We start from the raw sequence: 285217 nt of genomic DNA, 5'->3' as shown, positions 1-285217 counted from the left end.
AATTAAGGGTAGTCATTTCTTCTCTTTAAAATTCATTCACACGGATTATTTCCATAGATTTGTGGGAGTAAAGTAGAAGCCATCTAATTCAAACCCTGGCCTCCATTCCAGACAGTTTTCTTTACGTGTCCTAAGACCCACATTGCTAGCACTAGGGTAAACATCCTTTACGTATATGCTTGTGCATGTACACACACTCGGGCGCACACACACCACTTCCCAAATAATTAGAAATCTCTTCATCGTGGTTCCTAGTACTCCTATTACCCTAAAAAGTTCCTGGCAAGAGTGGGGAGGGCGCACATTTTGATCCCAAAGGTTTTGATAACTGCTTTGGCTCCCCAAACAGCTAATCTCATTTTCAGTAAGACGTAGTCAGCAGTAGGCTAGAATGAAGTTGAAACGCAGCACTACCTACCTCATCTTGCCTGTGCAGCTGCTCCACCTTATTTCCTGCTATTATCATCCCGCAGTGCCTCTCCCCAGCAAAAAAGAAAATAGGACAAAGGGGGAAAACTGGATGGGCTATTAGGATTTTTATTATGTTTCGATTGTTTATATATACTTAAAGACAAAGCTAATTTGTCCTATTCTTAAAAGTCAGTAGTGAAAGAGGTTTTATAACTTCAGTACCTTGCATTCTCTTTCTTGATAAGCCATTTCAGTTCTTAGCCTTACAGGAAAAAAAACTGTTTTTAAGCATACTTATTTTTCATTGGTTGGTCACACAAGCATTATTACCACCAGATGCCACCGTATTATTAGCTTGAAAAAAGAGAGAATCTCTTCTGTAGATAATATTTGCAATTTGAACTGGGAATTACTCATTAGTGTTAACTCAGATTTATGACAAAAGTAAGGTTAAAAATTAAACCTTGATGAATATTTACCCCTTTACCTTAGTGGAGGTGAAATTGTTTGAATATAGATTTTTCATTTTTCACACTTCTTTCTTCAAGCTGCATAATTTGTTTTTCAAGCCTTGTTTTTCCCACACCACCTCCCCAAACAAGAAATTTTATTTTTATTATTTCCTGATGCTGGAATTTCCTCCTCCCCACTCATGAAATGTGAAGACTCAAATAAAATCCAGTAATCTAATAAGGCATGTGCACTGCTGGATATAGTAAGAGGATTATTTCATAATTCTTAGAAGTTATGATCTGGTTAGGATGTTCCAGTATAGTGTTAGCATATTTAATAATGTTTACTTGTTAATTTTAATGTATATCCAGATGGATGTCGTCGTTTTACATTTGCACCCATTGTTTGTCATTTTGTTTAAGGTTGTTTCTTTTCTTTTTTCGTCCCCCTGTCCCCATGGTTTTTTATTCCTGTCCTGTTATGATCTTTGGCCTGTGTTGAAAAATTCTGTTTCCTTCCACCAAGCTCTGTGCATGGCACAACACATACAGTTTGTACTCTCTCACAGCTCTGCGAAGGAGGATGATCTGCAGTTAATAATCAACTGTTTGGGCATTCTTGGCATCCAAGGAAGGTTTTATTTATGAGGAATGACCTGGAAGGACCTGTTGTCAATTACTCTGCCTTTATGTTACATTTTCCTTTATTAACGTAGGCTGTTGAGAATTGACTTATTTTATTTTATTTATTTATTTATTTATTTATTTATTTTTGCGGTACGCGGACCTCTCACTGATGTGGCCCCTTCCGTTGTGGAGCACAGGCTCCGGACGCGCAGGCTCAGCGGCCATGGCTCACGGGCTCAGCCACTCCGCGGCATGTGGGATCTTCCCGGACCGGGGCACAAACCCGTGTCCCCTGCATCGGCAGGCGGACTCTCAACCACTGCGCCACCAGGGAAGCCCTGACTTATTTTATAAGAGAAACCAGACAGGAACGGAAGAGCCACAGTCAGACAGTTATTTTAAAAATAAATGTTTAATATGATAACATTTGGGATAGAGTGTAAAGGGCACTTTTAAAAAAAAACTGTATTTTAGTTCTAAAGACAAAAGAGTTTAATCTCTTAAAACAAGGAGAAAGACTTTTGAGGGACTGTGATTGATTGCATGCCAAATGTAGCATTAGATTGTTGTATGAATACATAAATTTTTATTTTCTTGATTTCTGTGGTGCAGACTGCTATAGCCATGCAAGTGAAGTGTCTTTATGCCCACAGCCTGGAAAATATATGGTGAAATGACTTTAAGAAAACAAAAATAACGAAGAACAGGCTTGAGGAAATTGTAGAAGCAAGTCCAAATTTTTGAAGTCCGTTTTTAATTATTTGTGTTCTTACTAGACAAATTTAGTTTTATTTATGGCAATTAGAACTTTAATGTCATAACTTAGTAATAGAAAAGAATAAAGGTAGGTTGACAGGGTATCAATCCACATTTTAGGATGAGGCTAAATTGTACCAAATTGTTGCATACTTTCATATTTAGGCTACTTTTATTGAAAAGGTTTACCCAGTATTTTAAAACATATGAAATGGCATAAAATATTCACAGTTTACCAGGTACTCATCTCTTGGTGACATGTATGTAAGCAATACTAAAACCAGATATTTGCTAAAAATTAAAAAATTTGAAAATTATATTAACATGTATGGAGCTCTGCAGTTATTGTAGCCATACCACTTTAGAACAAGTAGGTAATAATAATGCCAGCCCCAAGGCCCTTTGGAGCTTGGGCTGGCTGACCTGATCAAAATGTTTTTGCTTACTCTTCCTTTACCCCTAGGCTGTTAAGATTTGAAGTATTGCTAGGAATAAGGTATCTGTTCATAAATTGAGTAGGAGTCTGACTAAGTCATGTGTGGAGGCCCATGGGAAGACGTGTATTTTTAGAAAAGCAAGGCTCTGGGTAAGTGTAACTTTCCTCTCATAGTTTATCATGCACAGTTGGTATGGAAAGGAATGGCTGGAGGTTTGCAGAATACACTGAGCAACAAGAAGAGAAGTAGGCATATCCACTTTATGATATAACTGTGCCAGGCAAGAAAGATGAAAAGTAATTTTTTTGTGTGTAGAATACCTTAGCTTTTCTGAACTCTATTACATTAGGAATATGTTTCTATGGAAAATGGTTACCCAAAGGATTGAGTTGAATATCCTCTGTGAAAATGATTTTTAAATTTAATCTTTTGTGGATAGAGTGACCATACATCTTGGTTTCCCTGGGAGAGTCCTGGTTTATGTCTACCAGGTAGTTAGTAATAGCACCCCTTTCACTCTCGAAAATGTCCCAATTTGGGCCATAAATTACATGCTCACCCTGATTATAGAGGGTCGTGGAACTTTTCATCACTCCATAGCAACACAGTTTTCTTTTATAGAGCTCTTCTGATTGTCCTCTCGGCTAGGATTTTTCTTTTGGCCTCTCTGAACCCCCATTCCCACGTGGACAGTTTAGAATGCCTTTTTCTTTTCCTTTTAGTTTGTGGTGAGGGAGGGGATAGATACAGATTTAATTTTTTATTATGAAAAATTCCAAATACAACAAAATAGAGGGAATGTAGAAAAATGGACTCCCTTTGGATTTTACTGAAACCATTCCATTTGGTCAAGATAAGGTTCATACGTTGTACTTAGTTGATTAGTTTGTGTCTTTCTAATTTATAGCTTCTCTCTTCTCTTTTTCTCATGTAATACACTGACTAATGAAATTTATCATTGTGTTGAGTTCTTACTCTTGGATTTTGGAAAGTGTGTCTCTATGGTGTCATTTAACATATTCTCCTATTAGATGACCCCCCCCATATTTTATGTAAATTAGTGATTAGATCCATTTCAAGTATACTTTATAAAAGTAGTGGATACTTCCCTTAAGACTTACATAATGTCTGCTTGTCTTTGTGATGTTAGGCAGCTGTTGAAGGCCCCAGAGGGTTTCTGTTTTTGTAGTTTCTATTGAGATTTACCATATTAGAAATTAAAACTGAGAATATTTTTTAAATATTTATTAACTAATTTTAGAATAGCAATAATAAATCCTGCTGACATAAGTTATGAAAAATAACTTTCCAGTTTTTTTAATGGCATTAACATTTTTGTAAGTCTCTTTAGTGATAAAAGGTAACTGCTTTCTTATAATTACTTCTGCGTTTAATTTGTTGTGATAAGTTGTTTTGGTTAAAGACTGAAGAAAATCTGGCCTAACACAGATGTGTAGTTAAAAAGGGAAAGCCTTCACTTATTCCCCGAAAGAATCTCAAGACCTTCAGGAGTTCTCAGACCACACTTTGAGAAGAACAGGCTTAGATCCTTATTTCCTTTATGATTGTGGAATGGTGATATTCTATCACTACTTCATTTATTTTCTGTAATACTCCCCCTCATTAATTATATGGTACCCTAAGATACAGTTTGAATACAAAAAGCAAGATCAGTACTTGGTTTTTTTTTCCCCCTTCTTACTAATTTTCAAAATAATGGGTTGGTAACTTAGCAACGTCTAGAGGTGAGCAATAAAGTGTTATTATTATTGTATACTTAAGGTTGTAAACCTGTTTGATATGTTTCAGTCCCTTGGAGTTACTAGTTTTGACATTCAAATTGTCCCACATTTGGCTGTTGGCTTCTAAGTCCTTTTTATTTATTCTCAGTCGTTTCCTGGCTTGTTTTGATTGATTCCTTGCTTTCTAGTATGACAAGATGTTCTAGGATCATTTTGTATATTTCCCGCCCCAAACCTGGAATTACTCATTTCTGCAAAACTGATTTCTTTTAGTGGGAAATGGTACTTAGAGACCATGGTCTGGGTGTTAGGAGTGTAGTGCTCTTGGGTTGGACCTTGTTTCTAGACCTTTTCAGTGAACAGAACTAAAAAATGGTTTCTCTCCTTTCCTCTTTTTCTCTTTCCTTTTTTTTTTTTTTTTTAAATATCAGTTGTTGGGGGGCTTCCCTGACGGCGCAGTGGTTGAGAATCTGCCTGCCAATGCAGGGGACACGGGTTTGAGCCCTGGTCTGGGAGGATCCCACATGCCGCGGAGCAACTAGGCCCGTGAGCCACAACTACTGAGCCTGCGCGTCCGGAGCCTGTGCTCCACAACAAGAGAGGCCGCGATAGTGAGAGGCCCGCGCACCGCGATGAAGAGTGGCCCCCACTTGCCGCAACTACAGAAAGCCCTCGCACAGAAACGAAGACCCAACACAGCCAAAAAGATAAATAAATAAGTAAATAAATAAATTTTTTTTTAAAGTTAAAAAAAAATCAGTTGTTGGTATTTGATAACTTCTATTTTGAATTTAGTGCTTCATGATATTTTCATAAGCCTAATCTTTTCCCCATGCCCCAAATCCCAGTTTCCACAAATAACCAATGTAATTACTTGGCTTCGTCCCACGATACCCACACAACAGTTTTAGAGTGGCAGAACAGTATGATTACTGGAAAGTGAGTTTGTTTTGTTTGTTTGTCTTTGCCCTGAGCATATATCCATCCAAGGATATACAGTCAAATTACAGTGGTTTAAAATCACTTGGAATAGTTCTTCTTTATGTGGTTATGCCACCAACTTGATAGGCAGTGGGGTTAATTTGTTTTATTTCACTTTCAGACTTTTCAAGGATTACTTTTTTTATAATTATATAAAATATGGTTACTAAGTGAAATTTACAAATCTGAGTATAGTCAGAAGTCTAACTTCTAGGTTTATTCCATTCTGTTATCTTCCTGTCCTTATATGTAAGACTTACGAATACAGATTCATATGAATACTATTTAAAGTGATATTTTGTCGTGGTACTTCTGTTGTGACACAAAAACATATAAGTTAGTTTATTTACTAAACCTTATCTGCTTCTAGATTTTTCAGTAACTGATAACTTTTAGGCCATGGAAAAGGACGTAGACTTTTCTGTTCTTCTAGGGTCCAGAATTTCTTTAATTAATATAAACAGTTCAAGATAAGAACCTTCCTTTCTCTAGTAAAAATTCTCTCTCTTGAGTTGTTAGGTCATTTTCCATTTGTCCCTGATGATTTCAGATACTTGACCTTGACTACCACTTGGGACACTGGTAGTACTTGTAGTACAAAGGTCATCAATTAATGTTTTTTGAATGATTCACCCTTAGACCTGAGATTTAGATATTATCTTAGAAAGGGTGTCATCTAATTTTTAGCTTTGTCATTTAAAAGTCAAATTACTTGATTTTATAAGTTTTAAATTAAAAATCAAATCGTTGAAAATCTTAAACCTGTTAAATATTAAATCTGTCTTATCTTTTCTAGTTATAATACCTAAAAAGAAAGAAGTTACAACATCATTTCAGCAATTTTATGTCACATTCTAATATATTTATTTTGTATGCTAAAAATTATTAAATCAAGATATGAAATGGTGAAGTGATAGTGGTTAAAGGTGTGAGGGTTCTGAAATTGGATAGACCTTGGTTCAGGTTCTAGTTTGGGGGTTTCCTTGCTCTGGCCTTGGACAAGTTTCTCAGCTTGGTGAGTGTAAGTCTTTGGCTACATAGGGATAGTGCCTTTCTCATGAAGTTGTTGTGGGCATTACATGAGCTGATGCATACAAAGTGATTGAGGACACAGTGGCTTTTAGAAAGAATGCATTCTCTAGATGTTAGCTTTTATTTTGGAAGTTGTTATTGTTATGAGTATTTGATCAATTCTCTAAACTCTGTCTGCATTTTAGGATAAGTAATGCTTACATGCTGTAAATATAGCATCTGATTTTCACAACTTCACTTGGTTACATGAAAAGAACCAACTGTTAACAAAGTAATAATTGGTGTCTGGCTAAAATTTGAGGCTTCTGACTTTACAAATGTACCAGTGCTTGCTATATAAATATAATTACATTAAAAATCTTAATAGAGAAGGGAGTTTTTGGTGCGGTTTTTTTTTTTGGTTTTGGCTACATTGGGTCTTCGTTGCTGTGCGCAGGCTTTCTCTGGTTGTGGTGAGCGAGGGCTACTCTTTGTTGCAGTGCACGGCTTTTTGTTGTGGTGGCTTCTCTTGATGCGGAGCACGGGCTCTAGGCGCATGGGCTTCAGTAGTTGCAGCACACCAGCTCAGTAGTTGTGGCTCATGGGCTTAGTTGCTCCGCAGCATGAGGGATCTTCCCGGACCAGGGATCAAACCCTTGTCCCCTGCATTGGCAGGCGGATTCTCAACCACTGTGCCACCAGGGAAGTCCAGAGAAGGGAGCTTTAAGGAAACAAAACTTCTTTTCAGGATCCAAGGTCCTTTTCAGACATCATTAGAAGCGGCTCTTGGGCACCATGTATATTGACCAGAGTGAAAGGAATTTTTTAACTCTGGAATTCTAAGATATATCAGCCTTATAAGTGCCTTCAGGTAAAGCTATGTAAGTCCAGGTTGCTCATCAGGTCCGGTGTTTTTGTTTTTTGTTTTGTTTTTAAGCTTTATTGAGGTATAATTGACAAGCAAAATTGTGATATATTTATAGCATACAACATGATTGTTTGATATACACATATGTTGTGAAAGGGTTCCAGCAATTAAGTTAATTAACATTCATCCATCACATGTTCATCTTTTTGTGTGTGTGAGGGAACCTATAAATTCTAATCTCTCACCACGTTTCACTTTTCCAATATGTGTTACATATTAGATCCTCAGAACTTATACACCCTTTTCACTGAAAGTTTATACCCTTTACTAACCTCTTCCCATTTCTCTTACACTCCAACTCCTGGCAACCACCATTCTACAGTCTGTTTCTATGAGTTTTTGCTTTGTTTGTTTGTTTTTTACCAATTCCTGTATAAGTGGTGATACCATGCAACATATGTCTTTCTCTGTCTGACTTCTCTTAGCATAACACCCCCCAGGTTCATCCATATTGTCACAAATGGCAGGATTCCCTTCTTTTTTATGAATAATGTTCTATTGTAGGTAGGTAAACAGCTAGATAGATAGGTAGATATCACATTTTCTTAATCCATTCATCCTTCAGCAGACACTTAGGTTGTTTACATAACTTAGCTATTGTAAATAATGCTGTAGTGAACATGGGAGTACAGATAGCTGTTCAAGATAGTGATTTTGTTTCCTTTGGATATATACCCAGAAGTGAGATTGCTAGATCAAATGGCAGTTCTACTTTTAATTTCTTGAAGACCTCCAGACTGTTTCCCATAGTGGCTGCACCGATTTACATTCCCACCAACAGTGCACAAGGGTTCCCTTTCTTCCACATCTTCATCAGTATTTGTTATCTCTTGTCTTTTTGGTAATAGTCATCCTAACAGGTGTGAGGTGATATCTTATTGTGGTTTTGATTTGCATTTCCCTGATGATTGGTGGTGTTGACTTTTTCGAGGATCTGTTGGGCATTTTTATGTCTTCTTTGGGAAAATACCTATTCAGGTCCTTCGCCCATTTTTTAATTGGGTTTTCTTTGTTGTTCTTTTCCTCTTTTGGCTATTGAGTGGTATGTGTTCCTTAAATGTTTTTGACGTTAACCCTTTATCAGCTCTGTGGTTTGCAAATAGTTTCTCCCATTCCATATTATGTTTTCTTTTCGTTGATGGTTTCTTTTGCTCTGCAGAAACTTTTACTTTGTTGTAGTCTCACTTGTTTATTTTTGCTTTTGTTGTCCTGGCATTTGGTGTTAAATCAAAAAAAAATCATTGGCAGTAAAGAAGATGTGATACATATATACAATGGAATGTTACTCAGCCATAAAAAGGAACAAAATACCATTTGCAGTGATGCGGATGGACCTAGAGATTGTCATACAGAGTGAAGCAAGTCAGAAAGAGAAAGACAAATATCATATAATATCGCTTATATGTGGAATCTAGAAAAATAATTCAGATGAACTTACTTGCAAAGCATTAGTAGAGTCACAGAAGTAGAAAACAAACTATGGTTACAAAGGGGGGAGGGGTGGTATGAATTGGGAGTTTGGGATTGATATATATACATTACTATATATAAAATAGATGACTAATGAGAATCTACTGTATAGCACAGGGAACTCTACTCAGTGCTCTCTGGTGACCTAAACGGGAAAGAAATCTTAAAAAAAGAGTGGTTATGTGTATATGTATAACTGATTCACTTTGTTGTACAACAGAAACCAACACAACATTGTACAGCAACTGTACTCTAATAAAAATTAATTTTTAAGAAAATAATTAGCGGGAGTTCCCTGGTGGTGCAGTGGTTAAGAATCCGCCTGCCAGCGCAGGGGACACGGGTTTGAGCCCTGGTCCGGGAGGATGCCACATGCCACAGAGCAACTAAGCCCGTGCGCCACAACTACTGAGCCTGCACTCTTAGCCCGCGAACCACAACTACTGAGCCTGTGTGCCACAACTACTGAAGCCCGCACGCCTAGAGCCCTGCTCCACAACAAGAGAAGCCACTGCAATAAGAAGCCCGTGCACCGCAATGAAGAGTAGCCTCTGCTTGCCACAACTAGGGAAAGCCTGCACGCAGCAACAAAGATCCAGTGTAGCCCTAAGTAAATAAATAAATTTATTAAAAAAAAAATAATTGGCAAGATCAATGTCAAGGACCTTATCCCCTATGTTTTCTTCTAGGAGTTACTTGGTTTCAGGTCTCACATTCATGTCTTTTTAATAGATTTCAAGTTGATTTTTCTGTGTGATATAAGATAGGCATCCAGTTGCATTCTTTTGCATGTGGTTGTTCAGTTTTCCTGGCACCATTTATGGTAAAGAGAGATTATCCTTTCCCCACTGTGTATTCTTTTTTTATATATATGAATGAAATTTTAATTAATTATATTTTAATTATACGCAAATAAAGCCACTTTTAGTTTCTTGTACAACCTCCGTAGTTTACGGAAAATGTCAGAGGAAACACTAAAATGCCATTGTATAAATTTACATTTTAAAATTCAATTCAGATTTACAGCAAACTGATTTATATAAAGAGTTAAACTTTTTAAGAAAAATTACTCCATCAGAATTATCAGCTGTAGAAGTACTGTGATTTATATTTTGAAATAATTTATCAGAAATATATCCCACCCCATCCCTTTCCCCTTTGATAAGCATAAGTTTGTTTTCTATGTCTGTTTCTGTTTTGTAAATGAGTTCTTTTGTGTTATTTTTTAGATTCCACATATAAGTGATCCCATACAATTTTGTCTTTGTGTGGCTTCACTTAGTATGATAATCTCTAGGTCCATCCTTTTTCTGCAAAGGGCAGTATTTCATTCTCTTTTTATGGCTGAGTAATACTTCATTGTGTGTATGTACCACATCTTCTTTATCCATTTTTCTGTTTATGGACACTTAGGTTGCTTACAGTGCTGTCACGGCCTGTAAAATACTCTTAACAGCTCTAGTAACAGAAAGATGCTTCTCAAAATTAAAGAATATCCAAAGAAGTCCTGATTCATAGCTTTTGCTGAATTTCTCCCCATTGTATATTCTTGACACCTTCGTTGAAAATTAGTTTACGATATATGCATGGGTTTTTTTCTGGGCTCTTCAGCCTGTTCCATTGATGTATGTGTCTGTTTTTATGAAAAAACCATACTGAATTTTTGTAATATAGTTTGAAATCAAGAAATATGCTTCAGATTTGTTTTTCCTTCTCAAGATTGCTTTAGCTATTCAGCGAAAAATGCCGTTGGAATTTTGATAGGGATTGCATTGAATCTGTAGATCACTTCGGATAGTATGGACATAGCACTATTCTTCCAGTTGATGAGCTCGAACTGTCCATTCATTTGTGTCTTTGATTTGTTTCATCAGTGTTTTACAGTTTTCAGTGCACAGATCTTTCACTTGGTTGAATTTATTCCTAATTATTTTATTCTTTTTGATGTTGTAAATAGGATTGTTTTCTTAATTTCTCATTCCTGTAGTTTGTTGCTAGTGATTTTTTTATATATTGATTTTATATCCTGTCACTTTGCTGAATTTGTTTTTTGTTGTTGTTGTTTTGGGGTTTTGTTGCTGTGTTGGGTCTTCGTTGCTGCGCATGGGCTTTCTGTAGTTGTGGCGAGCAGGGGCTACTCTTCATTGCTGCGCATGGGTTTCTAACTGCAGTGGCTTCTCTCATTGCAGAGTACGGGCTGTAGACTCATGGGCTTCAGTGGTTGCAGCGTGTGGGCTTCAGTAGTTGTGGCACACGTGCTTAATTGCTCCACAGCATGTGGGATCTTCCTGGACCAGGGATCGAACCCGTGTCCGCTGCAGTGGCAAGCGGATTCTTAAGCACTGCGCCACCAGGGAATTCCTTGAATTTGTTTATCCTAAACATTTTGGGGGGAATATTTAGGGTTTGCTAGATATAATACCATGACATCTGCAAGCAGAGATGATTTTACTTCTGATTTGGATGCCTTTTCTTTTTTTCCTTTTTCTTGTCTAATTGCTCTGGTTAGTACTTCCACTACTGTTTTGAATAATAGTGGTAAGAGTGGAAATGTTTGTCTTGTTCCTGATCTTAAAAGCTTTCAAGTTTTCACCTTTGAGTATGATGTTAGCTGTGGGATGTCAGCTGTGAGTTGTCATATATGGTCTTTATTACGTTGAGGTACACTCCATCTGTACCCAATTCATTGAGAGTTTTTATCATGAAAGGATGTTGGAATTTGTAAAATGCTTTTTCTGCATCTGTTGAGATGATCATATGGTTTTTAATGTGTATAACATTGATTGATTTGGGTAGTTGAACCATCCTTGCATCCCAAGAATAAAACCCATTTGATCATGGTATATGATCCTTTTAATGTACTGTTGAATTAAGTTTGCTAATATTTTGTTGAGGATTTTTCATGTATGTTCATCAGGGTTATTGACCTGTAGTTTTCTTTTCTTGTAGTATTAATATCTGGCTTTGATATCAGGGTAAAATGAGTTTTGAAGTGTTCCCTAATTTTTTTGGAAGATTTTTGTTTGTTTGTTTTAGTACTTTGGGTTTAGAGTGAGATTGAGGAGTGCTAAAGTGAATTCAAATTGTATAACAATACTTTAGATATAGGAATGGGAGTTCTAGGAAAGGACAAAATGGTGGTTTAAGTTATCTTCCCCCCCAAAAGGGGAGGGGGCATAAATTGGGAGATTGGGATTGACATACACACTCTACTACGTATAAAATAGATAATTAATAAGGACCTAATGTATGTAGCACAGGGAACTCTACTCAGTACTCTGTAATAACCTATATGGGAAAAGAATCTAAAAAAGTGGATATATGTAAATATATGTATAACTGATTCACTTTGCTGTACAGCAGAGATTAATACAACATTGTAAATCAACTATATTCCAATAAAAATTTTTAAAGTAAAGTTCCCTCCAAAACAAAACAGGAACTAAAATGCACACTTTTTCTTTTTTTAAAGAATCTCTTTTAGAGATACATGCTGAAATATTTATGGATGAAATGATATGTTCCTGGTGTTTGCTTTAGAATGGAGGAGAGGTAAAAGATGGAACAAGATTGACTGTGAGTTGGTAATTGTTGAAAGATGATACATAAATGGAGTTTCTTCTAAAAGTTTACTTTTATTACTTGCTTGAAATGTTTCACAGTAAAAAATTTTAAAGGATAAAATAAAGGTGTCTATCAAATTGGCTGTTGTGAGTCTTGTTAAAGCAGATAGTAACATACTCAGATGTTTGTCTTTCCCCATTGGTGCTACTTGCTTTCTGAGCCCAGTTCCTTTTGTGACTGTCACATGATACTTCCAATCAGTGGACAAACAGAGTGGCTACGCAGATATGATTTTGTAATAAAAGGAAACTAATATTTTTTAGAAGTCTGTATAAAATTCTGGAGAGCCTTCCTGAGAGGAATTGGACAGGATTGAGGAAGCAAGTGGGTAAATTAACAGTATGTTCAGTATGTATTAGATTTCATTTTATGAGCTGGTTGAATTTCTGAAAAAGTATTTGACTAAGTGCAGATTATTCTGTGACTGTTAGCAAGTCTTAACGTTAGACTTGGCAAGTTATTAACAAAACTCAAACTCTAGGTTCTTTTCTTCCACTAAATACTATTGCCTTGGAAGCAGGAAAGTGGTTCCTATTTGCCTTTTGACCTCTATTTACTTCTCTAATATTGTAACCCTGCATACCAAAAGTAGGTGCCTGCAGTGTGCTAAGTATCTTGCTAAGTTCTCTTAATGTTATGTTACTTAATTCTCAAAGTAGTGCTATAGGAGTGGTTTACAGATGAACAAACTGAATCAGAGTGATCGCACAACTAGTAATAAAGTGAGTCAACCCTGTATGATTCCAGGATCTTTTCATTATACTGTATTACTTAGGTTATTTAAAGAAGACTCCACCAACATAATCCGCACTTTCCTCTCCTCCTGACTTTGGGTGTTGCCATCCGTCTGTAGTTTTTCCCCTTTTTCCTCTAGGATTCTTTGCCTCGAATTGGATAGGGGTCCTGGATCTGGATAAAGAGAGGAAATTGATGAGGTTTTATTGGACTTTGTCCCCTACTAGACATATTGTAAATTCTGACTTCCAGGGTACTTACCATTCAGTCAGTTACCGGCTTCCATTATCCCAGACTGCCTGCATTTCAGGAATGGCTGTAGATCAGAGGCCTAGGAATCCCTAGAATTTTTCCCTGAGTTTTGCCTCTACATTTTTCTGAGGTAATGTTTCATAGTCTTCTTAAGATTATCACAGAAATCTGTGTTTACTCTTCAAAAAGGTTAAGAACTATAGGCATCCTAGGATTTGATTCCTAAGAGAGGAGTTTGACTCAGTTGATTTCTTCTTCAGCCTGAAAAGGTGCCCCCCTTTGACCTATTGGGCCAAGCAGCAAACCACCACAGAGCCCACCCGTGAACGTACTTGTTTTCTTATAAAGAAATAATCTGTGAATTCTTGTATTTTTGAAAATTTAAATAATTTTGCTTCTAGAAATCAAAACCTACTTGTATCAAATTGGCATAGATGCACACTCAGTTGTGCTTGATAAATCAATTTTTTCCCAAAGAAAATACCTTTTAAAAAGGACGTAAAGGACTTCCCTGATGGCGCAGTGGTTAAGAATCTGCCTGCCAATGCAGGGGACACAGGTTCAGTCCCCGGTCCAGGAAGATCCCACATGCCAGGGAGCAGCTAAGCCCATGAGCCACAACTACTGAGCTTGCACACCTAGGGCTGGTGCTCCACAACTAGAGAAAGCCCGCACACAGCAACGAAGACCCAGCGCAGCCAAAAATTAAAAATTAAAAAAAAGGAAGTAAAAAAGGGAGGCATTAATAATAGGTCTAGAAGTCTGGTAAGACTTCTAAAAGGAATTTGAATTTTTGTAGAATAAGGAATGGTGTCAAGTGGCTCCCAAACATTTATCTTTAAAACTGTTTTTGGCTTGTAAATTAGGATTTTGTTTGAACTGTAATAGACTGATAGCCAAATAAACATTCGTCGTAGGTCCCCCTCAAAGAAAATTTTAGGCCAATATTGTTTCCTTTGAACAGTTCACTAATGCAGAGTTGGTAGGAATTTAATGAGTATGTATGCTCAAATAATAGCTAAAAGGTGTTAAGTTAGAAATCTGCTAGAAAAACTGTAACAAGGTAGTTATACCCCAGATTTTTTTTTTTTTTTTTTTTTTTTTTTTTTTGCGGTACGCGGGCCTCTCACCGCCGCGGCCTCTCCCGCTGCGGAGCACAGGCTCCGGACGCGCAGGCTCAGCGGCCATGGTTCATGGGCCATGGCTCACGGGCCCAGCCGCTCCGCGGCATGCGGGATCCTCCCGGACCGGGGCACGAACCCGCGTCCCCGGCATCGGCAGGCGGACCCTCAACCACTGCGCCACCAGGGAAGCCCCCCCAGATAAATTTTTGAATATAAATACTAAGTCAAATGGAGAGCGTGCGTTGTGGGTTTCCTTCTTGCTTTCATGTACAGATGGGGGAAGAGTTGGAATTTAAAACATGAAACACAAACTTGAGTCTTAGTGGATTCTTAAGAAATCCTAAGTTCATTGAAGAGCCATGGGTCATGTAATTTTTTTCAGAATTCAGGGTTGAATGTAAAGACATCTTTGCTTTAACAGGGGGCTTTATGGTGGTTTGGCCTAAGAGGTCAAAGGAAGTCTCCTTCTTAGGGATTTTGTTTGTTTCCCTTTTTTTTTGTCAGTTTTAGTAAGTATCATCTGATACATTTATCAGAGTATAAATTGTTTAGTCCCATCGTGGCTAAATGTTAATAGATAATGGTCCTTAAGGACATAAATGAAAGGCTCTTGTGCAGAAATATTGTCAGTTCTCCGTTATTATTATTATTATTATTATTATCATTTGCGGTACGCGGGCCTCTCACTGTTGTGGCCTCTCCCGTTGCGGAGCGCAGGCTCAGCGGCCATGGCTCACGGGCCTAGCTGCTCCACGGCATGTGGGATCTTCCTGGACCGGGGTATGAACCCATATCCCGAACCCATGTCCCCTGCATCAGCAGGTGGACTCTCAACCACTGCACCACCAGGGAAGCCCGTAATTATTATTCTTGGGCACTGGTGCTTCGTGGGCCAGGAGTCTCAATTGCAAAGGATCTAATGTGTTGACAAATTCATGGGGGTTTTTTTGTTGTGGTTTTTTTTTTTTTTTTTTTTACTGTATTTTCCTAGTCGGCAGATAAACTTTTTTGCACTTTTTTTGAGGCTAAAAATCTGAGATCAAGGTGTCAGCAGGGGTGGTTTCTCCTGAGGCCTCTCTCCTTGGCTTGCAGATGGTCGGTCTCTTGCCTCTTCGTATGGTCCTTCCTCTGTGTGTGCATGTCCCTGGTGTGTTTTGTGTGTCCAGATTTTCTCTTATAAGGACACCGGTTATATTGGATTAGGGTCCACCCTAATGGCCTTATTTTTTAATTTTTTTTTTGAGGTTTAATTGACATTAGTTTCAGGTGTACAACATAATGATTTCATAATGATTTGTATACATTGTGAAATGATCACCATAATAAGTCTAGCTAACACCCCTCACCTTAGTTACAATTTTTTTTCTTGTGATGAGAACTTTTAAGATCTACTCTCTTAGCAACTTTCAAATGTGTGATATAGTATTAACTAGTCACCATGCTACAGATTATACCCCCATGACTTATTTATTTTACAACCGGAAGTTTCTACCTTTGACCCCCTATAGCCATTTCTTCCACCCCAAAAAATTTTTGCAGTTTTAAAAAACATCCTTATACCCAAAAAGATTGGGAACCACTGCTCTAAAGTTATTAGTGGTGGTCTACAAGAGATTTGTCAAAATCTAAGGCATAGGCTTTTTTTTTTTTTTAAGTCTTAGTTTTTATATATTGGTTACCAGGCACTGGAAAAGGAAATACCATATTCAAAAACAGTAATGTTGAGCATTTAGAAATATTTTACTTAGGAAAAAATAAGTTTGTAAATAGAAAATGTTTTAACAAAAAAAGAAAAATAGAAGCTAAATCCTAAGATGCTTTATGTTTTACTCCACTTTGTTCAGTGCTAGAATTCTGGGCTTTGCTTAGGGTCAAACTCTGACAGGACAGGAAAAGTAACAGAGGTGATTGAAAGAGGCAATAAAATAACTGGGATTTTTTTTTTTTTTTTTTTTTTTTTTTTTTTGCTGTACGCGGGCCTCTCACTGTTGTGGCCTCTCCCGTAGCGGAGCACAGGCTCCAGGCGTGCAGGCCCAGCAGCCATGGTTCACGGGCCCAGCCACTCTGAGGCATGTGGGATCCTCCCGGACCGGGGCGCAAACCCATGTCCCCTGCATCGGCAGGCGGACTCTCAACCACTGCGCCACCGGGGAGCCCTAACTGGGAAATTTTAACGTAGTATACGGTTGTGATTATATTTTGTATGAGAATTTGGAGCAACTTTACTGTACCAGTTGTATTCATTAAAAAGTACTGTTTTGTCCATGTCCTGGGGCTAGTTTATTGTTAAGTATTAATTAATGAATGAGAATTTTGGCCCAAATACAGCTGAAGTGTTTACTGAAACTAGATTATCAGGGTTTTTATTTTTATTGGCCACACCACGCAGCTTGTGGGATCTAAGTTCGCCAACCAGGGATTGAACCCAAGCCCTAGGCAGTGAAAGCGCAGAGCCCTAACCACTGAACGGCCAGGGAATTCTCTGTATCAAGGTTTTTAAATTATTCTCATATTAAGATCTCCAGAGAATAATTTTACAATCCATAAGTTAAATATGTTTGATGTTTTTCATGATGAGAACTCTTACAAGTTTCTGCGTCTCATAACAAATTACTAGCTAGTTGGTCCAGAGATGTTCATCCTCTTGGACTTCTAGGGAAATGATGTACTTACCATTTCAAAGATTTCATTTTACCCAGTAAGTTACTATATGAGTAAATGTAGGCTAGTTTTTGGCTTAGGCAAAACAATGTACATCAGTGTTTCTTTGAGTTGATCGTTGTCTTACATCACTGTTACTTTTTAAATTACAAATTATCCTGAGTTTAATTTGATTGTTATCAGTATAGCTTATGGAGGGTAGTTTGGTAATAGAATGTGTTGGTATATATTTGCGTTGGCATTGATTTGGGCCTATTTTCCACTAACTGGATATTAAGATATCTCTGCTTTGTAGTTTATATAGGTATCAGCTATATATATTCCCAAATGTTTCTGTTCTGCGACACTCACCATTATTAGTGAGCTATTTTTTGACTGGAAAGTATGCTTCCATTGAGTATGTGAGCTTTTTTAACCCTAAGTTAGTCATCAGTCTAAGGTTCTAGTACTATTAAGAAACTGCTCATTAAAAAGAACAGCTGGCTGGCACCTCAGATATGATCCATTGCTAGTGTGATGTTACAGTCCTTCTCTTTTTTTTTTTTTTGACTCAAAACCAATTTTTTTTCTTTTCTAACATCTTTATTGGAGTATAATTGCTTTACAATGGTGTGTTAGTTTCTGCTTTATAACAAAGTGAATCAGCTGTACATATACATATATCCCCATATCTCTTCCCTCTTGCATCTCCTTCCCTCCCACCCTCCCTATCCCACCCTCCCTATCCCACCCCTCTAGGTGGTCACAAACAGTCCTTCTCTTTAATGCTTTGGTTTATCACACTTAACTGCTTCCAGGTGTTTCTTCTGTGTTTTATCTATTTTTACTTATTGACACATAGCATATACAAATAAGAATGCTATGTCAGAGATGTGGGTCGTGTGTATGCTTGTACTTAACTCTGCTATAAGGAAAAATTTGCATTCCCAAGAACACAAGAAATTTTGTTATCAGCAAACTCAGATCAAAAAATAATTGCTTACTGGGACTTCCCTGGCAGTCCAGTGGTTAAGACTTTGCCTTCCAATGCAGGGGGTGCGGGTTTGACCCCTGGTGGGGGAGCTAAGATCTGACATGCCTCAGGGCCAGAAAACCAAAACAGAAGCATTATTGTAACAAACTCACTAAAGACTTTTAAAATGGTCCATATCAGGGCTTCCCTGGGGGCTCAGTGGTTAAGGATCCGCCTGCCAATGCAGGGGACATGGGTTTGAGCCCTGGTCTGGAAAGATCTCACATGCCGCGGAGCAACTAGGGCCCGTGCGCCATAACTACTGAGCCTGCATGTCTGGAGCTTGTGCTCCGCAACAAGAGAGGCCGCGGCAGTGAGAGGCCCACGCACCGCGATGAAGAGTGGCCCCTGCTTGCCGCAACGCATAGAAATGAAGACCCGACAGAGACAAAAATAAATAAATAAATAAAATTTAAAAATAATAATAATAATTGCTTACTGGGACTTCCCTGGCACTCCAATGGTTAAGACTTTGCCTTCCACTGCAGGGGGTGTGTGTTTGATCCTGGTGGGGGTGCTAAGATCCCACGTGCCTCAGGGCCAGAAAACCAAAACAGAAGCAGTATTGTAACAAAGTCAATAAAGACTTTAAAAATGGTCCGTATCAGTGCTTCCCTGAGGGCTCAGTGGTTAAGAATCCACCTGCCAATGCAGGGGACATGGGTTCAATCCATGGTCCAGGAAGATCCCACATGCCGCGGAGCAACTAAGCCTGTGCGCCACAACTACTGAGCCTGCGCTCTAGAGCCCACGAGCCACAACTACTGAAGCCCGCGCGCCTAGAGCCTGTGCTCCGCAACAAGACGAGAAGCCACCGCAATGAGAAGCCCGCCCACCACAACGAAGAGTAGCCCCCGCTCGCCACTAGAGAAAGCCCGCACACAGCCATACATACATACATACACATAAATAAATCTATTAAAAATGGTCCATATCAAATTTAAAAATCCAAAAAAAGTGGCTTATAGTATTTGTTTTTTGTTTTGCGGGGGGATTGGCTACATGGCTTGCGGGATCCTAGTTCCCCAACCAGGGATCAAATCTGTGTCTCCTGCAGTGGAAGAGCGGAGTCCTAACCACTGGACCACCAGGGAATTCCCAGTAATTTTTTTTTCTTAAAAAAAAATGATTGACATTTTTAATAGTTATGTGTGTATAATTGTAAAGCCTAAACATTACTCAGCAAATCAATTGATGAATTACATTACGTTTTTATCCATTTTCACTTTTGCCTTGGAATGATGGTCTTTCTTTCCCTATCACTGCCACCTGTCATTATAAGCCAGCCACTCTCACCATATTTATAATAAACAAGGGATAACTTTATTCAGCAAATGTAATATGTACAACTGATAATTCTGGGATTTGCTTTAAAATAATCATTTAGAAGAGGAAAGATTATAGATAAAATAAGATTGGCTATGAGTTGGTTGTTGATTAAAACTCGGTAGTCTGTGAGTTCATTACAGGGTTTTCTCTGGTTTTGTATTTGTTTGAAATTTTTATAATAATAATAAAGGTTTTTTAAGATGCAGAAAAATAGCATATCAGACAAGATAAGTAGTGTGAACAAAATGTTGAAGGAAAAGAAACAGATGAATAGCTAATTAACAAAGGTGGTCTTCCATTCAGGCAAAGGGAGTTTGAACTAACCCAGTAGGTATTAGGTAGCCATTGTCAGTTTCTAATAGTAGAATGATAATGATCATAGTTATTTAGCGTCATGGGAGAATGAAGAGTAGATTGAAGGGTTGAGAACTCAGTGAGAGCAGTTCACTGCAACCTTGAAATCATAAGGAGGTGAGTAGTGTTGGTGAATGGATGGATAAAAGACAATCTGTGAAATAATTCAGAGGAGAAAGAATAGCTCTGCATCTAGGCTGTCAGTCAGGTGCTAGTGCCAGCACAGTGGAAAGGTGAGGTTTTTTGCCTCATTGGCCCAGGACTTAGATTTGAACCATGTCCGGTGTCATAGTGGAGTATATACCAAATGATTTGTAACTACGTTACAAATTTAGTCAATATTTTCGCACTCTGTCTTTTAGTAAGTCAATATTGACAAGCTTCTTGTAGTTTCAAACTTTTTTCTCTTTCTGAGGGTAATTAAAAATGGAAGGTATATATACTACTGAGGCAGAACTGTTAGAACAGAGTTTTGATAGCTTATTTGAAACTGAAGAGCTCAAATCAACAGATGCCAGCTAGATGGCTAGCATTTGTTTTTTCATTACTGGGAAAAGAAATTTAGAGCTTGGCACTGCCTTCTATTAAATGAATTTAAAGTTGTCATGGGACAACCATAAGAAAATACTTCCGTTGTGTAATGGTGCCTTATCTAGGTTTTACTTTGAAGATCCCATCCCAAGTTTAGTGAAAAAGCAACTGAGATCTCCTACTTAGTATAAAAGAATTTTAGAGGACATCCAGTCAGTAGTCTTAAAAGTGTATCACAGAATTGTTGAGAATTTGCAATTAACTTTTTTTTTTAAATTATTTTATTTTTGGCTGCGTTCGGTCTTTGTTGCTGTATGTAGGCTCTCCCCAGTCACAGCAAGCGGTGGCCACTCTTCGTTGCGGTGCGCAGGCTTCTCACTGTCGTGGCCTCTCCCGTTGCGGAGCACGGGCTCCAGGCACACAGGCCTCAGCAGTTGGGGCACATGGGCTCAGCAGTTGGGGCTTGCGGGCTCCAGAGTTCAGGCTCAGTAGTTGTGGCATACTGGCTCAGTTGCTCCGCAGCATGTGGGATCCTCTCGGGCCAGGGCTCAAGCCCGCGTCCCCCGCATTAGCAGGCAGACCCTCAACCACTGCACCACCAGGGAAGCCCCTGCAATTAACTTTTATTTTAGGGTTTCCTTGTAGGCTGTAGAGAGTCTTCTAAGGAAGAAACTCTATGAGGAATGTTAGAATTGAAATTATTTTGAACCTTACGGGAAAATGTAGCCTTCCCACTATGTTTGTAGGACTGTAAAATGGCCTTAACTTTCTGGAGGGTGGTTTGGCATCACTAATAAATGTGCTCATGCCCTTCTAGCAGTTCCACTTCTAAGAATGTGTCCTAAGGAATTGTTTATACAAATGTATAAAGAAAGGCATATGTACATGCCCATTCAGTGCAGCATTGTGTATATTATGGAAAATTAGCAACAATCTAAACATTCTCCTGCAGAAAATGGATTTAAATTATAGTAGATCCATAGGATAGAATACGGTGCTGTCTTTTTTTTGTTTGGCTGCATTGGGTCGTCGTTGCGGTGCATGGGCTTCTCATTGCGGTGGCTTGTTTTGCGGAGCACGGGCTCTAGGCGCATGGGCTTCAGTAGTTGTGGTGTGTGGGCTCAGTAGTTGTGGCTCACGGGCTCTAGAGCGCAGGCTCAGTAGTTGTGGCACACGGGCTTAGTTGCTCCATGGCAGGTGGGATCTTCCCAGATCAGGGCTTGAACCCCTGTCCCCTGCACTGGCAGGTGGATTCTTAACCACTACATCACCAGGGAAGCCCCAGTGCTGTCATTTAAGAGGAAGAAATAAATTTTGTACATGCGCATATAGAAAGATGTCCAAAACTTACTACTAAATGAGCAAAGCTGATTAAAGAAAAGTAGGGTTTTCACTTTCATCTTTGGGGAACTTTGGGAAGTGGAATTATGTGAGAATTTCACTTCTACTTTTTATGCATTTGTAATGTTTGTATATTTTTATAAGCATTTATTATTTCTCAATAAGTAATAAAGATACAGCTATTGGTTAGGAGAGGATCCCCGTTGTGCATATCAGAATTATTAAGCTTCAAATTCCTTTACTGCTAGATACTTAGACACCTGGTCTGTCAAATAATCACAGAACACGTATAGTCAGGTTCTGTTTGTCTGTGTTTTGAAGGTTCTTGCTGCCCATTGTTCTTTATTCTTCTTCATTCTTAATAGAATTTTTCATGAGACCAATCAGTGAAAAGTTTTGTCTAAACAGTTTAAGAGATTTATAAAAGAATCTGTTTCTATACCCCTCTGTGTCACTGCTAAAAGATGGAGTGGTTTGGGGTTTTCTTTCTTTCGGGGTAGGGTGTTATTTTCACTTCAGGATGACTCATTAGTTGTAGAGACACACTTTAGGATTTTCTTTTCCCTTCATGGTTGTGAAGATGCAATACTTTGGCACACAGGCAAACCGGAAGAGTTTTTGCAAAGTGCCTACCCTCTTCTACTTGGATAAGAGAAACTTTATTATTTTGGGGGGGGCGGGGGCTGCATGCGGGCTTTCTCTAGTTGCAGCGAGCGGGGACTACTCTTCATTGTGGTGCATGGGCTTCTCATTGTGGCTTCTCTTGTTGCGGAGCAAGGGCTCTAGGTGCGTGGGCTTCAGTAGTTGTGGCTTGCAGGCTCTAGAGCACAGGCTCAGTAGTTGTGGTGCACGGGCTTAGTTGCTCTGCGGCATGTGGGATCGAACCTGTGTTCCCTGCATTGGCAGGCGGATTCTTAACCACTGTGCCACCAGGGAAGTCCCAAGAGAAACATTTTAAAATAAAACTTAACATCGTTTTTATACGTAGTAGAGTTACATAAGTAGTTATTCACTTCATGACTGTTGAATGAACGAATGAAGAAAACCCTGACAAATCTAGGTAATATAAATCCCAAGAGAGCCAGGAATGTTAATCTGGACTTGTTTGTCTAACGTAGTACCAACAATAATTGGTGCTTAATTTTTAAAAAATTCCTTTTAAGGGGCTTCCCTGGTGGTGCAGTGGTTGAGAGTCCGCCTGCCGATGCAGGGGACACGGGTTCATGCCCCGGTCCGGGAAGATCCCACATGCCGCAGAGCGGCTAGGCCCGTGAGCCATGGCCGCTGAGCCTGCACGTCCGGAGCCTGTGCTCTGCAACGGGAGAGGCCACAGCAGTGAGAGGCCCGCGTACCGCAAAAAAAAAAAAAAAAAAAAAAAAAAAATTCTTTTAGGGAATTCCCTGGTGGACTGTTGGTTAGGACTCTGCGCTCTCACTGTGGAGGGCCCAGGTTCAATCCCTGGTTGGGGAACTAAGATCCCACAAGCTGCTCAGCAGCCAAAAAAATATTTTTTTTTCTTTTAATTCAAATGTTGCTATCTAAAGTTAGTAGTAATTACTTTAATAAATAGAACCTATACATTAAAATCCTAATTTTCTTCTTAGCTACACTACTGTGTGTGTGACTTCTTATAAATTAATACTTTTATAGCTCTGTTTCTTCATCTATAGAATAATGAATTAGACTCTGAACTTAAAACTCTAAATTTTTTATCAACTGGAGAAATTTTGCCTATACTACTGAAAATATAAAGATATCAATTCCTTATAAATATGTATATCTGACTTTGTCTGGAGTAAGTAAACATGGTTACCATTCAGGGTTTGAAAATGAAAAAAGTATGGATTTCGAGGAGGCAGACACAGAGGTAGGAGAGGTTCTTTTCCGATCTAGTATGGAACATGGCTCTAAAGCATGATCAGAGGCTTCAAACACAGTAGGACAAAACCTTTAGAAAGTCTTTAGAATATAGCTCTTTAAAGAGGTAAATCGAAGTTCATTGAGGGTATCATCTTTATTTGACACTTAGAAACCTAAAATTTTCCTAATTGATTATTGTTAAGGGCAGAAAGTCTGTGCATCCTTGGTTAGTTTAGCAGTAAATATCTGTTTATCATTGTTAAATGAGTTGTAAATAAAATATTTCTTTTTCTTCAGTGTCATCTTAAAATAATTTAAGATTGTAGTATTTAGTTTCGTTATTTACAGAGCGTACTCTTATCCTGTTACTCACCCCCCTGCCTTCCAAGCACAGTGAAGTATGTCTTCGCCTCTATAATATTGCCATTATTGAAGTTTTTCATGGGGAAAGAAATTCTTACTATGGACTGAAATAGGATTTTTTTTTAATTGGGTTTTAATTACCTCCTACTCTAGTAAGTTTAGAGTCTTTGTAGACATCAGTTTATTGTGCCAAGCCCAGTAGCCCCTAGAGGGAGTATAAATTTAGGCAAAGGAGCCAAGGGATAAACAGGTGTTGAAGGAGAAGAGGTGGGAGGAAAGGATAACTTTATCTTGGCTCTAAATTACTAAATAATGATGTTTCTTTAGTCTCTCTTAATTGTTTATCCCAACACGTTTGTCTTTTCTTCTCTTCAGCCCTGAATTTCTAGATCCTTTGCCTGTATTAACTTGCTTCTGATCGTAAGCCTAACTTATAACGTACACTACCCCAAGTACATGAACTTTTCCCCAGATCTCTGAGCTCTTTCTCTTTTCTTAGAGTACATCTCTTATTTTCCAGTAATTCTTATTTATTTCTTCTAATGCTTATTACTTCTCTCTCCTAGACTTTTTTTTTTTTGCATGTTTCCTACATATCCTTTTCTCAACAATTTACTTTAGCAAAATTGAAATATACACTGTTAGAGATGAGTGAAAATAATTTTTAGTCACATTCAGATTATTAGTAGCACCTCCTCTTTGTTTACATATATTTTAAAGTTCCAGAGAGCCAGTTAAATTATTATTTGCTACAAACACTAGTCTGTGTGCACCTATGTCAGCAGTACAGGTATTTTTCTTTCTACTGTACACTGAGAAAATTGAGACTTTTGAGACATTGCATGAATTGCCCGAGTCAGTGTCACGATTCACAGAAATTTAGAGCAGGAGGAAACCCAGTGAAGATTTTACTTTGAGGAACTTAAGTCTCATCTATAAAAAGTGTTTTCAGAGATCACCAGACTAATTAAGTTGTAGGCTAGAACTCAAATTTCCTAACGCCTAATACAGTACTTTTTCCTAACATACTTTTTCTCCTCCCAAGATAAAAAGCTTTATGTTAACAGTACAACCGCAGTGTTTTTCCTCAATATCTCAGTTTGGGTTGGAAATGGAAGATAAGCATATAATGTAGCTGCCACATTAGTTCACAAACAAGTTGGTTGTGTAGTTAAATGTACATATATATTTACTGCTTTCTTAAGTGTTATGTGATTTAAAAATTGAGGGTATAAACATACAAAAAAGTCTTCTAATATTCTCTGTCTTCCCTTTTTACCGTTTAGTCATTCAAAAGTAGGAAATTTAAGTATAGAAGTATTTAAGAATAATCTCAATTTATATGTATAACAAAATTTTGAATAATCAGTAGATTCAGAAGTTGAATCTTAAAATTAGTGGTTATTTTCTTTTAACCCTTATTGAAAATTTTTCTGACTTTTTTTTCTTCTTGACTGTGTTGAATTTATTCATTTATTGGCCTATTAAAAATTTTTACTGCTTCAGAGTTATTCTGTGTATCTGTTGATTTTTATTATTTTAATAGTTTAAATATCGGGATAGTAGATTGGGCTGAACACATTGATTTCAGAATACATTTTAGAAGCTTGTGTTTTTACTGAATCCCAGTTTAAGAGTTATTGCTTTCAAAAAGAAGAAATTTGGTTAATTGTCGCATCTGGCTAGTTGGAGTTAGAGAAATGAGGTTTCTTGTATATACAGTCTTTTATTTAGTATGCAAGGTGGGGAAAAATCCTAATTATTTCATAACAATACTGTGTGAACAACCTGATACCAAAGCTCTGAAAAAGAAACCAGGTCTAGGAGATGAGGAATCTAGGGAGGATTTTTTCTTTTTTTTTTTTAATATTTATTTATTTATTTGGTTGCGCCAGGTCTTAGTTGCAGCATGTGGGCTCCTTAGTTGCCTCATGCGTGTGGTTTCTAGTTCCCTGACCAGGGATCAAACCCGGGCTCCCTGCATTGGGAGCGCAGAGTCTTAACCACTGCGCCACCAGGGAAGTCCCCTTGGGAGGATTTTTAAGTTGAGGATGTTTTAGATTCTAAAGTAGTAAGTTGTGGCTAATAGGATGAAAGTAATCATTAACCCTCTTAAAAGATCTGAAGTAATATTACTGCCCTTGAGAAAAGTGAGCATTGCAAACTGATATTACTCAGCCTACCTTTTTTTGTGTCAGCCTAAGCAAGAAGAGATTTTTCTCTTTTTCTGTAGTACCTGCCTATTTTTAACATATTGAGTTTCACATAATTTCAAAAATGTCTATAAAATATACCTTTCTGGCCATGAATTAGTGAGTGTGCATATTTGTCTTTACTTTGAAATCTCATAATTGGGCCCTAGGTTGCAGAGTGATTTTAAAACTTAGGGAAGCCACTACATTTTTTTTTATAAGAATGGGAGAAAAGTGTAAAATTTCAATGTAAATTACCTTGCTGTTAGCATGAGAATTCATAAAGATAAAAATAATCTCAGTGTTTTCTTTCAAATGTAATGATAGAGGATAGATATTATAAAGCCAAAGGAACTAAAAAGGGACATTTTGAGAAAATGGCGTGTTTGTATATATCTAAATATATATTCACTAACATGTTTTGTCAGAGATCAAAACTGAGGAAGAAATTTGACTTTCTGGTGGTTTGTGGAGAGGGTTGATCAGAGATTGCTTCTTGGCTAAGTTGCTGTCTGCATAGGCTGTTAACAATTGTTTCTCTGGCAGCAGATCTTGTTCATCAGGATTGCATCATTTCTGGGAGAATGGCCAAGGTCCACAGCCACAGTACAAAGACTGTCTGAAGCATATGAGGCCTGTTCTTTTTCTGAAGCGGCACTCCTCTTCCTGCCAGTCCTCTTCACAGGATTACTGAAGCAGACTTGTTCTGAATTTCTTTCATCGGATTGGCTGTTTATTGGACTCTTGTCTCCCAGCTGCTTCCGGCTCACCTGGCTGATGCAATTTCTTTTTCTGAAATCTCTGTTGGAGTTGTTCTTAAAACACTTTTTGTCTGTTTTCTCTGAGAGTGACCTGACAGATCACATGGGTCTTGTGCTTTCAGCAAGTCATATAGAGAAGAGACTGTCAGAATGGCAGATACAGAGACTATTGACCATTTCTGAATTCAATTAAAAAGACTGGGGTAATTATGAACTATTTCTGGCACGTTCTTAAAAGCCTTTTCCTTAGAAACTATATGTAAATGGTGACTTCTCAAAAGAGTACTCAGTACTGGGAGTCAAGCTGGTTCTGCTTCTGAGTCCAAGAACTTAACTACAGTTCCTGGGGGGTCTGATGGATTGTAGTTAAACTGAAATGAAATTGAAATTCCGAAGCATTCATTTTCCCCCTACTGTATACTCATGTACTTATTTCTCTTTTTATTCCTGTCCTTTTTTCTTTCTCATTTGTTGTTGCTAAAGGAGTCTGTATCTTCCTTGGTGTAATTTTTTTCTTCCTTCCAATTACTGTTACTTTCATACCTTTTATTTTTACAGTTCTGAGTATGCTCTTTTAAAATTGTTTCTAAATAGTTTATTTTCCAATTTTTAATAAAAAGTTAGAAATCCATAAGATATCAACATAAAGAACATTTACTCTCTACTGCTTGGTAACTGGAATCTCACACACAGCTCTTTTCACATATATGATATCACATTTCAGATGTTGAAACTCCTTTTTGGCTAATGTTAAATTTGACTTTCCCCCCACCCCCAAGTCCTATGTCATCACCTATTATCCTTTTCTTTTTGGAGTGTAGAAAGCTAATTAAAGCTCTGTTTTCTACATGCTTTCCATTGTGTAGTTGACCACAAATGGCTTCCCTCTTGTCACTCTTTCTATAGTACGACAAGAGGGTAGGGGGAAGAAAGGACTAATATGAACTCTAATAGATCATGGTAGGTTCCTGTCTGACTGGAGAATAAATTTGACATTTGATTAAAGAAAAGCCTCCGAATTTAAGAATGGGTCAGAGGAAGAGAAAAGCACCTCCTAGGAAAGATAAAAAGAAGGAATCCTTTGGGAAATGGGAGAGAATTCTGATTTGAAGGAAAGAAAAGGATTACCCAGAGACAATATATATCACTTCTTAACTCAAATAGACAATTGCCTTTTCTACCCTTTATTTAGGTTCTGGCTTTACAGGAAAATAAGATAACAAGGTTAAAGGACAAAGATACCATACTAAATGGAACAATTACCATTAAAATATTATTTCTGTAGAATTCTATTCCATGTGTCCATCTATGTTATTTCTTTCTATACTAATTTGCTTCTCAACTTTTTCTAGGTCTTCAGAACTACTGGCAGATAATTTTGGGGGACTTCATATTCAGAGGTCTATAAAAAGGTGACTGAGCCAAGTAATTTCTTTTAATTTGTTTTAATTTTTGTACTTCAATGAATGCTAAAAACTATAATTTTGATATGAGTGATTATAATTTATTCAGCAAATAGTCTCAAATACCCTCTACGTGCCAGGTGCTGTTGTAGGCTGTGGAACTACAACAGAGGATAAAACACAAAAATCCTTGTCCTCATTGAGTTTTTACTTTGGTAGGAAGAGAGAGAGACAAATTAACAAGTAAAAGATACTTTGAAACTGTTCCACCTAGAGATTTTAATTCTTATCAGTTCTTTCTAGGACATATCTCCAACTATGTGATAAATTAGTAACTGCTGTAACTACTAAGTTTGGTAAACTATAGTAGAAGCCTATTGTCTTGACTTATAAAACCAGGGTAATTATAGTAAAATACTGCATACAGATGATCTGTTAGAAGTTCTTCAGTTAACATTTTAATAGCTACATTTTGCATGTTATTTAGGAAAGGAACTAGTCTTGGGGTTATATGAGAAATTAGGTTTTGTTATCTTTTTTTTTTTTAATTAAAAACACCCAATATTATAAGAGTATTATTTGGAACAGGATAACCAAGCTAATCCAAAATGCCTTCATCAGAAGAGTGGAAGGGGTCATGTAAAATTACACAAAAGGAAAATGGAAGAATTCATGAAAGTAATTAACTACTTAATCTTTATCTTAAAGTTATTTTTCAACTATCCAAATTAGCTGGGTTGGGATTTCACTAAGGAATGTATTAACCACTTATTCATTTATTAAGGAGATATTATCTGAAGTGATTTTTCCATCTTTTCCTTTTAATATATCTTTTTTTGACTCAGAAAAATAGCCACTGTCAGCTTATTTTTGTAAGTTTTCTTTTATCTAGACACCTATATTTTTTTATAACATATAACAGTAATGGCTATGACAGAGGATTTTTTAATGGTGTTGAGTAATTGGCAGGGAGGGGTTCTTTACTGAAATATAACACATGATTCAGATTCCTGTATTGGTCAGCGTAGTAGTATGCTCATTATTAGACTCTGTTCTGGTTATTTAGCCAAGTAGCCTCTGGGCTTTGTGTGTGTGTGTGTGTGTGAGAATTATGCAGTGATACCAAATAGAGAAAGAGTTGTAACCAACAGTCCCCAATGTTTAAAAATGCCCTTTTGGGCTTATTTGATAAGAATTCTCTCTTCTGTTACTTGTAGATTTTATTTCAATTTCCCAGAGGATTAGAGAATGTACTGCTCTCCTCTGTTTGGTTATATTGTTAGGGAAAGGAAACATTTATGTGTAAAATAGGCCCAAAGGCAGAAAGTTGTATTAGTCACTTTTGTTTTATGAGCTGTAAGGAAGCAATAGGTAGGAAGATTTGCCCTTTTCATTTCAGTCTCAAGTCCAACATGTCACCTCAAGTTGAGTGGGAACGGGTATATTGCCACACCCGGATTTGGAGAGCCCTAGGTCCATTAGTGAGATCCAGCTCTTTCAAAGTGTAGGTGCCAGGGAGGACTGCTTAGTTTATAGCTGTTCTAGCATTGTAAAATAATGATACAGAAGAGTATTATCTTTACGTGTTCTTAAAAATCTTGTCCTGATTCACTGTTCACTATTGGTTTTCTTTTCCATGTTAATTTGCTTCATATTTCAAAATAAGAGTCAAGCATCTGAGGTCATCTACCATTTTAAAATTTGCATTGATCCCCTGTATTGACTCAATTAATATGGTATACTTGTCATTTGATTTAATTTTTTTAGTATAAATAACCATTTTCTACTGTCTTATTTGTCTTATCATGAATCAGTATATCATTCATGACTTCTTTTTGTAGTTTTTTTGCAAAAATCTTTATTAACCTGGGCCTTAACAGTCACATTGACTTTCTTTCCTCCCACATAAAATGCTTTGTGTTCCATTCTTTTAATGGTTTTTTTTTTTTTACAGAACTATAAAATCACTAATGTAAAATCAAAGTACACTTTTTCCCTTTGCACCATACCTCCAAATCTCTTAATCTACTTTTGTTTCTTTACACTACCAAGTTTGTTTCTTTCTGTTCCCAAACTCCACTGGCTGTGGTCACCAACTCAAGGTATCCTCACTGCTTTTCCATGCAAAATTTTCTAATTTTTATCATGAAACTGTACACTTTGTGGTTTGTTTTTATTCATACCTAGCAGTAGATATTATCTCACAGATATCGTTACTAATTACATCTTCTCCCAAAATTATAGTTATTAAAAAGGTTTAAAAGAAGGAAAAGAGTATTCCATGACAAAAGAAGGCAATAACAAACAGCTATTCAGTCAAATATAAACAAATTGATTTCTTTTATCATCATATTTAATTTGGAAGGAATAACATTAAACTATAACTTTAAACTAGTAAATTCTTTTAACTATTCTCTGTCTTGTTAGTTAGGTCCTAGGGTGTCAGAAATTTTTGTTTGATAAGCAGTTGTGGAATGGGAGAAATGTGCTCATTGGTGAGCAGACTGTTACTTTCCCTTTATCTGAAAAGAAAAAAATAGAAATGAAAAGTGAGCATAACTTTTGCTACCTCACTTTGTGGAACATTAATGTAGAACATAGTAAACACAAGACAGTGTTGATCCCTTGTATTTGTTTTATATTTATCCCTTAAAGCTTTGTTCAAAAAATAGAAAGATATTCAGTAGTATTTGTAATAAATTCAAAGAACTGTCTGGTTACTAGATGTTTTCGTTTTCTGTTCTAGGATTCCTCATGTCCATAACATGTTGGTTGAGGCTCTGCAGCTCACCCCCACTCTCAGAGTGGCCAGTCTCTGATAATTGGACCCCGTGATTTCCACTCTCTGCTGTGTTGGACGTCATGAGCATTGCAATCCCTCTGGGAGTCACCACACCAGATACATCCTACTCAGATATGGCTGCTGGATCAGAGTAAGTGCTGCTTCCTAGGTAGCAGATACATTACCAGTTTGTGTGGAGACATTTCTTGTGGGCATCTAATAATAAATACCTGGTATTTTCTAAACCCAAGCCTAGCCCATTGTAAATGACATTAGACCTTTCCCTTTCCCCATAGAAACTGGAGGAAAAAAAGAATTAGAAGTGGGAGGAAAAGAATTTGGTGGGGCGGGATTTCTGAGTAAATAATTAATAGAATTAAAAATTTAAGGTAGTGATTATGTTTTCATTTGTTTTGATGGGTGAGGAAGATTGAAATAAGTAAGTGTCACTACCTGCTTCTGTAGAGTTAATGATTACCTGATGAATGAAGGATAAGGAGGAGTTCTCTCCAACTGATTTTCCTTGAAGGCCTCTTCCTATGTACTTCTCATTGTTCTAGAGTAAAGGGGCTGCAGCTATATGGGCAGGTTACTTAGACATTCTGATATTTGGGATAGAAAATGTGGAAATTAGTATCATCTGTTTTTATAATATTCATTGCCTAGAAAGAGGACCTTCAAAATCAGTGGTACCAAACTTTTTTTTCAGCTAAGAGCAGCTTTAGGAATTCAGAATTTGTCGAAAAGTCCAATCCCTAAAATAGACTCCCAATTCTTGAAGAATTTAAATGCCAAATGGCAATGAAGGTAGGCCTTCATTATAAAACTTTATATTCACAGTTTAAAAATTTTTAGCCTTTTGTATCCCTTCTCTTTTAAGTTGTCCAAGATTCCCCCTGCTCACAGATTCCCCCTCTTGTCCTTTTACCTCCCTTGTACCCAATCTTCCTTGCTTACAGAAAGGAAGTGGAAGCCCCCTACCTTTCAAGACGAAGTGGCACTACACCAGGATGTGAAAGTCCAGCGAAAGAGACCCAAGGGGCCTAGGGGGCAGCACACCCCCAGAAGCCAAGTCTATTCCAGGCAGTACCAGGGATTAGGGTCTGGGCTGGAAAAATCCTGGTGTTTTGAATATGTTCAGGTCCAGTTCAGACTCTTGATCCCACAGCCACTTCTTGAGTGAGGTGGGTGTTGCTCTAATTCCCCTGTTTCTCTTGCCATTCTCACAGTCCCTGGGGATTCCTTCCCCTTCAGCAAAGTAAAGAAACTGTACCAGAACTCTGGGTTCAACTGCATCCCTGATAATAGTGGTTTTCTTCCTTAAGCCTGAGAATATTAGTAAAGAGCATGTATGTTTCTTCACAAAGCCACCTAGGATAATTTAACTGTTTCATGACTTCCTTAAAGAGGAAGACTTAAAATGAAGCTACCCTAAGAAGCAGTGTATTATATTCTGGGGTCGTGTAGAATTGAAAGCAGTTTCTGGCCTTATTCCCATATAAAAAGGAAGATGGAGGGTCGGGGGGTAGGGAAGGGTGGATTGTGTTATTTCCAGGGCCTTTTTTCCTGTTTTGTTTTGTTTTTGTTTTTGTTTTTTTGCATGCCACAGAGATTTAGTTATGCCAGTAGCCGAGACTACCAATTTTACAACTATTTCCCAAATAGAGTACTTAAAAATCTTCCTGCATTAATAGGTAATTGTATAGTGTTAATGAATTTGTATAAAGTCAAACAGTAGCCTCCTATATGGATTGACTGACAGACTGTATATGTAAACAACATTAACATTTGTCAGAAATTTCAACGAAAAGATTACTCAACGAGTTTGGGGTTAGTAGCTAAGGAAAGACCTAAAGCTATTATTCTTAAAATAGGGATTTTTCCCAGAGTACAGAGCTGACTGCCCATAAATGTTGCTAGGGAATCCAGAAGTAATTGCAGAATCAAAAAATACTTCTGGCCTAAAAATTTGACTGCAGTGTTTCTATTTCCTGAAACATTTTCATCCATAATCTCCAGACAGATTTCTGATACTGTGGTCTTAGCTAATTACACAGTTTTTCGTTTAGTATTCCTATAAAGCAAGAGAATGTCAACAATCAGCTTATATACCGCTCTGTTAAATTATTGATGATATTTGTTAATGCTTCACTATGCATATGTCACTGTCATGCATATTCCACTGTTCTGGGCACTCTAAGAATAAACCTGGTATTAAGGACAACATCCTCAACTAAATAAAAGATCTAGACCTTACCTTATGGGATTTTAAATCTGATGGCAATGGTATGCATTATGTTTTGCTTTTGTTTTTTTTTTTGTATATTTGTAGGAAAACCTCTAGATGTAACAGTAGAAGCAAAGACTTTTCTGAATTTACAATCGTGCCATAAATGAATTAAAGACATTTTCTAAGAGGTAGTGTTATAACAGCAGGTTGCATATTATACTTGGAACACAGTTGATGGAGTATATCTTTTGTAAGCATGGCTTCTGTGTATGTGCCTAGCGGTCATAGAAGTTCAAACATAGGGGAAGAAAGGCTATAATTACATTTGCATAAAATAATTCGCCAATAAAGAGATACAATCCTAACACTCCAAAATTTTTATCGATATTTTAAAATATAGATAAGAGCTGATATATGTTTCTGTATGTCAGGGAGTATCCTAGGAAATCCTGTAGTTACCTGTCAGCATGTAACTATGTATTTAATCAATAACCAGTATGGAAATTGCAAAGTTTCCTCATCAAAAGATGTGAGCTTAAATTTTAGTATTTGGCATGCATAGCAATATATTAAATGCTATGCTTGACTACAAAGTATTGTGCAGTGGGATGGCCTTTTAACCTACACAATATACATTTTATTTTTATTCCCTAGACTTGCACATGAAGTGCATATGTTCATATTTACCCAGTTTGGAGATGGGTAAGATACAACCGGCATAGCTCCATCTCCATGGCCATCTTTTGTTTCATGCCACTTTCCTTTTTCCCGTCCAAAAAAAACAAATTCCATTTCTAATAAACAGCTATCATGTTTCACCCCATGTGTTCAGTGGTACAAAATCTCTTGCATAAAATATGTACAGCTCTTTGAAATACTTGTTTATCTAGTAAATTAACAATGTTGTGTAAAGTTATTACTTTCTCTTAACCTGTCCATCATAGAAACTACATTCTACCTTCATTTTATTAATGCTTGTTTGCCTTTGGTTTATTTAAGAAACCCCACCTGTTTCCTAATACTCAGAGCTGATTGCCTCTCAGTGAGCCACGTTCAGATCATCTATTTCTCGAGAATACTGACCTGCATTCTTGATGTATTCCCCTACCCCCGCCCAGTTCCCATCTTGCAGACACTCTTAAGTAATAAAATGCATGCACTTCACTAACAGAGAATACTTTCCTGTGTCTAAAGTTCTTCTTCACCTAGAAATTACCTTTGCTGTTATTTATAAGATCCCTTCTTACAGTTTTGGAGCATATAACTGGGTGAGTTGGATACATATCTCAGAATTTTCTTTTATCCCTCACTTCTCAGCTAACATTGCATCACATTGAACTGCACACTTGATTCCTGCCAAGTCCTATATTATGTGTATTTCCAAGCAGGAAAAATGTACATTCCTTGAAGCAAACAATATTCATTATTTGATTCCCTAAAAGACCCTTTGATCCACCACTAAGGCTGAGTGATGTGTGTCTTTGGAGTTTCTGATTTGTGAACCTCAGTACTGGTTAATTTAAATGACGGATAACCCATTATTCAGTTCTGCAAATCATACAATTGTATTCATTAATTATCTTTCAAAATTCTCCAAAACCTAACCAGGTACCTAAGTAATCAGAGTTAAAGTTCTTTTTGCCCAAAAACGTGAATTTTGTCCTTAGCCACCTATGCCTTTTTGTTATCAAGTAAGGGCTTACATTAAATTTCTGAATTTCAACAGATTTATTTTATTTTAATAAATTGTGCTTGAACAGTTTACTTGCCACTCAGTGAGCGTGCAAAAAAAATATTCAACCAAGCTTCTCACTAAGCCTGGTTACTTAAGATCTTATGTAATTTTCTTTAAAAGAAGAAAGTTATCCTGGTCTCCAAACCAATTAGGCATAGTGGAAAGAGCACAGACTTTGGAGTCAGACATTGTTTCAAATCCTGGCTCTGTCAGTGGGTAACCTTGGTGAAGTCATATAATCTCACCATCTCAACTTCATGTTCTGTAAAGATGGGGTGCTGTTTATTATGTTTAGTAGTGGCAGAGTAAATGAATTAATACATATAAAGCACCTTGCAAATAATGGGCAATTCAAAATAGTAGCCAATACTATTGTTGTTATTTGTCGTTAGACTAAACTTCTGAGTACAGTTTTGAATAGTTTGAAGTTCTATGGTATTATCATGCAGCTATTAAATAATTGTGTCCTTGATATGCTTGCATGTCATTGGTAGATGAGAAATTATTACTCTAATATTTGGAAGGTGTTTGGGGGTTCATCAAGATGAGAGGTATGATAAATATAAGATGCCATTGTTTTTACCTGTACTTTCTTCAGGGTATCCTGTCTTGGTAGTGAATGGAAGAGGGCCTGGTCCCTGGGGCAGTGCAGAAGGCACTTTCATCATCTCACTCACTGCAAATGTCATGTGAGGTTTCATGGAAGTATTAAGAGATCCAATTAAGAAGAATAGTTCTGAGTCTAAACCAGCCCAGAGTGGCTTCTCTAGGGGAAACTCCCTGCTCAGCTGGTACGTTTGTGTTTGTCATTAGGGACACCTTGTATCCCAGGTGCCTGCTTTGAGACATCTGCCTGTACTGGCTTCATGTTACACACAAATCCACATTTAATGACACTCCTACTGTTATAGGCTTAGTTATGTTAATCAGATTGTTTCACTGAGTTCTTTCTCTTATTCTAGTGGCTGGTGGTTGTGGAAAGAGGAGGGGTTAGAATGGGAAGTTAAGTCTTAGTTTAAGGGAAGATTAGGTGTTATGCTATCATGCGTTGCTTTTCGCCTTTGTGCAGCCCTGAATCTGTGGAGGCTAGTCCAGCAGTTAATGAGAAGAGCGTGTATTCCACTCATAATTATGGGACCACTCAGAGACATGGGTGTCGAGGACTGCCTTATGCTGTGAGTATGCATTTGTTTCTCTCCAGAGCAGTGATCTTCCTGGAGTGTAATCCATTCTTATACATTGTGACTTTCTTGAAATGTTTATATGCAGCATGACGAAGTTGCCCCTTTTGCACTTCCCTGCCTCCAGCGGACGTCTAGCCCTGCATCATTGTTCTTGTTTTTATGTCCCAGTTGACCTTGGCATTTTGTTTTATCACTTTCCTGGTTGAAGCCAAAAAACGAAGGGTACTACTTTCTTCTTTCTTTCCATATGTACCATACTTTAGGGGAGAGAGGGGCCAGTGTTTGGACACTGTTGATTTAAAAAATCTTATTTTCAGGATCATAATTACGGAGCCCCTCCTCCTCCGACACCTCCTGCTTCTCCCCCTGTCCAGACGATCATCCCCCGTTCTGACCTGAATGGCCTGCCGTCGCCCGTAGAGGAACGCTGTGGAGACAGCCCAAACTCTGAAGGAGAGACTGTTCCTACCTGGTGTCCTTGTGGTCTTTCTCAGGATGGCTTTCTTCTCAACTGTGACAAGTGCAGGTAAGATCGTGTTCCATCTAAATCCAGCCCTGGGTTGCTGGGATTAGGGTTTCTTATTAGTAGGGAAAAGCTCAAAGTATTCTTTCTTGTGTTTGTTAATGTAGATGATTCCTTAGTGCTCCTTGGCTCGAATTCTCTGCACTAGGTGAGAATTGCTGACAACAAGGAATGAGAGATTGATGTTAAAGCTATTGAATTTGATATGAAATTTAATGTCCTGGAAACATTTGGTAGGTGGGAGGAAGGGGGTAGTATATGCAGAGATACTTCTCCCATGTGTGTGATGATGCACTGCATGCTGTTGGAAGGACTACTTTAAGTTTATTTTCCCTCTTTAGGGGAATGAGCAGGGGGAAGGTTATTAGACTTCATCGGCGGAAGCAGGACAACATATCAGGTGAGCCAAAGATGGGTTAGGACCATATTTTGACATATACTATTTTGTGGTTTTAATATTCATCCCAAGAACCTTGTAAGTTCCCATGGTCCCCAGCTCTTTTCATGGACAGTGATTGAAGTCCTCTCAAGACCATTGTAATTCTATTGTTGTGAATTAATTGTATCCAGAGTCAACAATTTTAGCCCTATAGTAATCAAAATATTCCTTGTGAGCACGCACATGCGTGTGCGCACATGCGCGCGTGCACACACACATCCTTTTCTATGTTACATATACATTGAGGCAGTGGAGCTTGGGGACTGAATTCAAGGGTAGAAATACATGATATAGAACAGGGTTTGTATGCTTAATGCCAGTGATACAGAAAGAACCTTGTTTCTATATGGAATGTAGGTATATGTTCTACAGATAATAGAGTTAATAGTAGAAGTAATAACTTACTGGGTATGGGCTAGATCTAAAGGAATAAGCTGCTTTTAATGTATTTATGAGGCTTTTTGTACAACGTGAACTATGAAATAACCTTTTTTCAGGTGGGGATAGCAGTGCAACAGAAAGCTGGGATGAGGAGCTTTCTCCTTCCACTGTGTTGTATACAGCAACACAGCACACACCTACAAGCATCACCTTAACTGTTAGAAGAACCAAACCCAAGAAGCGGAAAAAGAGTCCAGAAAAGGGTCGTGCAGCACCAAAGACGAAGAAAATCAAGGTATGAAGGGTAAAACTATCTCAAATAGAAATGTGTCTGAAATAGCCCAAATTTTGGATGAAGAATGCACCAGAATTCTTTTAAGAAGTTTGATCCAGATGTTTGAAGGGCCACTTTTGCTCTGCTTGCACAGATCAGCTAATTTGTATTATGAACATGTAGATCAACCTCTCTTATGCCATTCCATATCATCACAACTGGCACAGAGTTTCTTTTGCTCCAGCCCCCATCCCAGGTATGAAATCCCAGCCCCACCTGGCACAAGCCCATGTGTGCTGCAGCCTCCAGTCTAAGCTTCCACTGTCCTTAGAGTATCTCCCACCTCCTCAACCCCAAAACCCAGTCTGAAATTCTTGTCCTGGTACATGCCCACTTCATGTTGTTGGTTGATTGTTTTTCCCTTGTTACAAAAAATTCAGGCAACATCTCTTGAATGGTCTAGGCTTCCTCAGTGTTGTGGTCACTTTCCTGTATTCTCAACTGAAAAGTCTCCAGAAGAAATCTCTTCTGTTTTGTGTTCTTTCTTCCCCATCACGGCAACTTTGTTGCTCCTAGGTGACTTGCCCACCCCTTGTTAAGGGGATTGGTCTTTGTTTCCTTCTTAATTTCAAAACTGGTAAATCTGCAGCCTTACTTAACATTTTTATTTACTTTTTCTTTTAGTGTCAGGGGTGCATATAGGATTTAAGTGATGCATGTTCTTCCCTGTTTATTACCTAATTCCGCAATGGAAAGTATTGGAATTAGCCTCAGAGTTCACTGGCCATGTGCTACCCCTATTCTTGATAATAGTGTGGGGAATTCCATTGTATTTGTTACCTAGGGTAGAGGGGACAGACTAGAACACTAGTTCTTGCCTTAGTTTTAGTCTCAGATAGGTATAACTGTCATTCTTGGTACCAAGTTTTGTTTTGTTCTACTTGTTTTCCTCTTTGGGATAGGCATTTCGAGAGGGATCCCGGAAGTCCTTGCGGATGAAGGTAAGGGGTATTCTTCCCTGATGCTGTGTTTTACTTCACTGTGATCTTGCATTTTGGTCAGCTTCTTTCCTGACACTGATGGTCTGGGAATCTTGGACCCTGCTTTTCGTTAGTTTGTAATTGTTGCCATTCAGTTTTCATAGAGCCTTTCTCCAAAGTAGATTTTCTTGGCCATTTTCTGAAATATTTTCCGTTTCTGTAATTAGCCTTCATTTATTGGTTTTTCATTAGCTGCTTCTCTCGGGGTGGGGGTAAGTGACATTTTGCCAAACAAAATGAGGCTGATGTTTTCCATCATTGTGATTGGCCTCCACCTCAGGAGTAAGGATTTTCTGGTGATAGAGGATCTCTTGTGCACCCGCCCTAGCACCATGTAGGCTTTAATCACCAGTTGGAAGGATAAATTTCATCAGTAGGAAGGTAGTAGTTTTGATAAGAATTATTCTCACTGGAATTACTTACTTTTGAGCTGTCTTCTTCTGGCATATCTGTTTGGTACAGAAGACTCGGGTGATGCTAGTGTGCTTCTTTTCTTCAATTATCAAATAAAAGAGCTTATGAGGCATGATTTCGGGTAGTGGTTGGAGAATAGAGAAATTATGTACAATGGTTTAAAGGGACTTTCAGTTACTAGGTGATAAGGAAAGAGTTTGCCCAAAGGAGATTTGAATATACTGTCTGGTATCTTCCTTTACCTATGTGTGTATATAGAAGGACAGCATACCTCCCAAACCATTACTTAATGGCTTCAAAGCATTTAATTAGAATTAAGGTTGAGTTTAATTCCATAAGTATACTTATGCCTAAATGTGTAACTGATATAAAAGCAGGATCTTTCCTGATGACCGTTCTGTGGTAAACATTAAACTTTGTTAGTGAGCATAAGCTTTCTTAGGATTTATGCGCGCGCGCGCACACACACACACACACACACACACACACACATACATACACATATGGAACACCAATATGACTCATGTTAAAAAGATCTCAGGTAGCACTTTATATAAAATTAGAAGGCCTCACCTTGCATATAGCCATAAACAGATTTGTACATATCTGTAAAAGAGATGGGAGAGGACTTAAGAGCCCAAGACCATCAGAACCCTGGGATGTCTTGGAACACAATTACTGTTTCTTTGTTAGATCTATCTCCTGCAAGGAGACAATTGCTTAGAAGGGGACCTTCAGTAGATTTAAGGGGCAGACGTAGCCCCTGATCCCAGATGTTAAGCCCTTTTCTCTTTTATCAGCTAACTAGTGTAACTTGCTTCCAGAGGTTTGAAACCTTTTGAAAGCAGTTGACTGGCTCTCCCAGAAAACTACATGTAAACCCCAAATATTGCTTGCAGTTTTGAGATGTTGACAGATAGCCCCATAAGCATGTTAAAATTTAGATAACTAAAAAGTACTGGGGCTTCCCTGGTGGCGCAGTGGTTAGGAATCCGCCTGCCAATTCAGGGGACACAGGTTTGAGCCCTGATTCAGGAAGATTCCACATGCTGCAGAGCAGCTAGGCCCGTGCGCCACAGCTAATGAGCCTGCGCTCTAGAGCCCACGCACCTAGAGCCGGTGCTCCAAGACGAGAGAGGCCACCGCAATGAGAGGCCCGCACACGGCAATGAAGAGTAGCCCCCCCCCCCAAAAAAATAGTACTAGTTGGTTTATTTTGATTCTCATATCAGAATTCTAAATTGAGTTATAAATTCTGTACTCAGAATTAATTGTTAGTAAGAACTACACCAAGCATCTGAGTGGGAACAGTACCGTAAGAATGAGAAGAACCTATCATTTGGCTTTTTAACCCCAAAGTTGAATTTCCCTACTGGAGACTGCTCTAAACCAGTGTTTCTCAACCTTGACACTGTTGACATTTGAACCAAATAATCTTTTGTAGGGATCAGGGCTGTCTTTCGCATTACAGTCAGCCATGTACCGGCATCCCTAGCATTTACCTACTGGGTGCCAATAACACACACACCCAGGTGTATTAATCAGAAATGACTTCAGGTATTACTAAATGTCTCCTTGGTGGCAAAATCCCCTCTGGTTGAGAACCACTGCTCTAAACCCACTGAGATGGGGTCTCCAGTACCTGGAAGAATGGGATAGCAGAGTAGACAGTTATATTAGTGAACAATAGCTAAAACTATGGCAAGGGCTTCCAGTATACATTGTTTAACAAGTCATAAGTTCAGTGATCACTACTGGGTGCTTAAACCTGGGAATACTATTTGGGCACCCCTAATCCCCAGTCTTATAAACACCCTTAAGCCTCAGCTTTTGTACTTTTCTGTTGCTCAGCTGCTACTGACACCTCAAGCTGGTGATAGTCTGTTCTCGGTGTGTTAGCCTTAGGTGTTTGTTAGATCCCTTTGTTTATTGTTCATTCTTTTGGACTCTAGTGACAAATGTGGAAAACAGTGGTATTAACTTTTACTTTGATTTCCCTGTTCCTTGGGGGAAGGATGGTAGACAATAGTCAATCAAAACTTGTGACACAGAAGTGAAAGAAATTGTTATAATGGGTATAAATGTTTTCTCTGTCATTCGTGGAAACTATATTTAATTTTTTCATACCTGTTTTTGCAAGTTTAGAGTCGACATGGATTTGTAGGTAGCTTTGGTACTATAGTGTCTTTTCCTTCTAGTTGTCACTAGTGTGACATCATCACACGTTTGTTTTGTTTTCTGACGACACCTTAAGTCCTGAACACCATGGAGGAGAACATGTATCAGAGTTCAGCTGTGTCTCTATAGCACAAGCACATATAAAACTGTTTAGGATGATGTTGGTGAGATGTAATAATCTTTCCTCAGTACTGTACTGTCATAGAGGGCAGCGGTTTTCCGAAAGAGGTATCTCTCAGCATTTCCTACACTGCCCCTACCCCCACGCCCCTCCACCCACCTCACCTCTTCAGAGGGTGGCTGTTTTAAAATGTCAAAAGTAGAGTGCTAGAAAGATATACTCCAAATGATAGCTTTTTCTATGGGAGGCAAGAGTATGAGTTACTTATTTGTTTATTTGGTTCACATGTATTTTTAGAATGAACATGTATTAATTGTATATTAAAAATAATAAGTTGCACAAAAACATTCTCCTGGATGCTAGTAAAACTACCAATTTGAGATGGCACACTGTTGTTTGATAAGTATTGAAATTTAAGCAATATGGATACTTTGAGGTGTCTGTATTGTTCATTTTTATGAAGATTTTCTTATGAACTTGATGTCATTCTTCTGATAAGTTTGATTTTTATGACTTAAAAATGGTCATAAAATGACAGTGATGGAATGGAATTGCAATCCAGATTAATTTCTCTCTTTATAAATGAGGAAGCTGAACCTCACAGCTCATTGGTAGTGAAACCATGATAGAAGCCAGATCCTGACTCCCAGGCCATTACTCTTATGCCACACCAACTGCCAAGTGAAAACTAATCTCTGGATATTCAGCCTGCCCCACCCCACCCACCCACCCCTGCCCTTTTATGGACTCTCCTAACCTACTTGACCTTTGTTCTCTACAGAATTCTCCTTCTGAAGCACAGAATTTAGATGAGAATACAACTGAGGGATGGGAAAATCGGATAAGACTATGGACTGATCAGTATGAAGAAGCCTTCACTAATCAGTACAGTGCAGATGTACAGAACGCCCTTGAACAACATCTACATTCTAGCAAAGAATTTGTGGGCAAACCTGCTATTTTAGACACTATTAATAAGACTGAATTGGCCTGTAATAATACAGTTATTGGTTCCCAAATGCAGGTAAGGATCAAAGGGTTAAAGACTCCCTAAGTAGCTGGGGTTTTTTTTGTTTTTGTTTTTTTTTTGAGGTACGCGGGCCTCTCACTGCTGTGGCCTCTCCCGTTGCGGAGCACAGGCTCTGGACGCACAGGCTCAGTGGCCATGGCTCACGGACCCAGCCGCTCCGCGGCATGTGGGATCCTCCCGGACCGGGGCACGAACCCTTGTCCCCTGCATCGGCAGGCGGACTCTCAACCACTGCGCCACCAGAGAAGCCCTGTAGTTGAGATTTTAAGAACCCAGGAGAAGGACATATTTTGGAATTACTGTTTCTTTCAAATGGCCTTAGAATAACAAATTAGCCAGCTATTGAGCATCTTTAACTAAAAGCAAGTTACAGTAACTGGAAACTGTTCGGAGACATGTTTTTAAACTACGTATCTTTATTAATTAAAAATAGATAAATTAGGATAGGAAATTTTATACAGCCGCAGTAGGAATTATTAAGATTAATAGAAACCTAAGCTCTTAAATTACACATAGAGCCACTAAAATTTTAATCATATATTTTTCTTAGATTTTTTTTTTCTTGTCTTTGAGGATTGGGGGGGTGGCAGGTTCACTAGATGGAGCCTGTTTCCTAGAAATAATAAGGTTTTATCATATTTTAAAATGTCTGATCATTGAGCTAAGTAACATATACAAATAAAACCTAAAAATATTGGTGCCTTTTCCTCAATTAAGAAATATTTTAAATGTCTGCTAAGCTGCTGTTGATATTATCTAATGTTAATACTCTGATTTTATTCAGCTACAGTTGGGAAGAGTCACTCGTGTTCAGAAGCACCGGAAGATCCTGAGGGCTGCAAGAGATTTGGCTTTGGACACTCTTATAATAGAGTATCGAGGCAAAGTCATGTTACGGCAGCAATTTGAGGTCAATGGACATTTCTTCAAAAAGTAAGAGCATCATTCATTGAATAGTAAGGGCTAAAGTGGGCCTGGCTGAGCATACGGCTGTAAAAACCATCCTGGTTGATGGGATGCTCTTGGGGGAAAAGATTACAGCTCAGATAAGCTCATGCCTCTCTGCTATTTGTAGAGAAGTGCAAATAAACCTGCAAATTGTTTAACGTATAAAGTGGTGATGACTCCTTTCCAAGCGAAGCATTCCTTGCTTTGTGCTTATTCTTTAATCAGAAGCAGACAAGCATGTGATGTTTTCCAAGTGTAGGCGTTCCAAAGGACTACTGCTTCTTCTGTCAGCATATGCTTCATATTTGAAATCATGGGGTGGCCTTTTTATTTGTATTGAGAATTACAGGAATTTTAATTATATCCCTAGACCATACCCCTTTGTGCTCTTCTACTCAAAATTCAATGGTGTAGAGATGTGTGTGGATGCACGTACTTTCGGTAATGATGCTCGGTTCATCAGAAGATCATGTACACCAAATGCAGAGGTAAGATTTCTGTAGCAATTTCTCTTTGAGTGGAAGCACCAAAAGGACAAGTCAACTGAAGAAGCAGTCTGAAAACTTCACCCAGATTAAGGTCTGTAGATAATGGTTGTGATCTTTCGTTGTAAGAGGTGAAAGACAAAAGTAATGATGCATTTATTCTCACAGGATGGGGGCAAGGAATGGATTTTCTTTAGAGAAGGCAGAAATGGGAAAAAGCATGTTAGCATTTGCTAAAGAGAAAGAGGTAGACTGGATAAGAAGTCAATGAGGTTATATTAAAGAATTGCCATATAAAAGATTTTATCATTGGGCCAAAACGAAAGTGTGTGTTTGCAGTTTTTTAGATTTTAGCTAATAGGATTATGAGAGAGATTCTAGACATTTCTAAAGTCCAATATTTGGTGCATAATGAGTGCAACCACATCAAATGCAGCAAGAAAATCCACAGAGCTTTTCTTATAGACTTAAGGAATTTTAATTTTCTGGTGCAACTGAAAACAGCTTTAAGATATAGAGCAGGGGCTTTCTGGTGGCACAGTGGTTAAGAATCCGCCTGCCAATGCAGGGGATACGGGTTCAAGCCCTGGTCTGGAAATATCCCACGTGTCGCGGAGCAACTAAGCCCGTGTGCCACAACTACTGAGCCTGTGCTCTAGAGCCCACAAGCTACAATTACTGAGCCCTTGTGCCACAACTACTGAAGCCTGCGTGCCTAGAGCCCGCGCTCTGCAACAAGAGAAGTCACTGCAGTGAAAGGCCCACGCACCGCAACAAAGAGTAGCCCCCACTTGCCACAACTAGAGAAAGCCCGCGCACAGAAACGAGGACCTAAGGCAGCCAAAAATAAATATAAATAAATAGATTTATTTTTTAAAAAATGTAGAGCAGACGCTGATTGCTAACATCTCAAGATTTCATTTACCTCAAGAGATATCATAAATTTTTAATTACTATATGATAGTTTCAAATGAAATGATGGAGTTAAATGACAGACTACCATAACTCTAAGTGAGGAGATACCAGTTTGGTAAAATGTTTTTTCCCTCTTATGGAGAGTTCCTGGTCTTTTTGATAAATCATAACCATAAGTGTTGTTCACACAGGTGCGACACATGATTGCAGATGGGATGATTCACCTCTGTATCTATGCTGTGTCTGCCATCACCAAGGATGCTGAGGTCACCATAGCATTTGACTATGAGTACAGTAACTGGTAAGATTTCCACAACCTTTCCTAACATGAATTGCTTGTCTTACAGATTAAGCTATTCTGTTCAGTCTGCTTTTGTGCCTTGCCATTTGCTTCCTTTTTTTTTTTTTTTTTAAACCTAATCTTTCCATGAGTAATGCATTTTCTGCCTAGAAATTGTGGAGGGAAAGACAGACTGAGGGTGTTTTTTTAAGAGACACAGCTACATAGTGTGATACTGCTTACCAGTCTTCTAACCAAGGGTGTTTTGGCCTATGCCTCTATGTAGCAAACATAACAAAAAGTGTATGTATGAAACACTCGTAGAAATTGCAGTAGCATCTATTGTTATGCACACAGCACTTGTACCAGGGATCATATAGAATGAGAATTTAAAGCTTTGCTCCATCCACTCAAGCCATGTAATGTAGCTGTATATGGCAATGCAGAAAAACAGATGGCAAGTCATAGGTGATTATGTGATGGGTTTTGTAAAATGGATGCTTTTCTCCCTTGGTCCGTTAAGGCAAATGGGTTATGTGACAATTGATGCAAGAAGAAAAGGTATTAATAATAAGTAGGGAATCAGTATATAAAAGTGAGGACAGGGCCTCCCTGGTGGCGCAGTGGTTGAGAGTCCGCCTGCCGATGCAGGGGATACGGGTTCGTGCCCCGGTCTGGGAGGATCCCATATGCCGCGGAGCGGCTGGGCCCGTGAGCCATGGCTGCTGAGCCTGCGCATCCGGAGCCTGTGCTCCGCAACGGGAGAGGCCACAACAGTGAGAGGCCCGCATACCACAAAAAAAAAAAAAAAAAAAAAAAAAAAAAAAAAAAAAAAAAAAAAAGTGAGGACATGGTGAAGGTAGACACGATAAGTATGGCCACTGCAGAGTCTGTCACTGATTCACTAAATAGCGTAGACAGTTGGGAGAATTGAATTTAGTGGGGACTTCCTTTCCACTGACCATATATAGGGGAAGTGTTGCGGTTATATAGAGAAACACAGAATATTGAAAGTAGTTATAGGACTTTCTTAATGACTATTTACCTTGTTCAAAGATGAAACTAGAGGAAATTACTATACTAATATTTCAAGAGAATGAATGGATAATATAACTGATATTCAAGGGTACTGAAACAGGCACTTTTGGTTGTTTCTTTGGAGCAGTAATTATAAAGTGGACTGTGCATGTCACAAGGGGAACCGGAATTGCCCTATACAGAAAAGGAATCCCAGTGCTGCAGAACCGCCACTTCCACCTCCTCCAAGCCTACCCACCATCGGAGCAGAGACAAGACGTAGAAAAGCACGACGGAAAGAGCTAGAGATGGAGCAGCAGAATGAGGCTCCAGAAGAGGATAACAACCAGCAGCCAGAGCAAATTCCTGAGAAAGTAATTGTATCCAGTGACCATGAGGTAATCTCCCCTGGTCAGAGGATGTTGCTTTGGTGTTGATCCTCTTCAGATGAAGAGGATCCCAGGTTGCCACATGTTGTTTTGTGTAGGGAATCTATATTAACACTTAATAACCTTCATATCAAGGTGGGTGTGCTTTCATTCATTATCTTTTCATTATTTTTTACAATGTCAGGAACATCCGTTCAGGTACTTATCAGGTTTCAGTCCAGTGAATGAGATTTATCATCTGTGTTTACCATGTAACCCCACTAGAAATTGTTTCTAGAGAGTTCTAAGCTACCAGCAAAAAAACAGGGATTGATTTTTCTTAGAGCTTAAGAATACAGCTGAATATTTCCTCTGTCTTAAAGGGAATAGACAATCCAGAAGAAAAAGCAGAAGAAGAGAAAGAAGAGATTACAGATGACCAGGAAAACCCAGCTCATAGCAAGAGGGTGAGTACCTTCTAACGTCATTTTGTTCCTGCTGACGCACGTTACCTATAGCACGTAAACCCCTTATATCATCTCATTTCTTCAATAAGTTACTATGCCATGACCTCTAGGTCACAGTGTGGGCTTTTTCTATAAAGTAGATTTTATTATGATTTTTTACACAGGCACACACACGTAGTTCTCTAGTGACTATTATCAGATGGTGGTTTTAAGAGGTTTCTTACTAACTGTCTGATTTCCAAAAAACTGTCTTAATGGAAGAAAATATCCTTAGGCTACTTACTCTAACTTAGGAATTTCCTAAGTTTGTGTGAATTTTGACATTTAAAAAACAAACAAAACCTTCAGTCATATGGATTCAAAAATTCTGCTTTATGGCTGAAATCAGTCATGTTTATTTCTGTCCCTGAGAAGCTGTTTAAGAAAATCTGCTTGACTTTTTTTTTTTTTGAACTCTGAAAATGTAGAGAAAAATTGGTTTTGATAGCTATTTTTCTTTTGTATTAAAAAGTTTCAAAATAGCTGACCCTTTTTGAAAAGCTTGGGTTTGACCTTGCCTTTCTTTACCACTCTTTGCAACATTTAAATGAAACATTTTTAGTTTTTATCTTATGTTCTCAAAGATATATATATTATCTTATTAGTATTTTCTATAAATGTCTATCAATTTCTGTTAATAATACTTCTGAAAAGCTGTTCCCTTCTCCTGGTTGAGGCTTCCTTCTATGCTAATGTTATTTCTTTCTAGACCCGGGAAGATAGGAAGGTTGAAGCCATCATGCATGCTTTTGAAAGCTTAGAGAAAAGAAAGAAGCGGCGGGATCAGACCTTGGAACAGAGCAACTCTGACGTAGAGATTACTACCACCACCTCAGAGACTCCTGTGGGAGAGGAGACAAAAACTGAAGCCCATGAATCTGAAGTTAGCAACCCTGCTTCAAACATTGCCATCCCAAGCAACCCACAAAGTGTTGGAGTGAACACCCGGAGGTCTTCCCAAGCAGGGGTAAGATGAAAAGACTCCAGGTCTTAGTCTTTCTTTTGCTAATATCAGTTACCTATCTTTTGGAATGGTTAGTATCAGCATTTTCAGCTTTGCCTTATTTTGCAATAAATAAGGCTATTTTCAGTCAGCTGATTTGTGGGATTCAAGGAGACAGAATTTGAATGACTAGATACTCTCAGACTAGAATGGGACTTTCTACAATTTCTGCCAGATATTGTTGGTGGTGAGTTCTTAAAAATCATGTGGTTTCTCTTTGGCTCTCTGTGTAGCACTGTCATGTACCTGACCTTTCATAGGATTCTCAGAATTAATTCTTCGCTCCTTTTCCTACCTTAGCCATGGATTCTAAGCCTTAAGCTAAGTATCTGGGGAAGGAGACAAAGGAAGAATTACCTTCCCTGCTAAGAACCTAAAATTAGGTGGCTACTTTCAGCTGACTTTAGACCTATTTTATAAATACTTACTAGAAAAATAAATAACTGAGACATCTTCCTGTAGCCTTTTTAGCTGATTTAAATGTATAAATTTTATAAGGATTACATTTGAAATTAATGTTTTTAAACGCTCACTTTTTTCACCAGTAAACATTCAGAATGCTTAAAGTGAATAGGAAACTGGATAGAATGTTTGCTGATAAGAACTTTCTGGTAAGCAGTTAACTTTGCTGTTGTTATAGGATGTTGCTGCCGAAAAACCAGTCCCCAAACCACCTCCAGCAAAGCCTTCTAGGCCCCGACCGAAGAGTCGAATTTCTCGGTACCGGACCAGTTCAGCCCAAAGACTAAAGCGTCAGAAGCAGGCCATTGCACAGCAGGCAGAGTTATCACAAGCTGCCTTGGAAGAGGGGGGAAATAACAGCTCAGTAACTCCTACTGAAGCTGGAAATGTAGACTGTTCAGGAGAAAACAGGCAATTAACAGGGTCTGACCCAACTGTGGTGTCAGTTACTGGATCCCATGTCAACCGTGCTGCATCTAAATACCCCAAAACCAAAAAGGTAAGTTACAAGTACATCTTCATTAAGTGTAGTCTGCCAAAAGCTGTGGCTTAATAAAGTGAAAGGACCTGTAATCCCCAGGGGGAAAAAAAAAATAATAATCTAAGAATTATTAGATTGAAAGTTTTAGATAAAATGCTTAGACACATAGGGCTGAGGTCATCCTGCTACCTCATTTTTGTTCCCATAATTTTTAGGCAGTTTAAATTGCAGAGCTGAAATCATTCCTTCCATAGTGCTCACGGAGAGGGTGAAAGAAGATACCCTTGTGCTCTGAATGTGCGATTCATACTCTCTGCAGCCGCTATATCTACCTCTGTTTAGTTTCTAGATGAGGTTTGTGTTTGTGAGCTACACTGCTTCCTCTGGCTTTTGCATCTGCAGCATCAACTGATGGTCTCTTTTTTAACTTAGTATCTAGTTACAGAGTGGTTGAATGACAAAGCAGAGAAGCAAGAGTGCCCTGTTGAGTGCCCTTTACGTATCACCACGGACCCAACTGTACTGGCAACGACCCTGAACATGTTACCCGGTCTTATCCATTCCCCGTTAATTTGCACCACCCCCAAACACTACATTCGCTTTGGCTCACCCTTTATCCCTGAGAGGCGTCGAAGGCCGCTTCTGCCTGATGGCATGTTCAGCTCCTGTAAAAAGGTATGTCTGTGTTTACGCGGTTTTTTCTTTTAAGCTAGGATTCCAGTACTGGTGACATATCTAACACGTTCTCTAGATAGCCACACTCTGCCCGTATGAGTTTATAATGAGTTAGTTGTTCAGCCACAAATACTGACGCATCAAGAGTCAGTGAGACTAAGGTGGGATGTATACTAGATTTTTGGTGCTCAGTTTGTGAGTATTCACTGTTGTCTTTTCTGAGAGCCCTTGAGGTTACTGAGTTGAGAGCACATAGCAGTTGGTGACTGGGTAGGGAGGGGTGTTCTGTGTGTGCTCTTGTGATACTGGTCAACATGTCCATTTGTGATTATTGTGTGAGATTGGGCCCCAGGTACTCTAGAGCACTGTTGCACAAGTTGAAGAATGATTGAATTGTGTTTTGGATTAATTCAATCACTGTTACCATTTGACTGAGAGTAGAGGAAAAGTCCTGTATACAATTGGCATAATTCCTGTTCCTTGATCAAATGACAAGTTGGTCTGTTTATTCCCTAGTGATTATGGAACCCACTATAAAATTTTCTCTCTCTCTCTCTCTCTCTCTCTGCCTCTCTCTCGCTCTTCTCTACTTATATATTGTTTTTGGATCTAGTGACAGTAGTATTTGACGGTTGTTTGTTTTTGGAATGCTCTTTCTTAATTCCCAGAAGCCCTGCACATTTTCCAAAGGTGTCTCTCAATAGATCACTCCCTCAGACCTATAATGTCATTTTCGTGTTTCTAGAAGTATAGGACACCCTTTCATTTGGTCTTCCTTTGAGGTAGAGTCTGTTCCCTGGAACACCCTTTTCTCTTATCCTCAGATCTGGATTCAGGCTGCCTTCCTCAGTGTCTGCCATTGCCCTCCTCCACTGGCATCACGTACATGAGGATGCTGCATATAGATTATTTGATGTGATGAAGTCTCCAACTCCAGGCAGGTCTTCCCTGACTCCTCCAAACTTAAAGCTTTTCTCTTTTCCCAAAGAGCAGATACTATTTCTTGGGGGGAGGGGGCATAAAAGATGAGCCAAAGTGGTTGGGATATGGAGGGGAGGAGGGCAACAGGGATCTGCACACAAAGGAAGGGTACTACCACTGAATGAGCAGCATACACTGAAGAAAGTCTTCCTAATCTTACCTAAGTGTTTGAGTCACTTACTGGTTCATTTAGGGGAAATTACCAAGTAGAACAACTCCTAAAGAGAAATTTGACCATGAGATCTTTGCCAGAAGTGTTTGTGGATGATGGACTAACATAACTTTCAGGTGTCAGAAATGAAAACAGTGACAACTTTCTTAAGAAGAAAATAAGACTAGAAATTTGCCTAAGTGATAAAGGAAAGTTGGGTCTCTGGGGGTCTTTTATTATACCAAGTTACTTATCCTGGATCTTAGAAATTATCTGAGAAGGAAAAAAAAGTATTTGCCATTTAATGACCATTATGATTAACCTAATTCTGTAATAATTGGAGAAGGGCATTAACTGTGGTATGGCATGCAAAACTAATCTTCCTGTTACATTTAGCTCAGTCCCTCATTAAGAGTAACAGCTCAGAATCTTTAACTACATTTTCAGAGTAGTATTGAACAATTAGAGAAGCTGTAAATATGGTCTTTAGTTTGGAGGAACAAGTCAAGAGATGGCTTAATATATATCTGAAATAAACTTTTTCCTTTTGTTGTGTCTTTGGCTAGACACAGTACTAGATTTCCTAGGATGTTAACTACTGAAGCATCTTACCAAGTCAGATAATAGAATTTCTTATTTTGGTCCTTTAAGAAGGGTGAACAATTATTAATACAGAGTAATGGTGAAGTCTGAATTGTAAATAGTAGGACTAGCCTCTTAAAATACCGCCTTGATCATTGTGATGCTGGGTTATAATCCTTCTATTCCCATCTTGCTTTTTTCCAAGTAGCAGAGTTCTGTGAAAATCGAAAATGTGTAGAAATATGACTTCAAATCTGATAGAAAATCCATTTCTTAGAGCTCTTTTTACCTGGTTATGGTTTAGGACTTACATCTGTATCTCATCTTTGTGTCTCCATTGGCAACAGTTAGAAATCCCACTTAACTCATGTCCGTGTTATATTCTCCACATGTATCTGACCATCCTTAGTCTTGTTTTATACAGGCTCTGCTCAGGCACTTTTTTTTTTTTTTTTCATAGTTACATCATGTATTTTTTTTTTTTTTATTAGGCAGGCACTTTTATCTATTTGTGTCATATTGGTCTTTCGGAAGAGTTCAGGCTATGTATGCTGACTTATATATCAAATTATCTTACTTAAATTGGGTCTTTTAAAATTAAGTTTTAATCACAGATTTAATAGTTGCTGTTAATGTATCAAGATTATATTACACAACAAGACTGTAACTTTTTATGGGACAAAATTAATGAAATTGGGCCTTATATAGAAATTGAACTCAGCTTTATCCTAGATGGGGAAGGAGAAGATTTTTTAGATTGGTTAGAAAGTATTCATATAGTACAGGACCTAAGAAGATTTCCATGATAAAACAATATTGTAATAAATTTCTGAAAATCCCTCAGAGAAGAATATAATTTAAACAGATAGATGAGGACAACTGTCGTCCTCCATGGGATTAGTTAGAACAGTGTACATTCTTAATAGGCTTACTCTTTCATATCTGATTAAAGGAGGTAAAAGCTTCATAAGTTTAAAACAGTATAAAGCTGCATGTGTATATTTGCACCCAGATTCTTAGAGTATTTGGCAGAATGTTTTATGATGTCTCTGTAGTTTCTAAATTAAATCGATTAACAGTTCTTAACTAGCATGTTATGGCATGTCTTTTGTTGGATTTTACTTCACTTGTTATTTTAGAATGGAAGCATTTATGACTGGCTAAGAAGCCTTTCGGTAGTATCCCTCCTTGCTCTCTCTAAATCTCTAAACTTACCTTGTAGGCATAATATGTGTGGGCATTTGGTCTCCCATTCAGACTGAAAATGAAACACTGTGTTTTGCATTGATATTTCATGATGTGCACTGGAGGGTTGTTAATCTGTATATCTCTGTACATAGCACTGAAATTCAGTTGAACTAGTCCTCACTGAACATGTGTGCCCAGTACTGTGCTACAAGCTTTCTTCACACACACTGTCTCACCATTCATGATAACCCTGTGAGGCTGGGATTATTGCTTCAATTTACAGATCCAGAAGCTTTGGCTCAGAAACATTCAGTAACTTGCCCAGAGTTAGGCGTCTAGTAAGAGACACAGCCAAGTTTCAATCCAGGTCTTTGGACCCTAAAACCCAAATTAATTCCTTTCTCTTTCCCCATCGTAATGAGACTCTTTAAGACATTTCTGTTGCCCATCTCTGAGCTTCCTAAAAATCTCTTCAACACAGACTTTCAGGGAAGGGAGAAATGTTCTTTTGACCTTAATAACTGTAGCTAGAACTTGGGGAGAGGGGTTGTCTAAAGTTAATTTATTATCTATAGGGGTGATTGGAATTTGTTAGATACAAATAGCTGTTCATGTTCCTTCTTTACAGGCCCTGAAATATTGTATAGACATACATATAGGGCCAGGGAGGAATGGGTTTGATCATGTTGCTGTGTTCGACCTTAAGCTAACCAAAGCAGCTTCTTATTCCTTAGAATGCCCTTGTCCTGGTTTTACTTTCCCTTTTTGTAGTCATCAGATCCAGAGCATAAGTTCTTTTATGGGTGCATCTATTTGACACTGGAAATATAAGAAATTGACTTCTCTAGGAAGAAAGCACAGTGACCCCAAATGAGTCCTGTCATCTGCTCTGATGAAAAACTTGTATGTACTAAGGTATCTATAACAAAGGATTTTCACTCTTTTTGGCCTCCTGGCCTTATTTTCCCCATCTGTACAATGAATGTGTTAGACAAGGTAACTTCTGAGGTCTCTTCTATGTAAGGAGCTATGGTTCTGACAGTTTTCATCTTTATATCAATATTCTGTATGTAGGAGAGTTAGTTCTTTCTTGGTCTTGTTTTGGCTTTCAGAGGCCTGATCAAATCCTAAAATGCTGATGTGATTCAATAGATGTTGAGCTGTCTTTCTTAGATACTTACTCACTCTTTACCTCCTCATATTCATAATTTTATTCTGCTTTCATTTGGCAGACCACATGGTCTGGTTTCCTCACATTATTTCCTAAGTTTCTAAGAGGGTAAATCTATTAGAATTTCTCTCGTTGGTAAAGAGAATATTTACTTACCTGTAATATTGGTTCTCTAAAGGCGTAAAGTTATAATCACCTTTGCTCTTCCTATTCGGGATAGGGTCTGGCTCAGAAATTGATGTTTATCAAAATTCGATCTGTCTTATGTCAGGGCAGGAGAGCCACAGAGTAGTGAGCAACCTACAACTGTGTATCTTAAGAGAACACAATTACAGGTAAAAAATTTTCTCTCTTCCACTGGATGCATAATCTTATTATGCTAATCTCAGCAGGCTTACTTTCTGACCAAAATCTGTTTCCATCATTTTCGATTCCATTATTCACTACAAAAATGACTGATTAGAGAGCTCTTTTTTACTTTTTTGCCTTTTTGATTTCTGCAGAAGGTCATTTATTCTGGAGATGATTTGTATTATTCATGCATAATTTAACCAAACTACTTAACAAGGAGGGAAAACTCAGAGGATATTCTGAGAGTAGTAGACTTTCTGGAAGCATTTCGGTACTTGTAGTGAAGAGCTGTTTATCCTCATCCAAAGTTTTCCTGTGAATCTTTTCTATTCTTCAGATACGCCCAACACAGGGCAGACAACGCTTAAGAGATCTTTTATCTTCCTTCTGTGCACTTATTTTATGTGCTAGTTTCGTCCTGTGTGATCGGAGTCTCTCTTAAATAAATGCTAAGACTTCTTCCTTATCTTTTCCCATTTATCCCATTCTAAGCAATATGAAAAGTTAAATAGTAATCTTTTTTTTTTAATTGGTTTGGGCTTTTTTATGGGACTTCATTATGTGTAATCTAGGTTTTCTCAATTATGCCCCATAAAAGGAATTGATGGGGCACTATCCTAAAATGCTGAAACACAAGACAAAAACTACTTGACTGTGGACCCGAATGAATGCATTGTATTGCATCTCTCACCAGTTGATACGTAATGACCTGGTTAATGCATTTAAAATAGGTGACCTAAATAGTTTTAAATGATTATTGATAATTCCCTGGTTCTTTTCCCATTATAGCGCTGGATAAAGCAAGCCTTGGAAGAAGGGATGACCCAGACATCATCTGTACCCCAAGAGACTAGAACTCAGCACCTATACCAAAGTAATGAGAATAGTAATTCTTCTAGTATCTGCAAAGACAATGCAGGTATGTATGGCAGACCTTTCTGAATACATGAGCAATGATTATTTTGGATCTACATAAAAAATTTCACTGAGTACTTTAAAAAGTCTGATACAAAAAAAAGAAATAGCATTGTTCTCTAAATAGTTACTTTACATCTGTCTTTACAGAGGAAGAGAGAGATCTCAAGTCAGGGATCAGTATTCCCAGGACGACAAAGAAGGAACTAGACAGTGTACAGATAACAGCAGAAATGGTTTAAAAAAAGGTTAGATACATTTAAAGTAGTAAGTTTAGGAAATCTATATCCATATTTATAAGAGGGGAAGTAAGCAAGAAAGATGCGGGGCACTATTCAGGAAAGAATCAAAATCATAGGTGATTGAGTTGGGTGGGACTTGGTTGAAGGGGGCAGGGTATGAGTGAAGTAAATGAGAAATTATTATGAATTGGTTGTTTTCAAACTGGAGGATCATGTAAAATCATCTGGCCCACTGGTTTTCCAGTGACTCTTGCAGGGGTTTTAATTGAATTGCAGTTGAAAGCACTGGTGTATGGACTTGATACCAACTTAACTTATTTTGGGATAGTCTTATTACCGAAGTTTCTCTTGGCCAGTATTACTTTAATTGAAAAGTTCTGTGTGATTCTTCTTAGTTTATTTATCTCTAAATCAATTTTGTGAATATTATGTAGTCAAAACAAAATACCAAAATAAATAAGATGCTAAAAGTCACATAGTAGTATTTCAGATTTTCATAAAAACCACTTCTTTGTTTCTATTCATTGTCTGAGTAAATATGAACTTGAATTAAATAAAGAGATTTGTACTAGTAATATCTGCTTTATATTAAAACTTTGTGTAATACTGTATGGGGGAAAAATAGGCTACTAAAAATAGATTTTTTAAAAATTATTGACTTTGTTTTTCTATCCCTAGATTGGATAATACCTTGTAAGTTATCGCGTGTGTAACCTCAGGATAATAAGATCCCAGTGTAGAACATCTGGAAGATAAATGATACCATGTATTTAAAATATATTATTCTCTTCACCAAAGATTAGGGAGATTTACTCAAACCAGGTTAACATAAAGAAATGCTGGTAACAGATTTCCGTCAATATTATCAATTTATTGGCAGCTTTTACAGTACGGTGAGAGTATAACTGAACTGAAATCTTCTATCTAGTATACACACATATGTATGTGTATGGTCTGTGTGTGTGTGTGTGTGTGTGTGTGTGTGTGTGTGTGTCTATGTCTATGTATTTGAGGTTGGGAAAGGGAGGCTGTATTAGCAATTCATGTCCTGACTGGCAAAGACTCATAGGGAAAGTGCCTTTGTTATTATGTGCCCTGGTTGGAATGGAATTAGGACTGTTAGTCACCAACCTTTATTGAACTTCTCTCGTCTCTAGCAGTGAGAAACATTCAAAGGACACACCTTGCCCTTCAGGAACAACGTAAACAGGAAAATATTTAATTACAACCAAGCAGGGCTTCCCTGGTGGCGCAGTGGTTGAGAGTCAGCCTGCCGATGCAGGGGACACGAGTTCATGCCCCAGTCCAGGAAGATCCCACATGCCGTGGGGCTTCTAGGCCCGTGAGCCATGGCCGCTGAGCCTGGGCGTCTGGAGCCTGTGCTCCGCAATGGGAAAGGCCACAACAGTGAGAGGCCCGTGTACTGCCAAAAAAAAAAAAACAAGCAGTATTCACATGAGTGACTTGGTATGTTGCTACAAGTTAGTGTAAATCCTGAGGAATTCTTTTTATTTGTTGCTTTGGTTTCTGTTTTTTGCCTCTCAAAAAGATCAAGAAAATATTAATCAAAAAAGGGATACAAATTGGTGTAGTAGAAAGAATCCAATAGACCTGAGTTTGAAGACCATCTCTACCCTTTACTAACTATATGATGTTGGGCAAGTTATAAAGTTACCTCTGAGCCTCATCTGTGAAACGGGTATAGTAATATCTGCTTTGTAGAGCTAATATGAGATTAAATTAAGGTACATAAATTACCATATCAGACCCTTAATAGGAATTATTATTGTCATTATCTACAGATTTCTTGTCGAGCATTTATGGAACATTTACAGAAATTAGTCATATACTAGGATATATTAAAGATTCTAAGTTCCTAGAAGCTAAAGTTGTATGGAAATAAATGGTATTACTCTTCAGGCAGGGCAGGACATAATGTTCATTATTTGTAAATGATGTGGATATCTATCTAGGAGAGCCTAAACAATCATTTGAAAAAATTAACAGGAGTTCAATAAAACTGCTGGATATGCAAAAATTAATACCATTTATGTACCAAGAAAATGAAGAAAAAAATTTTCATTGCCGAACTTAACAAAACTGAGAAACTGCCTAGGAATAATGGTAGGGACATGTAAAACAAATCATTACTGAGAAATATTTTTTTAAGTCTTGAGGAAATGAAGGGAACTCCCATACTGATTAATGGAAAGAAGAAATACAATGAGTCAGTTTCTTTCCTGGCTTCAGATAGTTTCCATCAAACTAGTTTGTTTGGGGGTTTGATTAAATGATCTTGGAAGTTTGTCATAAAAAGTAAACATGAAAATAAGAAAAAATTGAAAAAGTAATGACAAAGAAGTACTTTACCTAGAAGTGTAAAACTAACTTCTAATATGAGTCTAGAAGCTGGTAATTAAATTAGTACAGGTGCAATAATGGATGTATATATGGAACAGAATAGCCAGAAGCAGGCCTTATGTAAGTGAAAGATTTGGTAAATTATTCTGGAATTTTTACTTGCATGGGGGATGGGAAAGACTTAGATCTTTGCCAAAGTAAATTCTATGTGCATTCAGTGTTTTGGGGTTTTGGGGTGTTTTTTTTTTTTTTTTTTTTTTTTTGGCGGTACGCAGGCTTCTCACTGTTGTGGCCTCTCCCGTTGCGGAGCACAGGCTCCGGATGCGCAGGCTCAGCGGCCATGGCTCACAGGCCTAGCCGCTCCGCGGCATGTGGGATCTTCCCGGACCGGGGCACGAGCCCGTGTCCCTTGCATCGGCAGGCGGACTCTCAACCACCGCGCCACCAGGGAAGCCCCCATGTTTTTTAATTAAAGTTAAATAAACAATGTTTCTATGTCCTTAGTTCTCTGAATTAATAGAGGACAAAAATATTGGGATAAAGGATTTGCAATAAAAATGACAGGGAAGTAATATCCCTACTAGCAATTTGGTAAGATTTATCATGCATTTTATTTTATTTTATTTTTTATTTTATTTTTTTGGCTGCGTTGGGTCTTTGTTGCTGCGCACAGGCTTTTCTCTAGTTGCGGCAAGCGGGAGCTACTCTTCTTTGCAGTGCACGGTTTCTCATTGCAGTGGCTTCTCGTTGCAGAGCACAGGCTCTGGGCATGCGGGCTCAGTAGTTGTGGCTCACGGGCTCTAGAGCGCAGGCTCAGTAGTTGTGGCGCACAGGTTTAGTTGCTCCGCGGCATGTGGGATCTCCCCAGACCAGGGCTCAAACCTGTGTCCCCTGCATTGGCAGGTGGATTCTTAACCACTGCACCACCAGGGAAGTCCCTGTCATGCTTTTTAAAAATTCATTCCTTAACCTAGTAGTTGTTGTTCTAGGTATTTGTTCTGTAGAAATAGGTGTGGACCAAAATTTTTATACAAAGTGTTAGTCATGGAATTATTAATAATTGCAAACACATGCAGGATAAAAACAACCTGGGTTTCAACAAATAAAGAAATGTTAGAGTTTGTGGTTTATCTTCTATTACACATACTTTTGGTGGAATACTATACAGTAGCATTAAAATTCTTACTCAATTTATTTTATCAAATTAACCTCCAAAAAACAGCACAGTACTACTTTTGAATTACATTTCACTGATCTGAATCTTGAATCTGTAAGAATATTAAAAGAATAGTATATTATGGCGAAATAAAACTTTTCTGTGGAATGTAAAGGTGGTTCAGTATTTGAAATTTTATTCATATAGTTTATTAGCCAGCCAAATGGAGAAGGGGGAGTGATAGCACAGTAAATGTGAATTTAATTATAAATCTAATAAAATAACATACTGAATGATTTTTTATTTTACATCTCTCTGAAAACAATTGCCAGTTACGTTTCATGGTGAAAACTAGTTAAACTTTTAAATTGGTTATCAACTTATCCCAGTATTACCATTCTTATTTAACAACATCTAGAATTGTTATCCAAACTGATTACCAAAAAGAAAATCTATGAGATAAAGAGGATGTATTTGTTGCCATTGTATACAAATAATATGCTGCTCTGCCTGGAAAAGCCAAGAGAATTAACTGAAAAACTGGTAGAGATCAATAGGGTACCTGGGTACAGAAATATGTAAACATTTTCTTACATGTTAGCAATAACATTTAGGTAATACACAGGGAGAAATACATCCAGTTCACAGTGGTAACAGAAAATAGTGAACACTGGAGAATAAACCTAATTAGAAATGTGGCAGATCTATAATGAAGAGGAATATAAGGAATTCCTTGGCAGTCCAGTGGTTAGAACTCCATGCTCTCACAGCTGAGGGCCTGGGTTCAATACCTAGTCAGGGAACTAAGATCCCACAAGCTGCGCAGCACAGCCAAAATAATAATAATAATGAGGAGGAGGAATATAAATGAAGGCATGAGTAGCTAAAAGATCGTGCCACAGTGCTCAGTTAGAATTCTCTACAAATTACTCATGAATTTAATACAACCCCAATCAGCCTTGGGGAGGGGGTAGTATCAGCATAGTGTTTGTTAGTTTGTTTTGTTTTAAAGTGGTTTGTTTGTTTTTTGATGTGGACCATTTTTAAAGTCTTTATTCAATTTGTTACAATATTGTTTCTGCTCTATGGTTTTTTTTTTGGCCATGAGGCATGTAGGATCCCAGCTCCCTGACCAGGGATCGAACCCGCACCCTCTGCATTGGAAGGCAAAGTCCCAACCACTGGACTGCCAGGGAAGTCCCAGTATCAGCATAGTTGACAAATGATTTCTACAGTTCATTGACATGAACAAGTATGTTAGAATAGGCAAAATATTTTGGAGAGCTAGAGTAGAATAACTGGAATTGCCCAAACAATTTTACTAAAAAGTGTACAGAATAACATTCAGAACTAAACCCAGTATCTAGTCGGATAAATGTCGTATTTCAAATCAATAGAGAAATATGATTATTCTATAATTACAAAAGAATTTGGAAGAATATGCTAGCCATTTGGCATGTGAAAAGGATAGAACATACTAGTACCGAATCTACTATATGTTCTGAGTTGAATTCAAAAACTAAATATGGAGATAAAGGGAAAATAGGTCAGTATTTTTATAGTCTTGGGGTGGGGTGACAAAAACATGACATCAGAGGCAGAAAATAAAGGAAATGGTTGATACATTTGACTAAATAAAAATATAGAACATTGTATAGCCAAAGACTATTAATAAAATTAAAATATAACTGTAACATTTTTGTCATTGTAATGGAAGGATTTTTACTATGTATTTCTGATTGAAAATAGTAGGTTATTGTCCAGTGTGATTTAGACAGGGTGAGTAAGGACATGTCAGGAAAGAGTTCTTGATGAAAATACACCAGCATATTAACAATGAATTAATTTGTGGATATGATTTCAAGTTATGTATGTGTTTCAGTATGTGGGTGTTTGTTTAGATAACCTTGGGAATTATTTGAGTAAAGGTAAAAAACCATAAAAGATAGATTTAGCCACATGAAATTTGATAGCTGTGTATGGCAAAAAGAAGAAAAATGAAACTTGAAAAAAACAATTTTGTAAATATAGTGCTATTCGTAGAAAAAAGTAGGCAGATTACCACTGGCCCATAAACCTCATAAGGGCAGGTGTCAGGTCTCTTGTTGAATATATCACAATAAGTACTCAGTAAATATATTTTAAATGAATGACCTTTAAGTTGATTTTGGGGGCGGGAGAGTTCATCTGAACTTTATAACTTCTGTAATCAACTTTATCACTTACATAATTGCCTTTAGTAGTTACAGCATTGGACCTAGCAGTATAGCAGTCTTTTGAAAGATTCACTGTTTAAGACTCTCAAAATATATAAACCTGTAAGTCATGAATCACATGTTTGTTTGTTTATACCTAGGCACTTTTCAAAAGGAGAAAAGAAAAATGAGTATCTGGAACAGAAGGAAAATAGAAATATACTTCTAATCTAGGAAAATTTTTATATATATGAAAGGAAAAATATGTATCTCCAGTGTTTTTTGCTTTTATTTCTTGTCTCTGTTTCAACCTCTGCTGCCCTAGTTCAAGCCTCATAACTCTTTCTGTTTACTCCATTAACTCCAAATAGTTTCCCAGTGTCCATTCTCATCCTAACCATTGCTACCAGGAGAATCTTTCTCAAGCACAGCTCCGATTACTGTCCGAAAACTTTTCCTCAAAGACTTGGGGTAAATGTCACTCCTTCCACCAAGCCTTGGGGGTATAATTTAATCTAATGATTAAGAATGTAGATGGGAACCAGGTGACCTAGTCTTTCTCTCTTTATACATCAAATTCCTTATCTGTAAAGTGGGGATAATAATAGTACTGGGTTTATAGAGTTACTCAAATTACATCTGATAATTCACATAAAGCACGTAGTATAGTGCCTGGTGTGTAATAAGCACTTAAGCTTTTTTTTTTTTTACTAACACATAGCAGTATGATCACCTCTGTTGAGGTTCTTAAACTTACATTACAAGTTTTATATATGTCTTCTTTTTCTTACACATTTGTAAACCCATTTAAAATAGAATACATGATAACCATTTTCCCCCACTTACCTAGTTCAGTGGTTTCCATATTGTAGGTATTAAGTAAATGAATAGCTTTGAACTGTAAACGAATAAAAATAGATTTTTCCTTTGAGAAAGTGAGATAGGTGCATTGGCCTGAGTGGTCAGTAAAATTTATAGCATATTAACTTCCTTTCTAAGTGGAACTAAGAAGTGTACAGTAGAAAGTAGGATATTCCAATCAGAAAAAGAGTACCACCCTAGTTTTTGAAAATGATTGGGAGAAGTTTCTGTAGAAATGATTTCACACTTTGAAGCACTCTAAAACTAGGGGCTCAACAAGGATCAAGTAATCATGTGTAACTCTTCCCTACTAAAGCAGAATATTACATAAAGAGCTGCTAAAGGATGGCAAAAATATATAAAAGCTTGAAACTGAGCTGGTGACGTGGCAATTCAGTAGAGGGTGATTTTAGCAAAGAGACACAGATTTGAGATTTTCAGAAATTCAGTGTGAAAAAACTAAATTTATATTTTCCACTACGAGAGATGAAATTAGCTCCAGGGATTAGTTATCAGAAGGGTCAAATTCATCTGGTGATTTTCTGGGAGGTAGAGAGTTCTGAGAATTACTTTAAGTGTGACAATTAAAAAGTCTTTGGGCTTTTGGTTTGATTGCAGGAGATAACAATGGGATGAGGCAAAAGTGGAGTTACCAGCCATTGTGGGCTAGAGATTAATAATGGCTTCACTGTGAAGCAGCCCTTTAGGATGTAATTTCAGACCTCTCATCCAAGCTTTGTATTTCACAGACTTGTTGAGCCCATTAAAGAAATGGAAATCTCGCTATCTGATGGAGCAGAATGTTACCAAGTTACTGCGGCCTCTTTCTCCAGTCACACCACCCCCTCCCAATCCAGGCTCAAAGAGCCCCCAGCTGACCACACCTGGCCCATCTCACCCAGAAGAGGAGTGTCGAAATGGATACAGCCTCATGTTCTCACCAGTCACGTCTCTTACTACTGCTAGTCGCTGCAATACTCCTCTGCAATTTGAGGTGATTTGGGTTTGGTTGTTGGGAGTGCTGAATATGAAAATCATTATTTGCACCTCCTCATTTCAAATACATCACTCCAAATGTTTCTTTACCATGTTCTTCGCCCATCCTAGCAAGAGAATGGGAAACCTCAGGGTCATTGTGACCTATTACCTGGTAGCCTCTCATCTTGGCAGTCCCCATACTTCCCAGAATAGGAATAGTGCTCCCACAGGTGACACTCATCTTATCTTTTGCATGCAATTCATCAACCTCCATTACTTTAGGTGATAATCATGCTAGATCTTTATCTTTACTGTGTACCTTGGTTCAAATAGGCCTCTAGCTGCTTAGTGACCATTAATGACACCTGCCTGAGAGCTCAGGTTATACTGATTGGTTGTGCCTCCATTTCTAGGCCTTTAAATAAGTGAAGTGTCTTTGTTATTTTGCATTCTCGTGTGCCTAAGTAAACAGAGATTTAGAAAGCACTGAGGTATGGTTTATGGCAATTTAGGGGTTTTTTTCATGCCCAGGTTACTTTCCCTTCTCGTCATGTGTTAGGAATGAGAAGTAGAAAGAGCCTAGCAACATGCATTTATAAGAACCAGATTTATTACACTCGCTCTCTGGTCAGCTGTTTCAAAAAGTTACTTCTGAATTGCTTTAGTATTCAAGTTTGAGTGACGGCAGCTTTACTGAATAGAATCCGTGTGCGTGCGTTAAAAAAAAAAAAACTCATCTATCGCATGTTGCTTTGGTTTATAATTAAATTAAACAGACACTATCTATTCCTTCTCAGAAAAATTTGTTCTGATGACTAAACACTCAGCTCTGACCCTACCTTGCACTTTTCCAGATGTGTTCTTTGATAAAGGTGAATGTTCTAATCAGTGCCATCCTACCTATTCAGTTTTTATGAGAGCATGGAGATTAAAAACACCTGAACCTTTAAATGGCTAGGCTAACTCAGAAAGAGGAAACTTAGCAACCTTGAAAGTAAGAGGCAGCTGTATTCTGTACCTAAACTCAACCATATGAACTTTTGGAGCAAACCTTTTTGAGAAGGCGAACAGAACCTTCTGGTTACATTTGATTTCTAGGGAAGTTACCCTTTACCAAATTCCCTGTGGCATTCTTTTTAGTCAGATAGCAAAACAGCTGATATGAGCCTTACTAACTTTACTTGGATCTAATTGCAGTTGATTTTTCATTTAGCAGCCAAAGTTTGATGGTAAAATTTCGTGAGAGGACGTTCTCACTGGGAAGCAGTAGATTCTAGGAGTAGAATTTCATACTTTATTATAATTAACGCTTTATTATAATTAAATGTGAAATTAGAAGGTGGGTTGCCATCTAGAACAGCCGGGTTTAGCACTTGGTGTATTTCCTATCCCTTGCAGCGTTTTGGATAACTGTGAAATTCTATGCAAATGTAAGGTGGTTTTATTTTCTGTTTTTTTAAATCAGAGATCATTTTAGTGATGCATAGTCTAAGCATAATGTTAGAATACCAGGAGGGAAAGAAAATATAATACATCAAGTAGCCGATCCTTTCAAAAAGTTCAGTGCATGTTTTCACTGTTTTAGTCTCATGATTTAACTAAGAAAATTTGGCCTTTTTCATCAATTCAAAAAACAGATTTCATCATCCCGACCATCTTTATCACCATTCTAACTGCTATACTCTTTCCTATATTCTAGTATGGGGAGGTGGAGAGCCTTATTTCCATCCAAGACTATGACACACAGAAATAGCAGAAAGTAAAGATCAGCTTGGTTGGGGGAAGAATATTTTTGAAAGGAGGAAAGTGAGAAATGCTAAGGGAATGAGTTGAAAAGACATGTAGTAGAAGAGAAACAAGATCATGAGGAAAGGGAAGCATCAAAAAAAAAAGAGTGAAAGCAACATTGGGAGGGCAAGTTTAATGAACCCCTCCTTTCCAGCAGAATAACCCTTCCCTTGTCTTCCTGCCTGGAGAGCCATACCCCACTATCCATCTCACACATACTACCACCCCACCAAATAAAGCGAACACCAGTACCCCTGCTCTGCTGAAGCAGCCACCCAGGCCACAGCTGTCCAGAGCCTGTGATATTAGAGGCCCTCCCCTACCTTGCCCCTGAATCCTTGTCATAGCTACCACTGTCATTCTCTGCTTTTTACCCTTCATACCTTCCCATCTGAACTTAACTGCCCAGTTCCTGTTTCATACGGGAGTGCTGCCTCACGCAAAAGCTGCCCTAACGGTAGCCCTGTTTAGGACCCTGTTTACACTGGAAGTGTACACATCTGCCTTCTTTTTTTCTTTTCTTTTTTCCCTCTATTCCTCAAAGTACAGTGGATTTTAATATCAGAGAAGAACCTTAGTGGGGGTGGTCAGATCCAGTTGGATTATGTTAAGAACCATCTAGCCTATGAGCTAGAGAATCCATCAATCATAACTGCTGCAACTGTCATTCAAGAGGAACTGGCCATTTCCCTAGCCCTTTCAGCCCCCAACATGCTAAGCAGTTTCCCTGGGTAATGGTGGCAGGCCTGAGTCACACAGGAGAATTGAGGAAATGTGACATTCAGAAGAGGGTGTGGGGTGAAGAGAAAAGGTGCCCCTAAGCAGGAGGAATGAGTAGTAGGGTGCCCCTCAATAACAAGTACTGTAGGAAATCTCATCTAACATAGAAAGACATTTACTGTAATAGTGTAAAATCTTACCAATTTAACTCTTGGTATCTGCTTGAGATGTTTACTTACAGCATGATACATAACCAGTTTATCCTTAAATGCTTTCAAAGACGCCAGGAAGCATTTTAACAAGTCATTCTGTCCATCGAGATGAATTCTGCATTTGAACATTTCCCTTGTGCCTTCTTACCCTTCTCCCTGCCCCACCCCCACCCCCCAAAATTTGTGGCTAACCATCTATGCTTGCTTTTTTTTGCTTTATTTTTTGTTTGTTTTGTTTTGCTTCTTTGAGTAGATGAATAACAAGATGCTTTTCCCTCCTCTAGAACATATCCTCCCCTGAGAGTTCCCCTGCGAATAGGCCCGAGTCCCTGTCACCCGAGGTAGTTATCACACCATCTCAATCACACTTGGAGGCTGAGAGTGAGTGTGCATGAGTGTGCTCCTGCCTGTGTGGGGAGGGCTGGGGGATCTGAGTGAATGGGGTGATGGGCTGGAGGGTGGCCGATTGGTCACTGTAAGTTGAATGAATCTTCCCATGTGTGCCTGTGGTTACTCAGAACTCTCAATGTAGATGGAGGAAAATGAAGTAGTTGTGTGAGTGAGTGTGTGTGTGTGTGTGTGTGTGTGAGTGTGAGATGGGTTTGTTTTTGTTGTTTTTGGGGGGGTGGGGGGAAGGGTATGGCTGAAGAGTTTTCTTAAAGAATAGAATCTAGAAATCAAGTTTAAAGGAGCTGAAGATGTGGTGGGAACCTTGTTAAAGAAAGTCTAACAGTGTGTTTGTTAAACACGGAAGGTTATATCAACAGTTGGTAGGAGCTGTTTTTTGATCTTTATTATCTTGGGCTGATAAAGGAGCAGCTTATATTGGAAAAGTTAGGCATTGATTTATGCCTTATTCCCGGGTTAATCTGACAGCTGTTTAACTGGATGTTTTGAGCTTTGGTTGATAGATTAAGCAGCTTCTTTAGAAAGGGAGAGTCATGCCTCTCAGCTTAAGCCAGCCCGTGGCTTCTGTTACTCAGGGCTCCATTCTGCAGTGGTTGGGAAATGGTTGCTGTACAAATGGTACCTCTTAGAATATCAAATCCTACTGCTATGGAGATGTTAAATTCAGATTTTAGTGCTAGAGTTTCTTAACTGTTAAAAGATTTGGACAAACGTAGTAATGATTAACTCCATGAATCCACATGGAGCCTTTTTCCTCTTAAAGAGAAAGTTACAGTCTCTCATAACCTTTCAGAAATTAACTAAACTGTTAACCCCACACCCTTCCAGTAAAAAGTTAGTGCTAAACTCAGTGACAGGTGACCAAATTCTGAATCAGTAGGATTTTATAGATCAATGTGAAACTGAAGAAGATTGTATTCTAGTGTACTAGAGATCTTCTGGGTGCTTTTTACTCTATTTTGTAAGGAATGTAAAGCTCTCCCTCAGTTGCTAAAGATTCTAAGATAGCATAATTTGGAGGCTGACATGGTGTGTCATCTGGGTTTCTGGTACTATTCTTTCTAGAGAGTTAGCTATAGCTGACATAGTGGCAGAAAATCTTGATGTTAGGAGGTAATGATGACCAGGTAGATGGGTTTATTTTTGATACATTTCAGCATTTCAGATGCTCTGCAGTGATGAGCATTAGTGGCCTCGTGGTATGTTAACATACGTTAGAGGATGCAAAAAGAAGAATTGAGTGGCCAGAAAGTTTTATGAGAAATACATACTTAATAGTGAAAGTGAGTGAAGAACTGGTTGGTTGATGTCGTTAACTAATACCATTCTTCTTCCCTGAACCAGTAACTTCAATACTTGAATTTTCGTCTACTTTCTACTTTCTTTCACCTTTTTCCCTCCTCCCACCTTCCATCAATATTAGTTTAGAAATGAATAACACCAGAAGCCAGTTATCTTAAGACACTATTCTCACCTCTGTGGCTCCATGGGGCTCAGGTAAATCCCTAATTATACTGCCAGTCCCTGAATGTAGTGCAAGGTGACTCAGCAAACCTGATGAAAGGCTAAGCAGGCAAAATAGTCACATTTGGCCAGTTATCTAATTCTGACTTTCCCAGTATTCTCCTCCAGAAAGACTTTAAAACAATTTGGGGAAGGCCAGGATTCTTTGGTAATCTGGCATGTATACACTGGTATTACATGGGACTTTTACAGATGTTAATGGCTTTCTCTCTTCTACTTTCGTCCCTCTTACCTATTCTTATTCACCTGTGCCCCCTCACTTCCCTTCTTTTCTGCCCTTTGACTTTTTCCTTTCTCCTCTACCCCATGTCTCCGTTGATTTTTATTCTTTCAGCTTTGTCACCGAAAAGACCTGGACTTGACAAAAGTAGGCTACCTTGACTCCAACACTAACAGCTGTGCTGACAGACCTTCCCTGATCAGCTCGGGTCATTCTGACCTGGCTCCTCATCCCTCTGTCGGACCCACCTCTGAGACTGGCTTGACAAGCAGGAGTGGAGATGGACATCAGACCCTTGTGAGAAACTCAGACCAGACATTTCGGACAGAGTTTAACTTGATGTATGCCTACTCCCCATTGAACGCTATGCCTCGAGCAGATGGATTGTATCGAGGGTCTCCCCTAGTAGGGGATAGGAAGCCTTTACATTTGGATGGGGGCTATTGTTCCCCTGCAGAAGGGTTTCCCAGCAGATATGAGCATGGTTTTATGAAAGACCTCTCTCGTGGATCCATGTCACCTGGTGGCGAAAGGGCTTGTGAAGGAGTCCCATCTGCCCCCCAGAACCCCCCACAGAGGAAAAAGGTAAGTGTTTCACATTTTATAGGCCGTTTTGAAGAACTTTAACTGAATAAGTCAACAGATATTTACTGAATTACCACTGTGTTTTCAGCACTGTGCTCAGTGTGAGGAAAATGAAGATAAGTAAGACGGTCTCTTGGCATGTGTAGTGAAAGACTGTTTTAATATAATTTGATGAGTGTTGTAAATGTTAAGCAAATTCAAATGCCTACCATGTATGTGCCATACACGTGGCTAGGCAATTCAAAGGATAAAGCAGTGAAAAAGAATAATGCTACTTACATGTTTTATATATTACTTCTCATGTTCTAGGCACTGTTAAGCTCTTCTTATGCATTTAATCTCACAATAATCCTGTAAGATGGGTAATTTCCCATTTTGTAGATGATGAAACTAAGGCAAGTTGAGTAACTTGCCCGTGGTCACACAGCTAGTATATGGAAGAGCCAGGACACTACCCAGGTCTGTCTGATTCCAGATTGCATGCTCTTATTGCCACCATGCTATATTGCCTCCTAGGTTCCGCCCTAATGGAGCTTATAGCAAGTCAGACTGAGATTAGCAGATAATTGTATTAATGATGAGAAAGGAGTTGTTCAGATGTGATGAGAACAACTTAACAGGAAACCTGATCAAGTCGGATATGTGGAGAGTACTTGAGAACAAAGAAGAGGTTCATAGCCAAGTTTGAGGGGTGGTAGAGTGCAAGGTGACAGTTCACTGATTTGGCTGATCTCAAAACAGGAAGTAGGAATCAATCAGCCAACAAATTGAGGGGGTGAAGGTCTTACAGAAGAGAGAGCAGAACAAGTAACTGTGACACTCCATTGAGTGGGCAGCAGGGATGTGATGTGGTTGTAGTTGAATGTTGCTATGGTGGCAGGTGAATAGTGGGGATAGTCAGGAGGAGAATACAGAGGTGGGCAGAGCCAGGTCGCAGAGATCTGGTTTGGGGCTTGACTTGTAGGCGATGCCTGATCTATAAATTACAAAGCCAGAAGTGTGCTTTTTTATGTCAGTGGTTTTCAACTAGGGGCATTTGGAAATGCATAGGAGTATTTCGAGTTGTCACAGCAACTTCATTTACTGGTCAGAGCTAGAGGTGTTTAATGTTGTGTGTGTGTGACAGTCTCACATAATTGCAAAATGTCTGTGGTACTCTTGTTCAAATGTAGCCTAGTGGCTTTTTGTCTTTGCATTACAGTGAAATACATTACCAGAATTTATTATTAACCCCTTTCCATGATTGTGTATAGAAAATGAATACACAAAATTGTCTTACTTTGTGTTTTTGTTATATTTTACATTTGAACAGAAAAATGAGAGCCCTAAGTGGATAAAAGAAGGAGGAAACACTGGCAGATAATTTGTAATAAAATAGCATTGCGGGGAAAATTCCCTGGCGGTCCGGTGGTTAGGACACCGTGCTTTCACTACGGATCGAACCCTGGTCAGGGAACTAAGATCCCACATGCTGCGAGGTGCAGCCCAAAAAAAAAAAAAAAATAGCACCGGGTTTAGAATACTGTTGCATCAACAGCACTGACTAGCAGGAACAAAAGTGGAAACAGTCTTTGGGTTTCTGGTTTCATTTATTATGTGCAAAAGTGAAATCATGATCTGTTATTTCAGAAATATTGTTGAGCACCTGCTGTCAACCAAGTTCTGCACTGTATGTTAAAGATAAAAAGCCAAATAAACTTGGTCTTTGCCCTTGTAGAACATGACAGTTTACAAGCATATAAGACATTGTAATAGGTTGACAGGCAGTGTAAGCACAGTGTGCTGTAACAGCAGAGAGGAGGTGTACTTGGCAGGGCAGGGAAGAGGGGCTTGTTGCGGCAGTCAGGAAAGAATAAGGCAGAGGAATGGCAGATTGAGGAGAAGCTTCCAAGTACAGGCTTTCTAGAGCTGGCTTGCTAAAGTATAAACAGGAAATCTTTTCCTTTCTCCTTTTACACTAGTTTCTCTATGTGTAAAACAGTAACAGTAATAAATCCCTGGGTATATCTTGAAAAATGGAGCACACTTAAAAACACTGAAGCATTGGCTTTTTCTTTTTTTGTGTGTGTGTGTGTATGTGTTTTTTGTTTTGTTTTTTTTTGTTTGTTTGTTTGTTTTTTTGCGGTACGCGGGCCTCTCACTGCTGTGGCCTCTCCCGTTGCGGAGCACAGGCTCCGGACGCGCAGGCTCAGCGGCCATGGCTCACGGGCCCAGCTGCTCCGCGGCATGTGGGATCTTCCCAGACCGGGGCACGAACCCGTGTCCCGTGCATCGGCAGGCAGACTCTCAACCACTGCGCCACCAGGGAAGCCCTTTGTTTTGTTTTGTTTTGTTTTTAAACAACTAACTCTAGGGATTTCTGGGGAGCGAGGAAGAGCTATCAGAATAGGAGACTTTTTCAAACTACACAGACTCCCAGCTCTTCACCTTCCCTTTTCTAGGTGCTACCATTGTTACAAATAGCTATGATAGCACACTTTTGTTGAAGGGAACTGTAATCTCACAGGTTTTTCTGAAGGCAGAATAAAGGTTGAGGTCTACTGGTGAATACCATTTTTCAAAAATGCCATCTCCTAGTGTATTCTCTTTTCCTTACCAGTTTCTGACTGATTTAAATAAGTAGCTGTGCTCAGGTCTCTCTCACACTTGGAAAAAGTCACCTGTTGGTGCCTGCTTTGTTTGCATGGCTTGCTAACAGTTTACTAGGGTTCCATCTTCTTTCCCCATTGCTAGTGATCCACTAATGATGTCTAGCTAGGGTCCTGTTTCTTTTTTCCTTCCTAGGTATCCCTGCTGGAGTACCGCAAACGGAAACAAGAAGCCAAGGAAAATTCTGCTGGTGGGGGAGGTGACTCTACACAGAGCAAAAGCAAGTCTGCAGGAGCTGGGCAAGGCAGCAGTAACTCACTTTCTGACACTGGTGCCCATGGTGTGCAGGGATCCTCAGCCCGAACCCCATCTTCCCCTCACAAAAAGTTCTCCCCATCTCATTCCTCTATGTCTCATTTGGAGGCGGTAAGCCCATCAGATTCCAGAGGCACTTCATCTCACTGCAGACCTCAAGAGAGTATCAGCAGTAGGTGGTAAGTTTATGTTTGATGCTTTAATGATTAAATTCAGGAGGGAAGTAAACGTCTAGGCTCTTTACCTAAGATGTATGGAAACGCTTATCTGAGAAAGCCAGCCAACAGTGCTGTCTACCCTATTCAGCTGATTTAATAGTATCAGCCACAATCCACCAGCCCTACCGAAGCAAAGAATTGCCACCGAGCCTGCAAAACAACATGTTGGATGGCATATAGCTGTGGACACAGTGGAGTTATTTTTTTCGCTGGGCACTAACACTGCCTCTTCTATTTTCTCATTTCGTGTGAAAGGTAAGTCAGGATTTGAGCTCAGTTCCCCTTAAATTAACAACAGATATCTCAGTTCCACACAGCTAGCATATACAGAGAGATGTGACACGTTCTGAAAGGATTTGTCTGGTTTAGGGGACACTGCAAATAAATAATACTGAAGTCAGGTACTGAGTATCAAATGAGTGAAATAAAGAATGAGGCATTTTAGGGATCTTGAGCTGAAGAAATGAGGTCTGAGAAAGGAGAGACATGGCTCAAGGGAGTAATGTTCATTCATCTGTGAAACATTAAACTGCTACCACGTGCCAGTCACATGAGTTCACAGAACAGAAAGTTAGCATTTCAAGATGGAGGTTAAAAGAAGTAGACAGCTTCAAATCCCCCTTTTCCTTAATTGCTTTTTTCTTTAAAAGTGTTTATTCTGAAGTGCCTGACATAGTTTGAGGCAGAGAAAATACCTTGTTTTAAATTGGTCCTGAAGAAAATAATGTTTAGAGGGTGTTCTAAGAGAATACGTTGTACAGTTTTTTGTCAGAGCTTTGTTTGTTCCAGATTCTTATCTCTGAAGTCCTGTGGCATAAACCTACACACCCTATTGCCTTCACAGGATGGTTCCCACATCAGTAGAACGACTCCGAGAAGGAGGGAGCATCCCCAAGGTCCTCCGAAGCAGTGTGAGGGTGGCCCAAAAAGGAGAGCCTTCTCCCACGTGGGAGAGTAACATCACAGAAAAAGACTCAGGTGAGCCTATGGCCTTCTGCCAACCAGGTACAGGGACACGAGCCAGGCTCTACACAATGCACACCAAATGCTGGGCTGAGGTGAGTCCATTTCTTATGCAGTTGGGCTCCCCTGTATGCAGAGTTCCAGCTCAGTCTTGCTTTCACTCTTTTGGGCTACAGCATTCTTAAGATCTAGCATTGCTTGCTCTTTGTCTGCTCTTTTTTCCCAGAGGATACCTTTATGTAACTCATCTCTCCAAAGCCCTGGGAATCACCTTGATGAAGGATGAAGAGAAAAAAAGGAGACAGAAATCAGATCAGGCATTTAAAACACCCCATAATTAACCACTCCTTTTGCCCCCCTGGCATGCTGCACTCACCTGATTTGTCAGAAGGAGAGTGGCATGGGTTGGTGCTGGCATTGGTGACTTGAATGAACAATGGATCTCTCACACTTATTCTAAGAAAATAAGTTGATTTTGTATTACCTTCCAGACCCTGCAGATGGTGAAGGCCCAGAGACACTGAGCTCAGCACTCTCTAAAGGAGCAGCCGTTTACAGCCCTTCCAGATACAGCTACCAGGTGAGACAAGAAGGTGCTCTGGGCATAAGAATGTGTTCTGGGTTCCAAATGTTTTGTGATCCTGGCCATCCTTTGCAGTTGAGATGCCGTCTTTGCATATAGTTTCAGCAGCTTTGGAAATAAGTCATCACCTGCTCACCTTCAGGTAATAAATCATGCCAGAAAAATTAAGTGACCAGAGACAGCTATTTTACTGTCCTTGGTATCCTAAAAAGAACAAATGTTTAAGAAGATGAAGAAGAAGTAGGATATTTTAAATATTCACAAGCCTAAATGGCTTAAATAGGGACTTTTTCACCTCCTTATGCTTTTCCTCCCAACTCTTTCTAGCTCCTGCAGTGTGATAGTCCACGGACAGAATCACAAAGCCTCCTTCAACAGAGTTCCTCCCCCTTTAGAGGACATCCCACCCAGTCTCCGGGATACAGTTATCGAACTACTGCACTGAGACCTGGGAACCCCCCTTCTCATGGTTCTTCAGAATCCTCCCTCTCTTCCACGTCCTATTCCAGCCCTGCCCACCCTGTGTCCACAGACTCGTTGGCCCCATTTACGGGGACACCAGGGTATTATAGCAGCCAGCCACATTCTGGAAACAGCACCGGCAGCAGTCTTCCAAGGAGGAGCTGCCCTTCTAGTGCTGCTAGCCCTACCCCGCAGGGCCCCTCAGACTCGCCGACCTCAGACTCGGTTTCCCAGTCCAGCACAGGAACTCTGAGTTCCACCTCCTTTCCTCAGAACTCTAGGTCGTCATTGCCATCAGACTTCCGGACTATCAGTCTGCCCAGTGCTGGGCAGTCAGCTGCCTACCAGGCCTCCAGGGTATCTGCGGTTTCCAATTCACAGCACTACCCACATCGAGGGAGTGGGGGTGTGCACCAGTACCGGCTCCAGCCACTGCAGGGGTCAGGGGTCAAGACTCAGACAGGACTTTCCTAGGGCTTCTGGATTTGGGCAAACAGAACTTGAATGAGCCCATAGCTGCTTCCTTCCAGCTGCCTCTGGAACCTAGGCCGAGCATATTGCTGGGGGAGGGGGTACAAGGTGCCAGAGGATTGGGTCTGGTCAACAAGAAACAAGACTTGTGGTCGTGACTGGCTCTGGCCTTGGAGAAAGATGTAAATCTTGTCTGAAGCAGAGACTATAAAGAAGTTTCTCCCTGCTGTTAAGGGTACATTGTTGACAAGCAAATGGTGTTTCGGTTAGTAATGGTTCTAAGTGCAATGAGTTGTGTTGAAGCCTCCGTCTCCCATCCTTGCCTGTATCCTGTAGTCACTTGTGCAGTGAGGACATCTTTTTAAATCAAAAAAAAAGTTTTCAAAGGAAAAAACGGTGAAAAGAGCCAATCTCAAAGCCCCAAGCCATCTGAGTAGTGTTAGGGTTTTATGCACTTAAGAAAAAAGGTAGGTATATAAGAAAACCATTCCAAAAGCAGTTATCTGGCCAAGATGTGTCCACCCAAGAATATTCCTTACCTTTGTCTTAGAAACACCAAGAAAGAGGCAGGGATAGTGAAGCTTGGAGTGTGCTCTGACTGAGGGGTGCCTGGATCTCTGAGGAAGTGCTCATGGTCAACTCTTGATTATTCAGGAGCAGATTGTCCTAGTAGATTGTCTGAGCCCCCAGCTGGTACCATCCCACTCCCCTTCCCCAAGCTATTTCACAGCTCAGTAATCTATGAAGTAAGTAGGCAAAAGAGATATAACTGAGATGGGCCAATTGCATTGCTACTTATCAGCTTTTGGCAATAAATTTGATTAGGAAGGGTCCCAGGCGGTTTGGGAATTCTTTGAATTTTATTTTTTCTACTCCCAATTAATCAGGAGTTGATGATCCCCTGAGTAGGACTGCCTCCATGATTGGGGAGCGTGCACTCGTGACTGCAGGGTAAGAGTGGAAAGATACATTTGTGGAATGGCACCGACAGGACTGTGATTGTGTGTGGCATGTCCCACGTTTCTTTGGGAGACGCTTATTTGAGAGTGGCCCAGGTGAGAGTGTTCTAAAGCCACCCACATACCTAATAACACTGTTCTGGATGAGAGATGAGAGCAGACTGGCTTCTCCCCATCAGTGCATTGTGCCTGTTGTACACCCCTGCAGGAGCCCTGGAGCCAGCCAGGTGGGGTACACAATCTTTTTAAATTCCATACGGTTGCCAGCTTATTTCTTTCACTTGTTTACTGTAATATCCGGCGTGTTTTTATTTATCTAATTTTGTATTCAGTTATAACCATGGTAGGGGTAGCAGATATCTGACAGGTGTAATCCCTGGTGCTGCAGTGGACCTTACTTCTTTCTTTTGGACAAGATAATACTGTGAGTCTCCCTCCTTCCTTCCCTCCAGTTTGTTTTCTCCTTTTTCCCCTCAGCCTCTTACATCCCCTTTCTTTCTACCCTCTCCTACAACTATCATATGCACAGTCTTCTCTCTTTGTGTGTGACTGTTACAAAATTTCACTTTTTCAAAATTGAAATCAGGTGTTTGCTCAAATGAGGGGAGATTTTTTTTAATGCTGAGACTTCAGCAGAATACTTTTCGTTTCCCCCACAAACCCATCAGTCTGGGAGAGCGTTGGGAGTGGAAATCATGTTGCCTGGGATGCTGGTTTCTTTGTATATTATATAAAACGTATGTAAATGTCTCTCCATTTGGGCTGGGGTTTGCATTCTCCCCTTGGCTGTTAACCGAGGGGAGAGGCCAGCGGGCAGGCGGCCCTCACCCTGCCTGGCACGTGCAGAGACCCCAGCCACTCTGTGTGGGCAGGGTGCTGTCAAGACCAGACCTCTGGGGGGGGGTGGGGGCGGGGGGTGGGGGGGACTCTTGGAAGGGAAGAAGTATCACTTCTTTCTCAAGTGGAGTGTTTACACCTTGCTGTAACATTTGAACTTTCACAAGAGATGTAATAATTTTGATAATAAAATTCTTAACCATAATAATCATAAGTTGAGAACTTCTTTGTCCAGTTCTGTGACCTTGGCTTGCCTGGTTTTCCTAACGCTGTCCTTACTTGAAGAGAGCAAAGATGGACCCACATTCAGGAGACTGTGCTCTTGGTGTTGTTTTGTCCATAATGGGGTCAGGAATACAGACTGATCTTCCTTCACCATTTTATGATTAAGATCAGGCTATAATGCTTTACTAAACAGCTACTGAGTGCTAGGCTATATGTAAGGTGCTGGGACTATGAAGATAAGACAGCCTCCTTCTCTATTACTAGGTACGTTACTTTCGATGTGATATAAATATTAGAAGCTGAACTGTATTAAAGAAATAAGCAAGTGCACCTTGTATACAACTTCACAGTTAACCAGGCTCTTCCATTTATGTCATTGGTTGTCTCATTCATCCTTAGAATGTGTTAAGGTAGGTATATTATTCCCATTCTATAAGTTTTTATTAGTTTCAGAGGATATAATGTGTCCAAGATTTCTCTCTTCTAAATGGCAGGCTCCAACTGACAGTCTTGGAAATTTTGCAGTTTACCCAGGAAACAAAAAGAGATAGCTAGAGATGCTTTGAAACTGACTAGAAATCACTTAACTAGCAGGAAAAGTATATCATTACCAGTTCTTGCCTTAAAAAGCAGTCTGGGCTTTTTAGCCTTCAGGCATCATTTTGATGGTGCATGGTTCTCTGTTTACTGAAGGTCACCCTGAAGAAAAAAATGCACTATTGTCCAAATGGAGTAGGCCATTTACTTTGAAACTGCACTGATTATCAATTCATCAGCACAGCCTTCATAACCTGCTATGAGGCTCAGAGACAGAAAGGTTCTTGTGCTGAAGATGAATAAAGGAAACAGCTTGGAGAAAAAGCATAGGTACTGAAGGAGATGGTGTTCCCCTATAACTTTTCCCTGCTCCTACACTCAAAACTTACTCTGAGATACAAAACCTTGGGCAACTTTATAGGAAAATTACACATCCCCCAGAGCCTCAAAACACCAATAGCCACAAGACCTTCATGGTATCACGTTCTGTTCCAGAGGAAGCAATGGTGTGTCTGATGGGTCTCAGAACTCCAAACGAGCACTCACTTGGAAGTTCAGCGAGCCAATTTGAGAACAACAGTCAAACTAGAAGGGATTTGCAGTGCGTGCAAAGGTGCTTGGGTAAGTCTGAAGGGGCTGGAGCAGTCTGGGCCCAAGATAGTTCTAAACAGCAAAGCTCCCAGGACAGCTCCACACTGAAAAGAAACTCCTGATAGAATCCAAATTGAGCAGGAGAGGTGGAGGATCACATTAAAGTATTTTGAGTGAGTGAAACTAGGGTTGTCCATAAAAGTGTTAAATAACTTACCTTGTTCTTTAACTCCCGAGAGAAACAGTTGGTCATAGATTGTTCTGCTGGGGCTTCCCTGGTGGCGCAGTGGTTAAGAATCCACCTGCCAGCGCAGGGGACATGGGTTCAAGCTCTGGTCCGGGAAGATCCCACATGCCACAGAGCAACTAAGCTCGTGTGCCGTAACTACTGAGCCTGTGCTCCAGAGCCCAGGAGCCATAACTACTGAGCCCACATGCCACAACTACTGAAGCCTGCTCGCCTAGAGCCCATGTTCCACAACAAGAAAAGCCACCGCAATGAGAAGCCTATGCACCACAACGAAGAGTAGCCCCCGCTCGCTGCAGCTAGAGAAAGCCCGCACACAGCAACGAAGACCCAACACAGCCAAAAATAATATAAATAAATAAATTTGTGAAAAAATAAATTGTTCTGCTGAATGTCAACTGCTATTGTTTGCACAGTCCATATTTTAATATTTTACACACAAAAATGTGCGGTAAAACCTTGCAACTAGAAAAAAATCATGCCTCCCTTTATTTACCCATAAAAACGGGTAACAGAAAGTACAATAGTCAAATTCCAAACAGTTACAAGAAAGGAGCAGAGTAATATCCCCACAGATAAAAGCATGCCAATGAAATAGGACAGGAAAAGGAAATAACAGGCATATGGATTGGGAAAACAAATGACTGTTCACAGAAGAGGACATAATTGTCTTACAGGAAATCCAAAAGAATTGACCCTCCCCCAAAATAAAAAGATGCAACTAATAAGCAGTTATAGCAAGGGTGCAAGGTATAAGGTTAATGATACAAATGTCAGTTGCTTCCTTATGTACAAACAACTGGAATTTGAAAGTTTAAACAATAACATTTACATTAGAACCGAAAAAATGAAATAGGTATAAATCTAACAAAATATCTAAAAGACCTATATGGGTAAAACTACAGAATTCTTGATGAAAGAAATCAAAGAACTAAATAAACAGATACTCCATGGCCATGAATGGGAAGACTCAATGTCAGGATGTCTGATCTCAACTTGACCTTTAGATTCGTAATCCCAATCAAAATTCCAGCAGATAGGGCCTCCCTGGTGGTGCAGTGGTTAAGAACCTGCCTGCCAATGCAGGGGACACAGGTTTGAGCCCTGGTCCGGGAATATCCCACATGCTGCAGAGCAACTAAGCCCGTGTGCCACAACTACTGAGCCTGCGCTCTAGAGCCCTGCAACTACTGAAGCCCGCACACCTAGAGCCCGTGTTCTGCAACAAGAGAAGCCACCGCAGTGAGAAGCCTGTCCACCACAACTAGAGAAAGCCCGCACAGCAACAAAGACCCAACACAGCCAAAAATAAAAAAAAAAAATCCCAGCAGGTGGTTTTGTGGATATCAACAAAATTATTCTAAAGTTTATAGGCAGAGGAAAAAGACCCAGAATAGGCAACACAGTGTTAAAAGGGAGGAATGAAGTCAGCCGGCCTTTGAGACTTACTATAAAGCTATAGTAATCAAAATAGCATGGTATTGGAATAAGAATAGACAAATAGGTTGATAGAGCACCCGGAAACAAACCCACACAATTACAGTCAACTGATACTTGACAAACAAGCAAGGGCAATACAGTGGGGAAAAGATAGTCTTCAATAAATGGGGCTGGAACAATTGGACATCCACGTGCAAAAAATGTATCTAGACACAGACCTTAAACACTCTTCACAGGACTTCCCTGGTGGTGCAGTGGTTAAGAATCTGCCTGCCAATGCAGGGGACACAGGTTCAAGCCCTGGTCCGGGAAGATCCCACATGCCATGGAGAAAGTAAGCCCGTGTGCCACAACTACTGATCCTGCGTTCTAGAGCCCAACAGCCACAACTACTGAGCCTGCATGCCACAATTACTGAAGCCCCCACACTGCAACAAACAGTAGCCCCCACTTGACGCAACTAGAGGAAGCCTGCATTCAGCAGCGAAGACCCAATGCAGCCAAATAAACAATTTTTTTTTAAATGAATCAGCCTGCCAGTGCAGAGGACATGGATTCGAGTTCTGGTCTGGGAAGATCCCACATGCCACGGAGCAACTAAGCTGGTGTGCCACAACTACTGAGCCTGCGCTCTGGAGACCGCGGACCACAACTACGGAAGCCCACACACCTAGAGCCCGTGCTTCAAACAAGAGAAGCCACCACAATGAGAAGCCCGCGCACCACAACAAAGAGTAGCCCCTGCTCACCGCAACTAGAGAAAGCCTGCGTGCAGCAATGAAGACACAATGCAGCCAAAAATAAATTAAATAAATTAAAAAATAATACTGTATTTGCAAGTTGCTAAAGGAGTAGATCTTAGAAGTTCTCATCACAAGAAAACAATTTTTGTAACAGCGTGATGATGGATGTTGATTAGACATTGTGGTGATCGTTTCACAACGTGTATATGTTTTATACAGGAAACTAATGTTATATGTCAGTTATATCTCAATTTTTTTTAAAGTGAGACTTGAGGGACTTCCCTGGTGGCGCAGTGGTTAAGAATCCACCTGCCAGTGCAGGGGACACGAGCTCAAGCCCTGCTCCGGGAAGATCCCACATGCCGCGGAGCACCTAAGCCCGTGTGCCACAGCTACTGAAGCCCACGCGCCTAGAGCCTGTGCTCCACAACTAGAGAAGCCACCGCAATGAGAAAGAAGCCTGCGCACCACAACAAAGAGTAGCCCTCGCTCACTGCAACTAGAGAAAGCCCGCACGCAGCAACAAAGACTCAACGCAGCCAAAAATAAATAAGTAAATTTTTTTTTAAAAAAGTCTTTTTTTAAGTGGCAAATATCGAAGACGGGCAAAAAAAGACAACATGTGTCAGTAGGTGTTTCCAAAGAGCAAAAAAAAGCAAGAGAACAGAATACCAAAAGTTATAATTCGAGAAAACTTTTCCTGAAATATTTCAAACTACAGACTGAAAGAACGTAATGCATACCTTGTAAATTCAACCAAGAATTCAAACCCAATATCAAGACATTCTAAAACTGTTGGAGTTTAAAGAAAAGAAAAAAAATCTTGGATATCTAGGCCTAAAAAGTTATTTATAATGGAAGGAAAATTAAGCTCTGTCAGGTTTTGTTTTTTGTTTTGTTTTGTTTTATGGCTGCATTGGGTCTTCGTTGCTGTGCACGGGCTTTCTCTAGTTGCAGGGAGCGGGGGCTACTCTTTGTTGCGGTGCACGGGCTTCTCATTGGAGTGGCTTCTCTTGTTGCGGAGCACGGGCTTTAGGCACGTGGGCTCAGTAGTTGTGGCGCATGGGCTCTAGAGCGCAGGCTCAGTAGTTGTGGTGCACGGGCTTAGTTGCTCTGCGGCATGTGGGATCTTCCCAGACCAGGGATCAAACTCGTGTCCCCTGCATTGGCAGACGGATTCTTAACCACTGTGCCACCAGGGAAGTCCCTCTGTCAGGTTTTTTGACAGCCACACTTTATGGCAAAAGAGAATGGAATAATATATTTAAGATACTCAAAGAGACTGAAACAAAAGTTTCTTACCAACTATGTAGTAGCAGCAAACTGTCATCCTCATGCCAGAACCTGGGGAACTTTATTCCTGTTAATTCTTTCTTAGGAATATGTTAGAAACTGAGCTGATTTGGATGACCAAACTGTCTTAAGAAACAGCAACAGAGGGCTTCCCTGGTGGTGCAGTGGTTGGGGGTCCGCCTGCCGATGCAGGGGACATGGGTTCGGGCCCCGGTCCGGGGAGATCCCACATGCGGCGAAGCGGCTGGGCCCGTAAGCCATGGCCGCTGAGCCTGCGCGGCCGGAGCCTGTGCTCCACAACGGGAGAGGCCACAACAGTGAGAGGCCCGCATACTGCAAAAAAAAAAAAAAAAAAAGAAACAGCAACAGGAAGTCTGGTGGTGAGTTAATTATATGCAGTTAGCTACGTGTAGAACTAAGAATGAATGAGGAATATAAGATGAGACTGGTCAGCCAGTGTCAGCTGGTTCATGTGACCTAGGCAATGTAAATACCGTGCAACTACAAAGAAATAAGCAGAAAATAATATGGTTTTAGTTATATTTGTGGTATTATATATGAGGGCTTTAATGTGAGAGAAAGCAAATGAATCCAATGTCCTTGAGAACCAACTAAGAGTCCACATGCCGCAACTGAGTCTGCATGCTGCAACTAAAGATCCCACGTGCCACAACTAAGACCCCGGCGCAGCCAAATAAATAAATATTTTTAAAAAAAAGACACACTGATTTAAAGAGGCTTCTGCTAACCAACAACAACATTTTAAGCATTAATTATGATAAATGTAACGGAATCAAGTATGTTTAAATCCATGAGTTCATAATGGTACCAAAACATAGTAATTGTTCATCTTGGGAGGATGTTAGGGAACCAACTCTATTTTTGAAAACTAGAAAATAAAGGGAAATACTCCAGCATTATTCTTGCCTTTCCTATACAAGTTGTACCACTAGCTGGCTAGATCGAAAATGAGGATGTTTCCCTTTATAGAAGCTTTCCCACAAATAAGAGAATGATAGATTTGGAGCATCACTATTGTTCAACCCGTAATTACACAAAAGCAATTTGATACTATGTATCTCTTGATAAAAAAACAACAACAACTATGAAACAGTCATTAAAATGTTCAAACATACACTTGAATGTGAATAAGCATCTAGATCCAATTTGCTGGAAATACAGAGAATAGAGGGAACTTGTTCAGCTAAACCACAAGAATGGAGCCAGCAAAATCCCAGCTGTGGAACACTACCTAACAAATGGTCCAGTTTCTTCAACAAATTGCAAGGAGGGATGAAAAGAAACAAAGTGGGTAAAGACATATCCAAAGAATAGTCAAAACTAAACTATTTTGTTTAAAGATGCTCACTTGGATGAAAAAAATGATAGAAGTTGGAAAGTGATTACAATAAAAATCCAGGCAGTGGTTACTCTTAGGAGGGAAGGAAGCAGGGTAGTGTTTGGGGGGCACTGGAAAGGCTTCTGGGCGGTCAGCAAGATTTTCTTTGGTTATGGTGAGAAGGTTACGTTTAATAGGTCATCTGCCTGTACATTTGTCTTATGCTGCAATATGTCTAACAAAACAAAGAACAAAACCTTACATAGCCACAATAAACAGGCAAACAGCCCTGCTACTAAGTGGCCTAATGTCATTTGAGCCCAGGGCCTCTGTCTGACTTATCTGTGTATTTCTAGAGCTTGGCAGTACCTGAGCAGAACAGGTATTTGACACATATTTTGTTGAATGACTAAATGAATCTGAAGCAGCCTCCAACCCACTGAGGTTGAATTTCGGCCCCTAAATGAGCTTTCCAGCACCTCCAGATCTGTGTGGGTGCCAGCAGATGGTGTCACCAGTCCTTCTGCTCTGCCTCGGTGGACTTGAAAGGGTTTTCAAGCTAGAGCTCTGTTGGAAACTTGGAGTCTGGTGAGTTCTACCAATTTCACGCTCCTTAGTCACCTCCCAAAATGACAGTTCTCCATGTCATCTGGCTTCCCAGCGCTCTCTACTTTTACAAAGTACCGTCCTTCTCTCCCAACTTTTCTACAGTGCTCTTTTCTTTGATGGACAAACCCCTACCTCTTCCATATTGTCTGTTGGCCTTGACTGAATATGGTTCTCTCCTTAGGACGCCACCTCCTTTGCAGCCTCTGACGTGGAGGCTGCTCCTTCTCTCACATCCTGTTGCGTGGAGGCTCTCCCTAAATGTTTCCAGACAAAATATATCTTGTCCCTCAGATTAAAAATCCCTGCTTCTTCTATTCACAATAGCCCGGAGCTGGAAACAACCTAAGTGTCCATCATCGGATGAATGGATAAAGAAGATGTGGCACATATATACAATGGAATATTACTCAGCCATAAAAAGAAACGAAACTGAGCTATTTGTAATGAGGTGGATAGACCTAGAGTCTGTCATACAGAGCGAAGTAAGTCAGAAAGAGAAAGACAAATACCGTATGCTAACACATATATATGGAATTTAAAAAAAAAAAAAAATGTCACGAAGAACCTAGGGGTAAAACGGGAATAAAGACACAGACCTACTTGAGAATGGACTTGAGGATATGGGGAAGGGGAAGGGTAAGCTGTGACAAAGGGAAAGAGAGGCATGGACATATATACACTACCAAACGTAAGGTAGATAGATAGTGGGAAGCAGCCGCAGAGCACAGGGAGATCAGCTCGGTGCTTTGTGACCGCCTGGAGGGGTGGGATGGGGAGGGTGGGAGGGAGGGAGATGCATGAGGGAGGGGTTGTGGGAACAGATGTATATGTATGACTGATTCACTTTGTTATAAAGCAGAAACTAATAAAAAAAAAAAAAAATCCCTGCTTCCTCTGCTGCTCACGCATTGGTTACTGCACCTTCAGCCCTCTTCCTGCTGTCATCTTAACCGTCCAACCTCTCTGATTCTTTGATTTTGGGGGCAACTTGGCTTGTCTTCTGCACCCCAGTTTCTGCCATTACCCTCACCATTTGGGTGGACATCCTAACCAGGTTGCCTCACATCTCAAAGTCTTTTATAAGAATTACTCAGAATATTCAGGTCAAATACCCAACTTTCTAATTAGCTACAATCTCCTAACCTTCCAGCTTTTTCACATAAACTTTAGCACCTTGATTTCTCCATTTCCTCCGTCAGTTTGCCCCATTGCAGGCTCTCCTTTTTCCATACCCAGCCTAGATCTGTTGGTGGCTCTCTGACTCGGCTTACCTTGCACCTACCTTTCAGTCTATAGTCTACCTTCTGTGCCTGCCCTCCCATCTGTTGGTGTCACCACAAATTCATAGTCACCCATCAGTCCTTTTCTTGATCCTTTTGTATCCTTGGACAGCCCCTTTAGCAACTGTTCCCAACTTTCATAATTCTTCTCAAACCCCTTGCTCATTCCCTTCTCTTTCAGTAGACAGTGTTGCCTCCTGCTTCACTGAAGAATTGGATGCCATCAGGCAAGAGCTCCCTAAACCTTGTACTTTACCCCAAAAAAGAGGCTTCCTCGCCTCTTCCATTAGTCATCCTCTCTTTATCTTTAAACTCTTAACGGCCATGACCTACAGACATTCAGAACTCTTCCATGTTTAAAGAAAAAGAGATTCCATAGCCTCCTCTAGGTTACATGCTGATCTTTGTCCACTGCTTGTTCACTGTACTTAATATTTCCTGAAAGAGTTCCAGTCACTTATTTCCCCTTCTTAGACACGCTTCTCCAGAAGGTGGTCCGCAGTCACCTCCCATTCTCTTCCTGAACAGACCTCATTTTGGCTCTAACCTCACTCCTCTGAACATGGTTTTACCAAATCCAGCAGTAGCTTCCTTGTTCCCAAATCTAGTAGACACATTTTTAAGTCCCTAATTCTGGATCTCTCTGCTCCATCTGACCAGTTGATCTTCCCCTTGAATTCTAAATCCTTGGTTTCGCTAACACCACATTCTCATGGTTCTCGTCATAGCTCTGACTCTCCTTCTGGACATCCATTCCTCTGACCTTTATATGTTGTTGTTCTCCAGCATTTTGCAGCCCCATGCTCTTTTCACACTACACAGTCACCCTGAACAAGCTCATCTGTACTTCATATGTCACCCATTAGCTGCATGTGTTTGTGTTTCTGGCCCAAATCTTTCCCTTGTGCACCCAAATCTACGTAAGTCAACTGACTACTGGACAGTCCACCAGGATGTCCCACATGCATGTCTCAAATTGAACGGATTATCTTGCTCCCCTGCTATCCTGGCAAAGTTTTCTTTTCCCCCCATGCAGAAAATTTAACTCTCCTCTTTGATGCCACTGTATCCCTTATCCCCACAGTCAGTCAGTTACTAAGTGTAATTTCTATTTCCTAAATATTGAATTCCTTACCTCTCTCAAAACCACTGCCACCACCTTGCTTCAGGCCAGACTTCTTTCCTTTTTCTTAAAATTGTGTCCATCTAACTCAACCCCCTAACACTACAACCAGAGTGATCTTTCTGAAATGTATATCTAATTGTGTCCTTTCCCTGCTTAAAATCCTTCCCCATTGCTCTTAGGTCTGAACTGCTGTACATAGCCTCAGAGCTTAGTCATCATCTGGCCTTTGCTGATCTCTCCAGATTAATCTCTGACCCTCCCTACCTCACACTTTACAATTCAGCGTTACTAAATTGCTCTTATTTCTTCACAGGTTCATTTCGGTTTCTCATCTCGGCCTTTTTCCCCAAGCTGCGCTGTCTTTCATGAATGGCTCTCCTCGCCCCTGCCTGCCTGCTTACCTCCTGTTCATCCTACAGTTAAAATTGTCCATCCCCTGCTCTACCCACCCCACCTAAAGTCATGCAAGGTATCCCTACCTGCGGTACCCACAGTACCCTGCACCAGGCAGATTTCGTCTCCCCAATCAGACCCTTAAGACAGAGACTCTGATTTTGTTAAGTTCTTAGCAGATACTATGTGCTCAAAATGTGTTGAATGAAGATTCAATTCCCAAGTGCAAAAATTATAATCAACGTAGCTGCCACATGGGGCATGTTACTATGTGCAAGACACTGCGAAGCAATTCACACGCATTCCCTCATTTGTTCCTTACTTTAGAGAGAAGTGAAAGGACTTGCCCAAGGCCACACAGGCAGAAGTAGAGCCTTGTTTTCAAGCCCATGCAATCAGGAGCTGGCAGAGACTGCCAGCTATTCTCTCCTTCCTCCTTGGAAACAACAACAATTTTGTTAACAGATTACATTTCAGTTAGGTGTGCAGTGTGACTCAGTCCTATGGGATCTCCAGAAGTCTCTTTAAAGTGAAATGTGGATCAAAGTGACGAGTCCAAGCAGCCACTTCAGGCCATGAGGTGTCCTTGAGGATGAAAGCCAGGATTGAAAGTGGTGCTGGGTCCCATGTCAGTCATGGTCTGGCTACCTCCACATAAGGTCTGTTAATACGCAGCCACGGCTGGTACAAAGGGTCAGGTTGAATCTCGCCCCTCTTAATCCCCTGGGGGCCAACTCAGAGACGGAGAAGCTAGCATGGGTGATATAAAGTGTTTCTTTATTTGAATGTCATTCCACCTGCACTGAAGCTCAAACCCAGCAGCAGCAGAAGGGGTCAGGACCGAAATCAATGTTACCAAGTTGGACAATGAACAGTGAGGACACGTTCAGACGGAACTTACTAATGGGGTGTAGATAACACCAAGCTATCCTAATGACACACAGCATAGGCCCTCTGCTGATCAGAGCTCAGGGAAGGACTGTGGCTCCCTTGTTCCCTTCTCAGGAAACTCCAGTCCCACCCGAAGGCTAGCCCTGAGCCAGGCAGGGGCCTGTGGAAGTTTCTCGTTTTGGGAAGGTACCAGCTTCTCCAGAGGGAGGGTTTCCCTTTCTCAGTTCACACTGGAAGCTGGAGAAGGGTGACTCCCCTGTGCCCAAGTAGGAACTTCAAAGGGCGGCCAAAGAATTCTTCCCTACAGCTTTGTCTAAAAGCTCTCAACTTCTTGGCTATAGCAGGCCTGAAAAAGATCTTGATCCTACCCATGGTGTTTTCCTCCATGGGTACTGGTCCCCAGAGAGGAAAGTTCACACCTCCCAAGACCCGGAAGGACTTGAACAAGCAGTGCTCTGAACCCCCACGAGGTTGGAGCTGCCTTGGCCTCTCCTGAGATAGTCCCACACCAGGCAAAGGAGACCAGATGGTGCCAGAGCCCTCTGGTCCAGGCACAGCTGGGGGAGGAGTGCCTCAGTGGGCTGCTCAAAGCTCAGCGTCTTTCAGGGACCAAGAGATCGATCTGGGAACGGACCATCTCTGCTTCAGCCTCCTCCCGAAGGCTTAAGCCAAGTTGCCAGACGTGGGTGAGAGCAAACTACAGACATCCTTGCTGTGGTGGCTTCCTGGCCCCAGAGAGCCATCTGGGCCCCGGCTTAGCGACATTTCAGCCTCACCTGGGGTCTCTGGTTGAAACGTTTCCTGCTCTGCTCCCACCTCTGCTAAAGCTTCAGGGACAGGGCTTTGCTTTGGTACCCACTCCAGCCTCTTTCCCTTCCCTAAGGCACCCTGGTGTTCCTTCAGCCCCACCAACACTCCCCTCCCAACCCCAAGCTCCTGGGTGCGTCTCCCACTGCCCCACAGCAGCTGGCTGGGTGGATGGTAACAGGGAATCACTGTCCAACCACCCCAAGGGGAACCACCCTCCCTTTCTCTACCACTAACCCACTCCAGTGGCGCTAACCTGCTCAGCAATCACCTAGATGGTTCCCTTGATGTGGTGCCTCTACCCCAATGGGGTGGGACATGGCTGCCTGGGCCCCGCCTCTGCCTCTGAGGAGGTAGGTCCTAACCTTCCCACCAGCAGCCCACAGGGGTCTGTGGCCCCCGTGGGTGGTAGGCTCTCCCCTCGCACAGTGGGCACGCAGCAGCTACTCCCCATTCCTCCGAGTCCTGTCCCCTCTATCCTCCTCTCCTTCCCCTTCCTTTCTCCAACAGCTCACCTCTCCCTTTGCCTCCTTCCCATCCCTGTTTCTTCCTCGTCTCTGGCCATCTCCCCTCCCACCTCCAAGTTCTCTATCCATCACGCCTCCCTCTCTGGTCACTTTCTCCACTTCTGTACCCTCTAAATCCACCCCATCCCCCATCGCTCGGTCTCCCTCCCTCCTTCTCTCCCTGTCTCTGCACCTCCTTCTTCTCTTTCTCCCATCTCTGTCTTCTCCCCATTTCTTTCTCTTTTTTTATGGCCACACCACGCGGCACGTGGTATCTTAGTTCCCCGACCAGGGACAGAACCCACACCCCCTGCGTTGGAAGCGTGGAGTCTTAACCACTGGCCCGCCAGGGAAGTCCCCTTCCTCCCATTCCTAATCCCTTGCTCCTGGTCCCTCCCCACGATGCCCTCCAGCACTGGGCTCTGGTTTGGATCTTGGAGGGACTCACTTCTGCCCCCAACTCCACACCTTCACGAGGCTCCCCTCACCCCCCGCTCAGCACGGGACCCCGGTGGGAGGAGGGGAGAGGGGAGCACAGTGCAGGCACCAGAGCACAAGGGGCAGGAGTCTGCCCAGGAGGAGGGAGTAGAGAGGGTGGGGGTCAGGACTTGGTAGGTTCCAGGTTTCAGGAGCCCTCCCCGGCCCCAGCATGTGACTCCAGTTAGGGTCCAGACGGGGGACTCAGGCAGAGGATTTCTAGGGTCTGTCTTGGGAACTCTGTCAGGTCCAGGTCCTATGGAAATGAACACAAGGCTGCAAATACATGGCACTCGCTGCTTTCCTCCCTCCTTGGGCTGAGGCCGACATGACAGGGAGACCACACGCTTCCCCACTGAGCCTGCAGGGGCCTCATGCCCCCCCTCCACAATAGGCCAGGCAGCCAGTACCTGGAGACAGAAGTAGGCACACGAGATGAAGCCAACGGGCCGCCAAAATGGGGGCTGGAAGGGGCCATCCACACCCCAAGCCAGATGGCTCTACCACCAGGTCCCCAAGGCAGTGAGGGGAGATCAGAAACACCTGCAGTCTCCTTCCTGTGCTCCCTGCAGGAGGGGAGGAGATGTCCCCACGGTGGGAGGAGAGGGGGAGAGAAGACTTCATCTGCCCCACACACACCTACGCGCGCACACACACACACACACACACACACACACACACACTCATGCCTCGGCTCCAAGCGTGCCCACCGGGTTGCAGACCCTGGGCAAACCGCAAGGCGAGAGGTGGGCAGGGAGGAGGAAGAGGTGGGGAGAGGGTTACGAGGGCTGGGGATGGGGACGGGGTACCCTGTTCAGAGGTGACCTGCAAGTTCAAGTTATGCAGAAAAGTATCAAAGAGGCAAGACAGTCTCTGCCCTTTGGCAGAAGGGGGCGGGGGGACAGCACGAGAAGGGGCAGAGGGGCGACGCGTCCCCTAACTCCCTCCTCAGGGCGCCTCTCCCCAACCCTGACGACAGGGCCAAGAGGTCTGCTGTACAAAACAGGCCGGGGTCAAGGGTCCAGTCACTGGTGAGCTATCGAGCAGGGAGGAGGCCAGGCCAGCCCCAAAGCTACTTCCAGCCCCAGCTGCAGAGGCCAAGCGCCATCAAGACAGGAGTCCAAGCGCTGCCTCCAGAGCCTGCCTGTCTGGCTCAGAGTCCACGTGGACAGGGCCCCAGTCAGCATCTGACCAGAAGGCCCTGTGCTTTCTCCCTCGGTGCAGCTCAGACTCCTTTGGGAGAGCTGGGACCAGGCTGCAGCAGGAGCAGAGAGGCCCCAGGGAGGCCGGTGGGGCCTGGAGCTCTGTGATGAGATGATGGAACCACCATCGGCCAAAAAAAAAGATAGGAAAGAGTCCAGTCTGCTGCCCTGGAGCAGTGTCTTGGATAAGTTTCTGCAGGAGGCGGGAACCAGAGGCGGCGAGGATAGAGCCAGGCAGCAGCCCTCCAGACTGAGGGAGCCTGGTGGGGGAACCACGGCGTCTCCTTCCCCTGAAGACTCTGCATGGCCCTGGCCAGGCTGGAGGGGAAGAGGAGGCCAGGGACTGGGGGCTGTCTCCCTTAGGTCAGTTGAGGGAGGTGCAGACCCAGACCCTCCCAGGCTCTGCAGGGCCTCTCCCCTCCCTCAGGCTGCATCCCAGCCCCAGCCTCTCTTCAAAGCCCGGAGCTCGCAGGCAGGTAGCAGGTGAGGTCAGTCCAAGATGGGGGTCTTCCCTCAGAGCGTGAATGGAGGGATGAGAGGGCAGGAGACAGGACAAGCTGAGGGCAGGTCAACTCCTGGGCTGTGATCCCGGCCTTCAGGGTCCCTGTGAGTGAGCGACGGGACAGGGGAGGACTCCCCATCCAGAGACATCACCCCCTGGCCGCAACACAGAGCTTACTGTAGAGCCCACAAAATCTAAGAGAGAGAGAGAGAATTGGAGAAAGTCAGAGGCCACCCAGCACTGGGGCTCCGTCAGCCACTCCTCAGGGCAAAGCTGGGCAGAGGGGTGAGCTGCCCAGGTTCTGAAATGCAGCCAACCCTGACTAGCTGGAAGGCCTTGAGCCAGCCATTCGACCTCTCTGAGCCCCAATTTCCTCATCTGTAAAATGAACATAATAGCCTACTTCTTCACAGAGTGATTCTGAGGGGTTAAAAAGATGTAAATAATGCCAGCCGAGGGCTTTGCACAGTGTTTGGCACATAGTAAATAGTGGAAATGACACCAAAGTATAGCTTACTTTTCTTCCAGAGGTCTTTGGCTCAGAACTGAATGCTGAGGCTCACTCACCTTGAGCTCCCAGTGAGGGAAGGAAATCCCCAGATGCTGAAGGAAGGCAAACTGGGGCTCCCTTATGTCACTTTTAACACTGAGCTGTTAGGGCGCTTTGGGGAGGAAGGAGAGGACGCTGAGCGGGCCAACCTCACACCAGTCACAACCCCAAACCTCTTCGGAAAGGCCACGTGGCTGTCTTAGTCTTGCACTTCTGGAAGCTGCCACCAGAGGGCAGGCTCCGACCTCACACCAAGACCATAGAAACCACCGGGTGCCAGTGTCTCCAGGGACAGGAGCCTCAGAGAAGGACAGCAGCCCAGGAGGGCCCTGAAAAGGGGACTGGCAGCAGGGAAGAGCCTGGCCTTTGGACTTGGACCTCAAATCCTGGCTCCACCACTTAGGTAAGCTTGGGCAAGTTACTGGACCTCTCCAGACCTCGGCTTTCTCATTTATAAAATGGTGGTCATAATGCCGGCCTGATGGGGAGCTGTGAGGAGTGACAGCTTTCACTGAGCATTCACCACTGCCCCGTTATAGGCACCATCTTTCTTCCTTGCAGGACAGCCCTGTTAGGTGGTTCCATTCTCACCACCCTCGTTTTTTGGGTTTTTTTTCCCTTCATTTTCCTTTCAGTTTTATTGAGATATAATTGACATACAGTACTACAGAAGTTGGAGGTGTAGAGCAGAATGACTTGACTTACATTTTGTGAAAGTATTAGCAAACAATGTTTTTCTAATTTAATAAACACTTTATATAGCAGTTGGTAACCTCCATTTAAAACATGTTAAATTTACCAAACATAACATTACCTGAAATGGGCTGTGAAACCCTCAATATTATTTGGTGCTCTGAAACTTTTTACATAAACCACAGTTGGGGGAGTGCTGATTCATGAGACAAATTCTGCTCTTTTCTTCTTTCTCTTACTCCACTGTCACCACCAACACATGTTAGACTGGAGGCTGAGCCCTCCCTGTCATGGGGAGGCAGAGGAGGAGGCCTCATGGTAAACATGGACTGGGACAAGGGTTGGCAATAGATGCCTCTAAGATGTGAAACATCTGACTTGGATTAGGAGGCTTCTCAGGAGGATGAAATGAAAGGGTTGTTCTGAAGCTGGAGCACCTCTCCCCATCCCTTGTCCCATCTTATGATGACAGTTCTGAGGGGTTGGTCTGGAATGTGCATAGATGGTGGGGACTGGGGGACAGTGCAGGCCTGGACTGGGCTCAGGTGGGGTGAGTCAGGTAGAGTCTGGGTGTCAGTGCTTAGCACTGGGTCAGGTGTCCTTCCAGTCATCCGGTGTGCCTGTTTGTATCCAAGTCCAGTTGTACTTGGAAGAGGATGGAGACTATGGACCACCCCATAGATCAGGTCTCTGAGTATCCTCGGGGGATAAAAAGGACCTCAGTCTTACTTTTTTTTTTCCACCACCCTCATTTTAGGTAGTGCAGGAAACTGAGGCTCAAAGAGGTCAATTCATTTCTTAGCTCAACCTGCTTCCAACACAGACAACCTGCCTTCACAGTCCAAGGGTATTCACACCACAATACTAGAGTAACTCCTGCCAAAGGAGATAATAACCCTCACTGTCATTATCCCCATTTTACAGATAAGAGGCTCCAAGAGATGAATGTAATTAAAGGAAAGTGATGAACATACACCCAGCGCACGCTAAGAGCTCAAGGAAGGGTGAGACGACGAAATCCGATTTCCCATGGCAGAAAACGGGCACCCAGACAGACAGGGTGTCTCCCCTTTCTCTAGGGGCAGCATGGGCCCCTGGGTCAGAGGACTGACCTTCCTTTAGAGAGCAATCTGGAATTATCATTGCAATTGTGAGTGTGCAATTCCACTTCTGGAAAGACACCAAGAAAACAGAAGGCAAGGACAAAGATGGTCATTGTAGCATTGCCAGTAATAGTAAAAACCTGGGAACCTCCCTAACAGCCCCTACAAGGAGAACAGTTAAGAAACTATAATTCCTTCATCTTATGTAATGCTAGGCATTGGATAAAAACGACAAGATGGCTCTCCACAGAATGATAAAGATCTTTAAGATGTGCTCTAGAGTTGAGCGCAAAAAGCAATCTGAGGATTTGTTTTGGACAGATGCCTCTCCTATATTAGCAGATAACACTACCATATATTTCACAAAGGGACATACGTAGATACACAGGTAAGCATCTGGTAACAGTGGTTATCCCTGAGACTCTGGCCTTAGGTGTCAGCTTTTTCTTTATTGTATATTGTTACCTGATACATATGAAAGTTTATGTGTACTATACTAGGTATAAAGCATACTGCACCAAACATCTGTGGGCTCACCATGCAAGTACTTAACTCGCCAATAGTTTGTACACAGCCACCTGTCCCCCACCTCATGTCCTTGCTTCCCTGCTTCCATCCCAGCTACAGAGAACCACCATGATACCTTTTGTATTGATCATTTCTTTGCTTTTTTAAAAAACACGCAATATTACCATATATATATATATATATATATATATATATATATATATATATATATATATATAAACTCTATTTAGCATAGTGTTACTTAGTTTGTTAACTCAAAAAAATTATGTCATCTTCTGGAATTTTGGTTTTTCCCCTCTCAATATTATGTTTCCAGGATGTATCCATTCATTCCATTACATAGAACACGTTCATTCATTTCCACAGTTGTAAACAATTCTGTGATGTGAATGTATCACCATATATTTATCCATCCTCCTGTCAATGGCCATTTAGGTGGTTTTTACTGTTTGCTATTTTGAAACTGCGGCCAAGAGCATTCATGTACATTTCTCCTGGGTTTATACTCATGGGAGGGTTTGCTGGGTCAGGCGTGCAAATGCTCAGATTTGAGGGATAACCTCCAACTGTCTCCCCGGCAGTCGGCCTCTCTGTTAAGATTTCCACCTTGTGCTTCACTTGACTTTGAAGGTGCCCCGCCTGGCGGGGCCGGCCTCGCCCACCTCCGCACCCCGCGACCGCCAGCGGCCCACCCGGAAGTGCGCGCCTGCTCACCTTTGTTCTCCTGCTTGAGCTCCTCCTGCAGCAGGTCCGTTTGCCGGTTGCCCAGCACGAAGGCAAGGAAGGAGAGGATGAGGGCGTTGAGGATGCCGATGATGGCCAGGATGTACGCCCAGCGCACCGAACAGTCCCCCAGGGAGTACTTCCCGGTCTTGGCCCCACACATGTCCCGGATCGTCTCGGCGTCCCAGCCGTCGGGGAAGATCATGCAGCCCAGCACAAGGCACAGAGCTGAGGGGGCGCCAGGCCGAGCCCACCGCCAGGGTCAGGAAGGAAGAGAGAAGGGGAAGATTACTTCCCAGAGCCTGAGGACCACCAGGAGGCCCCCTGAGGCTGGGCCCCGCTCCCCCGCATCGCCCATCAACCCAAGAGCTTGTGAACCACCTCCTGTGGATCCAGAAACTCTAAACCCTGGGAGGGCCTCATGCCTTGGGGAGCAGAAGCTTTCCAAAGCACAATGCCATCGCCTGCCCCCATCAAATCAACTCCTCCTCCGGTAAGCCCTTCTGGAAATAGGAGAAAATAGCAAACCAGGGTCACCTCCCTCAGCTCCCTTTAGCATCTTGGCCACGCTTACCCTCTCCCATCCTCACCATTCTTTATTTTTTATTTTTGTCATTTACTCAACAACTTTTTATTGAGAGCCATTTTCTGGGCTCAGTAGGCCACCTCCAGCTGTGACCTTCCCCTCCTGGCAGTGAGTTTGTGACTATGTCCACTGGCTTTATGTTGCCCTTTTTAGTGCCCGACAGTCCACCAGCGACTGGGTTACTGTGTCTGAGACCTGAGGTCACCACAAGGCTCAGGTTGGGGCAGAGGGGCCCTTGACCCCCCACCAGGCCCACAGGTGCTTAACCTGGGTTTTAGATGACGGTGATGACAAAGTGGGAGTGGCAGTCAGTTCTGCCCACTGTCTAGGAGGCGCATCTCGTTGCCAGGGTGGGGAGAGGGACACCTGGCTTTGCCATCTCTTTCCCTCATCTACCATACAAGGAAGTGCTCCCCACGGCACAGGCTCTTCCCTGCCTCGAGTTCTGCCTCCTCTGGCCTCACCCCGACCTTCTAACAGGACAGTCCTTCTGCACTTCCCTAGGGTGCACTCCTTATACGGACACAGGGCGCCCCTGACAGCACTGTGATCTTACACACACACACACACACACACACACACACACACACACACACACGTTGGAGCAGGCCTTCCTCCCCTCTCCAACGCGCTCGCCTTCTCCAAGACAATTCTTAGCTCGAGTGAAAGACACCTCTAATAAATGGCTGGGGAAAAGAGCTTGTGGCAAAGGGAATGGCAAGTGCAAAAAAGCCCTGAGGCAAGAATGAGCTTGGTGACTTAAAGAATTCAACAAGTTTGAAGATGCCCTTTAGATACCCAAATGGAGAAGGAAACTCAGGGAGAAATCAGGGCTGGGGATATAAATGTGGGAGCTGTGGCATGTAAATCCCTGGGAATGGACGTTATGGAAACTGAAGAGAAGGCCCAGGACGGAGCCCAGGGGCGCTCTAGCAATTATGGGGTGGGAAGAGAGGAGGAGCCTACGGAGAGGGCTTGAGCCAGCCACCTTCCCATATTTCCCTAACACTTTTCAGGACCCTCCAGGACCCTGGAGAGGGGAGGAGGGTCAAATGCCAGGGATGGAGGAGTGGGAGACGAGGCGCCTAAGTCCTTCACATCTGCAGGGTCCTTTGAGGAGGACGGGGAGCTGCACTCCCACCTCCCCGTCCTCGGCCCTGAATCTCCAGCTTGAGGCAGGGGTGAGGAAAGAGCCTGGGAGGGGCAAAACCCACCCAGTCCCTCCTTCTCCTCTCCCCAGTACAGTGTTTCCTCTCCTGCCCAGAGCATCCCCGTCGCCATGGAAACCGCGGCAGTATCTTGCAGGTGGTCCTCCTCCCTCTGCAAGCTCAGCGTTCAAAGAGGTTTTCTCCAGGGGCTCTGCGCCTGCACGTTCGCTCTGTCTCGCTGCCTCATCACTTACGTGTCTCTCTAGTCGTGTGTCTCCATTCCTTTCTCTTCTCCACCCTTTTCATCTGTTTTTGCCTCTCTCTCCACACCCCTCCCCCTCTCTCTCCAGCTGGTCTATGCGGTGCTTAATCCTCAGTCTTGACCCTCCCTCTTCCCTTTTCTCCTTAGATCTCAGCATCTGACGTTCACTTAACACCCCTCCTCTTCTCCCTGCCTCTTCTTGCTTCTCTTCCTTCCCTTTATCTATGCCCTCGTCCTTTCCTCTCGCTGCCTCTCCCTTCATGTATTCCACAAATAAATTCTGAGTGTCTTCTATGTGTCAGGCATTATGCAGGGTGCTGGGGACACTGCCAGCCATGGTTTCTCGTCCTCAGGAGCGGAGGTGTGTGGAGACGAATCAAATCAAATCAACACACAAATAGAATATTTATACATGTCAGGGAGCGACTGGAAGGAGACCCAGGATGACAGGGCACTCAGAGAAGGCGTGCGGGGGGGGAACCTCTCTCTCCATCTCTCACTCACTCTCTCTGCCTCCTTTACTCTGCAGTGTTTTAGGTGGTGGCTATGGGGCCCCAGAGGCTGCTCTGGGAACGACAAACACCCAGAAGTAAAGCAAGTGGAGAAAAGCCAATCAGACAGGTTTCCTGAGACCTGGGGCAGGAGAGGAAGAGACTTCTAGGGACAGCATAGACCAGGTAGGTGATCAAGAGGCTCAACGATCAGGAGGTGGAATAACTAGAGACAAGGCAGCCTTCAGCATCCTCATGTGCTGGATGAGGAAATCACGGCTGAGGTCTCTGGAGTCCAAGTTCAAGTCTCTTGGAAATAATGAGCTGGCTGAAGAGCCACCTGCTATAAGGCATAGACACAGGTGCAGGGTGCAGGGTGGGGTAAGTGGGGTGTATTGTGGGATGTACAGCATCACCCCTGGCCTCTACCCACCACCCACAGTCATAGTGGTTAAAAAAAAAAAGAGTCTTAAGACACTGTCAAATGTCCCCTTGGGGGCAAAGATGTCCCTGGTTGAGAACCGCTGGTCTAGGGGAAGGGGCCCTCGGATGGGGCACCGATATCCAATCACCCTAGAGTCGGCTGACTTCCCAAGCAGCCAGGTGGTGTTGGATAAATTTAAGATTAATAATATTACTGTTATTAATAATATGATAACGATAACAAATAGTATTGAGTGCTTAACTATGTGCCAGGGTGTGAAGCTCCTAACATGCATGATCTCATTTAATCCTATAACGAATCTGAGGCTCAGAGGAACTAAGTAGCATCGTATCCATGTCACACAGCTAGGAAGTGGCGGGCTCCGTATTCAAACCCAGACAGGTCTTTATTTAATGTTTCTCTCTGAATAGACTCACTTTTTCTTTGGCCGTGCCACGCGGCTTGTGGGATCTTAGTTCCCCAACCAACCAGGGACTAAACCCAGGCCCTCAGCAGTAAAAGCTCGGAGTTCCAACCACTGGACCGCCAGGGAATTCCATAGACCCACTTTTTAACTGAGAGGCATTTACTTTAAAAGTAAGCTTTATATCACTATGAAAGAAAAGGAAACCAGGATCACTTACCATAGATAGAAGGCAACTATAAACATAAGTATAGTACAAACAAAACATTGTTCTTAGGTTCTAGCTGGATACTTTTACCTGCCAAATGATCTGAGACACCTCAGAGCGCCTTAAAAAGGAAGGAAATTCTGATACATGCTACAACGTGGAGGAATCCTGAGGACATTATGCTAAATTATATGAGCCAGTCACAAAAGGTCAGATACTGTATGATTCCACTTACAGGAGGAACCAAGGGCAGTCAGATTCCTAGAGGCGGAAAGTAGAATACTGGTTGTCAGGGACTGGGGGCGGGGCACGGGGAGTTAGTGTTTAACGGGGACAGAGTTCTGCATGTGAAAAGAGTTGTGAGGACAGATGGTGAGGGTGGCTGCACAACAGTGTGAATGTTCTTAATGGCACAGAACTGGACATCTAAGAATGGGTAAAATGGTAAATTTTATGTTATGTGTATTTTACCAAAAAAAAAAAAAAAGAGAGAGAGAAAGAGGAAGGAAGGGAGCGAGGGAGGAAAGGGAACACAGAAAATGACACGACGTATTCTTCTCATGGATGTGTATGTAAATGCACACAAAAAGATCAGGAAAGATAGAAATTACGTTTATAACAATGGTGGCCTCTGGGCAGGGAGCGGGTGGGGACTTTAGCCTGTTTGTAATGCTTCAGCTCTTCACGGAGTGAATGTATTCATGTATTACTCATAAAATTTTAAAAACATAATTTAAAATATTGGTTTTTCAAAGAATCCACATATATACATATGTAAGCTTGCATGTCCATAAACATTTCTGGAAGAATACAGAAGCAACTTAATGATGGGAACCTCTGAAACACTGCCTGGGGTGGAGGAGGAAAGGAGGGAGACGCTTTTTATTCTCTGCCCTCCTGCACTGTTGGAAAGTGTTTAACGTTTGCATATATTACTTTTATGATAAAAATGATAATATTATGTCCAGTCCTTTGCCACCTATGTCTGGCCATGAAATCTTCTTACACTTTTAAAATATAATTAAGCAACTAAAGGAAAGTTAAAAGGAAAAACAATACTTGAGTTTGGGTAATGAACCTAGGATGAGACTAAAAAAGTGATGAAGTTAAGAGAAAATATACAATATACGTGGGTGTTTGTTTCCTTTAAAGCTTGTGGTGTAAATGTGCCTTTATGTAAAGCTTTTTAATTATGCATTTTATGCTTAGCTATTTTAATAGAGTTTTATTAAACCATTTATGACACCATTACACTATCCTCAAGGGACATACACTGAGCCGATCACTCCTAAAGGGAGGGCTTTGTTTATGCTCAGCTGTCCCCTCCATGCCTAATGCACCCCAGCTGCTACCCATTACTAGGGGGTCAGATTGGATGTCCCCCAGGGCTTTCTGTCCCTGAGCAGACTCCAAAGAGGCTTGATATGGACTGAACTGTGTCCCCATAAAAGTCATATTTTGAAGCCGTAAACCAATGTAAGAGTATTTGTGGAAGGGGCCTCGGAGAGGTAATTAGCGTTAGATGAGGTCATGAGAGTGGGGACCCATGATGGGATTAGTGCCCTTACAAGAAGAGATACCAGAGAGCTTGCTCTCTCCCTGCACCTACCACCTGAGGACACAGCAAGAAGGTGGCCGTCTGCAAGCCAAGAAGAGGACCCTCACCAGAACCAGACCATGCTGGTCTGGAATTCTAGGTCTTGGAATTCGAGTTTCCTGAACTATGAGAAAATAAATGTAAGCCACCCAGTCTATGGTATTTTTTTTTTTTTTTTTTTTTTGCGGTACGCGGGCCTCTCACTGCTGTGGCCTCTCCCGCTGCGGAGCACAGGCTCCGGACGCGCAGGCTCAGCGGCCATGGCTCACGGGCCCAGCCGCTCCGCAGCATGTGGGATCTCCCCGGACCGGGGCACGAACCCGTGTCCCCTGCATCGGCAGGCGGACTCTCAACCACTGCGCCACCAGGGAAGCCCCTATGGTATTTTGTTATGGCAGCTATATGCAATAACTTGGATGCCTCTTAGAGTCATAACATTGGGGAAAACTGTGATTCCATTTATATAACATTCACATTGATAACCCTGGTTACTTCTAAGGAGGGGATTGAGGAGCCAAGGACAGGACAGGACGGAGACCTTGCACTGCTAACCTGCTACACCTTTTGAATTCAGGACCACGTGAATAACTTACCTACTGAAATCTTAAGGTAGGTGGGAGCTGACCACTAATAAGTGACTATTGCCAGAGATTTTGTCACTCACTTGGAATGAAATAATTGAAGCAACAAAGAATTGCAATGCACAAGCCAAATGGAACTCACAGAAATAATGAATTAATCACAAAAAAAAACATAAAACTGAACATCTCTAGACCCCTTTTGACTGAGCTTGCCAATTTCTAGGAATTTATTCTAAGAAAATGCTCAAGGATCTGCTCTAAGATTTAGCTATGAGGATGTCTATCACATCTTTATTTGCAAGAAAGAGAAGAAGGAAGAGAGGAGGAAAAGAAGGGAGGAGGAGAGGGAGAAATAAAGGAAGGGAGGAAAGAAAGAAGCAACTAATTATCCAACAACACAGGAATATTCTTTCATACCATGGAATACTACTCCCCTATTAAACTATACTGAGGAAGATTTAATGATACAGAAAATACTTATGATATGTTAGGTTTCAAAAGGATGTGAAAAATAACGTGCAATATAATTTCATTTTGGGAAAAAATACTTACATAGTTATAGCAAATAGTTATATAAAATTTACCACATCAGGAACTATGCTAAGTATTTTACACACATTACTTCATTTAATCCCCACAACACTCTGTGGAGTAGGTACTATTATTATCTTCTGTTTACAGTTGAGGACACAGAGGCACAGAGAGGTCATCCAAGTTATCCAAGGTCACACAGCTGGTAAGTTACAGAACCAGGATTTGAACCCAGACAGTCTGGCTCCAGAGTCTGCTCATAACCAGTACTCTATACTGTTATGACTGCAGACCAACAGTTAAGTTGACTGTTTCTGGGAGAGTGAGATTATGTGTGTAATCTTGGTCATCTATATTCTCCAATTTTTGTACAAAAAACACGATAATTTTACAAAGCTGTAAAAGTCCTAGAAAAGGTGAGATATACAGAGAAGCAGTATAGCACAGAATGCACGGATGGCTGCTCGTATCCTTTGTCTTCTATGAGTCCCTTCCTCACATTTAGGAAGGTTTTTCTACAAAGAACCAGGCTGATTTGGGGGCTGAGAGAAGCCCGGAGAAGGACCTGTGTCGGCACCACGACCACAGCTTTCCAAGGGAGCGCCTCCCCAGGCCTGGTGCACTGGGGGGCTGTAGGGAGACACCCCACACACACACACCCTAAGAAGGAGGTTGTCCTCACGTCCCTCGCACCAGCTCTGTCCTGCCCCCCAGGGCAGAGGCTTATCGTACAAGGGAGACCAGACCTCTCCTAACAGTCAACCCTGCCCACTGGATTTGAAGATCCAGGCCCAATCTTAGTGCCTCCATCAGCTGGGGAGCTCGGAGGGGACGGGACTCTCGTGCCTGGGCTCCCTACATCCCATCCAGCACCCAGATTATGGGGACACCCTGACTCCTCCATTTCCCTCACCCCCAATCCAGTCCACTTGCAAGGCCGACTGTCTTGACCTCCAAAAAATATCTCGGACTGACCTCTTTTCTCCATCTCCACTGCCACCATCTGTCCAAGCTGCCATGATCTCCCTCCTGGAAGACCGCAGTGGCCTCCTAACTAGTTTCTCTGCTCTCATCCTTGCCCCATCATCTGTTCTCCACTCAGCATCCAGAGTGAGCTGTCGAAAGCAGATGGTGCCATTCCCCTGCTCAACACCCTTCAAAAGCTTCCCACTACGCTCAGGATAAACCCTGATGCCTGGTCCTGGCCTGTGTGACCCACAGGCTCACCCCACTTTCCCCCACGCCATCCGGCGTCTCGATCCGTACACTCCAGCCACCCTGGGCCTGCCTTCTAACCCTAACCCTAACAACATTTCTAGTTCAGCCCCCCTGGAGGGCTTGGCACTGACTGTTCCCTCTCCCTGGGACACTTCCTCCAAGCCATTCAGTCCCCGGCTCGTGGTTCCTGATCTTGAGGAAACTACTGTTTAGTAGGGGGACTGTTAGGAACACAAATAATTGTATCTGTTGTCACAGATGCTGCTATGGAGAGATGGGACACCCATCACTTTGTGTGGTAATTATTTGGAAACAGTATTTACTTCACCACCCCTGGGCCGAGCCTGCATGGAGCCCACACACAGCCTCTTGACAACCTTTGAATCCGCTGCATCCCCCACTACCCCGGCTCGGCTCTGCCACACTCATCTCCAGGGCTCGGTCAGAAACCTCCCGCCGCTCTCCCCGCATCCTGCCTCACTCCTCCAGTCTGGCCCAGGCCGATCCAGGTGGCTCCATCCCTTCCCCGTCCCTCTGGCTCCTCCAGGCAGCCGTCCTTTCTCAAGGCTGTTCTTCTCAGTTTCTCTGTTGCTAATCTGAGCAGCTGCTCTGGCGCCTCTCTCCAAGCCGCCTTTTCTGGCTCCTCCTCGACCTGCATCTTAAAGGTTGGTGTTTCGAGGCTGTCTCCTCTTTTCCCTCTACATGCTCTCCCCGGGCAATTTCACCCACACTCAGACTGACATCTAACATCTCCAGCTGAGACCTCTTTCCTCGGTTCGAGGCCAGAATAGCCAACAGCTGGTCAGAGCCCTCCTCCTGTGGGTCTCATAGGGACCACAAATTCAGCATTTCCCAGACTGAGCGGATCTCCCTGCTGTGTCTTTTAGGAATGTCATTCCAAGACCAAATTGTTCAACGAGAGGACCCTGGGTCACGTGCAAGGCCTGCCTGTCCTCACCCCGCCCCCCCACACACACACCTACTGGGCTCCTAAATAGGTCTCCAGTTTTCTCCTCCTCCCGTCCCCCGGCCTCAGCCCCTCTCACCTGGACCACTGCCACTGCTTTCCCCCCAGGCTCCTGGTCTCCCATCAGGCCTCCATCAGTCCCTTCCCTGCAGCAACTGCCCAAGGCATCTTTCTTTTTTTTTTTTTTTAATTTATTTATTTTTGGCTGTGTTGGGTCTTGATTGCTGCTCGCAAGCTTTCTCTATTTGCCGTGAGCGGGAGCTACTCTTCGTTGTGGTGCGCGGGCTTCTCATTGTGGTGGCTTCTCTTGTTGCAGAGTACGGGCTCTAGGCATGCGGGCTTCAGTAGTTGTGGTGCGTGGCTTCAGTAGTTGCAGCTCGCAGGCTCTAGAGCACAGGCTCAGTAGTTGTGGCGCACGGGCTTAGTTGCTCCGTGGCATGTGGGATCTTCCCGGACCAGGGCTCGAACCCGTGTCCCCTGCATTGGCAGGCGGATTCTTAACCACTGTGCCGCCAGGGAATTCCCCAAGTCATCTTTCTAAACCCACATCTGGCCCTGGTCATTCCCATGCCTACAAGTAATTGCCTATAACCTAAGAATAAGACCCCAAACTTCAAGGCCCAACTTTCAGAGCTCCCCTGCTTTTCCAGGTGTATTTCCCAGTTCTCCCCACTTTTCAACCTTTCCTCCCTGGTTGTAGCACAGACCATGGAATGTTGGAACCAAAGGGTTATGACGAAAGTCACACGACAGCTAATAACAATTGCTATTTGGCAAATTGGGTTTCCTTTCTGCCAGGGTGTGTACACACATTCTCAATCAATCCTTTAACAGCCCCAAGAACTAGTTACTATTATAGTCCCCATTTTCTAGAGGAGGAAACTTAGAGTCAGAAATTGTATAACCTTCCAAAGGACACTTAGTTGGTAATGCCACACTCAGGATTCAAATTCAGGTTGGCTGACTGCTGAATATGCTGCCTCCAAAGGAGCGGGTGGTGGAGCCAGGACTTAAATCAGAGCTTATCATTCAGGGACTTCCCTGGCGGTCCAGGGGTTAAGACTCCACGCTCCCGATGCAGGGAGCACAGGTTCGATCCCTAGTCAGGGAACTAAGATCCCATATGCCGCACTGCACGGCCAAAAAAAAAGAAAAGAGCTCATCATTCACTCACTCAATAGACACTTATTAAGCACCTACTATGTTCCAACCCAGATTCCTGATCCAGGGCTCTCCTTTATGCCATTAAACGGCTTTGGGATAAAAGGTTGATAATGATGAATAACATGAAATGGAATGAAAAGAATAAGAGGCTGTCAGAATAAGAACAGTTCAGCCCTCATCCTCTTGACACCTCCAGCCCATCCTCCCTACCAACAACCAGATCTATGATTCCCTCCCTGCTCAAAACACTCCAAGGCCGTTCTAGGAGCCATACTACACTCAGGAGCCATATAGGAGGGAACTGATGATTTGCTTATGTTGAGAAAAAACAAATTTCACCATGGGGAAAACATCCATAGACAAACTCAAAAGATAAACTGGGAGACAATATTTGTAACATATCACAAAGAGCTAACTTTTTTAATTTATAAAGAGTTTTTACAAATCAAAGAGGGAAAATACCATTAGCTTGGTAGAAAAATATTTCTGAACTGACAGTTTACAGAAAATATACAGGTACACCTTGGAGATATTGCGGGTGCAGTTCCAGACCACCACAATAAAGCAAATATCACAATAAAGCGAGTCACGCAGATTTTTTTTGGTTTCCCAGGGCATATAAAAGTTATGTTTACACTATACTGTAGCCTATTAAGTGTGCAATAGCATTATGTCTAAAACAATATACAAACTTAAAATACTTTATAGCTAAAAAAATGCCAAAACAATTACAAAGATCACTGATCACAGATCACCCATAACAAATATAACAATGAAACAGTATGAAATATTGTGAGAATTACCAAAATGTCACACAGAGACACAAAGTGTAGCAAATGCTATTTGGAAAAATGGCACCGATAGACTTGCTCAACACAGGGTTGCCTCAAACCTTCAATTTGTTTAAAAAAAAAAAAAAGCAATATCTGTGAGGTTATTCACTAAAGTGAATTGCAATAAAATGAGGTCGGCCTGTATATATAAAAGATGCTCAACCTCATTCATAAAAGAAAGACAAATTACTACCATAAGAGAGTACTTTTTCCCATCAGTTTGGCAAAAATAAAATATTTGATAACACAGTTGGCAAGAATGCGGGGAAACAGGTACCCTCATACATTGTTGCTGGAAGTGTAACTTTGCGTAACTTCCACGGAGGGGACTATGACTGGATCTGTCAAAATTGTAAACGTAAAGACCATTTAATCCAGCAATTCCACTCTAGGTCTTTATTTTATCCTTATACTTACATATGTATCAAATTATATACAACGTCATCCACTGAAATACTGTGATAGCAAGATATTGTAAATAACTTAAATATTGATTGCATAAAAGATGACACATCCACACAAAAGTATATTATGCAGCTCTTAAGAAAAAAGCAGCTCTCTGTACACTGATCTGGAACAATCTCCAAGATGTGTTGTTGAATTTAAAAAGCAAGACAAACCAAGTGTTTAGTATGCTACCATTTGTGATGGTTTATAAATATGTCCACAACTTTTTAAATATACTTCCTTTCAAGAGGAGGAGCTGAATTCTCCTCCCCTTGAATGTGGGCTGGATTTAGTAACTCACTTCTAACAATAGAGTGTGGCAGAAGTGGTCTGTGATATCTGAGATTAGAACATAAAAGGCATTTGCTACGACAAAGGAGGCAAGAATGTACAATGGAGAAAAGACAGTCTCTTCAGCAAGCAGTGCTTGGAAAGCTGGACCACTGCATGTAAGTTAGTGACATTAGAACACTCCCTCACAGCATACACAAAAATAAACTCAAAATGGCTTAAAGACCTATATATAAGACACGACACCATGAAAATCTTAGAAGAGAACATAGGCAAAAGGTTCTCTGACATAAATCATAGCAATATTTTCTTAGATCAGTCTCCCAAGGCAAAAGAAACCATCAATAGGGCTTCCCTGGTGGCGCAGTGGTTGAGAGTCTGCCTGCCAATGCAGGGGACACGGGTTCGTGCCCCAGTCCGGGAGGATCCCACATGCCACGGAGCGGCTAGGCCTGTGAGCCATGGCCGCTGATCCTGCGTGTCCGGAGCCTGTGCTCCGCAACAGGAGAGGCCACAACAGTGAGAGACCCGCATACGGCAAAAAAAAAAGAAACCATTAACAGAATGAAAAGACAACCTACAGAATGGGAGAAAATATTTGCAAACCATGTAACTGACAAGGGGTTAATATACAAAATATATACACAGCTCATACAACTCAATAGCAAAGGAACCAAATAATCCAATTTTAAAATGGGTGGAACACCTAAATAGACATTTCTCTGAAAAAAGACATGCAGATGGCCAATAGGCACGTGAAAAGACGCTCAACATCACTAATTATTAGAGAAATGCAAATCAAAACTACAATGAGGTACCACCTCACACTGGTCAGAACGGCCATCATTAAAAAGTCCAGAAATAACAAATGCCGGAGAGGGTGTGGAGAAAAGGGAACCCTCCTACACTGTTGGTGGGAATGTAAATTGTTGCGGCCACTACGGAGAACAGTACAGAGGTTCCTTAAAAAAGAAAAAATAGAGGGCTTCCCTGGTGGCGCAGTGGTTGAGAGTACGCCTGCCGATACAGGGGACACGGGTTCGTGCCCCAATCCACGAAGATCCCACATGCCGCGGAGTGGCTGGGCCCGTGAGCCATGGCCGCTGAGCTTGCAAGTCCGGAGCCTGTGCTCCGCAACGGGAGAGGCCACAACAGTGAGAGGCCCGCGTACCGCAAAAAAAAAAAGAAAAAATAGAGCCACTGTATGATCCAGCAATTCCACTCCTGGGCATGTATCCAGAAAAGATGAAAAAGATGTGGTATATATATACAATGGAAAACTACTCAACCATAAAAAAGAATGAAATATTGCCATTTGCAGCAACATGGATGGACCTAGAGAATATCATACAAAGTGAAGGAAGTCAGACAAAGAAAGACAAATATTATATGATATCACTTACATGTGGAATCTAAACATAATACAAATGCATCTATATACAAAACAGAAACAGACTCACAACTAGAAAACCAATTTATGGTTCCCAAAGGGGAAAGGGAGGGGGAGAGAGTGGTAAATTAGGAGTCTGGGATTAACAGATACAAACTACTACAATACATAAAATAGATAAGCAACAAGCATTTACTGTATAACACAGGAAACTATATTCAATATCCTGTAATAACCTATAATTGAAAATAATCTGAGAAATATATATATATATAACTCAATCATTTTGTTGTACATGTGAAACTAACACAATATTGTAAATCAACTATGCTTCAATTAAAAAAGAAAAAAGGCAGTGGGATGGCCAAAACAGTCATGAAAAAGAACAAAGTTGGAGGACTCACACTTCCTGATTTGAAAACTCACTACAAAGCAACAGTAATCAAGACAGACTGTTACTGGCATAAGGATAGACATACAGATCAGTGGAACAGAAGTGAGAGTTCAGAAATTAACCCATGGTCAATTGATTTTTGGCAAGGGTGCCAAGACCATTCAGTTGAGAAGGAACACTGTTTTCAATAAACGGTGCGGGGACAACTGGAGAGCCACATTCAAAAGAATGAAGTTGAACCCTTACTTTACACCATATACAAAAATTAACTCAAATGGATGAGAGCCCTAAGTGTAAAAACTAAAACTATAAAACGCTTAGAAGAAAACAGAGGTAAATTTTGTAATCTTGAGTTTGGCAATGGATTCTTAGAAATGACATCAAAAGCACAAGCAACAACAACAACAACAAAAAGAAGAAAACAGAGGTAAATTTTGTAATCTTGAGTTTGGCAATGGATTCTTAGAAATGACAAAAGCATAAGCAACAACAACAACAAGATAAACTGGACTTTGTATAAATTTAAAACTTTTGTGCTTCAAAGAACACCATCAAGAAAGTGAAAAGACAGCCATAGAATGGAAGAAAATATTTGCAAATCATATATCTGATAAGGGACTTATAACAAGAGTATAAAGAACTCTTACAACTCAATAGTAAAAAGAAAAATAATCCAATCTTTAAATGGGCAAAGGGGAAGGGAATGAGGGGAGGAAAGAAATAGGTGAGAGAGATTAAAAGGTACAAACTTCCAGTTGCAAAATAAATGAGTCATGGTTATGAAATGTACAGGGTAGGGAGTATAGTCAATAAATATATGTTTATATGGTAACATACAGTAACTAGACATCATGGTGATCATTTTGAAATATATAGAAATATCAAATCACTATGTTGTATGATAGGAACTAACAGTGTTGTAGGTCAATTATACTTCAAAAAAAAAAAAGAAACATAGAAAGAGAGAACAGACTTGTGGTTACCAGAGGTGGGGGTGGGGGGAGAGGCAACTGGATGAAGGCGGTCAAAAGGTACAAACTTCGTTATAAGGTAAATAAGTGCTAGGGCTGTCATGTACAGCATCAAAAATATAATTACCACCGCCGTATGTTATATATGAAAGCTGTTAAGAGAGTAAATCCTGAGAGTTCTCATCACACACAAAAATTTTCTATTTCTTTAATTTTGTATCGATATAAGACGATGGATGTTCACTAAGCCAAATCATGCTGTACACCTGAAACTTATACAGTGCTGCATGTCAACTGTACCTCAATAAAACTGGAAGAAAAACATGGGCAAAGGATCTGAACAGGTGTTTCTCCAAAGAAGGTATATAAATGGCCAACAAGCGCATGAAAAGATGCTTAACACCACTAATCATTAGGGGGATGGAAATCAAAACCAGGAGTTACCAGTTCACACCCAGTAGGATGGCTGTAATCCAAAAGTCAGATAATAACATAAGTGTGGATGAGGATATGACTAAGCACCTTCACACACTGCTGCTGGGAAAGTAAAATGGTACTGCCCCTTTGGAATACAATCTGGCAGTTCTTCAAAATGTTAGAGTTGCCACCTGAGCCAACAATTAGACTCTCAGGAATATATCCAAGGGAAATGAAAACATGTGTCCACACAAAAACTTATACACAAGTGTTCATAGCAACATTATTCATAATAGCCAAAAAGTGGAGACAATCCAAGTGGCCATCAGCTGATGACTGGATAAACAAAATGCAGTATATCCATACAATGGAATATTATTCAGCTGTAAAAAGGAATGAAGTATTGACCCATGCTGCAACATGAATGAACCTTGAAAACATTATGCTAAGTGAAAGATGCCAATCACAAAGACCACATATTATATGATTCCATTTATACAAAATGTCCAGAACAGGCTTAATAGTGGCTGCTTAGAGGACAGAGAAGATGGGCATGGTAGGCTTAAGGGGAGAGAGCTAAAGGATAGATATAAGGTGTCTTGAGGTCATGTAAATATCTTAAAATTGATTGTGGTAATGGTTACACAACTCTTTAAATATACTAAAACCCACTGAATTGTACACTTTATATGTGTGAATTGTGTGGCATATGATTTAAATCTCAATAAAGCTATTACCAAAGAAGGGGGGGTGGGCATCATACCTTCTTATTTCTCTCTCTCAGAGCACTCATTCTGAGGTCTCCTCCAGCCGACCCCAGCTAAGGTCTTGGGTGCAACTTCAGGAGACACCTCAAGCCAGAACTACCCATCTAAGCACTCCCAAATTCCTGTGACTCACAGAAACAAATGCTTGTTGCTTTCAGCCACTAAGTTTTGGGGTAATCTGCTATGCAGCAATAGATAACTAATATACCATTTATTTTTTTAAAATATAGTTTGAATTTGCTTGTATATTTATGGGATTTCTTGGAAAGGATACTCAAGAAATGGTAAAAGTGGTTGCCTCTGGGAGGAGACTTCTGGGAGGATCACTGAGAAATGAGAGCAGGGAGGAGACTTACATCTGATTAAACACCATTTTATCTTTTGAATTTTGTTTCACGTTCATGTATTAACTTTTCCGAAAAGTAAATGAAAGTCTGGAAAATTTTTTAAAGATTAAAAAAAAAAAGTCAACAACTATCTGCTGCTTATAGATAAAGTCTAAACTCCTGACCGTGGCTTAGAAGGCATCCGCAATCCAGCCCCTGTCCACCCTCCCAGTCTCAGCTCTCATCTCCCCTTGTGCTAATTGTTTGTGGTGCCCAAAACACACCAGGCTATTTCCCTCCTCCACACCTTCAATCATACTGTCTCTTCTGCCTGGTTCCCCTTCTCATCCTTTTTAAGACTCAGCTCAAATGCTGTTACTTTTTGGAAGACTTCTCTGGCTGTCCTTAATGTGTCAGAAGTGTGTGCCCCCAAGATACCCTTGCATGATTCAATCATTTCATGTGTCATGCCACAGTGTGATGATCCAACTTCTTTCCTGCCTCTCCCATTAGACTATGAGCTTCCTGGGAGCGAGGACTCTTACTCAGGATTCCCTGAGCCTAGCATAGCCTGACACACAGAGGAGGCTGTCAGTAAAGGACTGATGTGAGAAAGAAAGGAAGGGAATAGGGAGAGAAGGAGCAAAGCAAAAAATGAAAGAAGGGAGGGAGGGAAGGAAGGTGGAAGGCAGGAAAGAAGGAAGGAAGGGAGAATTGGGGGAGCAAGAAAATGAGGGAGGGAAGAGTGGGAGGAAAGAAATTCCCCCAATGTGCTCAGCAGTCTCATCACATACAACAAAGACTCACTGGATGAAAAAAAATCCCAAACCAAATCTGAAACATAAGCCAAGGAAGTGGGGAGGGATGCGGATGCACATTCTAAGCTGTAGTGACACTGCTGCTCCTACCTCAGAGACCCCTTATGATTTAGGACACACATCTGGGAGGCTGGAAGATGCTCACCTCTGGCGCACCAACCAGCCCCTGCTGCCACCTCTACCATCAGTCTCCCCAGCTTCCACTATATCTCACATGTGCTGTTTGCCACAGTGATTCTAGCACTGGGCAGTGCCTGACACATAGTAGGCTCTTGACCCTGAATAAATGTGGTCAGAATCACCTCCCCTCTGTGGATAGAGGAGTCTCACTTTGTGAGCATGGATTTGTCTCTTCTCTCTGGGACTCAGTTTTTTTATCTGTACAACAAGGGAGTTGAGCCAGCTGATTGGTAAGACGCTTCCCAGCTGACAGTCTATGACTTCTTAAGGCCTTTGATCATCTCAGCAAGTCCAAAGTCTTTCACTTGAATAGCAAGGACCCCTCACAAGCTGCTCTTCACTCAGACCATGTCACAAGAATAACAGTGACCATTTACTGATTGTTCACTGTATACCAGGAACCACACTCAGCATTTCAGCCCCATGGTTTCATTTCTTTCTTTCCCTCACCTCTGAAGTAGGTACAATAATCACCTCCATTTTACAGATAAGGGAACTGAGGCTCAGAGAGGAAACCCACTTATCCAAGGGACACAGCTGGGAAGTGGCAAAGCGGGAATTCTAAGTCCTCCACCACTTCCCCACACTGCCCCCTCGGACCCTCGACCAGGCTTCCAGTCTGAGTCTCTACTCCAGCCAGCAACCTCCCCTTGGCTAACCTCACTCAGCCCACAGGTAAACACTGAGTACATACACCCGACAGTTGTAACTTGTAATCTGTGTATTCACGTCCTGTGTTCCAGTTCAGGGGTAAAAACAGGTTCTAGATCCATTTAGACTCATGTGAAGTTTCAGCTCCTCCTTTCACTAGATGTGTGACCTTTGGACAAGTCATTTTAACAGATCAACAGTAAATGACATAACGAATGTGAAAGTATCTAGCACCCCGAAAATGGGAAAGACCAGGTAAAGAGTAGCAGAGATATCCTGAGAAGCCTTGAAAAACTGACCCCTGGGACTTCCCTGGCGGCGCAGTGGTTAAGAATCCTCCTGCCAATGCAGGGGACACGGGTCTGAGCCCTGGTCTGGGAGGATCCCACATGCTGCAGAGCAACTAAGCCTGTGCGCCACAACTGCTGAGCCCGCATGCCACAACTACTGACGCCTACATGCGTAGAGCCCGTGCTCTGCAACAAGAGAAGCCACTGCAATGAGAAGCCCGTGCACCGCAACGAAGAGTAGCCCCCGCTCGCCACGACTAGCGGAAGCCCACACACAGCAACAAAGGCCAAACACAGCCAAAAATAAATAAATTAATTTTTTTAAAAAAGAAAAGCTGACCCCTAACTCCACAAAGAGCCACCTGAGTCTCCCAGCCTCTCTACTTAGCATTCGACTCTTCTGGCAAATTCATCCTGTCTCTATTCCCATCCTGAATGTTCCTTTATAAATCCTTGGGCTTTCTAGTTAGACAGACTGAGTTACAATTCTGGCTCCCCCACTTAACCCCTGTATGACCTCGGACAAATGACTCTTTCCTTTCAGAGGCTCAGTGTTCTCATCTATGAAATATTCATAGTGGTACCTACCCCATAGGATTGTTGTGAGGATTCAATGACAGTATGCATGTAAATGTTTAGCATATGGTCAAGCATATAGTAAAGGCTCAGAAAATGTTAACTATTTTTTCCTGATTATTAACAGTGGTAGTAGCTTCGAACTGCCTGCTGATTAAATCCAAATTTTTTGACCCAGTACTCAGAGCCTTGCACACTGTAGCCCCATCATTCCTTCCTGGTCTCTTTCACTGCTGCTCCCCTAAGTGGATGCCACACTCAAGCCAGATGTGGCTTTCTCGCCTCTGTGTCTCTCCGTCCATGATCTTCCACTCCATTCAGAATGCTCTCTCACAACTCACACCTGTCCACACCCAGCCCCACTCAAGCTTCACCTCCCAACTAAGACAGTATCCTCCTCAATTGCCCTGGGCTTCCACAGCACCTAAAGCTGAGCACATATTAGTGCTCAGACTGTCCAGGATGAGGCCTCTGTCTGCACTTGTCTAACCCATAGTAGCCCTCTTCCAGTGGTCACACCTGATTTCCCTTTGTGGGAATTTATCTTTCTCCCCTATCAGTTCATTAGTCCCAGGAATGGGTATGTGGCCGAGACCTTAGACAAAGTCACACTGATTAATTAAGAGGTAGGCACTTGACCAAAGCTAGACAATCAGAATCAGCCCTGGAACTTTTGCTGGAACCATTGAATAAAAGCTCTTTTTTTTCCCACAGGCATCGCTAAGCTGAAGCAATGTAAATTCAGAGCTGCTGGTAGCCTTACTTATAACCTTCAAGAGAGAAGTGAACTCAAAAGTAAGCCAACACAGAGGATCCAGGAAATGGAGACTGATTGATTTTTTTTTAATATTTATTTATTTGGCTGCACTGGCACTCGAGATATTCGTTGCTACATGCAAACTCTTAGTTGCAGCATGTGGGATCTAGTTCCCGAGCAGGGATCAAACCCAGGCCCCCTGCATAGGGTGTGCGGAGTCTTAGCCACTGGGAAGTCCCAAGAGATTGACTTTTTTTGGAGTATAATTGCTTTACAATGTTGTGTTAGTTTCTGCTGTATAACAAAGTGAATCAGCTATACGTATACAAATATTCCCATGTCCCCTCCCTCTTGCTTCTCTCTCCCACCCTCCCTATCCCACCCCTCTAGGTGGTCACACAGCACCGAGCTGATCTCCCTGTGCGATGCAGCTGCTTCCCACTAGCTATCTATTTTACATTTGGTAGTGTATACATGTCAATGCTACTGAGAGACTCATTTTTAATGATGTTATTTGAGCATCTGGATCCATCCGTGTGTGAAGCCAGTACTCTTGACTTTTAATGTATGTGAGCCAAAAACACTACCCTCTTTACCTTATTTTAATTTACTTAAGTCAGCTTGAGTTGGGTTTCTGTCACTTTTCACTGAAAGACTGCTGACCAATATAGTGATTCAGCTAGATGGTAAGCTTCCTGAGAGCAGGGATTGCCCACATGCTGCATGGCATGGCCAAAAAAACAGTTTGAGTAAATGTTCACTTGAACAAGAACCATACAACAGGCATTCTCTTTTTTTTTTTTTTTTCTGTCTGCACTGCATGGCATGCGGGATCTTAGCTCCCCAACCAGGGATCAAACCTGTGCCCCCTGCAGTGGAAGCACAGAGTCTTAACCACTGGACCACCAGGGAAGTCCCTCTAATTCTTATCTGATACAAACAAGGCCCTCTGCTTCTCTGCTGAGGATGACTGATTTCTCACTTTCTGAGTGGAATGATCTTGGTGAAAGAGTTATTCTAGGAACCCCACAGCCCTGAAAGAGATACTTTAAATCCACTAATCTGACTGATTAGTCCCTCACTGTACAGATGAGAAAACTGAGATTTAAGCTAAAAAGTGGTTGCTTAACACTAATGGTGAGTCACCGGCAGAATTAACTAAGACAACCCTCCCCCGCCAGCACAATCCCATGACTTGTAGTCTAGTGCTCTGGCCTCTGCCCCTTTTTTAAAAAATAAATTTATTTATTTTTATTTATTTATTTTTGGCTGCATTGGGTCTTTGTTGCTGCACTTGGGCTTTCTCTAGTTGCGGTGAGTAGGGGCTACTCTTCATTGCGGTGCGCAGGCTTCTTATTGAAGTGGCTTCTCTTGTTTTGAAGCACGGGCTCCAGGCATGCAGGCTTCAGTAGTTGTGGCACGTGGGCTCAGTAGTTGTGGCGCACGGGTTTAGTTGCTCCGCAGCATGTGGGATCTTCCCTGACCAGGGCTCAAACCCGTGTCCCCTGAATTGGCAGGCAGATTCTTAACCACTGCGCCACCAGGGAAGCCCCTGACCTCTTCCCTTTATTAAGCAAAGTAAGTCAGTCACTTACCCAGAGCTCAGAAATCTCTAAGTAAAATACAGTGAACTGCTCAACTCTGATAACTCCCCTCAGGGGTGGGGCGAAACACAAGGGAAAGAGCACTGGACCAGGAGTCATGACTAGTTTACTCTATTACTGGCTGTGTGACTTTGGGTAAGACCTTTATGTCTCTAGGCTCAGTTTCCTCTCTCTATAATGGGGGTGGAGGAAGGCAGGGTTTGAAGAAGCTGATTCCTAAGATCCCTGAAATTCTATATTTACATGGGGGTTGTTGGATAGTTCATCAAATCCCCAAGATTAAACCCACATGGATTACAGAGAATTGGATGGATTACAGAGAACGGGAAGGCCAAGAGGTCAGTAACCCATCTGCAGACTACAAATTAAGGTTCAGGATATGGGAGTTCCAGCTGAGCATATATTCTTTCCAGCTCACCTTTTAAGAGTAGAATGGAAATCACCTTCTGGGTACTGATAAATATGGAGATACGTCCCACATCCTACAATTCTCCTTTCTCACTTTCTCCAAAATCTTAAAAGACCTCCATCTAAGTCAATTGGAGCAAGCCCACTAGAATGTCCACACTGAATAAATGCTGCCTTCTACAAGGTAGTCCTTTTGGGAGTTTGAACAATTTTTCCAACACGCCAGAAATTCCTCCCAGCATTTGTAACAGTCCTCTTGGGGAAGCAAACCAGCCTCATGATTTTGACTTCACACCTTGGCTTTCATCTCAAGTGACAATTCTCAATTTGACCACCCATTGTATTTTCTCTTTTTTAAATTTTTTAAATTAATTTATTTATTTGGTTGTGCTGAGTCTTAGTTGCAGCAGGGGGGCTCCTTAGTTGTGGCTGGTGTGCTCCTTAGTTGTGGCATGTGAACTCTTAGTTGCAGCACGCATGTGGGATCTAGTTCCCTGACCAGGGATTGAACCTGGGTCCCCTGCATCAGGAGCGCAGAGTCTTAATCACTGTGCCACCAGGGAACTCCCATCAATTGTGTTTTCTACACTTGGTCATTTCCAAAAATCATAGTCCTCCTTTAAAAAATGGAGGTTTGGGACTTCCCTGGTGGCGCAGTGGTTAAGAATCTGCCTGCCAATGCGGGGGACACGGGTTCGATCCCTGGTCCGGGAAGATCCCACATGCCGCGGAGCAACTAAGCCTGTGCGCCACAACTACTGAGCCTGCACTCTAGAGCCCGCCAGCCACAACTACTGAGCCCGTGTGCCACAACTACTGAAGCCCACGCACCTGGAGCCCGTGCTCCACAACAAGAGAAACCACCGCAATGAGAAGCCCGTGCACCGCAATGAAGAGTAACCCCCGCGCACCGCAACTAGAGAAAGCTCGTGCGCAGCAACGAAGACCCAATGTAGCCAAAAATAAATAAATTACTTAATTTAAAAAAAAATAGAGGTTTCCCCTCAAGGACGATACACCCCACAATCCAAAGACAATTTCCTACAATGTTTTGAGGAGTGGAACCATCAGCAAGTGACAGAACAGCTTCTTCAGGAGGTCTCTTTTGAACGGGCTGACACTTGTTGAATATCCTGAGGTGCTTATTTTTAAAAACCATCTCTGCTGCATGATCATCACACTTTCCCTTCTCTTTCTCAACTCTGGAAGGCTCTAAACATTTTCCTTCACCAGCCTTCATTGGCCCTCCTCCTCCATCCCTGCCATCCCCTGGCCCAACTGTCCTCAGCCCAGCTCTCCTCCCTGCCTGCAATTAGGCAAATGCCCAAGTTGCTGAATCTTCAAAATCTGTCTTCGATTGAAAGGTAGGCAGTGATGGGGGGACTCTCATGGATCCTGGAAAACTGTCTCAGCAGTTCTTACTCCCAAAAGGCCCTTCTCTGGTTTTTAGGGCAAGGTGTCTGTCTTAGCCAAACATTTCAGAGGGTCCCAGAGACTCATTCCCACTAGGCATATGGCACCAGAACCCTTCCTGCCTTGGTGGGGGAGGGAGGCTGGAGACCTGCTCTCCAGAGGCCCATGTTGCCAGGTGTTGTCAACCACCTACACTTCAAACATTGGACAGACACTATAGACAGCCTTCTCTTACCACCACCCTCCATCTATTCCCAACTTTATAGTTTATAAATTACTCTTTCATGAGTTCTTGGACTCTTCTCCACTGTTTTACAGATGAGGAAACTGAGCCTCAGAGAAGTAAAGTGAAACATCGAAAATGATAACGTTAGCAAGTTAAAGGTCACTGTCAGATCTCGATTCCCCATCTCTTTTTTTTGTTTGTTTTTAATTTTTTAGGTCGCCCCGTGTGGCATGAGGGATCTTAGTTCCCCTACCAGGGATCAAACCCGTGCCCCCTGCATTGGGAGCACAGAATCTTAACCACTGGACCAGCAGGGAAGTCCCTCATGCTTTTTTCAATGCAACAGAAGTTGCTCACACCTAGAGTAAGTCCTCATTCAGATAGTTATTTCCCTTAAGAACCAAGGGTCTCTTTCTCAGAGACCCTCAGAAACTCAGACATAATGCTCACCCATCAATAAACGCAATCTGCCCACATCCAAGCACACAGACCTACAGACCCAGTTCTAAGGCTATGCCCTCTGCCCCAAGGTGTCTCTCTCATAGAATCCCCTCCCCAGTGGCTGCTTAGAGTCAGCGAAGGAGGTGTGTCTTTAGACAGAGGAGCAGAATCTGTCTCTGACTCCTCCAAGAAGGGGTCCTGGAAGAAGAAGCCCCTTCCTCAGCGTCTGTTCTAGGAGTCCCACCCCCGCCCCTCCCCTACCTGCCAAGAGCTGCATCCAGGCGCAGATCTTGTAGACCGTGGCCGTGTTGCAGAAGAAGAAAAGAGCAAAGCAGGTGATGCAGCCGAGGATCAGCACCATGGAGAGCAGCACGAAGAAGGCGGCCGCCTTGAAGGCGCCGGACGGGATAGTGCTGAAGTCGGTGAACGAGCCGCGGCAGGTGAGCTCGCGGCCCGCCAGCCCGCTGCCCACACAGTAGTGGAAGAGGCCGAAGTAACCAGGCTTGGGGGTGCTCACGCTGTCGCCCACCCAGTAGGGCTGGATGAAGACCACCACGTTGATGATGGCGAAGCAGATGGTGAAGATGGCCCATAGCACACCGATGGCCCGCGAGTTCCGCATGTAGTGCTCGTGGTAGAGCTTGGAGGCCTCCTGCGAGGGCAGCATGGTGCCCGGGGGCGGGGCCGGCGGCGGCTTGCGGGGGCCGCCGGCCCGGGACCGACAGCCGGGCTGCCGGGCGGGAGCTGGGGACGCACGCGAGAAGCGACCCTGAGCCAAGGAACCCGCGAGGGCGGGGCCTGAGGCGGAGCTGAGGGGACCCGGGGGCTGGTATGGAGGAGCTAGGAGCGGGTCATGAGAGTATCGGGAAGGTGTCAGGGTAGGGGGAGACTGGCAAAGATCTCCAATTCGGGGACATGGGAAGAGGCCATGTGAAAGTTGGGGGGCTGGGATGAGGGAGCTGGAATGAGCACAGGAGAGCTGGAGGCGGAGCGCTAGAAAGTGGTTACGGTGGCGTTGGGGAGGGGGCTTGGGGGCTGGTACCGGCGAAGTAAGAGGGGACCGTGGGGAGATGGAATGGAGGCTGGAGACCGGCAGCGGAGAATTAGCAGCGGGGTTTTACATGGAGCTCGGAAGGGAATCTGGGGGCTGGTGTTCGGGGTAAAAGGAGGTCCGGTATTGGGTGTCTAGAAAGGGGCTGTGGAGAGGGGGGTGGGCGCTTCTACGAGGGGCTAAGAAGGGGATGTAAGGGGCTAGTGCCAGGGGACTGGGAGGGTGATATGGGGGCTGGGACAGGGAGGGCGAAGTGCAGGAACCAGGATGAGGCTAGAGGGACATCGGGGGCCGGAGCCGCAGGGTCTGAACAGGGGGCGGGGGGGTTGGGAGGGTCCATCAGAAGACAGGGCTGGGGGGAGCCTAGGTTTGGCGGGCCAGGGCTACAGGGAGAGAGGTTTTCCAGGCCAAGGGGACGAGGGACAGGCGCCGGCAGGCAGCCCGAGCCGCGAGGGGCGGGCAGTGGGCAGGGGCTGTCCCCGGGTCGCGGGGGAGCGGCCGGGCCCGGGTAGGGCCAGGGGTGGGGGGTGGGGGGTGGGGGGCGGCTGCCGCGCGCCCAGGCCGGACGTGCGCGGAGGCTGCGGCCGCGGGAAAGGGGTGCGGGGAGACCAACCTGGGCCCGGTCCGGAGCAGTGGGTCCGGGACTGGCACGGCCTAGGCGCCGCGGCTCGGCGCTCCGAGCGGCGGCTTCCCGGGCCCAGGCGGCGGCCTCGGCGCGGCCTCCATCTTGCTCGGGCTCTCCCCGGGGCGCGCTCCCGCGCGGAGGCGCGAGCTCTCGGGCACCGGCGCGGCCCGACGGAGGCGCGTTCCTGCCGCCGGCGTGCGGGGCGGAGCGGAACAGGAAAGGGAGCTCGGTGTCTGCCAGTCCCGGAGAGGGGTCGGCACGGTCCCTGGGGTCCCCCAGCCGGAACAGTAAGCCCCCGCCACAGTAAGGCCTTCTAATTTGGGGGACCCCCTCCTTCCGGCCGGAGCTGTGCGATTGTGGGTCCACGTAAAGCCCATGGGAACGGGGGAGGGGCAGAACAGGGTGTTAGTTCACAGCGTTTGAACTGATTCCTTGCTCCCAAATTACCTCAGGTACAGCCTACCACAGTGCCTGTCGAGTGGCACCGTTACGCTTCCAGTCCTTTGGGTCTTGGAGGCGTTGAAGGTTCCCAGAGTCTCCTAGGAAATTGCCAGCACCTCTGGGAGAGGGAATCTCCTAAACTGTTAGCGGCCCACGCCCGCGGTGGGGATTCGTTGGCCGCCAGTGTGTGGAGCTGGGCCTGGAGAGTGGGACACGGGGTGAGTATGGGGAACAGGAGAAAAGGAGGCTGGGAACGTGTTGGTTTCTCTCCCTACACTCTCCCAGTGCCTGGCATGAAGCGGACACATCAGGAGGGTGTGTTAAAGAACAGAGCATACCAGTCCAGGCAGTTTGCGGTTAGGCCCGAGAATACGAGGGGACACTCCAAGGGAGCCAGTGCAGGTCATTTCTTCCCTGCAGTGAAATACCTTTTGGCTTAGGATCTGCCAAGATGATCTGGGTTGTCATCCAGAAAACTCTGACTACTACTTAACTGTCTCCGTGACCTTGCACTTGCTCTCTGAACCTCTGTTTCCCCATCTGTAAAGTGGGCAGATTAAGCCCCACTTCACAGGTGTTGAGAGGTGGTGAAAATAATCTCTTAGTAGGTTCCAAATACTGGACCATACACAGGGATCAGTCTGGTGAAATTTAGCTCTATCTGAAAAAAAAAAACCACATAATTATCATCATGTGAGTTTGCCACCTGTCTTTTTTCCCAGGGTAGAGAGACTGTTTTCTTGTTTTGTTTTGTTTTGTTTCTGAGATGATGTACTTCCTGTCTTCCTGGTATAAAAAATTCCATTTTTTTTTTTTTTTTTTTTTTTTTTTGCGGTACGCGGGCCTCTCACTGTTGTGGCCTCTCCCGTTGCGGAGCACAGGCTCCGGATGCGCAAGCTCAGCGGCCATGGCTCACGGGCCCAGCTCTGCAGCATATGGGATCCTCCCGGACCGGGGCACGAACCCGTATCCCCTGCATCGGCAGGCGGACTCTCAACCACTGCGCCACCAGGGAGGCCCAAAAATTCCATTTTTTAAAGAAATAGTGATGATAGTTAATGACAGTTTGTCCCTCCCCACCGCCAGTGGCTTTATTTGGCAAAATAAAAAACAGGCAGTGTTATTTCCTTCCCAAATTAAAAAAAAAAAATGCAGTCCCCCACAATTTGGGGACCACAGACCCATGTGAAGTCATCTCACCTGAGACAGTATGTTCAAGCAATTTGGTTTCCCCTTCCACTGGTTCCTTGAAGAGGCACCCAGGCTGTCTCCTGAGAACCCTAAGATCCCAGAAGCATGAGCTGGAAGGGGCTGTGAAGAGAGTCTCATTCTACACCTTCTCCCACTTGACAGGTGGAGAACAGAGGCCAAAGAGGGGGATTGACTTGTACAAAGAGGTGAGTCCATCTTGCCAATTCAAGTGATCAACCTGATTCATTAATTTTTTTCATCCACCCAATAAATATGTGATAGGCTCCTGCAGTGTGCCAGCACAGCACTATGCTAGGCCCTGGGAGAAGATGGTGGGTAAAACAGACGTGGTCCCTGCCCTCCTGGAGCTCACAGCTTCATAGGGAGACAGAAGGTGCTGGGAAGACGGGGGAGGGAAGTCATCCTCAAAGGGCATCTCAAAGTCTCCTTCTGTGGGTGCTCCTGATGTGGGTACTGTTCTGAATATGTTACCGGAGCCAGAAGTTCCATCTTTTCTCCTTATTCTGCCATGAATTATTGTCTTTTTTCCTATCCTGCTGAGCCAAGCTAGGCACTCCAGGAAAAAAATCACAGAAGTCCACTTACTACTCTCTCTTCAGGGAAGAACTGAGAGTTCTTGCTAGGATGGGCCCCCAGCTCCTCACTGGTTGCTCTGTTCTAGCTCTGCAGAGCAATGACACCCTGGAGAGAGCTGCCTGCCACCCACACCACTTCTGACATCAGTACTTTGTCTTTAAAGCAACTCCTTTCCCCCTCACTCAGGCCCTGGATTTGGTGAGACTCACCCTCCTCTCCAGAGCGGGGCAAATGATCAGTCCTGGACAATGAACATATTCCATTATTCTAGACACAATGATTGGCTCTGGGTGGGCCCATAAGCCAATCCAAATAGTTAAGAATGATATCCAGGTCATTTGTTGCAGTTTACGAGAAAGAGATTGTTCCCCTTTTACTGAGTTTGTTGAGCCGGGGCTTCAGCTTCAACCACAGGGGGGCATCTTTGACACCCCAAGCAGAGAGATTGTCTAAGAATAAAGTGAACACAAAGAGAAGCTGAGAAATGGAGAGAGACAGTCCTGGTGACATAATTTGAGCACCTGGATCCATCCATGCCTGAAGACCTGCTTCTGGATTGTTCTGTTAGGTAAACTAATGAATTCAGTTTTTGCTGAAGCCAGTTTGCATTGGGTTTTTGTCACTTCCAGTCAAAATAGTCCCAAATAATTTACCTACATCTCCCCCAACCCGGGCTGGTGTACTGGATTATTTATATTGTAGAAAAGTGCCTGAAAGGGTGAGGTGCATCTCTGCCACTGTATGACCTAGGACGATGATGCTACTCCTCACAGCCTCATTTTCTTCATTTATAAAATAGAGAAAAACATCCTTCCTTCCTACAGATGTTATGAGGATCAAGAGAGAGAATGCATGGAAAAGAGCTTTGTAAACTGAAAATGGCTTTATAAATGTAAGTGATTGTCATTAAATTTTAATAAGTGGCTTGCCCAAGGAGTAGAAATTACAGTGGTATTGGAAAGGCACTCGCAGAGCTATAAGTAGCTGGGACAGGACGTCTCGTTTTCAAGACTAACCTTGGAGCAGTTACAGAAAGGAGGTCTGAGAACTCTCCACAGGAAGAACAGAACAGAACAGTTGTGAGCTCAAGTTGGGGACTATAGACCATAAGGCAAAGATGATCCTGGACCTGGTTGAGAGAAGCCCCCAGGGCACTTCCAGCCAATATCCTAGCAGAGAAAGGTTTGTGACTTGTCAGATACCCTTATGCCTAAAGTAAGTGTTCAGTTACACTGAACGGTTATTAAGCTCTTACAGCATTCTAGGTCCCCTGATCTTTGCTTTAGTTATATTATCTCATTTAATCTCCACAATAACCCTAAGAGGTAGTGTTATGGGCTGAATTGTATCCCTCTCCCCCACCCCCAAATTCATATGTTCAAGTCCTAACTCCCAATACCTCAAAATGTGACTATTTGGAGATAGGGCCTTTAAAGAGGTGATTAAGGTAAAGTGAGGTGATATGGGTGGGCCCTAATCCAGTATCACTGGTGTCCTTTTAAGAGGAGATTAGGACAGAGACTAGATGATGACCATGGGGAACATAGCAAGAAAGGAGCCACCTTCTGAGCGGCCTCAGAAGAAATCAAACTTGCTAACACCTTGATCTTGGACTTTTAGCCTCCAGAACTGTGAGAAAATAAATATCTGTTGTTTAAGCCATGCAGCTTGTAGTATTTTATAATGGTAGCCCTAGCAAATTAATACAGATGTGTACTGTTTTATACATGAGGACAATGAGGTATGCCCATTTTACAAACGAGGACACAGAAGTTAATTTACTTCCCCAGGGACTTCCCTGGCAGTCCAGTGGTTAAGATTCTGCACTTTCACTGCAGGGGGCACAGATTTGATCCCTGGTTGGGGAAGTAAGATCCTGCGTGCCGCGAGGCGTGGCCAAAAAGAAAAAAAATTACTTCCCCAAAATCACACCTCTAGCAAGTGAAACAGCTGGTATTTATCCCTAGGTAGAGCCCACATTTCTTAACTACCATGCCGTATAGATTTCTCTGTAGAGTGGATTCAATTCTTCTCAACCACCCGGGTTTCCTTTTTATTTCCGTATCATGTGGTTACTGGCATCAGACCATCTGGGTTCAAGTCTCAGCTCTTCATTCCTTGGATTATAAGCTGTAAGGATGCTACATGTTCACCATCCCATGGCAAAGACCAAGAGAATAGGCCAACATATCCTCAGAGAGATGAAGAGTTTCTTTTTTTTTTTTTTAATGGCTGCGTTGGGTCTACGTTGCTGTGTGCGGGCTTTCTCTAGTTGTGGCTAGCGGGGACTATTCTTCGTTGTGGTGTGCCGGCTTCTCATCGCAGTGGCTTCTCTTGTTGCTGAGTATGGGCTGTAAGTGTGCAGGCTTCAGTAGTTGTGTCACTAGGGCTCAGCAGTTGTGGCTCGTGGGCTCTAGAGCGCAGGCACAGTAGTTGTGGCACACGGGCTTATTTGCTCCATGGCATGTGGGATCTGCCTGGACCAGGGCTTGAACCTGTGTCCCCTGCATTGGCAGACGGATTCTTAACCACTGCACCATCAGGGAATTCCGAAGAGGTTCTTAATACTTTTAAGAGCCTGTGGCAAAAGTTATGCCTGTCTTTCTATGGTTTTCTTAAATCCCCCTCTTTTCTTTACAATGGTTTGAATTAGTTTTCTGTCTCCTGTCCCTGAAAGAGTCCTAAGGAAGGCCATTTCTTCCTCTTTCCTCCCTCAAACTCACACATTAAATCTTGCTCTTGGACTTGATAATCAAGTCATTCATTCCTTCAACCACTCAGCTAGTAAGTGTCAGTGACATCTACTTGACAGGTACTTTGCTAGGCAGTGGGGACACAAAGATGAGGAAGACCCGGTCCCTGCCCTGGAGGAACTCACTGTCTAGTGCAGGAACAAGGAAACAGATGGAGTAGAATTAGAATGACAGAGGTTCACTCAGAGATTTTCAGAGCCATGTGAATGGGCTCGCTGGAGCTGTGATATTGAATGAGTCATTCAACTTTTGGAATCTCAGTTGTTTCATCTATAAAGAGGACATCATTAAAAAGTATGCATTCTTTCATGGGTGATGAAATAATGGGCTCTATGCTTGAAACAAACTTTGCGTGTGAAGAATTATTCATTCAATAACAAGATGCCTTCATAGCTGTACCACGTCTCACCTGGGAAGTATCTGTTTTATTCAGAACTCTTGGGTTGCAAATGACAGAGACCCAATAAAAACTGGCATAAGCAGGAATAGGTTCCAGTAGGATCCAGCAGCTCATGTGGTAGGGTTGGGAGTCAACATCTACCCATGGACCCTGCTTTCCCATCCGTGGTTGGCTCCATGCCCAGGCAAGATCTTCCCAAGCCATGGCAAGATGGGTTTGCTAGCTTTGTGGTCAGAGAATGTGGTCTGTGTGACACTCATACTTTGGAGTCTGTGGAATATCCCTTTGAGGCCTAGTACATGGTTCATTTTCATAAATGTGCTTTTAAAGAATATGCTCTCCCTGTTAATGGAAGGAAGTTCTTCCTATGTCTGTTAGCTCAAGTCTGTTAATTGCATTGTTCACATTTTGTAGATCATTACTCTTTTCTTTTCTTTCTGTCTGCTTGATCCATGCATATCTGAGAAGTGTGTGAAAATCTCTCATTATTGGACTTCCCTGGTGGTGCAGTGATTAAGAATCTGCCTGCCAATGCAGGGGACACGGGTTCGAGCCCTGGTCCAGGAAGATCCCACATGCCGCGGAGCAACTCAGCCCGTGTGCCACAACTACTGAGCCTGCACTCTAGAGCCTGCGAGCCACAACTACTGAAGCCTGCATGCCTAGAGCCTGTGCTCCACAACAAGAGAAGCCACTGCAATGAGAAGCCCGCGCACTGCAACAAAGAGTAGCCCCCGCTCACTGCAACTAGAGAAAGCCCACGCACAGCAACAGAGACCCAGTGCAGCCAATAAATAAATAAATAAATTTATATATTAAAAAAAAAAAGAAAGTTTAAATAAAAAAAAAATCTCCCATTATGATTGACTATGAAAGAAGATGAGAGAATTTTATGGAATGATGGTAATGTTCTGTATCTTGCCTGGAGTTTAGGTTACACAGATATATGCAGTTGTCAAAACACAGCAAATATACACTTAAGATTTGTGTATTTCATTGTATATAAAATTCATTGCAAAAGAAAAAATTGCAATCAGATATTCAACCTTATTTAATGAAGTCTTTAAGGGAAAAGGAACTGAATTTACTTTGAAATGCATACAAAATAAGATGGCTTAATAAATGAATAGAAAGATGGAGAGATTGATAGACCTGTGAGAAAGCAAATACAGAGTAAAATTGTTATTGGTAGAATTAGACAGTAAGTATTTGGATGTATGCTCTAAGATTCTCCCATCTTGTGGTACATTGGAAATTTTTCATTAAAAAATGTTGGGGAGTTGGGGCTTCCCTGGTGGCGCAGTGGTTGAGAGTCCGCCTGCTGATGCAGGGGACATGGGTTCGTGCCCCAGTCCAGGAAGATCCCACATGCCGCAGAGTGGCTGGGCCCGTGAGCCATGGCCGCTGAGCCTACGCGTCCGGAGTCTGTGCTCCGCAACGGGAGAGGCCACAACAGTGAGAGGTCCACGTACCACAAAAAAAAAAAAAAAAAAAAAAAAAAAATGTTGGGGAGGAAAATCTCCCATTATGATTGCTGATTTACCAGTTTCTCCTTGTGAGTCTATTGATTTTTTGCTACATGTACTGAGACGAAGTTATTATTATAGATGCATACTAGCATTCTTTTGACTAGTATTTTCCTGAAATATAGTCTTTTATCTTTAGTCTTTCTGTCATTATGTTTTTGGAGTGTCTTTTGTAAAAATCAAAAAGCTTCATAAAAAGAAATCCAATATTAAAGTCTCTGTCTTATAATAGGTAAACATTGATCTGTTTACATTTATTGTGATTATTGATCAATGTGAACTTATTTCTACCATCTAATTTTGTGTTTTACATTTACTATGCTTTCTCTATGCATCTTTTTTCTCCTTCCAAGCCTTCTATTTTTTTTTTTTTTTTTTTGTGGTACGCGGGCCTCTCACTGTTGTGGCCTCTCCCGTTGCGGAGCACAGGCTCCGGACGCACAGGCTCAGCAGCCATGGCTCACGGGCCCAGCCGCTCCGCGGCATATGGGATCCTCCCAGACCGGGGCACGAACCCGTATCCCCTGCATCGGCAGGCGGACTCTCAACCACTGCGCCACCAGGGAGGCCCCAAGCCTTCTATTTTAATGGTTTAGTTTTCTTTATTCTTGGTTTTGCTTCTCTTAGTTTGGAAGATCTGTAATTCATACTTTGTGAGACATTTCCCATGAGAATCCTCTTTGTTTTCAATACCAGAACATCACACAAGTTTCTTATCTCTCAACGCAATATTTTCTGGCCAATACTTAGATAAGAAAATTTTATATTTACATCCCTAAAACTCAGCACAATGTTTTAAACAGAAATCAGTGTAGGAAATAGCTCAAGCGATATTCCAGCCACTATTGGTAGAATATCAGAATGAAGTGTTCTTTGTAAATTGTGCCTCCACATCAACAAAATGGGTGTGCTTCTGAGATGTTGGTGCTAAGGGAAGTATCATGGTATCGGGCTGTTATACACAAGGCTCTCGTTTGCTAACAGCAGCATCATTTGTTTGGTGGTTAGGAAGCAGTGGTTTCTGGTTTTGTTTTTTTTTTTTTTTTTTTTTTTTTTTTTTTTTCGGTACGCGGGCCTCTCACTGCTGTGGCCTCTCCCGTTGCGGAGCACAGGCTCCTGACGCGCAGGCTCAGCGGCCATGGCTCACGGGCCCAGCCGCTCCGCGGCATGTGGGATCTTCCCAGACCGGGGCACGAACCCGTGTCCCCTCCATCGGCAGGCGGACTCGCAACCACTGCGCCACCAGGGAAGCCCTGGTTTTGTTTTTTGTGTGTAGTAAAATATACATAACAAAACTTACTCTTTTAACCATTTTTAAGTGTACATTCAGTGGCATCAAGTACAATCACAATGTGCAACCATCACCACTTCCATTTCCAGAAATTTTTCATCATCTCAAATAAACTCTGTACCTATTAAACAATAACTCTCTATTTCTTCTGTGTCCCCCAGCCCCTGGTAACCTCTGTTCTACTTTCTGTCTATGAATTGGCCTATTCTAGGTACCTTACCCAAGTAGAATCATACAATATTTGTCCTTTTGTGTCTGGCTTATTTTCCTCAGCATAATGTTTCCCAGGTTCATCCATGTTGTAGCATGTATCAAAATTGTATTCTTTTTTAAAGTTACTATTTCATTTTATGTATATAATATATTTTGTCTATCCATTTATCTGTTGATGGACATTTGTGTTGTTTCTACCTTTTGACTATTGGCAATAACACTGCTATGAACGTTGGTGTACAAATAACCATTTGAGTCCCTGCTTTCAATTCTTTTGGCTATAAACCTAGAACTGAAATTGCTAGATCATATGGTAATCCTATGTTTAACTTCTTGAGAAACCACCAAACTGTTTTCCACAGCAGCTGCACGATTTTACATTCCCACCAGCAGTGCCAAGCGTTCTAATTTCTCCACATCCTTGCCAACACTTGTTACTTTCTGTTTTGTTTTAATTGTCATCTTACTTGCTATGAAGTAGTATTTCATTGTGGTTTTAATTTGCATTTCCCTAATGATTAGGGATGTTAAACATCTTTTCATGGACTTGTTGATGTTCATACATCTTCTTTGGAAAATGTCTATTCACAGCCTTTCTTCATTTTTGGATTGGGTTGCTTGTTTGTTGTTGAGTTGTAGGAGTTCTTTATATTCTCAGAATATTAATTCTTATCAGATATATGATTTGTAAATATTTTCTCCCATTCAGTGGGTTGTCTTTTCACTCTCTTGTTAATGTCCTTTGATGCACAAATATTGCAAATTTTGATGAAGTCAGATTTGTCAATTTTTTCTTTTGTTGCCTGTGCTTTTGTGTCATATCCAAGAAATTATTGCCAAATACAATGGCGTAAAGCTTTTCCCCTGTGTTTTTTTCTAACAGTTTTATAGTTTTAGCTCTTATGTTTAGGTCTTTAATCTATTTGAGTTAATTTTTGTACATGGTATAAGGTAAGGGTCCAACTTCAATCTCTTGCATGTGGCTATCCAGTTGCCCCAGTACCATTTATTGAAAAGACTGTCTTTTCCCCCATTGAATGGTTTTGGCATCCTTGTTGAAAATCAACTGACCATATATGTGCGGCTTTATTTCTAGGCTTTCTAGTCTATAGTCTGTTCTGTTGGTCGGTATGTCTATCTTTATGTTGGTACTACACTGTTTGAAGGAAGCAGTGGTTTTAATCATATTAAATCTTTTGTTTTTTTCACTTTTTTCTTCCATTTTAATGAACACTTTACAAAGTACAAAATATACTTTCTTTTTGGGGGGGAACATTAGGTACTTTTTTTTTCTCTGTCATACAGTACATGAATCTCAAGGGTTTTGTGTTTCTTCAAGAAAGAAAAAGGGGCTTCCTTGGTGGCGCAGCGGTTGAGAGTCCGCCTGCCGATGCAGGGGACGCGGGTTCGTGCCCCGGTCTGGGAAGATCCCACGTGCCGCGGAGCGGCTGGGCCCGTGAGCCATGGCCTCTGAGCCTGTGCATCCGGAGCCTGTGCTCCGCAACGGGAGAGGCCACAACAGTGAGAGGCCCGTGTACCCCCACCCCACCCCCCAAAAAAAGAAAGAAAGGAAGTGTGAGGGCCTGTGGTACAGGGCTGCCTAGTTCTCCCCTCGCCCAGACCTTGGGACAGGTGTAAGTGCCACTGCTACTGCTGGTTAATCATATTAAATCTTAATACAGTAGACTGTTGTTGCTTGTGTACAGGTGTTTCACTGTATTTTATTTATGTTTTAGGAAATTGGGGTTTGGTGTTGACACATCATGCATTATAATTTTTCCCATTTAACATAATGGGAAGTACGCTTCCTTCTGGTCTGTGTTTTCACACAGAACATCTGATTTCTAACACAGATTACTGATGTTAAGCAAGAGATGCCTGTATTTTATTTCTACCCTTTATTGGTTACCCCTACTTTTTTTTTTTTTTTTTTTTTTTTTTTTGCTGTACGCGGGCCTCTCACTGCTGTGGCCTCTCCCGTTGCGGAGCACAGGCTCCGGACACGCAGGCTCAGTGGCCATGGCCCACGGGCCCAACCGCTCCGCGACATGTGGGATCTTCCCGGACCGGGACACGAACCCGTGTCCCCTGCATCGGCAGGCGGACTCTCAACCACTGCACCACCAGGGAAGCCCTACCCCTACATTTTAAAACAGAGATACCTAACATAATATTTAAAGTAAATTGAGATTTCTATACTCCTCCTATGCAAAAATGGATCTTAGAACATTTTAACTTAGAATCATATTCTTCCATCTTTGTTGTTGTTGTTACCTATATATTTTTAGTTCCATCTTCTAGTTATAGCTCCCCAAAGTATAACTTTTGAAAATCAGTTTTATTGAGGTATAATTTTTTTTAATTTTAATTTTATTTTTATTTATTTTTATTTTTTGGCCATGCCGTGTGGCATGTGGAATCTTAGCTCCCCGACCAGGGATCAAACCGTATGCCCCCTGTAGTGGAAGGGTGGAGTCTTAACCACTGGACCACCAGGGAAGTCTCAGAGGTATAATTTATTTTATTTTATTTACTTATTTTTTTGCTGTTCAGAAAACACTTTATTGATTAATAGACAAAAAACAGGCAATTTTAGTGGCACACACAGCAACAGATCACTAATAGGGAAAGTCAGTACGACATCTTCCTTGTATATCTACCAGGTAAAAGCCACCATGCTACAACTTAAGGGCTCTGAACTTCAGGTCTCCAATGACCTTGGTTTTGAATCTCACATCTAAGACTTGAGGAGAGCCATGGATCCCTGTACATCTCTATTTTCTGAGGATAAAATGTCAATCACAGTGCCTGCTGTGTGATCGTGAACATTATTGGGCATTTTAGGGATAAATTTCACAGTGTAAGGAGTGACCCAGTTCCTGCTTTTATGAGAGAGACAGACAGACAGACAGAGGATTGTTGGGAGAAACAAGTTTAAAACAAGTTCAGTAAATGACATACAAAAGGTGTTCTGGTGAGGAAGTAGGGATCAGCATTTTGGGGTACCTAGGCAGTGCCAGATGCTTTAAGAGAATATGTGACAGAGGGAGAGGTCACAACTGGTTGAGAGGGAAGAGTAAACCCAGGAAGGCTTCCTAGAGCAGGGAGCATTTGAAATGAGCCTTGAAGGATTAACAGGATTTCAGTAGCCTGGTGGCCCAACATAGATCTTTTGTTTTGTTTTGTTTTTTTGTTTTGTTTTTGTTTTTTGTTTTTGCGGTACGCGGGCCTCTCACTGTTGTGGCCTCTCCCGTTGCGGAGCACAGGCTCCGGATGTGCAGGCTCAGTGGCCATGGCTCACAGGCCTAGCTGCTCCACGGCATGTGGGATCTTCCCGGAACGGGGCACAAACCCGCGTCCCCTGCACTGGCAGGCAGACTCTCAACCACTGTGCCACCAGGGAAGCCCCAACATAGATCTTTTAAAGTATAGGCTCATCCAGAAAGAATTGCCAGAGGATTAAAACTCATGCTGAGTTCAATCAAAAATCACCACTGGAGTGTGAAAGGAACTTTCCTAATTAAGCAATTCTAGAACATTCCCAACTCTTGACTGCATGAGCAGTCGTGGGGAACCGTCATATCCGGGCTTGCTGGTAAGATGCCTCTCCACAGACAGTGACCGGGGTGGCCTGGAAAAGGGCATAGTGGTCTGACATGGAGCAACGTACCTTGGTGTGCTGTACCCCACAGTGGGTGGGTATCAGCGAACACCACCCAGGAGACTCGAGTATCCCGGAGCTGCAGCGCTTTAGAACAGACTGAAGATGTTTACAGTGAAGGGTAAAGAATGTGCCATCTAGTTTAGTTTCGTTGCAGCTCATAGATGGAAACTGGATAGACTGGGCGGCTGTCCATCCCCTGGGGGTCTGGATGTCTCACTCCATGTGATACGGGCCAGGGTTCTTGGCCTTCCTCAATCAATAGAAATTGATCAGAGGCCAGACAAGAAATTCAGGCAAGGCCAGAGGTATAATTTAGATACAATAAAATTCATTCACTTCAGTATTGACAGACACATAGAGTTGTGTGTGACCACTGCCACAATTATAATACAGAACAGTTCCATCACTCCCCAAAATTCCCTACTTTCCCTCTGATGTAGGCTCCTCACCCCACCCTGAACCCTGGACAGCCACTTGTTCTCTTTTTTTTTCTTGTTTTTCTTTTTAATTTTTATTTTATATTGGTCTATAGTTGATTTACAATGTTGTGTTAGTTTCAGGTGCACAGCAAAGTGATTCAATTATATATATATATATATATATATTCTTTTTCAAATTATTTTCCCATTTAGGTTACTACAGAATATTAAGTAGGGTTCCCTGTGCTATACAGTAGGTTCTTGTTGGTTATCTATTTTAAATATAATAGTGTGTATATATCAATCCCAAACTCCCACCACTTGTTTGTTTTCTTTCCCTGTGGGTTTTGCCTTTTCAACAATGTCACATAAATGGAATCATGCAGTATGTACCGTTTTCAGTCTAACTTCTTTAAGTTGGCATAATGCATTTGCAATTCAACCATGTTGTTGGGTGTATCAGTAGTTGGTTTCTTTTAGTTGCTACGTAGGGATCCATTGTATAGATGAACTGTAGTTTATCTATCTGTTCACCAGTTGAGGGCCATTTGGATTGTTTCCACATTTTGAAAATTATAAATAAGGCTACTCTAAACATTCATGTATAGGTTTTTGTCTGAATATAAGTTGTCACTTCTCTAAGGTAAATACCTAGGAGTGAGATTGCTGAGTCATATGGTAAGTATATATTTAACTTTATAAGAAAAGGACAGTTTTCTAGAGTGGTTGTACCACATTGCCTTCCCACCAGCAATGTATAAGTGTTCAAGTTGTTCCTCACCTGCACTGGAACTTGGTACTTTTTTTTAAAATTTGAGCCATTTGAGTGGCTTTTAATTTACATTTCCCTAATGACTAATGATGTTGGGCATCTTCTCATGTTCTTATTTGCTTAACTAGTGAAGTGTCTGTTCAAATCTTTTGCCCATTTTCTGTTGGGCTGTTGGTTATCTCATTATAAAGTTTTGAGAGTTCTTTATATATTATGGATACAAATCCTTTGTTAGATATGTGTTTTGTGAATATTTTCTCCTAATTTGTAGCTTATCTTTTCATTCTCTTAACAGTATCTTTTGAAGAGCAAAAGTTCTTAATTTTGATTAAGGCCAATTTATCATTTTTTATTTTATGGATTATATTTTTTATATAATATCTAAGAAATTTGTGCTTGATCTAGGTAATAAAAATTTTCCTCTAAGTTTCCTTTCAGAAGTTGTATAGTTTTAATCTTTACATATAAGTCTATCATCCATTTTGAGTTAATTTTTCTTTATGATGAGAGGTTAGGGTGAGGTTCATCTTTTGCATCTGTACATCCAATTGTTCTGGCACTACTTGTTGAAAAGACTGTCTTTTCTCCTTTGAATAACCTTTGCACCTTTGTCAGAAATCAACTGAATCACATTGAGATACCTCTTCACAACGACTAGGGTAGCTAAAGTTAAAAAGACAGAAAATAACAAGTGTTGATGAGGATGGAGAAATTGGAACCCTCATACATGGATGGTAGGAGTACAAACTGGAGGGAATTCCCTGCCAGTATGGTGGTTAGGACTCTGCAGTTCCACTGCAGGGGGCACGGGTTCCATCTTTAGTTGGGGAACTAAGATTCCGCAAGCCGTGCAGCGTGGCCAAAGAAAAAAGAATACAAAATGGAAAGAAATTTGGAAGTTTCTCAAAATGTTAAACACAGTATTATCATATGACCCAGCAATTACACTCCTCACAAAGGAGAACAGTGACTAGGTTACGACCTCAAATCTGAGACATAGGAAGGCTATAAGAAGCAGAGGTGAATGCTCCTAGGAAACTCCCAAAGACTAGCAGATGCCATAGAAACACATTCCCACATTTGTTCTAACCTGACCATCTGGAGTTTACATACCGTAAACATACATAGTTTAGCTTAATTTTGGGGCAAGTGAGTGCTCTCCATGTGTTCCAAGCTCAAGATTTTCCTAAGAGAAATGAAAGCATATGTACACACAGAAACTTGTGCATAGGGATTTCCCTGATGGTCCAGTGGCTAAGACTCTGCACTCCCAATGCAGGGGGCCGGGGTTCGATCCCTGGTCAGGAAACTAGATCCCACATTCGTGCCGCAACTAAGAGTTTGCATTCCACAGCTAAGGAGCTCGCGTGCTGCAACTAAGGAGCGGGCAAGCCACAACTAAGGAGCCCGCAAGCCGCAACTAAGGAGCTCGCCTGCTGCAACTAAGATTCGGTGCAACCAAATAAATAAATTAAAATTTTTTTTAAAAAAAGAAAGAATGGATAAATTCCTAGAAACATATAACCTGCCAAGACTGAATGATGAAGAAATAGAAAATCTGAACAGACCGATAGTAAGGAGATTGAATAAGTATTCAAAAATGTCCCAACAAAGAAAAACCCAGGACCAGGTGCCTTTATGGGTAAATTCTACCAAACACTTAAGGAAGAGTCAATGCCCATCCTTTTCAAACTCTTCCAAAAAATTGAAAGGGAGGGAGTACTACCAAACTCATTGTATGAGGACAGCATTACTCTGATACCAAAGCTAGATCAGGATACTCCAAGAAAAGAAAATTACAAACCAATATCCCTGATGAATACAGACGCAAATATTCTCAACAAAATACTAGCAAACTGAATTCAACAGTTCATTAGAAGGATCATACATCATGATCAAGTGGTATTTATCTCTGGGATGCAAGGATGGCTCAACATATGCAAACCAATAAATATAATACACCATATTAATGGAATGAAAGATAAAAACCATATAAGCATCTCAATACATGCAGAAAAAACATTTGACAAAATTCAACATCCTTTCATGATGAAATCTCTCAACAGAGTTGGTATAGAAGGAACATACCTCAACATAATAAACGCCATATATGACAAATTTATAGCTAACATAATACTCAATGATGAATGGTTGTAGCAAAGATTAAGGATTCTCAACTTAACTTTGTGACACAACAATGACAGCAAGGAACCGAGAACTTTCCATCTTTCCTCTCTGCAGTCCATCTGTAATATTCTTTATTATGGTCACAAGATGGCAGCAGCAGACATGGCCATGCCCAGAGTAAAGGAAGGGGGCTTTTCCTCTCATGCATGCCTCTCTTTCTATTAGGGAGGAGAATCTTCCCCAGAATCCCTTTGCAAACTTTCCCTCAGTTCCCAATGGCCAGGACTCAGTAACCTGCCTATATCCACAAGAGAGGCTGGAAAAATGTATGTGAGCGTTCCCCACTCTCTGTAGTGATAAGTGGGCTCTTCCAATGGTGAAGAAAGGACAAGTTGGTAGGCAACATTTCCAAACAGTTCTAGGAGTGTAGACGGGGAGAAAAGATAGTTTGTTACCAACTCAGTCTACCATATAGGCTGAAATTCAGTATTACTTTTATATTAGAATAAAATAGGACTAATTTACTTTTTAAAACTCTGTCCCAAGAATCCCAGCCATTTTACACAGGTACACCCCTGCTGCAGACCATGGTGTACACCTTGACCTGTGAGGTGAGTCAGTCTTTAACTCAAGTGAGTTGAAACTTCCAGATCATTAACTTCTTTTCAAAAAAATCAAAACTTCACTAAGCCTCCTTATAGCTGATACCTTATGAAAAAAGTGATAATTTATGTTAAAGAAAGATTGAGGAGTCAAAATAGTTATTTTTCTCATTTGCAGTATAAACTTAACAGCTATAGTTTAATTATGAATAAGATGGACATTTCCAGTAAATGTGTCATGATGAGTTCCCAGGGCTTGGCTTGACTTCACACTGCTTCTCTTCTCTGAATGTCTTTTCTACATTCCTATGAAGGATAATTCTTATTCCTATAAACAGCCAACGTTGGATTTTTTTCTGAAGTGTCAAATATCATCCTGGTTTGGAAAAAAAATTAAAAAGGACCAAAGAGCTATACAACTAAAAGAATCCCAAAAATAAAATTTGGTTTACTAATAAAAAGAAAAAAAAAAAAAAGAATCCCAGCCATATTGACTAACCTCCCTGCCATTCTCTCTAGAAAGAAATCCAACCTATTTAGAAAGCCCAACTGATTTGAATGTCATTTTGTGCAACAAGGAAAAAACAAAGAAAACGTTTCTTCTTGACTGCCATGTGTTGGGTCTGTATAATATGTATTGCCTTTAATCCTTTTGATGACCAATGACAAAGATGCCAGTGTCCCCACTTTACAGATGAGGAAACTGAGACTTAGAGAACACAAGTGCCTTGCTCGGGCATTCCCTAGCTGTCCATTCACTGCCAGCCCGGGTTCAATCCCTGGTCTAGGAACGAAGATCCTGTGCAGCACAGCTGAGAAAAAAAAAAAAAGTGCCTTGCTCAAGGTTACATATCCTGGAAACCCAGCACAGCCAGGTCTGCCTGACTCCAAAGTCCATGCACTTTTCTTTGGGGATTCATCCCAGTTATTTGTAAGGATAGACTTGACAATCAGAAATGTAATTTCCTGGGCTTCAACTGGGCCAAAAAAAATCCATCTTGGGGCTTCCCTGGTGGCACAGTGGTTGAGAGTCCGCCTGCCGATGCAGGGGACATGGGTTCGTGCCCCGGTCCGGGAAGATCCCTCATGCCGCGGAGCGGCTGGGCCCGTGAGCCATGGCCACTGAGCCTGCGCGTCTGGAGCCTGTGCTCCACAACGGGAGAGGCCGCAACAGTGAGAGGCCCACGTACAGCAAAAAAAAAAAAATCCATCTTGAAGTCAGAAGTCATGAGAGTGGGGCTTGTTATTAAATAATCTACCAGACAGGCCCTTGATTAGCAATAATGAAACTCTACCCGGAATCTTTCTGGGGATACCATTTGGCAATTTTTTAAAAAATATTTATTTATTTATTTATTTATTTTGGCTGCGTCAGTTCTCAGTTGTGGTGCTCAGGCTCTTCGTGGCGGCACGCAGGCTCCTCTCTAGTTGTGAGGCATGGGCTCAGTAGTTGCAGTGTGCAGGCTTAGGTGCCCCATGGCATGTGGGATTTTAGTTCCCCGACCAGGGATTGAACCTGTGTCCCCTGCATTGGAAGGTGGATTCTTAACCACTGGACCACCAGGGAAGTCCCACCATTTAGCAGTATTAAATTGAGGGCATATATTAGTCTGGCTGAAGAGTTAATTCCTTCTCTGATTCAGGCAGCTGTCCTGGGAGAGATGTCAACTGGGAACTCAGCCTCCTGGTTCAGATTTTCTGCAGATGAGACTCCAGAAGAGCAAATTTTGCCAGAGCATCTAAATTGCTCTTCCTCGGAATTCCACCCACTGGATTGCTATTTACCCTCTGCCTTCCCTACAAGATGGTGAATAGCAAAGCTCAAGGATCCGCCACTCACTCCCAGGCCTTGCCTGGTGCCTGGCACATAGTAGCACTCCATATAAACTTGGTTAATTAGTTGATTGATTAACAAATCATTGAAAGTGGTAGCGTTCTCCTCCTATACTGTTGGTGGGAATGTAAGTTCGTGCAGCCACTGTGGAAAATAGTATGGAGGTTCCTCAGAAAACTAAAAATATGGGACTTCCCTGGTGGTCCAGTGGTTAAGACTCCATGCTTCCACTGCAGGGGGCACAGGTTCCATCCCTAGTCAGGGAACTAAGATCCTTCATGCCGTGTGGCACAGCCAATAAAAGGGAGAAAAAAAAAAGAAAACTAAAAATAGAATTACCATATGATCTAGCAATCCCACTCCTGGGCATGTATCCTGACAAAACTATAATGCAAAAAGATACATGCACCCGTATGTTTATAGCAGCACTATTCACGAAAGCCAAGACACAGAAACAACCTAAATGTCCATCAACAGATGAATGGATAAAGATGTGGTACATATATGCAATGGAATATATATACAATTGGATACAACTCAGGCATAAAAAAGAACGAAATAATGCCATTTGCAGCAACATAGATGCAACTAGAGATTATCATACTAAGTGAAGTAAGTCAGAAGGAGAAAGGCAAATACCATATGATATCATTTATTTTTTTTAAATGTCCATGGTATCTTTTTTTATATATAAATTTATTTATTTATTTATTTATTTTTATTTATTTATTTTTGGCTGCTTTGGGTCTTCTTTGCTGCATGCGGGCTTTCCCTAGTTGCGGCGAGCGAGAGCTACTCTTCACTGCAGTGCGCGGGCTTCTCATTGAGATGACTTCTCTTGTTGCAGAGCACGGGCTCTAGGTGCATGGACTTCAGTAGTTGTGGCTCACAGGCTCTAGAACACAGGCTCAGTAGTTGTGGCTCTCGGGCTTAGTTGCCCTGCGGCATTTGGGATCTTCCTGGACCAGGGCTCGAACCCGTGTCCCCTGCATTGGTAGGTGCATTCTTAACCACTGCACCACCAGGGACGCCCCTGTCATATTTTAGGTTCCACATATAAATGATACCATATGGGGACCTGTCCTTGGTGATTTAGATGGTGATACTAAACCAGGTTGCTGTGCCCCGGGTGTTACCACATTAACTTCTATTTGATCCCAATGGGTAGGGGAAACAGGAGGCAGTGAATATGTTGGCAGCATGGAGCGGGGGACATTGGAACAACTGCCAGTGTAGCCTGCTCGGCCACTGGGGGAGCTGGATAGGCATGGGTGGGGGCTAAGTTTTGAAATAACATGTCCCCACTCTCATTTTCTCCCTCTCCCTCTTGGGTTTCCTTTCAGATCACGGCACTATAAGGTGGCAGTCCTCTGACTCCTTTTCCTCCTGATGCAATAGCATAGATGCTCCTACATATGGAATCTCATCTCTTTTCCCTGCTCTCTTGCAGAACATTTCTAAATCTAGTATCACCCAGGGCACCCAATTTGGACTGGGGGCCACTTCTGCAGCAGGGCAATTTCCCTTGCCCCAGTATCCTGTAAGAGGCCAGGGGACTCCCTCGGACTTGAGGCGTCAGACCCTGATTTCCCCACAGGAGCCCGAGGTAACATTGACAGTGAGGAACAAGTTGATTGATTTTCTAATAAATATGAGTAATCTTAAGAGGCTTGTAAATATTAAACAAAGGGGAAACAAAGTCATCCTAGGAGAAACTTGCCTGTACCTTTGAGATACAAATGTCCTATCTGGTCTTCTCAGAAACCCTTATCTCTGCCATCTTTTTAAAATGCAAATTTTGTAAAAGAGGGTACAGTAACTTAGAACTTGACTTGTTTACCATAAATATTTGTAGAAAGGGTTTAGCCATCTAGACAAATGAGCTTGATTTGTTACATCTGCCAGAAACCCAACTTTAATCCAACCTCTTTTGTAAACTGATGGGTTTTACACTGCTGTACCTGACTCAGGGCTGAAATTTTGAAATGAGAACTATGATGTCTCTCTGTTTGTATGTTTGTATGTGTTTTTGTCTTGGATAACCTTGCTGAGGTTAATCTGTAAATGAGCCTTATTTAATAGGCTTACAAACCAAACAATTCTAAATACAAGAGAAATTAAGGTAAATGAGTTTCAGTTTCACGTGAACCAGGAAATATTTAGTATTAAATTAATACCTGGTATTAATGTTTAAGTTTGTTGCTCTAATTAATATAGACATGTCTTTAGAGCCATCAACATTAAGTATAGTACTTTCACTGCACCTAGGTTTAATAGAAGCTAAATGAAATCTTGTTATATCTGTTGCAAATTTGTCAGCAAGAAAAATAACTTGATATGATGAAACTTTAAAGTAAATATAAATGAGATAAGAGCTTTTAGGTAAACTCTAAGAATAATTATGTTCTAAAAATCATCTAAAATAGTTTCTCCAGATTTGATAAGTATTACTTGCCTCTTGATTGTCACTAGAAATTAAGGTTTTTAAGAGTCGGAGATTCTAATTTAAATATAGAATTAAAGCTACTGAAAATAGGGCTTCCCTGGTGGCACAGTGGTTGAGCGTCCGCCTGCCGATGCAGGGGACACGGGTTCGTGCCCCGGTCCGGGAGGATCCCACATGCCGCGGAGCGGCTGGGCCCGTGAGCCATGGCCGCTGAGCCTGCGCGTCCGGAGCCTGTGCTCCGCGATGGGAGAGGCCACAACAGTGAGAGGCCTGCGTACAGCAAAAAAAAAAAAAAAAAGCTACTGAAAATAATAAAACATTTCAGTATGGTAGAATGTGTGTTTTCAGTTAAGAAGGTATGAGGAATGGAATTACATTTTACTAAGAAAGTTTTGTACATGGTCAGGATTAACTGAATTTAGATTGAAGTTAAATAAGTAAATGGATTTCGTTAAGTAAGCTAATACAAGACTGAAATTTGATCTCTCTCTCTGTTAGACGTGCTCCTTTTGATAACAGATTAAATGAGTTTCTGTGCCCTTAGGTGCTCCGTATTTGTTTTTGTTTCATCATTTTGTGACTTTGGTTAAATGAATAGGTACTGTTTCACAATGACCTACGATCCTGTTGTGTTGTAAAACCTTTTTGATATTTTTAACAAACTTCCCAAATATCAAAATCTGACTAAAGCTTTTTAGCCTCCAGCTGACTCTGGATACTTCGAAAGAACATCTCTGAGACATCTCAGAGAGAGATGTCAAACTAAGTTTATTTGGTATGTTAAGTTACTTCAGAAACATCGTAAAGTGATTGGAGATGAACCTTAGATTATAGTGTACGGATAAATGTCATTTATATAGATATTCCAAAATTTATATGGAATTCCTAATATCTGATATGTCCTGATATGTTAACAATCATAATACTAGTTATTCTAAAATGTTATATCCAAGAATTCTGCTAATCGCATTGTACTCAAATTTTTTTTTTTTTTTTTTTTTTATTTTATTTGTTTATCTTTGGCTATGTTGGCTCTTCGTTGCTGCGTGTGGGCTTTCTCTAGTTGTGGCAAGTAAGGGCTACTCTTTGTTGAGGTGCTCAGGCTTCTCATTGCGGTGGCCTCTCTTGTTGTGGAGCACAGGCTCTAGGCGTGCGGGCTTCAGTAGTTGTGGCACACGGGCTTAGGTGTTCCGCGGCATGTGGGATCTTCCCAGACCAAGGATCGAACCCATGTTCCCTGCATTGGCAGGCAGATTCTTAACTACTGCGCCACCAGGGAAGCCCTGTACTCAAATTTTTAACCATGCTATTTTGTTTTTTGTCCTGATGCTTTTACAAAATGAAGATTTTTCAAGAAGACTGATAAAAAGGAACTTTTTAACAAATATAAGTTTCTTATAGCCTTTAGATAATATCACTGGACTGGGTAACAAATGACAAAACTAATGGGAAACCTGATTATTTCATCCAGATCAATGGGAATTAATTACATGGGACTGAGTGAACTGGTAAATATGATTTATAACTTTATGCCTTTAGGAAATATATTGACTTTAATCTTTGTTTTTAGGAAAAAACTTTTATGCTATAACCTTATGCTATGACCTACAAGTTGATAAAGTATGCCTTTTTAAACAAAGATGAAACATTTATCTTTTTCTCTCTACCTGATCCTGACAAAATTTGTTGTCTCCAGCTGGTTCTCCTGTGGACTTGATATTATGCTAATCATTGTTTTAATTTGTTCTTTATTTCCAAATTGTTTGTGCTTTATGTCTCCCTGCTGCACTATGTCTTTGTCAATGTTACTAGCTGTTACTTATATCCTATTTTATAAGATTGTTGTCTCTTGCAGTACCCAGTGTGTAACCAGGCCTCCAACAAAACTTCTATGGCTAAACATCTTAAGGAAATAGATCACTTTTATAACATAAAAATAATTGTAATAATGTGATTCTGGGTATGGGACGAAGCAACAAGGGAAAATGTCTCCTGGATCATAATTAGACAGAGGATCCAGAGAATCTTTAATTATCAATAGGGCCTAATCCAAAAATTAGCACCTGGAGTGGCATATCAAGAATTTTCGACTGACCTGGGATGAGCCTCCCAGCACCGTGGGACAAAATTTGATCATGAAATGTCTCCCAAATATTGGTCAAATTCCTGACCAAGAGGAGAGGATCAATCATCAGCGATTGCAACCCCCCAGTGTGAGCCAGTGAACACTGAGGAAACTCAGGAAGGATAAGAATACCTGCCATCTAGCAGCCATCTGACTGCAGTCACTCCCTATGGTGAGCCCTGAGGAAACGCAGGATGTGAAAATACAGGATACAGGCCCCATCTGGGCTGTGGTGCATATCAAAGAAATTATTTCAGTGAGCCCAGACTCTAGCATCTTCCCATACATAGAAAAATGCTAAATTTCTTAACTTGAGATGCAGCCTCCTGGGCTTGAAGCCCTCAAAATTCCTGACAACTCTCAACTTTTAGGTTGTGAATATTTTTAAGTCTACAGGTGTCAAGTAGACACTTCCAAAGCGGAACAAAAGACAAATCTCAATATCTGGAACACTGACACCGATGGACACTCCCAGAAAGATCCATCTGCCTGAGCAGTTAGAACTTTGTCACCCCTTTTTTCCACAAGATTGTGGAATGGACATTGACAGTGGGAAACTGTAACAGGGAAGAGCTAAATTGTACTCCATGTTGGATCTGTTTCTTTAACCTTTCCTTTGCGTTGCTTTTGTTATTATAACCATACAGAATGGCCTGCCTCAGGGAACCCTGCCCACCCATCCCCTCACCGAGGCTGGTCATTCCAGGAGATGTTTTGCAAGACTGATGGCCCTTTTACTTTACTTCCTCTCCGCCTCTCCCTCTCTGATTCTATAAAAGAAACTGGCATCCAAACCCTGATAAGATGATTTCTCAGAGACACTAGTCTGCCATCTTCTCCATCTGCCGGCTTTCCTGATAAAGTCGTATTCCCTGCCTCAACACCTCGTCTGCGATTCATTGCCCTGTTGGGCGGTGAGCAGAGCGTGCTTGGACTCGGTAACAATTCCAAAAAATAAACACTTCTGATATATCGAGGTTTTCAAGATTTTCAGTTTTATTTTTTTCTCAAAAGCCTAGTCATATTTTTTAAGACATTTAATCTGCGAATAGAAAACCCTGAATCTTAAAAAAGCTAAGGGTTTGGGGTTTTTACAACTATGTAACTTTCTGTACTTGCCTTTGAAGTCTTCACTTGTCACTTTGGTTAAATGGATATTTTTTAAAAATATTTATTTATTTATTTATTTATTTTGGCTGCTCTGGGTCTTAGTTGCTGCATGCAGGCTCTTAGTTGTGGCATGCATGCGAGATCTAGTTCCCTGACCAGGGATCAAACCCGGGCCGCCTGCATTGGGAGCGCAGAGTCTTACCCACTGGGCCACCAAGGAAGTCCCTTAAATGGATATTTTTGACAAACTTCCCCAAAATCAAATTCTTTCTTTTTTTAATATAGCCAATTTTTTTTTATTTTATTTATTTATTTTTGGCTGTGTTGGGTCTTTGTTGCTGCGTGCGGGCTTTCTCTAGTTGCTGTGAGCGGGGGCTACTCTTCTTTGTGGTGCGCGGGCTTTTCATTGCGGTGGCTTCTCTTTGTTGCAGAGCACGGGCTCTAGGCACGTGGGCTTCAGCAGTTGTGACACGCGACTCAGTAGTTGTGGCTCATGGGCTTTAGAGCACAGGCTCAGTAGTTGTGGCTCATGGGCTTACTTGCTCCGCAGCATGTGGGACCAGGGCTCGAACCTGTGTCCCCTTCATTGGCAGGCAGATTCTTAACCACTGCGCCACCAGGGAACCCCCCAAAATCAAATTCTAAATGAAGTTGTTTTTGACCTGGGGCCAACTTTGGGATTTTTCCAAAGGGCCCCTAGTATATTTGTTCTCTCTCCTTATAAAAAGAGAAATGTGAAGCTAATTAGGCTTATTTGATATGTTAAATTACAAAGAAAACATTGCCAAATAAGAAGTGATGTTTAACTTTAGCTTATCTTTGTGTGGGTATGTTATTAACATAAGTGTTCCAGAACTTATATAAAATTCCTAAAAATCTGATATGCATGGTATAATGTTACAAGTTATAATCCTAGTTATCGTCTTTTTTTTTTTGGATGGATACTCCAATGGCTTTATTAACTCCTTTCTGGAGATGGCAGGACATTATAGCTGGAGAGATGAAAAGGAAGCCAGGAAGCTGTGCTCTCAATATGGGTCATTGAAGGGGGTGACCTGCATCTCTCGGGACCCTCTTCCTATCCACCGTAAGCATGGGCACGATGAATAGCAAATTTTTATTCAGGGCATCCAGCTGCTTCATCTCCTCCACGCTAAAGGTGAAGTCAAACACCTGGATGTTCTGAAGGATATGGGAAGGTGTGACACTCTTGGGGATGCAGCTCACTTTCTGCTGGACCTGCCACCTGAGCAAGATCTGAGCTGGAGACCGGCCATGATTTTCAGCCAGTGCCAGGACCACTGGCTCCTCAAGCAGGACAGGCTCATCAGGATCACGCCAAGCATGCCCAGAGGAGCCAAAAGGGCTATAAGCAGTCACCTCCAGGCCGCGTGCTTAGCAGTGGGCAATCAGCTCATTCTGAGCCAGGTATGGGTGGCATTCCACCTGCAGGACAGCTGGGCGCACAGAGGCCACACTGAGCACATCATCGATCTGCTGACTGCTGAAGTTGGACAGGCCCAGTGCCCGCACCAGCCCCTTAGCCACCAGTGCCTCCAGAGCCTTCCAAGTCTCCTTGTAGTGGGTGGAGTCATAGCATATAGTCCCATCAGCATTCTTAGGAAAGGGGTTGTCTCCCCATTCAAAGGCATAAGGTCAGTGCATCAGGTACAGGTCCAAATACTCCAGCTGGAGGTCAGCGAGTGTCTTCCGGAGGGCAGGCTCCACATCCTCAGCGTGGTGATTCGTGTTCCACAGCTAGGAAGTCACAAACAGCTCCTCCTGAGGCACCAACTTGCCAGGTCCCACATCCTCCTTCAGGGCTTCCCCAATCTCAGTCTCGTTGCTGTAGATAGCACAGTCAATGTGGCGGTAGCCTATACTCAAGGCATACTTGATAACTGCTTTTACCTGGCCAGGCTTGCTCTTCCAGGTGCCCAGTCCAATCAGGGACATCTTCTGTCCAGTGTGCAGGAGGATACAGGAAGCCACCATTGCCCCCTCGGCATGAGCACAGGATGTTAACAGGGAAATATGGCTTTTCAGCTCAGTCCTGTGCCCTGCTAGCTACCCAATGGGCCTCAGCTTCCCAGATTCCTAGTTATCGTATTAAAAATGTTGGGTGTCACAGAAATAACCAAATTTCCTTGTCAATTCCATTATAATGAACTCTCATCAGATCTCCAACCATGGCCATTTTAAAGTTTGTTGTCATTTACAGACAATTATTGTTTTACTTTGATGCTTTTGCAAAAGTGAGATTCCTGGAAAGGACCCTACCAAGTGTTCTTGACCACTAACATCACTGTCGAATTACAAGGTGTGAAAACTTGGGTACAGGGACTTCCCTTGTGGTCCAGGGTCTACGACTACATGGTCCCATTGCAGGGGGCCCAGGTTTGATCCCTGGTCCGGGAGCTAGATCCCACGTTCCACAACTAGGAGTTCGCATGCTGCAACTAGAAGATACTGCATGCTGCAACAAAGATCCTGCACGTGACAGCAAAGATCCCATGTGCCACAACTGAGACCCGGCGCAGCCAAATAAATAAATAAATATAAAAATATATATAACAAAATAAAAGAGCCAACTTTAAAACAAACAAACAAACAAAAAATTTGGGTACGTGTTTCACAACTGAAGAAGACTCCACCTGACATCTGGCCCTGTTTAAATGCCAAAGACCTCAAAATCCAATTGACTAGGAAGAGAACTAGGCAACACTGAGGTAGACTGTTTCCTCCCAAGAAGTCCGATTAAGAGCATTTCCTTCCATTCTTCCTTCTCTGACCATCCTTTTCCTAATTCTTACATCATGAAGGTCTTTATTATTCTCTTCTCCACCTTTTGGCTTGCTCTAGCCTGGAAAGATAACTGTTCACCTACCTCAGACCATTGCAGAGTAGGGTAAACTGACTGTTGGACTGGCTTGGATGCTGGTGATCCTGTAGTTCTTTCTTCCTGTCACAAACTTCTCCCTGATTTATAACACCTCAGCTTCAATGGAACAAGCTCACTGCATAAACATTTCTGGGGAGGGGAGACATAGTTACATGAAATACATAAACAGGCCAACTGGCTTAAAGCAGTGTCCCCAGTTTTCTAGCTGGTTTGGATCATGGGGACCCTGGCTCAGGAGTACTCTCCAAACCATGGACATTGTTTTGTTGCTAGTAATTATTATTGTCTCCCTGATAAGCTGGGTTCTCTCAAAAGTTTTAAAGGTATGTGGGCAGCCACTGACCAGCCAACACATCATCTCTCTCTGACTGAAGTGACAAAAGAGAACAGAAGAATGGAACCAGGGGCAAGAATACAAGCCTGACATCACCTCTTGTGAATGCTACACTGAGAGCAGAAGAGGCAATGGTGACTGAGGGTCATGTTAGTACTGATATTTTTGACCAAACCTCTTGAATGATCAAGAGGATGAAAAAAGGGAGAATTACTGAAATAAATTTCTAGGCCAGAGATGGAGCCACTCCTGCCCAGAGTGCCACAGCAAGAGAGCAAAACTTAGTAACTTTGGTGTCTCTGTAAATGTTCTGCTTGACCAGAAACACAGTATATCTAGTCAGCCAATCCCCAAACTCTGGGCTTTCTAATTACTTCCTTGTTCTTTATTCATTTTCTATTTTTCTCTTCCATGTTCTTTTTTTTTTTTTTTGGCCGCCAGGTGGCTTGCAGGGATCTTAGTTCCCTGACCAGGGACTGAACCTAGGTCCTCAGCAGTGAAAGCGCAGAGGAGTCCTAACCAATGCACCACCAGGGAATTCACATTTCTTCCTTGTTTCTTATTCTTTATCCTATAAAAGTGTCCTGCCTTCAGTCCCACGTTGCAGTTCTTTGGACCCCTGGGAACAAACAGTGGTGGCTTCATGAAGTGTTAAAGTATGTTTAACACCTAAATTCCTTAATCATTTTTTAACAATACTAATCTGTTAGAAGATTAATACTGAAGTATTCACAGATTAAATAATGAGATGTGCTTTAAAATAATACTATTGGATGGGGCAAAGATTGATGAAACAAGATAGATTGGTGTATGTTGATGATTATTGAAACAAGCTAATGGACATATGAGGGTTCATTATACTATTCTCTCCATTTCTGTGAATGTTTGACATACTCCATTAAGAAAAAAAGAAAAATAACATGGGTCTTTTTTTTTTTTTTAATAGAAATTTTTATTTTTATTTTTTGCAGTACGCGGGCCTCTCAATGCTGTGGCCTCTCCCGTTGCGGAGCACAGGCTCCAGACGCGCAGGCTCAGCGGCCATGGCTCACAGGCCCAGCCGCTCCGCGGCATGTGGGATCTTCCCGGACTGGGGCATGAACCCGTGTCCCCTGCATTGGCAGGCAGACTCTCAACCACTGCACCACCAGGGAAGCCCTGGGTCTTTTTAATCACAGAATTTCAAGCCAGTCATGACCCGCGGTTACTTCAATAAAGCGGGTTGACTATTGCAGCACTATAATCAGAGGGACGGCTGTGAGCAGCAATGCAAGCAAAGTGCCTTACGAAATGCTGTTTTATTATTACTTATTGTCATTACTATGGTTGCCAACCCTAATTAGGTGCCTCCGAGAGTTCCCGCCTCCTCTCCCTGTTAATGGTTTATTCCACTCTTCGGCTGGTTCTTTCCCGTGGTTCCTTCCCCGTAGTCCCGCGCTGTATCCCCCCCGCAGCCCCAATGGTTTAGCCTGGCTTCCCAGGGGAAACCCGGTGGGGCGGACCACGAGGTTTCTGAGGGCGGCCGCGGTCCCCTCTCCGGAGACCACTTGGACCGCTCCGCGTCGGGGGTGGGCAGGTAATCGTGGGGCAGGGCGCGAGTCCTGGGCTCCGACTGGCCAGCTCTGGAGTAAACATCCGGCTGGGTGGGGCGGGGCCGGAAGTGGAAAGCGAAGGAGGCGGCTGAGGCGGTTGAGGCGGCTCCGGAGGTTCAGGGCTCGGAGTCAGTTCCTCCAGGTGCCATGGGCCGGGCTGGCCCGCGCTGAGGGCGACGCAGGGCGCTGAAAGGGACGCGGGGCTGGGCCATGGCCGGCGCTCGGGCCGCTGCCGCCGCCTCAGCGGGGTCCTCGGCTTCTTCAGGCACCCCACAGCCGCAGGAGCCGGGGCTCGGGGAGCTGCTGGAGGAGTTCTCCCGGACTCAGTACCGGGCCAAGGACTGCAGCGGGACGGGAGGCTCTAAGGTGAGTCCGGAGGCGCGATGAGCAGAAAGAGAAGGTCCCTGGTTTGCGACGTTGCTGAGGTCAGGGGTCATAGGACAGAGAGGGAAGTGCCCAGTGTCTGGACCCGGAGAGTAAGGGTCGGGTTTAAAAACCGAAAAGGAGGAACTGGGCTCAGAGCGAGCCAAGCCAAGGAAGGACGACGTTTCGGTTTGAGACAAAAGGGTTTGGAGGTCAAAGATGAGCGCTGAGTGGCCTTGTTCAGAGATGAGAGAAGAGGAGCTGAGGAGGGTTATTCCCATGCATTAGGGTTGGGGACAGAGCCCGTCATGTCTAGATTTATTGAAGTGTAGAGGATTTATCCAGGTCAGAGATCAGAGTGAAGGGGCTGGAGGGGTGGGGCAGAATGGAGCCAAGAGATAAACCGAGTGTGTTGCCCTCTTGTATAGTCTCAGCATGACTTTAGAATTCGGCCCATCCCTTTCCTTCCCCCATAAAGCAGGAAGGCAACTCATACTCCCTCTGTTCCTTTGTCAAAGCAAGTCTTAGTTTCTCTTTTTTTCTACTTTCGGGATTCCCTTCAGTCTCCTTATTGCCAGACCTGGAAGGCTTCCAGTCTGGTCAGGCCATTCCCATCTTAGGCATTGCCTGGCAGTCTGATGGGAATCTTGCCGACCCTGCCATGTTTCATTCCCCACGTGGTTTTGGCAGGTTTAGCATCAGGTTTTCCAATGGAATTCTGTTCCCTCCCAGGCCATGAAAACTCTGGTTTGGCTTCAGGGGTTACCTATGCTAGGACTTACTGCACTTGGCATCTGCTAGTCTGAAGTAATGCAGGGAAGACTTCAGTAATGTTGGGTCTCCCCCACTCTCCAAATGACCGAGTATTTTTCAGAGCTTAGCCTGAGGACCACCTGTTTCAGCATCATCTGGGGTGTTTGTTAAAAATAAAGGTTCCTTGATCCCACCCAGTCCTACTGAGTTAGAATTTCTGAGGGTGGGAATCTGGAATTTGTATTTTCTAATAGGCTTCTTTTTTTTTTTTAAATATTGACTTTATTCCCCATTTTTTTTTTTTTTTTTTGTGGTACGTGGGCCTCTCACTGTTGTGGCCTCTCCCGTTGCGGAGCACAGGCTCCGGATGCGTAGGCTCAGCGGCCATGGCTCACGGGCCCAGCCGCTCCGCGGCATGTGGACCAGGGCACGAACCCGTGTCCGCTGCATCGGCAGGCGGACTCTCAACCACTGCGCCACCAGGGAAGCCCTCTAATAGGCTTCTTAATGATACTCATGCCCCTTGAAATTTCAGGATTTCTCATTCTTGTGAGTTTTTCCCTCCACATTGGCCTTTTGGGTGGCTAGAGGGTCAGTTTTGCTGGGCCCCCCTTCCTTCTTACACACCCCTGAAGATTAGGGTTGTAAAAAGTTAGACTTGACTCACTCCACCTGGCCCTAAACTTCTGATCTTTTGCAGACTTCTTGAGATGTTACAGGTTTTATGTCGTTCTTCTGGTGGGTCTTCCACTGAACTGAGCAAAACAAGAGCAATTTTAAGGGAGCTGTTCCTTCTATTTCATAAGCAGGTTGCGTGTAAGGAGACAGCTTTGTCTGCATCTTTTACTCATTACACTAACTAGAGCTTCTAGGTACTGGTCTGTGGCTGGAGAATGGGGAAGAATCTGGAGCCAAAGGAAGATAATGGATTAGTGCCAGTTAAAGTAACCTAGAGAGGGACTTCCCTGGTGGCACAGTGGTTAAGAATCTGCCTGCCCATGCAGGGGACAGGGGTTCGAGCCCTGGTCCGGGAAGATCCCACGTGCCGCGGAGCAACTAAGCCCGTGCGCCACAACTACTGAGCCTGCACTCTAGAGCCCGCGAGCCACAACTACTGAAGCCTGTGCTGTGCAACAAGAGCAGCCACCGCAATGAGAAGCCTGCGTACTGCAACAAAGAATAGCCCCTGCTCGCCCCAGCTAGAGAAAACCCGTGTGCTCCAGCAAAGGTCCAGTGCAGCCAAAATAAATAAATAAATAAATATATATATATATTAAAAATAAAATAAAATAAAGTAACTTAGAGCAGGGGTTCTTAATATTTTATGGATTGTGGACCCCTTTGAGAATCTAATGAAAGGTGTCAACCTCTCTTCAAATGCTTAACATACACAGTTTCACCACCACATTGAGGGGTTCAGAGTCTCTCCCAAAGTTTACCATGTGGGTTCATGAACCACACGTTTAGGGTCTGTGATCTAGCAAGATGTCTTTTCCTGGTATTGAATGATAATCAGAGACACATTGTCATTCCCAGAGACCCCTCCAGGTCAGGAACCGCCTAATTCTCAGAATCCCAGAATCTTCTTTATGCTCAGATCTCCTCCTCTGTGCAGGTTGAGCGCATTGAGAAGAGGTGTCTGGAGCTGTTTGGCCGAGACTACTGTTACAGCGTGATCCAAAATGTGAATGGGGATATCTGCGGCCACTACCCCCAGCACATCGTGTTCCTGGAGTATGAGAGTTCTGAGAAGGAGAAAGACACGTGAGCATCATGTAACCAAAGCGTGCCCATCTGGGAAGGACTTGACAGCTCATCTCCAGGGTTAGGAAAGTCTGCAGCTGGGTGGGCCAGGCTCACTTTTCCCAGGTGTCAAGCCTCATTGGCATCTTTGTTTTCTCCAGGGTTTCACATCTTAGACTGGCAGAGTAGCACAGCGTAGAAGGAGGGGTTGGGAGTCACAGCTCTGGCCTCCTGTTTTACTCCTACCCTGTAGCTCATTGTCCTGAGACAGCTGACTTCACAGCTCACCTCTCTGAACGTCAGTGTTTTTTGTTCTGTATTTTTCTTTTTTTTTAAGAGAGCAAGTGGGAGGTATGCTTTGTCGACATGTGGAAGGGCACTTACCGTATGTAGAGCTTAAGAGCCTGAGGTCAGCGTACGTGCTGGCTGCCCTGCTTGCTGGCTGTGTAACTAACTTGGGCAAGGTACTGAACCTCTTCGTCTCTTAGTTTCCTCATCAGTTTCTACCTCTATTTAGAAAAGTGGCTTTTGCAGTTCCTGCTGATAAACAGGATTATTCCAAAGCCTGATGTGTGTGCTGTAAGAATTAGAAATAAGAGCTACCATTTATTGAGGGCCTCCCAAGGCCCGAGTGCTTTGCGTGTGGTAACAGTTCACACCAGAGCAGACACAGAGCATCCAGCACAGGGTGCAGCCCATAGGCAGTCAGTAAATGGTAGCAGTTGTTTGACACTGATACATAATCACTGATGCTCTAGGAAGTGCTTTTTGTTGATCTCAAAGTTTGTTCCCCTAGGCTCCCTGCTTGCTGTTGATTTTAAGGGAATTCCAGGAGCTGTTGCCAGCAATATCCGTGCAAGCCTGGCCCCGTGGAAGCACTGTGATGATGAGTGCTGTGGTAGAGGCGTGCTGCAAAGTGCAGTGGCCATCGCTGCCCACAGTGCGCCCATCAGCGCACCCAGGAACGGCTAGAGGTTCTGAGTCTTGGGCTCCAGAGCCACTGAATCAAAATCACAGCATAACAAGATGGCCCAGTGATTCGTACGCACATGGAGGTTTGAGAAGCACTGCTGTAGACGAACTGGGGAGAAGGGTGGATTCTGCCTGGTGTGTGTTTGGGGAGACCTTTCACCTGGATTTGGAAGGATGAGTCGGGGTGTCCCTGAAATGTCCTTTGTTAGGGACCAGCTTGTATATGGTCTTGATCATCAGGCGTGTGGACTTGTGGGTGTTAGTGGTTATTGCGCTAGTACCCCCTGAGCACTCATTGAAATCACAGATTCCAGGGCCCCTGAATCACAATTTCCAGAATCTGTGCCTCAGAGAGCTCCCTAGATGAGTCTCACCTTTGCTCTAGCCTGGGAACCGCAGGGAGCCAGAGAAGCCTTTCAAGCGGAGGAGTAAAATGGGAGACCTATTAAGTGTGCCCTGTAATGAGGTCGTGGTGGGGTGCACTGAGAAAAAAGAATGTATTGGGAAAAGGAATTGAATGTAGATCAGAGCACTTGTATGACTGCCTCTTCTTTCTGTCACCACCACAGCGCTCCCATCTTGCCTAGCGGGGTCTAGCCGCCCAGGCTAGGGCCACTGCAGTATATCCCTAACCCTAGAGGAGCTGTGGAGTTTGTTTTTGTTTGTTTGTTTGTGGGTTTTTTTTTTTTTGCGGTACGCGGGCCTCTCACTGTTGTGGCCTCTCCCGTTGCGGAGCACAGGCTCTGGACGCACAGGCTCAGCGGCCATGGCTCACGGGCCCAGCCGCTCCACGGCATGTGGGATCTTCCTGGACTGGGGCACGAACCCGTGTCCCCTGCATCGGCAGGCGGACTCTCAACCACTGCGCCACCAGGGAAGCCCTGTTTGTTTTTATTTATTATTTGGTTGTGCCGGATCTTAGTTGTGGCACGTGGGCTCCTTAGTTGCGGCAGGCGGGCTCCGTAGTTGTGGCTTGTGAACTCTTAGTTGTGGCACGCATGTGGGATCTAGTTCACTGACAGGGATCGATCCCAGGCCCCCTGCATTGGGAGCACGGCGTCTTATCCACTCTGCCACCAGGGAAGTCCCGTGGAGTTTGTTTTTACTTTTCACTTCTTGCAGGGCCTCAAAGTGATACTGAGTGGGCGATGCCTGTTAAAGAGAAGGGAGTATGTGCATGTTCAGGTGGGAAGAAGTAGAACTTTTTGCTTCTTTACACATGCCTGGACTTGGTGTTAATATGACACTAATTAGACCGAGTTACACAGGGTAGAACTGGATTCAGGAAGTGGTTTGGTCCTCTTAACCAACCTCCCCAGTTGAGCCCGTATCTGAGAATAGAAGCCTGGATGGGGATCTCTGAACGACAAAGGCATGAGTTTGTCAATGAGGCAAACTGCTGCCATGAGGCAGACCCCAGGGGTCTAGTTGGAGGCCCTACCAGAGAGATGAAGTCCCTACCTTTAGATCTGGTGGGTAACACAGACCAATCAGTGAGCAATGACAGTGTAACAAAGGCCAGAATTAGGGCAAGTACAGGTGAAGCATTGGGAGGCAGTGGTTAAAGTTCTGCACTTGCTCATTCCAACTCGTGTGTGAGCGTAGGGTGGGGGGGTTGTTCTCCCATTCCACTCACTTTCACACGCCAGCCTTGTGTTCTACAGATAGCATTAGATCCCACAGGTTAAGGGCTCAGTCCCACAAGACAGACATAAGTACACAAGCTCACTTTCATTCATTCAAATATGAGTATCAGGTGCCTGACACAGCCCAGTGCTTAGCACAGTAAGGGAAAGATTCTGAGGCCAAGAGATAACAAGAATAAAAACAGGAACCACTGAGAACAGAAAACTGAATTGGTTCTTTGAGTAGGGGACCCAGGAAAATAAAGCACCAGCTAGCCTAACAAGAAAAAGGTGCCTTCCTTCACATGATAAGACTGCCCAGAGTCTCTAAGAGGGAAATGCTGGCATGTTCTCTCCCTCAGTTTTGTGGAGAGTTTGCTGAATGGAAGGATTCAGCCTGGGAGAATCAAATGCAGTTTCAAGGCTTTTAGAGCTGCTGGAGTGAGCTCCGTGAGAGTCGGTTAAAACAGATGGTGCTGACCACATCTCTGCAAATGGACGGAGGCCACCAAAAGGTGGGAGGGAGACTACTGTGAGCAGTACTGTGTGTGCTGTTTTATATTATCTTGGCATCTGAGTTTAATTAGGCCATTGTTTCATTCTGAGGTGCCTTTTTTTTTTTTTAATGTTTTGGCTGCATTGGGTCTTCGTTCCTGTGCATGGGTTTCTCATTGCGATGGCTTCTCTTGTTGCGGATCATGGTCTCTAGGCGCATGGACTTAGTAGTTGTGGCATGTGGGCTCAGTTGTTGTGGCTCGCAGGCTCTAGAGCACAGGCTCAGTAGTTGTGGCACACGGGCTTAGTTGCTCCGCGGCATGTGGGATCTTCCCGGACCAGGGCTCGAACCCGTGTCCCCTGCATTGGCAGGCGGATTCTTAACCACTGTGCCACCAGGGAAACCCTGAGGTGCCTTTTTATTTCATAGAGAACCTGAGTGTGGGGAAGGCGGCAGAACTTGGTTTTCAGTGAGCCATGTGTTTTCTAGGACCTGGCTGGTTGGCCCGTGCCATCCTACGGGCACCTTGAAGAGGCACCCCAGCCTTCCACCCTCCATCAAAAAAGGAAAAAAATCTTAATCGTAAATGTGTAGTCACTTCTTTGTTGTTTGAATTGGTTATGGTAAGGATGTAATAATTCTGTGATTTAAAACAAAATGTTTAATAAAAATGAAAAAAAAATCTTAAATCAGACCTTACAGAAAAATACACCATAGGAAGTATAAGTCCTCTTATTTTATCCCCTTGTTCTCTTTCCATGATCACCAAACTCTTGGTCCAGGTTTTTATTTGAAGACCGCTGTTTAACTTCAATTTCACATCTTCACTTGATAGTAGTTATTTTATTAGTAACTGGTTTGAGAATATGTCTATGAAGGCTACTAAGAAATCAGCAGTGTTTTTTTTTTTTTTTTTTTTTTTTTTTTTTTTTTTTTTTTTTTTTTTTTTTTTTGTGGTACGCGGGCCTCTCACTGTTGTGGCCTCTCCCGTTGCGGAGCACAGGCTCCGGATGCACAGGCTCAGCAGCCATGGCTCACGGGCCCAGCCGCTCCGCGGTATATGGGATCCTCCCAGACCGGGGCACGAACCCGTATCCCCTGCATCGGCAGGCGGACTCTCAACCACTGCGCCACCAGGGAGGCCCATCAGCAGTGTTTTTAAAAGACTATATTTTTATTGGTGCCAGCAGCATCCAGATACGCTTAAAAGGGTACCACAGATGTGTAGGAGTTGGTGAACTTACTCATTCTGAAACAATTATTTGTGTGCACATGCTGTGCAGTGACACAGGAGTGCTAGCACAACTGGGATGTAGAAGGAATGAACGCCCTCTTGGACTCTGCCTGGAAGCTCAGCCCTTGTAAGGAGGGCACTTGAGTGTCTTCCCTCCCTTCTCTTCTGTCACCCTGCATTACTCTGCATGGCGGGGATAGCTTCCCACTCTTGAACTTTCCTGCCTCCTGTTCCTCTTGCAACCAGAAGCCCTGACTGGCTGATGTGGAGTCTTTTGTTAAGAATCTACGGGTGGGGACTTCCCTGGTGGTCCAGTGGTTAAGACTCTGCACTTCCACTGCAGGGGGCGCAGGTTCAAACCCTGGTCGGGGAACTAAGATCCCGCATGCATGCCGTCAGCGCGGCCAAGAAATTTTAAAAGAAGAAAAGAAAAAAAGAATCAGTGGGTGAAGCTATGAGAGTAGACCCTTATTTTAGGGGTCAGCTGATTTGACCTGATTTAATATGTGTGAGTTGCGTAAGCTCATTTCTAAATGTATTTTTTTCATTTTCTAGAAGCTCCCTTACCAAACCCAGTGCATTAACTACTGTGCTTCTCAAGGCCACAAATAGCTTCTCTTTCACTGCCTTTGCTCCAGCATTCCCTCCCCTGTTGGCTTTTTGGACTGTTAGAGGTAGCTGGAACGTTGGGGAGGGATCAGAGGCTCATGGCCATGTGAAATGTGAACCTTCATCTTATCCTGCACTCTGAAAGATGACAAGAATGGCCCTATGATTTCCTGAGGGTCCCCAGCACCCCTATTGTCTTACTTTTGGAGTAAGATACTGAACACCCTAGATATAATCAACATTCAGTTTGCTATATATGTTTCTGTATTTTAAATACCATGTCTTCAGAGTAGCTGACTTCTTTTTTTTTTTCATCTTAAAGGTTTTGAAATCAGGATGACTTCCATTTTAGTGTCTATAATATAGCATTTTTTTCTTTTCTTGAAAAGCTTAGAATGTCCATGATCTAGAATTTAGGAATCTGGGCATTTATTAAATTTGGAATGAATATTCACACACACACACACACACACACACACCCTAGTATGGGGCACACAGTACTCACGCAGAAGCAGACTGACCTACCTCTCTTGCCCGTTTTTAAGGTTTCAGAGCACCGTTCAGGTGAGCAAGTTGCAGGACCTCGTCAACCGCAGCAAGACGGCCAGGTGCAGAGGACGGTTTGTCTGCCCAGTGATCCTTTTCAAGGGCAAGGTAAGACCACGCTGTAGCCTCGCACTCCCTGAGACCCTCTCGTGGGGTACCTGGCTTAACGCAAAGTGTAGAGTCTCATGTTCTTGGCTTTTGCCAGCCGAGTTTGGGTGATTACTGGGTGCCTGGTGCGGTGGGAAGCAGGCCAGAGAAACAGACCAATTCTGATATGACTTTTTTTGAAGGTGAGTCTAATTAGGAAAGGGATAGTCGCAGCAGAGGACCCCACCCTGTGTCCTGGAGCCAGACTGCCTACGTTCTGATCCTGGCTCTGTTACTTCCTACCTGTGCAAGGCCTCAGTTTCTTCCTCTATAAAATGGGGGAAATAATCATGCCTACATCAAAAGTTTATGAGTAGATTAGACCAGATGAGTAAGTACATTGTTGTTTGTTCATTCTTTCAGTCATATAATTTACCAAGTATTTATTGAATGTGTGTCATGTTCAGGCCTCGAGGTACATCAGCATATAAGGTAGACAAAAATCCTCACCCTTATCAAGCTTGTATTCTAGTGACTGTTGTTAATTTGGCTGCCCACTATGGTCTCATTTCACCTCTTTTTATAATCCTTTGGTGTATTTGATATTCCCATTTTGCAGATGAAACGAAGGGTCAAAGTGGTTAAATAACTTCCCCAAGTTTACACAACTAGAGAGCTGGGGTTTAAACTTACTGCAAAATGCCCTCAAGTTACCACACTGCAGCTTAGGGCCACATGGTGTGGTGTCAGAGGAACCCACTTAAGACGGGCAGCAGTTGGGGACTTCCCTGGCGGTCCAGTGGTTAAGACCCTGTGCTTCCACTTCAGGGGGTGTGGGTTCGATCCCTGGTTGGGGAACTAAGATCCTGCATGCTGTGCAGTGTGGCCAAAAATTAAAATAAAAAAAAACAAAACAGATGGGCAGCAGTGTGGACTGACAGACACAGCCTCATTAAGTGAGCGGGACTAGGCAGCAAGCTTTGGAGGAAGGGTGGGAGGGTGTTCCAGGCAGGTGCCAGCGTTGGGGGAGCATGAAGGCAGGCGTGGAAAGTCCGAGAGACTCCCTGACGGGAGCGCAAGGTACGTGGTGGAGCCGAGGATGGAAGGGACTGAACGCAGGAGGCTGGACGCTGGCCAAGGTGTTTAGGTTTGCTGGGAGAGCCACTGTGATTTCTGAGCAGGGAAGTACAAGATGCAAATAGCATTTTGAGAAAGATTAATCCAGAAGGAACGGACTAACAGAGAGCCTGGACCAGGGGAGGGAAGCAGGGGTGTAGGCTCTCTATTCTTTTTTTTTTTTTTTTTAAGGTTTTTTTTTTTTTTTAATGTGGACCAATTTTTTTTTTTAATCTTTATTGAGTTTGTTACAGTATTGCTTCTGTTCTATGTTTTGGTTTTTTGGCCGCCAGGCATGTGGGATCTTAGCTTCCTTACCAGGGATCGAACCCGCACCCCCTGCATTGGAAGGTGAAGTCTCAACCACTGGACCGCCAGGGAAGTCCCTTAGGCTCTCTATTCTAGTCGTCCAATATGTATCTGAATGTGCTGTGGTCTTGGGGCCTGTCGGACTATAGTCCGGCTCCCAGCGCAGGTGAGGGCTGGGGCAGGGCAGTGGGGCGGAGAGACACAGGGCTTGTTTCCATCCCTTTGTGCCTTTCTTTCGTAAAATGGAAGAAGGGGGATGTGAAAAGGGGGGTAGGAAAGGAGACTTGACCACAGGCTTTCGTGGACAGGTCGATTTTAGGGAAAAGTATGTCTGGAAGTCAAGTTCCAGAAATCGATCTTTTTAAAGCTATTTATTCCCTCTTCCCCTTTGGAAAGTTTCATGTTGCTGTAAGCTCTGGGAACTCCAGTTTAGATAACTGGACTATAACACACTGCTCCGTGGGGCATAGTGCTTGTTGCTAGAAATTACATAGGAAATACTCAAACCTGTGCTTCCCACAGTGTGTTCCATAGAATAGTAGTTTAAGGATGTGCTTGTACAAAGCATTCCCTGTCAAACCAGGGTGAGAGATAGCACATTACTAGATTTGGCCTGACCCCCAAGCTCTAGATTCGAGAGGTACATCGGTTAAGTGTGCACTGACATAGGAAAGGCTCTGAGAAGTCCTGAAGCAGAGGGACCTGTGTAGTGTTGTCAGGTCTGCTATTTCTCACTCGGCAGACCTTGAGGAAGGGACTTTCCGGAATGCATTTGGGAAGTGCCACATTGACTGGCTTAGGCCAGTGAGATTGCAGCAGGCCTGGGAGAAAGAGCCCAAGGCAACTCATTTCAGAGGGAGGGCGAAGCGTTGGAGGGATTCTTTTTGGTTTTTGGCCATGCCCGTGCAGCCTGTGGGGTCTTAGTTCCCCAAGCAGGGATCGAACACCTTATATATGTTTTATTCCTGTTGTGTTTGCAAGTCTGCTGTCTCCTCTCAGCCGTAATCCCTTAGAGGGCAGAGGCCTTGTCTTGCTGCTGTCCTCCCAGCGCCTAGCAAGTGCCCACCCAGCTTATACGTGCAAGCTCGGTAGGAAGACACTGCTCTTTAAAGTGGTAGTGGGCTCTCTGCTGGGTTCTAGGGGGACAGGTGACTAAGACAGTCCTGTCCCTGTGGAGCTCAGTGAGTGGGGAAGGTTGACCTGTGAACTAGCAGCTGAGAGGGAGATGTGGAAGGGCAGGAGAGGGTCTTCTGTTGTGAGGTGGGGATCTCATCCTCAGAGACGTGGCTCCCAGCAGGCCCTAGCCAGTGCGGTGACAGCAGTGTTTGCTACCAGCACATCCTGCCGGGCTGGGGAGGGGGAGGTATGTTCAGAAGTGCCCGCTTCCTGCTCCTCTCCAGATTCAGTCCAGTGTGGCTGGGGCAGCCAAGGAACTAAATGTCTGATTGTACTTCATTTCAATTAAAATTTCCATTTTATAGCTGAAGCAATGTAGATTTTTTTGGTTAAACCCAACTTTATTTTGGGGCAGGACTATGTTTCCCTTTAAATGCTGAAAATAAAGTATCCTAGTTGAGGTGTGCTGCGAGTATAAAATACATATTGGATTTTGAAGACTTAGTCCAAAAAATGTAAAACATTAATAATTTTTAAAGTGATTATATGTTGACATAGTAATATTTTGGATATGTTGGGTTAAATAAGATATATTACTAAAATTTTTTTGCAACTAAGTTCAAGCATTTAAGGGTAAGCAGTTCTCCCATGCCGTTCTCTTCCCCAACATGTGTATCTGGGTTTTAGGCAATTAAAATTGGAACAGGTCATCTTTCTCTTTGTTTCCTCCCTTAAGAGATGGGGAGCAGAGGTCAGCTGCTTTTATTCCGTGTGCTAAAGTTGGTTACTACATTAGCATATCCTGTAGAGCCGTATTTCTCATGCAGAGTTAGAGGCCACTCCTAATTAGGTAAATGGAGAGCTTTCAGAGTACATCCTGCTTTTTCAGTCAAGAGTGAAGCTTAAAGCACAGAAATAGCAGGTTATGCTTTGGAGCCATGAGGCCAGGGAGCAAGGTCAGGTGTTAGACTCTGCCTGGGGCCTGGGGGTGCAGGTTCCCCCAGGTGCCGGCTCGGGACCTTCCTGCAGAGGTTGGTGCTTCACTTGGGGAGCTGGCCATCTCTCTCATTCTTCTCCATCTGACGAGTCCTCTGTGCCAGGTGTGTCTGCCTCAGTTACCAAAAAGACAGGGTTGAAAAGAGATGGGAGAACTGAGCAGAAAGAAGAATCTGAGCCTTGAAAAGAAGTCAGAGCTCAGCAGCTAAGGAAGGGGGGCGGGTGTCCGCTCTGAAAAGATTTAACAGTAATGCAAAAAAGACTGAGATTTGGTGCCAGCAGCTTGGATGATGGGGGAGGGTGGGCATGATAACATCTCCCAGTCAAACTCAAACCACGTACCCCCCACTGTCTTGCTTTCAGGAATCAGACCTCCCTTCTTAACCATGAGAGTCTTGGGGGGTCCTCAACCTGAAGATTGACATTCCCCTGCTGCAGTTCCTAATTACTGGGTTGGTCTCTTCAGAGTAGGGGCTCTTATCGGGGGCTGGAGATGGGTCCATGGATGGACTTGGAGATGTAGGTAAACTCTGGTGTGTACATTTTTATCCAGAGACAGTTTATCATTTTCATCAGATTTTCAAAATGCTTTTGGACCCAGAAAAAATGAAGCAGCCCCTGCAGAGTGCATCCTGCTCAGGCCAGCAGGAATCTCTGCCCGAGCCCTTCTTCATAGGCTTCCAGGACAACCCTCCCACGATTGCATTCTTGCCCCCGGCACTGGAAAAGCACCCCACCCCACCCCCGGTTGTAGCAGGTTGCCTTTCTATCACCTGCCCCCTGTCCCAGGCTGCCACTGCCTCAGAAAGCCGGGTGATGACCTGCCGGTTCCCACCACACCCCTTTCCTAGCAGCAAAACCGTTTCTTTCCCCCTGTCTTAACGGGTGGAGAAGGAGACCCCTTGGGCAGTATTCTGTAGTTTTCCAGGGACCTCCTTACACCGCCAGGCTGCGTGACCCGTTCAGAAATGCCTTCCCCCCGCCTAGTGTAACCTCCCAGCCACCCTCACAGCCTCCCCCAGCCTGTAACTAGACCTTGGGGTCACCAGATACCTCCTCCCATTCCTCCTGGATCTCATCAAACACAATTTATAAAGATTCAGCCTTAAAGTTAAATAATGAAGTTCATGCCCATTGCCTGGTTTCTAGAATTCTAGCTCTTGAAATGCTCCTTAGTGATGAGGAAAGAGTAAAAGGATAGTTAAGCACAGTTACAGCCACTACACCTCCTTGATACAGAGGAGAGAGAAGATAAAATTAAAAACAAAAAAACAAAAAAACCAAACATTTCTCCCTTAATTGGCCCTCCTGCTGCAAAGGTTGCCCTCCACTGCTCTAAGCAGTCCCAGTGACGGTCAGCACGCAGGCTCCAGAGGGAGGTGGGCTCGATCAGATCCCCCCTCTGTGGGACCTTAGGCATCACTTCACTTCCCTGCGCCCGTCCCTCGTCTTTTCATCTGTGAAGCAGCAACAGTGCCTGCCGCATCTCCCTCATGGGCTTGTGTAAATCCAGTGGGAAGGTGGTGCACTTGTTTCAGGCCTGTACTCACAAACACGTGTGATAACCACCAGATCTCACCCAAGTACATGCGTGACGACCACTGACTCTACCCATTACTGTTAGTGACACTCTGGGGCCTCTCGTTTGGGAGAGAGAACCTCTTGACAGAGGCTGCAGGTTAAATTCTAGGCATACTTCGGAGCGACTGCTGTGAAGACTATGGGCAGCGCTCCTGCACCCATTTTCCTGGCCTGGAGGGTCCCCAGGGGTTCCCCCCACTGTGTGCACTTCAGAAAACCACCTGACTGTTGGTCAGAGGGTACAAACTTCCAGTTGTAAGATGAATAAGTTCTGTGGATCTAATGTACAGCATGGTGATTATAGTTAATAATATTGTATTAGATACATGAAAGTTGCACAGAGAGATGATCTTAAATGTTTTCACCACAAAAAAAGAAATGGTGATTATGTGACATGATGCAGGTGTTAGCTAATGCTACGATGGTAATGATTTTGCAATATGTAAGCATATCAAATCAGCGTGTTGTGCACCTTAAACTTACACAATGTCATATGTCAATTATATCTCAAGAAAGGCTGGGAAAAACCAAACCAAAAAACTCCAGAAAACCACCTGACCCTGAAAATGTGGTTTCTCTCCCAGCATATTTGCAGGTCGGCGACGCTGGCTGGATGGGGGGAGCTGTATGGACGCACTGGCTACAACTATATTTTCTCAGGTGAGCATTGAGCTGCACCATCTTTGACTAAGAACAGGAACCCAGTGGTGGAGAATAGCCACCTAGGGCTGCAGTGGTGGAGGTGGACGGGCAGCAAGCTGGGGGATGGGCCAGGGCCCTCCCTTCGTCACCTGAGGAGATGCTGGGGGTGAAGAAGACTGCCAGGCATGTGGGGCATCGGGTGCTGAGAGAGGCAGTAGTGTGGTCCTTGGGGTGGAGCCGGGGGGAGACTGGTCAGGAAGCCCCTGGGTAGAGCCCCTGCCTCGGCCTCGGTGCTCACCGCAGGTTCTCCCACAGGGGGTGCAGACGACGCCTGGGCAGATGCAGAGGATGTCACGGAGGAGGACTGTGCGCTTCGGTCAGTGCCAGGTGGTTATGGGTCTGGGCTTGGGTTGGGGGCAGGCCTCTGAGCGTTGGTGGCCATTTTCCTACTGACGGTCGTGACGTCATCAGTGGTCCAGGTGAGTGGATTGGCCCCCTTCCTCCTGCTGCCAGGCCCACGCCCCTGCAACAGGGTTGTTGAAGTCCACCCTGTAGCTTCACCCGAAGCTGAGTTTATGGACTACCTGAGCAGTCTGTGCTTGCCAGGACTGCAGAGCGAGTGCCCCAGCCCTGGGGTTCCTGGCACCCCCGGCCCAAAACACAGGCCAGACATCTGTGTGTCTTCAAGCCCCACGGTTTCCAGGGTGCTGACGTGTGGCCTACCAGGTGATGCACAGCACACCCGGCCCAAGGCACAGGGCAAGCAAGGACTGTGGTCCCCAGATGAGAGATGTGGGCACTAGAAGCTCCACAGCTGTGTGATAGGTGCCATAAGGAGCTTGCTACAGAGGAATGTTTCAGGCCCCCTTAAAGGCAGGGAGGAGGCTGGCTCCCACTCTTCCTCTCTCCTTCCCAAATATTTTTGGAAAACAGCAGTAATGGATATTTTGGAAAAGCTCCTTTGCATGGTCTGTGCCACATGGAAAGTCTTTAACTGGTGTCAAGTGTCTCTGGAATGCACGCCAGCACCCTAGTCAGATCAGCCGCCCAAAATCACGGCTCGGTGCATGAAAAGGCATCTCGCTGTGCCCGGCTTCTGCCCGTTAGTTCCAAGAGCAGTGGCTCTGGCTTGTGCTCAAGAATGTTTGGCCCATCCCCCGGGATCAGACGACCTCTGCCCCAGCCAGACCATCTTCCACAGGGCGCACTGTTCTTGGTGAGGGGTCCGCCGGGAACAGCAAAGCAGTGGGCGTGAAAAAAAAAATTAATAGTGACTGTGTATTCGTTCTGCTTTTGCCTTTATCTGTGTGACTGATCCAAAGGCAGCCTGGGGATTAGGAAAACTTTATCTTCCTCCTTGCTTCAGAGGCCTTCTAAGCAGAAGGAATTCACTTGCTCATATTTCACAATCAGTTGATAACAGCTCTAAAAAGCCCATCTCCCAGTGAAAGTTTCAATCTGTTACATTTTGAGCAAGTCATGTGGTTAAAAACGGTCATAAATGGGGGAAAGGGAGGGGGGTGGAGAGAGATAAACTCTAACGGAGGCTCAAAGACTCTATCAGTCACTAGCCTGCTGCTTTTTAGAACTCGGAGATTATCTTGAGTCTTCTGGCTTAAAGTCAAGCAGTGCCAAAAAGCCCTTTCCTGCCCCAGCTGCAGATTGCTTCTCTTTGAAATGCGTCCCAGAGAGCGGGATAATCTCTTAGAAAGTCACCTTCCCTGGGAGCGGTTGTCCTGTCTTGACCCTCCCCTCTGTCTTCTGGAGAAGGGAATCAGAAGTTCTTCTGTAGGAACTAGACTCCCTTGAACGCGCCCCTCACGCCCCAGACTTTTGTGGATGAATGTGCAGTGCAGCTTCTCCCTCTGGCTCTTTGTTTCAGAAGTTCCGACACGCATCTTTTTGATAAGGTCAGAGGGTATGACATCAAGCTGCTCCGGTACCTGTCAGTGAAATACATCTGTGACCTGATGGTGGAGAACAAGAAGGTGAAGTTTGGCATGAAGTGAGTGCAGGGCACCCCCTGCGAAGTGGGTGGAGGCCGTGTGCTCACAGGCTCGTGGGGTCAGAGATGGCACAGAGCAGTTACAAGGGCACACCGCGTACCAGGCCTCGTGCATCCTCTCCCTGTATCCTCACACAGCCCTCCCTGCAAGGAGGTTCTAGTGTCCCCCTCTTGCAGGGGAGAAACTGAAGCCGGAGAGGTTGTCACTTGCTCGGGGTGGTGCGGAGAGCACCAGGGGAGCCGTGGGTCGCGAACGTGTGCTCTGCTGCCGCTGCGCCGTCTCTGGTAGATTAGAGTCTCTTTTAAAGTGGATCGAAAAAATCACTATTTACTCAATTTTCATGTCCTGTATGGAACAAATCTTCATACGATAAGGCAAAATTAGAAACAAATGGAACCTGGGTTAGGGTGATGAAATTTGGGGAATTTTTCCAAAGTGTTGTTTATTTTTTATAACACCCACTTTTAATTATGCCGAGTATGTCTTAGAAAATAAGCCACCCTGAGGCTGTTACAGCTCAGCTGTTTGCAGTCACCTGCGCATCCCGCTGTCTGTCACAGTAGTTCTGCGTCTCTCCGATGCTGTCCGGGAGTGTCCGCAGTGGATGCCAGAGAAGGTGGAGGCGAGAGTCCGCCCCAGGGCCCCTTTTGGACAGTGTCTCTGTTATTTTGCTCTTTTCTCACTCCGTCCTGCGGGTCAGGGGGCGGTGCTGCCTTCTCGGGAAGCTTGTTCCGCGGCTTCGGTCCCGTTGCAGGTGTGTGGTGTCCGGGGGAGTCGGAGCTCTCACCTGGTGACTTGGGGTAGAGGCGGCAGAGCAGTCGCGTTTCTTAGTCACTCTAAGTGAGCCGCCTGGAGGGCATCATTCCTAACTCTGAACAGTAATTTCTACAGCAGGAGGATCATTCGAGCTGTGGTAACGCTTGTGGGGAATGGTGTGCGCGTGTTGTGATGCCGTAACACGTTGTATCCTGTCTTGTAGTGTCACCTCCTCCGAGAAGGTGGACAAAGCCCAGCGCTATGCCGACTTCACTCTCCTCTCCATCCCGTATCCAGGTAGGGGCTCTTTCCAGGGTCTGGTCAAGGGACAGGCTTCCCAGGACTGGGGCTCTTTGAGGCCCTCCTCAGGCCCTGGCCACTTAGGTGCACAGATGCCCCGGAGCTCTCGGGCAGGATCTGCTGTTGCTCAGCATGGGGCAGTGCAGCTCCCGGTCCTTGGCTCTCACCTTAGGGTAGGACACTGTCCTTGTGTGTGTGTGGGGGGGCTTTCCCCTGGGAGGGGCCCAGGAATGGAGCCCTGGCTCAGGTCCTCCCTACTGCGCTCTTGAGCGAGTTACTTTGCCTCGCCCCGCCTCAGGTTTTCTCAGGTGTCACTGGAAGTTGGTGAGGCTTAGCTCAGGGTCTTGTGCGGATTAGGTGAGGTCGGGTTGATCGGCGTGCTCTGTGCAGCTAATGTGCTCTTTCAGTGTGAAATGACACGGTTAGTCCTCCGTGTCAGCAACCAGCTATGCTGCGCTGGCTGTGGCCGTGGTGAGGATGTAAGTGCTCTGTCCCCAGTTGCACGTGGTTGGTGGCCTCACCGTGTCACAGAGCACCGTGGTGAGCACACAGCTGGCTGCATTTGTCTCTGGCACAGACTGTATGCGACGTGTGGCCAAGGCAGTGTTCTCTGCACTGGATACTGAAGCTGCGTTGGTCCAGTTTGTAGCGTTTAAGCTTTGTTTCTGGCAGCACCTGCTTGTACAAGGAGGTATTAGATCCCTAACGTCAGCACCAAACTTTGTCAACAGGCAGCAGGAAGTGGACCCTTCCTCCTTGAAACCTCTCTGCTGCTCCTCAGCAGGAGCACCTGCCTTCAGTCCTGTGCTGGATCTTGTCTCCTCATCTTGGAGCCATGTGGCCAATAGAGCAGGCTGGTGACCCCAGGTTGCAATAGAGCCACGAGGCCTTCTCATTAGAAGCTCAAGTTCATCCACTGCCTCGTGGGCAGAGGGTATCCTCATCAGTGTGAGCTGGTGGTATCCAAACCACGACCCCTGTGGCCTGGCTCTCTTACAGTGGCCTCCTTCAGGGTCTCTCCTCACTCTTCTCTGCTAGCTTAGCATTTGGTGGCATTTAGGGCTGGGCGTGCATTCCAGTCCCAGCACTGTGTCCTTGAACAAGTCCCTTAACCCTTCTGAGCATCAGTTTCATCCTGCATAAAATGTGGTTAATGGTGCTTATTCTGGGTGAAGTGCCAGACCTGTCCCTGACAGGTGCTCACCGACACCAGGCCGAGTGACGGGTACATGGGAGGAGAGGCTCGCTTTCGGCAGATGCAGAACCATGATGATGATGCCATGGGCTCGGCAGCGTCAGAGATGTGTCAAGACAGGGATGTCCCCACTGGGGGTCTGCACTGGAGCTGCCCTCAGGTAGCTCTAAAGCTGGCTTTCAGACTAGGCTCCTGACTCTCAGGAGATGCTCTGGGGGTCCCCAGACTGAAGTACTCTCTGCCGAATGAACGGGAGAGGACTGAGTTGGCTGAGGAACCAGGCGTCAGCTTTCTTTATTTGTATTCAGCTTCTCGGTGAGACTTGGCTTAGAAAAAATTGTTTTGTGGCAGTCCAGTGGTTCAGACTCCGTGCTTCCACTGAAGGGGCATGGGTTTGATCCCTGGTTGGGGAAATAAGGATCCCGCATGCCGCATGGCAGCAGCCAAAAAGAAACAAACAAACAAACAAACAAAAACCACACCACACTTGAAAACAAAGAAAAGAAAAGAAAAGAAAAAAAATCGTTTTGCTCCAGAACAGTAGCACAATATCCTTTCTGCTGTCGTTGGGCAGCTTGTTAAAAGACTCCTGAAATATTAACTAACACCTTTTGACCCAGTTATTCATTAGGCCATAATCCAGCCAGCTTGGGCCTGAAGATGTTCATCATGTCTGATTATACCAGCCAAACATGGGAAATGTTTTCATTAATCAGAATAATGATGATGTAAATGATGGTACAGCCATCCATAGTAGAATGAGATATTACATCGTCATAGAAAAATGCTTAAGGTGCTAATAAGCAAGATAGAAAATTAAATACTACAATCTCAACTATGTAAGAGAAAAAGTGCTTACACAAAATGGTAAGAAAAGAATATGCCAGAATGGTAAGATGATACCATCTCTCTGTGAATTTTTTTCCCTCATTCTTCCCAGAATATCATGTACTGCATCTGATAGTTGTGTATGGTGTTGAGGGGAGATTAAGAGGCATCAGTAAAAATCCAGAAGCCTAGGTGGCAGGAGATGCTGTTGCACACCCAGATGAGGGGACAGGAGAAGCACTTACCTTGCTTACCTTAATTACCTTGCTTCCTCTGCTGATGTTCTTGAATTTCTTTATGTGCCTACATTATTATACTTCGTAACAAAATTGCTGTTATCCAGACCAAGTCCTGAAACGCGCTCTGCTGCCATTTCAGGGGTCTCTGTTGAGCCCTCTGATGACTTTGAAGCCCAGACAGGAACTGCGGTGGTATCAGTTCTCTGTCAGGACTAACTTAGGCTTAGACTAGCCCTTGAAAACGAGAAGTGTTCTAGGAGCACTTCCTTCAGGGCACCAAGATAGACGGGGCCAAAAACTCCCCAGCATGAGTCTAATTTGTTTCCCTCTTGAGTGAGCGTCCGTTCTCACTTCACTTTTGGTCCTGTCTGTTTGCCTCTCAACAGGCTCAGAAGCCCGTTCAGGTAATGAATGTCAAGGCATTGCCCTGGGTACTGAGGCTGTTTTAATTCTCTCCGTTTCTCACAGTCAGTTGCTTCTGCATTATATGCTGGTCAGAGCTCGGCCTGGAGCCTGCAGTGTTGATTCAAGCGCTCAAGTTTGAGAAAACAGCACTTTACGGGAGTTCTGAGGAATGATTGGTGTCCCTCCTAAGCCCAGGCTCATAAGCTCAGGACCTCTGTCTGATATTTATATTTCTTCTTTCTCCCAGTGAGGCACCCAAGAATCCGCTGAAGTGTTAGAGCTGAGGATTGATTCCCGACTTCCCCGTCCACAGTGAGGCCTGGGGGATTCGAGTGCAGGAGTGTGTGGGGTGGGGAGAGCCAGGTCTGCAGAACACACAGGCTAAGTCTCCAGACCTTCCTCCACGAAAGAACCTTTGCTTTCTTCCCTGGTGTGGCCCCAGACAGGAGCATGTCCCAAGAGGAGCTGGAGAGTTCCGTGTGAAAGTTTATGGCCTGTGGCTACTTTGACAGAATTCAGGCAACTGTTTTGTTGCCTTTGGGGACCTCAGCAGACTTGGACCTGTGGCCAAAGCCTTGTGCCCTCTGGAGTTTGTGTTGGTGCCGGTGGAGGAACTGAGAGGAGTGCAGGCCTCGTTCTCCCCAGGCTGAGCTGCAGGGCTGCACTGGGGCTCTCGCTGCAGCGGTGGCATGAGGATGGCACCAGTGTGCTGTCACCTGAGTGCCACTTGTACCAGTGCTGTGCCAGCTGTTTTATACGTATTATTTCATTTCATCCTTAACCACTTTACAAATGAGAAAATCAAGGCTTAGAGAAATTAACTTGTTCACAGTCACAGAGCTACGTGAAAGGCTGAGGTTTGAAGCTGGGAACATTGCCAAGGCCCTTTTCCCTCCACTCCTCTCTCTGTTCCTGGTCTTACTCTGGTGGTATTTCTTATAGTTTTTCTAGTGAATGATACAGAAAGCACATCTTGGCGAGGTTTGTTGGAGAAGGACGTGTCTCTTGAGCGCCTGTCACATTTCAGGCACTGTCCGTGGTCCTTTCTCTCATGTTACGATGTTTGGTCCTCACTGAAAGCCTGCGAGGTTGGTACAGGCAGACCTCATTTTATTGCTCTTCGCTTTGTTACTCTTCACATATTGCATTTTACAAATTGAACATTTGTGGCAAGCCTGTGTCAAGTCTGTTGGAGACATTTTTCCAGTATTTGTTCACCTCATGTCTCTGTCACATTTTGATAGTTCTCACAATACCTCAGACTTTTCCATTATCACTCCATTTGTTATGCTGACCTGTGATCAGTGATCTTTGATGTTACTATTCCACCTCACTGTAGGCTCAGATTATGGTCAGCGTTTTTTAGCAATAAGGTTTTTTTTTTTTTTTTTTTTGGCCGTGCTGTGTGGCTTGTAGGATCTTAGTTCCCTGACCAGGGATTGAACCGGAGCCCACAGCAGTGTACCAAGTCCTAACCATTGGACAGCCAGGGAATTCCCTGAAGTATTTTTTATTTAAGGTATTTTTTAAATTTAAGATATATATTTTTTTAGACATAGTGCTATCACACGCTCAATAAACTATAATACAGTGTAAACATAACTTTAATATGCACTTGGAAACCAAAAAATTCATGTGGCTTGCTTTATTGCGGTGGTCTGGAACTGAACCATCAATATCTCTGAAGTGTGTCTGTATCAGGAGGGAGGGTGATCCTCCATAACTAGGTAAGTTGCTGAGAAAGTGCTGCCAGGGCTCAAGTTGTAAACTGCGCTGTTGTTCGCTGGCTGTTGGCACTTCAGGGACTTGTAGGGCAAAGGGACCTGAAATGAGAGAAAAGTGACCAACAACCAGTGAGCACAGATGGAGAGAGATGCAGAGGTGTGCAGGCAGGGGCTGCCTCATCGGGAAGGTCTCTGGCTAGAAACCCAAGCAAGGATCGTTGGAGGCTCCCGCTTGCCCGGTCCAGCCCCCACTCGTGTCAGCTGGGGCCCACTTTGGAGTGTGTGCGCTGGTGGCCGCCCTGGTCCTCCAGCACCCAGGGGCATCTCAGGACACTGGGCCAGGAAGGGTGGTGTCATGACTCTGCCCTTCTTTTCCAGGCTGTGAATTTTTCAAGGAATATAAGGATCGGGATTACATGGCTGAAGGGCTCATTTTTAACTGGAAGCAGGTATGAGCAATAACATTCATCAGCTTGGGTCTTCTGTTTGTGAAGGGAAACCAGCTAGTAATCTTCTTGGGGAAAACAGCTACCCTTCTCCTTTCTTTGCTCTTCCCTGAATGAGTCTCATTATTTTTCTGTCTCTCCTCCATGTATGTACATCATATATACTTTTCTCTCCCCCTTTAATTTCTCCCTTTCTTTAAAAGAGTTTTCAGGGACAAGGTAGGAAAAGTCCTTCATTTTTGCTCTGCTGTCTGTGTGAAGAGCTCCTCCCCAGTGGGTGAGAGCAGCCCAGGAGCTGCCGGAGGCTGAATACGGCTGATCACCTCTGTGTCAGCCGTAAACACTCAAACGGCCAACTGAAAAGCTCCACTTGGCAGCAGTATCTGGTCCCTTTGATTTTTAAGCTGTCACTCCCAGGGTGGCACAGGCATCTGGCCCTGAGAAGGCGAGCACTGGGCGGGGGACATCCTGCCTGCCTGTGGTAGCCACAGCTTCAGGGCCTGAACCTGCCTGGTCATCCTGGCTTCTCCTGGTGGACAGCCTGCATCTCACAGTGTCTTTCTGTCCCCAGGACTACGTTGATGCCCCTTTGAGCATCCCCGACTTCCTGACTTGCTCTCTGAACATTGACTGGAGCCAGTATCAGGTGAGGGGACCCCTGGTGCCTGCCCCACAAGTCCCTCAGGCAGACACCTGAAGGCCTGGCTTGTGACCTCTGACCTCCTGGGAAAGGAGGAGCTGCTTACCTGTTTAACTCTCTCTCCTGATTTCTTGGCCCAGAAAATCAAAGCTTTCTGAACATGACTCACTAAAAGATTTGCATCCACCAGGGGGTTCTGTTTCCAGAGGAGGACCTCATGGAGTTTGCTTTTCCAGCTCTGGGATTTAGTGACTTTTTTCATTTTACCTTTTAAATGCGTGTTCCATCAGAGAAAGTGCAGAGCTACCTGACCTGATTTGGTTATAGAAACCTTAAAATTATTTCCACTGTGCTTCTCTCCTCTTGTCATCGTCTGCCGCGGAAGGGTCCCCAGTCTTTTTTTTTTTTTTTTTTTTTTTTTTGGCTGCATTGGGTCTTCGTTGCTGTGCGCAGGCTTTCTCTAGTTGCAGCGAGCAGGGGCTACTCTTCGTTGCGGTGCGCAGCCTTCTCATTGCGATGGCTTCTCTTGTTGTGGAGCACGGACTCTAGGCACGTGGACTTCAGTAGTTGTGACACACAGGTTCGGTAGTTGTGGCTCACAGGCTCTAGAGCACAGGCTCAGTAGTTGTGGCACACAGGCCTCTTTGCTCCACGGCATGTGGGATCTTCCCAGACCAGGGATTGAACCCATGTCCCCTGCATTGGCAGGTGGATTCTTAACCACCGTGCCACCAAGGAAGTCCGAAGGGTCCCCAGTCTTACTGGATGGATCCGTCTCTCTACCATGTTTAGCCCACTGTACACGCCCACAGGCCATTAGCAGTGCCCTTGCCACTTGCTTCAGCCAGGACAAATAGCCTCGTTCTTCCCACTGCCTTCCCCATGTCTATTCCCTCTGCCTGGCTGGCCCTCCCAGCCTCCTCTGGTCTGGCTGACACACTGCCTTCAGGATTGGGCTCGAGTGTCCCCTCCAAGAAGAATTCCCTGATGTGCCTCCTTGCCCCCATCCCTAGAGAGGTTGGATGCTTGCATCTACATTCCCATTAATCCAGGCTCTGGGCTCGGCCTGGCCTCTCTCGGTGATCCACACCTACTTCCTTTTCCAAGTGTCCTGTCATGCAAGCGCTTCAAACTCAAGCTGCCCAAAATGGAATTGGCCACAACGCACAGCACCCCCGGGCCCTCCACCATTTATCCAGATGCTCAGACTCGAAAAATGGGGGCTCTTCCCCCCAACACCCACGGCTGGTCCCATCAGTTCTGTAAGTCTCTGCCCCAGGGAAACTCCCCGGTCCTTCTTGCCTCCATCTCTTAGATCACTGGCCTAATGCAGGCTACCATCGTCTCATGGCTGAGCGTGGGCCCATGTTGAAGGGGCAACCGACTGGAAATAGTGAACGTAAAGCACGTGAATAGGGCCTGGCAGAGCGCGATACTCAGATGATGGGGCAGGGTCGTCACTGTCACTCCTTCCTTCACAGCTGCCACTGACTTTCCTTTTTCCCTCAGGATAAGTCCAAGGACCCTTATGTGGTCCACCCAGCTCCACGTGGTCCAGGCTTGTTCTTGTGACTCACTGGCCGTCCCCTCCCTCTCCTCCAGCTACCCTGACCGCCTCTCCACCCCTTAGGGAAGATGTTCTCCAGGTTTGCACATGCTGTTCTCTCTGCCACAAACACTCGTGTGCTTTCCCTCCCCTTTTCTCACATGCATGTCACCATCTCCAAGAAGCCTTCCCTAAGGGTCCCCATGGATCAGGCTAGGCTCACCTCCCCAATTAACATGGTCCTGCAGCATCTTAGAGGGCTCCTTTTAATTAGCACACCTGCAGCAATTCACTTTGCCTTCCCTTCCCTCCAGCCTCAGGGCTAGAGTCATTGTGTTCACTGCTGTGTCCCAGGGCCAGGCCCACAGTCACGTTCACACCACTGTTTCCCATTGCACGAGCGGTAGTGCATGTGTGGCTGTTGCTGACCTCTGTGTAGCCAGATGGAATTCCATAGAGCTCTGCTCTTTCATTCTGTGCCCGAAGACCCCTTCCAGTGGCTGCTGCTCCTCAAGCTGGCCCCTGACTATGAATAGTCAGTGAAGGAGCATTCTACAGGTACCTCCTAGTCCCTAAGCATGAAGCCTTACAGCTGCAGAGGTGCCAAAATGGCCTCCGCCCTCACTGGGCTCAGTCTAGGAAAATTCCGAGGCAACAGCATAACTATCACCTGCGTAGTAAGGGTATTGACCAGTGGCCACAAAAGAAGACTCTGTAGAGAAGATAATGGGGCTGGGTCTTTAAAGGATAAGTAGGAGTTTGCCAGCCAGGGAAAGAGTGCACCAGGCATGGAAACGTAAGGCCGATATGTGGGACTCACCTCTGCACCTGGAGGCTTTGTCACAGCACACATAGGTCGAGAGAGTCAGAGGTGAGCCTGGATTTTCATGCATTTCCCAGGTCCTCTTCTGTTTGTCACTCTGGTATCTGAGGAAGTGTTCCTACAGTACAGTGTGTGACCACAGGCCTGGGTCCAGACCCCAGCTCAGCTTAGCTGTGTGACCTTGGGCCTCTGTCAACCCAGCGCTCCCCAGGCTGTGGTTCCTGCCCCAGCCCTGGGCACGGTGGCCAACGGTGTCCGCCACCACTCCTTGGTCATTTGTGTCCCCTTCAAACAGCTGCCGTTGTGGGAGCTGCCCTGCGGGCTCGTCCTTGGTCACCTCCTGCCCTCTCCCGGCCGCTGCAGCCCTCCCCCAGTCAGCCTGACCTCCCTGCACACCTGCTGCGTAGCTCCCGCCTCTCCTGCTTCTCCTCACCCGCTGGAATCACAGCTCGGAGGAAATCTCTTGGCAGTGGTGTGTGTGACATGTTGAACCAGATGAGTGGAGAGACCCCCGAGCCACCATGGGTAGTAATAAGTTTATTAGCACGGCACTGCAGCGGCTTTCTCTGGAGCTCCTGAAAGTGGGTCAGGGCTCTCCAGGGTCCGTGGGAAGGTCAGGTAAATGAGCCTGGTTTAAATTCCCGGGAAAGCCATTCCAATTACAGGTGCTGTGTTCACCCTCCCCAGGGGAGCGCTCTCGCTAGCTGGCATTCACCGCCCTCTCTGCACAGCCCCAGACACTGAGAAGCAGTCATGTTAAGAGACTGTCCCCAGCTAGGGGGAGGGGGCCGCAGAACTGGGTCATGCCCCTCCATGGGGTTCCGGATTGCAAAAAGGACTGTTTCTCAGAGGGTCTAGTCTGGACCTTTAGCTTGGGCTAGAACAGAGGTTCCGATCTCTATGGCTTTTGCTTATTTTTGCTCTCCCACCTCACGGGCCTCCTGTTTTAAAAGATTTTTGTTTACCGAACAGACTGCATTTGTTACTCATTAAAAGACTATGCAGTGAGTAGCAATAAAAAACGTATGAAACGTGATTGATGAGAAGGTTGATGGTTACCTTGGTTTCTGTGATGTGATGGCAGATAAAGAAATGGCTCTTTCCATTTGGTGACAATGGCCACGGGCTCAGGGCTCTTTGTCGGCTTCTGTTAATTCCCTAGACAGCCGTGCCTGGAGCCCAGGGCTCAGAGCAGGCTAGTGTCCGGCTGCTGCTCGTGGCTGTGGGGCTGTGGGTTGCCCAGGCTCCTGCACGGCTTCCCCTCCCTCACCCGCACGTTGGGTCAGAGCACACTGAGGGAGGGGCCTGTGGGGGAGGGTGCAGGGACATATGAAAAGTGAAGTTTCAGGTAGTGTGGGATTTGGGACCTGTGGCCTGTGACCATGAGCCTGGGGTACTTGTTTCCCCAGAATAACTCATAGCATTTTATTTTAAAAATGCTTTAAATTCCCATTCTGAGTGAACACCTATTCATAGAATCCTTTTATTTTTCTTCTCCAACAGAGTTGGGATCTGGTGCAACAAACACAAAACTACCTGAAACTGCTGCTTTCCATAATTAACAGTGATGGTGAGTCTGCCTCTGCTTGCCTCAAGCCATAGGATCTTCTGGGTGTTCCCAGGTCCTGACATCGCGAATGTGTGTTTATTGGGGCCTTTTGCTCTATGGGAGGATTTGGGGACTCCCTTGTCATTGGCAGATTTATTCCATGCCCAAAATTATGAACTTGTTACCATCTGAACCACATTCAGCTGGCCTTTGAGCTTTCAGCATCAGCCTTTTGCCGATGTGTTTCTGCACTGGGTCAGCTGGGCTTTGAGCTTTGAGCATCAGCCTTTTGTGTGGGGCTGCAGTGGCCTCTTTTGGTTCTGAAAGGTGAGAGAAAGTCAATCCTGGCCTCTTCTTGGACACACACAAGAGCCCCTGGAGGGCCTGTTCTCCAGAGGGGACTCCAGCCAGTTTGACTGTTTTGATTGGATGAGCCCATCATGCTCAGTGTCCTAGGGCAGTCTGACTCTGGTTCCTCCATATCAGTCAGGACCTGTGTGGGGTTGCACTTGCTTGAACAAATGGAAATGTATTCGTTTATATAACCAAGAAGGCCCAAGAGCAGAGCCAGGTGCCAAATACCACAAAGAATCTCTCCTTGTCTCATACCCACTGTTCAGTTAGCTTCGTGGCTGGCAATCGTTCCAGACTTGTTTCCTGCTGTCTTAACCCCTCCAGAAGAGGGAGACGGCCTCTGTCCCAGAGCTCCTGCTCATTGCCTCAGTTTGGATCCAGTGCCCATCCTTGAACCGGTCACTGTGGCCAGGTTGGCAGAAACATCACATGCCTGCCTCTGGAGCTAGGCCGTGGTTCTGGGGTGGCCTGGCTCTCACCCCAGGCCAGGGCGGTGGCACATCCCCTTCTCATCAGCCCGTGTTTGCCTCTCTTCTGGGCCTCCCGTTCCATGTTCCTGTGTAGATGACAGCGGACTGCTGGTACACTGTATCTCAGGCTGGGACCGGACGCCCCTCTTCATCTCTCTCCTGCGCCTTTCCTTGTGGGCTGTGAGTATGGACGGGCTGGGCCGTGGGGTTAGGGAGCATTCAGAGGCCCTTCCAAGATGTACCCTTTGTGAGCGCTGGGACTGTTTCCAGAAAGCAGAGAGGCTTCGGAGCGAGGGACCTCACGTGTCCAGAGCAGGTGTCGTGTTTAACCCCGCTCCGGGGCCTGTCAGGCAGCCTGGTTGTCACGGGGGCGGTGGTTGTGACTCAGCCCCCGAGGCCAGGAGGGGGCCGTCATGGGGAGGCTTCTTTCTGATCTGGGCCCGTCTCTTCCAGGACGGGCTCATCCACGCATCCCTGAAGCCCGCTGAGATCCTCTACCTAACAGTGGCCTACGACTGGTTCCTCTTCGGGTGAGCCTTCGGGAACTGTCAGGCTGTGGGGTGCTCCGGTGCTTGGGAACCGCCTTTTTGTGTGCCTGGGTGTGGTGGCCCCTGTGACAGGGTTGAAGGTGAAGACGGTCCCACCCCCTTGGGAAGAGAGAAGGTGTGGTCGGGTCCATCTGAGGCTGGGGTGCCAAAGCCATGGGCTGTCCCTGTGCCTCTGGTCCCCCTTCATCCTCTTGTCTGGGAGGTGCTCGCTTTGACCTCCTCGCCTTCTTGTTTCAGGCACATGTTGGTAGATCGACTCAGCAAAGGAGAGGAGGTGGGTACTGTTCACGGTCCGCGAACACACGTCAGGGCTCCGCGAGCTCGGGCTCTTTTACCCCCAAGAGGGACAGGATGATGGTCCGTTTGGTGTCCACACTTTGGGGGCGGTTCCTTGCCTGGTGTGTGCTGGGATCAGGCAGCGTGGCAGGAAAAGCACCGGCACAGCAGCCCCGTTCTGAGCCTCAGTCCCCCTCTCTCGCGGAGAGAACACTCACCTGTGACCTTCGTGTGTCAGTCCTCTTCCCCCCATTCTGTGCCGGCCTTCTTACGGGTGGTCTTGTTTTCTGCACTCAGCTCTGGAACCAGTTTACAAGTCCTCTCCTGTGCCCCTCACCCTCACAGCTAAAGCCAGAAGCTCTTCCCTGTCCTCCCTTGTCTCATCACACCCACTCGGCTGCTTTTAAGCCCCAGGGCCTTCCGTGCAAGCAGGGTCCTGCCTGCTCCTCGCCACCCGGCCGGTCCCGGCCCGCGGGCTGTGGGTCCCCCTTCCTGTCCACGCGCTGTCCCTCCTTCCTCCTCTCTGCCCTGTCCACGCCTTATCCTTTAACTACCTTTTCCAGTCTTTGGCTCTTCGGTACTCTTGTTTTCAGCCTGTTTTCCCTGCACACAGACCTGGAGTCAGACCTGAGTGTGAACCCCAGTTGTGCCACTTACTGCCTGGGTGACCTTGGGTAATGTGATTAACCTTGAGTCTCCCGGTGTCGATTCTGCTGCCTCACAAAGAGAACGAGTCCAGATGCCCAGCGTGGGAGCTGCACGCAGTGTTGGCTCCCCCCGCATTTTCCTGAGGCATCTTTCTCACCCTCCTGAGGCCGCCTCTTTCTGGGCATCTTCTCTTGTGCATTCTTCTTTTGTTCCTCCCTCTCAGCTGCTCCTCTCCCCTTCTAAATCTCTTTGTTTGAGCACTTATTGCATCCGCCAGGACTGCAGAGCTCATAAGCCTGTTCCTCAGAGGCCTCCATGAACTCTGTCAGAGGTGGTGACTTTGGCACTGAAATCTGCACGTAAAGCCCCTTTGCAGCCTCTCATTTTGAGATTTGCTGGAGCTGGCGCTCCAGTACCTGCTGTCCCCCATGCTGTCTCCCCGTCCCCAGAGCAGGCCAGATTCCTCCTTCAGAGACTGGGCAGGGGATGCGGCTGAGCCCAGTGGATTCTGGACTCAAACCCTGGCCATGTCTCAACATAAACAAGAGGGTCTTCTCAGCTGGGAGGGTTGGCAGGATGTGGGCTTTTCTCTTAGCCCTCCCTTCCTCCCCGCACACACTCAAAACTCTGATACTTTAAAAACTTGCAAAAAGCTGGGGCTTGTTAAACAGCTCCGTACCCCTCCTTTGCCTTTGAGGCTCTCAGAGCACATTAGCATATTAAAGACTAAAAAATCTGTGGTGAAGACACCTATTTAATTTTATGTAACGGGGACTTCCCTGGCTGTCCAGTGGTTAGGACTCTGTGCTCAAGACTCCGTGCTTTCACTGCAGAGGACCCAGGTTCAGTCCTGGTCGGGGAACTAAAATCCCACAAGCTGTGCGGGGCGGCCAAAAAAAAAAGTTATGTAACAAAGTTTTCATACTGGCCTGACCTAGGCGCCCTCCCTCTTTTTTTATTTTTTGAGGAGATCTTACGGGGCTCTGGGATACCCTGTGGGTATTTTTCCAAGTGAGGGGTTGATGGACCACACCTTGCGGAATCAACTGCAGAGACTATGCATTGTGTGCACTTCACAGAGGCCCGTTGGACCAGGGCACTGGCTGGAAGGGAGAAGAGAGAATTTGCTCACGGAGCTGGGGATGCGGATGCGGGGTCAGAGCTCAGGAGCCTCCTCCGGCTTTTGCCCGCCTCAGACTTCGTCTTGCCCCTTAGAGTTTCTGAACAGTGCAGGCTGTGGGCCAGGCAGTAGCTGCCCCGCACCCCTGGTTCTCCTGAACCACTGTTTCCGGGTATTGCTTCTACAAAATCTGATCTCTTGCCCTTGCATTGTGTTCCTGCTGTGTCCATTAATCTTCTTGCCCCAAAATTCTCTCCCAGCTGTCCTTCCCTGTTAGCCTCTCTCCCTGGGATTCTTAGGAGAGGCTGAGGGGGAGAAGCCGCTGTTCTCTTCATCCTTTTCAGTAGCTTGAGAACATGTGTGTTCAGTTTGAATATGGTTTGAAACATCACTGGCTTTACCCTCTTGCGTTCTCAGGAAGGAAACACCCTTCCTTCCTTGCCCCAGCCCAGGCACACCTGCCCGACCTCCTAAGCCTTCTCTACCGCCCGTACTGTTTCTACACCAGAATATCCAGCAGGGTCCCCAAAGCAGGGCTGCTGTCCATCAGGGGTTGACCAGGGTCACTGGTTGCCCTCTCCTGGGAGTTCTGCCACCTAGATTCTTCTCCCTGGAGACTGCTATCTTCTCATGTGTGCTGCTTTTTGGTCTCTCAGATTTTCTTCTTCTGCTTCAATTTTTTGAAGCATATCATCTCTGAGGAGTTCTCTGCTCTGAAGATACAGAGGTAAGGAGAGACCTGCTCTCACTGGGAGCAAGGTGCTCCGGGAAGGGCCGCGCTAGGGCTGGGGCGGGGGCGGGGGTCCTGCTCGCTGCCTTAGCCCTTCCCTGCTTCCCTGCATGCTTGGCAGGCTGGCTTCCTATCCCTGCCTTCCCTCTGAGGGCAGGTAGGGGTACCTGGGGAGGGCCAGTGGCTGAAGAGGCTCATCTTGTGACTCGGAGAGCAGGGCTCGTTGCTGCAGGGAAAAGCCAGCCCAAGGATAGGGGGACTCCCAGCTCCCCATGCCACCACCATGGCAGAAGATTCTCCTGCCTGAGCTGATGGCTTCCTTCCCTGTGCTGCTGCAGAGGGGTGTCTGCACAGCCCACCGCCACAGAGCAGAGTCTGCTTCCAGCCTGGCAAACACAGGGGTCTTGCTTGGTAATTGCTTTAGGACCCCTGTGAGAGTTGGTGTCTTTGCTTGCTTTCCAAGTCCAAGCTTTCCAAATCTAAGCTCGTAGTGTGCTGGACCAGACTTGAACTCTGAGGGCCACACTGACATGGAGGCGGCAGACTTTGCTGGCCTCCCAGAAGTGGGCCTGGCCTTTCTGCAACAGTTTAGGTAGGACCTGTGTCCATGAGTTTCCAGTGAGTTGGAGCTTCTTTCCCAGGTGGACAGCATGCGGGGGACATGGGAGACCTCAGCCCAATCTGGAATTCACTGTCATGGCTTCTGTTTATAGGAGGAAGAGTTTGCCAGCCCGGGATGCAGGCTTCACTGTGGAAGATATCTGCATGCTGAGTGAGTTATGGGCCCCAGCAGACTTCCTCTGTATATCTTTCTGATTATAGATCACATAGGGACTGTTTGTTCTAGAAACTTCTGTGTGGAAGAGGTGGGGGGCCCCTAGCAGGAGAAGATACTGTGCTGACTGATGGCACTGGCTTCTTTCAGGACGGAAGGATCGTGGCAGCACCACCAGCCTTGGCAGTGACTTCTCTCTGGTCATGGAGAGCTCCCCAGGAGCCGCCGGGAGCTTCACCTATGAGACCGTGGAGCTGGTCCCTGCAGGAGCACAGACTCAGGCAGCTTGGTGAGGGCCAGGCTGGAACTAAGCTTGCTAACAGCTGTGAGCCAGGGCTCCAGCTCCAGGGAACCCCAGGAACAAAGGGGCCCCCGACAGTAGGCCTGAGAGCTGAGCTCCATGCCCTGCTGTCTCTACTGGGCCTCAGAGGCCAGCCATCTGGTTGGTGGGGGGCACTGCGGGATGAAGGAGGAAGCTGCAGGGCTGGGAAGATAGGGTCGGGTGCGGGGGGGCGCTGGTGTTAAAGGGACTTCCTGGGGGTGCTCCCTGGTATCATTCGCCTGGGAGGTGGGGGGCCAGCTTAGAAAAAGAAAGAAGGCGTGAGTACAAAATAATGATTGGGAATTGGGAGCTCGTTGAGGGTCAGCTCCTGTGAGAATCAGATGACCTTCCCTCTGGACAAAGGGCTCAATATTTTGTATAACATTAGCAGGGAAGGTCAGTTACTGAAGTGTTAGTTAAGAATCTGTTTTCCAGCATGTGCACTGAGGCCAGCAGGCCAGTTTTGATCAGACGTCACATTCCCTCTGTGAAGACACAGCTCGCTGCCCATGGCCGAGCCCAGGGGAGTGCTGAAGTATGCCCACTCCCATGTGGCATTTTTCCAGTGCAAGTAAAAAGTGGGCCCTGAGATTGAGTACAGGTGGGCAGAGGGTTTGCCTGAGGTGGCCCCTTAGCCAGCAGCCCTATCTTTCCACTGCAGGAGGAAGAGCCACTCATCCTCTCCACAGAGTGTGCTCTGGAACCGGCCGCAGCCCTCAGAGGACCGCCTGCCTTCCCACCAGGCGCTGGTGGAAGCCAAGTCCTCCAGCTCCTCGTCCTCGAACCATTCTGACAACTTTTTCAGGCTGGGTAGCAGTCCCCTGGAGGTCCCCAAGCCCAGGTGAGGACCTCCAAAGTCCTAATGGTGGGGTGGCTAGCCCTTCCCTGTTAATAAGGCTGGAGAGTGGGGTTCCAGGGCATGCGGCCTGGCGGGCAGTGCACCCAGGAGGCCAGAGGGGATCGACAAGCTTGCAGGCTCACGCACTGTTTGGAGGATGGGTTAATGTTTGGATACAGAGCAGGAGCTGGTTTGCAGAGGGCTTTGAGACTCCCCCTTCCCAGAGCCCTGGCGGATGGGTATCCAGAAGGTGTAGTAGTTGTGATGTCATGGGCAGGGAGTTGGGGCTGCCCCTCCCTCTCGCCTTTGCCAGGTCTCAGCCCCCCTGTGGACCTCACATTCTGATTAAAGAGATGGCCCTAGATCCTCCGAGGTGCTTCTGTCTCTCCCGTTCCTCGTCTGAATGGGTGGGGCACTGGAGAGGACAGACGGTAGGGAGCTAGGCTAGATGTGTGTGGCTGGGGCAACCCTCGCAGGCCTGCACATCTGGAAAGGGAGCAGCTCAGCCAGGATGGACAGGTGTGGCTGGAGTGTGCTGCAGAACTGATGTTTCCTTGGTGAGGTTAAAGCTGAGCACTGGCCAGGGGCTTAGGACTGAGGGATGGCCTGGCATTTGGGGGAGGCATTTCCTTGCTGACCCCATAACACTCCTTCCATGTCATACAGCCAGGGAAGGAGGCCTGTGAATTACTTTGTTTTCTAAGGCCTTGAGAATGTCTGGCCCTTCTGAAGAGAACAAAGAAGTGTGGGACTTAGGAGGTCCTTACTAAATTCCAGGGAGAAAAGACATCTAGCAGAAAGATGGTGAGCGTTGAAGTCCACTCTAGATTCAAGCCCAGCTCTGTTGGATACTGCTCCAGAATTTCAGGTCTTTCCTTGTGGCAGGCATGTTACCAAGGAGGAAACTGAACCCAAAGGTCACAGCTTATTACAAGGAGAACCCTGAAACTTTGGGAACTCTCCTCCCATCCCCGTCCTCTGGTTTTTCCTTTCTGGGCAAAAGCAAGCAATGGAGGAAGGTGGGGACGAGCACCCTCCCCACACAGGCTGAGCGGATGAGCTCCAGGTGAGTGGAGCTGCACTGTCCAGGGGGTCCCGTGTGCTCACCTCTGAAGGGGAGCCCTTCAGCTTGGAGCTCTGCCATGTCCGTCAGCGCTGTAGCTGAGTCTATTAAATAAAGGCCACAACCCCTCTGTCCCCACGGGTTTGGTGGAGGCAGCTGAGCGGAGATGGTGCCGAGCACACAAGCCCATGTGCCGTGCTCATCCGCGTCCTCTGTGCCACCCTGCTTGTCTGTGCAGCTGTCCTCGGGGCCCCTGTGGGCCTGCTGCGGCACCGTGTGACCCTTCCTCTTCTGGGCTGGAGCTCTTGGTCATCGCCCCTGCCTCCTTTTCTGCCTGTGCAACATTGCTGGACAACTAGGAAGGAAACCAGAAGATTCCTCCTGTCCCCTGGGTCCTCCCTGGTCTTAACTGTCCAACTGTTGGGGGCTCCCACACTGAGGCAGCACCCCATCATACACCTTAGCTTTTTATCATTCCCTCTTCCTGACAAAAGATCCTAGTTCCAATCTTGTGGCCATTTCCCTCAGTCTTGCCAGTGGTTATCTGCCTGCACTTGGGGCTCAGATGCTTATGGCTGGCCCAGGATGGTCCAGGAGGCTGAGGAGGATTGGGGGTGTCCTCCTGATCTCACGGCCCTGTGAGCTGGGGCCTGGTGAAGGAGGCTGGAGTAACTGGGCCAAAATGGGGCGCCTTGGAAAGGCGTGAGGTGGACTGCTGTGAGGTGTTTGATGGCTCTGCTGGTTTATTCTGGGAGTGCCTGCTTGTAGCCAGGCTGGGCTGGCCAGGTGACAAGGTTCTGGATTGGCTGCTTGTTTGCCAGAGGACTTGAAAGACTAGTTTATTCAGATTTGGAGCATTCTAATTATAATTACATATTTCCATTAACATTAAAATTAATTTAGTCTCTCTTATCTTAAAGTGCCTGAGGGATCTTGTCATTAGCTTTCCTGCTTCTCTTAGGGAACAACAACCAATCAGCTTTTTAGTGCAGCAGAGGGAACTGTGTGGAAAGAAACCCTTTAGTAAAGCTAGCTGTGACGGCCGAAATTCCCCTTACAATGTGAATTCTCTGGATTTCCTATGCTCCACATTCCCAAGTTCTACAAACATATCTCTTTTAAGGTAGGACTTCCCTGTGAAAAGAATTGGTGAAGCTTTGTTCAAAGCTAAGAAGTAGGTGTCGGATTCAGAAGAAAGTTCTGTGGGGTGCTGACTCTTATCCAGTCCCAACCCCGTACCCTTCACTGGCAAGACTGGTGGCCCTTTTGCATCATTAGCTTCTACTGCAGCAGCTTCTAACTGAGATGCGTTTCTGGACCATTGTTAAATCTCTCGTCACCTGTAGGGCTGGGGGCTGGGAAGAGGCAGGACCAGTGCTCACATGCCTCTCTGAGCCCTGGTCAGTAAAGTGCCCCGCTCCGTGTGTACTCTTGGTCTCTGCTCCAGAGTCAGACATCTTTAGGGATGGGGGTTGCTAGCATAGCACTGTCCGTGCCTGAGGAGGGATGGCACTACCACTGAGCCCAGCTGGAAGCCAAGCTGCCTGAAGAGCACATGAACTTGGCTGAGGGACATCCAGCGGCCTGGTTGGTGAGCTAAGTGACAACATAGGCGCCAACTCTGCTGCCCAGATAGCTGCCCTTTCCCCATCCTTCACCACCTACTAACTGCTTGTTATGAGCAATGAGCTCTGCCCCCAGCTATGTTTAATGAGGCAGAGAAACCGGATTGCTTTCTGTAACACATAGGGTTCCTGTCTTAACCTTTGATGTGTTCTCCCATGGGGCCATAGCTTCAGACCAGAGATGAGCGGTGAGAAGCCTAAAGGCATTGCCAGCTTGAGACCCATAAGAGAAAACTTGGAGCCCCAAAAGACTTCTCCTTGGGCTGCTGCAGGAAAGCAGAGGTCCCTGGTTCACACAAGCACACACACCTGCACAAACAGACACACAGACACAGACATACCCCAATGCCTGAAGTCCAGGCTGAGGGAAACTGATGACTTTTCAAATCTGATGAATCTTGTCCTAGCCGTTTCTGAAGTCACCTGTTCCGTGGGGTCAGGCCCTTGTTGAACCGAAGGATTCTTCCCTAAGGCCCCATTCCTGGAGGCGTTCACTTGGGCAGAGGCTGTGGGACCATCACCTGGAGGCTTGGTAGTGGTGGGGGGTAGGTACAAATTAGGTGACATTCAAGCTCTCTGAAAGGCTAGGATTCTGGGTCTTGGCTCAAATGTTCGTTCCCTGCATGACTTCAGGCATGTCACTTGATAGCTTTGCGTTTCTTTTTTCTCATCAGAGGCTTAAATGGGCAACTACCTGCCCGGGTCCTTCCTAGCTGTGAACCTTCAAGCCCTCTCTGTGAGCTGTCAGATCGGGTGCTTTTAGATGCGAGTAACAGAAAATCCATCTCAGAAGAGTTTAAACAATAAAGGAAAACCGTTGGTTTACATTGGAAAAATGCAGCCTTCAGGCACAGCTTCATCAAGGTTCCAACTCCGTTTCCCTATGGTTCTTTCTCCTTGCCTCTTTCTACATGCTAGCTTTGTCTTCTGGCCAGCTTCCCTAATGGTGGCCAGCTACTCCACGTGCTTCCCTTCTCACATCCAGGGACCACGTGAAGGCCTCTTTTCCAACCATAGATCAGAAACTCTGTGCTTTATTCCAGTTGGAAGTTGGAAGTGTCCATCCCCGAGCCAATCCCTGAGGCCTCCACCACCTCTTACCAGGAAGGAGGATCGGTGTGCTATGCGGCTAGCATGGGTTTTGGTCAGCCTGGGTTTCAATCCCAGCTTTGCCACTTCTAGCTGTGTGACTTGGAAAAAACACTTCCCTTCTGAGCTTAGTCTTTTTTATCCCGTCTTTAAAGTGGGAGTAATGATCCTGGTCTCCATGAGTTTGGGTTTAAGTGAGACAATGGAGCAAAATACCTGGCACATAGTAATACTCATCCTTTGCATGAGTACTAGAAATGCTCAGTAAACTGTAGTTGTGGTTAAGACCCATCCTTATCAGTCTCATTTCTGAAGGACTGTCGGCTGTGTCAGAGCACTGGGCAGCTAGGTAAAAGGCCAGATCAGGTACCTCAGGCCAGACCTTTTTCTCCTTGCCTCAGCTGTGTGGCTTGGGCCAGCTCTGCTTGTGTGGGTGCTCCTGTACCCCCTTCCAAAAGGACCAGCTAAAAGCTAAAACACTTGCCTGAGCTGGCCCACAGCAGGGGTCTGGCAGGTGTGGGGCAGGGTGGGGCCATTTAGCTCTGTTGGTGCTGTGAACAGGGGCTTAAGCCATACCCATCTAAGGGAGTGAAATATTGCCAAGAAGCCAACCTCCTGGGCAGAGGTCTGGGCCCTGGGGATGTGGATGGATGACCTTGGAAGCACTGTCAGCTCCACAGTTGTCCAGTTTGAGGGTGGCTTGGCCCCGTGTGCCCTCCAGTCCTGTAGGTAGATCGGTGGAGGTAGATGCTGTGTTTGCACTCGTGTAAGGGTATAGGGCAGAAGAGCATGGGGTTTTATTAAGGCTGGTTGCGTTACCTGTGTACTGAGGCTAACTTGAAAGTTTTCCTTCCTTCTTTCACTCGGCAGGTGCAGGTGCTTCCTTCTCGTGACTGTTCCCTGTCATCTTTAGGTGCCCCCTCTAGCCAGCTACTCCAGATGTGCACTTACGAGGACTTCTTTGCTTAGCACAGCCCCTTGCTCTCAAACCCAGGAATGCAACGGTTGCTTTGCAACGCTTTCCTTGACAAAAGCCTCAAATACGAAGATTCATTTGGAGCCTGTGTGCTCACTCTTGAAAAAGATGCAAAAGATGGTTGGCTGCTTGCTGAGATTCCTTTGTGACCCCTGGGATCATGCGCCCTGTTGCTGTCTGTGCTGCCTACTCCATACTACAGCTGTCCCCTGGCTGCTTCAAGCATGGTTCTTGCTTGGGGGTGCTACCTGCTGGACGCGGGAAGTACAGGCAAGGGACTAGCCTAGGAGACCAAGAGCCCTTGCTGGGAACCTCTCTGTAACCATATTCCATATGTCATTTTCCCATTGGAAGTGTGAGTCTCTGATAGCCCTGGGGAGTGGGGTTAGGAGCATAAGAAACCCCCATGTTCCCTGCCCCGTAAGTCCCTCATCCTACCCAGCCTCCTCTACTTCACGTTACTTTCATTCCCTCGACACTCTGCTGTTTAGCAATTATTTTCCCGAAAACTGGAAAAGAAACTCTACCTTAAAGTTTGAGCAAGAGGTGAGATTTGTGGAGCCAGGCTGCCCTCAAGAGGGGTTGCATTGACTGAAGACTCCGGCATGACCCAGAGGAAGCACAGGGCAGGCACCACATGGTGGCGTGTAGCTTGCTCTTGCATGTAGGCAGCTGTCTCTGATTTACAGACAGTTAAGGATCACCAGAGATACAGTGTCTGGCCTGAACCCTACCAAGTTTCTCCATGTAGGAAGAAGGAAGCCCTGCTTTGTCAGTCACTAGGGCTTCCACCAGGTAGCAGACCATGACCTGTCCTCATCCCCAGTGCTGCTGTCTTACACCTTCCAGAGTAGAGCAGGAGCAATGAATATGGCAAGTCTCTATGTTGCGGTGGCGGGGCGGGGTCCGATTCATGGCGGCTTTAACGTAGAAAGCTAGCTGTTTTCCCTGGTCTCAAGGTGGTTCTGTTGTACAACAAATCTGTAATCAATCTTGGCTTTAAAAATCTCTTCTTGCACTCTGTAGCCGTGGAACCTTGGGCAAGTGTCCTTACCTGTCTGGGCTGCCATTTTCCTGCCTCTAAGAAGGAGGTGATTTACGATCAGCAGAGATGCAGCGCTGGCCAGAGCTGCACTCAGCTTGGCAACTACTTGAGGATAAAGCTGGCCTGGGGACCCATGGGGAATGTCACCTCAGTCTAGGAGCCCTTGACTCCAGCTAACTGGGTGGGCCAAATTTTTCAGTTTCCCACCCCCTGTACCACTATTCATGCTTCTGCTCTGTTTCTGGGTCCCTACAGGAGCACCTTCTGCTATTCTTGAATTAAAGAACAAAGGGTCAAGCATCAAAGATGATGCACCTCTGGGGATTGGGACCGGGGTAGCTGATGGAAGTGCCTTGTTTGATGTTTCCCTATCTCCTCCCTTCCTCCCCCACCAGCTGGGCTACTGTCCAGAGACAGCAGAGAAGGCTGGGCTGTGAGTGGGGAGGTGGTGACAGTGGTAGATTCCCAATACAGCTTTCCTCTCCCCGCACCCCCCGAACCTCTGTTTGAAAAAGGCCTGATGAAGTTGGCAAGTTGGCTGCCTGATTCATTCCTTCCCTCTGGGCATAGCCAGTGAGTTTGCTGGGTTGATGCTCGTGAATACGAACTTTGGCTCCTGGAAGGCGCTGCAGAGGAAGAGGGCGGGGCTCAGGGCTCCCGTCACCTTCCTCGTCTATCTAGGTCACAGCCCGCACCGTCCCCAAGAGGCTTGTTCTCCCATCTCTACCATAGGACCTCAGTGGCCCGGGTTCTGCATTGCCACCCTGCCAATCTGCATGCCAGGGAGTGTGGGGTGATCCTGCCTCCCTGGTTCCTGGGGCGTTCAGCCTTGCTCCCCTCCTTTTGGTGCTGTTGAGATTTTACTTGCTTTGTCAGCCAGAGCAGGCATGCCCTGATCCCAGGCTTTGGTTGCTGGCTCACCTTTGTCACCATGCTTTGCTCTTGTTCTTTTGCTCCTGTAAGTCTTTGCATGATGCATTGTCCTCACAGCTGAGCCTGCCTTATGGTCTTTTTTTTTTTTAATAAATTTATTTTATTTTATTTATTTATTTTTGGCTGCGTTGGGTCTTTGTTGCTGTGCGTGGGCTTTCTCTAGTTGCGGCGAGCGGGGGCTACTCTTCATTGCGGTGCTCGGGTCTTATTGCAGTGGCCTCTCTCGCTGCAGAGCACAGGCCCCAGGCACACAGGCCCAGCAGCTGTGGCTCGTGGGCTCCAGAGCTCAGGCTCAGCAGCTGCGGTGCATGGGCCCAGCTGCTCCTTGGCATGTGGGATCCTCCCAGACCAGGGCTTGAACCCGTGTCCCCTGCATTAGCAGGCAGATTCTTAACCAGTGCGCCACTAGGGAAGCCCCTGCCTTGTGGTTTTTACTCTTCTTTCTTGGTCATAACCTGTCCAGCTGTTTTTGTACTTTTGGAGAAAATGGTTGATGCTTACAACCATTTGTAACAAATGGTTACAGATGCTCTACCAACAGACCCTTGTGGCCCGGTCCCAGGGCCACCATAGCCTCCCCGCCCCACTCCTCCAGGGCCTCCCCTGTCAGGCATATGACTGACTACATCATCTCCCCTCTCTCTCCTCTCTGCCCCAGATCAGTGGACCATCCCCTGCCCGGATCCTCTCTCTCCACAGACTTTGGCAGCTGGCAGATGGTAACAGGCTGTGGCAGTATTCAGGAACGGGCTGTCCTGCACACAGACTCCTCTCTCCCTTTCAGCTTCCCGGATGAGCTCCCTAACAATTGTCTGTAAGTGTCTTGCTTGAGAAAACAGGATGCCCTGCCCCCCCACCCCACCCATATCAAAAGCTGGTGAGCCACTGAGTGCTGGCTAGGAATGAGGCAGCAGCAGGCCCCAGGGAGCCGGCCTGGGCTCCCTGCCCCTCCCGAGTGTCTCAGCTAAGTATACGTCACTGCTCCTGGACCCTGAGGTATGAAGGAGGCCTGATGGACTGCTCAGGAAGTGCGTTGGAGTGTGTTCACTCTCCCCGGCCTCTAAAACCCATCCATGGGTCTCTTGGGGCACACACCCTTAGAGAAAGCTGGCTGGACTCTAGCTATAAAAGATTCTATTTCTGTCCAAGGCTTTGCCTGACATGAGAACCCTTTGAAAGCAGAACAGTGGAGTAGTGAAAGGTGTATGGTGGAGACCAGAGCCAGAACGGAGCTGGGTTAGCCCAAGGTCTGTGCTCCCAAGCAGAACCGAGGGTTCCTTGCTGTCCCCTCCCCCCTTTTGTCATCTGCTTTTGTCTCTGGTCAGGAAAGAAAATTGGACAGGGTTGCCCATCCAAAGCCCAAGCCTGTAAAATCCTCTCCCTCCAAAGCTCCAATGCTGGACTTCCAGTTCTAGCAGAGCAGCTGCCTCTCTGCCGCCTGCCCCCCTGCCTGCACTGCTGTTTCACGGATGTCAGGCGGGGAGAGCCTCCGGTGGCCTGGGGAGCAGGATCTGCTTCTGGTCTGTGGCTGCCTAAGGGCCTTCACCTCCCCACCGGGTGCTGGGTGTTCATCACCACCACCAGAATCCAGTTCATACCCTCCAGTGCTGACAGGTTGGAGGCAAGTTGCCCTTGGGAGTTGAGAAGGATTCCTGCTGAGGGCAAGCAGGGGCCAGACCTCGGGATTCCTAGATGGTGCTCACAGGCCCTGGCCCCGCAGCTAGGGAGTAGCCCAAGGACTTCAGAGGCCACTAGGGCCTGGTACAGCCTTCTCTATAGCCAGGCCCTTAAGCCAGAAACAAGATCTCTTAGATTTTTGAGGATTAAAGAAATACTTGTCTGCACCTTTCTGTAGGCTCTTCCTACTTCAACCAGAGAGCCTAAGAGCCATCTCTGGAGGAAGCAGACATCTCTGCCCCTGCTTAATAGCACCCCTCACTTACCTGGTATTAGCCACCGAAACGGGCAGCTCTAGCCCCAGATCCTACAGTTTATGCCTTGGGTAGCTCTCTGTGCTCCCAGCCAACCCTCAGGTTAGGGGTGGTTCCCAGAGGAGAGCTAGGTTCTCTGTGATCCCATGGCCTCCAAGATTGCAGGATGGGCCTGGGGTCAGGGTTGATTCCTGATGAGGTCACATATTATGTGGGTTCACTGCTTTGGCTTTGGTGTCAGAGAAATTTAATCCAAATCCTAGCTGTTGTGTTTACTAGCTCTGGGGACTTCCCTGGCGGTCCAGTGGTTAAGACTCTGCACTTCCACTGCAGGGGCGGGGTACAGGTTCGATCCCTGGTTGGGGAACTAAGATCCCGCATGCCACATGGCCAAAAAAAACCAAAAAACAAAAAAACATGTTTATCAGTTCTGTCTTGGGATATCAGCCTTGACTTCTCTGAGCCTGCTAGCTCATCTCTTGAGAGGGAATGGCACTATGGTAGCTCCAGTCTCTGCCTGCCATATGTCCTCAAGTAGATCACATACCCTCTCTGGGTTCCAGTTATCTTGTTTCTAAATAGGTTGTGATCTCTCCCCTTTCTGCCTCCTAAAAATAGGGGGCAATGAGAATGCATACATATGGACCTTTAGATGTTCCCTGTGAATATGAACTACTATCTGTATTTCTCCTGGTTATATGCTCTCAGGAAAAGCTAAAGAAGTACACATGGTCTCCAGCCTATGTAATACCTAATTTGGAAGTAAAGAAAATCTGGGGCCACGTATCTCCCCCACATGCCAAGAGAGACTTCGGAGTTGTTCATGGTATTGCAGGAATCCAGTATCAGCCCCATTTTCTTAGTGCTGCTGCTAGAGCTATTTGACTTTCCTTCGCCCTGCAACCTGCGTCTGCTGCTGCTGCTGCTTTTCTCTCTCACTCTCACTCTCTCACTCTCTCTCACACACCCCCCACTCCCACCAATCTGTTTTCCCTGGGTCTGTCCTCCCCATACTTACCCTTGGACACTCACTTATCCTCATATCTCCATGTGCTACCCCAGGCCCTAGGTGCAAGTCATTTGGGCTTGGGAACTGGGAATATTGCTGCTGCTTCTAACAAATTTGCAGGAGGGGTTACCCAGTGATTGGTCTCTTAGGGGAAATTTTGGAGTGAGTTAGTGGTCAGGGCTGGTCTTGGTGCTTAGGTGGATGGGAACGTGAGGGCCCATCTCATGTGGGTCTGTGACCTTTCCTCTAATTCTGTGTCCCTCCTACCCCTAGACTTCAGAGGTTGAGTCCAGAGGTTGGGCGTGGCTGGTATCTCAGGCCTTTTCTATTAAAGACTCTTCAAGTCATCAAACAGCCTTATGTGGAATTCACACTTGTTCCGCTTCTTGACTTGTGATAAGTGCCTGTAGAGGCCAGGGAAGGAAAAGCAGATAGAATGAGAAAAGAAGTCCTGCTGGAAAAGCCAGCACCTTCCTAGCTGTTTACCTGGGGACTGCAGTGACTGAAGGTGAGGACTCTGGCCTCTCCAGGTAGGAACAGCAGCCTGAGAGCTGAGAGAGAGTTTAAGAGAGGAACAGGGCCAAATATTTGGGGCCTGAACCACAAGTGTATTATGGCCACGGGGCAGATGCTGGCCTTCACTGAGGAATGCAGAAGGATAGGCAGTGGGGTAAGGATGAGAATGTTGGATCCTGCCCCAGGGTTATGCATTAATTCTCTCTGTTTCCCTTCCTCCCTCCGCACAGGCTTACAGCCCTGAGTGAACGGGAGACTCGGCTCCAGGAGGTGCGCTCAGCCTTCTTGGCTGCCTACAGCAGCACAGTGGGGCTTCGGGCAGCAGCCCCCAGTCCCTCTGGTGCCATCGGCCTGCTGGAGCAGTTTGTCCGTGGTGTTGGACTCCGGGGCACCAGCAGCAGCACCTTATGAAGCAGCCAGCTCATGACAGCTTCCTGCTCCTCTCTCACCTGAGCCCTAAGCGGAATCAAAGCCATGCCCAGCCAAGGGGTGCTTCAAGGTGGGGGGGAATCTCCCCTTCTCCATCATGCACATGGCAGCCCCAAGGCTGAGCAGGGCCAAGGACGGGGTTCTCCCCCACCCCAGCTTCCTGACTGGTGTCCGCCACCCTACTTGTCACTGCCTCCCACCCACCTTAGTCTTTGCCAGGATTCCTGTCAACTCTCAGAACTATGTGGGGTTTCCCTGGGGCCTTGTGGAGGCCGAGACTTCACAAAAGACCCCCACTTCCCATTCTCGTCTCCTGGGGAGGAGGGGTCACCCGCACTGAGAATGAGGCAGTTTGACACAGATCACAAAATGAAATCAAAGCCTTTTTGAACAGCTACTCTATCGCATTATCATTTGGCTCCTGTCTTTGTGGAGTTATTTAGAAGGTTCTCCCTGTCCTTTTTGCTGGGGGGAGGGGTACAGATGACGCAGGAAGGGAGCTGGAGACTTGGGTGTTCCCCTTAACTCCTGAGCCATGAGTGTCTCCAGTGAGATGGGGACATGTAGTCACAGGCTGTTAAGGTGGGAGTAGTGGTCCTCAGGCCTGAGTGGGCCCTAGTCATCCCTAGGGAGCCTGTTTATCCATGCAGATTTCCAGGGCTGTCTGAAATTCAGACTTGATGTTGCTGAGATCTTCATTTAGCTGGGAAGGGGGTGGGGAGAATCTTCATTTTTAACAAGTTTAGCAGACTGGTACAGGTGACCTGCAGCCCCTGCGTTTGTTCGGTGAGGGATTGGCTTCCAGGGCTTTGGAGGTAGTAGGTGATGTGGGGAGGATGGACCTGGCTGACCACCTTCCGTGTGACCTGGAGTGGGTTGCATCCTCACAGAGTGTGTCTGCATCTCTTAACACCATGAAGGCATGCGGGTTCAAGGACATGGACAAAAGGTTTTGCACAGTGTGCTGTAACAGCCACCATTTACTGACCTCTGACTCTAAACACAAAAGAGGTCATCAGTGTGAATGCCAAGAAGAAGGAAATAATGCCGGTGGACATTTCTTGAGTATTTACTGTGTACAATCCCTTGTGCTAAATCCTTTCTGTGGATTATTCTCGATGAAATTTTACAACACCCCGAATAGGTGCTATTAATGGCCATTCTACTAATGAACCGACTGAGCCACAGATTAAGTAACTTGCCCAAGGTCACGCAAATGTGTAACTCTTCAGAGACTGAGGGAGGGAGGACGGGAGTGGGAAGGAGGAGAAGCAGACTGAGGGAGCGGCTCAAGAAGAGGAATCGACCCCAACGCCCACCAGGTATCTGGAACCCTTCAGCTTCGGGGACAGCTCGCGGGGGTGGGGGGCGCACTGGGTTTGGCCCCGGGGAAACGCGCTGGGAGGACTCTCCCACCTTGTGGGTTGGAGTTCGAATCTGTGTAAGGTTCTTGGCCTGCTCGAGGCTGCTCCAATGGGATGGGGGCCACCCGCAGGGCCGGGCGGGGCTGTGCTGCCATCTGGAGCCGCTGCGCCGCCGGCCACAGTGAAGGCGCGAGCAGCAAGAGTGCGCGCAGGGCTGGAGGGAGTGCAGCCTCCGCCGCCAGCGCCGCGGCGGCACATGGGCCGACCCCGCCGCCGCCCCTAGCAGCTCCGGCGGCCCCCGTCTCGCAGCCTGCCGCAGCTCCGGCCAGCCGACCAGCCATGTCGCTCAGCGGAGCCTCTGAGGGCAGCGTCCCGGCCACCAAGATTGAAATTACCGTGTCCTGCCGGTGAGCGGGCCACGCTGGGGAGGGCTTAGGCATTGCCCCAGCACCACCCAGCTCCGGGGCTCAACGCGGAGAGGGGCTAGACCGCTGGGGAAGCAGCATTCGGGAAGGAAAATCGCGGCTGCAGGCTCAGGGGAGTTGCTAGCGGACTCGGGAAGGGGGGTTCCTGGAACAGCTCCAACCACAAAAGAGGGCTCAGCCTGCGGCTTCAAGGGACTGGTCTCGGGGGTCCAGTAGGATCTGCGCCCCAGGAGGGCAAAGTTCTGAGGGCTAGCCCTCTTTCCTGGGCCCTTGGAGGCAGTCCAGTCCGCAGAGAAACGGTTCTTGGGCGGAGATTTCCGGTGTTGTCCAGGGTGCTGACAACGCGGGCCCCACACCCCCAGCCGGAGGTAGTAACGGGGGAGGGGAGTGTGATGTGAGCCCCATGCCTCCCTAGGTGCCCGTCTCTGGGCAGGTTCGAGGCGATGGGCTCCATAATGATCCACCCCCTGTCCGTCTGTCTGTCCCTTTCTCTAGGAACCTGCTGGACCTCGACACCTTCTCCAAGTCCGACCCCAGTAGGCGGCACCAGGGCCAGGAGGGAGGGAACTTGGGGTCCGGGAAAGACTGAGGGGCGGGGAGGGGGTGCGGGCCGACCTGAAGTCCTTCCCTCCCCGCCCCCGCTCCCGCCTGCAGTGGTGGTGCTTTACACGCAGAGCCGGGCCAGCCAAGAGTGGCGGGAGGTAAGTCCTAGAACCCTCGGCCAGTCCGGAGCCGCCCCTGGGAATCACCTGCCCCCTTACAGGCCTCGCGTTGACTCTCCGCTCTCCATTCAGTTCGGACGGACCGAGGTGATCGACAACACGCTGAACCCAGACTTCGTGCGCAAGTTCGTCCTCGACTACTTCTTCGAGGAAAAGCAAAACCTGCGCTTCGATGTGTGAGCCCCGCCCCGGATCTGGCTTGGACCGCCCCCCGACCTGGATCCGCCCGAAATTCCGGCTGGCTCCGCCCCTCCGCGGGGCCCCACCCCCACCCCTGGCCTGGCTCCACCCCCAAGCCCAGTTCTGTGGCACTCTGAAGGGCTCGGCTCAGCCTTAGCTCCGCCCACAAGTTTAGGTTCGCCCTGCCCTTAGGTCGGATCCAACCCAGTGCGCTCCCCAGGCCTAGTCCTGCCCACAACCGTTCTCCCTAATTTGGCTCCGCCCCTTCCCAAGCCCTACCTCTGACGTGACCCTGCCCCCAGCAGACCCCGGACTTGGCCTCGCCCCGGGTCTGACTCACAATGACGTCGACTCCTGCCCAAAGGAGGTCCAGGTTGAATTCGGGTCCAAGGCCGCCCCTCCCTCCACGCACAATTTTAGCCTGGACTCGAAATCCGACTCCTTTTCCAGGCTCTCCCACCAGCCCCGCCCCATGTTGGTCCCACTCTCTTCCCAGGTACAACGTCGACTCCAGAACCAACGTCTCCAAACCGGTGAGCGACCGTTCACTCACGGGCTGGCTGGGCACACAGGCGGCGCTCAGTGTGTGTTAAACGACCCTCCTTAGAACCCTCCTCCCCCTCAAACCCGACTCGACCTTCTTCGGCCCCGAACCTGCCCTCCCTGCCCTCCTCTCCTGCTCTTGCCTCGGTTTCCCGCCTGTGCCTCTTACTTACTCACTGCTACTCTTCCTTCTTGACTGCTGCTGGGACCCACAGAAGGTGAGGCTGAACGGGGCTGGGCGGGGGCGACATGTGGTGTGTGAAAGGCGAGGGGTGGGATGGTATCTTGGCTTAAAGTGATGGCAGGACCAAGAAGGGCAGCTTTCCTGGGGACCCCGTGCCTCCTTTAAAGCCCCGGCCGCGTGGTTCCGCTGCCTCCAGTCGCCGTGGTCAGTGCAGCAGCGTCACCAGGGCTGGGCTGGGACTCTGCGCCGCCAGCCGGTCCTCGCCCCGCTGACTCTGTATCCCGGCGCAGGATTTCCTGGGACAAGCGTTCCTGGCCCTGGGAGAGGTGATCGGAGGCCAGGGCAGCCGAGTAGAGCGACCCCTCACGTGAGCTGAACCTGAAGGGGAGCGGGGCAAGGGTGGGCCTCCAAATGCTCCTCCTAAAGACACAGCTGACTCTGTACTGATGGAGGCTGGGATTCCCCTGGTCAGGGGCCTTCAATGGCTTCCATCACCCTCCTGGGAAAATCCAACCTCCAGGGCTTTGCTCAAGTCAGTCTCAGGCCTGACGGATCTTCTGTCTCTCTCTTTCCTCACCCTTTTCATTCTTTTTTTAAGTCTGATTCAACCTGTAAGGTCCAGTTCCAAGCCCTTCTCCTCCAGGAAGCTTTCCTCACTAAATCAAGTTCTCTGGAATTTACATTACATTCACTCACTAAATATTTATTAGCTCATTTTGTATTCTATACCCTGTGCTAGGCACCAGGGATTTATCCATTCCACAAACACTACTGGGCCTATATACTCACTCTATGTCAGCCACTGTTCAAGGGGCTTGGGTTGCAATGGTGAACAAAACAAAGGTTCCTGCCCTCAGGGAGCTTATATAACAGAAGGGGGAGAAAAACAGTACAAAACTGACATAATAAATAAGTAAATTACATAATCTATTAGAAGACATTAAGTATTGAGGAATAAAGACAAAGTAGAGCAGAATTAGGGGGACTGGAAATGCTGGGTGGGTAGGTGTTGCAGTGTTCAACAGAATGTTTGAGTAGGCCTCCTAGAGAGGTAACTTCAGAGCAATGACCTGAAGGAAGTAAGGGAGTGCGCTGTGCAGATATCTGGAGGAGGAATGTTCCAGGCAGAGGAAACTGCCAGTGCAGAAGTCTGATATGTTCAAAGAGCAGCAAGGAGGCCAGTGTGGGTGGAACTGCGTGAGCAGGGGGAAGAAAGGAGAAGGTGAGTTTGGAGCATTGACAGTTAGAGCCTGTAGCCACTGTAAGGACTTCAGTTTTTACTCTGAGTTGGAAGTCACTGGAGGGTTCTGAGCAGAGGATTGATAGGATCTGACTTGCTTTCAAAGGATGCTGCCAGGTTGAGACTAAACCTTGGGTGGACAAAGCTAGAAGTAATCCATGGTGCTAGCAGTGAAGGAGGGGAGAATTGGTCAGATTCTGGATGTATCTTGAAGGTGGAGCCAACAGATTCCTGACAGACTGCATATGGATGCGAGAGGATAAGAGTCGAGGATGATACCAAGGCCTTTGGCCTGAACAAATGGAAAGATAGAGTTGCCATAAACGATGATATTTTTTTTAAAAAGTGAGGGAGGAGTAAGCTGTGGGAGGAAGTCAACCAGGAGTTCAGTCTGACCTGTTGAATTTCATAATTTTTATTAGACGTCTGAGTGGACGTGTCAAATAGGCAATAAGAAACGTGAATCTTAGGTGTTCTTTAAGGACATGAGATTAGATGAGATCACTAAGGGAGCGAGGAGAGCGGGAAGATCAAGGACTCCACGAATTGGAGCTAGAAAGGGAGGCTGAGAAAGATCATTAGTGAAATGGGAGGGTAACTGAGAGCAGGTGGTGCTGTCCTGGCAGCAAAGTGAAGGATGTGTATCATGGACAAGAGAGTGGCCAACCATGTCAAATGCTGCTGCAGGTCAAGGTGAGGATCAGGAACTGGCCATTGGATTTAGCCAGATGGAGGTCGCCGGTGATGCTGACAAGCAGAGTTTTGAAGGAGAGATGGGAGTGACAGCCTGGTTGGGGAGGTTTAGAAGAGAATGGAAGAGAGGAATGGGAATTAGAGAAAAGGAGGGGTGGCTGGAGAGGGACTTGAGAGCAAGAATAGGTCTGTAATATTTTAACATGAGAAAAATTATACCACATTTGTATGCTAATGGGAATGATCCAGTAGAAACTGAAAATTTGACATAATAAAAAGAGGGGGGGAGGGACTTCCCTGGCGGTCCAGTGGTTAAGACTCCACGCTTCCAATGTAGGGGGTGTGGGTTCAATCCCTGGTTGGGGAAGTAAGATCCCACATAAAGTGTGGCGTGGCCAAAAGAGAAAAAAGGGGGGGGGAGAGTTGCTAGAGTGACGTCACTGTGCAGGCAAGAGGGAGGGTGTGGAAAGTAGCACACAGTGGAGGGGTAAATAGGCACATGGATGGTCATTTATAGCAACGGTAGGAAGGCCTCGTGTTGGAGAAGATACTGGAGGCAGGGTGGGTGCGTGGTGGGTCTGTGGACATTCTCTTCTGGTTGCTTCAGTTTTGTCAGTGAGGTAGGCAACAAGGTCATTGGCTGAGAATGAGGATGGAGGAGGAGGCTTTCGGGTTGAGGAGGGAGGAGGAAGAGTGAAACTGCCATCTCGCAGAACTGGAAAAGTGAAGGGATTCGGGGTGTACGGTATGATTAAGGACACTCTTGACGTTTGTGGTCACACATTTAAAATGAAAGCAATTAGCATGAATGTGTGTTTTCCTCCGGCCATATTCAGTTGCACAGGTGTGATACGGGTTAGGCAGAGAATTGGATTTAACTAGGGCTGTGGTTCTGCCAGATAAGTATCTAGAAGTGAGAGAGGGCAAGGGAAAAGAAGTAGGATGCAAGGGAGTGGTTATTATAGTCCAGAGTAACTGGAATTCACACTGGGTGATGAGATGAGGGAGAACATTAAGGAAGCAAAGAACAGTGAGAAGGCAGTAGGATCAGCAACTCCGTTCTGAACGTGCAGGGGAAGAGTCCCTGTACTCATTACACTCTTTTTTTTTAAAGCACAGAGAGTCAGAGATCAAAGGGGCCAAAGAAATGGTTCAAATTCTCATTCTAAAGATGGGGAAAACCACATAGCAAGCTGGAGTCAAAACTTGAACTGAGAATACTCCTAACCTAGCTTCCTCTCTACCACACTTTTGGATCCCATGGGGGTTAGGGTTTGCAGGCCCATATCAACAGGGTCCCTGACTGCTTGGAGGCCCAAGGCAATTTGGGGACGGGTGTCCTGGTATGCACCCTTCAGGCACATGGAAGTGTCCCTTCTTGGGTCAGAAGAAGATAAGGCTGCCCTGGACTTTTTGATCTCACTCTTCACAGTCTTCAGAAAGCACAGCATCCTTGACCTAGCAAACCAGCCCTTTTGCCCCAGATCTGGATAGAAATTCCTCTCCCTCGTTAGGATTGCTACATCACGCTCTACTTGCCTATTGGCTTTGACATCCCACCTTCCCCTGGAAGCTCCCTGAAGGCAGGGTCTAGCAGAGCTGGAAAGTGCCAACTGGCCAATTCATTCCTAGAACAGTGTCTGATGTATCGTAGATGAAGAGTCTGCTTTGAGCAAGAGAACCACCTTCATATCTACCAAGCTTACCAACTGTTTTTCCTTCCATGCATTCATTCTGATCTCTTCACAACCCTGAGAGGTGGGCAAGATTCCCATTACATAAAGAGAAAACCAGGGCCCAAAGAAAGGGAAAATAACTTGCCCAGAACTCTAAATCCTATGTCTTTCCTATGCTACCATTATGATATGTCCACATAGGCTAGGTTAACCCCTTCCTTCCAGACTAGAAACCTTCCCCAGTCAAAGTCAAGTCTTTCCCCACCAGAAGCCACCTAGGACAGAGGTGGACATACTCGGGACTGTCATTCAATGACAGATTGGATCCCCTGACCTACCCAATCCCAGATTGGCCGCCCCAATTCTTGTTTCCTACTCTCCCCCCTCCCCTCACAAAGAGGCTTTTTCTGCTTCCAGGGGTGTACCAGGCAAGAAGTGTGGGACCATACTGCTGATCGCAGAGGAGCTTAGCAATTGTCGGGTCAGTAAGGGCCACATACTAGACCCAGGAGGCTCTCTTCTCTCCCCAAACTCCCTGTAGTGGGCTCTCTGAGTTTGTGAGCAATTTGAGTGTCAATAGCCCAATTTCATCCATAGGATATTGCCACCATGCAGCTGTGTGCAAACAAGCTGGACAAGAAGGACTTCTTTGGGAAATCAGACCCCTTCCTTGTGTTCTATAGGAGCAATGAGGATGGCACGTGAGTCACTGCCCCCACTGTGACCATGGGCCCATTAGGGCTCTTAGGCTGGGACATCTTAGACTCCACTAGGACCTGAGCCCAGAATCCACTCAAGGCAGTGCCTGATATGTGCTTGAATCTCCAAGAGTATCAGGCCCTGTCTCTGGGCTCAGTCCTACCCCAAAGGCAGGTTCCAATCCTCCTGTCCTCTCCAGGTTCACCATCTGCCACAAGACGGAGGTTGTGAAAAACACGCTGAATCCTGTGTGGCAGCCCTTCAGCATCCCTGTGCGGGTATTGTGCAATGGAGACTATGACAGGTCTGCTTCAGCATAAGCTAAGGAGTAAGGGGACAAGGGCGTGAGAGTGGGGTTCCTGGGCCCAAGAATGAAGGTAGAAGGGTCATAACAGTGTTGGAGGATCCTACTCAGTGAGACAGCGTTTTGGACGTGGAGATGGGTGCATAGGGAAGCAGACGGATAGCCACATGGATGAATAGGTGGATGGATGGATGGATGGATGGATGGATGGATGAAAGGGCAAATGAACAAATGAGTGAGCAGATACATGGAGGGGTGGTCAGATGAATAGATAAACTGGTGAATGCATAGATGGGTATGTGGATGGGTGTATAAGAGGACTGGTGGGTGGGTAGAGGGGGAGATGGATGAACGGATAGCAGATGAATAGATGAGTGGACTGATGGGTGGATTAGTGGATGGACAGATGATGGGTGGATGACTAAATGTGTGAGAGGATGGATGGGTATATGAGAGATTGGTGAGTTGGTTGGAGAGGCAGAGGGATGACTGAAAAAGCAGGAGCATAAACAGGTGGAATGACAGGTAGATTGATGGATAGACAGATGAATGGATGGTAGAGGGAATGGATGGATTATTGGATGAATTAGTTGGTGGATGAGTGTAAAGTAGATGGATGGGCTGACCATATGATCTAACAAATGGGCAGTATGAAGATAGGTGAGTGGCTAGAAGGATGGATGGGCATATAAGTGGATGGTTGTGTAGAAGAATGGATGATCAGATGGACAAATGTCAGATGGCTGGGTGTTTGGTTGGATAGATGAATCCTTCTTGATAGAGGAAATGCTTTCAGTTTTTCACCATTGAAAATGATGTTTGCTATGGTTTTGTCATATATGGCCTTTATTATGTTGAGGTAGGTTCCCTCTATGCCCACTTTCTGGAGAGTTTTTATCATAAATGGGTGTTGAATTTTGTCAAAAGCTTTTCTGCATCTGTTGAGATGATCATATGGTTTTTCTTCTTCAATTTGTTAATATGGTGTATCACATTGATTGATTTGCAGATACTGAAGAATCCTTGCATCCCTGGGATAAATCCCACTTGATCATGGTGTATGATCCTTTTAATGTGTTGTTGGACTCTGTTTGCTAGTATTTCGTTGAGGATTTTTGCATCTGTATTCGTGAGTGATATCAGTCTGTAATTTTTTTGTAGTATCTTTGTCTGGTTTTGGTATCAGGGTGATGGTGGCCTCATAGAATGAGTTTGGGAGTGTTCCTTCCTCTGCAATTTTTTGGAAGAGTTTGAGAAGGATGGGTGTTAGCTCTTCTCTAAATGTTTGATAGAATTCACCTGTGAAGCCAGCTGGTCCTGGACTTTTGTTTGTTGGAAGATTTTTAGTCACAGTTTTAATTTCCTTACTTGTGATTGGTCTGTTCATATTTTCTATTTCTTACTAGTTCAGTCTTGGAAGGTTATACCTTTCTAAGAATTTGTCCATTTCTTCCGGGTTTTCCATTTTATTGGCATATAGTTGCTTGTAGTAGTCTCCTAGGATGCTTTGTATTTCTGCGGGGTCCATTGTAACTTTTCCTTTTTCATTTCTAATTTTACTGATTTGAGTCCTCTCCCTCTTTTTCTTGATGAGTCTGGCTAAAGGTTTATCAATTTTGTTTATCTTCTCAAAGAACCAGCTTTTAGTTTTATTGATCTTTGCTATTGTTTCTATTTCATTTATTTCTGCTCTGATCTTTATGATTTCTTTCCTTCTACTAACTTTGGGTTTTGTTTGTTCTTCTTCCTCTAGTTCCTTTCGGTGTAAGGTCAGATGGTTTATTTGAGATTTTTCTTGTTTCTTGAGGTAGGATTGTATGGCTATAAACTTGCCTCCGAGAACTGCTTTGCTGCATCCCATAGGTTTTGGGTCGTCGTGTTTTCATTGTCATTTGTCTCTAGGTATTTTTTGATTTCCTCTTTGATTTCTTCAGTGATCTCTTGGTTATTTAGTAGCATATTGTTTAGCCTCCATGTGTTTGTGTTTTTTGTTTTTTTCCCTGTAATTGATTTCTGATCTCATAGCACTGTGGTCGGAAAAGATGCTTGATGTGATTTCAATTTTCTTAAATTTACTGAGGCTTGATTTGTGACCCAAGATGTGGTCTATCCTGGAGGATGTTCTGTGTGCACTTGAGAAGAAAGTGTAATCTGCTGTTTTCAGATGGAATGTCCTATAAATATCAATTAAATCTGTCTGGTCTATTGTGTCATTTAAAGCTTGTGTTTCCTTATTAATTTTCTGTTTGGATGATCTGTCCATTGGTGTAAGTGAGGTGTTAAAGTCCCGTACTATGATTGTGTTACTGTCGATTTCCTCTTTTATAGCTGTTAGCATTTGCCTTATGTATGGAGGTGTTCCTGTGTTGGGTGCATATATATTTAGAATTGTTATATATTCTTCTTAGATTGATCCCTTGATCATTATGTAGTGTCCTTCCTTGTCTCTTGTAACATTCTTTATTTTAAAGTCTATTTTATCTGATATGAATATTGCTACTCCGGCTTTCTTTTGATTTCCATTTGCATGGAACATCTTTTTCCATCCCCTCGCTTTTAGTCTGTATGTGTCCCTAGGTCTGAAGTGCGTCTTCTGTTGACAGCATATATATGGATCTTGTTTTTGTATCCATTCAGAGAGCCTGTGTCTTTTGGTTGGAGCGTTTAATCCATTCACGTTTAAGGTAATTATCAATATATATGTTCTTATTTCCATTTTCTTAATTGTTTTGGGTTTGTTTTTGTAGGTCCTTTTCTTCTCTTGTGTTTCCCCCTTAGAGAAGTTCCTTTAGCGTTTGTTGTAGAGCTGGATTGGTGGTGCTGAATTCTCTTAGCTTTTGCTTGTCTGTAAAGCTTTTGATTTCTCCGTCAAATCTGAATGAGATCCTTGCCGGGTAGAGTAATCTTGGTTGTACGTTCTTCCCTTTCATCACTTTAAATATATCATGCCACTCCCTTCTGGCTTGTAGAATTTCTGCTGAGAAATCAGCTGTTAACCTTATGGGAGTTCCCTTGTATGTTATTTGTCATTTTTCCCTTGTTGCTTTCAGTAATTTTTCTTCTTCTTTAATTTTTGTCAATTTGATTACTATGTGTCTCAGCGTGTTTCTCCTTGGGTTTATCCTGCCTGGGACTCTCTGTGCTTCCTAGACTTGGGTGGCTATTTCCTTTCCCATGTTAGGGAAGTTTTCGACTATAATCTCTTCAGATATTTTCTCGGGTCCTTTCTGTCTCTCTCTTCTCCTTCTGGGACCCCTATCATGCGAATGTTGTTGTGTTTAATGTTGTCCCAGAGGTCTCTTAGGCTGTCTTCATTTCTTTTCATTCTTTTTTCTTTATTCTGTTCCACAGCATTCTGGCTTCCAGGTCACTTATCCGTTCTTCTGTTTCAGTTATTCTGCTATTGATTCCTTCTAGTCTATTTTTTCATTTCAGTTATTTTATTGTTCATTTCTGTTTGTTTGTTCTTTAATTCTTCTAGGTCTTTGTTAAACATTTCGTGCATAATCTTGATCTTTGCCTCCATTATTTTCTGAGGCCCTGGATCATCTTCACTATCATTATTCTGCAGTCCTTTTCTGGAAGGTTGCCTATCTCCATTTAGTTGTTTTTCTGGGGGGTTATCTTGTTCCTTCATCTGGGACATAGTCCTCTGCCTTTTCATTTTGTCTGTCTTTCTGTGATTGTGGTTTTCCTTCCGCAGGCTGCAGGATTGTAGTCCTTCTTGTTTCTGCTGTCTGCCCTCTGGTGGATGAGGCTGTCTCAATAGTTCTTACTTTATAGAATGATTGTTAAATTAAATTAGTCTGTGAAAGTGCTGAGAACAATACCTGGAATATAGTAAGACTCCATAAGTTGTAGGGAATTCCCTGGCAGTCTAGTGGTTAGGACTCCACCCTTTCACTGCGGAGGGCCTGGGTTCAATCCCTGGTTGGGGAAATAAGATCCCGCAAGCTATGCGGTGCAGCCAAAAAAAAAAAAAAGTCAATAATAAAGTATAGTAACAGCAGTATAAATAGCAGTAGTAGTAGTAGTAATAGTGGTAGTGGCAGTAGATAGTTGGGTATGTGCATGGACTGATGAATGGATAGGACGGATAGGAGGAAGTTTGATAGAAGGACAGATGGGTGGATTGGAAGATGATTTATGTGTAGTTAAGTGGGTGGGGGTGTCTCAGATTTATCATACACACCCAGCCTACATTTATCTCCTGCATTTCAGAACGGTGAAGATTGATGTGTACGACTGGAACCGGGCTGGAAGGTAGCACTGCCCTGCGTAGTACTGCCCTCTCCTATAATTAGCAAACAGTTCCCTGAAATATGTAGTACATTCACTAGGAACCCCAAAGTAGCCTTGGGAGCCAGAAAGGTTGATGACAGATGCCAAGACCTTGGGTACAATTGATGCCCTCAGTTGTCTCTCTGGTATACTGTCTCTTCCCTTCTCTTCCTCTTAGCTTGGTCCCTCTTCTAGCCCAAGCCTCAGTGCCCTGCAACCCAAGTAGAGGCACAGATAGTGGAAATAAAAGACTGGTTTCGGGCTTCCCTGGTGGCGCAGTGGTTAAGAATCCACCTGCCAATGCAGGGGACACGGGTTCGAGCCCTGATCCGGGAAGATCCCACATGCCATGGAGCAACTAAGCCTGTGTACCACAACTACTGAGCCTGCACTCTACAGCCCACGAGCCACAACTACTGAGCCCGCCCACCACAACTACTGAAGCCCACACGCCTAGAGCTTGAACTCCAAAAGAAGAGAAGCCACCACAATGAGAAGCCTGCACACCACAACAAAGAGTAGCCCCGCTCGCTGCAGCTAGAGAAAGCCCAAGTGCAGCAACAAAGACCCAATGCAGCCAAAAATAAATAAATTTAAAGATAATAATAAATTAAAAAAAATAAAACTAATGAGATTACCTCCCAGCACTCTAATGGTTTATTTAAATTAAAAAAAAAAAAGACTGGTTTCAGAGATGGCTCCAAGCCACCAGCAGTTGTTGCTTACCCACCTCTGGTCTCATTGCAGTCACGACTTCATCGGTGAGTTTACCACCAGCTACAGAGAGCTGAGCAAGGCCCAGAACCAGTTCACAGTGTATGAGGTGAGAGCTCCAGCCCTGCCCAGGTTGCCCAGGCCCTCCATCCTAGTGTGCTCGGTCTGTGGTTCCCGTCCTGTTTCCCACCATCACTGTTATCTTCTTCACTTAGGTACTTAACCCTCGGAAGAAATGTAAGAAGAAGAAATATGTCAACTCGGGAACTGTGAGTACTCCCTAGAGCCCTGTCCCTCCCTGGATCCTTCTGTCTCTATCCCCACTGACATAGCATGACATGATAAATGTTGAGGGTATGGGAAAGCTGTTGGCACAGATTACTTGGATATAGTAATGTTGGATACAAGGTGGCACCACTTAAGTTTTTGTTGTGTTTTGTTTTTAATTTTTTTTTCTCTCACCTAAGGAAATTGTTTTGAAATTTACTCTTTTGCAGATTTTTGGGGAAAACCTAAGTTATATTTCCCAATTTAATATATTTTTGGAAACCCAAATGTTTCTGACAGCTTCCCCTTTTTGCCCTTTCAGAAATTGGACAGGATGGGGTAGGGGGTGAAATCAAGTGCCTCTTTCCCTTTTTCTACCCTAACTACACTTTCCAAAGTAGCAGGGCTGCCTCTTCTGTCCCACAGGTGACGCTGCTTTCCTTTTCTGTGGACTCTGAATTCACTTTTGTCGATTACATCAAGGGAGGGTGAGTCACAGGCCAAGCTTTTGGCTGAAAGCCCAGCAGTGAGTTACTCCCAGTTCTGAACCTCAGTTTTACTATTCATTAATGGTCAGGGTCCAAAGAGATCGTGAGGATAAACTTTAAAACACTTGGCAGACTACAAAGTGCTTTATAAAGTGCAGAGTGCCGCCCATCTTAGTTCTCTCCATGGGGCTGCCTTTCAACCCTAGCTTCCAGCCCGCCCTGGGAAGATGACAGACCAGTGGTTTTCAAAGGTGTCCCCAATAACCTTACTGGGGCCCAGGCAGAAGATATGTCCAGGCAAGAGGGAGAAGCCGAGGGAGAAACCAAGGGAGAGGGAAATGATAAGCAGGCTGGAGGGGACATCCTGCTTGGTTTAGTGGACGCAGGCAGACCTCGGAAAGGTACTTGTCTTCTCTAAACCTCACTTTTCTCCAGTGTAAAGTGGAGCTGTTAAGTACTACTTCAGGACGATAGTAAGGGTTAAATTAAATTGCATCGTCATATTATGTCGTGCAGCAGGCATTTAATTCTGCCACCCGAAGTGTGTTCAGTGGGCCAGCAGCATCTGCCTCACTTGGGAGTTTGTTAGAAATGCAGAATCTCAGGCTCCACCCAGACCATTCAGTTCAGAATTTGCATTTTAACACGATTCCCAGGTGGCTCATATGCATACTAGTGTTTGAGAAATCCCGGTATAGTAAGTTATTAGTCCCTCACTTCTCAATCCATCTATTTCCCCAATAGGACGCAGCTGAACTTCACAGTAGCCATTGACTTCACAGCTTCCAATGGTGAGGCATGGATGGGGGAATGGGGTGCGGAGGAATTCTAAAGAAGTCACTAGGGATTGGCCTGGATTCCAACCTGGGAATAAGAGTTAAGCTACCCAGGAAGCCCAGGCTTGAGGCAAGGCCCAGTCAGGCTCATACTGGGGCAGGAGTGTCGTGAGGAGATTACTGGGTGTAATGGTGGGAGAGGGTACAGAAAAATAAGTGGGTAAATGGATCAAAGAAAGTTGAAAGGATAGATAGGTCTACATAGCTTGAGAAGCAGATGAGTAAATGAATGGATGGGAGGGAATAGGAGTGTAATGAGAGATGAGTAGGTAAATGGCTGGATGACTGGGTGGGTAGATAGATTTATAAACAGAGGGGGCACATGAGTAATGAGTGAGTACAGTGGGTTAGACAGGTGGATGCATGAACCGGTACATGGGTGGACAAATGCTCAGATGTTTAAATTGGGGAAATGGATGCGTGGACAGGTGAATGGATCCATATGAGGACAGACAGGCAGGTGAATGAATGGGATGGATAGGGATGGATAGGGGTGGATAGGGGTGGATAGATGGATGAAAGAATATGGCTATATGGATGGATGAGAAAGAAAGAGAAATAGCAGGTGAACAAGTGAATGGATGGATAGATGGATGGATGGTTAGGTGGGTGGATAGCTGGATAAGAGAATGGAGAAGCGGATGGATGGAGATGAATAGGTAGACTGAAAGATGGATTTACGGCCAGTGGATGGGTGAATGGATGTATGAGTAGGTGGATGAACTGATGGATAGATATAGGGGTTGGTGGATGGATAGATGGACAAATGAACATTTGGATGACTGGGTAAAATAATGAGGGAGTACATGGGTAAAGAGTGGCTGAATGGATAGGTGGATGGATGCATACAATGATAGGCAGGTGAACTGATAGATCATCAAGATGACCATGAGGTGGGGCTCCTGTTTCCCTACAGGGAATCCCCTGCAGCCCACCTCCCTGCACTACATGAGTCCTTATCAGCTCAGCGCCTATGCCATGGCCCTCAAGGCAGTGGGAGAAATCATCCAGGACTATGACAGTGACAAGCTGTTCCCAGCTTACGGCTTTGGGGCCAAGCTGCCTCCCGAGGGACGGATCTCCCACCAGTTCCCCCTGGTATGGTATGGCCAGAACCTAGACTCCATGCCCTGGCATCTGGCCCACCCAAGTTGACAAGATTCTTCTGCTTATGTCTCTTCTAAGGGTCAAGGACCTGCCAAGTAGCAGGAGGAGCTAGGAGAAGGTGGCAGAGCAGGGAGGGGGCAGGGTTGGAGTTTGGAGGGGACTCTGAGAGACAGCAATGGAAGAAGGAAAGAGTGAGCTAGGATCAGCCCAGCAGGGCATCTTCCCTGACAGAACAACAATGATGAGGACCCCAACTGTGTGGGCATTGAGGGTGTGTTGGAGAGCTACTTCCAGAGCCTGCGCACAGTGCAGCTCTACGGGCCCACCTACTTCGCCCCTGTCATCAACCAGGTGGCCAGGTAAGGAAACTGGGTGGGGCTGGGGGAAATTGAGGGGACCCAGACAGTGAACTGACTTCCCAAGGATAGTTAGGACCACTCTTGGGTGAATTTGGGCTCTGGGGAGAAGGTGAAAGTTTCAGTGTTGGCCAGGCTCTGTTATAAAGAGGTTACATAATGCCTTATTCTGAGGTAGAAAGGGTGTCAACAAAGTACCCCAACCCCACTCCCTGGGAACAACGACCCAGGCCTCAAGTTTGGGGAAGAGAGAAGAGCCTACAGAACAGTGGATAAGGCACAAGTTTGGGCATCAGACCTGGGAGCGATCCCAGGTCTACCACTCACTAACCATGTGACCTGAAGCAACTTAGCTTCTCTAAGCCTCCATTTCATCCCTGTAAATAGGTGTAATAATGGATAACCATAGTACCTTCTTTATAGGGTTATTGGGAATTTAAAATTAGATAACAATATAAGAATGATTAGGACTTCCCTGGGGCCCAGTGGTTAAGAATCCACCTGCCAATGCAGGGGACATGGGTTCAAGCCCTGGTCCGGGAAGATCCCACATGCCGCAGAGCAACTAAGCCTGTGCGCCACAACTACTGAGCCTGAGCTCTAGAGCCCATGAGCCACAACTACTGAGCCCACATGCCACAACTACTGAAGCCCGCACACCTAGAGCCCTTGCTCCACAACAAGAGAAGCCACTGCAACAAGAAGCCCATGTACTGCAACGAAGAGTAGTCCCTGCTCGCCTCAACTAGAGAAAGCCCACGCACAGCAATGAAGACCCAACACAGCCAAAAATAAATATAAATAAAATAAATAAATTTTTTAAAAAAGAAATTACACAAACTCTTTAAAAAAAAAAAAAGAATGATTAGCACAGTGTGTGGCCCATAGTAAGTGCTCATGGTAGATTAAAATGAGCTCAAGTTGCAGATTAAACTATAGAAGAGTAACTTCTAAAAACAAAAGAATAACTCCAAATTTTCAGAACAAAAACATACAATGCAAAGAAAATCCAGCTCACGTAACAAATGATTTTCTTAAATGCAGATAAAATGACAACTAAAACCAAACATATGTTAGTGAACCTAAAGTTTCTCTGACTGAATAAAAAATAATAAGTAAACCGTAGTATGCTAAATAGAAGAGACCCAATGAAAACAAAGTACCTCAGAAAACTTGAAAGTAAAAAGATGAAACAAAAGGAATAAAAGTGGAAGGATTTCAGGGAGATTTATATGTCCAGAGACTTGCGTTTTCTCTAATAAAGATTAGTTATTTTCTAATTCATAGTGAGATAATAGTTTTTTTAATTACAAAAGTAACATAACATTGCTGTAGAAAATTTCAAGGATGGAGAAATTAAATAAGAAATCACCCAGAATACGGCCCATGGGAATGTAGATGTATATATAGTTATTGACAGTCTTTTCCTTATGCAACCATAATGGCAGTCAAATTACATGTAACATTTCACTACTGATTTTTTCACTTAATAATGGAACCTGAGCACATTTTTTTGTTGTTATTAAACAGACTTCTTAAATATTATCTTGGGCAAGTTCACTCATTCCTTCATTCAGTGAACATTCCATGAAGGAGAATGTAGCATGAATGTGGGCTGTGGGGCTAGACTAGCTAAGTTACACCCACTCTACCGCTTACTAGCTGTGTCACTTTGGGCAAGACTGTTAACCTCTCTGTGCCTGATTCCTCAGCTGTACATGGGGATAATAGTATCATAGAGCTGTTGTGAGGACTAAATTAATATTTGTCAAGCACCGAGAACAGTGCCTGCCACATTGTAAGTGCTATAGGTGTTAGCTATTACTGGTACTATTATTATCATTATTACTATTCTAAGGGCATCTGTGTGTGCTCCGTTCTCTGCTGGGGCACTAGAGACTCACAGATGAACCAGATCTAGGCTCAGCCCTTGAGATCTCCTGCCTTGGTGCAGGAGACAGAAATATAAACAAATCATTACCTTCTGTAGGCCGGAGCTTCCCAGACTTTTCCAGCAAGTTGCCTGTTGGCAAAGGCAAACAACCGCTTCCCCTAGGGGAAACTGGGGGCACAGCTGAAAGCAGCCAAGCTAAAAATGTCTTTGAAATCCCCATATTTTATCTTAAAAATTCATGCAAATTTATTCTTCTGATATTGTGTCCATGTTTGCTGTAATTTGGGGGGGGGGGAAGGTGTTTTACGTGTACTTAGAGTCATTTAGCTTTATCCACCAAATCATATAGTATAATGAGTGCTTCCGGTATCCTGTGACCTTGGGTTCCCCCTGGTACACATGCTGGTACCCTCAGGGGTGTGCGAACCCATTTGGAAGGGCAGACAGCCCGTCTTCGTGGGTGGCATCCTAGAAGGCAGAGGGAGAAGGAGAGTCTGAGAGACCCAAGGCAGCCTAGTCGTGGAGGGGACTGACTGCTTGGCTGGGTGCAGAGGGCAAACTGGACTATCAGAGGAAGACGCACAGAGCAGGCCTGGCAGCAGGAACCACATGTGAAAAGCACAGAGACATGAAGGGCCAGCTTGGTAAACAGTGAACCGTGTACTCTGACCAGAATGTGCAGTGTGTACGGAGGAGTATCCAAAGAGCAGGTTGGAACGAAGCCTGGAGGAATCAAGAGCTCAGGCTTTCGGTTCAGTTGGTCAAGCGTGGGCTTGGACCCCAGCTGCACCACCCCTTGGGGATGCTACTTAATGTCTCTGAACTTCACTTTTCTCATTTTAAAAATTGGAATAAAAAACGTGCCTACCTCATAGAATGGTGGTGAGGATTAAACTAGATCACGTATGTCAAGAGTGCGGCTGTGATTTTGATGATCGCAGACGACTCTGTCGTTTCCCAGCCCACAGCCAAGTGGGGCACAGACTGGCCTTCCCCAGCCAGTCACCCAGCTCCAGGTCTAAATGGCCTTGGGAATGCCAGGCATCGGCAGGGAGCCAAAGATGTACCTCCCGTGCCCCCAAGCCCTTCCATGCCCCCCAATGCCCTGGCTCACAGATCCCTTCATGAGGGGGCCATTGCCTGCTGCTCCAGCCTCATCTCTCTTCTGTGGGCCTAAGTACACCCCCTAGAACACACTCTCTTGGTTTGCACATGCTATTCCTTCTCTCTGGAACACTTTCCCTTTACCCTCCTTCCTCCACCCCACCTCCACCTCCACCTCCACCTGGCTAACTCCTACTCATTTTTCAGGTCTTAGGTTAGATGTCATGTCCTCAAAGCCCTAACTTCACTGCATCTCAGTGGTGAAAGCATCCATCTCCCCCCAGGACAACGTCCAATTCTCTGCTGCATGCTCAGCACCAAACTTGGTGCCTGACACATAGCAGGTGTGCAATGATTATTTGCAAAACGAGTGAGTGACAGGAAACAGTACCAGCCCAAGCCTATGAGGAGGCTGCAGCCAGAATTCAGGAACGGATCATGGCCCACTCCCACCCTGGGCCCTGGGCAAAATGAACTGTAGCTATTTGAATTCTCCACTCTCACCACGCTTTCCTCCTTTTTTACATCAAGCTTAAATACCAGCACTGTCCAACAGAACTCTGCAATGATGGAAATGTTCAGTATCTGTGATGTCCTCTATGGTAGCTACCAGGCACATACAGATAGTGAGCACTTGAAAAGTTGCTAGGGTGAACAAGGAAGTGAATGTTGAATTTTATTTAACTTAATTAATATAAATTTCAATAGGGGCTACCTTACTGGAGAGTGCAACTCCATCCTTTCCCATCCACACAGGGCCCGACACTGGAAGTCAAGAGACCAGGTCCTCCCTGAGGTCTCATTTTTCTTATGCGTAAAATAAGGGGACTAGAGTTAATGACTTCTGAAGTCCTTTTCCGATAAAAAAATCTTGGATTCAAAGACTGATAGTGAGAGAAGGAAAAGGAGCTCTGGGAGCAGCTGTTAGGCTGGCTGAGGACCCAGAAGCCTAGGCAGTGGGATGTGGTCAGCAGAGGGGAGAAGGGAGAGAGAGAAATGGGTGAGAGAGGGAAGAAAGGAGGCCTTCAGTCTTTGGTCTTGTTCTTGTATAAATACCAAAATCTTAACGGCCAACAAAGCCCTGTGTGGTTTGGGCCCCACCTCATTTCAGTCACATGGTCCACTCTGCTTCCTTCACTTTCTGGGCTCCAGAAAGGGTAGGATTCCTCCAGTCCCATTATGGGGCCTTTGTCCATACTGTTGCTTCTACCTGGAATGATCCTCCCCCTTCACTTAGCCTCTTCTCCTTCCTCCTCTCCTTTATCCTCAAACATTGTTTCCTTAAAGAAGCTTTCACTGACCTGGGCCATGTCAAGATCCCCTACAGGACACCGTCATAGCAGTGTCTCTTTCTATCCCAACTCTCCTCACAAGTGCAATTCTATAGCTATTTCTGCGATTCTTAGATCAGCATCCCCTCTCAAGAGGACTGGGATGGATTTGTTTTTTCTCACTGTGCACCTCCAGTGCCTAACACAGTACCTGCTACAGTGAGTGCTCTAAAAATGTAAGTGCAGGGATGGTAGGTGGGGCAGGCAGCCAGGTCTGGGGAAGGAGCATGCGCTTCAGAAGCCCCAGTCCTTGTCCACTGCTTACGTGCTGGCTATGGAAGTTTTAGGGACAGGACAGTCCTTTGAACTCTGGGCTTTCAGCTGAATTCTGATCTTGGCCTCTCACCCAGGGCTGCAGCCAAGATCTCTGATGGTTCTCAGTACTATGTTCTGCTCATCATCACTGATGGGGTCATCTCTGACATGACACAGACCAAGGAGGCCATTGTCAGTGTGAGTCTGAGGAGGAGGGCTTGGCAGGGAGGGGGTCACTGTTAATAACCGTGACGGGGTTGAGATTTTACCCTACATGCAAGTTAACAAGTCAGCCTGCCAGTTTCATGGATGCTGGCAGCAGACACAAAAGCAAAGGACTTTGGGACTTCCCTGGTGGTCCAGTGGTTAAGACTCTGCACTTCCACTGCAGGGGGTACGGGTTCGATCCCTGGTTGGGGAACTAAGATCCCACATGCCATGCAGCATGGCCAAAAAAAGCAAAGGACTTTGCTATTCCCAGCAATAGCAGTAGCTCAACTATCAGCATTGGCTCTGATTCACTAAGGCCCACTTCCCACAAGATAATGTGCAGAGGGCCAGATGACACCTGTACCCACAGTGGGTTGCATTATAGAACAGAAACCCTGAGTGTAGAGAACCCAAGTCTTTTATAATGGGCAGTAAGCATGCCTTCCCTTTGTTCCAGTGCGAGATACTATACCGGACAGTAAACAAACCTGCCCTTTGCTCTGTAGGAGGACACTGTATCTTTCAAGGCCGTTACATATGGAGACATCCTTGAAAAGATAATCTGACACAAAGGGAATCAGTGCCTCTGCTTGTAAGATGTGCAGAAACATCACACACACAGAATTGTCTCCTAACAGTCACTTCCCTTGTGATGCCTGCTCACCCCAACCATTTACCCTCTTTCCCTCACAGGCCTCCTCACTGCCCATGTCTATCATTATTGTCGGTGTGGGACCAGCCATGTTTGAGGGTAAGATCGGGGGTGTCCATGAGTGGGACCAATAACTGGGGAAAATAGGGGAGGATCTGGGCACCCAGGCCTGCCTCATAGAAAAGATAGGATGGATGCCTGTGCTGGACTTTGGCCAAGTCACAGACCTTCTCTGAACCTGTTTCCTCATCATAACCGAGGCTGTTGATACAAATACTTCCCTCCTGGGGTTCCTGGGATGAAGGAATGCGTGGGAGGGCATAAGAATAACTCCATTACAATGCCTAATATTTGTAGGACTTTGATACAACCGTTAGGCATTCTCATGATGACTCCAAAGGGGAGCTAAGAGGGAGGGGGCAGCATGGGTTGGTGTGGGAAAGGCCAATCAGCTGAGGGGTGTCTTTTCCGCAGCAATGGAAGAGTTGGATGGTGATGACGTGCGCGTGTCCTCTAGGGGACGCTATGCAGAGCGGGACATCGTTCAGGTAGACCTGACCAGGGAGAGGAAGTCATGGAGTCAAAAGGCACGGTGGGAAGGAGAGGCTAAGTTAGCAGCTATTCTCCTTTACTGCCTTCTTAATCACCTACCTGTCTTCCCTTCACTCTTTCAGCCTTCCTACATTCATGCAACAAATTCTTTTTGAGAAACAGGCAGGTTGCTGCAGCCATTGTGGATTCATAGTGTAGGAGATCCCCAGGCTCCTGCCCTCTAGTGGAGGCAACCAATAATAATCACACATCTCATTAGATTGTGATAAGTGCTCCAGGGGGACAGCGAATGCCACAATGAGAGCCTATAACAGGGACCTGATTAGGTAGGGTAGTCAGGGAAGGCTACTAGGAGGAAATGACATTTGAGCTGAAATCTAAAGGAGGGTATAAGCAGCACGTGAGAATGCCCTTAGGCTCAAAAGAACTTGCCCAGGGCTTCCCTGGTGGCGCAGTGGTTGAGAGTCCACCTGCCGATGCAGGGGACACGGGTTCGTGCCCCGGTCTGGGAAGATCCCACATGCTGCGGAGTGGCTGGGCCCGTGAGCCATGGCCGCTGAGCCTGCGCGTGCGGAGCCTGTGCTCCGCAACGGGAGAGGCCACAACAGTGAGAGGCCCGTGTACCAAAAAAAAAAGAACTTGCCCAGTCATGGAGAAGGCAAGAGGCCAGGGTGGCAGGATCACAGGGAGTGAGAGGAAGAGGAAGCCAAGGCCTTGCCTCTAAAAGAACTGGAAAGCTCTTGAAGGATTTTACGTAGAGAAGTGGGGTGGTCAGACTTGCATTTTAAGACATGCAGAGATGCTGCAGGACGGTGGACTATGGCAGGGCAAGAGAGGAGGCAGGTAGACCCGTTAATGAGGAAGCCTTTGAAGTAGTACAGGGGATTTGGATGGGAATGGAAGCAGTAGGGATGGAGAGAAGAAGCAGTTTCAAAAGATTATCTAAGAAAAATTTCCAAGAGTTGAAGATTTGATTAAATGGTGACAGGGAGTGATGGGGGCTTCAAGGATGATTCTCAGTTTTCTATACTGAGCCACTGGGTGAGTGACAGTCCCATTTACTGGGAAAGAGAAAGCTGGAGGAGGAGCAGATTTGGCAGACAAGCCTAGAATTCCGTTGTAAACACATTGGGCTTGAGGTATCTAAGACAAATGAAAGGAGATGTGATATGCACAACTAAATAAGTGGCTCTGGGCCTTAAAAAAGAGGTCAGGGATGGATGTATAAATTGGGGAGACATCAGGGAACAGGTTTTTTTCTTTAATTGAAGTATAGTTGATTTACAATATGTTTCAGGTATACAGCATAGTGATTCAGTATTTTTAGTTTATACTCCATTAAAAGTTATTAAAGATAAAAGCTATAACTCCCTGTGTTATACAATATATCCTTGTTGCTTATCTATTTTATACATAGTAGTTTGTATCTCTTAATCCAGGGAACAGTTTGTAAAGTCACAGAAGCGTATGAAATCACCCAGGAAGAGAACTGAGAGAGAGAAGGCACCAGATTTAGAGATTAGGTAGACCCAGAGGACTGGGGGTGGGGGTGGGGGGAAAGGCATCCGGAAAGGTAGGAGAATCTAGAAGAATGTAATGTGTCCAGAGTGGCAAGTGTTCAGGAAGATTATGGTCAAATGTAATAGAAAGCTAAAGAGGAGTCAGCAAGATGAGGCTGACAATCATTGCCCTCTGGACTAATTTGGGAAAATGGTGCTGTTGACACCGTTAGCGAGAGCCGTTCCAGTAGACGACATGAAGCCAACTTAGAGTGGGTTGAGGGTGAACAGAAGGTGAAAAAAAAAGTGGGTGGAGAGAAAGCAAATGTAGAAAGCTCCTCAAGATGGGGGAGAGAGAGAGGGTGATATTTGGAAAGAGACGTTAGGGGGTCAGAGAGGAAGCCTCCCTACTGCTGCCTTCCCCACTCCCCTCTCTTCTGTCCACCACCCACATCTGATTGTCTGTGCCTGTCCCAGTTCGTCCCATTCCGAGACTATGTCGACCGGTCAGGGAACCAGGTGCTGAGCATGGCCCGACTAGCCAAGGACGTGCTGGCCGAGATCCCAGAGCAGCTACTGTCCTATATGCGCACCAGGGACATCCAGCCTCGCCCTCCACCTCCTGCCGACCCCAGACCGACGCCAGCTCCACAGCATCCCTGAATAGCCCACCTATCCAAAGCCTAGCAGCCTGCTCACCTGCCTACCCACTGCTTGTGCTGAAAGCCAGAGGCACCTGGAACCCTGGACCTCACTGGAAGGCCAGCTTGGAGGATCAGTACTGGCTGGTCGAGCCCTCTGTCCCCCTCAGCCATAGGAGGGCCTGGCACTCCCTGCCTTCATGCCGATAATAAAGCGGATCTTTACTCCAGTTCTGTCTCATGGGTCTTGGGGAGGGAGGGACCCAGGATCTGGGGCCACACCAAGAGAAGGAGGGGGAAGGACCGTTTCAGCTAGGGTTCATCCCCACCCTAACACACAATCATCTAACACTTCAGACATTCTTCAGATACGTTAAGAAACAAGTGAATCTTTATGTGTATACATTTCTTCTGAGGGGGGAGGCCCATAGCTTTTACCAGATTCTACAAGGGGTTCTTGACCTCAAAAGGGGTCAGCTTTAAGATGATTCTGTATAACTCTGCTCTAATCCATTTAGTCCAAGGTTTTTGAGTGAGGATAATAAAAAGAGTTGATATTTTCTTTGAGTATTCACTACACATCAGACACTATGCTAGGTGACTTACAGGTATCATCTTATTTAATCCTCACAACAATCCTGTGAGGTAAGCACTATTTTATCTCCATTTTACAAATGAAGAAACTGAGGCTCAGAGAGGTTAAGTCACTTATTGTAGAGATCCCAACTGACTCCAGATCCCAAGATCTTAATCAGCAAACCTCTTCCTGGGGTGTTAATTTTATTAGGATGTTTGGGGGAAGACACTGTATATGAAAACACATACTTTATAGTGGGTCAACTGCAAGGTTTGTATTAAGATAAAATAGAAGTTTCCAGATGCTTTGGGCTTTGCCCCAGAACCCTGGCAGAATCTTTCACACTCCCCGTTGATGGCAAAACTGGACAGGCTCAGCAACAAGTATTGTTTAACAAGTGGACTCTTCCTGGCCCCCAAGTTCTCCGAAGCCCCCAAGAACTGACAACAGAGTTGTCGAGCTCAGCTTTACAAATTAGTAAAGGTAGGTGAGGAAGAATTTAACGATATGAGGTAGGAAGAATTTAACGACTTGCCCAAGTTCACATGGCCACTAAGCGGCCCAGTCACATTAAAAGCAGCTCTGTTTTGACACTATCTTCCAACCGGCAACCCGTAGCCATGAAGCATTTCCCCGCCTACCTACAGGGTTCCAGCATCTGAATCTCATTTTACCTTACACAACCCCTTTCACGCCCCACCAGCCTTCTGCACCACCCCCAATCAGGCCGCTACTTTCAGATTCACACCTTTTTCTCCAGCCCTGCCCCTTTACCTTTTCCAAGCCCCACCCTTTACCTTCAGCCTCGCATCGTTTTTCCCAGCTATATCCTTTCTCCCGTCTCCAAGTTCCAGGCCCACCCAAAGCCCCGCCCTTTCTTTTCTGAGGCCCACTTTTCTGTTTAGTCCCACGCTTCACCCCCCGTTCAGCCCCTGTTCTCCTTACTGGGGTTCTGCTTTACTGATAGCCCCGCCCACTCTCCGCAAACCCTGCCCCGCAGACTGGTTTATTCTCTTCCAGCCCCGCCCCGCCCCTACCTATAACTCCGGGTCCCCATTAGGCTCCAGTCCGCGTCCCTCTTGCTCTTGGCCCTGCCCCCAGTCCCGCCCCATGGCTCCCGCCCCGCCTCGCCGCCTTCCTCCGAGACCAAGGCCAGGTCCCTACCGCAGCCGCGGCGCCAGCAGGAGGGAGGGAGGGAGGAGGGGGGGAGAGAGGCAGAGGGGGAAGGGAGAAGGGCGGGCTCCTCACGCCCAGTCCGCGCTCACAGTACGTGGCCGCAGATTCGCTACAAACGGCCCCACCACTCCCGACCCCGAATACCGCAACTTCAGCCTCCAGAAACTCAACTCTAAGATGGAGGTGCTAGAAAAGCCATGTAGGGTGTCCAGGGGCCCTTCCGAATCCCAGAGAATGGCTTCTCGAGCCTCAACGGGCGGGCGGGGATCTGTGGCGAAAGTGCAGCTCGGCAGCGTTGCGGCGTCGCGTTTACCCTGCGCAGACGCCGTCGCCGCCGCTGCTGCCGCCGCCGCCGCTGCCACTGCCTTTGCCGCCACCGTCTCCGCCGCTGCCGTCCCCGCGCTGCCTCCGGGAGCCTCCATTGTTCCGGCGGTGCTGGGTCCCGAGACCGGGCAACCTAGGGGCTTTCTTAAGGGGCGGCGGCCGCCGCAGTCGAGAGACCGGGGCGCCGGCGGGACTGGGAGCGGCAGGGGTCAGCGCGGGAATCCCAGGGAGCCGGGCCAGAGCGTGGGGCGGCAGAGGGTCGGGGTGGCGAGGTCTGCAGTCTCCGGAATTGGGGCTCCCCATCCCCGGCCCGTCTTTCCCCGCCGGCCTCCCCTAGTGGGGTCGGAGCCCCGGCGGGCGCCCTCGGCAATGAGCCCGGACTCGAGGTGGCCGGTGAGTGCGGGCCAGGGACCAGGGCGGGAGTGGCCAGCCGGGAAGGGGTAGGCTACTTTCGTGGGGCGAGCACTGAGCTGCCCAGCCCGAGTACCCTCGGGCCACTCCAGCCCGGAGAACTGACAGTGCACTCGCTCACAGCCTGCATCCCGGGCAACAGTGTATCCTTCGGGGTTGCCTGGGGCTGCCTGGGCCAATGGCAGGCGAAGAGCCTTGTTTAACTTTTTACACTTCGACAAAGGGGAAACGTAGCCGCATCCGGGAGAGGGCTGCGGGCACCGCCCGGGCCCGGCCTAATCCCTCTGGCCTCCGCCCCTACTTCCTCCAGCCCTCGGAGCGCCTGGGGCAGATGCCGCCGCCATACCCCTGGGCTGGGGCCCTCCCCACGGGCTTTCGGGTCTAAGTTGCCTTGTCTCTCCTCAGTGCTTCTGTTTCTGAGTCCCAGCGGGACGTTTGCTGGGGGTTTCTGTGCTGATTAGGGAGCCGGGGCAGCAGAGCTGCAGCGTTCACCAGGGACTCATCATAGAAAGAGGAGAGTTTGTTTGTGCTTCTGATTGGTTTGTTTAAAGACAGGTGCAGGTAGGAAGTAGGGGCGAGTTTAAGGAGTAGTTTTACTGATATGACAATCTGGGGCTTTGACAGAGAGACTGGAGCAGCTCACTAGCTTGGTTAAGTCGCAGGAGAGGAGCCAACAAGGACCGTTATTAATCAGGGAGCTCAGGGTGGCTTTGCTTGGAATGGTGCCAAGACCACAGTTAAATTGTTGCACTCAGCTAGGCCTGGAGAAATTGGGGCAGTCTCTCTGACCAAACTGGACTTCCTGGGGGCTGGTGCCATCTGCTGTCTCCACTCACCCAGGAACACTGGAGAGGAGGAAGGGAGGGCTCTGAGGACTAGCATGGAGCTGAGTGTGCCTGGATTGTCATGTTCCTGTTTGTACCCTTAGGGCCTGGTGCCACTCCCAGGGCCAGGGCACAGGCTTACCGTAAAGGCCTCAGAAATTAACATTCTTTCTGTAACCCAGTGATTTCTGCTGGAGTCCAGGACCAAATCATTGGCTACCTGTTCAAGCTTCGGCATGGGCTGACACTAGCCTTCATCCGTCTCAGCTCCAGAACTGGTGATCCCCTCATTTAGCTATTCATTCAACAGATTATTTATTCATTGGCCAAAACAACACTACATGCCAGGTACTGGGGATACAGAGGTGGGTAGGCTCTGGTGTCTGCACTGCACAGCTCCCAGTCTAATGGGAGGAGACAGAGAACGTCCAGTGTGGTGAATGCCATGGTGGAGGTGAGGATGAAATGCTGTGGAAACACAGCTCTCCATGGGAGAGACAAAGAAGCATAACAGGAGTGACATTCGAGCCGTGTTTTGAAGAATGAGTAGGAGCTCACTAATCAGGGAGGATGGAAGGCATTCTAAATAGAGATCATCTTGCAGGAATGAGAGGTTGTAGCATTCAGGGACTGGCAGGTTGCCCTGGTTAGACAGAAATACAGCTGTAACTGGTGAAAAGAAGAACCTAGAAAGGAGGACTAAGGCCAAACAGTGAAAGGAGCACCTTGGATATCATCATAAGGAATTTGGATATTATCCTGAAGTAAGTGGGGAACATCAGGAGGCTTTTAATCAAGAGACTAACATGATCATTTCTACTTGGTAGAAAGATCGTTCTGGACACATTGTGTGAGATTAGGCTAGAAGAACTGAGACATAGAGCAGGATGATCAGGCAAGAGGTGATAAGGCCGAGACTGTGGCCATGTTGTGGAGGAGGGGGCATTTGGAGCTGCCGTAGAGGTTGGCTGGCCAGGACCCTTGGGGAGAGGGAGGGCTGGAGAGAGTGGAGTGGGTGGCCAGGAACTCTTCCCTGGGCCTGTGCTAACTGATCTGTACATTCTAGATGTGACAGCATGGGGGTGGACTTTGACGTGAAGACTTTCTGCCACAACTTGCGGGCAACTAAGCCACCGTATGAGTGCCCCGTGGAGACCTGCCGCAAGGTCTACAAGAGTTACAGTGGTATTGAGTACCACCTGTACCACTATGACCATGACAACCCACCGCCCCCACAGCAGACTCCACTCCGAAAGCACAAGAAGAAGGGGCGCCAGTCACGCCCAGCCAACAAGCAGTCGCCCACCCCCTCAGAGGTATCCCAGTCGCCCAGCCGTGAGGTGATGAGTTACGCACAGGCCCAGCGCATGGTGGAGGTGGACCTGCACGGCCGCGTCCACCGCATCAGCATCTTTGACAACCTGGATGTGGTGTCAGAAGATGAGGAGGCCCCTGAGGAGGCCCCTGAGAACGGCAGCAATAAGGAGAACACTGAGACACCGGCTGCTACTCCCAAGTCAGGCAAGCATAAGAACAAGGAGAAGCGCAAGGACTCCAACCATCACCATCACCACAATGCTTCTGCAAGCACCACTCCCAAGCTGCCAGAGGTGGTATACCGGGAGTTGGAGCAGGATACCCCTGATGCCCCGCCCCGGCCAACTTCCTATTACCGGTAAGGCCGCCTCCACCTCCCAACTCTGGAAAACTGGTCAAACAGGGCTCAGGAGTCAATGATAGGTGATAGGAAGTGGCAGGGGTAAAGCATAGCGGAAGCACACTGGTCCTGCCAAGGCAGAAAAGTGCCCCAGCTAATGATGATGGCAGTTCCTCTACACTGCCACGTGCCAGGCCCTGCACTGGGTGCTTTATAGGCATTCCATTATTTTATTCTCACAACTCACTCAGGTAGGTATTGTTCCGATTTCACAGATGAGGAAACCACGGTCCAGAAAAAGGACCAGACTTCCGAGAAGTCACATGTCAGTAGGTAGCTGACAAACCCAGGTTCCTCTGACTCCAAAGCTGCACTATTTCCACAGTATCAAAAGGTCCCATTTTTTATTCCTGACTCTTTCTACTCCATCACTCTGTGATCTTGGGAAAGGCATCCAACTTTTGGTGTTGCAGTGACCCCATGTGCAGAGTAGGTATAATATTCCTGTGCTAGCCTAAAGGTACAAGACTAGGGACAATGATTTCATAAGGTTATAAAATCAGTTTGTAAATCTAAAGAAGTAATTTTCCCATTACTTGTTCTGTTGTTGTCACCCGTCCTTTAGCCTGCGTAAGCAGTATTTTCATCGCCTATGTTTTGTACTCCTCCAATGACCCTTTTATTTGTTTCATTTAACTGTTTCTTAGCACCCCACTTCCTTCCAAAAATTAGTCACAGTGGCTCCTAATAAAGTCACAGGCATAGGGCTTCCCTGGTGACGCAGTGGTTGGGAATCCACCTGCCAATGCAGGGGACATGGGTTCAAGCGCTGATCCGGGAAGATCCCACATGCCGTGGAGCAACTAAGCCCGTGTGCCACAACTACTGAGCCTGCGCTCTAGAGCCTGTGAGCCACGACTGCTGAGGCCTGTGTGCCTGGAGCCCATGCTCCGCGACAGGAGGGGCCACCACAGTGAGAAGCCCGCATGCAGCAACAAAGACCCAACGCAGCCAAAAATAAATTAATTAATTAGTATTTTTAAAAAGTCGCAGGCATGAGGCTACATTCCTTTAACTTGAGGTAGAAAATGAAGGAGTGGGGGAGTGTGGTGGTGGAATTACGTACAGAAACCCCAGCTGAAGGATGGAATAAAAGCCAAGTGTACAACTTCTTAGAGCCTTGGCATCCAAGTCAAAGAGGGCATTTGGGTGAGTTAGTTAAGGAGCCATCTTTGGTATCAGCTAATCAGAAAGCCTGATCTCTGACAAGGACTTGTTGTAAAGGTTTTTATATGAAAGGTAGTTTTTACCAGCAGGGAAACCCATGTGATGTCATACTAAATCTCAGTGGGTTTTTTTTTTGTTTTGTTTTTTTTTGCGGTACGCGGGCCTCTCACTGTTGTGGCCTCTCCTGTTGCGGAGCACAGGCTCCGGACGCGCAGGCTCAGCGGCCATGGCTCACGGGTCCAGCCGCTCCGCGGCATGTGGGATCTTCCCGGACCGGGGCACGAACCCGTGTCCCCTGCATTGGCAGGCGGACTCTCAACCACTGTGCCACCAGGGAAGCCCTAAATCTCAGTTTTTTTGAAAGCAAATCTTTGGGAACTCAAGTAATTTGGCCCAGTGTGTCACTCTCCTCTCACCGCTGTTCACCGCCAGTCTCTTCTTCCTCTCTTCCATCCTTTCATCTGTTCAGCCCAGCTGCATTTCCCTCTGGCTTTCCACTGTCTCTCTTGTCTGTTAGTACTGCCTGCCATGCCCACCTCCCAACACACAGGCCCCTCTCTGGGCCTGCCCTCTCTCCTAATGGCTCTTCAGTGCTCTTAGCTCCAGTAGGCAGCCCAGCCCAGCTCCTATGCTCCTTTTCTTCATCCCTCCACTCAGATTCACTCTTTCCTCCGGGGGATCAGATCTATTCTCCAGGCAGCAGCTCTCAGCTGGTGCACTGCAATCAGTTGGGAGGTGTGTTGCATGTAATTTGTTACTACTGTTAGCAGAACTGCCTGTTCTGGAAATGATTTACTTTTTATATAAATGTAAGAAGATTTGAGGTCATCTCTGTAATAACACCACTTGCTCTTGCTCACATCTGGTATGCTTTCTTGAGGGGGAGAGAGAGGGTGGAGTGTCAGCTGTTGTGTCAGGAATTGTACGTGACATGCAGCCTACCTTATCTGCGCCACGCCTGTAATCCTGGTGCACGGTGGGAGTGTGTTATGCACCATCACATAATGTCACGTGTGTCGTGGCAGAGAAAAGGTTGAGAGCTGGTGCCAAGGCCTGGAAGGGACCAGATGTTTCACACTAGCCCTGAGCCACACCCTTTTTCAAGGATGAGGACATTGCCTTCACCTTGGGGAAGAGGTAAAGGGCTAAGGAAGAAGTTGCTTCTGATAGGCACGGTATTTTAGTCTGTCCTCCCTTCCACCCCCTAAGTGTCTTTCAAAGGAACAACACTGAGCACCTATTTCTGTGTGGTGACTCAGGCATGGTTCTTGCCTCTATCTAATAGTGGAGGAGTTAAGACACAAAAACAGTTATAACGCAAGACAGGGTGGGGCAGATCTATACGAAAACTAATAATAAAGCTAACATTTATTGAGTGCTTGCTCCATGCCAGCTACTGTTCTAAGCCCTTTACCTGTAGTAACTCATTTAATGTTCACAACAGCTGTATGAAATAGGTTCAAGTTAGCATCACCATTCTACAGATGTGGAAACCGAGGCCCAGAGAGATCAGCTCACTCGCCTGCTGTCATCCAGAGCATGGCTCCGGGACCTCTGCTTGCCTGGCCTGCTCTAGCCCCCAGAGCCACATTTCCCTTGTGGAGAGGAGAGGGGAGACATGGGAACTCACATTTATCTGGGGCCTGCCGTGTGCCACTTGATTTAGCCCATTTGTTTTTGTGATTCCATTTAATCCTGACATCTTTGGGAGTAAGCAGTAGTATCCTCATCCTGTCCTCAGTAAAACTGAGGTTCAGGGCTTCCCTAGCGGCGCAGCGGTTGAGAGTCTGCCTGCCGATGCAGGGGACTCGGGTTCGCGTCCCAGTCTGGGAAGATCCCACATGCTGCGGAGCGGCTGGGCCCGTGAGCCATGGCCGCTGAGCCTGCGCGTCCGGAGCCTGTGCTCCACAACGGGAGAGGCCACAACAGTGAGAGGCCCGCGTACCGCAAAAAAAAAATAAATAAATAAAACTGAGGTTCAGAAAAGGGCAGTGATGTCCTGAATGCCACAAAGTAACAGAGCCAGGATGTAAGTCCAGGTTTGTTAGAGGGCAAAGCCCTGTTCTTTCCGTTGTAGCTCCCTGTAGCTTTACGACGCCAGGGTCAGGCCACCTAGAGTGTGCATGGCAAGGGTGTGGGGAGCCTGCTTTGTGTCCCAGCCACCTGGAGCGATCCTTAGCCGCAGTCCTGCTGGCCCACTGAGTGCTGTGATGAAGAGGAATTTGAATCCTCACTCTGCCACTTCCTGGTGGTGTGAACTCTGTGTTGGGCAGTGAATTAACTTCTCAGAGCTTCCAGTTTCCTCATCTATAAAGTGAGGGCAGTAAAAACATGGATCCTATGGCTATGGGGAAACTAAATGTGATAACTTAGCACAATGCCTAGCTTATAGTAAATGCTCAGTAAATCTTAGCTCTTCTGACTGTTATTTCCCAAGGCTATGCAGAGAGCAAAGAGTACCTAGAGTTTGAGGGAGCCCTGAGCTGATGCTGGCACCAGCTAACAGAAGACCTACAGCAGCTGCATTCAGGACATAGCCAGTTGGTGCTAAAACAACTTACGTATGATTTGCAAATGAAAACTGAGGACCTTCCTTCCGCTGACTCCATGTACCATCACCCGGACCACCCCCGTAATGGGTCCTAGCCGCCCCATCCTTCAGGAGTCTGGCTGAGCTTCTGCACCTCAAAGGAGGCAGTGTAGCAGCTAGGACATGAGCTTTGAAATCGGCATGGTTGGGTTCATATCCCAGCTCTGCCACTTGCTCACAAGAGGGCCAGGGCAGGTGAATTAACCTCCCCAAATGTAAGGTTTCCTTTTCTGCAAAATAAGAATGATATAGGACTGAGAGTGCCTGGGGTAAAGGGGAGGATAGAATGAGACAACACAGGTGTAAAGGCACAGGCCTGGAATAGGGTGCGTGCTCGGCAGATGTAGCCCATGGTCTTTAAGGGAGGGAAATCTCAACCTTCTGGTGCTGAGCTGCCCGTGTGCACTGCAGGTACATCGAGAAGTCGGCGGAAGAGCTGGATGAGGAAGTAGAGTATGACATGGATGAGGAGGACTACATCTGGCTGGATATCATGAACGAGCGGCGGAAGACGGAGGGTGTGAGTCCCATTCCGCAGGAAATCTTTGAGTACCTAATGGACCGGCTGGAGAAAGAGTCCTACTTTGAGAGCCACAATAAAGGCGACCCCAATGCGCTAGTGGATGAGGATGCTGTGTGCTGTATCTGCAATGATGGTGAGTGCCAGAACAGCAATGTCATCCTCTTCTGTGACATGTGCAACCTGGCTGTGCACCAGGAGTGCTACGGTGTCCCCTACATCCCTGAAGGCCAGTGGCTGTGCCGCCGCTGCCTACAGTCACCCTCCCGTGCTGTGGACTGCGCCCTGTGCCCCAACAAGGGTGGTGCCTTCAAGCAGACAGATGATGGGCGCTGGGCCCATGTGGTGTGTGCCCTCTGGATCCCTGAGGTCTGCTTCGCCAACACGGTCTTCCTGGAGCCTATCGACAGCATCGAGCATATCCCGCCAGCTCGCTGGAAGCTGACCTGCTACATTTGCAAACAGCGGGGCTCAGGGGCCTGCATCCAGTGCCACAAGGCCAACTGCTACACAGCCTTCCATGTGACATGTGCCCAGCAGGCCGGCCTTTACATGAAGATGGAGCCTGTGCGGGAGACGGGTGCCAATGGCACCTCCTTCAGCGTCCGCAAGACTGCCTACTGCGACATCCATACACCTCCAGGTTCAGCACGCCGCCTGCCTGCCCTGTCCCACAGCGAGGGGGAGGAGGAGGAGGAGGAGGAAGAGGAGGAGGGTAAGAGCTGGAGTTCAGAGAAGGTCAAGAAGGCCAAGGCCAAGTCCCGGATCAAGATGAAGAAGGCGCGGAAGATCTTGGCAGAGAAACGGGCAGCAGCACCTGTGGTGTCTGTGCCCTGCATCCCACCACACAGGTATGAGGGGAGCAGGGGGACAGGCTGTTGAGGGAAGAAGCCCTGTTGGAGACTGACAGCCCCCTGAGTGGAGTGACAGGGTTGGGGTATCTTCTTACTATCAGGAGCTACATAGAAGTTTTGGGGGTTTTGTTTTTGTTTTTGTTTTTGTTTTTTTTTTGTTTTTTTTTTTTTTTTTTGCAGTACGCGGGCCTCTCACTGTTGTGGCCACTCCCACTGCAGAGCACAGGCTCCGGACGCGCAGGCCCAGCGGCCATGGCTCACGGGCCCAGCCGCTCCGCGGCATGTGGGATCTTCCCAGACCGGGGCACGAACCCGTATCCCCTGCATCGGCAGGCGGACTCTCAACCACTGCGCCACCAGGGAAGCCCATGTTTTTGTTTTTTTTAAATATCAAAAGAGATGAGCTCTAGCAGTTCACCTGGCTTTTACATTATGAACCAGAAACTTCAGCTTTTATCTGGCAGACCTAACATGTGTTTTAAACTGCCTTCCATTTTGATGAGGTGGTTTAAGTTAGGAAGAAAGAGGATGGAATAGCTACCAGCCACAGTGGAAGAAATGGTCTGACTCTGAAGGGAGAATGGAATGAAGAAGGGGGAAGGATACGCTCAAGGAATTGTGACATGGTTACTGCCACAGATAAGTCCAAATGAGGGCTGCAGTCATCAGTTATTTTTTACTCTCTCTCGTGCTATCTAGTCGATTTCCTATAGTTTACTGCTGTACAATAGTACTTCATCTTAAAACCTTCCCAGGCTCAGTCTGAGTTGAGTATCCCAGGGTCAAATAGTACTCTGGGCTGCAGTGACAAGAGCAGTCTTAGGGGCCAGGCTCCCTGACCCACTGGTGAACAGGATTATGGATCTGGCTTAGAGCTGGGAGCTTGGCTTCCTGTCTGCTGAGTTGCCATTGACAGCTCTCTTTGCTCTTCTTTGCCTTAGCCCAGTGTCATAGGCCTTTTTTTTTTTTTTTTTTTTTTGCGGTACGCGGGCCTCTCACTGCTGTGGCCTCTCCCGTTGCGGAGCACAGGCTCCGGACGCGCAGGCTCAGCAGCCACGGCTCACGGGCCCAGCCGCTCCTCAGCATGTGGGATCTTCCCGGACTGGGGCACGAACCCGTGTCCCCTGCATCGGCAGGTGGACTCTCAACCACTGCGCCACCAGGGAAGCCCCATAGGCCTTTTTGACAATAGATTTATTCCCTATTTAGCCCCACTCAGAAGCTCTCATCAGCCAGAGACCACTGTTCTGCTTAAGAAAATCGGGGCCCAAGAGGTTTTTCTCTTTGCTCTCCTGCTTCCCAGGCTCAGTAAGATCACTAACCGCCTGACCATCCAAAGGAAGAGCCAGTTCATGCAGAGGCTGCACAGCTACTGGACGCTAAAGAGGCAGTCACGGAATGGGGTCCCACTGCTGCGTCGCCTGCAGACACACCTGCAGTCTCAGAGGAACTGTGACCAAGTTGGGGTACTGTGTCAGATTCCCTGTGGGCTCTAGGAACTAGTGCCAGGGGGACGAGGACAGAGATTTTTTTTTGGCCATACCACCCGGCATGTGGGATCTTAGTTCCCCGACCAGGGATCGAACCTGCACCCCCTGCCTTGGAAGCGCAGAGTCTTAACCACTGGGCCGCCAGGGAAGTCCCCAAGGACAGAGATTTGTGACTGTAGTTTCCAGTGTCTGAGGGCTTGGGCTGTTTCCTCCTTTAAACTAGGCCTCAAAGCAAGCTCAGGATGAAATCCTTACAGATTTTTTTTTTTTTTTTTTTGCGGTACACGGGCCTCTCACTGTTGTGGCCTCTCCCGTTGTGGAGCACAGGCTCCAGATCGGCAGGCTCAGCGGCCATGGCTCACGGGCCCAGCCGCTCCGCGGCATGTGGGATCTTCCCGGACCGGGGCACGAACCCACGTCCCCTGCATCGGCAGGCAGACTCTCAACCACTGCGCCACCAAGGAAGCCCCATTACAGATTATTTTTAATGCATTTTTCCTATGTGTTCATCTGTTCGTTCACAGCAAGCATATACTCAGCACTGACTCTGTGTTGGGCCTAGGGGACACGTGGGTTGAGCAGCTTCCACTTCAGTTAGTTAGTGAGCCTACCAGTAAATCACTGCTCCCTCCTTTGGCTTTACCTGCCCTTGACCCAAGTTTCCTGGGCTCTCGTCTCCTCTGGCTCTCTCATCATTTCCTGATCCCTTTTTTGCCTCTTCAGAGAGATTCTGAGGACAAAAACTGGGCCCTCAAAGAACAGCTCAAGTCCTGGCAGCGGCTTCGGCATGACCTGGAGCGAGCCCGGCTGCTGGTGGAGCTGATCCGCAAGCGGGAGAAACTCAAAAGGGAGACGGTGAGTGCTCCTGGGCCAACTCTTTTTTACAGTAGAGAAAACAGACCCAGGGAAACAGAAAACACGGACAAGTATGTGTCACCTGTCCAGGAAGCAACAGGGCTGATGTGGGAGTCAGGTCTCCTGAGCTCAGTTTGCTCTCAGGCCCACCGGAAGCAGAATGTCACAGGAGAGTATGAACGGAATCCTAAATTATTTGATGCAGGTAGCTGGTGCTGGGAGCTCAAGGAAGGGAAAGTCCAGAGGAGTCAAGTACACCGAGCTGTGTGGGGTGGGAAGGAAGGCGAGTTCCCATACCAGCTACAACCATCTCCTCAGACCTCTCTGCCAAGGGACTGGCCTAGGCCTGGCTGACTGGGCCTTTATGTGTGTCAGATCAAGGTCCAGCAGATTGCCATGGAGATGCAGCTGACCCCTTTCCTCATCCTCCTCCGAAAAACCCTGGAGCAGCTCCAAGAGAAGGACACAGGCAACATCTTCAGCGAGCCGGTCCCTCTGTCTGAGGTAACCGAATTGGACGAAGTAAGAATCCCTTCCCCTCACTCCACCTTCTTTCTGTTCCTCTCCCAGATGGACCCCCGCTGCAGGTCTGGGCCAGGGACTAGGAGGGGACCTTGAAGAGAGGGGCTGGTGGCTCTGGGGCTCCAGGATGAACTGGAGCCACATGCATCACCTGGACTCTGTCTTGTCCCTGTCATATCCCAAGGGCCCAGAATGGGAGGCAATCTGCACTCCTTCCCCAGAGGCAGGGACTGAGTCTGCCAAATGAATTATCCCAGGGCAGGAAGACACTTTCCGGGTGCTGAACCCTAGAACGGAGAATTTAGAAGGCTCAGCACCTAAAGGACCATCTCTGAAGCCCTAGGTCCTGACTGGCAGACTCTTCTCTCTAAAAGGTATAAAATGAGAGGCCTGAGGCAGCAGCCTCCTTATAAGTCTTAATGATAAGTAAAAAGAGCTATAGGAATGCAAGGTGGTGTTATTTCCAGAGGATTCCCCTAGTCATTTTCTTACTAAAGCCTCATATGGCTCTAGGAGGTAGATTTGGCTGTAATTTCATTACTGTTTTCTAGGTGAGGAAAAGAAGGCCCAGTGAGGTTAAGAGGCTTGCCAAGGTCACACAGCTTGTGACTAGTAAAGTCAAGACTAGAATCCGGCTTTCTTTTCCCCTGTGCTGTATGCCTGCCTCTAACTGTGGTGGGAGGAGGTCGCTGGATGCATTTCAAGGGAGGTTGTTAGGAACAGGGGCTCAGGGGGAATGCGGAACGTATCTCCACTTAGCTACACCTACCGTGTTCTCCCAGGTACCTGACTACCTAGACCACATCAAAAAGCCTATGGACTTTTTCACCATGAAGCAGAACTTGGAGGCTTACCGCTACCTGAACTTTGATGATTTTGAGGAGGACTTCAACCTCATCGTCAGCAACTGCCTCAAGTATAATGCCAAGGATACCATCTTCTACCGGGCAGCAGTGCGGCTCCGTGAGCAGGGTGTTACTGTGCTCCGCCAGGCCCGGCGCCAGGCAGAAAAAATGGGCATTGACTTTGAGACGGGCATGCATATCCCCCACAGCCTGGCTGGAGACGAGGCCTCACACCACACCGAAGATGGTGGGTGATTAAGTCACACCTCCACATAGAGGCCAATGCCAGGGATGAACAGCTTTCCAAAGTCCCCTCCTGGGAGCAGGCAGTGTAGGCAGGAAGCAGCTAGGCTGAGCAGTGGCAGGCTATCCCCAGGAATGCTCTCTAAGAAGCCAGATTGGGTGAATGGATAGCAATCCCTGCCATTCCACATCTCGGTGCTACTGTTTTACAGCTGTTCCTGGTGAGAAGCAGAGGGGGAGAAGAGTGGGTTTCTTGTTGCCTGCCCAGGTTCACGGGGCCCAGAGGACTGCCCTGAGTCTGACCCTTTCCTCCCTGTTCCCACCCCTGGCAGCAGAGGAAGAGCGGCTGGTCCTGCTGGAGAACCAGAAGCACTTGCCAGTGGAAGAGCAGCTGAAGCTGTTGCTCGAGCGGCTGGATGAGGTGAATGCCAGTAAGCAGAGCGTGGGCCGCTCACGGCGTGCAAAGATGATCAAGAAAGAGATGACGGCACTGCGGCGCAAGCTTGCCAACCAGCGGGAAACTGGACGGGATGGGCCTGAGCGGCATGGCCCCTCCAGCCGGGGCAGCCTGACACCCCACCCGGCAGCCTGTGACAAGGACGGGCAGACAGACAGTGCCGCCGAGGAGAGCAGCAGCCAGGAGACAAGCAAAGGTCTGAACCCCGCAGCATGGTGGACCCCGAGGCCAGCCAGACTTTGACTCTGCAGCACACACTCAATGCCTGCCATAACCCAGGCAGAGGTCCCTCATGCACAGCCAGCTGCACTTTCTCCCTCATTCCCCAGTCAAGGGCCTCTTAGCTGCCTCTCTGGCTATTTGTATAAGAGACAATGTTCCCAACTCCATGCCCCCCAAGTTATCTCCCCTACTCTAGCTGGAGTTATGGTCCTATATACCCAGGGCCTACCCTGGACGTATGCCCTTCCCACATCAGGCCCCTCACCGACTCTCCTTCTCTCTTTCTCTGCTCCAGGCCTGGGTCCCAACATGTCCTCAACCCCCGCACATGAGGTGGGCAGGAGAACCTCAGTTCTGTTCTCCAAAAAGAACCCGAAGACAGCTGGACCGCCCAAGAGGCCGGGCCGGCCCCCCAAAAACCGGGAGAGCCAGATGACCCCCAGCCACGGAGGCAGTCCTGTGGGGCCCCCCCAGCTCCCCATCATGGGCTCCCTGCGTCAGCGCAAGCGGGGTAGGAGCCCTCGGCCCAGTTCGAGTTCAGACAGCGACAGTGATAAATCCACAGAAGACCCCCCAATGGGTGAGCGTCACCATCACCCGGCCCCCCAGTAGAGTGAGCAAAGCTGCCATCCTTCCCAATATAACTCCCACCTACCCCTTCATTTGCCCATAATATATCAGAGCTAGAAGGGCCCTTAGGAATCCTTTAATTCAATTCCCTCATTTTACAGACGGGGAACTGAAGCCCAGAGATGCTGACCCAGCTAGATTCCCATCCAGGGCCCACCCCCGCCCAACCCCGCACTCCATTGTATCACTTCGCCTTTTCTCTTCTTATCCTCCTTGGGGAATCTCCTTTAAGCCATTTGTGTCCTAAGGCCAGTAACTGCCAAGGGAAGTACAAGGGGTGGGGCAGAGCTGTGGCCAACTGTGGTGGACACTGCCCAGAGCTAGCTCTGCTGGCCAAGGTTGGAGGAATTTTCCAGCACAGAAGTGAAAGCCAAGCTCTAAGTCCCACTTACCCCCAGTAGATCTCTGATCTACATCTTCCTGACTGATTCCTTCCCTTCCCCCCTCCCTCCAACCAAGACTTAGCAGCCAACGGCTTCAGCGGTGGAAACCAGCCAGTAAAGAAGAGTTTCTTGGTATATCGTAATGACTGCAGCCTTCCTCGGAGCAGCTCGGACTCTGAGTCCAGCAGCAGTAGCAGCAGCAGCGCTGCCTCAGACCGGACCAGGTACCAGTCCTCCGGATCAAGACCCACCTCCGGGATGGCCTTCCAGATTTCCCTATGGGGAGTGGGGTGGCAGCCATCTTAGCCTAGATTAAGATGGCTCAAACCAAAGGTTCTCTGCAAAATAAATGGAATAGATGAGACTGTCACCATAATGAAACAGAGGGGCCCACCCTGTGTTAAGCTGATGGTTCAGAACAGTGGGCATAAACTGGTTCCTTGTGGGCTGGATTTGGCCTGCAGACATTTTGTTTGGCCAGCATAGTATTAAAAAAAAAAAAAAAAGATTCGGAAATGCCATATAAAATTCCCAGTTTCTATAGTCTCTTTAAAAGCCAGACTGGCGGGCTTCCCTGGTGGCGCAGTGGTTGAGAGTCCGCCTGCCGATGCAGGGGATACGGGTTCGTGCCCCGGTCCGGGAAGATCCCACGTGCCGTGGAGCGGCTGGGGCCGTGAGCCATGGCCGCTGAGCCTGCGCGTCCGGAGCCTGTGCTCCGCAACGGGAGAGGCCACAGCAGTGAGAGGCCCGCGTACCGCAAAAAAAAAAAAAATCAGACTGGCAATTCTGGCCACTGTTGACTTAAGACGGGCGCATGCATTCATTGCTACTGCTATATCCAGCCCACTTCAGTCAGACCACCCCCAAGTCCCTGAGGGCATTTGAGTTTGAAATTCTTCAAGTAGCGTCTGCTTTCCAAACATCTTAGACCCTAGGGGCTTAAAGAAGGGAGGATACCCACCATGCCATTCCCCACTCTTCCCCTCCTTTGAGTTGAGCTTCCCTTTTGTCCACAGCACAACGCCTTCAAAACAAGGCCGGGGCAAGCCCTCCTTCTCTCGGGGCACGTTCCCAGAGGACAGCAGTGAAGATACCTCAGGCACTGAGAACGAGGCCTACTCCGTGGGCACTGGCCGCGGCGTGGGCCACAGCAGTAAGTACGCCCGCCCAAAGCCAGGGGTTCTGGGGGCCCAGTGTCAGGGCCTTGCCAGACCCCGGACTGCTGACCCTTCCCCTCTCCCCCATTCCTGTGAAGTGGTAAGGAAGAGTCTGGGCCGGGGAGCTGGCTGGCTGTCAGAGGATGAGGACTCCCCGCTGGATGCTCTGGACCTGGTGTGGGCCAAATGCCGAGGGTATCCATCATACCCAGCTCTGGTAGGCTTCCACTTTTCTTGTCATATTCCTTGTCTTCCAACCCCAGAACACAGACTCAAAAGTAGCAGACTTTTCCTCCTCTGCTGAGCTGCAGAGCACAGGAAGGAGTCTTTGGCAGATAGACACTTAGAGTTCCCTGGTTAGTTTCTCCATCTCTCCCTTTTTCTTCCCTTTGCCCCTTGGGCTCTGAAATACTTCAGCATGGGAAGAAGCCACAGGTCAGCACTGCAGCCCTAGGAGTGTGATAACCTTTTTCTGTTCCCACTTCAGATGTAGTCTCCAAATTCTTGGATAGGGTAAGCCTTGGGAAGGAAGAGACTGAACTAAACCAAGGTCTTATTACACCCTTAGATCATTGATCCAAAGATGCCCCGGGAAGGTATGTTCCACCATGGGGTTCCCATCCCTGTGCCCCCACTGGAGGTGCTGAAACTTGGGGAACAGATGACCCAGGAAGCCCGAGAGCATCTCTACCTCGTCCTCTTCTTTGACAACAAGCGAACCTGGTAAGGGAGGAGAGGAGCATTTGATGTGACTCATAGCCACAGATGCAACCCTCGGTATCGGGGCCGGCTGCCAGGGAACGCCAGCAACAGACAGCCTGAGCTGTCATAAATCAGTGAGGGAGGGACTTAGATCTTTGAGCAAAAGGGTTGTGTTGACCAAGAGTCTGAGAGACTGAGCGGGCAGCAGCTGACAGACAGCTGTAGCTAGAAATCAAAGGACCGTGAGTGACTGTGACAAATGTGGGGGTGGCTCCCCACCCAGACTAAGGTGGCTTCTAGACTTAACTTTTCCCACCTCTGCCTCCATGGTGACAAGATGGGGATAAAGCAGGCATAATCATTCAGGTTCTGAATCCCTGTTCCGTCACACGTGTAGTCTCTGGTTGTGAATTGTCTGCAGAGGATGTTTAATGTTAGTTAAGTCTGCCTGGAGCCCACTGGACATGGTACCTATTTCAGGATAGGCCAAGGCTCCTTTTGGTGCCCATAAATACCCTATGATTACCCCGTTGTGACCGATGACTGGGCTGTTTTCATCACTAGCCTGTGAGCGGTTTCTGGAGAGCAGGGACTGCATCTCTTGGTTTCTTTAATTCCCACCAGAGCCTGGCCCAGAGTGGGGCACTCAGGAGGAGTTTTTGAAGGAATGAACAAGTGAGGAAGGCTGGTGCCTGTTGCTTCCCCAGAGATAAGAGATGACTTACTCGATTCTCACCTCGTCCTACAGGCAGTGGCTGCCCAGGACTAAGCTGGTTCCTCTGGGTGTGAACCAGGACCTTGACAAGGAGAAGATGCTGGAGGGCCGGAAATCCAACATCCGCAAGTCAGTACAGATTGCCTACCACAGGGCTCTGCAGCACCGCAGCAAGGTGCAGGGCGAGCAGAGCAGTGAGACCAGCGATAGTGACTGATACTGTCCAGCACAACCCAGCCTACAGTGCCCTGCCGCCTCTCTCCTCCCCTTTGCTCACGGTCCTGGAGTGGCACCGGCCTCTGCACTGACTCATTCCTGGTCTTGGGGCCAGTCTCAGGGGAAGCTGGGTGGGGGAGGTCCCTCCCGCCCTGAGTGCAGCTGGACTGTACAGAACACTCCAAGGGCCCACGAGGGCCCTGCGCAACGAGAGGGGAGGTCCCGCAGGCCAGACAGCTCCAGAGACCTCATGGCATTGCAGCGCAAGTTGGTGGGCCAAGGTCAGGACGCTGCGTAAAACAGGCCATCCAACCACCTCTGCCTCCTCGTGCCAGGAGAACCCCTAACTGCCTAGTGGCCTGAGGCCCCTGAGGTGGTGAGGTGAGCTGGCATCTGCACAGCCTAGCAGTGAGGTTGATGTCTGTCCAGCCCGGAAGAGGGGCACTAGGTGACCCCCCTCCCCTGCTGTTGTAGATACTGTAAATAGTGGAGAATTTAAATTATTCTCATTTGTAACTGCGTTTCCGGGTCGCGCCAGAGTCATTTGGTACTAAAAAAAGACGGGGGCCTGTCCCCACGTCCCTCCTTCCCATAGATTCCCCCACCTTTCAAACTGGTTTGTATTTATTTCAAAGGAAGAAAATATATTGGTTCTTAGAAAATAAATGGTCTGTTTGGAATTCTTGGTTCTTGCCTTCTGCCAGGGCAAAAGTAAGGCTGTGTTCCTCGGGGATGGTGAATAATTGGGCCCAAGTGGTTGCTGGCTGCTGTGCCTGCTGCACTTGTCAGACAACAGCAAAGATAATATTGGGTTGGCCGAAAAGTTCATTCGTGTTTTTCTGTAACATCTTACGGAAAAACCCAAACGAACTTTTTGGCTAACCCAGTATGACAGCTCCCGTTCCCCATGTCCTTCACTGAGCGGTAGACCCTGTGCTGAAGCACTTTTAGATACACAGTTTTGTATAATCCTTGCAATAACTACGGGGAAAGCTAATGACAGGGTAGTTATCTCCACAAAGACACCAAGGTTTAGACAAATTAAGTAACTTTCCCAAGTTCCCACAACTAGGAAGTCGCAGAGCTAGCATTTAACAAGAGCCTGCCTCCCAAGCTGGCTCTTCAACCAGTATGCCGAACGGCTGGAAGGGAAGAGTCTAGCGGCCATTCCTTCGTGAACGGCAGATGCTTCGAGTCCTTTGCCAGTTGGATGGTCCGGGTGCTGCTTCAGAGTCACTATAGCTGTGTGACCCTTCTTCCCCTGTTTAGCTGGGGACTGAGCAGGAATGCAGAGGGACTCTTCATTCCCCACCTTGACACCTTCTCTTACAATTTAAACATTTACTGGAGGAATGCCCTCTAAGCACCAGGCACCTGTGGGCTGTCGTGCCTGCAGAGGAGACACGCACAGGAAGCAGCTGCCCCAGGGCCTTGTGGCTCCTGAAGCCCGGAACTGAGACGCTGCCAGGCTCACAGCCCCCGCTGCTAGGAACTGTGGCAAGAGGGACACAGATAAAGCAGCTGCCAGTCTGTCCCTTAAGGAATCTGAAGGCTAATGGCTCAGATACAGTAACCAAGAATCACCGCCCGGAGGCAGTGCTTGTGTCCCTGCGTTTTGTGTCCTTCTCCGGAAGGTAAGAAGTTACATGATACATCTCTGCTGGGCCAGGTAGCCGACCCTGGCACCGGGGCTGCCCGGGGGCCACACACTTGGTGGTCCTGTGGCCTCTCTGGGCCCCGTTGGGCAGGGCTGAGGGAGTGCTGTGGAGGAAGGCCCTAGACGGAGGGAGCAGCTGTGGCAGCCAGCGGGCAGCGCCCGGCGGGACAGTCCGAGGAGGCAGGCCTCTGACGAGGAAGTCCGTGAGGAGGCCTAAGCCTACAGCGTCGAGGCTCAGGGACAAGCCCTTGGAGGGTAGCGGTTCCAGAATCCTCGGGAGCCAGACGCCGTGGAGACACCTCAGGGGCTCGGCGGGCCCGGAGCTGCGTTCCGGCGCGATTCTCAGTGACGGGGTGGTTCAGGGGAGGTCGACTGAGGAGGGCGAGGATCGGCGAGGATCAGCCCGGAGAGGCTCGGTGAGAAAGGCTAAGGACGGCGAGGGATAGGCCTTGGTTCTGTGGGCGGGCAGACCCTGAGGAATCCCAGGGCTCTGAGAAGATCAGGCAGTGAGGACTGGGGCCTGAGGTCGCACAGTGCGCCCGGACCCTGGGGAGAGGGGATGGGACACACTGGCGTGCCGAGTGCAGCCGAGCCCACAGAGGAAAGCCCAAGGGCGGGCCGCTAGCCCAGCGCGCGCCAACCACGGCGGCGCCACGGAAAGGCCCGCCCACCCGCCGCCACGCCCGATTCTCATTGGCGACTCTTAACTCTCCGTGGATTGGCTACCTCTGGATCCAATTAGCCGGGCTTGAACCGTACTTCCGGTGAGAGAGGTCGGACCCCGAAGAAAGCTGAAGAGAGCGCTTGCGCGCGCTTCCCAAAGTCGCGGCAGCTCTTTGGGACAGTGGGGACAGTGGTGCGCGCCCGGAGGCTGTGGAGGGCGGGGGAGGATACGTAAGGAGGAAGGACGGGAGTGTCGGGACAGAGTGGGAGGGACGGAGCGTTGGTGGACCGCAAGGAGTGGGGCCTGTGGGGAGTGGAGAAATTAAATAAAACTGGGCGGGCCTTAAATAATCAAATTAAGAGGTTAGGATTTGGTGGGCGAGGCCTAAAGGGGCGTGACCTTTGGGGCGGGGTCTCTGCGGAGCGTAGAGCTGCTTTGAGTGGGCGGGGGCATCATGGGGCGGAGCCTGACGTGGAAATGTTAGCCGGCTCCCTTCTGCAGCGTAGCATGAGACATCGCACTCTAGCCTCCGTCCCGGCCCTGTGGGCCTCCATCCCCTGTCCACGCTCTGAGCTGCGCCTGGACCTAGTTCTGGCTTCTGGACAGTCATTCCGGTGAGTGACCCTGGCTCCTGGCTCCTCGGCACGGCAGATCCTGGGGTGCATTGGGGGTGATGGAAGAAACTTCATAGTACAAAAGAGGAGACCGAGGCATGGGTGGTGACCCTGTTACCTGCTTTATAAAGTGGAGGTGAGGTAATAAGCCTGCGCAGTGTTGTTGCGAGGATTACATGATATAATTGATGTAAAAGAAGGCACTTTTACTTTGCAATTTGAAAGTCAGTTTTGTATATGGAGCAGTTATAAGATGGGAGGGCCCCAAAGGGTGCAGGAAGGGAAACTGAGTGCTAGGGCTGCCCTGTGCCTGGGGGTCAGGTGGAGGGAGCAAAGCCCTGCGCACTGGAGTGGCGTGCTGGCCGACCAGGTATGGACATTGACCCAGACTGAGGAGCATCTTTACTGCACTGTGTACCGAGGGGATAAGGGCCGGGTTGGCAGGCCCACACTGGAAGAGCTAAAGGCCGTGCGACAGTACTTCCAGCTGGATGTCAGCCTTGCTCAGCTGTATCACCACTGGAGTTCTGTGGACCCCCACTTTCAAGAGGTGGCTCAGAAATTCCAAGGTGAGTACAGAGCCTGAGGCAGGGGTTGGGGTGCTTGTGATTTGGTTAAGTTACTCAGTTTCACCATCTGTAAAATGGGGACTATATCCACCTCATGGGATTTTATGAGGATTAAAGAAACTAAGACATGTAAAGTGCTTAGAATAGTGCCTGACACATAGTAATTGTTATTACTGTTATTATTGTCCTGCTGACCACCATAGTGGAGCGACAAGGATATTGAGCCAAATCCTGGCTGTGTGATCTGGGGCTGGTGACATCATTCATTCTGTACATGTTTACAGAGCATCAGCTGTGCGACTGGGGATACCACAGTGAACAAAACAGAAACAAATCCCCGCCCTCATAGTGCTTACATTGTGGCTTCTTCATCTGTGGAATGGGATGATAACCCAGACCTCACAAGATGCTATGAGGAATGAGAGCTCTGGTGTTGCTTTCTCTAACAGTGCTGTCCCTCATTCCCCTGGGATACCCTGGTGCCTTGGTACCTAGAATCTGACGGTGAGAAGAGGCCACTCCCAATAACAGGTGATTTCCGGTCCCCCTGCCTTTCTGGTCCCCAGGTGTGCGACTCCTGCAACAGGACCCCATCGAGTGTCTCTTCTCCTTCATCTGTTCCTCCAACAACAACATTGCCCGCATCACTGGCATGGTGGAGCGGCTCTGCCAGACCTTCGGACCTCGGCTCCTCCAGCTTGATGATGTCACCTACCATGGCTTCCCCAGCTTGCAGGCCCTGGCTGGTGAGTAGGTGGGTCCTTGCCTCCGGGCCTTCCAGCAGCTTTCAGGGTCTGTTCAGTTCTCCCCTGGTACCCTTCTCCCATCTCAAAGCTTCCTGCCTTTCTAAATACTGCCCTCATCCAGAACCACCCTGCCTGGTCTGATCAGCCCCGGTTACACCTCATCTTCCTTATCTGTCCCTGAAATGTCAGCACCTCACTAGTCTGGGCTTTTTGCCCCATGGGTTCAATGGCTCATCAGAAGACATCTGTATACAGTGTACAGTAATTTGGGCTTAAGAGCACGCATTCTAGAGACAGCCTGCCTGGGTCAGAATCTCAGCTCTGGCACGTGACTTCTACGTATATGACCTTGAGCACATTATTTAGCCTCTGTGTGCCTCAGTTTTTTAATCCATTGAATGGGATAAGAATAGCACTTACCTATCAGAGTTGTCATGAGGGTTGAGTAAAGGAATACACATACTGCACCTAGCACAGTCTTTGGTTTATGGGACGTAAACAGAAAATTCAATTTGTTATCTCTGCAATGAATCCAACAATTCTGCAACCAGAAACACATGTGTTCTTCATGGCAGCCCTGTGAGGCAAGTATTTTACAGAGGCAAGTATATCAGTTGGCAGATGTGAGAACCAAGCTAGAGAAAGTGCTTGGTGACTGCATAGCAAGGAGACAGCCCCCTCTGAAGAAAACAATGTTTTAGGTGCTTAGAAACCCAATCTTGGGTCTTAGCTCCCAGCTTAGTAGTCATAAGACCTCAAGAAATTCGTTCACCTCTCCAAGCTTCTCTTAACTTGTTTGTGGAATGGGAATAACAATCTCTATCCAGAAGGGTTTGAGGGATGGATAAAGCAATCATGAGGTAGGTAGTGTAATGGGTTAAGAGCACAGGCTTGGTGTCCCAGACCTCAGTGCAAGGTCCCATCTCTACCATGTCCTTTCTTGAGCAAGTTACTTAACCTCTTCTAAGCCTTCATTTTCTCCATCCATAAAGTGGGTAGAACAATAATATTGTCATCAGGGTCCTTGAGAAAAGTAAGCATGATAATGTACCTAAAGCACTTTGCCAATGCATGATACCCAGCACTTGAAAATAGAAGCTGTTGCTGTTATTATGACTTTTATTTTAGATCATGAATGTGAACGCCCTTTGGAAAGGTTAAGGAACTTAACTGGGGAGTTCCTCCAGGGCAGCAAGTCCTTCTCAGTCCCTGCTGCAGTGCACAGCACATAGTCAGTGCTCAGAGAACATTTGTGGAGGGGCAGAACCCAGGCCTTAACCCTTTCCTTTGTACATGCAGGTGTCCTGGGGTCTCCCAGAGGGTGGCAAGTTAGGAGAGGGGTGCTTAGGGAAAGCATTCCTGTGGGGTGCAGGGCTCACACACTAGCCTGATGACAGGAAGGATGTGATAATGCCTGACCCCTGATCCCCTCCCCACCACCCCACAGGGCCACAGGTGGAGGCTCAGCTCAGGAAGTTGGGCCTGGGGTATCGTGCCCGCTATGTGAGTGCCAGTGCCCGAGCCATCCTGGAAGAACGGGGTGGACTTCCCTGGCTGCAGCAGCTGCGCAAGGCCCCCTACGAGGAGGCCCATAAGGCCCTCTGCACCCTGCCTGGGGTAGGCACCAAGGTAAGGCCCCAGGGGGGTAGGAGCTGCCCTCACCACCCATGCAGAGATTAGCGGAGGAGGAGAGAAAGCAGGCCTGAGAGTTGGGTGCTTGGATGCGGGCTTCTCTTCTGGAGGCAGAGTGGGAAGGAGAAAGGATACCAGCAGATGTTTTAGAGAAATACAGAATGCAGAAAGTGTATAAAAGACATTGCTCTTTGAATGCATTTTTAGAAAAACCATTTGTTCAGGTACATATATACACTGCTATATGCAGAAGTTTCCAGAAGGAATCACAGGGAACTTAATAGTGGTTACCTTTGGGAAGACAAATGAAAAGATGTTTCCACTTTTCATTTTGTTCTTCTCTTAAAATTATATGTACTTATAGAACTTCTTGTTTAATATCAACAGTGTTAGCTATCAGAAAGATGTTTGGGAATTTGGCATTTATTCTTTTCTTTTTTATATTTCTCTGTACTTTAAAAATGAACTTTTGTTTAAAGAACTCTTTAATGGGCTCTGAACTCCAGCCTAACATTAAATATTGGTTCTGCGTCTGCCTAGCTGTGTAACTTTGGCCAAGTCATTTCACCTTTCAGAACCTCAGTTTTCTTGTCTGCGAAACAAGACGAGGGGCTTCCCTGGTGGCGCAGTGGTTTAGAATCCGCCTGCCAATACAGGAGGCACGGGTTCGAGCCCTGGTCCGGGAGGATCCTACATGCTACGGAGCAACTAAGCCCTGGGGCCACAGCTGCTGAGCTTACGCTCTGGATCCCGCGAGGCACAACTGCTGAGCCCGCATGCCACAACTACTGAAGCCCGTGCACCTAGAGCCCGTGGTTCACAACAAGAGAAGCCACAGCAATAAGCCTGTGTGCCACAACGAGGAGGGGCCCCCACTCACCGCAACTAGAGAAAAGCCTGTGTGAAGCAACGAAGACCCAACGCAGCCAAAAATAAATAAATAAATTTATTTAAAAAAAAGAGAACCTGACACACATAAGATGTTCACCCAGTAGCACTCCCATCATGGCTCTTTTTTATTTTTATTTATATATATATATATATATATTTTTTTTTTTTTTTTTTTTTGCAGTACGTGGGCCTCTCCCGCTGCAGAGCACAGGCTCCAGATGTGCAGGCTCAGTGGCCATGGCTCACGGGCCCAGCCACTCCGCGGCATGTGGGATCTTCCCGGACCGGGGCACGAACCCGTGCCCCCTACATCAGCAGGCGGACTCTCAACCACTGCGCCACCAGGGAAGCCCTATATTTTTTTTTTAAAGAATTTCTTAATACCAGGAGCTATTTCTTTTTTAAATTAATTAATTAATTTATTTTTGGCTGCATTGGGTCCACGCAGGCTTTCTCTAGTTGCGGTGAGCAGGGGCTCCTCTTCATTGCAATACGTGGGCTTCTCAATTGCAGTGGCTTCTCTTGTTGTGGAGCACAGGCTGTAGGTGCATGGGCTCAGTAGTTGTGGCTCGCGGGCTCTAGAGCGCAGGCTCAGTAGCTGTGGCGCACGGGCTTAGTTGCTCCGCGGCATGTGGGATCTTCCTGGACCAGGTCTTGAACGCATGTCCCCTGCATTGGCAGGCGGATTCTTAACCACTGTGCTACAAGGGAAGTCCACACAGCTGTTTTTTAAATTATTAATAGAATGTACAATCATAGTAAACTCAGAGTGGGGAAGGAAGCAGCTGGCTTTGGGGCTAGAAGCAGGTTGCTGGCTGGACCCTGCCATTCCTCCTCTGTGGCTCACTCTGTGTCTGTCATAGGTGGCCGACTGCATCTGCTTGATGGCCCTAGACAAGCCCCAGGCTGTGCCCGTGGATGTCCACGTGTGGCAGATCGCTCAATGTGACTACAGCTGGCACCCCACCACCGCCAAGGGTCCGAGCCCCCAGGCCAACAAGGAACTGGGTAAGGAGAGAGTGGGATGTCGGGGCTGGCAGTGGGCTGAGGTGGTGGAAACTTGCCACACCTCCCCCTGCACCCCACGCTTGTGTATAGGGAGCAGGAAGGCCAATCAATGTCGCCTCACCACTTCTGGTTTAGGAAGCTTTTTCCGGAGCCTGTGGGGACCTTATGCTGGCTGGGCCCAAGCAGTGAGTGTACCTAGGCTTCCCATCCTCCTCCATTCCAGACCCCATAGGACTTCTCCCCAAGCCCTGACCCACTTTCTTCTACGCCACCACTGCCCCAGGTGACCCTAAAGGACTCTCCACCCACCCCAGCCCTGACTCCAGTGGACTCTCCTTGCCCCAGCCCTGCCCCCCATGAACCCTTCCGGCTCCCCACACTGCCCCCCCAGTCTTGACCCCAGTGTACCCTCTCTCCACTCAGACTCCTCCCCCCCACCAGGTGCTGTTCAGTGCTGACCTGCGCCAACCCCACCGAGCTCAGGAGCCACCAGCAAAGCGCAGAAAGAGATGCCCAGGGCCAGAAGGCTAGGTGGGGGCGCTGGACGAAGGGATTCCCAAAACACCCCTCCCCACTATTCCCCCTTCTCACCCCCATCCAGTCTCACGTTGGAAAGGGGGCTCCCTGCAGCGACCTCAGGGGCCAGGCACCCTCAAGTCAAGCAGTTTGCGCTACAGTGTGGGATGGGAGTTGTCTGGGGAGACAGAGCTCCCTGTGGTTTTCACCTCTTCCCTTTATTATAAGGAGGAACAATAAAATAGAAACATTTGTATGGAAAATGCAGTGGAGGGGCTGTAGGGAAAGGGGTGCGGAGCGGGTGGAGCAGGGTAATTCCCCAGTTCAGGGAGGGAGGGGGAGCAGGCTGCCCCCAACCCCTCCTACACGGGGAATCCAGGCCCCTAGAGCTGGGGGGCCAGTGTGGGAGACAGTTCCGGGCCCGGCTCCACGCAGCAGTCTCGACAGCAGCAGCTGGCCACCGGCCCTACACGGGGAGAGAAAGCAGAGTTGGCCACAGGAGGAGACCCTGTGCCCTAGCCTGGGTGCCTCTCTGTGGACCACCCTTGCCCTTCCACAGAGCCCAGGGCCTCACCCCCAGCTGCTGGGGCCAGCAGCTCCCCATGGCTCGCCGTCTGTCCCTGCCCCTCCTGGGTGGTGCCCAGCTGTAGCTTCCTCATGTGCCGCACCACGGCCGTGGCGTTGAAGGCTTGCTGTGGAGAGAGGCGGAAGAAGGGACTTTGGAGAGAGTGGGACATCACGGGGCAGGGTCTGGCGGTGGAATTCTCGCAGCAGTTCTGTTAGTTTTATTCAGGCGATATTGGTTGATCGCCTGAAACTCCTGAAACGACTACAAGGCTTTAGTAAATTAGATTCAGTCATATCATACAGTAATACACACAGGCACATGTATAAAATGTATATATAGATAGACGTGCGTAACTTTTTATATATAATTAATTTATAGTCACATAATAGTAAACAATATAGCATTATGTGTCAGGCACTGTTCTAAGCACTTTACATAGTAGTTCATTTAATCTTCACGAATGTCTTTGAGGTGGGCACTATTACTGTCACCATTGTCAAAGGAGGAAGCTGAGGCACAGAGAGGTTAACTAACTTGCCCAGGTGTGTGTGTATCATTCTCTATTCAACCTATCCACTGAGATGTCCCTCAAATTTACCATGTTCCAAACCAAAATCATCCCCTAAAACAAGTTTCTGCCCCTGGGATCTCCATCTTAGTGACGGTACCGCCATTCACCTCGTCCTCAACCAAAATCTTGCGCCAGCCCTGGACATCTCTTCTCTCCCCCAATATCCATTCTACCATCACTTCTTGTCAGTTCTGCCTCCCAAACGACTGCTGGACCAACCAGTGTTCTCTGTTCACATTGCCACTGCTCTGGTCCAAGCCCTCACCGTCTCCTGATTGTGTCTCTGCCACAGCCCCCTGAAGGGTCTCCCAGCCTCCACTGTGCCTTTCTGCATCTTGAGAGCCCTTTCTAATGGGCAAGTTCCAGCTGAAAATCCTTCTGGGGCTCCTCAGCATCCTCAGGATCAAGTCATTGCTCCACTGTGGCACTCAAGCCCCTGAGCAGCCTGGCCCCTACCTGGATCTGCAGCCTGGGCTCCTGCCCCACAGCTCCTCCAGTCCAGCCAGGCTTAGCGCTTGCACTGCCCTGAATGGCTGCACTCTCACGTCTCCTGGCCCTTTGCACCCTGGTTCCGTCTGCCTCAGACATTATTCTGCTGTGTCCAGCTAATTCCTACTCGGCTATCATGTCTGACAGGTTTATGCCTCTTCCAGGACCTCGTAGCTTGGGTTCGATGTCTCCTTAAGAAGTATACACTGTTCTCCCTCTAGACTTGGAGGTCAGGGACCATCACTGGAATAGAGTAGGTGTCACAGAGCACTGAATGAATGAATGAGGTTCTTCAGTAAGCACCCCTGAGCATTTACAATGTGCCCCACGAGGTGCGAGCTGCTGTGTGAGCTGAGGGCTGGATGGGGCTGGGGAGGAGTCCTGGGGAGGCTGGGACCCAGGACTAAACGTGGGCTCACCTTCCACTTGCTCTTGGCAAAGTTCTTCTTGATCTGCTCGCTTACTGACTGGTGAATATTCTTATCTAGAGCCGTATCTCCTGCAATCCTAGAGCGGATGTGTGTGGAGGGCTGTCAGTGAAGGTAGAGGCAGGCCTGGGGGCCCCAGATCCCACCCCAGCCCGCAGCTTGTGGGAACTCTCACCAGGGGTGCTGCAAGGCCTGTTGACAGGTGAACCTCTTCTCTGCATCCTTCTCCATCAAGTGCCGGATGAAGTCTTTGGCTGAATCCCCAAGATAAGAGCAAAGACAGCATGGTGGTGCCTGAGAACACCCCCAAGATAGAACCCACCCCTCAGGTCTGGCTGGCACCAAAGCCAGATCTGTCCATTCACCACCTCACCCCACCTGCACCCTTTTCTCTAAGCCCCCAGACCCACCCCAACTCTCCAGCTTTCTCCCTGAAGAATGACTTGTTCCTAGAGAAGATTGTGCTCAGTGTATTCACACTGATGTGTACATGATTGATAATGGCTTCACAGCTTTGCCTCCTAATTGGAGGCACAGGAGGACAGATAAAAACATGAATGGTGGTGTCTTAGGCATTAGGAAGTCAGTGGGGGGAGGTATTTTCTAAAATACTATGTTTGAAGACCAAATGAATGAAAGCCTACAGTTTCTCAGGCCAGGAGCCAGGCAAAGAGAAGCACCCAGGGTGGGTGTCTGGTCTCGAAGACAGCTCTTAGTCTGGGGCTGGGGAATCTGGTGGAAGGAAGGCAGAGAGGAGACCCCCAAAGCAGATGAGGAAGGCACCGGAGGTAGGACCCAGGGGAAGAAAGCAAAGCCCCAAATACCGGAGTCAGAGATGTCGTCCCAATAAGGAGAGTCAAACTCGTACTCAGCCTTCAAAATCTGTTCAAAGAGTTTGGCATCATTCTCGTCATAGAAGGGGGGATAACCACAGAGCCTGGGCAAGGAGAAACTCATTCTCATTTCCATTTTCATTGTACCCACTGGCTCCGGGATGGAGCTTTGGGGCAGTCTCAGGGATCAGGCAGGACCCATGGGAAGGAGTTCCCCCTTTTACAAAAAGGGGAAATTTACCCCTCTCTGCCTTGCTCACTCCTGTCCAGCTACCCTGGCTTTCTGTTCCTTAGCATGCCGCCATATGTCCTTCCTCAGGGCCTTTGCACTTGCTGTGCCCTCTGCCTAAACCATTCTCCCCCCACAACTCGAATGTCTGGCTCCCTCACTTCAGTCAGGATGCCACTCATGCCACCTCCTCAGAGAGGCTCCCTGACCTCCTATCTAAAATAGCATCCATCCCCATCTCCCTCCCCTGCTTGATTTTTCTTCTTAATATTTCTTACCACCTGCCATTATTTTATAGATTTACTTACTTATTTATTTTCTGTCTCCCTTACTAGCATGTCTGCTCCCTGAGGGCAGGCACCTTGTCTGTCTGATTCTCTGCTAAAGCCTCAGTGCTTGGCACAGTGCCAGAAACATAGTATCTGTTGAGTGAGGTAATATTAGTCATTAATTAGTAGATATAAATATGGACGGCAGGAAAGAAGAAATGGCAGAGAGGAGGAAGAGAGCAAAGTAGGAGAGAGGAGAACTCTGAAGCCACATCCCCAACGGCCAAGCCCCCACTCACAGGATATAGGCGATGACCCCAATGGACCAGCAATCCACTGCCTTGCTGTAGGGCTTCTGGGCCAGCACTTCAGGGGCTGTGGAGGGAAGGGGACATGGTGGTGACAAATCTGCCCGGCAGCTTTGGGTTCCTCCCCCGCCCACAGTCCCAGCCCACGGCCCTCCGCACCCACGTATCCTGGGGTCCCGCAGGCTGTGGAGAGCACGCTGCCGGGGTCTTCCATCTTAGAGAGGCCAAAGTCGGAGATCATGATCTTGGAGTCTTCATCCATGCTGTAGTACAGCAGATTCTCTGGCTTGGAAGATGGGAGGTGGGGGAAGAGGAGTGGGAGATGGCCAGAGGCCAGCAGGACCTTCTGCCTCCCCAAGCACCCCAGCGAGCCCCCCAAAAGCCACTGTGGTGTCACAACTGCCATCTTGGTTGGAGGCACAAGAAACTCAATTAAGTTCGAAGTTCCAAAAGGACAAGGGCCTCCGGGATATGGAAGGGAATTTCCTATAAACCTCAGGTGTATACTGTGACGCCCTAAAGAATTTCTGAGGAGCTCCCGTGCACCAGATCCTGTGCTGTGCTTGATTTCAATTTATCCTTACCACATCCCTGCTAGCCCACTCTGAATAATCCCACTTTACAGGGGGGAAACTGATGCCTTGAGAGGCAAAGTGACTTGCCTGAGAATCTACAGTTAGGGAGGGGAGTGGCAGGGAGAGAATTCAGACCCAGATCTGTTTCACCCCAGCACTCTTCTCCTAGAGCAGAATGAAATGTACTACAAAGCGTGAACCCCATCATTGTCTCTCTGAGGAGCAGGCTTTCAGGGGCTTCTGGCTTTCTTCTTTGTGTTTTGCTGTCCCATTCAAGTTTTCTACAAAGAGCAAGTGGGACTTTTTTTTTTTTTTTTTTTTTTTTTGTGGTACGCGGGCCTCTCACTGTTGTGGCCTCTCCCGTTGCGGAGCACAGGCTCCGGATGCACAGGCTCAGCAGCCATGGCTCACGGGCCCAGCCGCTCCGCGGTATATGGGATCCTCCCAGACCGGGGCACGAACCCGTATCCCCTGCATCGGCAGGCGGACTCTCAACCACTGCGCCACCAGGGAGGCCCAGCAAGTGGGACTTTTATTATCAGAAAAAGACATAAGATGCGACTGGGATAAAATCACAGCACAGTTCACCTTTGTGTCCATTTGTGTGTCGGAGATGGAATGGGGAGGAAGCAGTTTAGGGCTTACCAGGTCAATTCTGCAGATGGGAAGGCAAGGCTCAGCAAGGGGGTGAGAGGTACCCAAGGTCTCAGTGAGGAGTTTGCAGAGGCCCCACCCCTGGTGCCCCAGCTCCCCACACACCCTCACACCCACCTTGAGGTCTCGGTGTACGATGCCCAGGTCGTGCAGGTACTTGACGGCATCCAGCACCTGGAAGATGAGGCGGCTGGCGTCCCGCTCTGTGTAGAAGCCTTTTTCCACAATTCGGTCAAACAGCTCCCCACCTGACACCCTGTAGCCAGGGACAGGGCAGTCTGGACAAGAGAACGGGAGGCAGAGAGGCCAGGGAGGGGGCAGCAGGGAGAGCTGTGAGGAAGCGGCAGAGGCAGGGCCACTCACAGCTGCATGATGAGATAGAGGTGTCCCCCGCTTTCATAGATGTCATCCAGGGCTACAATGTTGGGGTGCTTGATCCTGAAAGGAGAAAGGAGGTGGTTCAGAGCTGAGGACAGTTCAGCCACCTCCCCAGCCTCATCGTGAAGAACCACCGCCTGCAAACCTGGGCAGGACGAGCCTAAGATCTGGGTCTCAAAGGGAAAAGCTGATTTACCATGATGTATCATAGTGTCATGGAAGGCAGGAGAGCCACAGGGGTTAACACTGGGCTCCGGCGTCAGACAGACCTGGGTCCTCACCCTCCTCTGCCACGTGCTGTTCGCGGGCAAGTCTTCTCACCTCACAGTGCTGATCAGTATATGATTTTAACACTTGTCTGGGTTTATAAAGTTGTCAGCCTCCCCCACCAGAATGTCATCTCCACGAGACCAGCAGCTTTGTCTTGCTCACCACTGTTGCTCCACACCTGGTGCAGAGTGGGTGCTCACTCATATTCACTGAATTGGGGGTAACCTCTCCGGGCCTCAGTTTCTTCATCTATTATATGAAGCCAGTGATAGTACTTCCCTCCACGTGCTGGAGTGAGGATCATGTGAGGAAATGCAGGGAAGAATCGGCACAATGCCTGGCACACAGTAAACGCTCCAGAAAGGAACCAATGATGGTAATTGAGGGAAGATTTGGCTCTGCCACAAACTTGCTGTGTGACCTTGAGCAAGTCCTTTGTCCTCTCCGGGCCTCAGTCTTCCTGACCCAATAGTGGAAATGATTATTTCATCCCTGCCCATGGTGGTTGGAAAGCTCAGGGGGGAGGCTGGAAGTGAAGATTCCATATGAGCTTTCCAGTGAGAACAGCAGGTTTTCCATTAGCATGAACAGTTCAGAGACCATTTGGTTGTTGAGTCAGGGCATCCGCAGATGGGCATTTTTCAACTTGCTGGGTGGTTTAATATGTGGCAGGAACTTGCGGTAGGTCTAGAGATAACGTCAGTTGAGATACATGGGTTCGAGACATGTTCAAAGATTGACCTTTAGATCTGATTGGACATTAAACCACTGTAAAGAAGCAGTGGCATCTCAGTCACATCTGTCATGTTAGCTGTTGTGCCAGGCACTTGAAATAAAGGACCTCTAGTGCTCACCAAATCCCTACCAAGTGGAGATTATTACCCTGTGTTACAAATGAACAATTTGAGGCTCAGAGAGGTTAGATGATTTGCCCAAAGCAGAGATAGGAAGCGAATGGGAGGGGTCAAGGCAGGGTCAAGCCAGGGCAGGGACAGGATGTGGCTCACGTACTTGTGCAGGACAGCAATCTCATTCTGCATGCTACCCTCCTTGCCCTCCAGAGCCTTCTTGGCGATACATTTGATGGCCACCAGCTTCTGAGTCCTCTTATCTTCTGCCAGGATTACCTCCGAGAAGGCCCCTCTGCAGAGAGAGGGGATTCACGAGGTGGGGAACTCAGCTTCCCTCCAGCCTCTCCTCCATCCCCCTATGGGTTACGTGACCATCCCCAGACCAAGGAGATGGGATGAGCCTCCCTCCATCACTCATTCACCTCCCTGGTGCCAGAGGTGACCCAGCCTGGCCAATCAGAGTAGTCTATCCCCTGGCCACAGTAATTGGGTCCTGTGATATAAGCCAGGTTACTGGCACTATGAGGATGAGGTGCTCTTTCCTGCTAAGCTGGTAAGATGTAAGCTTGGAGCTAATGGTGGTCATCTTTGCCACCACTTGGGGAGAGCCTGCTTGAGAATGAAGCCAACACAAAGGAAATCAGAGCTGAGAAACTGTCAAAGACAATTTCCTGATAACATCATGTGAGCCCCTGCATCCCATGCCTGAAGTTTACTCCCTAGGCTTTTTTTTTTTTTTTTTTTTTTTTTTTTGTGATACGCGGGCCTCTCACTGTTGTGGCCTCTCTCATTGTGGAGCACAGGCTCCGGACGTGCAGGCTCAGCGGCCATGGCTCATGGGCCCAGCTGCTCCGCGGCATGTGGGATCTTCCCAGACCGGGGCACGAACCCATGTCCCCTGCATTAGCGGGCGGACTCTCAACCACTGTGCCACCAGGGAACCCTAGGCTTTTTATGTGCATGACTGATTCACTCCTTCTTCTGCAAAAGCCAATTTGAGTCATGGCTTATTTAACACCCTTTAGAACCATGAAGAACCATCAGCATCACCTGGGAACTTTTAAGAAGTGTGGAATCTCAGGCCCCACCCTAGACCTACTAAATCAGAATCTGCATTTTTAATTTTTATTATTTTATTTTTGGCTGTGTTGGATCTTTGTTGCTGCACGCGGGCTTTCTCTAGTTGCGGCGAGCGGGGGCTACCCTTTGTTGCAGTGCGCAGGCTTCTCATTGTGGTGGCTTCTCTTATTGAGCACGGGCTCTAGGCACGCAGGCTTCAGTAGTTGTGGCTCACGGGCTCTAGAGTGTCGGCTCAGTAGTTGTGGTGCACAGGCTTAGTTGCTCCGCAGCATGTGGGATCTTCCCGGACCAGGGCTCGAACCTGTGTCCCCTGCATTGGCAGGCGGATTCTTAACTACTGCGCCACCAGGAAAGCCCTAGAATCTGCATTTTAAGAAGACTGTCAGGTGATGTGTATGCTCACTGAAGTTTGAGAAGCAATGCTTTCTAACAGGCTCTTAGAAAGGAACACATTCATTTTCACTAAAGTTCACTGATTAAGGAGGGTTTACTAGAGCATTCTTTCTAGGACAGTTTGCTTTCCCTGGGATAATAAGAAGTCATAAGTCAAAGAAAAGCATCTCTCGTGAAAGCTCAATCATCAGAATAACTAGTGACTGTGATAGCCTCATTGCTGGTTTCCAGTCTTGTCCCTCTCCAATTTACCTTCTATGCTGTGGCCAGAGTGACCATCCTGAATTGCAAATCTGCCACAAAGTCTTAAATGTCTTCTTATGGCTCATGGGATCAAGTCCAGCCTCCATAGCTTGGCTTTCAGGCCTTACATGACCTGTTCCTCTCTCTTCTCAGCCTCTTCTTCCACTCTTCCCCCAGCCTCTGATTAGAAGCTCCACTAGACTCTCTCTCCTTCCACACGTAACATACCTCTGAACCTTTGCTGATGCTATTCCTTCTGCCTGGAATGCCTTCTCCCTCTCTGACAAGTACACTCCTACCCATCCTTTAGTCCCCAGCTCTAATACTCCCTTCTCCAGAAAGTTCTCCACACAGAAGCCACTGCTCTCTCTGGGCTCAACAAAGTCCTCATTCCCGAATTTAGCTAGAGCACAGCACACACCCTGTTGTCATTTTCTGTAGGTCTGTCTCCCTCACATGTTTGGGATCGACTTGGGAGATCAGGTTTGAGTTATTTCTGGATTCCCACCACTGAGAACAGAGCCACGCCCAGCTTCAGTTCTAAAACCTAGGCCAGAACCCCCAGTTCTTGGCAGCAAGTTTGAAAAACTGCCTCCTTCATTCCTCTTACTTTCTTTTCGTCACGGGAACCCAGAGCTGTGGCAAAAGCAGCCTCTGTTCCACCCACTGTCAGCCAGAAGTGAGAAGCCCAGGCCAGTCGGGCCATACAAGGCCACCATGGGGCCTGGGCAGTAGGAAACAGGAAGCAGTGATCAACTGGCTAGAGGAAGCACCACCCTGGACTCAGCCTCCCCAGACAGTCAGGCCCAGGGGTGAGGACCTTCCCAACCCCACCCCCCAGCTCAGGGACAGCTCCCCCTTCTCTCCTGCCCTGAGACTCACGTTCCCAGAACATCACGGAAGTCGTAAATGTCCCCAATGTCCTCCGCCTGCTTCCAGCTGGGGCCTTCCACTGCCCCCGGCATGGCCCACTGCCCCCTGGCCACAGCCAGGGCTCCTGGGGAAGGGAATGGAAGGAAAAGACTCAGCAGGGCCCAGCCTTCTTCGTGGGAACTTACTGGGGGCCCCATTCAGCCTGCATTTATTCATTCCTTGATTCATTCATTTGACAAAATCATTCAACTTTCACTCATTCACAGGTCATTTGTTCATTCAGCAACATCCATGCATCATATCCTTAGGCCTAGAGGAAAATCCTTCAGGGTGGCAGCAAAATTCTTTATTCAACAAAGTCACTCATTCATTCGTTTATTCAGCTCACCTCCCAGTTTCTCCCTCTCTAAATCCAAACACTCAGGGGGACACTGACCTCTGGGAGGACAGCAGAGAAGACCCCAGAGCAGCTTGTAGAAATGCACAGCCCCGGAGGATCCCCCGTCCCCAGAACCAGCGATGTCCCAGCCCCACCCTGGGAATTGCTGGGGTGTCTCCTCTCCCTCCTCCTTCTCCCTGCCAGTCGGAAATCAGGTTTCCGGCAGCCTGGGCTTCCAGCAATATCTCAGCCATGTTTTTAAATAGCTCCTTCTGCACTGTTACCACAGCAACAGCAGCCACAGCTGGAGCTCCCCGGACCTCCTGTTACCCTCCTCTCACTCCTGACTCCCCATCCGGGTCCCAGCAGCCTGAGAAATGGTCCCACCCAACCTGTCCCCTCCCGGCTTGATCTCACCCTGATCCAGCCTGTACTTTTCTCTGTTGAGACGTCTGTCTCAACCAGCAGTAGAGGGTGAGCATTCTCTCTCCATTTATGAGATGGAGAATTGGGAGACTGAGGTTGGCGATGGATAGGGTCTGGACCCAGAGTTGCCCAATGACCCTAGCTGGGGCCCCAGCTAAGCTTGCTGAAGGTAAAGGCCTTGGTGGGGGCTTCAGCCAGACTAGGACCCATCTAGAGAACACAGCCTCTCAATCCCATCCCAGGCCCACAGAAAGTGAGGCCAAAAGAGACCAGTGTACTGTGTGACCTCAGGGAGAGCACTTTTCTTCTCTGTTTCTTCTGTGGGAAAATGAGGGGAAGGTGCCCTGACTAGAGCCCCTGGTGTGCGATCCCACTCTTTGGGTGGGACTTTGTTCCCAAGGGGGGTCTGGCCACCTATCCCAGGGGCAGAAACTTCTAGGAAAGGAGACTTGATGGTAAGCTCTAGAGGCAGAATTTTAAAACCCACCTGGAGGCCTGGCAAGTACAAACCTCACAGTTCCACACATATGCCTACACCCACATACACCACACCAAGACCCACCCACACCCCTGAACCCAAACACCTGCCCCCAGATCCAGCACACTCCATCTCCAGATGATACTCTGACATCTCATCATACATGTACACCCAGACATCAGCACACATGTCCAAACACACTTCCTCAGACATCCTCACACCCAGACATCCCTCCCACAGATCCCTCTCACACCCCAAAACACACATCCACATACACCTGGACGAGATGACATGCAGACAGGACAGACACACACCCCTCACCTGTATACCAGACATCCCAGATTCATTCACACCCTTCACCCTCCAGCTCCTATACACCCTAGAAGCTCTTAAACTCCAAATCCTCAAAACATCTAACTCCAAACATCCTCAGTACACAACTGTATACCCCCCAACTCTGACTTACTACCCTTTGAGCCAGATTCCAGCACACACAACACCTAGATACACAATGTGCAGCCCAAACACTGATTCCCAGACATCCCCACCCATACGGATACCCTTACACACCAACATGCTGCAACTTCATATCAGATCCACTTGTCTGTGCTATGACATTCGCATACCCCAACACGGCCCCCACACGTCTTTACCTCCTAATGCCCAGTCTCGTCCTTCCTCTTTTACCCACTCAGTAAAGGCACCTGCTGGGCCTGGGGCATAGGTGGGGGAGAAAGGCCCAGCCCTGCCCCTGTAGAGTCCAGTACGCCCAGGCACCTCCTCCCATCTTTCGGGGGTGGTATCCAGCGGCTGAAGGGTCCCGCCGCCCGCCAGTGCCCAGGGTCGTGGGCGGGGCGGTTCCCGGGCTGTACCTGCGGCTGCCCAGCCGCGGGGCTGGCTGGGAGGCGCGAGTTGGCAGGTGCCGAGCTCCGTCCGCCGTCCGCCGCTGCAGCGCGCTTGGCCCGCCCGCCCGCTCTCGCGCTGGGGCTCGATTCGGGCTCAGCTGGCTCCCTCCGCCCGGCCGCGGCTCTGACGTCAGAGGAGGAGGAGCCTGCGGCGGAGGGACTAGGGACTGGGAGGTGAGGATCCGCTCCGGGGCTAGGGAAGGGGCGCTGGGGGCGGGGGAACCCCTCAGTTCAGGTTGGAGCCTCCCTTGTAGTCTTTCCATCCTTCGTCTCCCGGCAGGGTCCCCGTTTCACAGAAGGAGCAAATGAGGCACAGAGAGATGAAGGGTTCAGAATCAGCAGTTGGTCAGAAGCAGAGTCGAATTCGAACCCAAGTCTGTCTGATGCCGGAAGCTGGCCATTTTCACCCTGTCTCTTGGAGTTTCTTTCAGACCAGTTCCGTGAGCTCCCTTGAGGTTGGACTCTGTCCTTCCTCCCCTCCCTCTCCCCTCACCTCCGCCCCGGGGAATTAGGCCCTGGGAAGGGCTTAGGGGACTGATGGGTGTGGAGGGATGGGGCCGTAGGGAAAGGACAAAGCAAGAGTAGGAGGCAGTGAAGAGAACTGAGGCAACCGTAGGGTGGGGGCCGCATTTGACAGGCGGGAAAACTAAAGTCCGAGGTCCCCCTCTGAGGCAGAGCTGATGCCCTACCTCCCTACACCTGCCGGGCAGAACAGGAGGGTGCCCAGAGAGCCTGGAGCGGGGAGGGACGGGGGAGGAGGGAGAGTTAAATCAGGATCCTGGAGGAAGTCGGCCAAAGAGGACCACGTGACTGGGCAGGCGCCAGTGGCCGATGGCTCGGGGCCAGGTTGGGGAGGGAAAGCCCGAAAGTGCTCCGGGGAGCTAGGCAGGGGGCCAAGGGACCTGACTGACGTCCTCTTACGCAAGGCCTTCTTTGGGAAGGTGGCCCGGGGGCGGGAGGGGGGCAGCAACTCCCAGGAAGTATGGGTGGGGCTGGATGGACTGAAGCCAGCCAGAGGAGGCTCGTTGCCGAGGACCCCAACTCCATCTCCATCATCACCCAGTGCTGGCCCCAACTTTGAATTCCTGCATTTTCCAGGAAGATTGGGAAGGGACAATGCTTACCCCCAACTCAACTTCAACTGGCTTTTCCCTCTCTTATCCTCAGGACTGTGTCTGCCCATTTTACAGTGAGAAAGGAAGATGGCTAAGGTTCCTAGAAAGGCTTTTTTTAAAAAATAAATTTATTTTATTTTATTTATTTATTTTTGGCTGCGTTGGGTCTTCCTTGCTGCCCGCTGGCTTTCTATAGTTATGGCGAGAGTAGGTGGGCGGGCTTCAGCAGTTGTGGCTCGTGGGCTCCAGAGCACAGGCTCACTAGTTGTGGCGCACGGACTTAGTGGCTCCGTGGCTCCGTGGCATGTGGGATCTTCCCGGCCCAGGGCTCAAACCCATGTCCCCTGCATTGACAGGCGGATTCTTAACCACTGCACCACCAGGGAAATCCCCCTAGAAAGGCTTTTGAGACTAACTTATCTGAGTCACACTCTGCCTTTCTGAGTCTCAGTTTCTTCATTGGGAATATGCGAATATCGGTGACTGACTCAGAATTCTCCTGAGAATTCTATGAGACTGATGTATGTGAAATGCCTTGAATACCACTGGAATTAAAAATTTGACAGCTAGGGCTTCCCTGGTGGCGCAGTGGTTAAGAGTCCGCCTGCTGCTGCAGGGGACACGGGTTCGTGCCCCGGTCGGGAAAGATCCCACATACTGTGGAGCAGCTGGGCCCGTGAGCCATTACCGCTGAGCTTGCGCGTCCGGAGCCTATGCTCCGCAACGGGAGAAGCCACAAAAAAAATAAAAAAATTGACAGCTAAAATTTACTTTTAGTGTAAACTGAGGCTCCGAGAACGGACCTGATTTGCCTGAGGATAGGGGGCTAAGGGGCAATTTCCCTCCCCTAAATCTCCTTGCCATTGGTTAGATTCTTTCACTTGTCAAGTAATAGAATCCCAACCTAAGCCAGCTTCACCAAAGAGGAACCTATGGCTCACAATAGCTGAGGCAAGATTGAAAGAGGAACACCATGGATCAGGGTGTGAGACTGGAATTGGAGACACAATACTTGGAGGATTTGCTTTTTCTCATCTCTCCTTGTCTCGATTTTTCTTTACACTTCGGCTTCCTTTCCTCTGCAGAGTGATCTCCTCTACCTGGCAGGAAGCATGGTGTGAGGCAGCCCCAACTTTCCACCTGAACCCAGCAAAAGAGGAGCTACACCCAGTTTCATGTATCAGCCTCAGGGAGGGACTCCGATGGGCTCTGCTGGAGTGACATGCCTATGCCTTTACCCCCAGAACTGTTGCCAGAGGAATAAGGTACTATACAGGGTAAGTGTGCTGTCATGGGCAGCCACACCAAAGTCACAGGGAATGAAGATGGCTATCTTGCCCAAAGGAAATAGCAGTGCTGGGCAGGCACAACTAATAAATCCATCCCAGCCGTGCTCCCATCAGTCAGAAAAAAAACAGCGTTAATATGTTTTGGTACATATTCTTCCAGACTTTTTTTGATGTGTATACATATACACACTTCCTCCTATAGCCCCCACTTCCAGTGAGCATATTTCAAGGTACTGAAGCAAAAAGTCAAGGAAAGTCAAATATACGAAAAAAAAAAGTAAAGGAAATAATCCTCTTCTCTCTTTTGTTATTAAAAAATGACAAAACAACTCAGACATCTCCATCAATTCTTTTATTATTTATTTATTTATTTATTTGGCTGCACCAGGTCTTAGTTGAGGCATGTGGGATCTTTAGTTGCAGTGTGCAGGATCTTTAGTTGTGGCATGCAAACTCTTAGTTACAGCATGTGGGATCTAGTTCCCTGACTAGGGATCAGACCTGGGCCCCCTTCATTGGGAGCTAGGAGTCTTAGCCACTCGACCACGAGGGAAGTCCCTCCATCAATTCTTGAATCCAACAGAAAATTAGCCATTAGATGAGTGAATGATATTTTAAGATTAGAGAGAAATGGAAGAAATCACAAGGAAAATATGGACAGGTTTCTTTACAAACATAAAAACATTTTTTTTTTTTTTTTTTTTTTTGCGGTACGCGGGCCTCTCACTGTTGTGGCCTCTCCCATTGCGGAGCACAGGCTCCGGACGCGCAGGCTCAGCGGCCATGGCTCACGGGCCCAGCCACTCCGCGGCACGTGGGATCTTCCCAGATCGGGGCACGAACCCACGTCCCCTGCATCGGCAGGCGGACTCTCAACCACTGCGCCACCAGGGAAGCCCAAAACATTCTTTTTTTTAATTGAAGTATAGTTGATTTACAATGTTGTGTTAATTTCAGCTGTACAGCAAAGTGATTTGCCTATACATATATATATATGTATATGTATATATACACATTCTTTTTTTATATTCTTTTCTGTTACGGTTTATACATATATAAACCGTATATATAAACTGTATATACATATACATATATATATATGTATATATACACATTCTTTTTTTATAATCTCTTCCATTACGGTTTATCATAGGATACTAAATATAATTCTCTGTGCTATACAGTAGGACCTTGAGTTTATCCATTCCATATATAATAGCTTACATCTGCTAACCCCAGCCTCCACCCCATCCTTCCCCCAACCCCCTCCCTGTTGGCAACCACAAATCTGTCCTCTGTGTCTGTGAGTCTGTTTCTGCTTCGTAGATAGGTTCATTTCGTGTCATATTTTATCTTATTTATTTATTTATTTTTTGGCCATGCTGCACAGCTTGCGGGATCTTAGTTCCCCGACCAAGGATTGAACCTGAGCCACGGCAGTGAAAATGCCAAATCCTAACCACTGGACCACCAGGGTGTTCCTTGTGTCATATTTTAGATTCCACACGTAAGTGATACCATATGGTTATTTGTCTTTCTCTGTCTGACTTGGTTCACTTAGTATGATAATCTCTAGTTGTACCCATGTTGCTGCAAATGGCATTATTTCATTCTTTTTTGTGGCTGAATAGTAGTCCATTGTATATAGGTACCCCATTTTCTTTATCCAGTCATCTGTAAAAGGACATTTAGGTTATTTCCATGTCTTGGCTATTGTGAATAGTGCTGCAGTGAACATAGGGGTGCCTGTATCTTTTTGGATTAGAGTTTTGTCTGGATATATGCTCAGGAGTGGGATTGCTGGATTATATGGTAGCTCTGTTTTTAGTTTTCTGAAGAACCTCCATTCTGTTCTCCATAGTGGCTGCACCAACTTACATTCCCACCAACAGTGTAGGAGGGTTCCCTTTCCTCCACACCCTCTCCAGCATTTGTTATTTGTAGCGTTTTAATGATGGCCATTCTGACCAGTGTGAGGTGGTGCCTCATTGTAATTTTGATTTGTATTTCTCTAATAATGATGTTGAACCTCTTTTCATGTGCCTATTGGCCATTTATATTTCTTCTTTGGAGAAATGTCTATTTAGGTCTTCTGCTCATTTTTCGATTGGGTTGTTTGTTTTTTTGTGAGTTGTATAAGCTGTTCGTATATTTTGGAAATTAAGCCCTTGTCTGTTGCATCACAAACATAAAAACATTCCTAACTTCTGTTTTTGGAAACAAACCAAAAACAAACAAACAAACAAAAAACCCTACCTTATTCCAAAATCATAACTAACAGTAAAAGGCAAACTTCAGACTGGGGAAATGTTTTACAGACAATGCGTTAATATTTCCATTATGTAAAGAACATAAAATTGATAACAGACTAAGAACCCAATAAATGGTCAAAGGAGACAGATGAAACACAGTGAACATGGAACATTCTCTACCTCACAAGTAGTTAAGGAAGTACAAACTAAAAGAAGCCATTTATACCCTCTCAAATATAAAGTTTTAAAAAACTGGTAACCCCAAAAGCTGGTGTTAGTGTGAGCAATGGATACTTCTACATTTCTGGTGGGAAAATGACTTGCTAAAAATCTTTCTTTTGGAAAGCAATTTGGCAGTATGCATCAAAGGCTTAAATAATGTCCAGGCCTGGGGCTTCCCTGGTGGTGCAGTGGTTAAGAATCCGCCTGCCAATGTAGGGGACACGGGTTTGAGCCCTGGTCCAGGAGATCCCACATGCCTCGAAGCAACTAAGCCCATGCGCCACAACTGCTGAGCCTGTGCTCTAGAGACCGCAAGCCACAACTGCTGAGCCTGCACTCCACAACTACTGAAGCCTGTGCACCTAGAGCCCATGCTCCACAACAAGAGAAGCCACCGCAGTGAGAAGCCTGCACACCACAATGAAGAGTAGGCCCCGCTCGCCGCAACTAGAGAAAGCCTGCACGCAGCAATTAAGACGCAACGCAGCCAAAAATAAATAAATTTATAAAAAAAGGCCTTTTGACCCAGGAATTTCTCTTCTGGGAATCAATTTCAGGGAAATAATCCTAAATTAGGACAAAGGTATACACGCCAAGATGTTTGAAGAAATATTTTTATAACAGAAAAGTTTACAAGAAATCACCAAGAAGGGAATGATTAAAAAACATAAAGTACATCTACGAGATGTAATATTTCACAGCTCGTAAATTGATGGTAATGCAACCTACTTAAAAACAGGGAAAAAATGCTTATAATGTTAAGCAGGTATCAGTTTGATAACTTCAATGTAAAATGCAAACTACAAATTATTCATAGCAGAGTGGAGAGAAACACCACAAATGTTAATGGTTAAAGAATTATCTGATTCGGTTTTTTTTTTTAATTAATTAATTATTTATTTTTGCCTGCATTGGGTCTTCATTGAAAAAGTGGGCTTTCTCTAGTTGCCTAGTTGCGGTGAGTAGGGGCTACTCTTTCTTGTGGTGCGTGGGCTTCTCATTGCAGTGGCTTCTCTTGTTGCAGAGCACGGGCTCTAGGCGCACGGGCTTCAGTAGTAGTGGCTCACGGGTTCTAGAGTGCAGGCTCAGTAGTTGTGGCGCGTGGGCTTAGTTGCCCCACAGCATGTGCGATCTTTCCGGACCAGGGCTCGAACCCATCTCCCCTGCATTGGCAGGCGGATTCTTAACCACTGCGCAACCAGGGAAGTCCCTCTGATTCAGTTTTCTTTCTTTCACTTCTCTCTACATGTCTGTAGTCTCCAAACATTTTTTTGTTGGGTAATATTAACTTTACAATCAAAAAGTCACTTTTAAAAAAATTATGCCAAAAGATGGTAGGTGTGTACCAATTTGGTGTTCAGTTATTTAAATTGTATTTTAACAACAATAACAACAAAGAAATAGAATGGATTTTTTTTTTTTTTTTTTGCCGTACACGGGCCTCTCACTGTTGTGGCCTCTCCTGTTGCGGAGCACAAGCTCCGGACACGCAGGCTCAGCGGCCATGGCTCACGGGCCCAGCCACTCCGCGGCATGTGGGATCTTCCCGGACCGGGGCCCAAATCTGTGTCTCCTGCATCAGCAGGCGGGCTCTCAACCACTGCGCCACCAGGGAAGCCCTAGAATGGATTTAAGTGTTGAATTAATCACACCTTTTCTCTCCCTGCTAATGAAACAGTGATAGCGCATTGAAAGATTTGGAGTCAGATCTGGGTTCAAACTTCACCCCCACCCCTTACCAGCTGTGGGAACTTGGGCAAATCATTTAACAGCTCTGAGCCTCAGTTTCCTCATCTAGAGCATGACATAATCACACCAATAATCATACCTTCTTTGTAGGGTTATTTTGAGAATGAGACAACTTAGAAAATGCCTTTCACCCAGTAGGCTAGTTCCCTTGTTGTCACTTGGGTTCCTAGTGCATACTTGGTACTTATTGAGTGGGTGCTCAGTAAGAAGTGAGACAGAGAAGAGTTTTTTTCTCCTTTTCTAGACATTAGCTGCCCTAGGACAGCACTTTCAATATTATTTCTCCTTCCATTCTTGAAGCCCCACAAGTTCTAGTCAAGCTCGAAATCAAGCTCAAAATTTGGGGTTTCCCCTCTGCTTCCATGGTACCTACCCCTACTTCCTCACCCTATCAGTGGCAGCCTACCTTCAGAGGCTCAGAGGTCCCTCTAATATTTACTAGGTCTCACTAATTTCTCTTGGCTAACACAGGCATATTCTGGGGCAATGATTCTTTTTTTTGGAATTTCTGTATTTAATTTAATTTATTTTTTTAAACAGCAGGTTCTTATTAGTCATCCATTTTATACATATTAGTGTATACACATTAATCCCAATCTCCCAATTCATCCCACCACCACCACCCCCACCGCTTTCCCCACTTGGTGTCCATACGTTTGTTCTCTACACCTGTGTCTCTGTTTCTGCCCTGCAAACCGGTTCATCTATACCATTTTTCTAGGCTCCACATATATGCGTTAATATACGATATTTGTTTTTCTCTTTCTGACTTACTTCACTCTGTATGACAGTCTTTAGATCCATCCACATCTCTACAAATGACCAATTTCGTTCCTTTTGACGGCTGAGTAATATTCCATTGTATATATGTACCACATCTTCTTTATCCGTTTGTCTGTCAGTGGGCATTTAGCTTGCTTCCATGACCTGGCTATTGTCAATAGTGCTGCAATGAACATTGGGGTGCATGTGTATTTTCGAATTATGGTTTTCTCTGGGTATATGTCCAGTAGTGGGATTGCTGGGTCATATGGTAATTCTATTTTTAGTTTTTTAAGCAACCTCCATACTGTTCTCCATAGTGGCTATATCAATTTACATTCCCACCAGCAGTGCAAGAGGGTTCCCTTTCCTCCACACCCTCTCCAGCATTTGTTGTTTGTAAATTTTCTGATGATTCCCATTCTAACTGGTGTGAGGTGATACCTCATTGTAGCTTTGATTTGCACTTCTCTAATAATTAGTGATGCTCAGCAGCTTTTCATGTGATTCTTGGTCATCTGTATGTCTTCTTTAGAGAAATGTCTATTTAGGTCTTCTGCCCATTTTTGGATTGGGTTGTTTGTTTTTTTAATATTGAGCTGCATGAGCTGTTTATATATTTTGGAGATTAATCCTTTGTCCGTTGGTTCGTTTGCAAATATTTTCTCCTATTCTGAGGGCTGTCTTTCCATGTTGTTTGTAGTTTCCTTTGCTTTGAAAAAGCTTTTAAATTTCATTAGGTCCCATTTGTTTATTTTTGTTTTTATTTCTATTACTCTAGGAGGTGGATCAAAAAAGATCTTGCTGTGATTTATGTCAAAGAGTGTTCTTCCTATGTTTTCCTCTAAGAGTTTTAGAGTGTCCAATCTTTTTTTTTTTCGGCTGCATTGGGTCTTCGTTGCTGCGGGCGGGCTTTCTTTAGTTGTGGCAAGCGGGGGCTACTCTTCGTTGCGGTGCGGGAGTGTCCCGTCTTAACATTTAGGTCTCTAATCCATTTTGAGTTTATTTTTATGTATGGTGTTAGGGAGTGTTCTAATTTCATTCTTTTGCATGTAGCTGTCCACTTTTCCCAGCACCACTTATTGAAGAGGCTGTCTTTTCTCCATTGTATATCCTTGCCTCCTTTGTCATAGATTAGTTGACCATACGTGCATGGGTTTATCTCTGGGCTTTCTATCCTGTTCCGTTGATCTTTATTTCTGTTTTTGTGCCAGTGCCATATTGTCTTGATTACTGTAGCTATGTAGTGTAGTCTGAAGTCAGGGAGTCTGATTCCTCCAGCTCTGTTTTTTTTCCCTCAAAACTGCTTTGGCTATTTGGGGTCTTTTGTGTCTCCATACAAATTTTAAGATATTTTGTTCTAGTTCAGTAAAAAATGCCATTGGTAATTTGATAGGGATTGCATTGAATCTGTAGATTGCTTTGGGTAGTATAGTTATTTTCACAATATTGATTCTTGCAAGCCAAGGACATGGTATATCTCTCCATCTGTTTGTATCATCTTTAGTTTCTTTCATCAGTGTCATGTAGTTTTCTGCATACAGGTCTTTTGTCTCCCTAGGTAGATTTATTCCTAGGTATTTTATTCTTTTTGTTGCAATGGTAAATGGGAGTGTTTCTTTAATTTCTCATTCAGATTTTTCATCATTAGCGTATAGAAATGCAAGAGATATCTGTGCATTAATTTTGGGTTTTTTGTTTGTTTGTTTTTTAACATCTTTATTGGAGTATAATTGCTTTACAATGGTGTGTTAGTTTCTGCTTTATAACAGAGTGAATCAGCTATACATATATCCCCATATCTCCTCCCTCTTGCATCTCCCTCCCACCCTCCCTATCCCACCCCACAAGGTGGTCACCAAGCACCGAGCTGATCTCCCTGTGCTATGTGGCTGCTTCCCACTAGCTATCTATTTTACATTTGGTAGTATATATAAGTCCATGCCACTCTCTCACTTCATCTCAGCTTACCCTTCCCCTCCCCATGTCGTCAAGTCCATTGTGCATTAATTTTGTATCCTGCAACTTTACCAAATTCATTGATTAGCTCTAGCGGTTTTCTGCTGGCATCTTTAGGATTCTCTATGTATAGTATCATGTCATCTGCAAACAGTGACAGTTTTACTTCTTCTTTTCCAATTTGTATTCCTTTTACTTCTTTTTCTTCTCTGATTGCCGTGGCTAGGACTTCCAAAAACTATGCTGAATAATAGTGGCGAGAGTGGACATCCTTGTCTTGTTCCTGTTCTTAGAGGAAATGCTTTCAGTTTTTCACCATTGAGAATGATGTTTGCTGTGGGTTTGTCGTATATGACCTTTATTATGTTGAGGTAGGTTCCCTCTATGCCCACTTTCTGGAGAGTTTTTCTCATAAATGGGTGTTGAATTTTGTCAAAAGCTTTTTCTGCATCTATTGAGATGATCATATGGTTTTTCTTCTTCAATTTGTTAATATGGTGTATCACATTGATTGATTTGCATATGTTGAAGAATCCTTGCATCCCTGGGATAAATCCCACTTGATCATGGTGTATGATCCTTTTAATGTATTGTTGGATTCTGTTTGCTAGTATTTTGCTGAGGATTTTTGTATCTATATTCTTCAGTGATATTGGTTTGTAATTTTCTTTTCTTGTAGTATCTTTGTCTAGTTTTGGTATCAGGGTGATGGTGGCCTCATAGAATGAGTTTGGGAGTGTTCTTTCCTCTGCAATTTTTTGGAAGAGTTTGAGAAGTATGGGTGTTAGCTCTTCTCTAAATGTTTGATAGAATTCACCTGTGAAGCCATCTGGTCCTGGACTTTTGTTTGTTGGAAGATTTTTAATCACAGTTTCAATTTCCTTACTTGTGATTGGTCTGTTCATATTTTCTGTTTCTTCCTGGTTCAGTCTTGGAAGGTTATACCTTTCTAAGAATTTGTCCATTTCTTCCAGGCTGTCCATTTTATTGGCATAGAGTTGCTTGTAGTAGTCTCTTAGGATGCTTTGTATTTCTGCGGTGTCTTTTGTAACATCTCCTTTTTCATTTCTAATTTTATTGATTTGAGTCCTCTCCCTCGTTTTCTTGATGAGTCTGGCTAATGGTTTATAAATTTTATCTTCTCAAAGAACCAGCTTTTAGTTTTATTGATCTTTGCTATTGTTTCTGCTCTGATCTTTTTTTTTTTTTTTTTTAAGATTTAATTTTATTTATTTCTGGCTGCGTTGGGTCTTCGTTGCTGCTCGTGGGCTCTCTCTAGTTGTGGAGAGCGGGGGCCACTCTCTATTGCGGTGTGCGGGCTTCTCCTTGAGGTGGCTTCTCTTGTTGCGGAGCACGGGCTCTAGGCACATGGGCTTCAGTAGTTGTGGTGTGTAGGTTCAGTAGTTGTGGCTTGTGGGCTCTAGAGTGCAGGCTCAATAGTTTTGGCACACAGGCTTAGTTGCTCCGCGGCATGTGGGATCCTCCCGGTCCAGGGATCGAACCCATGTCACCTGCATTGGCAGGCGGACTCCTATCCACTGTGCCACGAGGGAAGTCCCTCTGCTCTGATCTTTATGATTTCTTTCCTTCTACTAACTTTGGGTTTTGTTTGTTCTTCTTCCTCTAGTTCCTTTAGGTGTAAGGTTAGATTGTTTATTTGAGATTTTTCTTGTTTCTTGAGGTAGGCTTGTATTGTTATAAACTTCCCTCTTAGAACTCCTTTTGCTGCATCCCATAGGTTTTGGATCGTCGTGTTTTCATTGTCATTTGTCTCTAGGCATTTTTTGATTTGCTCTTTGATTTCTTCAGTGATCTCTTGGTTATTTAGTAATGTATTGTTTAACCTCCATGTGTTTGTGTTTGTTGCATTTTTCCCCTGTAATTGATTTCTAATCTCATAGCATTGTGGTCAGAAAAGATGCTTGATATGATTTGAATTTTCTTAAATTTACTGAGGCTTGATTTGTGACCCAAGATGTGATCTATCCTGGAGAATATTCCATGTGTACTTGAGAAGAAAGTGTAATCTGCTGTTTTGGGATGGAATGTCCTATAAATATCAATTTAACCTATCTGGTCTGTTGTGTCATTTAAACTTTGTGTTTCCTTATTAATTTTCTGTTTGGATGATCTGTCCATTGGTGTAAGTGAGGTGTTAAAGTCCCCCACTATTATTATGTTACTGTCGATTTCCTCCTTTAGAGCTGTTAGCAGTTGCCTTATGTATTGAGGTGCTCCCATGTTGGGTGCATATATATTTATAATTGTTATATATTCCTTTTGGATTGATCCCTTGATCATTATGTAGTGTCCTTCCTTGTCTCTTATAACATTCTTTATTTTAAAGTCTATTTTATCTGATATGAGTATTGCTACTCCAGCTTTCTTTTGATTTCCATTTGCATGGAATATCTTTTTCCATCCCCTCATTTTCAGTCTGTATATGTCCCTAGGTCTGAAGTGGGTCTCTTGTAGATAGCATATATGTGGGTCTTGTTTTTGTATCCATTCAGCGAGCCTGTGTCTTTTGGTTGGAGCATTTAATCCATTTATGTTTAAGGTAATTATCAATATGTATGTTCCTATTACCATTTTCTTAATTGTTATGGATTTGTTTTTGTAGGTCCTTTTCTTCTCTTGTGTTTCCCACTTAGAGAAGTCCCTTTAGCGTTTGTTGTAGAGCTGGATTGGTGGTGCTGAATTCTCTTAGCTTTTGCTTGTCTGTAAAGCTTTTGATTTCTCTGTCAAATCTGAATGAGATCCTTGCTGGGTAGAGTAATCTTGGTTGTACGTTCTTCCCTTTCACCACTTTCAATATATCATGCCACTCCCTTCTGGCTTGTAGAATTTCTGCTGAGAAATCAGCTGTTAACCTTATGGGAGTTCCCTTGTATGTTATTTGTCGTTTTCCCCTCGTTGCTTTCAATAACTTTGTCTTTGATTTTTGTCAGTTTGATTACTGTGTGTCTCAGCGTGTTTCTCCTTGGGTTTATCCTGCCGGGGACTCTGTGTGCTTCCTGGACTTGGGTGGCTATTTCCTTTCCCATGTTAGGGAAGTTTTCGACAATAATCTCTTCTGATATTTTCTCGAGTCCTTTCTCTCTCTTCTCCTTCTGGGATCCCTATCATGCGAATGTTGTTGTGTTTAATGTTGTCCTAGAGGTCTCTTAGGCTGTCTTCATTTCTTTTCATTCTTTTTTCTTTATTCTGTTCCGCAGCAGTGAATTCAACCACTGTGTCTTCCAGGTCACTTATCCGTTCTTCTGCCTCAGTTATTCTGCTATTGATTCCTTCTAGTGTATTTTTCATTTAGTTATTGTATTGTTCATGCCTGTTTGTTTGTTCTTTAATTCTTCTAGGTGTTTGTTCTTCAATTCTTCTAGGTCTTTGTTAAACATTTCTTGCATCTTCTCCATCTTTGCCTCCATTCTTTTTCTGAGGTCCTGGATCATCTTCACTATCATTATTCTGAATTCTTTTTCTGAAAGGCTGCCTATCTCCACTTCATTTAGTTGTTTTTCTGGGGTTTTATCTTGTTCCTTCATCTGGTACATAGCCCTCTGCCTTTTCATCTTGTCTATCTTTCTGTGAATGTGGTTTTTGTTCCACAGGCTGCAGGATTGTAGTTCTTCTTGTTTCTGCTGTCTGCCCTGTGGTGGATGAGGCTATCTAAGAGGCTTGTGCAAGTTTCCTGATGGGAGGGTCTGGTGGTAGGTAGAGCTGTGTGTTGCTCTGGTGGGCATAGCTCAGTAAAACTTTAATCCACTTGTCTGCCGATGGGTGGGTTGGTGTTCCCTCCCTGTTAGTTGTTTAGCCTGAGGCGACCCAGCACAGGAGCCTACCAGGCTCTTTGGTGGGGCTAATGGCGGACTCTGGGAGGGCTCACGCCAAGGGGCACTTCTCAGAACTTCTGCTGCCAATGTCTTTGTTCCCACGGTGAGCCACAGCCACCCCTCGTCTCTGCAGAAGACCCTGCAACACTAGCAGATGGGTCTGGTTCAGTCTCCTATAGGGTCACTGCTTCTTCCCCTGGGTCCCGATGTGCATATTACTTTGTGTGTGCTCTCGAAGAGTGGAGTCTCTGTTTCCCCCAGTCCTGTCGAAGTCCTCAATCAAATCCCACTAGGCTTCAAAGTCTGATTCTCAAGGAATTCCTCCTCCCATTGCTGGACCCCCAGGTTGGGAAGCCTGACGTGGGGCTCAGAACCTTCACTCCAGTGGGTGGACTTCTGTGGTATAAGTGTTCTCCAGTCTGTGAGTCACCCACCCAGCAGTTATGCGATTTGAGTTTATTGTGATTGCGCCCCTCTTACTGTCTCATTGCGGCTTCTCCTTTGTCTTTGGATGTGGGGTGTCTTTTTTGGTGAGTTCCAGTGTCTTCCTGTCGATGATTGTTCAGCAGTTATTTGTGATTCGAGTGCTCTTGCAACAGGGAGTGCGCTCATGTCCTTCTACTCCGCCATCTTCCCCCCTGCCCTCCGTCTGGGGCAATGATTCTTCTGCTTTTCTCTGATTCTCAACCCACAATACCTACAATTTTGTATGTGAGGGTGCTGGTAGGCCCTAGAGAGGGACGTGTAAAAAGGGCCTCTAGAGTCTAAGACCTGCCTTACAATACTGGCTCACCACCAACTCTCTGATCTGGCCCTTCCCCTTTCTGTATCCTGGTTTCCTCATCTGTAAAATAAGTGTAATAATATTACCTGCTTTGACATAGGTTGTTGAGAGGATCAAATTCATGTACAGTGCTGAGCATCACCCTAGCTTTGTCCCTTGCATAACCGTCCTCCCAATGTTGTTTTAACAATAGGCCCTGAGCTTTCATCAAAGGTTGTGATAAGAAATCACCATGTGAAACTCAGTCTCCTTTTGCTGCCAAATTTATGGAGAATCTTATCAACATATGACTCTAGTTGAGAAATTTCTCCAGCATGACAAATTATTAGAATTTTTGTCCTGAAAACTGGGAGATGCTCTTTACTCTGATATCAAATGTTCTGAGACTGATGCATCATATTTCCATTTTTTGCCTTAGCTTCCAGGAAGCTTAGAGCTAAATCTAATGCTTAATGACAGTGACTCCATTAAATCAGATGGGCTTAACTTTATATTTGTATTTTATGAAACTCATGAGACACACCCTCAGTTATAAGTATTCTCAAATTCTTTTGGAAAAGAAAGAGGAGAAGAAGGGAAGAGAAGGAAACAGGTATAGTTTGAAAAGAGGGCTTGGCATGCCACCTACTCACTGTATCAACTAGAATATAGGTTTGGTTTCTCTAAGAGACACCCAAAATAATTGTGACTTAAATAAAATAGAAGTGTATAACAATCTGGCCACAGCAGTCTCAGGCTGGTACGATTACTACGAGGGACCCTAGCTTCTTATCTTATTGCTCAGCTTTTCCTATGGTGTCTTTGAGCACATATTTCAAGATGGGTGGCCACCATGCCTCATCCCAGCCAGGGGAAGAGGGGGACATGGAGGGCACACGCACTGGGACTCAAGACCTAATATTGGGGCTTCCCTGGTGGCACAGTGGTTGAGAGTATGCCTGCCAATGCAGGGGACACTGGTTTGTGCCCCGGTCCGGGAAGATCCCACATGCCGAGGAGTGGCTGGGCCCATGAGCCATGGCCGCTGAGCCTGCGCGTCCGGAGCCTGTGCTCCGCAACGGGAGAGGCCACAACAGTGAGTGGCCCGCGTACCGCAAAAAAAAAAAAAAAAAAAAAAAAAGACCTCATGGTCACACACATCTCTTCCACTCACATCCTGTCAGCCAAAACTTGGTTACGTGATCACACCTAACTGCACAGGAGGCTGGGATATTTAGTCTTTCAGAGGCACATGTCCAGCTGAAAATCAGGAGTTCTGTTACTATAGAAGATAGGGAGAACAGATTTGGAAGGGCATCTACCAGTTTCTGCCACATCCACCATCTGAGATGTATTTACTTCTTTTATTTATTTATTTATTTACTTACTTACTTACGTACTTACTTATTTATGGCTGCGTTGGGTCTTTGTAGCTGTGCGGTCTTTCTCTAGCTGCGGAGAGTAGGGGCTACTCTTCATTGCAGTGCGCGGTCTTATTGTGGTGGCTTCTCTTGTTGCAGAGCATGTGCTCTAGGCACGTGGGCTTCAGCAGTTGTGGCACGCAGGCTCAGTAGTTGTGGCACACGGGCTTAGTTGCTCCGAGGCATGTGGGATCTTCCTGGACCAGGGCTCGGACCTGTGTCCCCTGCATTGGCAGGTGGATTCTTAACCACTGCACCACCAGGGAAGTCCCTCAGATGTATTTCTTTGCACATGATTGCACTCCCGTCTGCCTCAATTTCACCCTCACCCCCTCTATTCAGTATAGCTTACATGCTGCTATCAGAGTACTTTCCACTTCAGAGTGTTATTATGGCACTGCCCTGGTCACAAACCAACTCTGGCTCCATACTACCTAGGAAAGTGATGCCCAAACTGTACAATGCATTAGGAATCAGCTGGAGGGTGTGCTAAAACAGAGACAGCTGGGCCCCACCTGTAGCCCTACTGACTGGGTAGGTCTGGGCCCTGAGAATTTGCATCTTTTTTTTTTTTTTTTTTTTTGCGGTACGCAGGCCTCCCACCATTGTGGCCTCTCCCGTTGCGGAGCACAGGCTCCGGACGCGCAGGCCCAGCGGGCATGGCTCATGGGCCCAGCCGCTCCGCAGCATGTGGGATCTTCCCGGACTGGGGCACGAACCCGTGTCCCCTGCATCGGCAGGTGGACTCTCAACCACTGCGCCACCAGGGAAGCCCAGAGAATGTGCATCTTTATTAAGTTCTCAGGTGATGCTGATGTTGCTGGTTCAGGAACCACACTTTGAGAGCCGTCGACCTCAAGAATAAAACCAGTGCTCCTTAACCTGCCATCCAAAGGCTATTCCAGCTTGGTCTCAACCTACTTTCCACCTCATCTCTCATCCTTCCCTCCCCCTCCACACACCCAGGGCTCCAGTCACACTGAAGTTCTCACCTCTCTCTAAGCAGGCAAGCTGTTCGCACCTTTGTGCCTTCCTGTTCCTTTTGTCTGGAATATCTTCTGATCGGCAACCTCCTTTCCACATCCTTCCCGAAGGCTTTCCTGACCCTCTAAGCTGTTGTTAAACCATTCTCTGTCCCAGGTCCCTACACATTTTGTACATTCTTCTATTATTGCTTTTATTGCCTTGTGTCTTGGTTGTCTGCCCAGCTGCCTCCCCACCTCTGAAGCCTTAGTCACCTACATAGCTCTTAGCCACGGTAACAGGGTCACTGAGTAAGGAAACAAAAGTATGAATGAGGAAAAGGAGGCAGGTAGATGGAGTGAATAAATCAATGAGGTGAGTGAAGAGAAGAAATGATGAGTGAGTTAATACACGAACAAGTGAGTTATGATCCATTATGTGCTTAGTTCTCTCCTTTGAGTCCTCAGTCACAGATCAGGAAAGGAATTTACCCTCTGATCATTTTTCCACAAAGTTCCAGCCATTGCTTTTTTTTTTTTTTTTTTGCCTGTGCCTTGTGGCCTTTAGGATCTCAGTTCCCCCACCCCGGCTACGGCAGTGAAAGCCCAGAATCCTAACCACTAGGCCACCAGGTTCTCATTGCTGTGGCTTCTCTTGTTGAGGAGCGTGGGCTCTAGGCACGTGGGCTTCAGTAGTTGTGGCATATGGGCTCAGTAGTTGTGGCTCGTGGGCTTAGTTGCTCTGCGGCATGTGGGATCTTCCTGGACCAGGACTCGAACCCGTGTCCCCTGCACTGGCAGGCAGATTCTTAACCACTGCGCCACCAGGGAAGTCTCCCATTGCTTCCTTCTTACCAGAAGTCACCTGGGACCCAGCATCTAACAGTCAGGTCCCCAGAACTGGCCTGGGGACCCATGCTGGGTCATGTTCCCTATGCCAGGGCTTAATCTCTACCCAGTCCTGTTCTCACTCACCCTGGTGTTTCTGAAAGTCAGTTGTAAGACATTTGGGACTCAGGTAATCGATGCTGGTGGATGATTTTCAGGGCCAAGACACAAAAGACTTTTTCACCAAACTGGTGATAAAGTGTCAATATTGTTTCAAATTAAAATTGGAGCCTAGGGAATTCCCTGGAGGTCCAGTGGTTAGGACTCCACACTTTCACTGCTGGGGTCGGGTTCAATCCCTGGTCAGGGAAATAAGATCCTGCAAGCCGTGGGGTGCGGCCAAAAAGTAAAATAATAAACAAATAAAATTGGAACCTTGAGGTGCTGGAAACTAATCTCCCCTTCATCACAGGGAACCCAGCTTTCTCCAAACCCCATAAAGGAAGCCTTCTTTGGCTCCAGTGGACATGGGTATGGCCATAAGAAGGGACTCCCTGTCCTGCTGTGGTTGTCAACTCTGTCAGGGATGGTGCTATCATGGTGGTAACTGTTACTGCAGCAAGGCTGTGTAGCCTCAGAAGGCAGTGAACCTTTTTTAGCTTTGATGTCCTCCTGTGCAGGGTAGGGATGTTACTACTCACCTTGCAGATGTGTGGTGAGCATCAAATAAGACATGGGAGTAAAGGGCCCAGCACAGTACTAGGCAGATAGTAGGTGTACAATAGAGAATAACTAGAATAACTAGAATTCTCACAACTATAAGAAAGTTAAGTTTTTTCCCTGATGAATCAGGCCCAGTCACTCTTCTAGGGTTTTTCCTTCTATTTATAATATCTACCTTCCTCTCTCACAATTCTACCTAATTTTGGGACTTCAGCTGCCCAGCTGTACCTCCTCCACAAATCTGTCTCTGTTCCTGGAACACTCTATGAACAACGCCTACCATACTTATGGTTTGGTCTAATGGACGTGGAAATGAGTAGTGAATTAAGAACAGGGTGTCTGTAGGCAGGGCTGCCATGTATGGTTGTACATGTTGTGCACTGCCTGAGCCTGGAAGTACCATTCACAGACTGTAAGGAAGTGGGGCCCTGATGCATTGTGTAATAAAGAGGCTCTGTGCGCAAGTCAGATGAACTGAGCTTGAAACCTGGCTCGACCACTAATCAATTGTTTGAGCAAGCAACACATGTAAACTCCTGACTTAGCTTCCTCATCTGTGAATGGGATGTTATTAGTACCTACCACGAGGGATAGTTGAGAGGATTCAGTAGCTTAATGAGTTTTATTTTTTTTTTTATTTTTTTTTTTTTTTGTCTTTGAACAATAAAAAGGTTTATGCTTTCAAATTAAAAAACACATATTGCAAACATTATGTAATAATAAAATTACAGCAAATGAAATATTCAGACTGACCCCACGGCATTCACACCACACCAGAATTTTGCCTGAAACAAAACAGTAAATTTTATCCCCCCAAGTAGGTAGGTCCATGCTGGTTGAACACTTCAGTCCTAGACCCCACGAATGAGGCACATAGTTCATGCTTAACAGATACATACATTAACCATTCTTAACCACCCCTCACCAGGGCCCTGACGGGTAGGAAGGATGAAATGTGAACACAAGCACTCCCATAGACAGAATTCTCCAATTATAAAAATTCATACATGTGACCTTTACCACATCTAGGAAGATAGCTGAGATTTTAATCTGTGAACCCACCTCTGAAAACCACAACAAAAATCAATAAGAAATGATTTAATGTAAAATATACAAATTTCTCAGTATGAGAACTTCCACAAAACAGGGAGAATGACAACTAAAACAATTTTTCTTAAAAAAGAACACTCCCCTTACCTTGTCCTTGCTACCCAACACTCAAAAACAAATCTGTACAAAACCACCAACACAGAAAAGGACCTTAGAGGATGTTACAACGCAAAGCCTTCAGACGTAATCTAAACTGCTCTCCTCACCGAGACCCTCCCCCGATAGAGCTGAGGGTTCCCAGGTCCACTGGGGAAAGTGAGTGGTCTCAGATCATCACCCCTGCTGTGCTACAGATGGTCCACGGTCACTCGCTGTCAAACTTAACAGAATTGACTTGGACAGAGATGGAGCCTCCCCGGTAACTGCCCCGCTTCTTCTTGGTTTTCTCGTGCCGGAAGGATTTGCCTTTGGTGAACTTCAGAACTTGATTGGCTCGCTCCCCCCAGTCTCCGGTTGCACCCCGCTTGGCGTCAAAGGAATTGTCTGCCACTCGAGCATCCACCTGAATTTCCTCCTCCCTGATCCTTCGGAATGGGGAGGATCCCCTTCGTTCTCCTTTATTCCTTTTAGGAAATGTGTTGGGGGTCTGGGGCTTTATCTTCTTGGCTGGAGGAGTCTCTGCCTCCTTAGCAACCTCATTCTGCTTCCACTTCTTTCCTGAACCTGGCTTAGCAACTGCCACTGCTGTCTTTTTCTTGCCCTCCTCCTCCTCATTGCTGTCCTTGTCTGCTTTTCCATTCTGGGCAGTCAGTGCAGAGGTGCCATTGGCCTTGGCGGCTTGTGGTCTTGGAGTGCCCTTGCCCTTGGGCTTCTCCTCTTCCTCCTGCTCACTGGAGTCCTCAGAGGAAGAAGTGCTGCTGCTCTCGGCCTTTGCTTTCTTCACACAGGCTGGTTTGGAAGGGGCTACAGTTCCCCTTGCCTTCTGTGGCTTCTTTTTGGCTGGGGGTTTAGGTGTCTTCTCTTCCTCGTCTTCCTCGCTGCTGGAGCTGTCTGAATCAGAGCTGCTGTCCCCACCACCCTGAGAGGCCCGCTTGGCAGGCAAAGATGGAGCTGCTTTGGCCATCACCTTGGACTTAGGGGTGGCTACATTCTTCTTTGTCTTCTCCTCCTCACTAGAACTGCTCTCCTCCTCGCTGGAGGTGCTATCAGCCTTTCTGGTCAGAGGCTTCTGGCCACTGGCTGCAGGCTGCTTGGGAGTTGTAGCTGGCTTAACCGCAGACTGCTTGGGAGTGGCAGCTGGCTTACCTGAGGAATTCTTGGTGGTACTGGCTGGCTTAGCAGGAGCTTCATCCTCAGAACTGTCGGAGTCTGAGCTGTCTGAAGAGCTCTCTGCTGCCTTCTTTGCTGGAGCTGGTTTAGTAGTTGCTTTGGAGATGACTGCCTTAGCTGGGGGTCTCTTTTCTTCCTCAGAACTTGAATCAGACTCGTCGCTGCTGTCCTCACTGCTCTCCACAGGCTGCTGCTTCTCTGCAGCTTTCTTGGGAGCCTGAATTCCCAGGGACTTCTTGGGTGGGGGAACAGAAGGCGGGGGAACTGAACTATAGGGACCTGGTTTTTTCTTCATGGGTTTTTTCTTCTGCTCTTCCTCCTCCTCCTCCTCACTGGAGGAGTCCTCACTGCTAGAACTCTTTTGGGCAGGAGTGGCAGCTGCTTTCACTGGGGCCTTGGCCACAACTTGCTTTTTAGGTGCAGTCTTCTTAGATACGGCTGCTGCCTTCTCCTCCTCTGAGTCATCATCACTGCTGCTGCTGCTACTGCTGCTGCTGCTATTACTACCAGCTGCTTTGCCATTGACTACTTTAGGTGCTGGACGAGCTGGTGTACCTGGTTTGGCTAGGGCTTTAGCCTGAGCTTTAGCTGCCATGGGTGTTGTCTTTGGCTTCTGGTTCTTTGGCACCTCATCCTCTGAGCTTGAGTCAGAATCAGAATCAGAGCTCTTGGCCTTCTTAGGAGGAGCTTTGACTGTCTTGGCTTGGGGCTTAACTCCCTTCTGGACAGGCTTTTTCTTTTTGTCCTCCTCCTCATCATCACTGGATTCTTCACTGCTGCTGCTGCTCTCTGATTTCTTGACTGCAGCCTTTCCAGGATGCTGAAGCAGACTGGCCCGCTTGGCAGGTACACCAGCTTTCTTAGCGGGAGGTCCTTGGGCTTTTTCCTCCTCGCTGCTGTCCTCACTGCTGTCACTGGATGAAGTCTTCTTCTTAGCCTTCTTAGTCACTGGTCCATTTGCCTGTAACTTCCGCTTTGGGGCCTTGGTGGACTTGAGCCAGAAACTATAGATGTCCAAGAGGGAAGAGGCGTTGGCATCCTGCTGGGTAGCGCCTGTTGCCTTGGCGAACTTGTTGGCCACATCCGAGAGCTGGTTATCGCGCAGAAAGCCGAGCACGAGGGGATACAGGTCGCTGGGAACCACGCGGCGCAAGCCGGCGTCAGCCATCCTCTCGGTAATACGCGTCACTCCTTAATGAGTTTTAACAGTGCCTTGTAAAGGACTGAATTTACTGAGCACTTAATTTTAGAAAGTAAGTGTGGGTGTTTTTTCTGAGAAGGCTGTACACAAGCTAGGGTCAGTGGGTCACCGAAAATCTGCAGCCGTGCCCCACTCCCCCAACCCCTCCCCCCCGCCATGTAGCAGGAGGCCGATCCTCATGCTGTCCTTTCTCGCAGGACCCTACTCCACCCTTCTTTTTGCCAAAATCCGCTTTTACTAGGTCTTCTTCAGTTGACAAATGACAGCTCCAAAGTAAACTAGATTAAGCCCAAAGAAGCATCTGTGGGTGGATATAACTGAACTCCAATGGAGGATCCAGGGCTCCAGGTACATCACGAGCACTCTGTCGTCTCCATCTCCTGGCTCTGCTTCTCTCTATTGGCTTTATTCTCAGGCAGACTCTTCCATGTGGCAGGAAAATGGGTTACTGGGTGGTTCAAGCTTATATTTTATGGTTTTTCATATAAAGGAAGAGCAATCCATAGAGCAATGGATTTCTTTCTGCATCCATAGAGCAATCTTATGGAAGGCCTCTGATTGGCCCAGCTTGGGTCACATGCCCACTCTTTGAATCAATCATTGTGGCTAGAGGGATGGTGGACTGAGATTGGCCAAGCTAGGGTCGTGTGTCCACGAGTTTGACAGCCCCACAGAGCTACATGGAACGGGGAGGGGACAGTTCTCCAATAGGAGAGGTGCTGAGCATACAAGAATGTTGGCCGTCCTGGCCATCCTTCTCTACCGCTCAGTTCATAGGTCAGTTCCTCAGGAAAGCTTCCCCTCCCCTCCTCCACGTGGACCTCAACCTTCCCACAGTAAATTGCAAATTATTCTCCGACTCTCTGACACCATAGTTTGGGAACAACTGGAGGCAGGGAGGCGAGTGTATTTATTCATCTGTGACTCCCAGGCCTAGCTTCCTAACCGGGGCTGTGGAAGGGGTGCTCTTGGTGGCCTATCCAGCATCCATTTCCCCTTCCTCTTCAGATCTTTGTTGGGTTCCACCTTGTCTCCCCACTGCCTTAGGCTTAGTGGGGAAGCTGACTCCATTTTCATGGAGAGTAGTTTAAACCCATTAGAGTCATCCCTTGCCAGTGACTGGTTCAAAAATGGGCATGTGGGACCTAGTTTGGGCTGGTGAGACACAAGGGTGTCTGGGAAAGGCTTCTTGCTCTTTTGGGTGGGCATGGAAGCCATCTGGCGCCTTCCTGCCCTCTCTCGTGCTGGACAGAAATGAGGAAGCATTTGGCCTCCATCAACTGCTACTGGCTGCCACTGGCTGCCACTGCACAGCTGGAAGGGAACTTACTTTAGGCAAAAGCTGACACCGTGGGAGTGTGGAGACACCTGGACCCTTGATGGCCTTGTTGAGTTGCTGGATTGGCTAACCCTGGATGCCACCCTGCCCCAGGACCGCCAAACCCCTAGCTAACACACTTCCTTGTTAAACCACCTTGAGCTGGGGTGTTCTGTTACCTGTGGCCACAAGTATCTTCAGAAAGCTCTCCCTGAATGAATGACCTAGGCGAGTGGCCACAGGCTGAGAGCCCTCAAGCATGCCCTCCTAAACTATGCCACCCACACAAGTTCCTTCCTACCCCACAATAACAGACATTCAAAGATTCTGGATGCTTTTTTAAAAAAACCACACCAGTCACTTTATTCTTAAGTTTGTACTTTACAAAACCACAAGGGAGAAGTCCTTGAGGGTGAAAGGGGTAGGGGAGTGGGAGATGGTGAAGAGGGGGATGAGGACAACCCAGAAATGAAGCCCCCCCCATCTTGGGGGACCAAGCAGAGACTGGGCCCCAGGCCAGCCCAGCAGGGCCTCTCGTGTCCTGGCTCTACAGAGCTGGGCCAAAAGACCTCAGGGAAGGGTCACAGCTTCTAGAGACTGTCGCCATTAGACAGGCAGCCACAGGCTGAGGCTTCTGGCAGCCCAAAGAAGGAAGTGGGCCTCCCCCTCCCAAGCCAAGGGGAGGCAGCCTGAGGCAGGGGTGAGAGCTACCCGTCCAGCAGCTTTAGGATGCTCTCACGCTCCTTCAGAGTCTTCCAGGCCTGGTCCTTCTCCTTCTTGGTGGGGGTCCGCTTCTTCTGCCGGGCAGCCATGATCTTGCGGAAGGCGTCCATGACCTCATTGTCTGCCATGCGGACCCGCTGCCTCAGCTCCTGCCGACTCACCTCCTCCTTTGCCAGCCTGTGGGGACCAGCCGGCCAGGTGCCATGGGAAGCCCACCAGAGTAGGGCTCCTCCCTCTTCCAGACTGAGCCCACCCCACTACCCAGGGCTGCCGCTCCTGTGGACCGTTTCATATCAAAAAGCAAAGTTATTGGGCTTCCCTGGTGGCGTAGTGGTTGAGAGTCCGCCTGCCGATGCAGGGGACATCGGGTTCGTGCCCCGGTCCGGGAAGATCCCACATGCCGTGGAGCAGCTGGGCCCGTGAGCCATGGCCGCTGAGCCTGCCCGTCCGGAGCCTGTGCTCCACAACGGGAGAGGCCACAGCAGTGAGAGGCCCGCGTACCGCAAAAAAAAAAAAAAAAAAAAAAAAAGCAAAGTTATTGGGCCACGCTTACATGGTGCCCTGTGCCAGGTACTACCTCTTCAAATATATCAGCTCAGTTAATCCTCCTAACAACCTTGTGAGGTAGGTACTATTATTCCTATGTTACCAGTGAGGAAACTGAGGCTCAAGGAGGATAAGAAATGCCCCAAGATCCCACAACTAGTGAGGAGGAGATCTGAATCAAGTCAGGCTTGCTCCAAACAATCTTCTTTAAAAGGTGTTCTGGGGGCTTCCCTGGTGGTGCAGTGGTTAAGAATCCGCCTCCCAATGCAGGGGACACGGGTTTGCGTCCTGGTCCGGGAAGATCCCACATGCCATGGAGCAACTAAGCCCGTGCACCACAACTACTGAGCCTGCACTCTAGAGCCCGTGCTCTGCAACAAGAGAAGCCACCGCAATGAAGAGTAGCCCAGCTCTCTGAAACTAGAGAAAGCCCGTGCACAGCAATGAAGACCCAATGCAGCCAAAAATAAATAAATGAAATAAATAATTTTTTAAAAAAAAGGTGTTCTGGTACCAGCAGAAGACCTGCTTTTACTTCAGCAACCAAATTCCAGATCAACCTAAGGGTCTAGACAGCCTGAGGTCTACAGGAGGTGAGTGAGATATCAAACTGACCCCTCCGAATGGAACCTGACCTATAAATTCAATTCATGGTGGAGCTGGAAGGTCACTTAGAGATCTATCTAGTCTAACCTGTAAATTTTTCAGAAGGGGAAGCTGCTGCTCAGGGCAGGAGATGCATTGCTTAAGGCCCTGCAACTACCCATGCAGGGCTGAGGGCTGCACACTGGCCTTCTGATAGCCAAGCTAGTTCCTTCACTGCCCATTACTTCTGTAGCTGCACATCCCCACTTTTCTCTCTCTCCCCTCCCCTTCCCTTCCTCAGTACTCTTTCATCTGTATTTTCCTCTTCTTGCCCTTGAAAGGGAACTAGAAAGAGGCTTTGGATCCGGCCTTGGGCTCCAGTTACAGCTTAGCTGTTTCTTGGCTGTGTGACCTTCAGCAGAGCGCTCATTTCACTGGGCCTTTATTTCCTCATTTGGTAAAACAGGGAAAACTAGCACCTACTCCCTGGGCTACAGCAGAGATTAAGTAAGAGGGTGTACATGAAGCCCCTGGTACACGGCAGGCACTCCGTATACCCTCATCCTTAAAGACCCCAGCAGCTTGCCAGCAACTTCTCCTCCTTCTAATGATGCACGTCTGTACCAGCCGCTCACGTGGTGACTGCAAGCCCTTTGCCCTGCCTCTCTTCCTAACCCAGCACAACGTTTAAGAGACCCGCAGAGGTGGCCAAATGAATGAGCATGCCCTGCTCTGTGGGGGCTCTGTGAGGTGGAGACACAGCACCTGCCTACGAGGAGCAAGGGGACTTAGATGGGCTGCTTCTCTATCTCCCCAATAAAAGGGGAGCCACTACCATGATCTCCCTACAGATACCACCTGCACCCTTGTTGTGAGGAGTGCAGACCAAGATGGATGGGAATAAATAGAAAATGAATGACATCGCACTAAAACACTGGTCAGTTCCTGGTGAGGGGCTGGGGTAATCGCAGATGCTCAAGAAAATGTTAACAGTTGATAAACTGAGGTGGAGAGTACACTGGTGTTTACTGTACTACTCCGTCATATTTTCTGTGTGTATAAAATTTTTCACAATAAAACTCCGGGGGAAAAAGAAAGTAAGCATGAAAAGACTTAAAAATAAACCACACAAAAAGATAAAAAATAAAAAAAATAATAAGCCATACAACAATGCGAATATAGTTAACACCACTGAACCGTACACTTGAAAATGGTTTAGAGGGTAAATTTTGTGTTATTTGTTTTTACCACAATTAGAAGTGAATAAACAAGTCACAGATGCCTGAGCTCTAGTCTGTGGAATGAGAATCTGTTTGAGACAAAACCAGTGGGGTGGTGCCCGGCACTGACATTTTTTTCAAAGCCCTCCGGATGATTTAGAGGCCCTGCCGGGTTTGGAAAGCCTGTCGTAAAGCTCCCGGAAGGTCACCAGCATGGCCAAGGCCTCGCTGGCCACGCCCTGGCCCAGGCATCCTGTCCACACTCACCTCAGCAGGTCGTGCTTCTTGGTGCGGTTGTGGGCACTGAGCGCTTTCAGCTCGGCCTGCCGTTTGCGCAGCTCCGCCAGAACTTCGTCCTCCGAGTCCTCTGCAGGGCGGTCCTCAGATTCCAGCAGGCCCTGGGCGATCAGCTCCTCCTTGATGCGGCTCTCCAGAGACTTGGTATGCGGCACACTGCAGGGAAAGGCAGTGCTCAGCTCAAGGGCCAGCCTGCAAGGGGGACCGCTCTGAGGTGCCCAAGGTTAGTGAACACCTTCCTTTCTCTTTGGGCACTGCCTCTCTATCTATCTACACATAAAAAATAGAGACGGGGGCTTCCCTGGTGGCGCAGTGGTTGAGAATCTGCCTGCCAATGCAGGGAACACAGGTTCGAGCCCTGGTCTGGGAAGATCTCACATGCCGCGGAGCAACTAGGCCCGTGAGCCACAACTACTGAGCCTGCGTGTCTGGAGCCTGTGCTCCACAACAAGAGAGGCCACAAGAGTGGCCCCCGCTTGCTGCAACGAAGACCCAACACAGCTAAAAATAAATAATTAAAAAAAAAAAAGAAAGAGACAGACACATCTGGTCTTGTAAACATAAGCAACAGATATCGATATGCTATGTAATATAAAATACAGAAAAACCTACAATGCTAACGACCCAAAAAGAATCACTATTTTGTTATCTGTTACTATTATATATATTACCATCTTCTTACCATGTTACGTTATATACATAAAAATATGTATTTTATGTTCTTATATAAATACTATATGTATTCCAGATTTTGTTACATATTATTCCCACTTTTTTTTTTTTTTTGCGGTACATGGGCCTCTCACTGTTGTGGCCTCTCCCGTTGCGGAGCACACGCTCCGGACGCACAGGCTCAGCGGCCACGGCTCATGGGCCCAGCCGCTCCGCGGCATGTGGGATCTTCCTGGACCGGGGCACGAACCCGTGTCCCCTGCATCGGCAGGCGGACTCTCAACCACTGCGCCACCAGGGAAGCCCTATTCCCACTTTTTTAATGTATTATTTTAGCTTTCCCCCACCATGTACCAACATTTAAATATATCTTAAGTAAAAATAGGATCATATTGTCTGTATTGTGCTACAACGGACAGTTTCCACTTATCACTCTGTTGTTTACATCTTTGCGTGTCAGTTAACTATACTTCTCTAATACGATTAATAGTTGCAAGTTATTTCATCATATGGACTTACGACAATTTAGTCAACCAGTCTCCTCCAGGTGGACATGTAGGTTGTTTATAGTAAGAACAGGGCCATGATGAAAACCCTGTACTAAGCCTGTGCATTTGGAAATCCTGGCCCAGCACGTACAGCTGACTTCTGTTGGTCTTTATCAAAATGTCCTCAGTCTCTCTATTAATGAAGACCATCCATGCTGGGATGGACAAAAGTCAACAGAAGCAGAGGCCAGACTGTGAGGTGTGGACAGGATGTCACTCACCTGAAGGGTTTGTTCTGATTGCGGGGAGAGGTGCTTGCCCCGTCAGCCCCTGATTCTTTTCCAGACATGTCCGGAATAGGAGAGTCCTCCATGGGGGAAATAATATTTTCCTAGAAGAGCACAGAAATGGATGGAGGGAGAAAGAGCTATAGTATTACCATTTTCCTGCCCGCCTCTGACCTACATGGACAGTCTTCACATACCAGAAATATCTTTTTCTCATCCCACCCTCTGTGGGAAGTCTTCCCAAAGTGACTCTCAAAAACTTTGATCATTTTAAAAATTCTTTTTTTTTTGTACTGATACCAAAAGAAAGGAGCACAAAAGAGTGACGGTAACACTCAACAATGGTAATGAGAAGAGCTAAGGTATGTTAACCATTTGCAATGCACCAGGCACCTGCGCTAAGCATGCTGCGGCAGAGGCTGCCAGCTGTCCAAAAGCCATTCTCGTCTTTCTTCCACAGTAGCTGGGCTTACGGCTGCCCAGATACACCACACTTCCCAGCCTCCCTTGCAGTCAGGGGTGGTCATCTGACAAACTCTCTCCAGTGGAAAGTGATTAGAAGAGATAAGAGCCACAGCTGGCCACGGCCTTCACACACTCCTCCTTGCTCTTTTTCTGTGGGCTCGGAGTGGCAATCACACTTGGAATGACCTTGTGCAGAATGCATGTTTAAGACAGCAAAGCCAGCATACGTGGGGTCTCTGTCTGATGGTGTGGGACGGAGATGTCCCCCTACCCCCATTTCAGCCAATCTGGAACGTGTGCCCAGAAAGACCTGGGAGAGAAAGACGCTATCATGTTTGAGACAGCCAGGAAACTGAGGCTCAAGAGGTGAAGAAATATGCCTAAGGGCAGCCAGCAGGCATAAATAAAGGGACCCTGAACCTGGGGTTTGAGTCCTGCTTCTATGTATTAGCTGTGTGACCTCAAGCAAACAGTTCCCTTTTTTGAGCCTCAACCTTGTTGGGTGTAACATGGGGTTAACCACTGTCTTTGCCTCTAACGAGAGGATGTGTAGAAAGCCCCTTGCACGGGGCCTTTAGCCAACGCTCAGCAAAAGTAACTGTGGAGTGGTGGCTACCTTGGGGGGAGGTTAAAAACTGGGAGGGGCGTGAGAGGGCCTTCAAGAATACTGATGATGTTTTCTTTTGTGGTCCTGGGGCTACCTGTACAAGTGTGCTCATTTGTGAAAACTGATCAAGCTGTACATTTATGATCTATGTACCTTTCTAAATGTATAATGTACTTCAATAAACAATAAAAATTAAACATTGAAACAGTGAATACAGTTCTTATTTTGGGTTGGGGTGCTCACCTCCACCAAGGCCTGCAGGAGTCGCTGTGTCAGGGCACCAAAGGGGCACCCGTCTTCCGGCTGCTCGTGCTGGGCCTCAGACTTCTTCAGCAGGGCATCCACATCTGAATCGGGCAGAGAAGGGGTGGACAGGTATGCTGAAGTGCTAGGAACTGAAGTCCTGGCCTGGGGTGGGCAGGGAGGTGAGGGGCCTACCTTTCGTGTCCAGTTCAGTCAGTGGCCCCATGAGGCCTTTCTTCTTGTCAGCCACGGCTGCTGCCCGGGCCCCGTCCTTCTGCTCCTCCAGCAGGTCCTCCTGTGCCCAGCGCTGGGAGTAGTGCTTCCCCAGGGGTGGGATCTGTGGGAGACATCCCATCCAGTCCCAAAGCAGTAAATACAGGCCAGTCGTGCCTGGGGTGTCAGGGGCTCTCTGCGCGCTTGGGACTGCCAACAGGCTCTTCGTTCATCCCTCATTGCTTCATTTACCTGTCTTTCCAAGTTCCCAGCCCAGGGCCAAGGCCTGAGCCTGGTACAGGTGAGAAGAGATAAAGGAGATAAAATCTCTACACTCACAGCCTAGTAAGGAAGCCAGGTACGTACGGAACTGAAACACACAGACGGCAATACAGAACAATTTCCAAGATGTAAGGTGCAGAATGGTGCGTGTACATGGACCTTTTCCGCTGACAGCTGTTATCTCTAGAGAGAACTATAGAGCCTAGGGTCAGAACTGAGAGGAAAATATCTTTTGCATTGCTTGAACTTGTTACTGCCTGTATGGATTATCTTTTCCGATAAATTTTTTAAAAATTCAGACAAGTGAAGTGACAGAGGTAGGTCAAGGTGCTGTGGCAGCACAAAAGACAGACCAACCTTCTGCTGGGGAATCTGCAAAGCCATTGTGGTGGCGGTAACATGCGATCGGGGGCTCGAAGGGTGTTAGTCTGCCAAGGGGAGAAGGGCATGTGCAGAGGCCCAGAGACCAGCAAGGACCCTGTGTGGGCCTGGAGTGAGGGCAAGGTGCTTGGGGGGGCTGGTAAATACAGCAGTGGAGAGGGAGTGTGGCCAAGGAAACTGGAGAGGGGCACTGGGGCTGTGCCACCAAGGGCTGAGACGCTTGGACTCAATTCTGTAGGTAATGGGAGCCAGGGGAGGCCATGTCGTGAGCACATCCGATCATGACAGCTGACCTATGGGAGAATTCCCCACCAACGCTTTTCAGTATTTTCTACATTTTCTTTAATGGAACCTTTTTTATTTTAATCATAAAAAAAATAAATTTTTATATGTTAAAAAAAAGAGAGTCCCCCTAGAGCAGCGGTCCCCAAGCTTTTTGGCACCAGGACCGGTTTTGTGGAAGACAGTTTTTCCATGGACCGGGGTGGGGGGCCGGGGGGTGGCTCAGGCGGTGATGTCAGCATATGGGGGAGCGGCAGATGAAGCTTCGCTCGCCCACTGCTCACCTCCTGCTGTGCTGCCTGGTTCCTAACTGGCTGTGGCCCGCTACCGGTCCGCGGCCCTGGGGTTGGGGACCCCTGCTCTAGAGGGAAGAAAGTGTTAAGAGGCTGTTAAGGTAAAAGCTGATGAAGGCTTGAGCCAAAGCAGAGGGGATGGCGATGAGAGAAAAAGGGAGGATCTCACTGAAGAAGATGCCTTAGGACGTGGTGACCATTTGGATGGGGTAGAAGGGAGGAAGCTGAGAGTAAGAACCTGGGTGTCTGAGTGGGTTAATGGAACAGACGAGAGGCTAGGCAGGGCAGGGAAGGAAGATGATGTACAGCACTGCGATCTCTGATGCTGAGGCACCTCTGAGCCTTCTTGTTCTCCATCACGTCTATCTAGGCCTGGGGTCTCTACCTTGTAATGTTCAGCCTCATCTTCTGGGGGTTTCAGTAGCTCCTCTAGCGTGCGCACCTCCTCACTGGTGATATCGGCACAGTAGGGCTCCACCGAAGCCCAGAATCTGCAGAGACAAGCAGAGCCTGACGGGGTGCCCCCTGCCCCACCAGCCTAAGCCCCGGGCCCTTCCACAGCCTCCAATACCCAAATCCCAAGGCCCATTTATGTCCCCTGGCCCAGAACCTGTTGGGGGCGTCATTCTTGGGGATACGTGGCACGTCAATTGGGTCATCAGTGAATTCATATTCCTGGATCTTGGGCTGAAGGTTTTTGGATTTGGGTCGCCCAGGGCCAGGGCCTGGCCCATGTCCCGCCTTCCCTTCCAGTTTCTGCTTCTTAGGCTTCCCATGTTTGGGGGGAGCACCAAGCTCATGGTCTCGACCCAGCTTCAGGAATCGTCGGTCACCTTTCTTATCCTGCCAGTCGGTGAGGATCTGAAATTCAGAGACTGTCACTGAGGGGGAGAAGGGAAGACACAGTACAACTCTGTCTCCCGGTTAAAAACAAGGATCTAGAACTCAAGAAGGCGCCAAGTCTCTCCCCCTCCCCTTTTTATCTAGCAAACGCCTACTCATCCTGCAAAACTCAGCTCCTTTTCTGTGCCCATCTCACAGGATTTTATTCATATATTTTTCATCATTCCATTCACTTGTTTGTCTGTATTGATTCACCTCCGTAGCACCCAAGCTGGTCACACAGCATTAGGCAGTTCAAACAAGTAGGTCACATCTCAGTGCACATTAGCCCTAGGAAAATACGCTGGTGGTAACTTTCTGGTGGAAGCAAGCATGCCTCCCAGCAAACCTTTACTTCAAATGTCACCACAACTGGGAAGCCTTTTCCGAATCAGTTATCCAGCTTCTTAGATGCTAAAATACAACTGATTGTGCCACAGCCCCGCTCAAAAAGCTTCAGTGGATTCCCAGAGACCACAAGTTAATTTTATTCATCTTCTGAAGTCCAGTTAAAATGGCATCTTCTTCCTCTATGAGTATCGAGTACTTCGTACCTCCACTGTAGGCCCAATCGTGTTGTTTGGTCATAACTAGAATAAACAGTGTACTTTGTCTCTTCAAGAAGATTATAAGCTATTGGAGACCAGGAAGTTCATCTTAGCCATCTCTGGTCCCCAGGATCTGGCACAGCACCTGGCACCCAGGGCTCAGAGAATATTTATGCCATAAATAGAAATAATGAGAGTCATACCAGTAAATAATGTTTAACATGCTTATTTAGTGTGAGACATTGGGCTGAGCCTTTGCAAAAAGTCTTTCTTTTAATTCTCACAAAAGCTCTGAGGTAGCTCCTATTATCCAGCCCACTTGGCAGATGGAGAACTGATCCTGAGAGGCAGGAAGTAACTTTTGCAAGCGTTGGAATTTAGCATTGGCAATAGCAACGCTAGCAAGCGCTTAGGTCAGGATTCAAATCCAGGCCTCCCCATTCCAGTTCCCCCAGTACTCCTAACCACAACAGCACTTCTCCTGGTACTTGTCTGACCTGCCCTTGCCTTTAGTTGGCAAACTCCCCAAAAGCCAAAACTGTCCTAATTACCTCTCTCTAGTGACTAGCACAGGACCCAGAACATTGTGGGGAGTGAGGGTCACTAGTTGCTTAGTGAATCGGAAATCTCGCAGTGTATGAGGATCATGCACATTCTTGCATATTTTCCATGTCACGCAAGCCCAGTTTGGGTCTCTCTCTTCCCCACTAAGCTCCTGTAACCCAGGCCTCAGCAGATGAGGCTAACCCATAACTTGTCACAGTCCATCCCTGGTGATGTACCCTCTGTGGGGTATCACCTGGGTTTCGGCCTCAAGCACCCGCAAGCGTCGGCTGGCAGAAGAAAGCAGGGTCTCAAGCTCCAGCTGCAGAGTGTCCAGCTCCTCGATACCGATGCCATCATCCTCAGAGCGGGCCAACACTGCTGTGTAGCGGGGACAGACCTTCAGGTGGTCCACAGACTTGAAGTCGTGGAACTGCAAGGGGCAGTCCTTCAGCTCACTCATGGCCCAGGATAGGGGACGCTGTGGAGCTGGAGAGGAAAGGACCACTGATGGGGAGTGGGGGGAAGTGGTACAAGAAAAGCCCAAGGGCTCCTTCCATCCAGGAGAAAGTCAGGCTTCAGTAACCTATTGACAAGGTTGATGGCACAGCTCCTACTCGTAGAGCACCTACTGTGTGCCAAGTGAGGTGCAGACACATTGCTGGCTTCTCACTGAATTTCTCACCCAACCCCATGAGCAGGGACCATTATCATCTCCATTTTACAGATGAGGAAACTGAGACTTTTCAAGTATGGGTTCATGTCCAAGCTTACCAACATGCAATTTGAATCCAGA

The 285217-nt window shown here is 46.1% G+C and overlaps 9 protein-coding genes and 1 pseudogene across 31 annotated transcripts; 5 read left to right on the top strand and 5 right to left on the bottom strand.

The window, feature by feature from the left end:
• Positions 1-31219: 31219 nt before the first annotated feature.
• On the top strand, positions 31220-74021 carry SETD5 (SET domain containing 5; the record flags this gene model as incomplete). 2 transcript variants are annotated; one of them, XM_079713144.1, is made up of 21 exons in its annotated part: positions 31220-31290; positions 36174-36279; positions 36663-36814; positions 37153-37211; positions 37748-37926; positions 42440-42682; positions 43473-43621; positions 44007-44124; positions 45228-45337; positions 46482-46731; positions 47085-47168; positions 47917-48174; positions 48851-49171; positions 49586-49828; positions 55042-55171; positions 62732-62976; positions 67947-68417; positions 71202-71500; positions 72384-72517; positions 72994-73082; positions 73413-74021. In XM_079713144.1, the coding sequence occupies 21 exons, from the start codon at positions 31220-31222 to the stop codon at positions 74019-74021; spliced, it is 4320 nt and encodes a 1439-aa protein (XP_079569270.1). The 2 variants fall into 2 exon arrangements, with proteins under 2 accessions (XP_079569270.1, XP_079569269.1); XM_079713143.1 differs by having other exon boundaries at positions 36606-36814.
• Positions 74022-90115: 16094 nt separating this feature from the next.
• LHFPL4 (LHFPL tetraspan subfamily member 4) lies at positions 90116-117087 on the bottom strand (the record flags this gene model as incomplete). Its single annotated transcript, XM_079712533.1, has 3 exons — positions 90116-90216; positions 93611-93847; positions 116682-117087. The coding sequence occupies 3 exons, from the start codon at positions 117085-117087 to the stop codon at positions 90116-90118; spliced, it is 744 nt and encodes a 247-aa protein (XP_079568659.1).
• A 25548-nt stretch (positions 117088-142635) lies between these two features.
• Positions 142636-143602, bottom strand: LOC307059595 (aldo-keto reductase family 1 member A1-like; annotated as a pseudogene). Its single transcript has one exon. The product of its transcript is annotated as an aldo-keto reductase family 1 member A1-like (transcript).
• Positions 143603-146645: 3043 nt separating this feature from the next.
• Positions 146646-190174, top strand: MTMR14 (myotubularin related protein 14; the record flags this gene model as incomplete). Of its 17 annotated transcripts, none has more annotated exons than XM_079713448.1 (19): positions 146646-146801; positions 149167-149315; positions 154776-154884; positions 160566-160641; positions 160939-160999; positions 162509-162628; positions 163609-163682; positions 168455-168525; positions 169094-169168; positions 173035-173101; positions 173999-174084; positions 174358-174434; positions 174690-174726; positions 177153-177223; positions 177940-177998; positions 178152-178290; positions 178985-179164; positions 186551-186706; positions 189579-190174. In XM_079713448.1, the coding sequence occupies 19 exons, from the start codon at positions 146646-146648 to the stop codon at positions 189757-189759; spliced, it is 1944 nt and encodes a 647-aa protein (XP_079569574.1). In that variant the 3' UTR covers positions 189760-190174. The 17 variants fall into 17 exon arrangements, with proteins under 17 accessions (XP_079569574.1, XP_079569573.1, XP_079569564.1 ...); XM_079713447.1 differs by having other exon boundaries at positions 162506-162628; XM_079713438.1 differs by having other exon boundaries at positions 160494-160641; positions 162506-162628.
• A 1291-nt stretch (positions 190175-191465) lies between these two features.
• On the top strand, positions 191466-214194 carry CPNE9 (copine family member 9). The gene is made up of 20 exons (XM_079712506.1): positions 191466-191548; positions 192062-192102; positions 192221-192267; positions 192361-192464; positions 192965-193001; positions 193486-193562; positions 197222-197285; positions 197402-197505; positions 197703-197807; positions 202029-202070; positions 202836-202911; positions 203018-203071; positions 203496-203557; positions 204302-204348; positions 205310-205491; positions 205732-205859; positions 210536-210638; positions 211344-211401; positions 211777-211850; positions 213831-214194. The coding sequence occupies exons 1-20, from the start codon at positions 191481-191483 to the stop codon at positions 214014-214016; spliced, it is 1659 nt and encodes a 552-aa protein (XP_079568632.1). The 5' UTR covers positions 191466-191480; the 3' UTR covers positions 214017-214194.
• A 4188-nt stretch (positions 214195-218382) lies between these two features.
• On the top strand, positions 218383-233245 carry BRPF1 (bromodomain and PHD finger containing 1; the record flags this gene model as incomplete). 4 transcript variants are annotated; one of them, XM_079713927.1, is made up of 13 exons in its annotated part: positions 218383-218981; positions 223192-224151; positions 225458-225620; positions 226368-226499; positions 226875-227003; positions 227804-228113; positions 228442-228762; positions 229084-229368; positions 229878-230025; positions 230818-230954; positions 231057-231175; positions 231527-231681; positions 232409-233245. In XM_079713927.1, 13 exons carry the CDS (start codon positions 218383-218385, stop codon positions 232590-232592), a joined length of 3642 nt encoding a protein of 1213 aa, XP_079570053.1. In that variant the 3' UTR covers positions 232593-233245. The 4 variants fall into 4 exon arrangements, with proteins under 4 accessions (XP_079570053.1, XP_079570052.1, XP_079570054.1 ...); XM_079713926.1 differs by having other exon boundaries at positions 226875-227021; XM_079713928.1 differs by lacking the exon at positions 229084-229368.
• A 2144-nt stretch (positions 233246-235389) lies between these two features.
• On the top strand, positions 235390-240903 carry OGG1 (8-oxoguanine DNA glycosylase; the record flags this gene model as incomplete). Of its 2 annotated transcripts, XM_079712504.1 has the most annotated exons (7): positions 235390-235526; positions 235848-236095; positions 236662-236841; positions 238289-238470; positions 240228-240372; positions 240508-240557; positions 240814-240903. In XM_079712504.1, 7 exons carry the CDS (start codon positions 235390-235392, stop codon positions 240901-240903), a joined length of 1032 nt encoding a protein of 343 aa, XP_079568630.1. The 2 variants fall into 2 exon arrangements, with proteins under 2 accessions (XP_079568630.1, XP_079568631.1); XM_079712505.1 differs by lacking the exons at positions 238289-238470; positions 240228-240372.
• Positions 240904-241096: 193 nt separating this feature from the next.
• CAMK1 (calcium/calmodulin dependent protein kinase I) lies at positions 241097-250007 on the bottom strand. Its single transcript, XM_079712503.1, has 11 exons — positions 249910-250007; positions 247472-247603; positions 246176-246250; positions 245930-246068; positions 244743-244869; positions 244575-244650; positions 243769-243881; positions 243120-243198; positions 242936-243023; positions 241463-241580; positions 241097-241354 (listed from the first exon to the last, which is right to left on the bottom strand). The coding sequence occupies exons 1-11, from the start codon at positions 249990-249992 to the stop codon at positions 241272-241274; spliced, it is 1113 nt and encodes a 370-aa protein (XP_079568629.1). The 5' UTR covers positions 249993-250007; the 3' UTR covers positions 241097-241271.
• Positions 250008-271049: 21042 nt separating this feature from the next.
• On the bottom strand, positions 271050-273513 carry LOC307058782 (nucleolar and coiled-body phosphoprotein 1-like; the record flags this gene model as incomplete). The annotated part of the gene is made up of 1 exon (XM_079712439.1): positions 271050-273513. The coding sequence occupies one exon, from the start codon at positions 273511-273513 to the stop codon at positions 271381-271383; it is 2133 nt and encodes a 710-aa protein (XP_079568565.1). The 3' UTR covers positions 271050-271380.
• A 1683-nt stretch (positions 273514-275196) lies between these two features.
• TADA3 (transcriptional adaptor 3) lies at positions 275197-284884 on the bottom strand (the record flags this gene model as incomplete). The annotated part of the gene is made up of 8 exons (XM_079712331.1): positions 275197-275764; positions 278206-278391; positions 279677-279786; positions 280998-281101; positions 281193-281334; positions 282834-282939; positions 283059-283309; positions 284678-284884. The coding sequence occupies 8 exons, from the start codon at positions 284882-284884 to the stop codon at positions 275572-275574; spliced, it is 1299 nt and encodes a 432-aa protein (XP_079568457.1). The 3' UTR covers positions 275197-275571.
• Between the last annotated feature and the right edge of the window lie 333 nt (positions 284885-285217).

The sequence above is a fragment of the Hyperoodon ampullatus genome, assembly GCF_949752795.1.
Source record: "Hyperoodon ampullatus genome assembly, chromosome: 10".
NCBI lineage: Eukaryota > Metazoa > Chordata > Mammalia > Artiodactyla > Ziphiidae > Hyperoodon > Hyperoodon ampullatus.
Note: the sequence above shows the minus strand (reverse complement) of the source record. Positions and strands in the feature narration are given on the sequence as shown.

What these genes read in the sequence shown, in the direction of transcription:
- CPNE9 (XM_079712506.1), top strand. Translation starts at nt 191,481, where the DNA reads ATGTCGCTCAGCGGAGCCTCTGAGGGCAGCGTCCCGGCCACCAAGATT. An exon ending in TCTCCCACCAGTTCCCCCTG is followed by an intron (nt 205,492 to 205,731) that starts GTATGGTATGGC and finishes CTTCCCTGACAG; the next exon opens with AACAACAATGATGAGGACCC. An exon ending in CCAAGGAGGCCATTGTCAGT is followed by an intron (nt 210,639 to 211,343) that starts GTGAGTCTGAGG and finishes TTTCCCTCACAG; the next exon opens with GCCTCCTCACTGCCCATGTC.
- CAMK1 (XM_079712503.1), bottom strand. Translation starts at nt 249,992, where the DNA reads ATGCCGGGGGCAGTGGAAGGCCCCAGCTGGAAGCAGGCGGAGGACATT. An exon ending in TTCCGTGATGTTCTGGGAAC is followed by an intron (nt 247,604 to 249,909) that starts GTGAGTCTCAGG and finishes CTCTCTCTGCAG; the next exon opens with AGGGGCCTTCTCGGAGGTAA. An exon ending in CAGGCCTTGCAGCACCCCTG is followed by an intron (nt 243,024 to 243,119) that starts GTGAGAGTTCCC and finishes CATCCGCTCTAG; the next exon opens with GATTGCAGGAGATACGGCTC.